Source organism: Schistocerca nitens, chromosome 7 (genome assembly GCF_023898315.1).
Source record: "Schistocerca nitens isolate TAMUIC-IGC-003100 chromosome 7, iqSchNite1.1, whole genome shotgun sequence".
NCBI classification, from domain to species: domain Eukaryota; kingdom Metazoa; phylum Arthropoda; class Insecta; order Orthoptera; family Acrididae; genus Schistocerca; species Schistocerca nitens.
The window spans coordinates 220,161,091-220,449,448 of NC_064620.1; the positions used below are offsets into that span (position 1 = coordinate 220,161,091).

Consider the following 288,358-nt stretch of genomic DNA (forward strand, 5'->3'; position numbering starts at 1 on the left):
TCTGTGATGCAGCGTCAAGGGTAACCGCAGCCATGGTCTCCGAGCTGATAGTCCATGCTGCTACGAACGTCGTCGAACTGTTCGTGCAGATGATTGTTGTCTTGCAAACATCCCCATCTGTTGGCTCAGGGATCGAGACGAGGCTGCAAGATCCGTTACAGCTATGCGGATAAGAAGCCTGTCATCTCGACTGCTAGTGATACGAGGCCGTTGGGATCCAGCACGGTGTTCCTTATTATCCTCCTGAACCCACCGATTCCATATTCTGCCAACAGTCATTGGATCTCGACCAACGCGAACAACATTGTCGCGATACGATAAACCGCAATCGCGATAGGCTACAATCCGATCTTTATCAAAGTCGGAAACGTGATGGTATGCATTTCTCCTCCTTACACGAAGCATCACAACAACGTTTCACCAGGCAACGCCGGTCAACTGCTGTTTGTGTATGAGAAATCGATTGGAAACTTTCCTCATGTCAGCACGTTGTAGGTGTCTGTTCTTGTGTGAATGCTCCGAAAAGCTAATCATTTGCATATCACAGCATCTTCTTCCTGCCGGTTAAATTTCGCTTCTGTAGCACGTCATCTTCGTGGTGTAGCAATTTTAATGTCCAGTAGTGTAAGAAAGGCTCACACCCCGCTTGCCCCCCCCCCCTCCCCCGCCCCCCCCACCCCCAATGCCATTTTCTCTAAACGATTCGTCATCTGGAACTACCACTTCTGTCATTTTCATCTGAGGCAAGCTTGATGTATACCATAAATTTGGACGTAGTCGGTGATAACGAGTGGGCGCGGTCCACTTTCAGTACATACAACACAATAGCACTGAAAACGCCTTTCTGTTAAAATGTTTGACATTTCTACTAATCAGTTGTCAGAATAAAAATTAGCACAACTTTGTATTGCTTGATGCAGTTCCTAACCTTCGTTAAAACTACTCAAAATGGCTTACACAAAATACAAGTACTTTAGATTCTGAAGAAGAAAGAGAATTGACCTTTAGAGAGGCTGTTTAGAATGCCAACCGCTAGCTTCAGTACAGTGCATATTGTACGACGTTCTACAACTTGTCTCCACCGATTGTTCTCACATCGTCGGATTGGTCGCACGTGATCTGTAACTTGGTCGGCAAGTGGACCACATTTTACACCCTTAGATTTTTTTTCTCCTGGATAAAACTAAATTATACTGTTCACGAGGACGTATTGACTGCACAAGATGTTATGAAAGGACGTATTAAAGCTATCTGCGCTGAAATTTCTGATGAAATGCCTCAACGCGCAAATAAATCTTTGCATGGCAGAATGGAAACTTGTACTGAACCTTGTTTTCTTCAAAAGCATAGTAATTATATTCATTTCCCAAATCTAATGTCATACATGTCATTCATGAACTTGCATAGTAATTTATCCACCCACTGGTGTGATTATCATGTATTGGACTGATATTTCGTCGATACCTGGACATTTTTTTCCTTTTGGGGTAGTGCAAATCTTTTTGAAATTCAGGGGTAAGAGTTGCATCTTCCCTGTTATCTTCTTGTATTTGCTCTAGGCTTGATTTCATCTTGACCATTTTTCATCACCTTCATTACGTCCATAATTTTTTTTTTGATCTGGAACTTATTTCTCAATATCCTTTAGATGTTCGTAAGTCGGTGTATTCTCGTTGCAGTTTGTTACAGCACAGTGTATCTCCAGCCATGAATGGGATGGGGCAGATTCTGTATATTTTCAGTTTGTCAGCATATCTGTGGCGTTCATTTGTATCTTACACCTCACGCGTATTGCCTCTATCTGCAAGGATTATTAGTATCGGCAGTTACCTACTGGGTTGGAGTACATCACGACAGTTTCATTTGAACAGTTCAATTTATTGGCGCTCAAGTCTCTATCCATATATCCATGTATGCACAATTTTTAATCTTTAGTACTTAATTCTTACTTTGCACTCACCCTGACAAAACTAAAAAGAAATATTTGTTACTTGTTGTTGTAACAACATACTTTTTAAAAGAGTTACTGATGTGTAAATTGGGTCCAGAACTTGAAAATTTTTTTACCACACTCTTAGCAATACCAATGCACGTTTAGTAACTTGTACTATCACAGAAAAGTACATTGTGACTTTCACAAAAAATAAAAAATACAAATTTTAATAATTGTTGTTGACTTTCATTCACAACAGTCTTTTTAACAGGCATTGATGGTTAAGTTGGGTCCTGAACCTAAAAATATTAAATAGGACATTCATCATGAAACAGTCACACCTACTACTGTGACTTAGATTTAGGGATTACATGTAACAGAAAAACTTAAAACGAATATGAAATCTGGAAGATGACATTATTAAAAAACTAACAATTTTTTAAAATTTCAAAATATACAGCACATGATTAGATTGAAGTATTTTCAAAAGGTGGGCATAAAATTACCCCTTGGTATTTTGTTCATATATAACATTTTTACTTGTGTATGACACAAATGGTCAGAAATGAAGGTTCAGAATCAAACAGTATGTGGGTGTGTTCTAGATCAGCTAAAACAGAACAAAGAGTAAAATACAGAGAGATAAAACCACAATGGAACATATACACTATGTAACTAGGCAATTAATAAATTTGCTACCCATACATTTGCTACGTTGGTCCTAGAAGAGTCAGTGATAGTTAACTGTATTAACTCAGCTAAATTGATAGGCAAATTTAAATACATGTTTCTTCTATCTCAGTTCAACGATTCATCTGATTTTATGTGTTAGTCTATATCTGCACACAGGAAGAGAAAGATTTACTTGTGTACCCTGCAGTATCTTGTAGCCAGGAGCGTCAGCACATAGGATGGGAGAGAACATTCTAACGCCACCAGATGCCGAATCACTATTGTTGGTTGTTGTCATCGATTGTTGTGTCTAAAGAGCAAGGCGTTCAAAGCCTTCATTATTCCAAATTCATAAACAGTGACTCAGCAGCGTGAATGTAGTGTTGATGCTGTCAGAAGCACGCATGATTGAAACTCAGTCATGTTATAGTGGATACAAACTTTCTACAATAATAGCTCTTTGTGTACCATGGTTTGCTTGGTATTAAACATGATATGCTGGCATTATTTCAGCCCCTGGAATTCAAAAATTGTGTACTTTCTTTATTTCATACACTCCTTAATAGGTGGTCACTCTGATAATTCATAACACTATTGACTGCCTACCTAATAGCCAGCATGCCTAGCTTTGGCACTGAACTATCGTGTTTGGAAGCAATGAGGCCTTGGTGGGTCACTGGAGGGAGTTGACACATCTGCACACACAAGTCACCTAATTTTCGTAAATTCCAGGGAGGGGGGGATAAGGGTGATGAGCTCAGATGCCACGTTCAATTGTGCCCCAGATATGTTAGATCGGGCTCTGATCTGGCGAGTTGGGGGGAGGGGCCCAGCACATGGATCAGAACTCGCCACAGTGTTCCACGAACCACTCCATCATACATTTGACCCCATGACATGGCGGATTATACTATTGAAAAATGCCACTGCCGCTGCATGGGGGCTTAGTTCTATGAAATGCAAATAATTTTAATTTTTTTTGATTTAGTAGTTTGTCCGATTACGAAGTCTCGTAACGGTTGGCCCTGACTAGTATTATTACGCTATCTGACTGCATAGAACAACAACAAGGAATGAAATGGAAATTTTCATTAACACAATTAATTAATTAATTAATTAAGTCCCCAGCAACTATAAAACCTACGAAACCAAAGCACAAGTATCACTGTTCCGTGTGTGGGAGTGTGACTCAACGTACACATCTGGCACGGTTCTTCTTCAAAAGACAAGAATTTCAAATACCATTTATACTGAATTAATTAAAGAAAATACAAATACCATAATTACTCAAGAGAACCACAATTACACTCTAATCCAAGAACACAAGCCAGATGCTTTGTTGACTGAACCTGTAATGACACATTATTTAAAACATGGAAATAATGAAAAATAAATCAAGTTTCGTTACCTTCATATATTGACCAAAATCACTCTCATAATTACAATATATCTCCACACCGACTCGCTATTACCACATCTCAACAAGAACCTTTCAGCATCACATCTCAGCAAGCACTCCCTACTAGCACATCTGAACACGAACTGACTACCACGAGTCCTCGACAAGCACTGCCCACTACGACATCCCAATAATCACTTCCCGTAGAGGCGGCGGAACAATGCTCTCTAGCGATCTCTGTCGCTGTGGCTCAGTGTAGCCACCTTTCATATGCCCTTCCTCCACGGCTAGAATTTGATGGTATTTTTGCCAGCATTGGTGGTGAAAATACCACCAAATTCGTCAAAAAAATATAGACAAAAATAAAAGATAATATTAATACGTAAATATCATATAACTAGATAAAATTTTGGCTTTGCACTGACCTTTCAATAACCTATTATATAGAATACAGTAAGCAATACAAATTCTTTCATACATGTGACTTTACATAGTAGTTTACACAAGTATTATGTGGTTAAACAATTCAATCAATAGCGTCAGCAATGACGAATATGTGCAGGTAAGAGTCTCATAGCTTTCCACAAACAGTAATACACAAAAAATCAGTTTATACAAATATTCACATAAACGCTTTCCATAGCCCAAGAATAAGCAGTTGACAGTTCCAGCAGTAGCACCCAGCAATGGTCAACAGGTGCAAAAACCAATAAGTAACATTTTTTCAATAGAAGCAGTCCATCAGTGGCACCCGCAATGTTGATCAGGTGCACACAGCAACAGGTGACTTCATTTCAGTAGAAGCAATCCATCAGTGGCACCCAGCAATGTTGAGTAGGTGCAGACACCAACAAGTAACACCATTTCAGTAGAAGCAGTCCATTAGTGGCACCAGCAATGTTGATCAGGTGCACACAGCAACAGGTGACTTCATTTCAGTAGAAGCAATCCATCAGTGGCACCCAGCAATGTTGAGCAGGTGCAGACATCAACAGGTGACATCTTTTCAGTAGAAGCAGTCCATCAGTGGCACCCAGCAATGTTGAGTAGGTGCAGACATCAACAGGTGACATCATTTCGGTAGAAGCAGTCCATCAGTGGCACCCGCAATGTTGAGTAGGTGCAGACACCAACAGGTAACACCATTTCAGTAGAAGCAGTCCATTAGTGGCACCAGCAATGTTGAGCAGGTGCAGACATCAACAGGTGACATCTTTTCAGTAGAAACAGTCCATCAGTGGTACCCAGCAATGTTGAGCAGGTGCAGACATCAACAAGTAACACCATTTCAGTAGAAGCAGTCCATCAGTGGTACCCAGCAATGTTGAGCAGGTACACACAGCAACAAGTCACATTTCTCAGCAGAAGCAGTTCCATAAAATACACTGTCACTGATCACACTGTTCATCAGAGTTTATAAGCAGAAATTAAACATGTCCTAGTGGCACCAATCATGTAGAAAAGGTACAAGTAACAGTCCATAATTTTTTACAATCACTGATCACACAGTTCATCAGCAGAAATTAAACATGTCCTTGTGGCACCAATCATGTAGAAAAAGTGCAAGTAACAGTCCATACTATTCACCATAACTACTGAGACAGTTCAGTCATGAACAATAGTTTGAATGCACATACAATTTCTTTAACAAATTATTATCAATGCTCTTACACTAAACATACAAATCATAATAAACACACAAATGATATCAGGTAATTGTCACATTAACTATTACAGTACACAATAACAGTTAACCTATAATATTTATGGGTGTCAGTGCAAGCCACTACCAACAAATAAAATAATATTTAGGAGATAGGTGGGTAGGATTAGAAAAGGAAAACACACAAAACACATCCACTCATCTATCATCCACATTAAGTACTACTGTGTAATTGAATAGTGTTAACTGTGTAAATGTAACTCTGTCCAAGATTTGATGTTCATCATGTGTACCAAGTACTAGTGGCAGCAATGTATAACAGTCAATAATAGTTAAGTCAACGTCATAGTCATCATGTCAAGACCAATGTTTGCCAAGCCAGATCAAAATGTACGGTTGCTGAACAACTGTCAGTGAGCCAAGATATGCACATGCTTCCTCTCTCAAAAAAAGTATATACTGCTTAGTGATTTAACAAGTGTGTGTATAGACAATCTTCCTTCCACTTTAGTGTTCTAGTCTGCCATCTTCATCCTCCTTGTTCCATATAAACCAACAAAACAATATGCTCCTCATTTACTTTACCTCTTATCCACCAAAACTCCAATAATCATCAACTTCACCTAATCTCAATACCTCAATAATACGTCGATACATATAAACCTCAGCACCAATATCATTTCACTTCCATAACAACTCTTTCCTCTAGTCAGTCTCCTCGAACAAGTACAGACAAAATCCTAGTGCAACTTCAATTCATCATCCCATACAATCCGAAGACACAGTGTCCACACACAACCTCTATGTAATCAATCTGACCCAAATTTTCTACTCATTATAAATTATAAGATACATTTTGGTTCCTTGTCCATCATTAAATAAAAGAAATGCATACATGACCTCTAACAGACTTAAGTTCGAATAACTCTCAGTAATTAAGTACGATTACGGAGTGTGAATGATCATAATATTTCACAGTGTGTACACCACTTCAAGAATCATAGCAGAAGCAAACATGTGGAGTATTTTTTGTGTCAAGTGTCACTTCCTATTTCAATTGCTCACGAAAATGCAGTGTAATACTGTCAATGGTCTAAACCTAGTTTTGGTATGTCATGTCGTTAGCTTCCTTCCTAGTAGCATAAATTTATACAGCTTCCATAAAACCTCAGCTCATGTGACTTCTATGACTTTCTTTTACTAATGTCGTTCGTCGAATTATAGCAGTTCATTTTCTTATCTTAAAAATATAAGGCACTGAGCGTAAGCAAAACATGCAATAGCGAGTAAATATACCAGTAGAGAACAGAATGTCAACAAGTGGATGCAGCACAATCCCTATAACAAGGCTCTTCCAAGCGAACAATCTATAATTAATACCACAGTGTAACCTAAACTCTATGTTCGTACACTGTACATCAGCATTGCTATATTCTAAATTGAAGAGTAGTTATGACAACAAAACAGAAATGTGTAAATATGCAATCCATACGCACAGCAGCAAACATGCCTTACACAATAAACAGGTCATTAGCATCACATCGACATAAGCAAATAAATGTTCATATGTAATCTTAATAAGTACCCATGAAGGCGCAAGCAGATAAATCACAAAGTATAACTTACATATCTAACCACATCAGCACAATTAATCAGGTGACAATTATAATTTAAATAAATAAGCACAGCAGGCACATAATAGAAAAATATGACATCAGTGAAAAAGCATAGCAGCCAAGCGATGCATAATATATACAAATAACAACCCTGTTCATTAATTAATCATTGTCAAAATCAGTTAATATGCGTAAGCACGTCGCTTCACTAGTAAATTCATAGAACATGAAATTAGCACAAAGTATGAATCATGTAATCGCAAGCAGCAAATTACGTCTGAAGTACGTACCTAAGTGGAATTATGTTACCTGAAAAATAAACTCAATTAACCGTTACCTTTTTTTGTTTATTACTTTCTTCTTCGAAATGACCTTCTTCCTGAAAATTTTCTCCAAAGCAAGTCGTCTTAACGTCGGACACGCACAGAATTTACCTGAAGGTCTTAAATACTTTATACAACCGTATCCTGAAAAATACTGAACGTTAATAACATAATTTTTGAAGTCCTTATAGCTTTATACAGAATTTATTCGGAGAAATTAAACTGTGTATTTATTTACGTCTGTCAGTGCATTCGCACTGAGCGCTCGATCAGCTGTAGGCGCGTGACGTAGGAAGCGATTGTTTGCGGTTAACGACTGCCTTGTGCGGCGCGCCGACTTGACTGTTGCTTTGAGTATGTGCCGCCGCCAAAACACAGCGCGGTATCCTTGTACTCTCTTCGTGTTTACATGTAGCTGTTGGTTTCTCAAAAGTATGTCATTCCACAAAAATTTTTACGTTCGATATATGATGTATTCCCTTAGAGCGCCGAGATTTAAGAGTTTCTACTTCAACAGTGTTAACATGAATAATTTTGCGAACTCTATATGGACCGGTATAAAGCAGAAAAAATTTGCGACACAAGCCTTTTCCTTTGTGAGACAAACGGTGAGATTTAATTAACACCTTCTGACCAACTGACAAGATTTTTAAACGACCAGGACGTTTAGCTGATTTCTCTCTTCTTGCAGCCGCAGACGCAATATTTCGTAGGGCCAGGTTCACAACTTCAGAATGCCGCAGTTTTCGTGAAGGCGGAAAAGGAACAATTTCAGAAATGCGATTTATAGGTGCTTTATTTTTTAATATCAATAGAGGCGGTAAAGAAGTTGAGTCATTAGGAAGTTCATTCAGAATGTTTTGAAAAATATGAAGATACTGATCCCACGTTCTGTGATTCTGATGACAATAAAGACGACACAATTTATTAATTTCTTTCATCCATCTTTCTGAAGCGTTAGACTGAGGGTGAAAAAGTGAAATGAAAATTGGTTTAATTTTACGACGCCGTAGAGTACGAAGCCAAATTTTAGAGCGAAACTGTGATCCATTATCTGATATAACCTTATCAACATGACCCACTTCTTCAAGAAAATGTTTGATGAAGGCGTTAGATACTGAACGAGCTGTTGCTTTGCGTAAAGGTGTAAAACACACATATTTTGATGTCAATTCCACTGCTACGAAAATGTACGCAAAACCATTAGTAGAACGAACCACTGGACCGAACAAATCGACTGCAGCCATGTCCTTTAATTTCGCTGGAATGATAGGAAACAACGGTGCTCTGTGAGAAACAGTTGGCGGCATAGCCTTTTGACATAATTTGCATTTGGCAAGAACAGATCGAATACGTTTTTCCATATTACTGAAGTAACAATTTTCTCGTAATTTATGAAAACATTTTCTGGGACCAAAGTGCGCATAACTGAAATGTGTAAACGAGGTGTGGCCAAATCATCCAATCTAACAAAGCGTCTAAGAAAATTACAGACACCAAGTAAACTACGAACATCACGTTTTGTGGAAGGAACAGCATAATTACGAATAGCATCTAGTTTCTCTGTATCAGGAAGAATACCTTCTGTAGGAATAATGTGACCGAGAAATTTCACCTGAGAACGACCAAATTCAGATTTTTTCAAGTTCACTGTAATGCCAACTCTTGCAAAAATACGTAATAATGAATCCAAAATTTTGTTGTGCTCACTCCAAGAACGTTTAGAAATAAGAATGTCGTCAACATATGAAGTAATATTGTCACGAATATAAACAGGTAAAATTTCATTTAAACTACGAATTAATGCTGCTGAAGATACAGTAAGTCCAAAGGGTAATTTCCAAAGTCACTTTCGCGTAAAATCGTCATATACGGTTAATCTTTACCTACTGTCTAGATAGATGGATAGTAGAAGAATTGTTTTTATAGATGCAAAGAATAGTGAAAGAGTAGGCAGCGGTGCAGAAAACTAAAAGGGAAATAGCACCACTACAGCTCGGGGCCCTGTGAGCGCTACGGCACATATTCACAGTGTAGTGAATCCCCTGAGGACTTTAATAGCTGCACATAAATTTCAGTTTGTGACTTAGTGGCAAATTTGGTGGAAGTGCGTACATAAACTGATCTAACCATGAACATGGATGTATGTCATTCTTAGAATTGCGGAAGATCTTAGATTTCCGAACAGTCAAAAAGTGTTTATAGTCAAAGTTTTCGCCTCGTGGCGACAAAGACCTACCGCGTCTGTCCCAGTTTGAATGTCGATTATTGTCAAGTTCGCGCACCTGGCGCTCTCTTGTTGCGTCCCGTAAATGAAACAAATTATCTTCTTCAAAGCCCTCTGCTATCTGTGATTCTAAATTTCTTCTGCTGTCTTTTCCTACGATTTCACCTTCGATTTGTTTGACTTGCTTTCGTAATGCCTCTACTTCCCTTTTAACGCGTTCATTAAACTTTCCCTGATTTTCAACATGCTTATTTATGTTCTGGTACTCTTCGGTTTCTGCAAATGGTAATGGAGCTGTATCATCCGAATCTCTGTCCCCATGTAAACTAAGATTTGTCAATTTATCTGAAATTTCCTCAACTCTTTCCGATAAGTCACCTAATTGCTCTTTCTGTTTATTTACGTCTTCCGTAAGTGTCGCGACTCGGGTTTCAGTATTGTCACATTTGGTAGTTAACTGTTCATATTGTTGTGTTAGGTTATTTATTCTGTCATTTGGTACGGATTCCTCGATTCTCTCAAATATCTCTTCCTTATCGTGTGCACGTTGTAAATTTAACTCTGAAAATTTTTGTACTATCACGCGATCTCTTTCTTCCTGTTCTCTATCCTGTTCCCTTTGTCTAATCTCTACTGCAACTAATCTACTATTGTGAGTATTCAAAATTGGTTGTACTTCTTCTCTGATTTCTCTCTTTAATTCATCTTTCATATTTTTAAAACAAGTCCCTATTCGTGAATCTAACCGTGTTTCCATTGTTTCCATCTGTGTTTTTAATTCAGATCTAAACTGTGTTTCCATTGTTCCCATATCATTTTTTAATTCAGATCCCAAAGTTCCCATCCGTGTTTCCATTCGTGTTTCCATTGTTCCCATCTGTGTTTTTAATTCAGCTCCCAAATTTAATATTATACCCATCAACTGCTCCATTTGATCTGGTTCGAAATTCTTTTCGCCCCTATCATTTCTCGCAAAACCAGTTTCCTTCGTCATAGCTGTATAGCCATCTGTGTTCGATACTATTCCAGAATCTTCTGTCGTTAGTCTCGAATTCTGAAAATTTTCTAATTGTGAAAAGTTTTGAATTGGTTCCGGACTATTTTCCCGACTTATTACATTGTTTTCCACTTCATTATTCAACATACTGTTCTCTTGTGTTGGCGAGTTCGCCATGTCAACAATTTCATCATTCTCACTATTCATCATTTTTGCCTTTTTCATTGATCGCGTAATCATTTACAAAACAAACAAAACTCGTCACTGTACGAAAATTACACACAATGACTCTTTATCATCAACAATACCATTCACTCGAAATGTTTCCCTCAAACACGATTAACGAACAATTGAAATAATTGCACTAAATCGTCAAACGCGTATACAAGACAACAAATCAAATTCAGAGAAAAAATACCATTATAAGAATGACAATTACCAAATCTACACATGCAAAACAGACTATAATTACTAAACTACAAGTTACTACAACAATGCTACTGTCTACTATTTTTACAATCAGAAGATTCCAAGGGACGATCCGAAGCAGTGGTCGCCACGTGCATGGGGGCTTATTTCTATGAAATGCAAATAATTTTAATTTTTTTTGATTTAGTAGTTTGTCCGATTACGAAGTCTCGTAACGGTTGGCCCTGACTAGTATTATTACGCTATCTGACTGCATAGAACAACAACAAGGAATGAAATGCAAATTTTCATTAACACAATTAATTAATTAATTAATTAAGTCCCCAGCAACTATAAAACCTACGAAACCAAAGCACAAGTATCACTGTTCTGTGTGTGGGAGTGTGACTCAACGTACACATCTGGCACGGTTCTTCTTCAAAAGACAAGAATTTCAAATACCATTTATACTGAATTAATTAAAGAAAATACAAATACCATAATTACTCAAGAGAACCACAATTACACTCTAATCCAAGAACACAAGCCAGATGCTTTGTTGACTGAACCTGTAATGACACATTATTTAAAACATGGAAATAATGAAAAATAAATCAAGTTTCGTTACCTTCATATATTGACCAAAATCACTCTCATAATTACAATATATCTCCACACCGACTCGCTATTACCACATCTCAACAAGAACCTTTCAGCATCACATCTCAGCAAGCACTCCCTACTAGCACATCTGAACACGAACTGACTACCACGAGTCCTCGACAAGCACTGCCCACTACGACATCCCAATAATCACTTCCCGTGGAGGCGGCGGAACAATGCTCTCTAGCGATCTCTGTCGCTGTGGCTCAGTGTAGCCACCTTTCACCGCAAGAAAACATGATGGTCAAGAAAGTGTGTACATGTTCTGCAACCAGTGTACGATAGTCCTTGGCCATCATGGTGCCTTTCACGAGCTCCACGGGACCCATAGATGCCCATGTGAATATTCCCATGATTATAATGGAGGTGCCACCAGTCTGTGTCCATCATGCAGTGCAGATGTAAGGGAGCTGTTTCCCTGGAAGACGACGGATTCGCGCACTCCCATTGACGCACTGAAGAAGTTATTAGGATTCATCAGACCATGCAACGCTCTGCCACTGTGCTTGCTGATGGTCAGGTGCCCATTTCACCAATTTCAGGATATTAACATTGGTATGTGCATGGGTCGTTGGCTGCGGAGGCCCATCGTTAGGACTGTTCGGTGCACTGTGTGTTCAGACACACGTGTACTCTGCTCAGCATTAAAGTGTGATGTTAGTTCTGCCACAATTCGCCGTCTGACCTGTTTTACCAGTCTGGCCAACCTACGACATCTGACATCTATAATGAGGAATGACAGCCCAGTCTCATGATGTCTGGATGTGGTTTCACGTTGGTTTTACCAAATATTGAAGATACTCACTGTAGCACTCCTGAAACACCTGACAAGTCGCGCTGTTTCCGAAATGCTCGTTCCCTCTATCACATGCATATAGATAGTGCACCTTATAACGAGTCACCCTCTCTAACATTACCTTTTTTTGTAGAAGTAACTGATACCATATATACTATCGATTCTTGCATTGGTTAAAATTATTTCAGTTGTTTCACTAAAAGAATTCATATGATTTTGTATATGATGTATTAAATTTCAGGCTAAATGTATAAAAAGAAATTAATGTTTTACAATCGATATGTACTAACAGTTAAAATTACTCTTCTTTTAAAAATATTTGAAATTACAAAATTTCTGGCACATTTAAAATTCATATTATTAATTTTACAATCTAATGCTAATTATTAAACATATTTCTGGACTCAATTATATAATAATGTTAAATCTTGGTGATGATTCTTCTGTTGTCAAGAAAATATGTAAACTCTTATGCTTTGTAAACTCTTTGGAACAGTTAGTACTGCAGAAAGTAAGTAGTGGTGGGCAAGCCTCTGATGAAAACGTACATATTTTGCTAAACTTGTCAGCAACAATGTAATTATTAGTTTTTTTGAATGTGGAAATTGTGAGTCAGTGTGATGTAGAAGAATGGGATAGAATAAAAAGATATTTATATCAACAGGCATATCTTCAACAGTTAGTTAGTGCAACAAGAACCCGCAATGTTAAAACAAAATTTTCAACAGCAAGATTATACTCCTAGACACAATAATATTTTGAGCCAGCAACAACAACATGATAATCAAGATAAGTAAAAAAGTTCTTCTTTTGTAATCTTACTTTTCTTGAAGCTTTCGAAATTTGTGCCAAGAATGAAAACTTTAATGATGATGTGTGGGATGGTAAGATTACAAACTTCTCCATTCTACACATTGTCAGCATGCTCACTGATACTATATGTACTGTGCATGTGTCTGACTAGAAGTCACTCCTTGCCAGGTGATGCTCTTATCGCCTGGGAGGGTTTATATCAATAATGTTCTGGCTGATGAGTGTATTACATTTCCAAACACAACATCAGCATCGATATCTCGAAAACAAGTAAAATTATGTATCAGTTATTGTGAGATTTCCCAGACTTCATAAGCACAATAAAGTTTGAAACTAAATATTTCCGCACCTAAGGTGTCTAAATTACTTATTACAGTACTTCCAGATCACTTACTGGCACTAGGTCAGTTAGACCGTCAGCGAGAGCGCATCGCTAGCTCCTGCTACTACTAAGGCGAGTACACCGTTTGCTTCTTACATATTTTACAAACAGCAGCGACTTATTTTCAGTTATCTGTGTAATTACTAGTTTATTTTTGTAATTTCTTGCGTGTTCGAGTGCTTACTAGGTAGAACCTTTTATTTCAATAACAGTGTTTTTGTACTTATTTGCTGCGCTTAGCTTTTAAATAGTTTTTCTGGGAAAACCTAGCGTAGTTTTCGCGTCTCGTATTTCAGTGAGTGTTTCTTGATTATCAGAGTAGCTCATCAGAAGATTATCTTGGGAATTTGTCACCGTATAGAGTAGGGTAAACATAGTCATGTGTAGGGACGGTGGTTGTTGTGAGCGGACGCAAGGAGAATTGGCCACTCTTCGGGGACAGGTGGAGGCTTTGTCTGTTAGGCTCATCGAGCTCGAGGCGCAGGCGTCGGCTCGTAGTGGCGTTGGGGCAACTGTGGTGAGACCTATGCCTACTTCGGTGGCCTTGGAATCACATGGAACCCCTGATGTCGCTGCGTCTTCCGGCAGTGAGCATCTTACCGGTCAGCCATCACTCCAGGGTGAATGGCGGACAGTGGTGGGCTCGCGCGTGCCTGGCCGAAAGGCGAAGGTGGGATCTGGCCGCGTGGCGGCTGCCTTACCCCTTTCCAACAGGTACGGGGTGCTTCCTAGTGGTGATGACATCGTTTCCGAGCCACCACAGGATGCCTCGCCTGTTGGGCCAGTGGCCGATTCTCCGGCAAGGTCCCGACAGTCACAGAGGGCGGGCCTATTAGTTATAGGGAGCTCCAACGTTAGGCGGGTTATGGAGCCCCTCAGGAAAATAGCGGGTAGGTCGGGGAAGAATGCCAGTGTGCACTCGGTGTGCTTGCCGGGGGGTCTCGTCCGTAATGTGGAGGAGGCCCTTCCGGCAGCTATTGAACGCACTGGGTGTGACCGGCTGCAGATAGTAGCACATGTCGGAACGAATGACGCCTGCCGCTTGGGTTCTGAGGCCATCCTTGGTTCCTTCCGGCGGCTGGCTGATTTGGTGAAGACAACCAGCATCGCACGCGGAGTGCAAGCTGAGCTTAATATCTGCAGCATAGTGCCCAGAGTCGATCGCGGTCCTCTGGTTTGGAGCCGTGTGGAGGGTCTAAACCAGAGGCTCAGACGACTCTGCGACTATAATGGTTGCAAATTCATCGACCTCCGTTATTGGGTGGAGAACTGTAGGGCCCCCCTAGACAGGTCAGGCGTGCACTACACACCGGAAGCAGCTACTAGGGTAGCAGAGTACGTGTGGCGTGCACACGGGGGTTTTTTAGGTTAGAGGGACCCCCCCTTGGGCGAAACGATAAAATACCTGACGGCTTACCAGAGAGAACATTATCATCGTTGATAAAGAACGTCCGTCCTCAGAGACCAAAAACAGGAAAAGTTAACGTAATATTGGTAAACTGCAGGAGTATCCAGGGCAAGGTTCCTGAATTAGTATCTCTTATTGAAGGAAATAGTGCGCATATAGTATTAGGAACGGAAAGTTGGTTAAAACCGGAAGTGAACAGTAACGAAATCCTAGACACAGAATGGAATATATACCGCAAGGATAGGATAAACGCCAATGGTGGAGGAGTATTTATAGCAGTAAAGAATTCAATAATATCCAGTGAAGTTATTAGCGAATGCGAATGTGAAATAATCTGGGTTAAGTTAAGTATCAAAGGTGGGTCAGATATGATAGTCGGATGCTTCTATAGGCCACCTGCATCAGCAACCGTAGTAGTTGAGCGCCTCAGAGAGAACCTGCAGAACGTCGTGAAGAAGTTTCGTGATCATACTATTGTAATAGGGGGAGACTTCAATCTACCAGGTATAGAATGGGATAGTCACACAATCAGAACTGGAGCCAGGGACAGAGACTCTTGTGACATTATCCTGACTGCCTTGTCCGAGAATTACTTCGAGCAGATAGTTAGAGAACCAACTCGTGAAGCTAACGTTTTAGACCTCATAGCAACAAATAGACCGGAACTTTTCGACTCCGTGAATGTAGAAGAGGGTATCAGTGATCATAAGTCAGTGGTTGCATCAATGACTACAAGTGTAATAAGAAATGCCAAGAAAGGAAGGAAAATATATTTGCTTAACAAGAGTGATAGGGCACAAATCGCAGAATATCTGAGTGACCACCATCAAACGTTCATTTCTGAGGAAGAGGATGTGGAACAAAAATGGAAAAAATTCAGAAACATCGTCCAGTACGCCTTAGATAAGTTCGTACCGACTAAGGTCCAAAGCGAGGGGAAAGATCCACCGTGGTATAACAATCATGTACGAAAGGTACTACGGAAACAAAGAAAGCTTCACCATAGGTTTAAGAGTAGTCGAATCATAGCTGATAAGGAAAAGCTGAACGAAGCGAAAAAGAGCGTAAAGAGAGCAATGAGAGAAGCATTCAACGAATTCGAACATAAAACATTGGCAAACAATCTAAACAAGAACCCTAAAAAGTTTTGGTCATATGTAAAATCGGTAAGCGGATCTAAATCCCCTATTCAGTCACTCGTTGACCACGATGGCACCGAAACAGAGGACGACCGAAGAAAGGCAGAAATACTGAATTCAGTGTTCCGAAACTGTTTCACTGCGGAAAATCGTAACACGGTCCCTGACTTCAGCCGTCGCACGGACGCCAAAATGGAAAATATTGAAATAAACGATATCGGAATTGAAAAACAACTGCTATCACTTAGTAGCGGAAAAGCATCCGGACCAGACGAGATACCCTTAAGATTCTACAGTGATTATGCTAAAGAACTTGCCCCCTTTCTATCAGCAATTTATCGTAGATCTCTGGAAGAACGTAAAGTACCTAGCGACTGGAAGAAAGCACAGGTCGTTCCCATTTTCAAGAAGGGTCATAAATCAGATGCGAATAATTATAGGCCTATTTCACTTACGTCAATCTGTTGTAGAATAATGGAACATGTTTTGTGTTCTCGTATTATGACGTTCTTAGATAATACAAATCTCCTTCATCATAACCAACATGGATTCCGCAAACAGAGATCATGTGAAACCCAGCTCGCCCTATTTGCCCAAGAAATTCACAGTGCCGTAGACACTGGCGAGCAGATTGATGCCGTATTCCTGGACTTCAGGAAGGCATTTGATACGGTTCCGCACTTACGTTTAGTGAAAAAAATACGTGCTTACGGAATATCGGACCAGGTTTGTGATTGGATTCAGGATTTCCTAGAAGAAAGAACACAACATGTCATTCTTAACGGTTCAAAATCTGCAGATGTAGAGGTAATTTCGGGAGTACCGCAAGGAAGCGTGATAGGACCTTTATTGTTTACAATATACATAAATGACTTAGTTGACAACATCGGTAGCTCCGTGAGGCTATTTGCAGATGACACGGTTGTCTACAAGAAAGTAGCAACATCAGAAGACTCGTACGTACTCCAGGAAGACCTGCAGAGGATTAATGAATGGTGCGACAGCTGGCAGCTTTCCCTAAACGTAGATAAATGTAATATAATGCGCATACATAGGGGCAGAAATCCATTCCAGTACGATTATGCCATAGGTGGTAAATCATTGGAAGCGGTAACGACCGTAAAATACTTAGGAGTTACTATCCGGAGCGATCTGAAGTGGAATGATCACATAAAACAAATAGTGGGAAAAGCAGGCGCCAGGTTGAGATTCATAGGAAGAATTCTAAGAAAATGTGACTCATCGACGAAAGAAGTAGCTTACAAAACGCTTGTTCGTCCGATTCTTGAGTATTGCTCATCAGTATGGGACCCTTACCAGGTTGGATTAATAGAAGAGATAGACATGATCCAGCGAAAAGCAGCGCGATTCGTCATGGGGACATTTAGTCAGCGCGAGAGCGTTACGGAGATGCTGAACAAGCTCCAGTGGCGGACACTTCAAGAAAGGCGTTACGCAATACGGAGAGGTTTATTATCGAAATTACGAGAGAGCACATTCCGGGAAGAGATGGGCAACATATTACTACCGCCCACATATATCTCGCGTAATGATCACAACGAAAAGATCCGAGAAATTAGAGCAAATACGGAGACTTACAAGCAGTCGTTCTTCCCACGCACAATTCGTGAATGGAACAGGGAAGGGGGGATCAGATAGTGGTACAATAAGTACCCTCCGCCACACACCGTAAGGTGGCTCGCGGAGTATAGATGTAGATGTAGATGTAGATGTAGGGAGGTGTGGCACTTGGTTGCATGGGATAGGGGAGTCTGGAATATGCTGCACAGAAACTCGCGATATTTGCAGCTGTGAATATGCAACAGAAATTTTGAGGCACGTTGGTATAGTTTGAAGGACAAGCTGATACACTTTTGCGGTAACTTGATGCACTTTTGGGTCAACTTGATACAGTTTGAGGGGTAATTTGAGATAGCTGATGGTCACTGATCAGTGATGGTCAGTGATCAATGGTGGTCAGTGATCAGTCATGGTCAATGATCAATGACAGTCACTGATGAACACTAAAACTTTTTATCAATGATCTCAGTATGAAAGCTGGCAGTATTTCAATGAGTAATACAAACAATTTAGGTGGTGTAGTATTTAGTTTTAAGCTCCATTGTGCTTGCAATGTGTCCTAAATCTTTCACATAATGATATGATTTTATTTCATATGAATTTTCAGAAATATTTTGCATATAATAGAATAAAGATGCATTTAATAAGTTATACTGACAATTTAGATGCTGATATACTTAATTTGAAGCTTCACTGTGGTTGCAATGTGTGGGAAATCTCACAAAAACTGATAAATAGTCTTATTTATTTTTCAGATAGTGGCTGTGACATGATTTTCAGAGATGCAAACATAATAGGAAATTGTGACATTCTAGAGAAGGAAAATTATTAATTTAAAGCTCTGTTGTTTCTTAAACCATGTGCAGTCCATAGATCAAACAATGGTGTTTTATGCAGTACAGATACCTGTTAGCATCAGTGAGAATAACTCATGGTACAGGGAACGAACATTTGTCGCTTTTTAACAATGGAGCTGTCTGTTGGTGTCAGTAAGCAACTGGGATGTGAAATAGGAGCTTCTTTTATTTTGCATTTACAGGTTTTCCAGAATATTACTTAAGATAAATTTATTGTATTTTATATCCAAATACCATTCATTATTTGTAGAAAAATTTGTTATATAATCATCCCAATATTGCATAGCATATGTTCTACAGTTTTGAATGAAATTTACTGATGTGACTGATGAGCCACTCTGTGAACGAATTTTTGGAAGTCAGCAATGGAAACATAATTGATATATTTTTCAGTATTTTAGACAGTTTAAATACTATAACATATTTTTTGATGATTATTTTGTATACTTTCGAGACAGTGCAGACTGAGCTTCAAGTAGATCAGAAGTATATAAGCGTTCATGACAGTAGTATATGAATGAGAGTTCTGGTGCAAAGATATATTTTTTAAATTCTAAAAAAAACAAGTTTTTAATTTTGCTGTTTCCCCCAGTTAAAAATTTGTTTATATCTGAAAACAAAATTTTCAGTTAGTTAAAAAACAAAATCTAAAATTTATTAAAATTCAATAACATGAATTGACAGGATTTATTTTGTTTTTTACCTGGATGAATAAATGTTAATCCAGCAATCTACTTACAATTTATCCTCAACTGCCAAACAGATTTTAGGAAAGCAATCTGGAAGAGTAACTTTATATTCATCACCTAAGAGTAATAAAAGCTGTTGACCACATTTTGTTATTAAAATTTCAGCTTTCAAAATATTGTAAGATTTTTTATTTTATATTCTGGTAATTTAGTGAACACTTCCGCATACCCATTACTACAGCTGTTAAGTTCACATACTAGATTTTCAACTCTATCATTCATGTTCATTTTGTTTTTCTTTTACTTATATAGAAACAATACAAAAACATTGAAATTTTTGAAGATCTAAATTTTTCATTTTTTATCTGCCCTGTCTCTCTGAAAATATTTCGAAAGAAAATGTAAAAATAAAGATAATACTTGAAAACATTTTAAATTTTTTATTGATTTATGTAATTAAAAATTTTCATTAAAAATTCTGTGTTGTGAATCATAAGTTAAATTCTTTTTACCGTATATAATTATATATGCAATTATCATTAGGTATATTTTCATTAAAATATGCAGACAATTTTATTGTAATTTTTTGAGTAGTTGACACATTCATTCCTGTAGTCATATTTAATACAAAATAAGGATAATTTTTAGTAAAATTGAATGCATTTAAGTTTACATCATTATTTAAACATTATTCTTTTAAGATTTCTAATAGCATTATAAGCTTTTAAAATGTTAATCTGGTGCGAGATTCCATAATTCTTGAGGAAAAACTTCATTTCTTCTATTTCATATATAAATATTTTGTAATTTATCCTGATTGAATAAGGAAGAATCATTTACTGATTCTGTTTTCAGTTACTTTTCAAAACAACAAAAGTAAAGTAAGGCATATAAAATTCAGAAGAATTACAATACTTAGCAAATTTTAGTTCAAAATTTCTCATTTTATTTAATCCAACGAATTCAGTTGCTTTCAGTTCAAAGAAGGAAAATGGAATTTTTTAAGTCTTTCTTGTTCTAGTTCAAACCAATATTTTGGCTCATTTGATCCTTTCTTGAACTATAAGTGAAAATTAGCTTTAACTCTACTTCCCAAATTAGCTCTATAAAATCAGTAAAAAATCCAACAAATAATTCTAATGGATGAGGTATTCTTCCTTAATTAGTTCATTCAACAGAGATGAAGTTAATCGAATAAGAGTTAATAAAGATAAAAATGGATCTTCTATTCTAGATAAATATTGTTTCCTTTTTCAGTAGTAAAAAAAATCAAACAATTTTCACTTAATTAATAACTATTTTAATAATCTCTTTACCGTCACATGCTGAAAAACCTGAACGGATATCATCAAATGTCATATAAAATTGTGAACAATTAGAATGAATCCATCCATTGCTAATATTATTATTAACTGCTGTTTCTTTTTTTAGGAGTATTTATATTATTTTTTTCTCATGAGATGGATATGAGTAAAATTGATAACTCTCAATTTTGTTCATGATTTATTAAGGAAAAAATTTATTAATTGTGTTTCAAAATTACTGTTAGAGAAGTACTATTGAAGTCAACCAAATTATCATTTTCATCATTGATAGTAATTCTTAAATTTTAAACAATCTCAAAAATTGGAACATTTACAGGGTAATTTACTTCATAAATTATTGATCTTCCAAATTCAGCTCTTGGGTTAAATGAAGAAATTATGCTAGTCTCTCACTACGTTTACAAACATTACCTCAATTAAAATTTATATTTAGTACTTCAAATGGAATACTTAGAGGAACATTACTAGCAGTTGTTTCTTAATTAGCTTTGATACTTTGATTATTAAATCCTAAAATTTGTTCTGTACTATCTTTTTTATCCATAAATAATTTTCAATAACTTTTCTATCTAAAAGGTTGTCCACTTCAATGTGTGCATTAGATGTTTTCGATTGAATAAATTTTTTTTAAAATTTTATTTCCAGTGAGATATTTAGAGTTAAAGAAGTTGAATAAAAATCAAGCAGTGAAACATTCTTGTAAGTTTATTTTATTGCAACAATTCATGACTGAATTGAAATAATGTACTCATTTCTAATAATAAAAGTTATGTAAATAAATGATTGGAAACCAAAATGAGAATTCCTGAAAAAAGGTAAAAAATATACATGGTAGAAATTTATCAAACTGTATGCGATGATCACTAATAGGACTACCTGGTATTGAAAAACAACATTAATGATTGATACTTATCACCTAGCTCTAGAATCGTAAAACTGGAAAGTTAACCATTTGTACATTTACTCTTACAGTTCAGACCAATCAAAATACCGAGAATTTATACAAAGCTGCGAAAAAATTGAAGACAGAATTAATGAAGAACTTACTATTTTTATCTAAAATTATTCCTTTAGATGAATGTGAAAATAATTTAGTTGTAATTCTTGATTATTTCATTTTTGAAAATCAATATATATGTAGAGAATACAGTGTCAGATATAAAAGAATAAATTGTTTTATGTAGTCATACTTTTTCTAAAATACGAAACAATAAGTTACATGTAACCTAATTTTTAGAAGTATTTTCAGATAAAATGATACAATTTTAAATTTTATTTATAGCAAATTTGTTGGGTAATTTCAAATCTGATGATTTTAAAGAATTGTGTAGTAAATGTTGGATTGAAGATGAATTTGTTTTTGTAACACTAGATGTAAGTAGAAAAAGTAGTTATGGTAAATACAAAATAAGATTAAGAATTTCTTAAACATTGAACACAAAAACATCAATCATAAAAACGTTGGACGTAAAATGTTGACCAAAAATGTTGGAAGTAAAGTGATGTACAGACAAACATTGGACATAAACATTAAGCATAAACATATTAAAAGCAAAACTGTTGAACATAAATGTTAAACATAAAAACATTGAACGTCACTGATGACGTAAAGTAAAAAAATGATTTTTTATTTTTGTTCTTAATAAATGTTTTCAAAATACCACCATAAAGTTGCTAAAAAAGCAAAGCGAAATAGAAATGTAAAAGTACAAATAAAAGTTTAAAAGTGAACAAAACAACCATTGGTAGATTATGAAAAATTTTAAAAAAATCAACCAGTTATTGACTCAATTGAACTAATTAACCAAGAAAATGAAGGATTAGGTGGTAATGTGTTAAAAGCAATTGAAGAAAATGTAGAAGTAGAAAAACATACGGTTCCATGTAGCCAACATTAATTAGAATTATGATATGATGTTCCAGTAATTAAACAATACGATGGTGATAACAGAGATTATATATTACGTCAATCAAAACTATGTGATTTATTGAATAAGTATGAAGAAGCAATTAAAGACAGTAAAATATCAAAAGGGAAAGATATCAAAAAATAAATATAAGTGAAGAAATCTTAAAATATATCAATCATATTGATGATAATGTTTTTGCATTAGGACCTGTTGGTACTATTAAATATATTGGTGAATATCCAGTTGACTTCAGTGGTGAGAAATTTTAAATTGGTAAAAAGGGTTATGAAGGTACTATGGGTTTTTTATTCTTTTAATTACAAAGCAAATTATTTTGGACAATTTAATTAAGAATTAGATCCTTTTGATGTACAAATTAAACTAGAACGTTATTCCACTTAAATGCTGTATATTCCGATAGTAATTCAAATAAAATTAAATCATGTAAAGGAAATATTTATAATTATTCGATAAATACAAGACTACTTTCCAAGTTTTTCTGAAACAAATTTTAATCATTCATTTAAAAATTTTTGTGAAGGTTTTGCTAAAAACAGTTGGGAAAAACCAGTTGATTACATTTGGATGAATCATGTACGTCAATTAATTGATAGATTAACAGTAATCTTGGACAAGAGTTTGCTGATAGTAAAAATTAATATAATTAAAAAGTTAGACTATAAATATATTTACTAATAAAGTTAATAATTTAACAGTTAAAAATTCAAACGTATTTCCACATTTCATTACAATTTTGAAAAATTAACCACATATGTTTTGAGAAAGTGAATATGGAAAATGCTAATTTAATGTTGCAATTAATAATTTACCATTTGAAATGTAATTCCCTTTTTATAATTGGTGCAGCTCTGGGAACAAAGTGAATGAAAGATTAAATGTAAAGGAATAAATCTATTAGATGAAGCAAGTAAAGAACATGACATATTTTATGGGTATTATAATAATGTAGAAAAATACGTAAGGCAGATAAAAAACTTCAAATAAATGCAAAAGAAATAATATATGCCTTAGATTATTCAATTGGTGAAGTATTAGCTTTAACAAGAGGTAGAGAAATAATGTATGGAAAACGAAAATTAGGACTTATATTAAATGTTGATGAAAATGGAATGGGATTTAAAAAATCTTTATTATTTTGTAATTTATATAAATGAATGACTTAATAATTGCTTGTACTAAACTTCCAAATGGTGGAATACAACCAGTCAATCAAAGTTAAATTAAATAATGTACATTGAAATGGTATTGAACAAATTTTAAATGATACATAAAAAGAAAAAAAAGAAAAAAACTTATGGGAATTTCCTTATTACATTTGGTATTCATGTTGTGAAAATATTATCGAATATTTAATGAACAAAAAAGAAACAAATCATGAAGGTGGATTTTTACCATTACTGTTGTTTCTTTAATACTTTTATTTGGTGCTACATCAGCATTGGCAGCAATCACAAATGTGGTCATAAACAAGAAAAACTGTTAAAGAATTATAAGAACAAAAAAGACTTAATTATCCAACAGAAAATAAAGGAAAAGTGTTGAAAAATGTAAGAAATACTCAAAGAAATAATTAAAAACATTAATATTTCTTTATCTAAGTTTGACACAGCGAAATAGTTTAACAATTAAAAATATTTTCATCGTTTTCCAGATTGATGAAATACCTGATAAGAAATTTAAGATGTTGACTGGCAAATGTAGATACATTGGTTCATGTTGATTGTCATTGGATTTTTTATTTTAACAATAAAAATATAAAACTTTATTTTTGATTCATTGGTAGTAATACACCGAAACAAACAGTAAATTGTTAAGGAAAAATGATTTATATTAAACCATCAAATGCATGCAAAATTTTAATGAATTTATTTGTGATTTTTCATGTTTAATTTTTATAAAACTATTATATATGAATTATGAGTTTAATTGTGTTTTAAATTTAATAAATCGGCACTTTTGGAAATACCTTATATACTAAGTTCAATAACAATTTAGAAAAAATAAAAGATATTTAATTATTAGAAGAAAAATTAAAAGTAAAATAAGTTGAAAATTTGAAGTTATCCAAGAAAACTTTCAAAGATTTTGAATCCAAAATTAAAAATATTGGATCAAGGACAGACCCAAAAATTCAGGGAGAATTAGTGTCAGCAGTAAAAAAATTAAAAGCATCGTTTCAGTTGGTAGAAACAAAGTTTAAAGATATTCAGTCATCTGTACACTCAAAAATAGATAATGTAATTAACCCACTTCAGAAAGAAGTAAATTATAATTTTAAAATAACTATAGGTTATATTAGTTATTAAGGTAGAAGAACAGTGAGTTTAAACAATCCAGTTGATGTACAAGATGCATTGAATAAAGAATATTTAGTTAATGATTTAAAGAAAGTTGTTACTAAAACTGAATATACAATTATTTTAACGCAGTATAATGATTATTTCCATAAAACGAATTTCAATCAGCTTAATATTACTAATCTACTTAATTACTTTACAAAAAAGGAAATAAAAAGGGTCTTTCAGATTATTTCTCAAAAGCAGATTTAACTCCATGTATAAATAAGTTAAGTAATCTTAATGATTCAATGTATTGTCACGTAGAAGAAGGTGTAATTAGATTAAAGACAAAACATTAACTTCACTTAATGAAGGTTTATTCAGCACTTGATCATACAAGAGTGTGGAGCGAACTGCCTCTGGGCAGAGCACATGTGGTTATATATGCAGTTACAGAACATTCCAGTAAAATGATTCTAGACATTTGTCGATACTTCTAGAATGTACTCAAAACGACGATACAAATTAAAATTTTATAGGTCAGGTGAATTATGAACTCTTGACCCTCCATACAACAGTCTAGTATCATAAACACTACACCATGGTGACAGTGCTACTCAGCTTCTTCTGTGACATTATATAAACAAATTATTGAATTTACTTTTATAACTGCAGGAAACAAAAAATGCACAATTTCATTGAATATTTATTCTTGAAAAAGTTACTGTTTTTGGTAAAAATGTAAATAGAAAATTAGCAATTAATGGTTTAGATCAGTCAATGATCTTGATAAAACATCAAATTTCACGACATAGCTCCTAACATCCAGTTAAGAAAATAGTGCACAAATCAAATTTTCTAACTATATGTGTAAAAAATACTATTAATAATGTTCCAGTTGATGTACAGTTTAATATACTTGGTGGAATAATTTTATTATTTTTTAATACTATGTAAATGGAATATCATAATCATTTTTACTTTTTGAAACATAACACATGATCCCCATAGAGTAACAACTAAACATAGAAAACAAAGAATTTAATGTCTTTGTTCAAATTGTAAAACTAAAAAAAGCATATTTGCTAAAAAATATGTAGGTGGTGGATTCAATATTCATGATGAAATTGTTAATAAACTACTTAAACGAAAGGGAAAATATTTTAAAAGAAAAAATGTAATTTCTTTTGGAATATATGTTTTAGACATGCTTTTTTAGTAGAAATGGATTCTGGAAATTAAAAGAAGCTTTAAAAATAAATAAGGCATGAAAATATTTATTAACTGTTACAGATGTTTTTTTCAAAATTTGCTTGGGATATTCCAGTTAAAGATAAATAAGGGAAATATATAGTTCATTCTCTAAAAAAACATTTGAGTCATGAAATCCAAAAATTTTTCAAATTGGCAAGGCTAAAGAATTAAATATTCAAAATTTTAAGAATTAGTACAAAATTTAATATAATTCCATTATTCAATTTTTAGTGAATTAAAAGCATCTGTTGTACAACGTTTTAATAGAAGAAACTGTGAAAAAAAGGCTTACGAGGAAATTCTATATGGCTTTCACCAATTTCGAAATATGGTAAGACAAAACGTTCAACAATAACAATAAAAGCAAAAGGTGTAAGCAATGACAATGAAAAAGGTTTAAAACTGTTTATGTAATAAATTAATTAGGTATTAATCAAAAATACAAAATTGCTGATAAGCTAAGAATAAGTAAATGATGTAAGAAAAGAATATGCAGCAAATACGTCAACAGATATACTTGAAATTGGAGGTGTTATTCATTCTATTCCAGTCTCATATAAATTGAAAGATTTAAATGGTGAAGAAATAAATGGAAATTTTTATGAACAAGAATTATTGAAAACAAATAGCCACAGGTTTCTCTTGTTGAAAAAATTTTGAGAAAGAAATGGATAAAACGTATTTCAAAGGTTTTTGTTAATTCACACAATACTTCTGTAAATAAAAGTAATGTAATTTTTGAAATAGTAAAACATTTTATATATACATGAAGTTAGTTATTGGAAATTTCAACATATTTGGTACTGAATATAATTCCCATTATGTGTACTGCTTTATTAAAAAGTTAAGAGTATATTTTGAAATTTAAATAAACTATTACAAAAATGATTTTATGCCAGAATTATTGAAATTTCAATTTCAGTTAATGTTTATTAGATGTATATAAGTATAGTTATGAGTCCCATTTAAAATTTTAATTATGAAAAAGTGCTTTGGCTTTTGTTTTATATTCTCAAAAACGTTTGCATCATAAAAAAGTTCTCATAATTAATTATCCAAAGGATTGTAGTTCTTAAAGTTCCTTTAATGCATTGATTTTGGTTTATTGAATTTGGTGTGTTATTAATTCATAAGAATTCTTAACAATTAGAATGCCTATTTCTTAAAACATTTATTTGTTTCACAACATTTTAAAATTAAGTTCAAAAAACATAACAATCATAATTAAAATTTTTATTGTGTGGTCTAAGAATAACAGAAGTGCATCTTAATTTTTCGTCAGATAATTGTGGAAAAATCTATGGAAATAAACTAGTTATTTGATCATTTCTTCTGCAGTTATATAATATATTTCATCTGAATTTTTACAGAATTACCTTTAAGTTTATTTGACTTTCATGGAGTTGTTTTACAATAATCTTTATTTTATATTCGACAAGTTTTCGAATTGAAGGTAAAGTACTTTTACTTTTTAAAGTTAAACAATATGATGGCTCCTTCATTGATGAAAATAGTTTTTAATTTCTTTTCAATTACTCCAAATTGGGGTATTTACATACCTAATTTTATTACATCTTCATCATCAATACCTTTGAAGGCTAAAATTTTGGCCACATCTTTTGGTCTAAACCAATTATTTTTATCAATAATTATTAAAATTTTCTGTTATGTATAAATTTATTATTTTTTTGATGTTAAACCGACTGCATTTATATATAATAAGGTTCATTAACTTTTATTTCTTAAAATTCTATTAAATTTTTTCTTTATGAATAGAAAGTGAAAATACAATAATTAGTACATTGTGCAAATATGAAACAGAATATAATAAGAAAATGGAACTCAAAAATGAGAATTGATCTTCAAAAATGGATGCATATTGATTGTATAAAAAACAATTACGAAGAATATAAAGAAAATAAATATGAACATTTAAAGAACTTGTTAATAATGGGAATAAAAAAATACGTGTGAAAATCGTAAAAAAGGATATAAATCTTTTAATTATATTGGTAATTGTATCAATAATCAATAAAAAAGGGAAATAGCTTCCAATTGTCAGAAACAGAAATAGAGACTTTAACAAAAAGCTGAATATATTTGTGAAAAATTTATTTTTAAAGTATATCTGAAAAGACATCAAAATTTACAGAACCATGAAAAAATATTAAAAACTTATTGAATTTTTTATTTTGTTATAGTTTTCATTTTAGTTAATACACGCAAGAAATTATTGTCGTCATCTATTTTTAGTCTGTGTTTTATTTATAGTGACCATGTGACAATGTAAATATTCATCTTTTAATATATATGCTTATCATCATCAGAACATAAAACAATTTTATTACACTCAACTGTCTACAATTCATGTTGAAATGATCTAATTAAATTCATTTTTCTATACTGTTTATTTTTACATATAAATAGTGTTCTATAATCACCAAAACTATTTTCACTTTATCACAGGTTTTTGAAGTCCTTTAGAGTTTTTCTGTTCTTTATACCAAATCTATAAGTTTACATCTTCGATTTTAATCTAACACAGTGGAACACATTTTTTCTACAATTTTCATTTTTCGCTTTTCCCAAATATTTCTTCTTTACTTGTGGAATTCCACAAATATTTTCTTTTGAATCCTCTCTTATGTCAAATTCGTTTGTCATCGATTTCTTATGTTTATATGAATCTTTAGTTCTTATACCATCAACAAAAGAATCTGTATGTATATAACATAAATCATAATTTTCACTATAATTTGGTTTCATTGCATTACAATGAAAAACATAAATTTTTATTTTCTAAGTATCTAAGATGGTCATTCATATATATACTACTTTATTGAATTTTAGTATTGTTTTTTATATGAACTGCAACTAAGTTACCTTCAAATATGGTAGTATGTCCATAATTTGGTTTTGAAATATATTTTTCTGGTCCTGCCATTATTTTAATATTTTCTCTATGTCTAATATTTTCCATCGTATTTCCAAACATAGAACTGTTCATTAATTTACAGAAATCATTTTCAAAATCGTTTTTGCTATAGGTCTCGATTCTGCATTAAAATCAATGTATCTTTTCAACCAACCGATTGTTCGAAGGATAAAATTCTGTGAATTATCATCAATTTTAAACCAAAATTTAAAAATTATTTAAGATTTCTATAAGTAAAACAAATTTTTCTTTACTATTTAATGTTATAAACAATTTATTTCCTCCTTGTAGTGGTAATGGTTATTCTTTGTGTAAATCATGTAATTTAATGCATATTCGAAATTGAATTGTAAAAGATAAGCATATTTATAATTATCTTGTATTTTAAGTTCAGGATTGCTCAGAATGTAATGCACAGCATTTTTTCTTCAACATTTCATTATTGAACATAATGAGAATTACACACACAAAAAATGGTGTTTCATCTATACACTCTATTCTTCCACATAATCTATGACCCATCCTATGGCCTTCCTCGAGTGCAAAACAAGGACGTGTATGCCCTGTTGGTACTTATTCTTGATCTGGTGGTGGAGCCAGTGCTTCACTGTGTGAATCACATCGTCATTGTCTTCGAAATGTCTTCCATGAATGGCATCCTTCTCCAAGACTGATGCAAATTGTGGAGCTCTGCCGAACCGTCTTCTGATGACCTTGGCCTCTGTGCCTAGTTATCAACTGTACTTACATCGACAGCAGATGCTCCATAGACTTCGTAGAAGCGTTTGTGTTTATTCCCCACAGTTTCTTTCTCTGCAGTGAGAAATTCAATGACGGCACAGTGCTTGTAGTATACATTACCTACAGACACAATTTTGAACTGCTACACTGTATCTTGGAAGTGACGGGAACTTGGCGCGCTCAGTCAGGAGACTTCAAAAAATACGTGCATAAGATTTTGCATTTGTAGAATTGTTTCTGGCTGAAAAAAATGCAGTGCATTACTTTCTGGGCAACCCTTGTATTTTTTTCGTAAGTAAATCGTTTGGGATTTACCCAGTTGAAATCGCTAAATGGTTAAAATTGAAACATTGCCCAACGATATAAATTATTTGCATCTAAATATGCAATATAATTAGATTGTTTTTCTGGATCACAATTTTTCATATATTTATTATTTGGGTTGCCATATCTTTTAATACACTGAGAAATTCAATCTCGAATTCAAGAAGTAAAATCATATCATCATCAATTGATAAATCTAATTCAATTTTTGTCATTTTAACATAGAATCGCAAGTTAAACCAGGAGCTGTAAAATTAAAAAAGGGATCGAGCTTATAAGACTTAATAGATGTACCTATAATATTTTCGAAAAGTCTGGTAAAATTAAAATGTCAGATTTTTATGTGATCTTGTATATTCATCTAAAGTTTTAATACCAAATTCTTTCCAAAATGTTTTTGCACACTTACTATCTTCATCAGAAATATTTTACTTAGTAAGAGCTGAATAAAAACATCCTTTTTTAGGTAGTTTTGTTTCTCCTAATTTTTCTTCAGATTCCATACACTCTTAAGGACAAACTGATTTATATTATAAAGTCTAATTGCACTCCTTTAAAATATTTTGATGTTTCTCTAAATTGGTGTTTTGTAAGATCGATAAAGTTAATTTATCGATATCTGATGCTATAAATTTAAATGTATCCCAAAATCTTAATGTTAATGCATCTTCAACCTCTTTACTAAAAGAAATACATTTTTGTACATTATTTGTGATAGCATTAATATCTTCTTGACCTATTGCTAATCCTTTAATAAACAAATGAATATTGTAATCTGTGAAATGAAGAGTGCAAACTGGAATAAAGATAGAATTTTGATAGTTAAGATTAGAATCTTTGTGTGCAGCTCCTAGATATGTTCCTGGTAAGTGACAATGATCACATCCTTTTTTCTTCTTTAGTAATGTTTTCTCACAAATAAAAGAAATTGTTGGGTTATTAAAATATATTTTATCTTTGTTGGTCATTATCATTGGAATATTTCAGTCATATACTTCACCAATTTCTTTACATTCTTCTTCCTTTAGCGTTCCATGAAATTTTTTGCTACATGTCTACCAGTATTTCTTACAAGTTTTTTTAATTATCATTACAATATTTAACATTATAAATAAATGAAATCTGTGAATGTTTGATATTTATGAATATAAGCTTCATCACGATTTTGTATAAAGGGTGATCTTTACATGTTTTTCCTGTTTTTTATTGAATGGTAAAAATTACAATAATCTTTTCATCATAACTGTAAACTTTAATTGAAGTATTTGACTTCTTTTCAAATGCTGGAAATTATTTATAGATGAGGAGAATTAATTTTCTCTTTTTCACAAATTTCATCTAATTCTCTCCCAACAATTTTACATTTGCAGACTTTTTCTACATCATGGCCTACTGGATATAAAGCTGATTCTATTAAACAAAGACCTTCAAAATCTGCATAAATTGCAAAAGCTACTTCCACTAATATAATTTGTAAATTTTATCTGTTCAACTTCTACTGCCATAACGATTTTTACTTCTTTATGTTCTTTATAACCTTTTTTTGATTATCTGATTTTTCTTTAGAGTTAAAATATCTTTAATTTCTACCACAAGAATAAATTTTCCCTATGTGATCGACCACTTGTTTGCTAACTCATTTTTTACCCAAAAATAATATAAATCATTTTTACCTTGAATTAAAAGACGATTTACATGTTTTTCCTGTTTTTTATTGAATGGTAAAAATTACAATAATTTTTTCATCATAACTGTAAACTTTAATTGAAGTATTTGACTTCTTTTCAAATGCTGGAAATTATTTATAGATGAGGAAAATTAATTTTCTCTTTTTCACAAATTTCATCTAATTCTATCCCAACAATTTTACATTTGCAGACTCTTTCTACATCATGGCCTACTGGATATAAAGCTGATTCTATTAAACAAAGAAAACATTTTTAATTGGTGTTTTTTCACTAATTGCATCTTTTTTAGCTTTAAGTTTTTGGTAAATAGGTATAGGAAGAACCAAAAATTGGATTGTGTGTATTAATATTTAATTTTAAACCATTTCTATAAAATGAAGAGCAACCAGGTTGTTTTTCTTTGCATCTCTTCCAGTTCAGTTAACAGTTTATTTGTTGACATTTCATAATAATCTTCTAGAATAGTTGTTCCTACTAAAACCTCATTACTTGTTTTAAACTTAAATTACTGTGTTTTGTCTTTATTTTTAAAATTACAATAACATTTCATATTAACTTTAATTGCTCTTCTTTCAATTAAAATATTCTTAAATTTAGTGATTAATTCTTGTCCTTATTGTGATTAAACGTTCTTGTGGTTCAACAGTATTATCGATGTTATTAATTTCATAAGTTATTATTCTCGATTTAAAAGCAGAAGCTCTTCTGTTAATATGCTTAGGGGATTTGAAAAAATAGTCATATCGAGAAAATTGACACCAGTTATATGTTTCTGGTAATTTTTTTGTTTAACTTCTTGATATTTATCTAGCAGAAGCTTTCGGAAATAATTCTCATTATTGATGCTGTTAATGTTGCCCTAAGATCTATTTACGAGATTGATTAATTGCTGTTTATTCAGTTTGGAATACTTTTTAAAATAGTTTTGTTTTACTAATTTCATGAAGTTCCTTCAAAGATTTTTTACTTAATTCTGTATGTTATTATTAATATTCTCCACAGGATGTAGAATAACAGTAATAATTTTTTAATTTTCTTGTTCTAAAAACTGTTCAAAGTTCTTTTATACTTTTATATCTTAATTCTCTCTTCATTTCTTTCATATTAAAACAATTAATAAATTCCTGTAGATCTTGTGTAATTAAACCACATTTTTCTTTACAATAATTTTCTAAATTTTAAATCAGCTTAATGTTGGAGTATATTTTGTTTTGCTATTAGTTACATAGAAAGAAATAACTTAAAAAAATGTTTATAGGCTTTTAATTAAAATTTCGATCAATGATGTAGACAGATGAAGTTTGACAGAGTTTATTGATAAAGAGAAAAATTTATTTGATTTTTAAAAAGTAAATGAAAATGTGGTTCATGGATACAAACATGATGTGCGAGAGATTATTTATAAAGAGTAAAAATTATTAATTTTTATTTGTCAAGTAAGTGAAAATTTCGTTTGTGGATATGGGTAAACAAAATCTTGGAGAACCTATTTATAAAGAAAAGAATTTCTTTGATTTGTATTTTTTAAAGAAGTGAAAATTTGGTTGGCAGATGTAGATATATTTTTAAATGGGGGAAACAGCAATACCAATATCTGGGTTTTAAATCTGAGAATTTTAAAAAAAAATATTCTTTTTGTGTCAAAACTCTCATATGTATACTACTCATTATTAATGAAAGTCGACTTAATTCTTACATCTTTCAGTAATAATGCATATAATGGCTTTAATCTGAGTGTTATGTAAGTTTTTTACTTCAAACTTGGCGCTATTTTAGACGTAACATTTGAGCATAAATAATGTAATTTTCCACTATTTTTACAATTTATGATATAATGAATACTGTTGACTATAATCTGAGGGTTATGTAATTCCCTTACCGCATATTTGGCATTAATGATGTGATGGGTTGGAGATAGGCAAGTGTACACCAGAAGCAATGTAATTTCACATCATTTAAATACTATGCTCTGATTATCTGGAAGGATGAGGACATGTAGGGTATAACGCACACAGATCATGTTATCATCAACTGTTATGCTTAATTCTGCACTAAGACTGACTGGAGATGAGATGTACTGCACTGTTTGAGCAAATGACCATAGAGGAAGTGAAGGGGTTTATAATTTTCCAATTAAATATTTGGACCCTTTCTGCCATCTAGGATTTGTAATATTGCTCTATGATTGGCTGGAGGGAGAGGGGTATGGCTTCACACTGACTAGGATGATGAAGTCACTGCTGAGGATAAATTACCTCACTAGCTCAATGACCTAAGTCACAGCCATCACAAATGCAAACAAAGTGGATCATAATCATCATAGACATACTACTTACTTTGGTAGCTGTCATCGACAAGTATACTTGAAGCTACAGTTACATCAGCAGTAGTACTGATCCGTATACTGCAATGTGGCACGTGTGTCATATTACCGCAGGCTAAGAAAATCATTTGAGTCAGATGTCAGCACGACAAGACTTGTCAGAACAAGCAAAATACTCAGTCAGTGTGTGCGGTCTTTTGGAATCTGCCTACCTTAACTGGAGACGCTTATAGACTGGATTGGTACGTCTATGGATTCACTGCAGGTGGTATGGACAGACAGTCTTGTGAAGTACTTTTAAACACGTTGTCTAGAAGCTGCCTTGAACATTTAACTAGACAATCCGCAAGAAATGGAAATATGTTAGACCTTGCACCTACAAACAGGCGTGACATTATCGACACTTCTGCCTTAGAAATGGGGGTTAGTGATGATTAGGTCATCATAGAGAGGATGGTTACTAAAGTTAATAAATCTGTCAAGAAGGCTAGAAGAGTATTTATGCTAGCAAAAGCAGATAAGCAGTTGTTAGCATCCAACTTAAACAATGAACGGGCATCATTTAGCTCCACTGTGTCGGACGTAGAGAAATACTTGGCAAAGTGTAAACTCTGGAGACGTATGTGCCAAATAACTTTATTAACGACTGGAAGGACCCTGCGCGGATTATATTCAAATTAAGAAACATAGGGTGTTGCACTCTCGCTTCAAAAAAGAGCGAGCAAATGTAGACACGCAAAAGTTGGTAGAAATTCGTGCGTCTATAAGAAGATCAGTGGTCGAAGCATACAAGAACTTCCGTCGTCATACCTTAGTGGAAGACCTTGCACAGAACGCGAGAAAATTCTGATCATACGTAAAATCAGTAAGTGGGTCGAAGGGTTCCATCCAGTCACTCGTCGACCAGTCTGAGGTGACAATAGAAGACAGCAAAAGGTAAGCTTAAGTTTTAAGTTTCACGCTTAAGAAACCGTTCATGCAGGAAGATCGTACTAATTAACCTGCGTTTGATGGTCACAGAGACTCCCATATGGGGGACGTAACAATAGGCATCATAGGAATAGAGAAGCGACTGAAAGGTTCTTCAAGCCCGGATGGAACCGCAATTGGGTTTTACAGCGAGTACTCGGCGGCATTGACCCCTTACTTAGCTTGTATTTATCGTGAAGCTCTCGCCCAGCGCAAATTCCCAACCGACTTGGAAAAATCGAAGGTGAGTCCTTTACATAAGAAAGGTAAAAGAATGGACCCGCATAATTACAGACCATTATCGTTAACATCAGTTTGCTGCAGAATCCTTGAATATATTCTCAGTATGAATGTGATAAATGTTCTTGAGACATCTATATTTCCAAAAAAAAAAAAAAAATTCACACATTGCGTCACTGCTGACTGTTAACGAAGATACGAGAATTTGCAATTGGTTCCCAAACGTATGAGAGCCTCGAACACTTCTTAAATAACACAAGCATTACCGAAGTGTTTCGGGATCTCAAATGGGAATCCCTGAAGGTAAGATGACACTCTTTTCGTGAGAAACTATTTCAAGCCAGCTGCAGAACGATTCAACTGCCACAAACGAACATTTGCATATGGATCACGAAGATAAGATGTAAGAAATTAGGGCTTGTACTGAGGGCTTTAGGCCATCACTTTTCCCTCCTGTTTGCGAGTGGAGCAAGAAAGATTACTAGCAGTAGTACAGGGGACGACACTCCACCATGTAATTGTACTTGAATTACGTATCCATTATGGCACCTCACCTCAACCTCTCGATACCAGCAATATTCTACTGTGTTTCTGTAAAATAGTTAACATATTTCTGTGACAACATTCAGATTTGATTTCATTAATGTAGAGGTACTTCGATACATCGATATGTATATATTGCAATGATTTATTCTTATGTGTATTCTTCCTTTTGTCACTATGATCTTTGACATACTTGTAACTCTGATTTTTGGGCTCGTAAGCGGTTATTAGAGAGTCAAGCTTTGGCCGTCATGTTGAAAAGACGCAAATTGTAGTCAATTTATGAAATGTGAACTTTAACAGTGAGGAAGATATTTTTCAACTATGTTTTATATTGTGAAGTGATGTTTTGGAACGAGTTACGTCATATTGCAACAAAAGTAATAAAAAAGAAGTGTAACTTAAATTCGGAGTGCTGATTACTTTTTTATATCATCATTGTCCTAATATGCAAAAGTTTAATCTTCAAGAAATGGTTTATGAAACATATCTATAAAACTTTTAAATATCGCAGAATAACACCTAGGCCTCTTTGCATCCGAGCTTGGAATCATCACTACCTAGATTTTCGACGATTGACCCATGAGTTCACAACGAGACCAGCGTGGGAAACACGAAAAGATGAGTGCCTAGTTTATCCATTATTTCAAGAAATGACTATTAACTGTGCTCTGTTGACACCTGCCACATTATAAAACTTTGTTGTTGCCCGAAAATGCAATATTTAGCAGTGTGAGCAACAGTACAATCATAATTAATTTTTGACCTTTGTAGTGGTAGGGTTGTTAGAACCATGCACTCTGTATGGTAGCTTTCAGAGTACGTATGTTGATGTAGTTGTGGATGTTCACGTTTTACGTAATTTTTGGATAAGTACTTTTGAATATAGCGCAATTTAAAAATTTCGGAGCTTTCACGCACTTCTGAGCACCACATAAAGTACTTCGAATACTACATGTTACATTCCATACATAAGTTTCTGGGCACCAAAAAATTTCCTGCCACCTTCATCCTGAATTTTTAAGCGCTGTCATTGGATTAAAAATATTTCTCAACTTGCTATTTCTAAATATAGCTCCACCGTCATCTTTAGTTTTTAAATTTCTCGCCACCCAACAACTTTAATTCATAAATCATCCACCACCGCTATTTTCAATCTTTGTGTTTCCCTCCATCCATTATATTAGATTTTTAAATTTCTCATCATATGCTATGTTTAAAATTTCCTGCTGTATGTCATTTTCAATTGATAAAGTACCATCCATACAGGATCTTGGATTTTTAAATTTCCGGCCGTATTTAATTTTTAAAAATTCCTGCCATCCGCCATCTTGGATATTTGAATTTCCCGCTAGTGCCGTCTTGATGTCGTCACGCGTTCAGTATCGCTGATGATGTCTTGCCTACATGTGGTCAGTCGTTGATGATGTGTTTTAAAGGTCAGTGACTGCATATGACGTCACCAGTGGCCATTTCTGGTGACATCATAAATCTAAACAAATTAAAACTTTTTGCCTAAGTGCACCGAAGAGTCCTTTGTTGTACTTCTCATTACCCAATTACATTAAACTGCTTCCAATTTTCCAGTCACAATGGATCAACAAGTATGGATATGTAAAAATATGAATTTGTAAAGTTCTACAGGCCTCACTTGAAGATGAACCTGAAAGACTCGACAACTAATTCATGGAAATAAAGAAATATTTCATAAGTTATTGGTGGTGTCTATTTGTACCTACAGAGTTGAAGATACCAAAGATATTAAGTTAGTTTTCCCACTCCCGTCCAATAGACACCTTTTTTGGTGGGACCTATGGGGAGAGTTGAAACCTAGCACTGTGCTTCCAGTCCTATACGAATTCGTCTATAGCATCACTTCCAGCAGAAGAACTAGTCGACCTATTGGAGTGCATTGAGCAAAGCAGTGGCACACTATGGAATGTCTCGGAGTCGTTATGGCCGACTGATTCCCAGATAACCATTAAAGGGAATAGAACGAAGATACAGCTCAGCAACGCGGTTTCAGAAGAAACTGTCCTGTATATCTACGTATTTCCTTTCTACGTTTGTCTTTCTTCTTATAAGTTGCCAAAATTACGTCATCACAGTTTCTTTATTGAATATGGGGCAAGCTGTGGCCGCAATGATTTCTGCATTATGTAACCAAAGAAAATTAGTTTAAGTGGTGTACTTGTTTCGTAGACTACGGCAAGTTGTGCTATGGTACAGTTACACGACCTGGTACGTCATGTGTTTAATATAGCCTGTAAGTCCTTCAAACTGTACAATGCATTTTTATGGTCAGTAAAGCGATAGTGTTACTTCGACGATTTGAAAATTAATTATCTCTGTGATACTTATTACGCTGAACTTCATCTTTATGAAGCTTTAAGATGTTGGTGATGGATGGCAGATGGTTCTACATGGGATGCTTAGCAGGAAAATGATAGCGTCCCACCTTTCAACGATGAATCAATATATGAACCACTCAAGGGATGCAACGTTAGTAATGTGTCGATGTGATGCTTTTTCAGTGTATTTCGACATAACATTTTCCCTAGAAGTATTTTGTAAAACACCATCTTAAAGACGAAGAGTGCAACGTAATATCGTTCGATTGTGTCTTTTATTAGTTGTTTCAACTGAGTACAGTTACTTGCTTAAATACAATATTAACGGACATGGTATGATACAGAACAGCTAAGAACGAAGACTATAAAAGAAAAAAGAATTCTCAGACTTTGAGTATGTGGCATTGTTTTTTAAGAAATTGAAAAATGTCAATTTACTCTATTAAACTAAAGTAGAAATACGGTTGCGAAAGTTTCCATAACTTATAAAAGTGAAGATTCATATTAAAGTTATAATACATTCACTGTATAACTTACAGTCACAAGGCATTTGCCTTTATATTGTCGGCGACTCACCTCAGAAAATGTTGCCCGCAGTAGGCAACGAAGCGTCAGGAAGGAGAAGCAGTTTTATATATGGACCAGGCAATTCAGCCCGGAAGTTTTAATTAGCTAATAAAGTTTTACTATGTTAAGTGGTGGATGCTGGACACCTTTAGACAGGGATGCCTAGCAGCTAATTAATTGAATAGGGCACCAGTACGTAAACAGCTCATGGGATGCTTGGTTAACGTGTTGTGATGTGAAGTTTTTACGGGTATTCGACGTAATTGACGTTGGCATGGGAACAGCGACGTTCCAGTTTCACACAGAAGCCGCTAAAAATATTCAGTGAAGCCGCATGCAACTTAAATGGCTTGGATTTTAACGTCAGGTCGACGAATGAATGGTAAACTAAGGTTTGCCTAGGCTGTGAGATTATTACTGCGTGCGCTGGTGGACTATGACAGTTCGATGATACTCAATGTATCAATAATTTGTGATAACAAGGTACAAAGCAGAAGTTTCGTATCACCCCAGTGTTTGTACGAACGAATGTCAAAAATTACAAAACGAGTTAAATCCTTTGGGACACACTTTGGAGATTACTCCAGAGTTCCAGAATTGTACACCAGAAACATTACGTGTCATTCGTGATGTTTCGAATTTGGGACTCTTCAATTACATTGTTGTTGAATGCGAGTTGGTAACTGGTAACGTAATTAAGATGACGTGAGGTCACTGTTGTTCTTCTGAGTCTTCATGTTCATTCATGAGAGCGATTATCTTCTCGTAGGCGTAGCGATGAGCTTCCTTGTTGCCTATGAAATCAAAGTGGTCAAACTCCTCCGGCGGCATCAGGAACATACCAATGTTCTTAGACGTCACACGGCTCAGCGTCAGTGCGTCCTGTGAACGAGTTGCCACGTTAAAATTGGACAAGTGCAAAGTCAAAATTTTATAAACAAAATATGTTTGTTGAGTTACCACAGTAAAAACGGACAAGTGCAACGTAAAATTTTTATCAATAAATTTGCAAGTGCTTAACTCTGCTCTGAGATGTGAAGTAGGAGACACATCGTCCGTACTTACGTTGATCCAATGCAAATGAGTCATCCCTTGTGAGGTATTACCGTGAGCGTAGGGAAACAAGACAACGGGTGAATGAATATGTAGTGGAGGACGTCAACTACAGTGACATTGCTTGTAATAGGTATCTGACTGTAAAATATTCATATCAAACAGCTGCCCCTTCTTAGATGTTTCCTTCAGCAGTAGGAACGTCAACAACAAAAGAATATACACGAAGATGCAGATGACAATTAGTGTCATGGCTTAACCGCTTATAATAACTGAAAATATCGAATTTATCGACACTAAATGTTTTCTTTGACCCATGACGTCATGAAAATTGAGGAGATAAAGCAGCCACCGAATTCCAATATGCTTAAAATACACTCCATAACAACAGTTGCAGTTATTCTCAAACACCACATCGGTTGGCTTCGTCAACTCACAACTAACTGTCACCTTACGACCTAACCTAGATCTTGGCTTACGCTATATGTCTGTCCTGTCACCAAAACTAACAATAAAACACACACACACACACACACACACACACAAGTATTGACAGTTCTCTGGACAACAATAATGATTACAGCTCCGTAGTTCACATTATATGTCTCAATGTTGAAGCTTTATCCCCCGAATGGGAAGTGAAAGGAACATTTAAAAAGTGAAAAAAATGATAACTCTGGGAATCTTCAGAGTACTGCTGTACTGCTAAATGGAATTGGAAAGTTGCTAAGTCGAGAATGCAATACGAGCGATGAGAGGGAGAGAATGATGGAAGAGGGAATGAAATCATTAATCGAATGAAATTTGTTTGAGTATGGTTTGATATTGCTTTTAATGATGTTTCGGTAGCCAAAAGAACAGCTCTGTAGCAATTAAAAGTATTTTTCCATGTCTGACTATGTTAAATTCAGCTTTCTGTGTTCTACTCTCAAAGTTCAGTAAGTTGTAGATATCAGATCCGAGGTAGACGACAGTTTCCTGACTTCGGATAGCTTCGATGGAGCGATGCAGTTCCACGGAATCATTCATCAAACAAATCATGTGCTTACTGAATGTCTGATCAGGTATGCGACTATCATAGGAAAGTACAGGTGTAGATGTACTTTCCTCAGTCGTTGTTATAAAATCGCTGAAACAGTACATCAGGAAAGAAGCACTGTATGTGATGGTGTTTGGAATACGAAGGAAAGGGGAAATCTTTGGTATTCAAACTGTGAAGCTAAGGAAGATTTTATAATCCTACAGGAAAAAAATTGAGAAATATACTTATGAGAATGCGGAACTGGGTGCAGTTAGAACGTGCACAACGCGGTAGTGACTGCGTTCCGGACTTACAATTCATGATCAGGTTGTAACCACTCGGCTTTCTGCCTGAGTATGCCGCGGTAACGCAGCCTAACCCTCGTACAGTGTAGATAATTCGCTCTGACAGCAGACGGAATGAAGAATATTAAGTCCCAGTATTCGTGATAGGTGTGACAGAAAGGAAGAAAGGATTTTTGGAGACGTGGTTTAGCCACATCCTGGGGGATGTTTCCAGGAGTGCTAGTTGTGCAAGCTATGTAGGAGAGCTTCTGTGAAGTTTCGAAGGTAGGACACAAGGTACTGACAGAATTATGGCTGTGAGGGCACGTTGTGAGTCATGCTGGGTAGCTCAGTCGGTAAAGCACTTGCCAGGAAAAGGCAAAGGTCCCGAGTTCGAGCCTCCGTCCGGCCCACAGTTTCAATCAGCCAGGATAGTTTCATATCAGCCCACACTACACTGCAGAGTGAAAAATTTCATTCTACTACACGAATGTTTTTTATCACAATAAGTGTCATACATTTATTATATAATATATTCTTGTATGGTATTTTCAAGGTTACAATCTTTTTAAATTCTCAAATTCTTATTCTTCATTCTTATATCAATTCTTACATTAATTCTTATAGTTTTGCATCACCTCGGTTCCGAGAGTTCCGGAACCTGTGCAGAAAATTAGAACAGAGATCAATATAAACATCATTTCCGCCCTTTTTATTGCTCATGAAAACCACACATTGCATGTTGTACCACCATACAACGACACCTTCAGAGGTGGAGGTCCAGATTGCTGTACACATCGGTATCCGTAATACCCAGTAGCACGTACTCTTGCATTAATGCATGCCTGTATTCGTTGTGGTATACTATTCACAAGTTCATCACGGCACTGTTGGTCCAGATTATCACACTCCTCAACTTGGATTCGGCGGAGATCCCTCACAGTGGGTGGTAGGTCACGTCGACCATAAACAGCTCTTTTCAGTCTATCCCAGGCATGTTCGATAAGGTTCATGTCTGGAGAAAATGCTGGCCACGCTAGTCGAGCGATGTCGTTATCCTGAAGGAAGTCATTCACAAGATGTGGACGATGGGGGCGCGAATTGTCGTCCATGAAGACGAATACCTCGCCAGTATGTTGCCGATTTGGTTGCACATCGGTCGGAGGATGGCATTCACGTCTCGTACAGCCGTTTCGGCACCTTCCATGACCACCAGCGGCGTACATCGGCCCCACATAATGCCACCCCAAAACATCAGGGAACCTCCACCTTGCTGCACTCGCTGGACATTGTGTCTAAGGCGTTCAGACTTACCGGTTTGCCTCCAAACACGTCTCCGACGACTGTCTGGTTGATGGCATATGCGACACTCATCGGTGAAGAGAACGTGATGCCAATCCTGAACGGTCCATTCGGCATGTTGTTGGGCTCATCTGTACTGCGCTGCATGGTGTCGTGGTTGCAAAGACGGACCTCGCCATGGACGTCGGGAGTGAAGCTGCGCATCATGCAGCCTTTTGTGCACAGTTTGAGTCGCAACAAGACGTCCTGCGTCCGCACGAAAAGCATCATTCAACATGGTGCCGTTGCTGTCACTGCTCCTCCGGGCCATAATCCGTAGGTAGCGGTCATCCACTGCAGGCGGCCTGAGCGAGGCCTGTCAATGACAGTTCTTGTCTCTCTGTATCTCCTCCACGCCCGAACAACATCGCTTTGGTTCACTCCGCGACGCGTGGACACCTCCTTTGTTGAGAGCTGGCACAAAGTAACAATGCGGACGCAATCGAACAGCGGTATTGACCGTCTAGGCATGGTTGAACTACAGACAACACGAGCTGTGTACCTCGTTCCTGGTGGAATGACAGGAACTTTTCGGATATCGGACCCCGTCCATTTTATAGGTACTGCTCATGCATGGTTGTTTACAGCGTTGTGCGGATTTAGCGACATCTCTGAACAGTGAAAGGGACTGTGTCTGCGATACAACATCCACAGCCAACGTCTATGTTCAGGAGTTCTGGGAACCGGGGTGGTGGAAAACTGTTTTTGATGGTGTATTTTGTTCTTATCTTCACTCTTCAGGAATATTTGGGGCATTCCCTTGGATTATACCGTTCGTAGAAACATTTGAAACACAGACTTTCCGAACACCATGAGCATCGCGCGGAGACAGGTTTGCCACAGCGACATTTCTTCGTATAAATCTCACTTGGGTAATAAACGTCGTTAACGCTGCTGAAGATTTCACGCTTTTCAATAATGTCGCGACAAACGGCGCATAACGGATCGCTTCAATGACAACTGGCGCTTGCAATTGATCATGGTAGAAGATGCACTATAGGAAATTCGTCGAAAACAATTTCAAATAATTGTCTCATTCATTTATTATTATTTTTTTATTTCTTAAAATTTATCTCCAGACGTGCTGTTAGTAGATGAATAAGTCAACTATTATTTCAGTATATATTGGAAATGACTGGTGTACTAATGTTCTACGGACATCGCTAGATAAATGAAAAACTAAAACAAAAATAATAATAGGGTTTCGAACACGAGGCATACAAGTGTAAAGGTGCGCCGCTTGCCACAGTACCAGCACTTCAGTTGAACTATTTGCTCGCTAAAAGACATATAGAGTGCGACATAAACTTTGACCGCCATTTTCTCAGAAACGGTCGAGAATCTAAGGATATGGTGAGACACGGGTTCGCTTATTTTAGCTCCTCAGCCACTGAGCGAAGTTTCTGGGAAATCGGGTTATGGCACTTGCCGTGTTCTCCTCCTAAGTAGCTAAAACGCTTACCTGGTCACCTAGAACCAGTTGCAAGTTGCCTATCTAGGAAATCTAGTGGAAGGAAGGAAGATTGGAGTTTAACGTCCTGTTGATAACGAGCTCATTAGAGAGGGACCACAAGCCCAGATAACGAAAGGATTGGAAAGGAAAACGCTCGTGGCTTTTTCAAAGGAACTATTCTGGCATCCGGCTGGAGCGACTCAGGGAAACCACGGAAAACGTAAATCAGGATGGTCGGACGCGGATTTGAACAGTCGTCCTCGCGAATGCGAGTCCAGTGTCTGAGCGCTGCGCCATTTCACTCGGTGGCTTCAAGGGACAGCACACATTTTATGTCCAGTATTTCATATCATCACTGAGCGAATCTAACCTTTAATAAGGTGACATAACCGTAATCGTTAAAAATTATAATATTATGTTAAAGGTCTGATACAATAAGTCAGTATTGAAACACTAAAAGTAGAAACTGTGTAGGGCAGAGCAGGGCAAAGTGGCCATGGCGGGCAAAGTGAATTTGGGGTCCTTGGTGGTGTGAGGTGCGGGCATGGTGCGGGAGACGATTCAGCTTTTTCTGCCTGGAAGGCCCAGTCGCCTCATGAAATTTATATTGTTTGCTATGCCCTCTTCAGAATTACACTACCGGCTATTAAAACTGCTACACCAAGAAGAAATGCAGATGATAAACGGGTATTCACTGGACAAATATATTATACTAGAACTGACATGTGATTACATTTTCACGCAATTTGGGTGCATAGATCCTGAGAAATCAGTACCCAGAAAAACCACCTCTGGCCGTAATAACGGAGCTGATACGCCTGGGAATTGAGTCAAACAGGGCTTGGATGGCGTGTACAGGTACAGCTGCCCATGCAGCTTCAACACGAGATCACAGTACATCAAGAGTAGAGACTGGCGTATTGTGACGAGCCAGTTGCTCGGCCACCATCGACCAGACATTTTCAATTGGTCAGAGATCTGGAGAATGTGGTGGCCAGGGCAGCAGTCGAACATTTGCTGTGTCCAGAAAGGTCCGTACAGGACCTGCAACATGCGGTCGTGCATTATCCTGCTGAAATGTAGGGTTTCGCAGGGATCGAATGAAGGGTAGAGGCACGGGTCGAACACATCTGAAATGTAACGTCCACTGTTCAAAGTGCCGTCAGTGCGAACAAGAGGTGACCGAGACGTGTAACCAATGGCACCCCATACTATCACGCCGGATGATACGCTAGTATGGCGATGACTAATACACGCTTCTAACGTGCGTTCACCGCGATGTCGCCAAACACGGATGCGCCCATCATGATGATGTAAACAGAACCTGGATTCATACGAAAAAATGACGCTTTGCCATTCGTGCACCCAGGTTCGTCGTTGGGTACACCATCGCAGGCACTCCTGTCTGTGATGCAGCGTCAAGGGTAACCGCAGCCATGGTCTCCGAGCTGATAGTCCATGCTGCTGGAAGCGTCGTCGAACTGTTCGTGCAGATGGTTGTTGTCTTGCAAACTTCCCCATCTGTTGACTCAGGGATCGAAACGTGGCTGCACGATCCGTTACAGCCATGCGGATAAGATGCCTGTCATCTCGACTGCTAGTGATACGAGGCCGTTGGGATCCAGCACTGCCTTCCGTATTACGCTCCTGAACCCACCGATTCCACATTCTGCTAACAGTAATTGGATCTCGACCGACGCGAGCAGCAGTGTCGCGATACGATAAAAGGCAAACGTGATAGGCTACAATCCGACCTTTATCAAAGTCGGAAACGTGATGGTACGCACGTCTCCTCCTTAAACGAGGCATCACAACAACGTTTCACCAGGCAACGCCGGTGAACTGCTGTTTGTATATGAGAAATCGGTTGGAAACTTTCCTGATGTCAGCACGTTGGTGGTGTCGCCACCGGCGCCAACCTCGTGTGAATACTCTGAAAAGATAATCATTTGCATATCACAGCATCTTCTTCGTGTCGTTCAAATTTCGCGTCTGTAGCGCGTCATCTTCGTGGTGTAGCAATTTTAATGGCCAGTAGTGTATAATAATGTCTATAGATTTTAGCTATTCTGATGTAAGGAAAATGGTCAGTTGTGTATATTTATCGTGGAGAGGGATGTGATTTATGTCTCTTTAATGGAGTTTTGTTGAATGTATCTCATTTGACTGCATGATCAATCTTCAGTTACTAAAAATTCGGTAATGGTATTAGAGAGTGTAAATATTTTGTGTAATGCCGTAAAACTGTGCAAAGTATCCGTCTCAACGGTGGCTTCTGGCCTCTTTGTGTAGGGGGACAACGTAACAACAGCGGCCGAAGACAGGTCTCCCCAGCTATATTTACAGCAAGTCCTTACAACAGCGACCGAGCAACGCCGAATAAAGAAAATGAAGAAAAAGAAAGTAAAAAGAAGGAGAAACGGAAAACAGCCTAAAAGGAAAAAGGTTGTAAAAAGAAAATTGCGAAGAGCTGGAAACCCAACCTTAGAAGAGCTCTTGTTGACAAGAACAACGAAGAGGGCGAGTGAATTTACTGCGAAGAACAATTTTCAAATTCAGAAAGAGGAGAGCAGTGGATTTGTTACCAATTGTGCTCCCTCTGGGCCCATGATCTCTCTACAGGAGATGAGGAACACAGTTTGACTTTTCTTTGTGAAAAGTTTAAATAATTAATTTGGATCATGTTTTACTATAAAACACATGTGGTTCTTTCTTAAAACAGTTTTTTATCCCGTGTTTTTATGTTTAAAATCAAGTGGCCATTTGGTCACATTGTGAAGTTTGAGTTGTTTAAACTACTCGTATTTAAGGAACTTACTAGCAGATTGAAACTGTGTGTCGGAGTGATACTCTAACTTGGGACCTTTTCCTTTCACGGGCTAGTGCTCTGCTGACTTTTTTATATTTTTATTTTTAAGTAAAGTAAAGGGGGCACAGTGGGTAGAGATCATGCTTTGAGGCCTGGCCACAGTGTCCTTGTCTACTGATAGGATAAGGGAGAGTCAGAGGGATGGAAACACTGTACCTTTTTTTAAATTCTTTTCTTGAATTTTTCTATTTTAATTTTTGTATCCCAGGAAAAAAATCACATCTGAAAAAGAAAAGAAAGAAATGCAGGGCCGCAGTGACATCCTCTTCACTACATTGGAAGGAACATTCTAGCCCGTGAAACCGCACCTACCTGGGAGGTCATGAAAACATGCTGCCTTGAAAATTCGCAAAGTATGTTTTGTATTTAGAGTGACGTGTGCTGATCTCATGTTGTTCTAGAATATAGAGCCAATAACCCATGCCTGACATCAGGGTCTGCGAGAGCACATACTGCAAAGCGCGCCATGCAACCCAGTGCGTTGACGGTGTTATCTGTGAGGGGAAAACGATTGCGTCCCGGAAAAATTCCAAGATGCTATTCCAGGCGGGTGTAAAATGAATGTGCGCAAATGAAAATACTGAACGTGAAAATCAAGATTTGGCCCTGTCTGACTACCCCCTGGAACAGATATTAGGATCTCTTAATTGTGATATTATTTCCTCCTTCTTGCTCTTTAACATATAAATTACAACCTAAACATAAATGAATGATTAAGGGAACTAGTAACTACTAAATGATAAATGTTATTTCTGCTTATACATTTATTGTAGATTAAAAAACCCTTTACATCACAATGTTTATATTTCTAACTAATATTACTGATCAATTGCCCAAGTCTGCCCCTTTTTATGGCTACGCGATCTAATATAAATAACGCAAAATGACTGACATCATCTACGTACCAAACACTAGAAGAGACTACTTTCAAAGATGATCTGCAGTGGTGTGCAACCTCAGTGGAAATAAAACTTACGTGATCACAGCCCTAATAAGCCGAAGCACTTAGCAATATCACCCTATGTACTGCGTCCGGTGTGTCGGAGTGATGGTTCTCGCACACGTCTGCGATGACAGAAGAACTCCAGCCACAAAATATAAAAACAACTCATTCAAACACTAGGATGGAAGAAGGCGGCCCTCTGATTAGTATAATGAAATACTGTCTTCTAAACGCGAACTCCCAGCCACAAGGACAGAATTCAGATAACGTGTCTATGTGAGTATAGGCAGAAGAAGTGCTCTCAATCACTGAATGCTGCATTCTCAAATTACTCCCTACCCGGAGGCGAAGTCCAGAATCGTATAAGTTCGCAACAGTACATTGCCTAACCGTTATAACTATAAAATCTCCTGAGAGTAAAGACAGCAAGTTCGTCTGTACCAACAAAAGCTGATACTGAGCGACCTTCAAACACGGCGCTCTAAACGGAAGACCCCTTTCCCTCCATTGCTGGCTTCCCAGGAAACCTCGGCTCACCTCCCTCATAACTGCAGAAGGAGAATAATATTCTCAAAACCACGGAATATTCTCCCTCTCTGCAGATTCTTCCGAACGCCGACCAACCATATTTTAGTCTTTTATCGTCCAGCGTGGAAAGTTTGTGAGGAAATACCTGTCCTCATTAATTAGGAATACATACAACGGTACGCTTCTCAGAGTAAATATCCTCGGAAATAACACAGCCTGCGTGATTTCCGAGGAAACGCATCCTCGTTCCTCTCTTCTGCGTCCAAGATTTTCAGAGTTACCGAAGTATTATCCTGTTTTCCTTCCAGCCACGCTACAATACAACACCGGCTGGCCGCCGCTGTATTGTGCTTCAGCACTCAGGTGCCCCGACCGTACGTCTTGGCTACTTCCTGTGTCAAGCAGGACCAACACACCTGTGCGGGCTTTTCCACCCAGGGCTTGAGTTACGCCTGCCGTTTCATTTCCACTGGCGTTACAACCTCTACTAGAATAGGCAGTCATTCATTACGCCGTTTTGATAATAAAGACCCTCCGTCACCTTTCATGCAATAAGCTTGAGCAACTATTTACAAGGTGTACGTGACAATGTCAGTCTTCTTTAAATATTCATATATATTATGTACAACGTATCAAATGATACCTAATTCCGGTTGTGAATCAAGGAAAAGTATGTAGATGAGTGCTTGTAAGGTGCGAAGTTATAGACGCCTTACAAAATACAGCGTCCGTCGTGATAGTGGAGTCGTCGGAGCGTTGGAGGAGTGCCATGATGCGTTGCGTCAGCTGCCAAACATCCTTCGCCTCACCCCACTGCAGACAGTGTTCGTCAGTGTCCTGCGTGCCACATATAAAGCAGATCGGTGAATCTACCATGGGAATGTCGTATAATCGTGGGTGTGCGACTGTCTTGCGGCTGATAAATGTATATCAAGACGATCTCTCTGCCATGGCGTGGAGAGGGGTTTGGACAGCTAGCCAGATCTGTCACCAATCCCTCATTGGGTTATTTAAGTTCGACAATATTGCTGCCATGATGATGCCTCAAGTATACATACATCTCACTGCTGGTGGGGATTCTCGTGGAAGGTATTTGTAATTGAACATAACTAAAATCAACAAAGAATGTCGCGACATGGGAAAAAGAAGGCGATATTGTGCCTTCCGCCACCGGTGGTCCAAAGGATGGGGGAAGAAGAACGTCCAAGGTCACCGACGTGATGGTGTGTTGCTGTTGGTTCCACGCCCGTACCGTCGCTCGCAGATATAGAGCGAGAGCCTTGCTCAGCACACTTGTGGGATTAAGTACTCCATAATGGTGTGAGAGTTAGTCTCGTATTTGACCTTAAACAGCATCCCTTGGCTGACACAGTGTCCAAACCTATCAGCAATATCATGCGGCATTGGCACTAGCTGTGCCAAGTGTGACAGTCATGAGGCAAGATGAACTTCAGTGTATTCCACCCACTGGAGCAGGTCGCAGGTTTGGAGCGAATTGTTATACATATATATGCACACGGACGTGGTGGGGCAGAGCTCCCAGCTACCATTCGATGTGCATAATCTTAGTTTTATTCATGTTGACCCTGCTACCCGCCGCCACGCCGTATGCAGTAAGAAGGGCAACCACTGGGCGAGTATCATCAAGTCGTTGGCATATGCACGACATGTGAAGGAACTCGCATGAAATTGGACGCCTGTAAGAGTCCGTCGAAGAGTCCGCATCAACGGTTTGGGTGCTATTGCAAAGAGCTCTATCGATAAAGGACATCACTGCCTAACTCAGCTGTAAACAGGAACCGTACCTACCTCTCTGCCAGCGACTCTCACCGTCGAAGGAGCGCGGCGAAGGAGGCGCAAGGGGGTAATGAAATACTAGGGGAAACGCCATGCGTCAAATGGTCGAATTAAGGAAATCATAGTTGATCCTGTCAAAGGCACGATGAAATCGGCTGATACGAATGCCGTTCGCATGCAGCATACTTCCATGAGGGCAGTGACGTCACGGTATCCACCTACGATAGAGTGGATGTTGCTTCAAACCCCTAGACAAGCCTGATCTGCTGGTAATGTCTTGAATATTACGGTCTTGAGCATTGCCGCCAACATTCGCGCAAAGATTTTGGAGTCAGTATTGGGCATCATGATCGGTCGAAATTGATGACCGCTGACATTCGCTGCCGTTCTCGGTATTGGTATTAGCATTCCCGCGATGAATTGCGAAGGGACCTCTGTGTCAGGGCGCAATAACTCATTATACATCAACGCCCATTGTGAGATCATTAGATCCGCAAATTCGATATAAAATTCGAGTGTTAACCTATTTAGCCCAGGGGATTTATGTACCGCATCCTTCTTGAGTGTCAACCTTATGCCATCTTCCGTTAGATGTTGCAAGAACGCCGCTGCATCCGAACCACAGACTCCCATGTGCACATGTCGCAATATGTCGTCTCCCATCTGACCGTCGGTCGGCGTCCCGGCGAAAAGGAGGCCGTAATGCTTCAGAAACCCAGCAGCAATGTCCTGTTGTCAAGGGCCGATCATCCCCATCATGGAGCACTGTGATCAACTACTGGCGATTACATGCAAGCCCCTGGGCACGTGATGCATGGAAATATGTTCTCCATCGACGTCGTCCAAGCACTAAGCACGGATCGAAAGTCCCTCCAATCGTGAGCGATAAAATGCACGCCTGAATGCCATGGACTTCGCTTGACGCTCGGGCGATGGCACCCTAAGGACAGCTCACGAAGCACCGTTTAGTAATATTTAGGTGTATCTCGGAGCCATCTCGCACTCTCCTTGCCGTAAGTTATGACAACCCCCCGTATCGCCAGCGAGTGTCTGTCTGCCAGGCTTTTTCGATCCACAGGCGACATTCCTGACCCACCAATACCGATTAATTAAGTTTCCACGAACAATGGTTCCACCAAGCCTGTTGCCGTGGGAGGGTTAACGTGCACGGATATGCAAGGTGATTCGTAAAAGCTGTGGGTCAATGCTCAGCAGCCAACATGTGATCTACTTATCTATCAGAAACATAAAACCGATCCAGTCTGTTAGACGAGTGGCTAGTAAAAAATGTGTAGCCCTCAAGCTGTCCTTGGATCTTTCCCCATGTGTCCATTAGTATCATGTCTCGGCAGATTCAGCGCTGTGAATAACAGGAGCTGAACTTCGGCGTTTGATTCTTTGACCCCTCCTACCAAGACGTGATCATATTTGCAACGGAATAGGGGCACAACCCGAGTAAAACAGCGCACACGCCCGTCAAGTGTCAGACCCAGAGTGTATATAGACGTGGACAATACGAATGCCTTTTACCGTCATTGACAAACCCTGGGCTGTAGAGAGATAATCGAGGTCACACACTGGAATTCCTTCCCGGACCAAGATCGCCGTGCCACGTCCTACGTCTGGAGTCGGCGCTAGGTAAGTGTTGTAACCACACACGTCTGGAAGGGCAGCAGAGCAGGTTTCCTGCAGCAGGGTATCTACACTACTGGCCATTAAAATTGCTACACCAAGAAGAAATGCAGATGATAAGCGGGTATTCATTTGACAAATATATTATACTAGAACTGACATGTGATTACATTTTCACGCAATTTGGGTGCATAGATCCTGAGAAATCAGTACCCAGAACAACCACCTCTGGCCGTAATAACGGCCTTGACACGCCTGGGCATTGAGTCAAACTGAGGTCGGATGGCGTGTACAGGTACAGCTGCCCATGCAGCTTCAACACGATACCATAGTTCATTAAGAGTGGCGACTGGCGTATTGTAACGAGCCAGTTGCTCGGCCACCATTGACCAGACGTTTTCTTTAGTGAGAGATCTGGAGAATGTGCTGGCCAGGGCACCAGTCGAACATTTTCTATATCCTGAAAGGCCCGTACAGGACCTGCAACATGCGGTCGTGCATTATGCTGCTGAAATGTAGGGTTTCGCAGGGATCGAATGAAGGGTAGAGCCACGGGTCGTAACACATCTGAAATGAAACGTCCACTATTCAAGGTGCCGTCAATGTGAACAAGAGGTGACCGAGACGTGTAACCAATAGCACCCCATACCATCACGCCGGGTGATACGCCAGTATGGCGATGACAAATACACGCTTCCAATGTGCGTTCACCGCGATGTCGCCAAACACGGAGGCGACCATCATGAAGCTGTAAACAGAACCAGGATTCATCCGAAAAAATGACGTTTTGCCATTCGTGCACCCAGGTTCGTCGTTGAGTACACCATCGCACGCGTTCCTGTCTGTGATGCAGCGTCAAGGGTAACCGAGCCATGGTCTCCGAGCGGATAGTCCATGCTGCTGCAAGTATCGTCGAACTGTTCGTGCAGATGGTTGTTGTCTTGCAAACGTCCCCATCTGTTGACTCAGGGATCGAGACGTGGTTGCAAGATCCCTTACAGCCATGCGGATAAGATGCCTGTCATCTCGACTGCTAGTGATACGAGGCCGTTGGGATCCAGCACGGCGTTCCGTAATACCCTCCTGAAACCACCGATTCCATATTCTGCTAACAGTAATTGGATCTCGACCGACGCGAGCAGCAATGTCACGATACGATAAACCGCAAACGCGATAGGCTACAATCCGACCTTTATCAAAGTCGGAAACGTGATGGTACGCATTCCTCCTCCTTACACGAGGCATCACAACAACGTTTCACCAGGCAACGCCGGTCAACTGCTGATTGTGTATGAGAAATCGGTTGGAAACTTTCCTCATGTCAGCACGTTGTAGGTGGCATCATCGGCGCCAACCTTGTGTGAATGCTCTGAAAAGCTAATCATTTGCATATCACAGCATCTTCTTCGTGTCGGTCAAATTTCGCGTCTGTAGCACGTCATCTTCGTGGTGTAGCAATTTTAATGGCCAGTAGTGTACATCTGTCGTGTAGGTCACGTCCCGGAAAAGTTGGACCTTTGCAAGCGACGTACGTTGTTAATAGTCACTGTTCCTACCTTACATGCTTGGCTGGTTGTCGTCCTCATGGTCGCGTCATGTCATTGTAAACTAGAAAGGCGACAGTCCACTATATGTGGTCAGAGGGTTGCCCGCCACCGGACTTCCCTCTATTGTTTTCGTCGTGTGGTGTGCTCCCAAACTATGGGGCGCTTTTTGCGACGTTTCGGCGATCGTTGTTTTGGCGCCCTGCCATCTGCCGATGTAGGTTACATTTTACGTTGTTCATCGGGCTGCCGCCACATCCTCGTCTCCACGTCCACACCGCGACCTACTTGTGTGGCTCGGAAGGTTCCTCCGACATCTGCCGTGAGGAGGATGTAGCCGTATCCCCTGTCACCTCCCCGCTCCGCTGACTCGGTCTGCTCTTGCATCAACGTGTCCGTGTCACGCTCCGGACTCAGTAACACCTCCCGGCGGGCCACCGACGTACGTCATCGGCAGTTGCGTGTAAACGTCTCGCTATTACGCTTCTACACGTGGCAGTTGCATGATGCGGAGTTGTATGTACTCTGGGCGGATATGTCCTTCTCCACTGCAGCCAGAACATGTCCGCCTCTGGCCATCGTAAATCACAATAGTTAGACGTCCTCCAGTATACGGGGTGTTACAAAAAGGTACAGCCAAACTTTCAGGAAACATTCCTCACACACAAATAAAGAAAAGATGTTATATGGACATGTGTCCGGAAACGCTTAATTTCCATGTTAGAGCTCATTTTAGCTTCGTCAGTATGTACTGTACTTCCTCGATTCACCGCCAGTTGGCCCAATTGGAGGAAGGTAATGTTGACTTCGGTGCTTGTGTTGACATGCGACTCATTGCTCTACAGTACTAGCATCAAGCACATCAGTACGTAGCATCAACAGGTTAGTGTTCATCACGAACGTGGTTTTGCAGTCAGTGCAATGTTTACAAATGCGGAGTTGGCAGATGCCCATTTGATGCATGGATTAGCACGGGACAATAGCCGTGGCGCGGTACGTTGGTATCGAGACAGATTTCCAGAACGAAGGTGTCCCGACAGGAAGACGTTCGAAGCAATTGATCGGTGTCTTAGGGAGCACGGAACATTCCAGCCTATGACTCGTGACTGGGGAAGACCTAGAACGACGAGGACACCTGCAATGGACGAGGCAATTCTTCGTGCAGTTGACGATAACCGTAATGTCAGCGTCAGAGAAGTTGCTGCTGTACAAGGTAATGTTGACCATGTCACTGTATGGAGAGTGCTACGGGAGAACCAGTTGTTTCCGTACCATGTACAGCGTGTGCAGGCACTATCAGCAGCTGATTGGCCTCCACGGGTACACTTCTGCGAATGGTTCATCCAACGATGTGTCAATCCTCATTTCAGTGCAAATGTCCTCTTTACGGATGAGGCTTCATTCCAACGTGATCAAATTGTAAATTTTCACAATCAACATGTGTGGGCTGACGAGAATCCGCACGCAATTGTGCAATCACGTCATCAACACAGATTTTCTGTGAACGTTTGGGCAGGCATTGTTGGTGATGTCTTGATTGGGCCCCATGTTCTTCCACCTACGCTCAATGGAGCACGTTATCATGATTTCATACGGGATACTCTACCTGTGCTGCTAGAACATGTGCCTTTACAAGTTCGACACAAGATGTGGTTCATGCACGATGGAGCTTCTGCACATTTCAGTCGAAGTGTTCGTACGCTTCTCAACAACAGATTCGGTGACCGATGGATTGGTAGAGGCGGACCAATTCCATGGCCTCCACGCTCTCCTGACCTCAACGCTCTTTCATTTATGGGGGCATTTGAAACCTCTTGTCTACGCAACCCCGGTACCAAATGTAGAGACTCTTCGTGCTCGTATTGTGGACGGCTGTGATACAGGGCTGCATCAGCGCAGTAGGGATTCCATGCGACGGAGGATGGATGCATGTATCCTCGCTAACGGAGGACATTTTGAACATTTCCTGTAACAAAGTGTTTCAAGTCACGCTGGTACGTTCTGTTGCTGTGTGTTTCCATTCCATGATTAATGTGATTTGAAGAGAAGTAATAAAATGAGCTCTAACATGGAAAGTAAGCGTTTCCGGACACATGTCCACATAACATATTTTCTTTCTTTGTGTGTGAGGAATGTTTCCTGAAAGTTTGGCCGTACCTTTTTGTAACACCCTGTATAAACATGAAGGGTTATGTTTGTTAAGGACAATTCGCACCTGTCGGACGCCGTTTAGCACGGAAATGGAGCTAAAATTTGCCCAGTGTTCAGACGAATGCCTAGGTTCCGTGCCATATGATCGATTCTGGTACCTCAAACGACAGTTCAAAGATCCGAATGACCCTCACTCCCAACCGTGAAGGAACTACTGTTACATTGCCGGTATGGCCATCAGAGTGTCGAAATTTAAATCCCCTATGAGCAGCGGTGATGGTTCTTTCACATGCAGCTTAATTGGTTGTCTTGACATAAATTGTGCTGCTTACAATGGATAGGTGTATCGCACCTAGATCCGAAGCAGATAAACGAATTTCGTCCCCCGAAAAGCGCTCTATTTCTAAAGCCTTGGGTATGTCATATTCCTCGTCAAACGTAAATCGGATCGTAGTCTTTCTGAAATTATGTGCAATGGCGATCTTTTCAGACAACACGCGCGAGCATCAGTGGTGTGAATACTTCGTCTTCCACGCGCGCCCGTGACCGGCACAAAATATCCAGCCTGATGCAGACTATGTCTGAGCTATCCAAGCACGACGCACGATCCATCCTCACAGCTTTACTTCATCTGATACCTCGCCTCCTACCTCCAAACTTTACAGAAGCTCTCCTACGAAACTTACAAGACTGGCACTGCTGGAAGAAAGGATATTGCGGAGACACAGCCGGGGGTATGTTTCCAGAATGAATGCTTGGTTAGCTCAGTCGGTAGAGCACTTGCCCATGAAAGGTAAAGGTCCCGAGTTCGAGTGTCGCTCCGGCAAAGTTTTAATATGCCAGTAAGTTTCATAATAGCGTAAACGCCGCTGAAGAGCTAAAATTTCATTCTGAAAACATCCCACAGGTTGTGGCTAAGCCATGTATACGCTATATCCAGGAGTGCTAGTCTTGAAATTTCGCAGGAGAGCTTCTGTGAAGTTTAGAAGGTGGGAGACGAGGTAACAGCGGAAGTGAAGCTGTGAGCAGGGGTCGTGCGTCGTGCTTGGACAGCTCAGTCGTCAGAGGACTTGTTCGGAAAAGGTAAACGTCCTGAGTTTGAGTCTCGGTCCGGCACACAGTTCTAATCTGCGAGTAAGTTTCACATCAGCACACACTCCACTGCAGAGTGAAAATTTTATTCTACTCGTACTGTATTTGATTCCAAGGTGATGAAAATACATGTTATTATACTTTAGTAGTTGCAGATTATAATAATTTCTGGCCAATGTGCTCGGCTCTTCCCTATATGTCGTGAGGCAGCTTAGCTCACGACGCGCAAATAAGCCAGAAGACTATATTCACCCAGTATTGGAGAACAAGAGCACCTAGCAACTTCAAATAAACTCTACACGTAATTTCAAACCTTTCCAAAAAATTTTCTCGTTGACCCTGCACTGTCTCCCTCCTATGAAATAACGGAAGAAAAAAATTTTATCGGTTGTTACTTTTTCTTTGTTTATGCAGCAAACCTTCAGCATGAAGGCTGACGTTTTAATTTATTACTTTTTAAATACCAAATCTATTCGCAACACTTGTTGCAGACAGTACCCACATATACCACTGAATGCGCCGGCAAAGTTATATCACTGTACCACACATAGTTCAGGAGACGCGTCGTAATACACATTGAGATATGGGGAACAACTAGTGCAAATTACCCAGACTATATTCATTCACCGTTTGCTAATGAGAGCGCTTAGTGGAATCTGTGTATTAAACATAAAGTGAAACTGTTTTACACGAGGGAGTTCGACTCCTGAAATTATTAAGGATGGGGGTTGCTGGTATGCTAGAGCTCCGAGCCCTGCTGCATGCGGTGTGTCTAGTCGTCCTGTAAGGTCACACCTGAGTAGGTGGCGTAGCGCCCATTATGGAGAGAACCTGAATCAGCGAACCTGGTAAGAGACGAATCTATCGTTTTTGCCGACAAACACGGCTATGGGGGTGGAGACGTTCTGCAGGCGGTACTCCGGCGGTGCCTTGCGTCCGTAGCGCCGCAGATTTTCTTCGCGCCCCCAGTCGTACGCTTGGAACTTCCCTGAAACGAAACGAACAGACAGCAGTCGCAATGAGGAGCGTTGTATTTCACCTGCACACTAAGCGTAAGGAACAACCACATCAATGTAAAGTCATTTTAGGTTCCCAAAAAGTATGACTTAATTATTTTGGTAAGCAGTACACTACTGGACATTAAAATTGGAACACTAACGAAGGCGGCATGCACACAAACGCCAAACTGACATTATATACGTATACGACATTCTTAGGTATAAAAATCATTAGCATTTCAGCGCCATCCCACATTATTTATTTATTTAGCGCATGGAAATACAACCTGAACTAAAACCTTACATACATGAATCGCAAAATTTTGCAAAATAAGTAGAACTAAACTACTAAATATACGAATGAGTATATAAATTTTCAGTCCATTCAAAAGCTGCATCTGTCACTTCAAATAAATCTTCTAGATTTCCAGGGCAAGCTCGTCTGCTACACCTTGCAACAATGTGTTTGATGGTCTGATGCTCATTGCCACAACCACTTTGAGATGACGAAGCGTTTCCCCATCGGTGGAGGCTTTCGTCACAGATACGATGGCCGGTACACATCCTATTAATTGTTTTCCAAGCACGTCACGATAATTCCATACAGCTGGTCACGTGATAGGTTGTATGAGGGTCTGATATTCCTCATGGGGAATATTGTTCCAGGTTTGCGACCACTTCCTACTCATGTTGAAATCCACTACTTGTAGCTATTCTGTCGATATTATAGGTGACTGCCTGGGCTTTAATGGGCTCATTTTAAGCGCAGTGCATTGGGAGCTGAGAAATTTTGATTAATTTTCCATATTCCTTGAGAAGTTGAAATTCAAGGTGAAAACCTTCAGCTGTCTTATTTTGCACAATGCTACTTGTTCTGGTCATAGACCATTTCCAAGCTTAGCCCAAACGAGGAAATAAAAAAATAGAGACTGTACAATTTGACAAGATAGTGTAAAATATAGGTTGACTCTTACACAGAAGACTACGGCCACCAACCACTTTTTATAATGTTATTTATTTACTTAAACAGCGCCGTTACCGGTTTCGAACCGATAGGTTCATCTTCAGACGGGTAGTTCACATTTTACATTACATTTTGTATTTTGTTTCCGCACCTGAAGAAATTTAGGTGATGTAAACAAATTATTATTATTAAATGGAAGATGTTTCGGTTACTTACAATGAGGAATCCGAGCCATTACATTCCAGTGCAGATTGCTTATCATTTTGCAACACTGAAAACTGTATAATGCACTTCTTGTGTATATATATGCAGATAATGAAACGCACCAATCACACAGTTACAAGTTTCATCACATGGACGTATGCATACAAAGATGGCGACATTACAACCATAACAATGCCAAAGACTTCCACTCTCAGACATATTTCCTTACGTACACATATGTGACAGTAGATATTTACAAGTTGCTAATGTTACGTTACTTACTATTTACACTGAAAGAGAACTGATGAAAATTAAGATAAACAAAAAAAAGCAGTCAGTTATAAAGTGTTACTGCACTGATATTACGTAAATATTATGGTATACATTGAAACAAAAGTATATGATATGGGCCAGACATACATAAATAAATGTTACAACTATGGACATATTATGGCTTTAATTGAAAGCACAGTAAATGGGTTGGGATGGATGTGCATATATAAATATTACAAATATTAGAAAAGTGAACTTTTTTATTTTTACTTTAAATTGGAAAGCAGGTGACTGAAACTTTGAAGAAAGGCTGCGTTGGCTAACTTGGTTTGTTATTGAGGAGATTTAGTGGTGATTTGGTTTTATGTACATATATTTCAACGAAATATCATCGATATGGGCTTTCTGAGCTGAAGGCCCACTCGTGTACCCTTGATGACTGCACAACAAAACACTTTACACCTCACCTGGGCTCGTCAACACCGACATTGGACTGTCGATGACTGGAAACCTGTCTGACGAGTCTCGTTTCCAATTGTATCGAGCGGATGGATGTGTACTGGTATGGAGACAATCTCATGTATCCATGGATCCTGCATGTCAGCAGGGGACTGTTTAAGCTTGTTTAAGCTTGTTTAAGCTCTGTACTGGTGTGGAGTGCTGAATTAATTTTTTCGATAAATTCCTTTTTTTCGAAGGAAAGCGTTTGCTGCTTCTGTTTTATTCCACTGGTTTTTTTTTAGGTTAGAGTCAGGTTACAGACAGAGAGTATTGAAAGAGATTAAAACAGAACAGTGACATAATGTCTGTAGCACTATCCAAAGAAATAAAATTTGTATGTTTCATCAGAACATTAGAGGACTGAAAAATAAGATAGATGAGCTTTTCGTATGCCTAAAAAATGGAGTAAATTCTGAAGGTATAGATGTTTTGTGTCTCTCTGAACACCATGTAAGCGCAGGGATGGAGAAGTTAAATTTAAGGGATTACAGATAGCATTCATGTAGAGTAAACATGGAAAAAGGAGGAGTTGCTACTTATATAAAAACTGGACACAAAGTTAAAAATATTGAAACAAACCGTTTTTGTGTAGATCAGATCCTTGAAGCAAGTGCTTGTGGGTTGCTACTGCAATATACGTCTATAGTAATTGTAAAATCTACAGATCCCCTCAAGGTAACTTTCAGCTATTCATGAAAAATCTTGAGGCATTATTGAGCTACTTGTCAGACAAAGAGAAGCATTTAGTTGTTTGTGGTGATTTTAATGTAGATTTCTTAAAAGATACGGATAGGAAAAATGAGCTATAATCTTTGTTTGGTTGTTACAATCTAGTATCTGTTGTAAATTTTCCAACTCGACGACAGCATTGACAGTGCTCAGGCAGAAACAATTAATGTATACCCAGTTGTTAAGGGGTTATCTGATCATGATGCACAGTTAATGAAAATAACACATATAGCACCTTAAGGTTTCAGGCACGTTCATACAAGGCAGGGAGGCTTATTAATGCGAACAGGATACAGACCTTGAAATGCAGCCTAGAAGAGGTAGAATGGGATGAAGTATACACAGAAAATGATGCTGATGCCAAATTCGATTCATTCCACCGTAAATTTGTCTCAATATTTGAGAGTTGCTTTCCTGAAACGTTATCTAAAAAAGCCATTGCTGCTTCTGTTTTCATTCCATTACTAAGGGAATTAAGATATCGTGTAAGAGGAAGAGGGAAATATATGGAAAGGTCAGAATAAGTCAGGATCCGACATTTCTTGCTCACTACAAAATGTACTGTAATGTCTTAAGGAAAGTCATTAAGAAGCCGAGAAGCTTATGTGTTCTGATAGAAATTAATAAGATTAAATCTATATGGAATATTGTCAAACAGTAGACGGGGTAGCCTGACAGTGCACTGCATACGATAGTAATAAAGCTAAATGATGATGTGAGTGACAATTCACAAGTTGCAAGTATTTTTAACAATCACTTTCTGAATGTAGCAGCAAAAATAGGGTTAAAGGTTTCAGGTGAAGAAGCAAAAAAATATGTTAAAAATGTCATTTCCCAGGACTTTAGGCCTTTAGAAATAGCACCAACATACCCCACTGAAATTAAGGGAATTGTAAATATACTGAAAAACAAGAGCTCATGTGGTGTAGATGGAGTCTCTAACAGAATTTTGAAGTGTTGTTCTAATTTAATAAGTGGAGTCCTTAGTGATATATGTAATGCTTCGCTGGCACAAGGAATTTTTCCAGATAGATTGAAATACGCAATTGTCAAACCTCTTCATAAGAAAGGGACAAGAGTGACTTAAATAATTATAGACCAATCTCATTGCTGACTTCATTTTCTAAAACATTCGAAAAAGTTATGTATTGAAGAGTAGTCTCACATTTAAGTGAAAATAATTTACTCATACTCAGCATGTCACAGTTCGGATTCAGGAAGGGTTACTCGACTGAGAATACTATTTACACATTTACCCATCAAATAGTACAAGCCCTAAATAATAAATTATCGCCGTGATCTCTCCAAGGCATTTGATTTTGTGGATAATGTCACACTCTTAGAAAAACTCAGGTTCTATAGGATTGAAGGCTATACACACAGCTGGTTTGAATCATACTTAATGAACAGAAAGCAAAAAGTTGTGATGAATAGCACAGATAATGTTGGGAGGGTGGTAAATTCTAGTGAATGGGGATTTATCACAAAGGGAGTCCCACAGGGTTCAATTTTAGGTCTTCTGCTGTTCCTTATTCCTGTGAATGACCTCCCACTTAACGTTCAGCAAGCGGAACTAATACTTTTTGCAGATGACATGAGTGTTGTAATAAATCCCATTCCAGAAAAAGCAGCTGAAGATACTGTTAAGGATGTCTTTCAAAGAATTATTAAGTGGTTCTCAGAAAATGGACTCTCTCTTAATTTTGAAAAAAAAAAACCTCACTATATCCAGTTCTGTACACCAAATAGAGTCATACCGACAATTGATGTAGCATATGAACAGGGCTCAGTTAACATGGTAGATTTCTCCAAATTTTTGGGTGTTTACATTGATGACAGCTTGAACTGGAAGAAGCATGTTACTGAGCTTCTCAAACAACTAAGTTCAGCTTCTTTAGCTCTTTGTATAATCGCTAGTCTTGGTAATAAACAGTTCAGCCTCCTAACGTACTTTGCATATTTCCACTCAATAATGTCTTACGGAATAGTTTTCTGGGGTAACTCACCTAGGCATAAAGTATTGATTGCACAAGAGAGCAGTGAGAATAATTAGTGGTGTTCACCCAAGGACGTCATGTAGGCACCTTTTCAAGGAGCTAGGTATTTTAACTGCAACATCAGAGTACATATATTCGCTAATGTAATTCGTTACAAATAATCCATCTCAAAAAAAAAAAAAAAGATTGTACTTCTAAATGTAGTTGCATGTGTAGAACTACAAATTTTAGTAATATTAATATTAGCACTATTCATGTGAGTATATATATCTTGTAATCTGATCTGTTCCACATCATATCGATAAAATAATCGGGAAAATGATCTACGGAACATGACATAACTAAAAAAAAAAAACTACTAACTAAACTGTTGGTTCTGCAGCAGAGTCTAGCGAATCTGAAAAATTTGGGTGTCGTTTGCCAAAGTTAGGCACTTAACTGCCAAGTTCATGTTTCTATTGCTAAGCTTGACTCCATCTTCAGCGGGTTTGTCACTCGTTCCTTTTCGCTATTCGCGGAACACTTTCTCGAGCACACAAAAGCATTTAAAAGTAGAGGCAAGAGTTCATCTCCTTGCCCGACCCCCTTCCTGATTTCATAAACATCTGGAATCTTAACCATAAATTTCACTTTGTAGGTGGTGTCAGTAAGAGAATGTGCGATAATGGTCATTGTTTTTCTTTTTGTATAAATCAAATTGTTTGAGGAGCTATTATAATATTCTTATGCACTACATCGTTCTGATTGTTGGACCCAAGAGTGTGATGACGGATTCAAGTCCAATATACAGTCACAGAAACGCGGAAAACATCCAACGCTTGGCATCTAAAATTGCCAAATTCTTTGTTGAAATAGTCTCCTGTACCGCATTCGTCTAAAAATAAGTACTTGTGCCACTAGACTTCCTCGTGTCTTATTTTTCGTGTAGAACGTAGAGTATTCGTACAACTACGATTTCTGAAACATCAGCTATAATGCGCACAATAATTCACAATCTTGTAACGCCATATCATCAAACTGGGCGATGATTTTTTGGCGATAATTTCAACTGTACGTTCCGACCACGCTTCTGCGAATACGTCCACAGTCATTTGACAACTACTACATCATCTTCGATACCAGTGCAGCGTCCACACGAATTTAATCCAGTTTAATTGTGATATCTATACCAACCGAACTCTTAAAATTAAAATGTTCCGTACAAGTACGGACCTCGTTTTTCTCCATCTTATACGTCGCACTTGAGGTTAACCACGTAAGACGACCAACAACTAACATCTCCACTTGCTGTCAACACAGTATTACCGTAGTTTGAAAAAAATACCCGTCTTTCTCAGAAATCTGATATACTTGTTAAACTACACTGGTGCGAAGTAAACTCGAAATGAATCGATGTTAAGACTGAAGGTAGTGATCAGGAGGCTGTGAAGGTAGTGACCAGGAGGCTGCGTACCAAGCGTCCATGGAATGCGGTGTTCTCTTTGATCTGAAACTAGACTGACAGCAAGCAATATTTCGTGCAATACTAACACCATGTTACGGGGTAAAGTCAGCGCCGGCACTCCACTCGGGAATGACTGAGAAGAGAATTCTGTGAGAAGACGTCAGCCAATCACACGCTGACCGACCTACCTCCAGGACGACAACGCGACAGCAGCGGCCCCTTGGTGAAGACGACATAAGCGCCTCTCCCGACTTGTGAAAGCCCGCTTCGATAGTAGCTTCATCATTAGCCAGTTCGTTAGCCGACGCATCGTAGCCTCTTCACTAGCAATTTCTATGTAGCTCAGTTAGAGATCAGCAGTCACTGCAATTCAGTTGACAGACTTTTGTTAGTTGTGGTCGCTAAGACCTACTTGTGTTTGTCTGTTTTGAAGAAGTCAGATTGTTTAATATGTCGCCCTTTGCTTGCGACACGTCTGGGTAATTGCACTTGTGGATGGTCTTGTATAAAGGACTACAAGAATTTTCAGATCAATGTTACGTGTTTGTAGTTGTCTTGCTGTAATAAAACTCATTAATACGAGTTCTTTGACTGTTTGCTAAGTAAAGCGAGTATGCAGGATTCCTAGACACAACACACCATACAGTTTATAAACAGAAAGGCCGACTGAATAACGGGATTTATGTTTCACTACAAATCGCCGAAATTGGAGGTACTGGCGTTTGTGATCGCAAGACCAAAAATTAACTAAAATCACGCAACAGTGGCATCTGGAACGGATTTGATACTTGTGAGACTCTATACCGGTTACGTAAAAGACCTTGCTCCTCCATAGCCGCCTATAATGACGATAAGAGTCTGCTGAATAATGGAACAAAATTTTATGCTCACGGATTATAACGATTTGGAAAAGAAAAACCTCCTCTATAAATATGGACATGAATTTCGCAGACAGAAATATTGCGAAACTCAACGCGCTTTGTTAATCCATTAGGACCAGAGTGCCATCGACAACGGCGCTCGGATCTATACTGAAGAACCAAAGAAACAGGTACACCTGCGTAATATCGTGTAGGGCCCCCGTGAGCAAGCAGAAGTGCCGCAACACGACGTGGCATTGACTCGACTAATGTCTGAAGCAGTGCTGGAGGGAACTGGCACCATGAATCCTGCACAGCTGTCCATAAATCAGTAAGAATACGAGTGGATGGTGGTCTCTTCTGAACAGCACTTTGAAAGGGATTCCAGATGTGCTCAATAATGCTCATATCTGGGAAGTAAAACTCGGAAGAGTGTTCCTGAAGCCACTCTCTAGCAATTCTGGACGTGCAGGGTGTCGAATTGTCCTGCTGGAATTGCCCAAGTTCGTCGGAATGAATGCAGGTGATCAGACAGGATGCTTATGTAAGTGTCGTCTGTTAGAAGTCTCAGCGGTCCCAATCACCCCAACTACACATGCCCCACACCATTACAGAGCCTCCAGCAGCTTGAACAGTTCCCTGCTGACATGCAGCGCCCATGAGTTCTAGAGGTTGTCTCTATACCCCTACACGTCCTTCCGCTCGACACGATTTGGAATGAGACTCTTCCGACCAGGCAACGTGTTCATCAACAGTTCATTGTCGGTGTTGACGGGCCCAGGCGAGACGTAAAACTTCGTGTCGTGCAGTCATCAACGGTACACGAGTGGGCCTTCGGCTCAAAAAGCCAATATCGAGGATGTTTTGTTGAATGGTTCGAATGCTGACACTTGTTGATGTCCCAGCACTGATATCTATAGCAGTTTCCGGAAAGGTTGCATCTCTGTCAAGCTGAACGATTCTCTTCAGTCTTCGTTGCTCCAGTACTTCCAGCATCTTTTTGCGGCAGCAGCGATGTCGGAGATCTGATGTTTTATCGGACTCCTAATATTCACGATACACTCGTGAAGTGGTCGTTGTGCCAGTTCTCTGGCGTGCTGCGTATCCGGCACTATCGATAGCCACTTGTATTTCTGTTTCCGTCTGGTTCGGCCTGCGCAGGCCTTCCGCCCCGGCACGGAGGTGTGGTTTCGTTGTTGGCGGGCCTCGTTGATTTGGGCATTGGGCAGTGTGCCGTGTTGATGATGTGGTGGACAACTGATGGATTCCCGCACGAGATCGCTCGAGGTTCTCAGCCTCTGAAAAGGGTGCCACGATATCGCTTGGGTTTCCGCACTCAGGAGTTGTAAGGACTGCAGGGCAGTTTTGTGTGTGTTTGCTCTGCGTGGCGGGGTTCGTTTCACCTTACTTCAGCTTGTTCGTATTTTCTGCGTGCTTCCGTTTCAGCCGGAGTCTGGGTGTCGAGTTTTCTGCTGGTGTGTACCCGGTCGTCATCCCTGTTTTCCCGCCCGGGGGGCGGCTGTATCTGTTGGTGGGAATTATTTAGCAGCGTGTGTTTTGCGTGGACCCGGTGTGCTCACGCGCCCTGATTCTGAGTTGAAATTACTGTGGTCAGACTGGCTCGGTTGCTGGAGTGTGTGTTGTTGGTTTTCTGGCTTGCTGGGGACTGCGCGCGCGCCTGTTCCGTTTGTGATATGGCAGCAGTCTGATATTTTTATGTGTGCTTGTTAAGTTGCTAGCAATTGCTTTTAGTGTTGTGCTTACTTATTTCATTTAAATTGCTGGGTATTGTCATTTTTCTGTCCTTTTACCTTTATTTGTTGTGTCAATTAAGCCTAAGACGATGTCCAAGGTGCTAGCAATTGATTTTGGCCTCTTGTGTACTTAATCCTATTTAATTCTTGAGCATTGGCATTTGCTTGTTCTTTTACTCTTATTTATTTGTTGTGCCAGTTAGCCCTAAGATGATGTCAGACCTTGGTATCTGTCAACCTTATTTTGGCTACTAACGCTCAGGTGAAATATTGCCGGGCTTATCCCGGATTTGTCATTAATTGAGAGCTTTTTATACTGTATTTTTAGTAGTAGTTTTGGCAAGTGAACTTGCGTATGGTATTTGTGGTGTTTACCCCTCCCCCCTTCTTCCTCCTTCGTGTAAACTGATTTGGCAAGATTGCAAGGTGGCCTGTGTTATTACCTACGTAAGTTTGCCCGCTGCTGTAGTCGTAACATGGTTTGACCGGCAAGAGGCCCATGTTGGCGAAAGTTTGTATGTGTTTGCGCTGTTAATGTTGGGCCTTGCCGTACATATATTTACTCATGTACGTGTTGTTGTGTTAAGGATTTTAGGGCATTTTTAGCTGAGATACCTGTTGAAAATTTTATCACTCTTTTAAAGAAGGTATAGGAAGGAGTAACTTCAACTGAAAATTTAATTGTAAATTATACATCTGTGCTTCACATTTAAAAATTTAACTGTATTAGGTGAAAATATGTACTTTAATGCACAACGATTATTTGTCAAAGTATCAACTTGTAAAATTTGTTTGGCAGTGATTCAAACGAGAAAAATAAGTTTCTCTGTTCACATTTCACATTTTTATTACCTCATATTGTAAGCAGTTTGATTGCTTGTGTCAGTGTAATTTGTAAACCATAGTGTAATTCATTACAATTAATTAATTGTTTTGGGGAAATAAACCTTGTATTGTATGTCTCCTTTTCATTAACCGAATCCCATCCAAATCGTCCGCTCAGTCGTAAGGGAAAATCCCCACTTCATCGCTACCTCGGAGATGCTGTGTCCCATCGCTCGTGCGCCGACTGTGACATCGCGTTCAAATTCACTTAAATCTTGATAACATGCCATTGCAGCACCGATATTGGCTTTCGGAGCCGAAGGCCCACTCGTGTCCCCTTGATGACTGCGCGACACGAACTTTACCCCTCGCATAGGCCCGTCAAGGTCGACAATGCACTGTTAATGATTGGAAACTTGTTGCCTAGTCGGATGATTCTCGTTTCAAATTGTATCGAGCGGATGGACGTGTACGGGTATGGAGACAACCTCATGAATCCATAACCTTGCAAGTCAGCAGGGGACTGTTCAATCCGTTAGAGGCTCTGTAATGTTGTGGGGCATGTGCAGTTGGAGTGATATGGGATCCCTGATACGTCTAGATACGACTCTGACAGATAACATGTACGTAAGCATTCTGTCTGATCCATTCACGTCCTTTGTGCATTCCGACGAACTTGGGTAATTCCAGCAGGACAATGCGACACCCCACTTGGCGAGAACTGCAACAGAGTGGCTCCAGGAACACTCTTCTGAGTCTGAGTAAACACTTCCGCTGGCCACCAAAGTCCCCAGCGTTTCTGGGATACCTTGCAACGTGCTGGTCAGACGAGATCTAGACCCCCTCGTTCTCTTACGGATTTAAGGACAGCTCAGCAGGAATCATGGTGTCAATTTTCTCCAGCATTACTTCAGAGTCGTCCATGCCACTTCGTGTTTCGGTACTTGTGCGTGCTCGCAGGGGCCCAACACGATATTACGCTGGTGTACCAATTTCTTTGGCTGTGTAAAAAGTCGCATGAAATCAGCGAATTGAATCACCCATAAATTTCAGAGTACTACTAGCAATGGAGCAGCACAATGACAGTGCGTAGGGAGCTTAAAAAGAATGGCGTATAATGGCTGAGCAGCTGCTCATAAACCAAACATTGTCAGATCTAGGAGACGCTAGAGATGGTGTAAAGAGCGATGCAACGAGTGATTTGCAGCGATGAATGACGCTCTACGGAGTGGCAACCCAATGGGCGGGATTGGGTTTCGCGAATTTCTGGAGAAGGTTATGTGCCACCAAGTGCAATGCCAACAGTAAAGTACAGGGGAGGTGGTGTTATGGTGTGGAGGTGTTTTTCGTGGTTAGGCTGTTAGTCCTCTTATCGCGCTTAGGAAAACGCTAAATGTGGAAGAATATAAACACATTTTACGGCATTACGTACTATGTGTAGTGAAGGAACGCTTCTTAGACGATGACTGCATCAGCACGACAATGCACTATGTCATAATACAGCATCTGTGAGGCAATGATTTCAATGATTCGTGGGCAATAACAAAATGGACTGGTCCGGCCAGAGTCTTTATCTGAACCCAACGGAACACCTTTGGGATGAGTTGGAAGGTCGACTTCGCTCCAGACCCCTGGCTGCTTTCAATTGTTGAGTAAGAATGCGCTGCCAATGCCTCTCTGACATTCAGACACTTCATTGAAATTGTCCTCAGCGGGGATAAGCTGTCAAAAGGCGAAGGATCGACCCATCCCATATCAATATCCACTAATAGGTGATAATTTTGATGAGACAACATTGAACTCAAGTTGTTCTTTACCCTTTCGGTCATGGCGTCCTCGTATAAGGACATACTAAATAAATGCTTAGTGTATTAAAATTCGTTAAATTTTACCAATTGTGATTGTTGTCCTCGTATTGTCACAAGCAGAGAGTTTATTTGAGAACAGTGTCGGCATCGCCTCTCAATCAGTGGTACCAGAAAACAAAACTGAAAGTTCAAAATGGCTCTGAGCACCATGGGACTTAACATCTGAGGTCATCAGTCCCCTAGAACCTGGAACTACATAAACCCAAGTAACCTAAGGACATCACACACATCCATGCCTGAGGCAGGATTCAAAACTGCGACCTTAGCGGTCGAACCGCTCGGCCACTGCGGCCGGCAAACTGAAAGTGCAGTCACATGTACACTTCCCAGTAATCTTTGTACCTCCCATCAACCGGTTAATATCTTCTGAGTTTAGGTAAAAAAATTTATTTGTGCGTAGAAGGTGCTTTGTTGAAAGTGAAAGCTAAAGGTGTCTTTTGGAACGAAAGGTAAGTGACCTATGTTGTGGATTGGCAGGAGCCAACCCACGGAGTTTGGAGGAAGCCGAAAGGCACGCGTTTAAGCTCACGAAGGCTGGTGTGAGGTCTGGAACAGGACAAGGAATGTAGACTAGAAAAAAAGGATGTAACTGGTGGAATACTTAACTTTAATCCATTAATGTTGAACATAGCTCTTGTCTGTACATTATTTACAATAGCAATAGCAACTAAACATGGCGCCTTGCTAGGTCGTAGCAAATGACGTAGCTGAAGGCTATGCTAACTATCGTCTCGGCAAATGAGCGTATTTTGTCAGTGAACCATCGCTAGCAAAGTCGGTTGTACAACTGGGACGAATGCTAGGAAGTCTCTCTAGACCTGCCGTGTGGCGGCGCTCGGTCTGCAATCACTGATAGTGGCGACACGCGGGTCCAACGTATACTAACGGACCGCGGCCGATTTAAAGGTTACCACCTAGCAAGTGTGGTGTCTGGCGGTGACACCACAACCTATTTATAACTTCATACAAGTCTCCATATGAGGACATTGTGGTTGAAAAGTTGTAATAGCATAGAAGTTTAGGACATTATTTCGCTGTCTTTTTAGTCATCTTACGGTCATTTCACAATGCCCCGAGTCCGAGACAGACGAAGGCCACTTACAGAAGAAGTAGTCATAGACCTCATTAATTCATCTGAAACTGGTGTTCTATCCGGTGATCCTAGAGATAATTTTGAGCAAGAGGACAACGATGGGGGTAGTGTTAGACTTTTATATCATACGGTATTGTAAGCTGAGTAGCCTAGACGCAAAGCCCGCCAACTGCGTGATAAGTTACTGAAATAATCACGAAACAATCGTCCCATCCAAACGATAATGCATTGGCAGCGAGAATGTTATTGTTGCGTACGAATTTGTTACAGCGCAGTCAACCTAAAGCTGAATAAGAAAAATATCAATTCTACTCGTAACAGACTGGAAGGTAGTTTTGAATGTCCAGATAGGTAAGCCAGATGTCTGTTCATGTGCTTTGCATCCTGACACGGCAGGGCGACAGCCACGTCTATTGGGCATTTAGCGGGCTTTGCACCCGAAGACAACATACAGTTAGCTGCTTCTGGAATCAAAACCGATTTTAGACATCCATTTTCGGCGGTTTATAGCCGGTTTTTCAACCTGTAACCTATTTCATCAGTAGACGCTGAAAAAGTCAATATGAACGTCTGCCCACCTCAAAATCGACATAAAATGAATTTAGCGGGGTTTTCATCTGGGCTACTCAGATGTACGTTTTCTTACGAGTTTTTCTTTTTGTAATAGCATTTTTATTATAGGTTCTGTAGATCGCCTTATCATCGAAGCGCAAAACAATTATGACAATGACCAAGATCATCCTGAAATAGATATTATGCCTGAAACTGATGTGATGGATGTTGTTGATCTACAGTGACATCATAATTTTGGACAATTCGCACCTAAAAAAAGATATACGGTGGAGGAAAAGAGGACTCACTTATATATATCCTTTTGTCGAATGGTAGAAATGTTACTCTGAGCCGGTGGATAACTTTGAGAGCCTCTACCAATTTTTTTAAAAAAATATTTCACTGATGTTCTTGTGTACAGATGTGTGGAATGCACAAATATTCATGCAGTTTACAGAAGTGTAGGTAATTTTGCTCTTATGACAGAAAAAGAAATACTTTCACTTATAAGAATTCACATTCTGAAGGGAATTTTGAAACGCCCCAGGATTAGATATAAGTGGAAGCCGCAGCTACGTATTTTCCAAATAGCAGCCACTATGTCAGTTAAACGGTTCCTAAAACTGGGACAGAACTTTCACTGTGTTGACATAACAAGTGATCCTGATAAAAATTATCGATTTTGGAAAGTCAGGCCAATACACAATTCCATAAAGGAATCTTTGCTGAGTTTACCAACAGAACAACATCTTAGTGTCGATGAGCACATGGCGGCTTTCAAGGGATCATTGAATGTAAAACACTATGTGAAGGGCAAACCGAAACCATGGGGAATAAAAATATGTGCACTCTGTAGAACAAGCGGTCAAATGTTTGATTTTATAATATATCAAGGCTCGACGACGTAACAATATTAAAATTTTTTTGTCTTGGGGCTTCAGTAGTGGTGAATCAATGAAACAATTGTGCTTTTCATTTTTGATAAATATTTTTCAAATTATAGTCTCCTGCAGTACTTGAGAAATAAGAATATGTACGCCATATGTACGGTGCACCAAAATCTTTTCGAGAACCCACCATTTTCTAATGACAAAGGTATGAAGAAACGTGGTAGAGGCTCTGCTGAGGAACTGATAAGTGAAGATGAAGAAGTTATAGTTACAAAGTGGTATGCCAGTAAGCCATTGGCAATGGCATAGAATTTTGTGGGAATTGGAAACAGAGATATGTGTAAAAGATGGGATAAAACTGAAAGGAAATATGTTGAACTCGACTGGCCGGAAGTTATACAAGTTTACAATCAACATATGGGAGGGGTCGACAAGATGGATTTTCTGATCACAATTTATCGGACATTCATCAGATCGGGAAAGTGGACGCCTCACAAGTTTGCTCATGCAGTTGATATTGCATGTGCAAATGCTTGGATTGAGTACAAGAAAAACGCATCAGAATTGGGTTTTTCCTAAAAATTAGAGCCTTGACTTGCTTTACTTTAGCATAAGTGTGGCCAAAATTACTGACAAAAAATTGATAAGCAAGCTGTCACGAAAAGGGAGCGTCCCACTAGTGAGGTCCAATGCCATCTCCAAGTACTTCAAAACGAGCCAGTACAGAAGTTTGTCCAGAAGCTGATGTTTTTTTGAACAACGTTGGACATCTTCCAGTGGTCAGTGACAAAAAATCATTTGAAAGGTGCAAGAAACCGGGTTGCAAAGGCAAAGCCAAATTTTATTGTGTAAAATGTAACATTCACTTATTTCTGGACAGAAAAATGATTTTTTTTATTACCCTTCTTCACAAGTGTAAAACCATAGTTTATGTATATAATCATTAACTAAGCTTTGTGTAATTTATGTATTTTGGTGAAATAAAATCAAATACAATACTTTGACTTTTCGACTTATACTGCACCCACTTGAACACAATGTCCTCATATGACGACGCGTTCTGTCACCTTTTGGGGGGCTCCTCGGAATATTTTATACATCTGAAAAATCATAATTTGATTCTATGAGCTGGATAGCAGTGCCATGATTTTGTTTTCAGGAAAAAAATTATCCGTGCCCGAAAAGGTTAACGTAACGAAAACTAATGGATGTAAGGATACTGTCGTCAGTAACCCTAGGGAGTGTTGTAGGGCCGTTACTGTTTACATTATGTATTACTTATTTTATGGATACCGTTGCGATATCAGTGATCCTTTTGGCAGACGATGCTGTTGTCTGTAGGGAGGATGGGCAGCCAGAAAACGATAGCATAACGCAAGAAGACCTGAAGAGGCATGACGGTTGATGCGCGAACTCTCATTTGACCCGGAACGAAAACAAATATAACATTCTGCGCGTAAAGAGGCGAAAAGTATATTACTGTTCGATTACGCTATTGGTCTGGAAATCATTGGAAACAGTAACATCCGTAAAATACTTGAGAGCGCTGTGTCGTCCGAACAAGACGCAGCCAGCGCAAAAGCACCGCAGGCGCAAAAGATGCGAGCTGGTGCCAATACCATTGAGACTCGCCCCTTGCGTGAGTTTCACCAGCGCGACGGGCGGCGCTGAGGATGAAGATATCGACTTCGCTTCGGCCAATTGCAAGCCGAGTGCAGTCCTCCAATGACCGGACGACAATGGACAGAAGCCTACTCGGAAGACAGAAGAGCAACTTTTGCCCACTTCATTACAGATCATCGTCCAGGACTGACTTTTTCTTGTTATATTACATACGGTGTTGTAGACTTAATTATTCAACTAGTCACAAAGAGAACTAAACCTTTTAACTCATTTGTGTGACTTTGTTACTAATTTGTTAGAGTGTTGTAGAACTTTGTTCTCCTATCCTGTTACCTGACCATGGGACGTAGGTGTGTAAAAGTAGGAGGGAGAAACTGTCTTAGCGGTGTACTGCACCAGATGCCGTTTCACGAACTCTGCAACTCGGCCTACCGTAACAGTGGCAATTCGACCTCAGCAGCAGCGACGAGGCCTTTACAAAATGGCGACGAGGGTTTACAAAAGAGAGTAACCATCTCGGGCTATATGAAGCGGACTGATCAAAAGAAATTTTTGGAAAAGCGGAAGTCCAGCTGCAATATATCCGGAGGATTTTAAGGAAACGTAATTAAACCAAGAAAAAACAGCTTACAAAACACTTGTTCGACGAACATTTGAATTTTGTCCTTGAGTTTGGGACCCTTTCCAAGGAGAACTAACGGAAGTGACAGAGAGCGTACTATGTTTCGTCACGTGATTATTCTGTAACAGCAAGAGCGCTACGAAGATGCTCAACTAAGCCCTGTGTTAGAACGTACTAATGTTACTTTGTGCGTATAAAGCTGTAATTCGGAGAGAGTACGATCTAAGAACAACCGGCAGCATATTACTTCCTAGCGAAATCACTACGGCATGAAAACTAGTTAAATTAGAGGTAATACCCACAATGATAGATTTCACGCATCATTCGCGAATGCAAGTAAAGGGGAAAGGGGAATGGAGAAAATCAGAAATACCCTGTGTCACGCCGAAAAGAGCTTGCGGAGTGTATGTGTAGACGTAGATGTAGATTGTAGTGTGTCGAGACTCACAACTTACCAGTCTTTATATTCTGAGCGTAATGGGCAAGCGCTGTTGTTGAGCTTCCACAGAGGCTGTGAGCCACGAAGAACTCCAGCCGTGACTGCAACAGGAAAAGAAAACATGAAGGAGGGAATACACTACAGAAGCAAATGTACACGACTGGAACTCGCCATACAGGAAATAGCATGAGCATTGCAACTTGTGATGTAACAAAATAAAAGTGATGTTGTTATTCAATGGAAAAGTTGGAAATTGAGATTTCGTTTACTGCTTTATCAATCACAATTGGCGTAAGAATCATGGATTGACCATTGTGATAAAATATTGCAGTATGAAATGTGAATAGTCTTTACTTGCAGTTTCGCGTTGCTTGAAGCAGCCACAGCTAGCGTGCTATTGATTAAGAAATTGCATTATCGTCTTTGTAATTACTTCATGATCGTAGATACGATCATACCCGGTCGTGAAGTTATTCTTATGACAAAACAATTTCCTAAGGGACCAGAAAGTTCTTAAGGGCGCAAAAACAACTGTAACATCACACAAAAGGGAAATTAAATATGAAAGCTGATGAAAGAAGACGATAAAACAGTTTTCTTTTTGTCAATGTAACACGCACATTGGACTGCTGATCTTGGTGTCTGTAATCTTAGCAAAATGCATAATTAAAATGAAAATAATACTGAGGAGATGATAGGAATGAGCACTGCTAAATGATTCAGTATTCCCAGAACAAGTATTTATTATAACTAAAACATATATCGTACCTTAAGCTTAGTACTACAATGACAGTAGATTTTTATGTCCGTTTCATGTCCATTGAGCGCTCTTTTATATAGCCATTGTCCTCTTGAGTCGCTCGTGCGTCGTCACGATAAGTTATAATAGTTCTTCTTTTCACACTCCACTCAAACTTAGACGGAACACGTTTTTATTTATTTAGTAAAAAAATTAGATCAGACCGCCACAAATCTGCGTCCGTCTTACTTAAGAAACACAGTATAAGTGTTTTAGCGCTCAAGGCTTCATTTGTTCTCCAGCGAACAAAATAGTGAAGGATCGCATATCTATCCGTATTTTTCCGTTTATGTTGCCGCCCAAAGACGACGAATTACTTTATTTAGGAAACTCCACCGTCGCTATGCTGGTTTGGCACAATTGATCATTTTTATAACACGACACAATATAATTCACGAAGTACCAATATCAAATGTCCATTAGGCCCACTACAAGCAGAAAGCTTTATGTTAGGAAATAGTTTCACATTTCATTCATACGCTCCAGCTTCTCAAGCATGAGATCGAAAAGTAGAAGTACGAAATTTTTATATAAATTTGGATTCGTCATATTCTTCAATAATTTGTGTGACGCTCCCGTTTCTTATCCTTCCTTGTTCTAACAAACAATCTTGGCATCGCTAATTCTGTAACTATTCCTGCCAGTGTCAAAACTTATTCTCCAGATAACTTCACTAACCCTGCCACAATCACCGGTTTAGTTACCCCGCGATTATTTTCCGTTTAGGCTGGAGTTGGGTTGTTTTGGGGGAGGAAACCAGACTCCGGTTAGGCGTTATTAAGTGTTCGTACAACGCGATTTCCGCACTGCTCCCAGAATAGAATTTAAAGCGGGTGCTTGTCTGAGACTGTACAACTGGCCCTCACTAGTGTAGCGATTTGGCCGAAAACTTTGTGTCAAAATTTGCTTTTCTTGGATACACCGAGAAGATAATACGTAATATTTCTTACTGGTTATTCCTGTTAGTCGTTTATATCCACTCTGGTAGCCTGAATCTATGGTTTTCTCTAATAATTATAACAACGCCGATTATTCGCAAACCCAGTCAACCACATAAACAGCGATTGGCATTCAGCCGTTCGCCTTTATTCCGCTCAGATCGTATAGCCCCGTTCCCTGTTGTCTGCAGGAAAGTTTATTTATAGATGCCATGGGGATTCCCCCGGCAGAGACATCATGGACACTATGCATGCATTCAAAAATCAACTTATGATTCATTCAGAAATCAACTTAGAATGTGTTCAAAAATGTTCAAAAACCAGCAGGGATGCGTTTCAAAATCATATGAATAATCGATAGACCAACGTGCGCTTGATGCTAGGCGCTTTGTGAAACAAGGTTTTTTCCCTCAAGAATATGAAATGGCCCCGGGCAGTTACCCCGATTTACAGTCCGCGCACTAGGTCCGGGCCTGTTAGCATGCGTGAATCTGGCAGCTTGGGCGCGCCAGTAAAATTTTTCCGGCTAGCATCTGGCTGCTTATACAGGTATCAGCCACACTTCCGTAGCCAAAAGCGCGAGAAGATACTACTCATACGCGACTCAACTGCGCATGCGCATGAGCTCGCTCGCAACTGCTCAAACGAATCTAATCTAAACAGTTGGGATGTCATGCTCATCGGCGGCAATTTGTTGTTATGAAGCACTGCATAATCTTCCTAAAGCCTCTGACACGTTTTGCTGTGGGCAGAACTGGTATAAGCAAAGTGTTTGTTATTGTATATGGCGCATTTCGATTGCAACTTAAGTTTTATTTTCGTTTTTTTTTCTCTCGTTCATGTTTTATTGCTGCAGTATTATTCTCCAGGAGCTAGATACAGTAATATCCTTTGTTAGAGTTTTGGTTCCGCCGGATCTCCGGGTTGTCGCGGGTCGTATACACTCTGCATAATCACTGCTGGTTTGTCTAGCCTTCTCCACATGCCACACTCGTCTTACAGACCATCTACGAACCGCACAACACCACTGACTCGAGCACATCTTGACAAGTATCCGCCGAAACTAACCCCTAAACCATTTCTCCCAAGTTTCCGTAGGGAGTAAGACACACTCATTGTCCAAGCCCTCAGGAGATCCTCATCACTTGAAAAGTGATTCATTTTCACTTGCGGGAACAGTGCCAAGTCACAAGTAGCGAAGTCCGAACTGTAAGGAGGGTGCTCATGAAGTCTCAGTCCTGTACCTCGCAAATATTCGGTGCACGCTCTGGCAAGGTGAACAGGAGCGTCATCGTGATGGAGGAGTCAAATGTCCATTCTTGAATTCGGTCGCAATTTCTCAAAGAGTGGATGACTTTGGGCAGGCACTGCTCAGTGTACCACTTAGCTGCGACTGTCTCCTGCGTGTCCAAAAATACACGCTCCACGATTTCGCTCGATTTGAAAAAGGCAGCTGTCATTTTCTTCTTTACTGGTCGGTATTTTCTGACTGCTACAGGTGTCACCATCTGCAAAGACCCAAAATTTGTTTTGAGTCTTAGCCGGCACTTCATAACAGTACTGCCAAGTCTCGCCATCTGTCATGATGTTATGCACATACTGAGATTGTCCGTTAGAAAACTTCTTTAACACCTCCCGGCACCAAGTCACACGTCGTGTCATCTGTTCTTCCGTCAGTCTATGCGGCACCCAGAGACAACAAAGTCTGTTTACTTTACAAATGATCACGCAAAATCGAACGAATTGCTGGAGCATTTATCCGTAAGGTATTATCTACCGGCTTATGAGTCGCTCGCCTGTCTTCGTATAGCATTTTCCTCACAGCATCAATGTTTCCCTCCGTAACTGATGATCGTGGCCTTCCCGTCCTTTCAGCGTCCTCTAGAGTGAAATTTCCTGTTAGGAATTCTCTGTACCACCTGTATAGGGTTACACGATGTGGACACACATCACCTAGTGCAAGATTCATTACTTCAAAGCACTGCTCTATGTTTAAACCACGCGTGAAGCTGTACCGCAGAACTGTCCGAATCTCACTTCGTGACCACGATGCCATAGCAACATGGGCGGTGACAGGGGGGGGGGGGGGCTATGAGGCTATAGCCCCCCCCCCCAATGGTGTATCATATTACACTGGATAAAATGACTTCAGAAATCAGCGAATATATTACTCCAACAAATTCAATCATATTTTTATAATTAGGTAGCAATATGTACCTTTGGAGAAAAGAGAGCCACTTGTATGAATATCAAGAGCTCAGATGGAAACCCAGTTCTAAGCAAAGAAGGGAAAGCAGAAAGGTGGAAGGAGTATATAGAGGGTCTATACAAGGGCGATGTACTTGAGGACAATATTATTGCAATGGAAGAGAATGTAGATGAAAATGAAATGGGAGATATGATACTGCGTGAAGAGTTCGACAGAGCACTGAAAGACCTGAATCGAAACAAGGCCCCGGGAGTAGACAACATTCCATTAGAACTATTGACGGCCTTTGGAGAGCCAGTCCTGACAAACTCTACCATCTGGTGAGCAAGATGTATGAGACAGGCGAAATACCCTCAGACTTCACGAAGGATATAATAATTCCAATCCCAAAGAAAGCAGGTGTTGACACATGTGAAGATTACCGAACTATCAGTTTAATAAGTCACAGCTGCAACATACTAACGCGAATTCTTTACAGACGAATGGAAAAACTGGTAGAAGCCGAACTCGGGGAAGATCAGTTAGGATTCCGTAGAAATGCTGGAACGCGTGAGGCAATACTGACCTTACGACGTATCTTAGAAGAAAGATTAAGGAAAGGCAAACCTACGTTTCTCGCATTTCTATAGAGAAAGCTTTTGACAATATTGACTGGAATACTCTCTTTCAAATTCTGAAGGTGACAGGGGTAAAATACAGGGAGCGAAAGGCTATTTACAATTTGTACACAAACCAGATGGCAGTTATAAGAGTCGAGGGGCATGAAAGGGAAGCAATGGTTGGGAAGGGAGTGAGACAGGGTTGTAGCCTCTCCCCAATGTTATTCAATCTGTATATTGAGCAAGCAGTAAAGGAAACAAAAGAAATATTAGGAGTAGGTATTAAAATCCATGGAGAAGAAATAAAAACTTTGAGGTTCGCCGATGACATTGTAATTCTGTCAGAGACAGCAAGGGACTTGGAAGAGCAGTTGAACGGAATGGACAGTGTCTTGAAAGGAGGATATAAGATGAACATCAACAAAAGCAAAACGAGGATAATGGAATGTAGTCGAATTAAGTCGGGTGATGCTGAGGGAATTAGATTAGGAAATGAGATACTTAAAGTAGTAAAGGAGTTTTGCTATTTGGGGAGCAAAATAACTGATAATGGTCGAAATAGAGAGGATATAAAATGTAGACTGGCAATGGCAAGGAAAGCGTTTCTGAAGAAGAGAAATTTTTTAACATCGAGTATAGAGTTAAGTGTCAGGAAGTCACTTCTGAAAGTATTTGTATGGAGTGTAGCTATGTATGGAAGTCAAACATGGACGATAAATAGTTTGGACAAGAAGATAATAGAAGCTTTCGAAATGTGGTGCTACAGAAGAATGCTGAAGATTAGATGGGTAGATCACATAACTAATGAGGAGGTACTGATAGGATAGGGGAGAAGAGAAGTTTGTGGCACAACTTGACTAGAAGAAGGGATCGGTTGGTAGAACATGTTCTGAGACATCGAGGGATCACCAATTTAGTATTGGAGGGCAGCGTGGAGGGTAAAAATCGTAGAGGGAGACCAAGAGATGAATACACTAAGCAGATTCAGAAGGATGTAGGTTGCAGTAAGTACTGGGAGATGAAGCAGCTTGACTGAAGACCACAACGACAACAACAACAACATAGGTTGCAATGTATTTCAAACACATTTTAACAAAAGAATAAGAGCGGCAAACCAATAAACAGCATTTAACTTAAAATGGGCGTCTTATCATTTGTTAATACACATTTTTTACCCTGAACTTCAAAACAGTTACCAAAAACTACTTTAAGCAACACCAAATTTTACCAATTTGGTGGTGGAGGACCACAACTCCTTTTTTTAAGCGATATTCCATTCCCCCAAACCCCCTCCATCCCACTAGCCCCCCCCCCCCCCCCCCTTGACCGACTTCTGACTTCTAGAATCGCCCATCGCCCCTGCATAGCAAGCACTTCACACTAACCCTGTTAGTGAACGACTGCGCCCACAGACATGGAGCAGTGACTACAATGCAAGTATGAAGTATTATCAGAACAAAGCATCAATCAGACTGATGCGACTTATTGTAGCGTCATATTGCTAAACTTCCCTAATACCCTTTGTACGGCGTATCTGTACGCGTGACTGGCTTGGTAACTTCGATGCAGACTGCGACGGGGCGGTAAATAATGAAGTGCGGTTGAAGCATTTTCACACGAAATGTGCATATACAAATGTTGGTTAAAAATGTTATTGCAAATTCTGGCTCTCACGTAAGTCTCAGGGGATGATTTCCACACTTGGTGCATTAGTACACTTCCACACCCGCACATTTGTTATAGTTTTTGAATTAATTATTCACTCACACGTAAGTACAGTTTATGCTAGGGAACAAAATTAGGCGATTATTACAGCAAAACAGTTTTTCACGACACAGTTCAATCACTATTTATTGGCGTTGTCCTTTTCTTTCACACAATGAAATTAGCACTGGTGAGACGGTTTACAGTTTTACTTTAATAATAATTTGACTCCGAGCCCCCAATAGCAGTAATGTAGGCTTCTATAATCTAAAGTTATTCAGTCAATTCGAACAGATCCACAAGTCCCACTGTCCTCTTTGTTCTAACAGTTTTGGCGCGAAATCACAGATCGCCACATGTTCACTTACGACGATGTATACCTCGTAACTCGTGTTCACACAAATAATCGTAGCACTTCCAGTTCACCAAATATATGCTTGCACACTTCCACTATTAAAGAATACTCATTGTCGAAATAAATCGGCGCGAAAAGAATTCTCAAACGACCACATGGGCCACCCTCAAGTGGGTTTGCTTACCACCCACCCTCCAAAACGACTGACCAACGACTGACCCCTGGCCAAGATGGCCGCTCGCTTATATAGGATCGGACATCAACCCCCTCGTTATGCAAGTACCAGTCTCACCAGTTAAGGATACAAATTGTGATAGATACATCCTTCGACAGAAATAACTACACCATCGGAACCGCGCTAAAAAGTACATCGTATCCTCTAGTGTTCACTAATTTCTAGGGTTATTCTATCGCTCGTAAATCAAGTTTTACTTTTTGCAAAATTTCGCCATTTAGCGCAGATTTGTTTGTTGACATCTGTACTGCAAAGTTTTAACTTAGAACTGCATGTAGCACCGTTTTAAGACGTAATCTATAGCGATCTACACATTGCGCTGCTCAAAATCTTCATATCTATAATAATTAATTAATTATGGGCGATAAATGTTAATAATAATTTGCAAACAATGAAATCTATTGCAAGTTAAGTGTAGAGTATAACTTAACTAGTGTAAAATACGTGTGATGCCACCCAAACTATTATACAGTGCCGTTCGTTACGTCCTGAATTTTCTATTGAATTTTATTAACAATTTTCCCTCAAACGTTGTTTATAGCTCTTTACGGGCTTAATTATTTATGAATCTTGAGACATGACTACGGCTCTCGATCCGCTATGACGAAATGTTTTTAATGAGTGCTCGCTCATCCCTGTAAGTCGGTATTTACTATTTTTTATTAATCTTTCAGTATTCGTGATATTAACCGATTTTGAAGTTACTATAACTCTTGCGTCTCGTGACTTGAAATAAAGATCGATCTTTCAGAAGGTGCATATTGCTGACCACAATCCACTGCTACATCGCTCTTCACCGTAAGTTACATAGTTTTCGCGTAATGCTCGAAAAACCAAACAATGCCCCAAGCTGCACGCACGTGGTCGCCCGGCCGCCGAGACCGACCGTTACAAATCTCGCGCGGGCGCACCACGCGCTTCCGCGAATCACGCGCCGTGTAGAGCGCTCGCTCTCCACAAAGCAATCCTTGCACACTAGAAACATCCATCTAGTAACGGGGGTTTGTAGCGTCACAAGACGCACAACAGGTTCCGACCCTCTTGTGGGAAACAGGGCTTCAGCGAGCAAGCAGGTGAATGGACAGTGGATGCTACTAGCGTGTGACTAGTTGGGAATTCGGGTCAGACGTGAAGCGTGTCCCGATAGCCGAGGCAATTAAAGCAACCGCTAGTATTATGCTGGGGATCTGGGTTCGATTCCCGGTGTGGCAAAAATTTCAGTTTTTGCCATCGAATTATTTCCATGCCCGCCTGCACCTGTCGTCGATCTTTCCTTTGAAATTTAAGAACTATTTATCTTTCACTATCGTTTCTCCTTAGCCACGTCGGACTCGCTACATAGCGCCCAACGGGGAAAATCTTACTCCTCCATTGTTACAGAGGCCTTAGATCGTGGCCGGACACGGCGTGCCAAACCGCATGCGCGCCAGACGTGTGGGCCAAGTGTGGGTCAAAGGCTGACGTGTCTCGTGGTGTGGAGGACGTACACAGATCTATGCACAAAAAGAAGCAGTCCAGAGGTGTACCGTCACAAGCCTTTAAAAGTGTATGGGAATGACAAAAGAAAAAGATGACAATTCTCAATGTCTACTAGGCGATCGCGTAATCCGTGGGCACTACAAATTTGCTCTGAAATGATATTACAGTACCACGTAGAAAAAATTTAAAAGTTTACTTGACAATGAAAGAGCAAAAGATTACAATCATCGACAGACGGGATCCATGATTCTGTTCATCAAGAAGAAATTGGTGCTACGAGTGGTAAAATTTCCACTGTCAGTTACAACACTTTTTGATGAAATTGGAAAAACTTTATACATTACTAGAAAAGTACGTTGGTTAGGTGGAGGGGCATACTTCGAACGATTTTTCGATTTAAAATCCGCTATTGTTCAATTTATGAAGGAAAAAGGAGTGCGGAACGAAAATTAGAACATCCGGTTTGGTTTGCGGAGCTTCTATTTTTAGTGAACTTGAATGCACATTGCCCGCTATAAAACATTGCAAGGTAAGAAACTATATCTGATTTGTTGGGGATGCATTTAAAAAAGAAAATCGCATTGTAGAAGGGACAAGTTATGACACAGTCCAGTTCCCTAAGCTCAATGACGTTAAAGAAAACGTGGGGTTTCAAAAATTCATCGTTGCCTTGAAAGTTTTCTAAACGTTTCGAGGACACTGCTAATCTTACATCTGCTTTCGCGACTGTTTGCCGATGTACCTGAAAGAGCACCCGCGCGTGTGCCGATGTAACTGATTCATCTGCTGTGTAATTCCCATTTCTTTAGTAAATCAATCCATTTTAATGCAGTCCGTGAACAAAAACTCTTTCTACAAAGCAGCTGGAACTGGGGATAACAAAGATGAACAATAAGAAGTGAAAAATGACAGTGATTTCATTCTTGGAAAAACCTTCGTGAAACCACCTCTGGGCGTAATAACGGCCTTGATACGCCTAGGCATTGAGTCAAACAGAGCTTGGATGGCGTGTACAGGTACAGCTGCCCATGCAGCTTCAACACGATACCACAGTTCATCAAGAGTAGTGACTGGCGTATTGTGACGAGCCAGTTGCTCGGCCACCATTGACCAGACGTTTTCAGTTGGTGAGAGATCTGGAGAATGTGCTGGCCAGGGCAGCAGTCGAACATTCTCTGTATCCAGAAAGGCCCGTACAGGACCTGCAACATGCGGTCGTACATTATCCTGCTGAAATGTAGGGTTTCGCAGGGATCGAATGAAGAGTAGAGCCACGGATCGTAACACATCTGAAATGTAACGTCCACTGTTCAAAGTGCCGTCAATGCGAACAAGAGGTGACCGAGACGTGTAACCAATGGCACCCCATACCATCACGCCGAGTGATACGCCTGTACGGCGATGACGAATACACGCTTCCAATGTGCGTTCACCGCGATGTCGCCAAACACGGATGCGACCATTATAATGCTGTAAACAGAATATGTTATTTCATCCGAAAAAATGACGTTGAGTTCACCATCACAGGCGCTCCTGTGTGTGATGCAGCGTCAAGGGTAACCGCAGCCATGGTCTCCGAGCTGATAGTCCATTCTGCTGCAAACCTCGTCGAACTGTTCGTGCAGATGGTTGTTGTCTTGCAAACATCCTCATCTGTTGACTCAGGGATCGAGACGTGGCTGCAAGATCCCTTACAGCCATGCGGATAAGATGCCTGTCATCTCGACTGCTAGTGATACGAGGCCGTTGGGATCCAGCACGGCGTTCCGTATTACCCTCCTGAACCCACCGATTCCATATTTTGCTAACAGTCATTGGATCTCGACCAACGCGAGGAGCAATGTCGCGATACGATAAACCACAATCGCGATAGGCTACAATCCGACCTTTATCAAAGTCGGAAACGTGATGGTACGCACTTCTCCTCCTTACACGAGGCATCACAACAACGTTTCACCAGGCAACGCCAGTCAACTGCTGTTTGTGTATGAGAAATCGGTTGTAAACTTTCCTCATGTCAGCACGTTGTAGGTGTCGCCACCGGCGCCAACCTTGTGTGAATGCTCTGAAAAGCTAATCATTTGCATATCACAGCATCTTCTTCGTGTCGGTTAAATTTCACGTCTGTAGCACGTCATCTTCGTGGTGTAGCAATTTTAATGGCCAGTATTGTAAATAACGATTACATCGGAATCTGAGAGCGAAATTCGGTGAAATTGTCTGCGTCTGTCCCATACGGCGACATTTTGTACCCAGTGAAAATTACATTATGCCTACAGCGCACCAAAAATAATTAAACAATACTGATAATTTGTTTCGTTTATGATCTGGCAGGTATGGAATATGAAGCCAAGTCATATACTGTACCACTGCAGTGCCACCTAAATACGTTGAATTCGCAGTATCCCCCTCTTCTCCCTCCTCCCACTCAAGCAGTATGGTGTGGTAGTGGGGGGAAAAGTGCAGCCAGACTGTAAAACTCTCTCTCTCTCTCTCTCTCTCACACACACACACACACACACACACGAAAGAGAAATAAAGCGAAGGAAAGACGGAAAGAGAGCCACACAAACTTACGAAGTCGCTCCTGGATGGGTTTAGTCCGGTCAGGATCTCGACGAGGGACTCGCACGTGCTCCTCGTGGGTGAGTCTGGGCGGCACATCTGCCAGGCTAGCCGCACAAACCCAGGCGGCCGGCCCAGCATCTCGTCAGCGTTCTTCCCGAAATCGCTCTGCGAACACCACCGACTGTTGTCAACAAGCGAGCAGTTGATATGCAGTTTCTTCTGTCACTGCAGTGTCGCCTCACCTGACCGTGTTTTAACAAGCGAACTCAATGGCTATCAACAATGCAATACCGGGTAGGACAGCGGGTAACATAACTCTACTTATTGTTAGTATAGAGCATAGTAGGAAGAATATACGATTAAATATGTAGGTGGTTTGAGGGTCTACAGAAAGCGAAATTTGATACTGACAGCTGAAACCTGCGGCAGCAACAACAGCTCTAATCCGACTGGGCATCGAGTCAGACTAACAAGGGATGGCCACGATGTTTGGAACGCGGATTTACTGCAAACTTCGTACACTCGTAGTACTCCATTAGGACAACAAAATGTGTAAGCAGTAGCTCGTACTTCTCAAGCGTTATTGACAAAATCGCAAGATAATTTTGATCGTCAAATATATACACCTGTGCGTGGTCGTTTTTACCAGAAAGCACCGGCAGCTCAGCGTGTTCGGTCAGAGGGTTAGCAGCTCTGTCTAATAAAAAAAAAAAACGGAGTTAATAGATAAACGACGAACTGAAACGGGCGTCTTGCGACGTCCGCCCCGAGTAGGTGCAACGAACAAACTGAGATTAAAATAATAAAAAAAAGAGGTTAGCGTTCAGTATCACTTTATGCATTTGGCCGTTTATTAGTCCGTAGTTATGAATATTATATTATTTGCGATAGTAAAAATTTGTAGACTGCCAAATAACATTGTAAATTTAATAAAAACTCATCCGATTACACGTATTTTTCCCATTAAAACAACTGTAATATAAATAGCAAAGAAAATGACACTGTTAGAAATAAAAAAAAACCGACGAGCGGGATTCGATCCAGCGACCCAGCGATTACGGGGCTTGAACGCTAACCACTTTTTTCCAATTTATTGGTCACAACATTCCACAGAAGTACATAATTTTCAATTGACATTTAAAAGTAATAAAACAGACTAAAATTAATTACAGGCTCCTTGACATTTTAGAAAAAATCCAAGTCTAAACCAGATAGTGATGTTCGTCACTTGATCGTATTTGTTTTTGTTTTTCAAAGATCAAATTGTCTCTTGTTTCTTCATGTTCTGAATCGCATCCTTGAAAATGGAGTTCACATGACTGTTCTTCTGACCACTCGGCTGCAGGCGCTTTCTGATAAAAACGACCATGCACAGTTACATATACTTGTCGATATTTGACGATCGAAATTATCTTGCGATTTTCTCAATAACGCTTGAGAGGTACGCGCTACTGTTTACACATTTTGTTGTCCTAATGGAGTACTATGAGTGTACGAAGTTTGCAGTAAATCAGCGTTCCAAACGTCGTGGCCTCCCCTTGTAAGCTTGGGGGATAGACGAGGGTAACATCGGTTTCTTAATGTGTGAGTGCACAGCCTGACATAAATTCTGAATGAGAAAAATGTTTGTACACTGATGTCAAAAACTAAAGCAACAAACGGAAAATTTTCAAGGCAGCACTTATTTTGCAACAAAACAGTATAAACAGGCGATGGTAAAGTAGGAAAATGTAAAGAATACATAACGTAAACAACTGTAACTTGCATAGCGGTAGACAAAAATGTTCTTACGGATACACATTCTCTACGTCTGCGTGATTACTATGCTATTGACAATAAAGTGGCTTTCGGAGGGTTCAATGAACCACCTTCAAGCTGTCTCTCTACCGTTCCACTCCCGAGCGGCGCGCGGGAAAAACGAGCATTTAAATTTTTCTGATCGAGCTCTGATTTCTCTTATTTTATCGTGATGATCATTTCTCCCTATGTAGATGGGTGCCAACAGAATGTTTTCGCAATCGGAGGAGAAAACTGGTGATTGAAATTTCATGAGAAGATCCCGTCGCAACGAAAAACGTCCTTGTTTTAATCATGTCTGTGGCACTATCTCCCCTATTTCGCGATAATACAAAACGAGCTGCCCTTCTTTGAACTTTTTCGATGTCATCCGTCAGTACCACCTGGTGCGGCTCCCACACCGCACAGTAATACTAAACATGGACCTATTGTGTCAACATACTCTAACAGGAATCTGACTGGTATACAATCTGGACCGAAGGGTTTGCCGTTATTAAGTGATTTAAGCTGCTTTGCTACACCGACGATATCTACTTCTATGTTTCTCATCTTCGCAGTTGTTCTTGATTGGAATTCAGGATTATTTACTTCGTCTTCTTTCGTGAAGTAGTTTCGAGAAACCGTGTTTAATAACTCTGCTTTAGTGGCACTGTCATCAGTGACATCACCGTTGTTATCGCTCAGTGAAGGTAGTGTTTGCGTCTTGTCCACTGGTGCGCTTTATGTATGACCAGAATCTCTTTGGGTTTTCTGCCAGATTCCGAGACGGAGTTTCGTTGTGGAAATTATTAAAAGCATCTCGCATTGAAGTACGTGCTGTATTTCGAACTTCTGCAAAACTGTGCCAGTCTTGGGGATTTTGCGTTCTTTTAAATTTGGCGTGCTTTTTTCGTTGCTTCTGCAACAGCGATCTGACTCGTTTTGTCTGCCATGGGGGATCAGGACCATCACTTATCAATTTATGTGGTATATGTCTCTCAACTAAAGTCGATACTATCTCTTTGAAACTTTCCACATCTTTTCTATGCTTACGTGATCAGATCGTTAAGAGCATTTTATCGTCTTTTTTTTTTAAATAGATGTGCTTTTAGTTTCTTTTTGATGGTTGTAGGTATTACAGCATTCAGCCCAGCAGCAACTACCTTGTGGTTGCTAATTCCTGTGTTCGTCAAGATACTCCCTATTTGTTCAGGATTATTTGTTGCTAAGAGATCAAGCACGCTTTCGCAACCATTTACGCTTCGAGTGGGCTCATGAACCAAATGTTCAAAATAATTTTCTGAGAAAGCATTCAGTACAATTTCAGATGACGTTTTATGCCTGCCGCTGGCTTTAAATGTACGATTTTTACAGCACATCGATGGTAGATTCCTGGCTATATTGCTCAGTACGGGGTGTTACCGCCCATGGCAGCAATACAGGTCTGAAAACGACGTTGCATCTTGTGAATGATGTCATCAATCTCATGCTCAGGCAAAAACGCCCCTTCCTCTCGCAGAGTTGCTCGCAAATCTAGGAGAGTGGTTGGTGGTTGGTGACGTGTTGCAACCCATCTCCCTAGAGCATCCCAAACATGCTCTATGGGATTCAGATCGGAAGAGCGAGCAGGCACGCCATCCATGCAATCAATATCTTCAGTCTCGAAGAAAACATCAACCACCTGTGCTCTATGAGGTCGAGTATTATCGTCCATCAACAAAAACAGGAGAGTAACTTCCAGGAATTTCGCATAGGACAAAAAGTGTTGTTACGGACTCAGTAACTATCCAACAGAGGAAAACGTCGTTGCAGTAAATTTGAACTTTTATTCTGGACCTTTTAGGATACGTAATCTTCTCCATCCCAATGTGGTTCATATTGACTTTACGAACGAGAAAATCGCGAGGCAATCATCACATCAGCAACGTCAAACACTTTATAGAATGATTTTTCCTTTGGTTCCTTTAATGTAGCTAAATATAATTTTGAGGATCACGTATCACAACTACTTATTTTCCGCCTTTCAGCTTTGCATAAATTTTTTTGCTACTTTTCAGAAAATATGATACTTGACATTTGTCTTGCAGAAGTTGTTGTTTGCATTACCAGCACATCACAATTTATGCTTATTTTAGTTCTACATGCGAGTCCACATACCTATAAAACACACCAGACTTTTACTTGACACATTTCCTATGCTTATACAAATTCTATTGGTACCTTGTTTTCACGATTTCTTGATTATTATGCATTTTATTAGGAGGCAACGTGCCCGGTAGGGAGTATCTTGCAGGTCGGTACTCTTACCGTAAGAGTTGCACATTTTTCTATTTTCATTCGAGTATACACGAAAACAACAACTGAAAGAGACAACAATTATTTTGACATGTGTCCAGCGGATCACATCCTTCGGGCGGTCTGACCACTGCAAACGGTAATTCAAACATTTTTTCATAATAAGAAGATGTATCCTTTTGCATACAGCCTCTATACAGGGTGAAAAGTATATAAACCGACAAACTCTGGGAGGTTGTAGGGGACATCAAAACAAATATTTTTCCCTAATGTCATTTTTTCCTATGAGGAGTATTTAAACCGGTAGAGGAAGATTTCTCTAGCGACAAATTAATGAAACCAACAAAAAAGTCCAGAGGGGACATATCTGGGGATCGAGCAGGCCATGGTACAGGACCACCTCTCTCAATCCACGTTTCTGGGAACCGTCGGTCCAGGAATCGACGCACACGATGACTGAAATGTGCCGGCGCCCCGTCATGTCGGCACCACATGCGTTGTCCTGTAGGGAGCGGGACGTTTTCCAGCAATTCCGGCAATGCTCTGGCGAGAATATTATAATAGTGCCTACCATTTAATGGCCCAGGTAGCAGATACGGCCAAATTAAACAGTCCCCAACAACACCAACCCACACATTAATGAAGAACCGCACTTGATGAGCGCTAGTAACTGTGGCATGTGGGTTATCCTCACTCCAAACATGCGAATTGTGCATGTTGAAGACTCCATCACGCCCGAACGTTGCTGCATCGGTAAACAACCCAGAGGATGGAAATGTAGGATGCATTTCACAGTGTCCCAGGTACCACTGCGGAAACTGTGCTCTGGGTGGATAATCAACTGGTTCAAGGTTGTGGACACGCTGTAAGTGAAATGAACGTAACACTTGCTCTCGAAGGACTGTTCTTTGCAAAGGTGCTGATTGAAGGATCCCGCTCCACATACTGCAAGACAGCGTCCTCAAATTGCAGCGTTCTTACCGTGCGAAGGCGTCCCTGTCCAGGTAATCTGCTAAATGACCCGGTCTCACGCAGACGTTGGTACACAGCAGCAAAAGTTGCATGATGCGGGATACGGCGATTAGGATATTGTTATTGATACACCCGCTGCGCAGCTCGTCCGTTGTGGTGCGCTACGTAGTACGCACCAAGCATGTCAGTGTACTCACTCCAGGTGTATCGCTCCATTGATAAACACAGACAATGCACTACTACACTGGTAGACAGCAGTTGTCTACAATTGAAGAGCGTAATACGCCCTCTAACAACTGAAGATCGTAATACGGCCTCTAACAAGTGAAGAGCGTAATACGGCCTCCATCGGTTTAAATAATCCTCCTAGGAAAAAATGACATTATGGAAAATTATTTATTTTGATGTCACCTACAACCTCCCAGAGTTTGTCGGTTTAAATACTTTTCACCCTGTATATCTTATATTCATTTACTTCCGATGCTATTTGTCTTTGCTGATACCATGTAATATTCCATTATTATTTATAGTAGGTATTAAAATCCATGGAGAAGAAATGAAAACTTTGAGGTTCGCCGATGACATTGTAATTCTGTCAGAGACAGCAAAGGACTTGGAAGAGCAGCTGAACGGAATGGACAGTGTCTTGAAAGGAGAATATAAGATGAACATCAACAAAAGCAAAACGAGGATAATGCAATGTAGTCGAATTAAGTCGGGTGATGCTGAGGGAATTAGATTAGGAAATGAGACACTTAAAGTAGTAAAGGAGGTTTGTTATTTGGTGAGCAAAATAACTGACGATGGTCGAAGTAGAGAGGATATAAAATGTAGACTGGCAATGGCAAGGAAAGAGTTTCTGAAGAAGAAAAATTTGTTAACATCCAGTATAGATTTAAATGTCAGGAAGTCGTTTCTGGAAGTATTTGTATGGAGTGTAGCCATGTATTGAAGTGAAACGTGGACGATAAATACTTTGGACAAGAAGAATGCTGAAAATTAGATGGGTAGATCACATAACTAATGAGGAGGTATTGAATAGAATTGGGGAGAAGAGGAGCTTGTGGCACAACTTGGCTAGAAGGGATCGGTTGGTAGGACATGTTCTGAGACATCGAGGGATCACCAATTTAGTACTGGAGGGCAGCGTGGAGGGTAAAAATCGTAGAGGGAGACCAAAAGATGAATACACTAAGCAGATTCAGAAGGATGTAGGTAGCAGTAGGTACTGGGAGATGAAGAAGCTTGCACGAGATAGAGTAGCATGGAGAGCTGCATCAAACCAGTCTCAGGACTGAAGACCACAACAACAACTGTGGAGAGAACAGAATACCAAGCTTACATCCGTTTCGACTCTAGAACTAAGGAAAACTTATTTCATTGTTTATTTGCACAGAGAATTTTGTCAGTTTTTTTTTGTACAGGGCCATAGAACTCGGTGCCTACGAGTCTGGGAAAATTTCAGAGGGATTGATTTCATTATAGGCATTGTATACTGGTTTTCCAGATTAAGTTCTTTAATTTTTTTGGATGACAGTAAAACTGATTAACCGCACCATCTGCTCAACAACAAATCGCACAGTAAATATGCGTAAGACAAACATTACGCATTGCATATTTATTAACAAAGAAAAACATACTAAAAGTTATTTAAAAGAACGTTACACCGGTGTAGTACCACTTTGCTGGTCAACGTCAGAGCCAACATCTTACTCCATGAAAAACTTTCCCGTCATCCACATACTGCTTACTGTGGAGTGCATTCTCCACTGGGCCAGACAGATCTCAGTCAGGAGGTTCAAGATCTGGGATGTAGAATAGATGAGGAAAAACAGTGCAACGGAGTTACGTGAGCTCCTCTTGCATCAGCACCAGCAAGAGAGACGACCAGTTGTGCAGCGACGTGTTTGATTGTGAACCATCGATCACGTCGAAAGAGTGTTCGCACGTGCCAACATTGTAGGAGTCGCAGCTGTGTGGTCCATCCTGGCACGCAAATTGGACATATTTGCGCGACACTGTTATAGCGATAACAGACGCCTCGTCCAACAATTCACTGCGCTGTTATTCAATCTCTGTTCTCTGCAGACATCTGCGATACTCTGGTTTTCCGCCAAAAGACACTCAATGAGAGTTCTCTTCTTGGAGTGCTAATTTGAAGGCTACATTTAGCGCCGTCTATCGGAATTTCATGGAACCGTAGGGACTGAAGAGGGAATGTTCCACAATGTCCCACAGAAACCCACATTTTTTCAACCGACAATGGCTGAGAAAAAAAAATGTGTTGCATTAGATATTGAATGGCCCTCGTATGTGTGTAAGACATTTCTTTTGGAACTATTACACTCTTGCTACATAGCTGTTACGCCGTGGAGGAGCGAAATTCATTTTTTAAGACAAATTGCACTGTATTTAAACCAGTCACACTCTTGCTGCGTAACAATTATGCTGCTGAGGTGCTGGATTCATTTTTTCACAGAAATTACTCTGATAGATTTTTAGACAACATAGTTCTGTGGAGATAACATCGATTAATTTACTTATAATGAATTATTCAAAATGACAGTAACAATCGCATTATTTATTTTGCCGCCAACCGGTTTCAACCCGCGATGGGGTCATGTTCAGGGCAATTTACACTGTAGAGTTATAATATTAGTAAGTAATCATGTACGTAATCTACAAGCAATTCGTCAAAGTTACATAAATAAACAGAATTTTATACCCATTTGGCCGCTCGCTGGAGTCGCCACCCTGCCTGTGCGGGGTTGGTAACTATGCATGGTTGGCTCTCTGCATGAGCTTCAATAACCGCCAACAACACGTGGGCAGACGGTAACGCCCTCCATGGTGACCAATGGTAGTTACATGCTTGAGCAAGAAATCGTGAATTTTAAAGCTTGTTCCAATTGTAATATAATAAATAATAATTATAACTAATTACAGCAGACGACTTATACGAAGCGGCTACCATGACGACAGCGTCCCAACCACACAGGCTAGGGGGCGCTTGATATATACTATCGCCCATGGCAACGGCGTCCCTACCACAAAAGATACAGGGCTCTACTCTATCCACAAATGATTTGAAAAGTGAATGGGACAACAGTTACCTGAATTTTAAATAATTGTAAACTTCTCGAGTTAATTAGTTATAATTATTATTTATTATATTACAACTGGAACAAACTTTAAAATTTACGAGTTCTTGCTTAAGCATGTAACTACAGCTGGTCACTGTGGAGGGCGTTACCGTCTGCCCACGTGTTGTTGGCCGTTATTTAGAGAGCCAACCATGCATAGTTACCAACCGTGCACAGGCAGGGTGACGACTGCAGCGAGCGACGAAATGGGTATAAAATTCTGTTTATTTATGTAACTTTGACTATTTGCTTGTAGGTTACGTACATGATTACTTACTAATATTATAACTTTACAGTGTAAATTGCCCTTAAGATGACCCCATCACGGTTTGAAACCGGTTGGCGGCAAAATAAATAATGCGATTGTGACTGTCATTCTGAATAATTGATTACTCTGATAGCCTCCTGTTTCTATGTTTAATAATAACAGCCGCTTCCAGACGTGTGGAACAGCGGATCAGAGTCATAATTATTGCTGAAGCAGGAACTTTTTATTTAAATAAACACGCTGAGGAGTCATACTCATGCTCGCAAGGCATTGCTGGATGCCTGAGGCAAACTATGCCGCAGGGGTTGGCCAACCTCACTGTGAAGCTGGTCACTACAAATATCCCCACGCATCTACGGAATGAGGACAGAAGTCCCAACCTGCCACAGAAAGTGCATCTCCTTGGGTCTACGTTGTGGCCATCACCCCATGCCTAATACTCACGCCAGAGGTGAGGTATTTGCTCACATTTTTGAACAGGACATCCCAGTGGCTGAGGACCGCAAGCTTATACGAGGGCTATCCACAAAGTACATTACGTTTTGGAATTAAAAATAAATAAAGTATTGGAATTTTTTTATTATATACAGATGAAAGCCACACTTAAATACTACTTTTCTACATAGTTGCCATTTAAATTAAGGCACTTATCGTAGCGATGGACGAGCTTGGAAATTCCTTCGTCGTAAAATTCGGCCGCCTGCGCCTTCAACCACGTGGTTACCTCTTCTTGAAGCTGTGGGTCGTCATCAAAACGCTGCATAGCCAACCACTTATTCATTGCTGGGAATAAGTGGAAGTCGCTCGGTGCCAGGTCGGGACTGTACGGCGGATGAGGAAACAACTCCCACTTAAAAGATTCGAGAAATTCACGAGTGGCATTTGCCGTGTGGGCCCGGGCGTTGTCGTGAATCAGCAAGATCTTTGAGGCCAACTTTCCCCTGCGCTTGTTTTGTATTGCTCCTCTGAGGTTGTGCAGAGTTTGGCAATACCTTTGAGAGTTTATTGTAGTGCCTCTTTCCAGGAAATCCACAAAAATCACACCTTTTCTGTCCCAGAAGAGGTAACCACGTGGTTGAAGGCGCAGGCGGCCGAATTTTACGACGAAGGAATTTCCAAGCTCGTCCATCGCTACGATAAGTGCCTTAATTTAAATGGCAACTATGAAGAAAAGTAGTATTTAAGTGTGGCTTTCATCCGTATATAATAAAAAAAATTTCCAATACTTTATTTATTTTTAATTGCAAAACGTAATGTACTTTGTGGATAGCCCTCGTAGTTCACAGCCCACAGACAATGAATATGAGACATACTTCTCACCTGATAAATGCTATGGCAAATGAAAGAACCTCGAAATCCTCTTTCCCGATTTGTATCAACAAGAGTATAATGCAAATCCGCAACTTATTACTAAGAAGTTGTCAAAATTACATGTAAGTTACATAGTATGTCGTCCGCCCCCGGTAGCTGAGTCGTCAGCGCGACAGAATGTCAGTCCTAAGCGCCCGGGTTCGATTCCCAGCTGGGTCGGAGATTTTCTTCGCTGAGGGACTGGGTGTTGTGTTGTCCTAATCATCATTTCATCCCCATCGACGTACAAGTCGCCGAAGTGGCGTCAAATCGAAAGACTTGCACCTGCGAACGGTCTACACGGCTGGAGGCCCTAGTCACACGACATTTCGTAGTAATGTCAAAATCTGACATAGTTTTGAGATACAATACAAACATTTTATAGATATGGAAATAACATTGTGATAGTTACATTGGCAACATATAACAGCAAACTGTATAATGTGGGCATCTGCAACTAAAGGTACGCATTTTTGTGAAATAACCCGTAAACAGTTGATGTATAACCTTGAATAGTACTACCAGTTTCACAACATTAGAGTAGCAATTTAGTGTGATAACCTTATTTGCACATGTAACAAATCTCCGTATTATATATCCAAATTATATAAAGATACTGACTCCACTTGCGTAACTTAGAAGTTACGATATTATTGCCACCTAAAACGTGACTATGGACTCACAAATGAAGAGACACAGCACCACCCCATGTGTAAATTGTCGATAATATTTACCAAAATATCTAAAGGTATTGATTGGTTCAAATGGCTCTGAGCACTATGGGACTCAACTGCGGAGGTCATTAGTCCCCTAGAACTTAGAACTAGTTAAACCTAACTAACCTAAGGACATCACAAACATCCATGCCCGAGGCAGGATTCGAACCTGCGACCGTAGCGGTCTTGCGGTTCCAGACTGCAGCGCCTTTAACCGCACGGCCACTTCGGCCGGCAAAAGGTATTGATACTCCTGGTTTAACGTACAGGTTAATGTACAGGTGGTGCCGAAAACACCACTGTAGACAATATATTTCCATACCTACAGACTGTCCATATTAAGTATCAAAAATACATAAAGATTTTGACACTAGTGGTATAACTTTCTGGTCAAAGTACACCCGACTCCTAAAACACGACTATATGTTTTCGATCTTATAAAAGAAAGCACAAAACAGCTGCTGTATGTCCATTAATAATACTACCAGTTTCACATCATTCGAGCTGCATCTTCAGGTACATCTAACTCAAGAAAAATGACACATGAGGGACTTAGAATTAAAATTTTTTAACTTTGGCAAGAATCTAGGGAGAGGAAAATATAACCTGATGTAGAATACACAAATAGCAAAAGAAAAGTTAAATGTGGTAGTCAAAATAATTATTTTCAGATCATTTAAATGTAAAACTGGACGTCTCATCATTCCCAGTTAGGTTATAATAAATTCGTCACGACAGTCAAAATTTAAAACAGGAAGAGTGAAGAAGACGACCGTAAAAGAAGGTGAGCTGTAAAAAGAACAATGAAATTGTAAAACCAGGAAAAGGGGGACTTCAAGATGAACAGCGATATTAAATATTAGTTGCGATTAAAAGACAGACCGTAGTGAAAAACACTGAGTAAAGGGCCATAGAATAAAATAAGAACGGATACAAAGCGGTAAAGAGATGCAGAACAATAAAATCAGGTCTTGGATATGATGCATGTTTACAGACTGCATCAAGTTGCCTTATCTATAGACGCTTTTGATAAAGAGGATCCAGTATATTGATTACAGTAATGGATGTGATTGTGATTATGTCAACAACAACAACGAAAATACTATTGTTTTAGGGCCTCCCTCCCCCCCTCCAACAATATTTGTGCTATCAGACTGACAGGTACCGACAAAGATCAAGACAAAGATAAAGCGGTTTTCATAGATTTATGTTCCTCGGTAAAATTTCAGCTGGATTCGTTTCTACTTTAAAAATAAAACATACAACCCCTGCGTTCTCTATTCCGCTGTTTACTTTTCATCCACGCACACACTCAGTATTCTGTTGGAATCAGCACGTGATGGGTATTACCAAGATGCATCAGAATCGTTCGAACAAGACCTGGTTTCAATGTTTGCATCTCTTTACCATTCGTTATTGATTCTAATTTTATTCTGTGGCCCCTTTCTCGTTGCTTTTGACTACGTCCTGCCTTTTGATCATGATTACTACTTAATGTCACTGTACATCTTAAAGTCCTCCTTTTCTTGGTTTTGCAACTACACTGTTCTTTTTATAGCTCACCTGCTTCTTATGGCCGTCTTCTTGATTCAGTCTGTTTTAAATTTTGACTGTCGTCACTATTTCGAGGACTTTATTATAACCTAACAGGGAATGAGGTAAAGTCAAACTTTCCATGTAAATGATCTGAAAATAAGTAAGTTGACTATTATATTCAACTTTGCTATTGGCAGCTACATATCTTCCTAGATTCTTGCCAACCCTACAAAAAACAATTAATTCCACTGTGGATAAGTGGGAGAGAATGTCTCCACCAAACTGGCGAAGGAAGTGATGTTATAATGATGTAGCTGACCACTTGTGTCAGACATGGTCAGGTGCAGTGTCGACCTTTGAGGAGCTTGTGAGAAGCCGTATTGGATTTCGTATTTGGTGAATTTAGTCTTACATCTTGCGTGTGTAAGTAGGCTGTTTATGTTTTCTTATTGGTAACGCCACGTAGCGCTCTGTATGAAAATCACTGGCTGTGCTGTGTAAAGTCTGTGTGGCTGCTTTGCATTGTTGTAATACTCGCCATTGTAGCGTTGGGCAGATGGCTGTTAACAGCGCGTAGCGTTGCGCAGTTGGAGATGAGCCGCCAGCAGTGGTGGATGTGGGGAGAGAAATGGCGGAGTTTTGAAATTTGTAAGACTGGATATTATGAACTGCTATATATTTTATGACTTTCGAACACTATTAAGGTAAATACATTGTTTGTTCTCTATCAAAATCTTTCATTTGCTAACTATGCCTATCAGTAGTTAGTGCCCTCAGTAGTTTGAATCTTTTATTATCTGGCAGTAGTGGTGCTCGCTGTATTGCAGTAGTTCGAGTAACGAAGTTTTTGGTGAGGTAAGTGATTTGTGAAAGGTATAGGTTAATGTTAGTCAGGGCCATTCTTTTGTAGGGATTTTTGAAAGTCAGATTGCGTAGCGCTAAAAATACTGTGTGTCAGTTTCAGCACAGTCATGTATAATTGTTCTAAGGGGACGTTTCATATGTCGACCCTTAGCCAAGGATACCTCACTGGAATCTTCTGATTTTTTTCTTGTAGTTTGTGCAATTAGTGCAGCCTTTGTTTATTGCTAGCGCGCAATTGTAGAGAGAATTTGCTTTGTAATTGTAGTTTTTCATTCTTGTACAGTAAAACAGTTGTGGCATGCATGTAGATATGCACCAAGTATTTCGCAGCTGCGCTTGCAATTAACGAGATATTATTTTCAATGCTATGTTAATGTGTTTTCTTATTTTGCTCTTCAAATTGTGCTTTTCTGTGTTTTCGTGTGAAATATTGTGACAATAATGGCGTGTGAAAAACGTAATACTAGGCTCCAAAGTAAACTGAGAAATGACAGTGAAGTCGAAAGCAGTGTGTTAGCGCCACCGTGTAATGAATTAACTAATGTTCAAAGTAGTAATTTGGTAATTGAGCATAGGGAAATGGAGCGGGTTGCAAATAATGGTGTAGGCAGTGAAACAATTAGTGAACAGGGAAGCATTATCGATCGATCGGTCGGCAACAGCTTGCCTCAGGAATCCGAAATGACAGGACACAATCCTGCAAATACTGTAGATTCACGTTTTGCGTCCTCGCCGTTTTCTCAAATAAGTCAAGACACATTTCCTGCTTTTCAAAATGCTAATATTGCCGGTTCAAATGCATTGCCGAATAGCACTGAGCAACATGTTTCAGACACCAGTGCATTGTTATTACAATTAATGCAACAAATGGGACAAAAGCTTCAAAAGTTAGACACAATGGAACAAAGTCTTCAAAAGTTAGACACAATGGAACAACAGCAGAGACAAATACAGCAACAGTTAGACACAATGGAACAAAATCTTCAAAAGTTAGACACAATGGAACAACACCAGAGACAAACACAGCAACAGTTAGACACAATGGAAAAAAATCAGAGACAAACACAGAAAAAGCTTCAAAAGTTAGACAGCACACTTGAACAAACACGTGAAGATTTAACTACTGAGTTACATAAAATCGAATCGAAATGTCAAAAAGTCTGTAATGACGTAAAAACACAAATTTGTGAGCATTTCCAACCTATTTTTTCGCGGCATGAAAATGCATTACAGAATCACGAAGCAGCCATAAAAGAACTGCGAACTATTGTTCATGAAAATCACGACACCTTGCAAGCTAAAATTGACTCAGTTGCATCTACCGATTCGGTTACGCAACTTGCAAAAACTCAGGAAAACTTAAAGGACACAGTAGATACGATTTCAACACAAATGGACACTCTGAAACTTGGTTCAGAAAAACACACAGAGGAAATAATTTCACTATCGGATTAAGTAGCCGAACTTTCAGATCAGTTCACTAACTTATCTACAAAGGTAGATGATGATATGAATGACACAAGACCTGTAGCCTTCACTGACACTGAAGAGTATGAACAAATTAGAAAATTCAAACAAAATCAAAATAAAATCAATACACAGTACAAAAGAGAAATCTGGGAAGTACAAGATCAGTTGGCACAAGTAATACAAGAATTACATATTTCAGAGGACACTCGCGCTCCAGTACGGGAAGAGGGACAGAGAAATACGGAACAACGACAAAATAATAACACAAGACACTTCGGAAATTATGGAAGAAATTGGCAAGGCGCACTGAATTTTGAGATGGAACCGCCGAAACGAAGTAACAATGAGCGATGTGCGACTCGCCGACACGATGATTTTGACTATAAGCTGTTCATTACTACACGTAAATTCAAAATATTTAAGAATTCTGGCAACGACGTTCATCCACAAGCGTGGCTCCATCAATTCTCTCATTGTTTTCCTCCCAACTGGTCATTAGAGCACAGATTAGAATTTATGTGTGGCTATTTAGAGAATGAACCAGCTGTAAGAATGCAATCGGTCATTCATGACTGCCACAGTGAAGGAGAATTTTATCATGCCTTCCTCTCAGCATATTGGTCTCAAGCTACACAAGACCGAGTAAAACATAGCATCATAATGATGAAACATTGCGAACAATCTGAATTTTCCAGTCTTGTGAAATATTTTGAAGACATGTTGCACAAAAGCCAGTACCTCTCAAACCCATACAGCCCCTCAGACCTCATCCGCATTTGCTTAATCAAACTACCTGAACATTTACGACATATTATTTTGGCAGGACGTTGCAAAAATGACATTGAAGCTTTTCAGGGACTGTTACAAGAACTGGAAATTGACACTGACAATCGCGGAACGCGAAAACAGGAAGACAACAATTACAGGTCACATCCGTCACAATTCTGTAATGACAGAAATAATAACTGGACACGACAAGGCTATTCTTACAACGCAAATTGTGAACAAAACAGACACCACCCATATGACAACCACTGGCAGAGTAATAGTTACAGAGAAAGATCGCATTTCCGCAGTAATGAATATGACGTAGACAATCATAGAAACAGACAATATGGCAACCAGAACTATTATTATGTCGGGAGACAGAATAACTTCAGACGCAACGGTCCACCATGCTGTGATAATTCAGGGAGAAATTCTCCACCACTTAACCGACAAGAAAGAAACTACAGGAACTACCGACACGACGACAGACGATATAATCATAACGACAGACATGAATTTCATCAGAACTGGCGGGATTCAAACTGGGTTGGGCCCTCTCGACAAGGTGAATTTGTAGAAGTTAGGTCTCCTAATCCCAATAACGACACGCGCCAACAAAGAGACAGACAATGACTCACACCGCAGGCAACGATGTGCGCCGGCTGGCTCAGAGAAAAATAACATTGACGCTAAAACCTTCAGAAAAAATTCCAGTATTCTATAACGGCGTATACCGCATGATAATTGCGTTCAAGTTGAAACACTGTGTACTAGAAAGGGTAAAGATTTGCACCTCATTTCACATGTAAAACCGTTTATTGAAAGATAATCTGTTTTTCAACTTTGTCTTTGCCATATAACTTTTCACTTTACATTACTAGTATGCTTTGTCAGACTTAGAAACTGTTACCATGAAACAATGTTTGAAGTTAAATATCCAGTCAAGAACCAAGAGAACTTATTTAAACAGAAATTACGAATGCATTGTTATAGTGAACAGACGACACAGTGTTATTATTTGTACATTCTTGCTTGTTAGTTGCACGATTATGTAACGACTTATCAGGCTTACATACTTAGAACATATACTGCCAATGAGATTTAAATGCAACATTTTGGTTTACTTGAAAATACATTCTTTATTTAAAGTACTTTCTGAGAGATACCAGATGACACAGTGGTTAGTTTATTTGATAGTTACACGATTATATCACTACGCTAGTAATGAGTGACAATTTACAATGTTGCTTTTGCGGTGTTTCTGTTTTATATCTGCACAGTTTTTCTGAATTATTCTCGAAAGTAAAACATGTTTTAGTAGTAACTTTTGCGGTATAGCTACAATGAGACAGCCTTTTCCGTAGCACAACAATATGTTACAGCACAGTACTTTCTTCATCACGGCAATAAGCGTAATAACTAAGATATCTATACGCCAAGCATTTCACTTTTGTTTATCATGAGGTAAGTACATTGACTTCTGCAAAACTTAGCTTTCGGAGGACGATAACTATGACACTTCCACAGAGATTATCTTACAACAAGACGCACAGTTTAGCGCTACAGTACACGTATTTGAGTGATTAATTTTGTACTTAAAACATTTATTTTTAAAGATATTTGAAGTACAATGATACAAAGGTTTTCCGTGATACATTTCATTCCATAGCTGTAATCTGTAACACCTGAGGGTATAATTACATTAGTCCTTAGGGGGGTACATGCTTACTTTGTGTACCATGTGTTTGGCAAGCACAAGGAGCCCTAGCTAATATGGTATTTGCTTATAGAACTTTACACATCGGTACCATATTCCTCTAACACACAAATTACACAGCTATCTGATCATTTAACTGAGAGATAAACATTTTTTTTACAACATCAGTGACACATGTTTACGCAATTACACAGTTGGGTAACTTCACACTTATGAACTTGTATTTTGTCTGTACTTTGTGAACTGTTCATATTTTTTCGGAACCATTGTGATACTATGAGAGCTTTGAATGATGTCTTTGGTAAGGGAGCATGATTTTTTTAAAGTACGTTTGAGGTAGATGACACTATTGAAATGAGCAGAGTATTTTTTTTTAGGTTTTGACATTATTGCAGAAAGCTACGACGTTTTTGAGAGTTGACTGAGGTGTTTGATGTTATTTTTACTACGACGATGTGTATTATGCTGTTGAGGTATGTTTATGATAAATAAGCTGATGCTATATGAGGAATTTGATTATGCTATGTATTTATTATGATGAAATATTGAAGAAGTGTCGACGAATATGTATATGTGTAATAAGGTAAGGAATAATGAGTAGTGGTTAGGGACTCTGACTTGTGAAAAAGGATGTTGGAAACCAAGAATCGTACTTTGTTATGAAATGTGTGTAAATGCGTGAATGTATCACAATGGTGGAGAAAATTTTTGGACACTATTATATTTATAGGATTTTGTTTCTACACATTTGTAATGCAAATTATCGACCTGTGAAATTTTTATATGAGACTGTCACTGTAGTGCAAACTGGTGTCGTAAATATTTCGGTAAGAAAGTTAAGTGACCACCTTCACGTAATGCGTCGTGGGCACCCAGCTGCGCGACAGTCGCCTGGAAAAAAGCCATTAGTGTGTGCCTTCCAGAGGCACAGATGGAGAAGAAAAAAGAGGCCATTATCCTCACTATTGACATTCCTTTGTAGAAAGCATCGCAAATACAAGACGCTCAAACTTGAAAACATATGGTTACACTGTGGAGCTCTTAATTTATATTTACTAAAATGCTTAATGAAATGTTGAGAAACATTTTTACATCTATTATCTTTCTAGTTGAGAGATTGCTCAATTTGTTTAATATCTAGTTTCTAGCTGCACTGCAGCATTGGTTAAAATAAAATTTTATAGATGTACAAATATAAATATTTTCTGTCTATAGATCCAGTAAATAATAATTTTGTGATATACTTCCAAAAAAATGAGGAAGCACAAAAAGACATTTCCCTTCACAGGAACTGCATACATAATTTTCTTTTCAACTACTCAGTAATTTTTTATAGAATAAGTTTTTGTGGTGCACCACTTTAATTACATAGACATTAAGATGTGAATATACATTTCCCTTATCTGCATTGTTGTCTTTCGTGTAATATTTTTTCTGCTTGAGCTTTGTCATGTTTAGGTATAAGTTATTTCATTTGCTGCTGCTGGTTGCCAGGCATAGTGTTACTGAATATGACTTTGTATTACTCTGTTAAGCCAGTTTTACTACTGATTTATTTTTATTGTTTGCTGCACATTGCCTTATATTAGTTGTAATATTGTAATTGCTCTGTTAATTTATTTTACTGCTGCTTGCTTTGCCAATTTGAATTTTTGTCATTGCTGTTTGTGTTAATTTGTTATGTGCTGCTGCATTGCCTCGTCCCGTGGTATATATATCTGAGCTCAGTAGATTTAAGTTAGCTTAAGAGGGGGTAGACTATATAAGAAACTAACTATGATGAATTGGAGGAAATGCATTGAGAAGCTATAAGAAAATGGTTTGGCCAAAAAAAAGTAGTGTGCAGTGGAGAAAAACTAGTTTTGAAAGAGGATGTGAACAGAATACACAAAGCAGGCTTAGATAGGACTTTTTGGGAATAATGATGAATGGAGGGAGATCTCCATGCAAAATACTGCAGTAAAACAAACCCTGTCCTTTCCTTTTGTGTCATCCCTCTATCTGTTTGTGTACCCTTGTGTATTTGTGTTTTTCCTGTCTTTATGTGTTTAGCTGATGAGAGCTATGTTGAAGAATTTTTCTAATACTATGATATTTACTTTGTAAAGATGTTTAGACATTATTTATTCTGTTTTGTTGCTCATATGTGAAGGTGATGTTTCAAAAGTTATTCTGATCTTTATCTCATGTACTTATGTCATTATTTTTGTAACACTGATGTATATGTTTACTTCTATTCTTTTGTAAAGCCTGTGTTACTACAAATGTTATCTGTATTGTTATGTTCTTTAATGATGTATTTTGTACCTTTGTTATTGTATTTTTATGTTATCAAATTGTAATTGTAACCAGTTCTTCAAATTAAGTATCATTTCACTGCACACGTTTCTGTTGGTCATAATATATGCACAGTATGTGAGAAGTTGGGACTGTTAGTGCTTGCACATGTGTTGATAATTCAGCAAGGGACTAGATAACAGCATTGCTGGTTCTAAGGACATTTCAAAAAACTTTTTTGTGAGTGCACAAGTGGTGGTTTATGGACTTGCTATATTGTCCGCAAGACTCTTCGATGGTGATTGTGCACCTGCACAGTCGCAACAGATGGTTGCTGGCCGTCTCTACAGGGACTACAGTGGGTCTGCATCTCTGGTGGCCCACCAATACCATTATTTCTACAAAGACTGCAGTGGGTCTGCACCTCTGGTGGCCCACCAATACCACAATCTCTACCAGGACTACGGTGGGTCTGCTCTGTGGTGACCTACCTACCAGTATTCTTCAAAACTTCGACTGACTCTGCTGTGAGTTTGCTCTGTTGTGGCCCATTACCTGTCTGCATGTCGAGAGTCAGCACTGTCTTTCCGTTGGAAGGACACCGCTACTTCTTCAAGGCTGCATGGAAATCCACTACTTCCATGTGTATTTTCTTTTACGGCTGAGACTTTGAGAAAAACACTGCAATTTTACTGTGATGAACGATCAGGACTGTCTTAATGGACTGTAAAAAAAATTTTAGCTTTTGACCAACATTGTATCAATAAGTGTGTGCATTTGATATCTTTGTTATTGTAATTATGAAAAATTTTTTCAAATCTGTATTGGCTACTGCCAAAAACAATTTGTAAAATTTTTTTGGGGAGCATGGGGTCTATGTAAGTAGGCTGTTTATGTTTTCTTATTGGTAACGCCACGTAGCGCTCTGTATGAAAATCACTAGCTGTGCTGAGTGCAGTCTATGGCTGCTTTGCATTGTTGTAATACTCGCCATTGTAGCATTGGGCACTTGGCTGTTAACAGCGCGTAGCGTTGCGCAGTTGGAGGTGAGCCGTCAGCAGTGGTGGATGTGGGGAGAGAAATGGCGGAGTTTTGAAATTTGTAAGACTGGATATCATGAACTGCTATATATTTTATGACTTTCGAACACTATTAAGGTAATTACATTGTTTGTTCTCTATCAAAATCTTTCATTTGCTAACTATGCCTATCAGTATTTAGTGCTTTCAGTAGTCTGAATCTTTTAATTAGCTGGCAGTAGTGGCGCTCGCTGTATTGCAGTAGTTCGAGTAACAAAGATTTTTGTGAGGTAAGTGATTTGTGAAAGGTATAGGTTATTGTTAGTCAGGGCCATTCTTTTGTAGGGATTTTTGAAAGTCAGATTGCGTTGCGCTAAAAATACTGTGTGTCAGTTTAAGCACGGTCATGTATAATTGTTGTAAGGGGATGTTTCATGTGTTATTAAAGTATGCTGTTTCAAGGCAATGACACATTGAAGAGTTATCAAAAACACATCATTCTCGGTATGATTGATTATAATTAAATGTCAGTTAATTGCATAACGGCAAATAATATCTTCAGGAGAACCTAAGATGATCATCTGTCAGGAAAGTTCTTTGTAGCAAAGTGAAGTGAGATATGGTGTCACAAATTTTGAATACCGCCGTTTACATAATGCTCTTTACAGTTCTCTTTTCCACCTTCATGTATCTAAAATATTTGGGACTTTCTTATTAATTTAATAGAAGTATGTTTACAGTATTCGATGTTAGGTACAGATATGAGTGCTGTCTCTCTAGATTCTATACTTTCTAACAAATTGCCTTGTTTCTGTTTCTACTGGAGCAGTTACAAATGTTTTGGGATCTGTGTGCACTGTTTCTGTGGTATGTGTACTAGAACTGAATTTCATTGTTATGTGTGGAGAGCACATAAAATGTTGTAAATGTAACTTAAGTCATAAATGGATTAAGTTTTGTATCATAGATGGATCAGCAGGCACAGTATAGCTGATCCGAATACATTGACAGAAGGCATTATGATTTGACTACACTGACAGAAAAAAATCACGGCACATCATCTACTAGACGTAAAAACACGCCTACCAACTTTCATTTACGTCGCGCAATTATTCCCAGTGTTTTTCCATCAGTATATATGTTTTTATTTCCGTAAATTAGTACAGCAAATGGAAATTGACTGTATGTCTCCAAATTTCATCATACATGGGGAAAGTATTGCTGCCTAATCAGCAAACAGCCAGAAGCTTGCCTATGACACTTTCACAGTATATCAACTTGTACTCGTCAGTTGACATACATTGTGCATGTTTGACATGACCTGCATTCGTAGTGAATATATGAAACTTCTTGTTCCAGCACGTCATTTATAACAATTATTATCATGTAATCTTCACTATTTATGTACATGATGTTCAGAAGACAATTCTTGCAATTTGTTGATCCATATTCTCAGGCATTTTCTCAAAATCGAAAAAACTCACCCTTGAGAGAGAGCACTCTCATACATATATAGCATCGAATACTACAAATCATACCTTCATTAAATCAATAACAAAGTTCGAAAATGTGTTAGAATCGCAAAGGTGAATATATAAGATTTTTTGAAGTAGCACAATGTGAACAAAGACCTTCATACTTTGTAACTGCAAGCTTCTACCCATGACACCATGATGAACTTACATAACAGGTGACCATCTTTTTCATCTTCAGCTGTCCTTAAGGCGTTGACCGCCATTATATCATTAACCGACTTTTAATTATAACAAATTGTACCAAGAATGCTGACATTTTGATAAATCTTCAATATGCCATTTCCTCAGAGTAAAACACTTTAATAAAACGGAAGTTATAATACCAAAACCACCAAATACAAAATGCAATATGCGGACTTCCAAGTTCTTTAAAGTAATAGCTGACAAAAACCTCAAACAGTTGATATAAGTGGTGGCTTTGATATTTTGACATCACTTTCTTAGATTACTTGGGTACAAACAGTCTCTCCCTGGACAAATGGATTAGTTCTGCCATCTTTGATTGCTCATGACCGTTTAATCTTGAAAGGGAGGACAAACTCTGGTAATGCTGTAGGTGCTGAAGGAGGGGATAATAAATCATGTCAGTTCCCTTGTCTGCAGAAGGAAAATAGAGGGGGAGTGAGATGGCAGAATGGCTGGGGAGGAGAGTAACCTTGAGCTTGACCTTGGGGGAGATCTGACAACAATGCAGCCTGCACTGATACTTCTCTAGTCCCCCTACAACATCAATCCAGTAAGTTTTGAGACTGGTTTAACAAAAATTAGAGAAAAGTTCAGATGGTGGTTTTAATGTTTCAGGTGTTCTACGTAGTGTTCCCCCCACTTGAGTACAATGCACAGAGTAATCATAAAACCATGTAAAACCGTAGAAAAGTTCTTCTTTGAGGTGTTGTTTAGCTTGCACATCACATAAGCTTAAATATTGGTTACCTTGTCAAAGAGCTGACCCTTCAAGTGACTTTCTGGACTTTCTCACTTTGTGGTAAGTTTGTATTGGTAACACTAAATCTTGTCACCTTTGGTGATTTTTTTCTAGACTAGAAGTTTCCATATTTTGGATTTTGATCAGATTGCCACAGTTGTAGTTCGACTGTCAAAGTGTATGGGACAAACTTGAGCCAGCCCAGTTGGCCGTGTGGTCTAATGCACAGCTTTCCGGGTGGGAAGGAGCACCGTCCCCGGCACGAATCCGCCCGGTGGATTTGTGTTGAGGTCCGGTGAGCCGGCCAGTCTGTGGATGGTTTTTAGGCGGTTTTCCATCTGCCTTGGCAAATACGGGCTGGTTCCCCTTATTCCACCTCAGCTACACTATGTTGGCAATTGCTCTGCAAACAAGTTATCCATGTATGTGTACACCACCATTACACAAACATAGGGGTTACACTCATCTGGTGTGAGCTGTTCCCTGGGGAGTCCACCAGGGGCTGAACCACACAATAACCCTGGATTCAGTGTGGGGCAGCGGAGGGTGAAGAGGGGTGAAGTGGACTGCGATAGTCGTCGTGGAGTTGCGGACCACTGCGGCTGCAGTGGGGACGGAGCCTCTCCGTCGTTTATAGGTCCCCGGTTAACATAATACACTCCTGGAAATTGAAAAAAGAACACATTGACACCGGTGTGTCAGACCTACCATACTTGCTCCGGACACTGCGAGAGGGCTGTACAAGCAATGATCACACGCACGGCATAGCGAACACACCAGGAACCGCGGTGTTGGCCGTCGAATGGCGCTAACTGCGCAGCATTTGTGCACCGCCGCCGTCAGTGTCAGCCAGTTTGCCGTGGCATATGGAGCTCCATCGCAGTCTTTAACACTGGTAGCATGCCGCGACAGCGTGGACGTGAACCGTATGTGCAGTTGACGGACTTTGAGCGAGGGCGTATAGTGGGCATGCGGGAGGCCGGGTGGACGTACTGCCGAATTGCTCAACACGTGGGGCGTGAGGTCTCCACAGTACATCGATGTTGTCTCCAGTGGTCGGCGGAAGGTGCACGTGCCCGTCGACCTGGGACCGGACCGCAGCAACGCACGGATGCACGCCAAGACCGTAGGATCCTACGCAGTGCCGTAGGGGACCGCACCGCCACTTCCCAGCAAATTAGGGACACTGTTGCTCCTGGGGTATCGGCGAGGACCATTCGCAACCGTCTCCATGAAGCTGGGCTACGGTCCCGCACACCGTTAGGCCGTCTTCCGCTCACGCCCCAACATCGTGCAGCCCGCCTCCAGTGGTGTCGCGACAGGCGTGAATGGAGGGACGAATGGAGACGTGTCGTCTTCAGCGATGAGAGTCGCTTCTGCCTTGGTGCCAATAATGATCGTATGCGTGTTTGGCGCCGTGCAGGTGAGCGCCACAATCAGGACTGCATACGACCGAGGCACACAGGGCCAACACCCGGCATCATGGTGTGGGGAGCGATCTCCTACACTGGCCGTACACCACTGGTGATCGTCGAGGGGACACTGAATAGTGCACGGTACATCCAAACCGTCATCGAACCCATCGTTCTACCATTCCTAGACCGGCAAGGGAACTTGCTGTTCCAACAGGACAATGCACGTCCGCATGTATCCCGTGCCACCCAACGTGCTCTAGAAGGTGTAAGTCAACTACCCTGGCCAGCAAGATCTCCGGATCTGTCCCCCATTGAGCATGTTTGGGACTGGATGAAGCGTCGTCTCACGCGGTCTGCACGTCCAGCACGAACGCTGGTCCAACTGAGGCGCCAGGTGGAAATGGCATGGCAAGCCGTTCCACAGGACTACATCCAGCATCTCTACGATCGTCTCCATGGGAGAATAGCAGCCTGCATTGCTGCGAAAGGTGGATATACACTGTACTAGTGCCGACATTGTGCATGCTCTGTTGCCTGTGTCTATGTGCCTGTGGTTCTGTCAGTGTGATCATGTGATGTATCTGACCCCAGGAATGTGTCAATAAAGTTTCCCCTTCCTGGGACAATGAATTCACGGTGTTCTTACTTCAATTTCCAGGAGTGTATAACATGGGACAAACTTTAAACACACTTTTCTCTTCTTCAGAACATTCTGGAGAATGTCTCGAATAATTAGAGATGTTGCTCCAATTTTAATTGTGACACAACAGTGTTGACATATTCTGGCTGCACGTAGACTATTTAAAACTGCCTGCTTACAACTGACTGGTGGAATGCACTACTGCAGTACAGAGTTGTTAATTCAACATGCTACTGTAGTTATTGCGTTGACAGCGCCTATACGACAAGAATAAAGCCAATATTGGAACTGTTCCGACCGTTGGTATATTGTGATTTCTCTCTACAGCTGTTTTTTTTAAATATTTTTATCTATCTGATAGCAGTATCGTTTAATAAACATAAAAGTAAATCTTTGTATAGCCCCACTTGCCAGGTCAATTTTTAACTGTTAATTTTTCCAGATTAGGAGAAAATAAGCCATGTCGCAAATTGGCTGAATTGCAAGGGAGGGTTGACTGTTGGATACCTAACTACTCCGTCTTTCTGGAGCGGAGTCAACTGCATGCATTCTTCGCACCCATCTCTGGAATGGCTAAGGAAAACTTTTGCAAAACAGTTGGGGTGGACTTACGATGGCCTTATCGGGGAACAAGGCGATGGCCTTCAGGAGCTGGCTGTGTCGCTGCGTGAAGAGCACGGCGGGCGCCATGAGGAAGGCAGCCCTGACGACGGAGCGCATGCGCGGCACCAGCTCCAGCCACGTGTAGAATGCGTTGCCGCCCGCGCTAACCCCCACGAAGAAGACGCGGGGATTCCCCGTCAGGCGTCGCGTCAGCGACAGCAATGCCGGCATGTCGTACCGCCCCACGTCGTCCAGCCTGAAAAGTGCGCGTGCAAAAAGGCGGAATAATTACCCGCAAATGACATGTAAAAACTGAGGTTTAAAATTAATATAAGTTACTCTAAATTAGACTAAATTCATGTAAAGTATGTCGTACCATACGTCAGAAAGCGTTGCACGATATTTAGTTATGCAGCGAGGTCAGAAATAGTATAAAAAGCTTATAAGGATGTTGCAGGATAGGCTGTGCCGACAAGTAATTATTAAGGAAAAAGTTCGATATGGTTTGCTGTTTCCGATATAAGCAGCACTGAAGTTACCCAGTCAGGTACGAGGGAGGTTTGAAAATTTCTCGGAATCACCACGAGAGGACAGCGCTAGCGCAAACAGTTGTTTACGTGATATCGGACTGTTGCCTATTGCGTGCCACGTCAGTGCTCTTGGAAGAGAGCTGTGGTGGTGATGTAGCTCTGTTGATCCAGCGTAGTGATTTGCGAAGATGGATAAAATCGAGATTCGAGCGGTGATTAAGTACTTTGTAAAGAAAGGTATGAAAGCAAAGGACATTCATGCCGATTACCAAGGCACACTGGGGGAATCTACTCCTTCATATTCAACTGTTGCCAAGTGGAAGATTGAATTTAAATTTGGTCGGGAAAACTTAGATGATGACCCGCGCAGTGATAGGCCAAGATTTGTCACTACTCCAGAAATCTAGAAAAGGTGCACAAAATGGTCATGGAGGATCGCAGATTGAAAGTGTGTGAAATTGTTCACGCTTGCCAGATGTCATCTGAAAGGATATATCACATTTTAACTGAAGAATTAGAAATGAAAAAATTATCTGCTAGATGGGTTCCGCGACTCTTGACGCTGGATCAAAAACGCATGAAAATCGACGTATTGGAACAATGTTTGGCCCGTTTTAGGAGAAACGAACAAGATTTTTTGCACCGGTTTGTGACCACAGATGAAACTTGGGTGCACTGCTGTACCCCAGAGACAAAACAACAGTCAAAGCCGAGGAAACATGCTGATTCTCCGCCAACAAAGAAAGCAAAGACAATTCCTTTGGCGGGAAAGGTCTTGGCATCAGTGTTCTGGGATACAAAGAGGATTCTGTTTGTAGATTGTCTCCCCACTGGGCAAACAATTACTGGAGAATACTATGCTACCTCCGTGGACAAATTGCAACAAAAGATACGATAAAAAAGGCCAGGTTTAGCAAGGAAGAAAGTCATCTTCCATCAAGACAATGCGCGCCCGCACACATGTGCCGTCACCGTGGCAAAATTACATGAACTAAGGTATGAACTGTTGGCACACCCGCCTTATTCACCTGATATGGCTCCGTCAGACTTCCATCTCCTCCCAAAACAAAATTTTTCTTGGTGGACGAATTATTTTGCGAGCCTGGAGGAAACTCATTTTCGACATGGGGTCAAGGCACTGGAACATCGTTGGACCAAGTGCATTAATCTACAAGGAGACTACATTGAAAAATAAAAAACGTTTCAGTGATGTAAGTTTTTTTTCTATTCCGTTCCGAGAACTTTGCAAATCACCCTCGTAGTAACATATATACACATACGATCAAGGACCCTGAAGACCATGCTCCGACCTCACAATGTTCCCCCATAGATTACGATCTTGTGCACTTTGGATTTAGTTCTCATCGAAACACAACTACTGAAGCTCTTTCTGCAGTTCATCGTCCCATCGCTTCCTTGGTCTTCCAATTGGACGAGTTCCGTCAGGTTTTCCTTTAAACCCAGCATGTTTCTGGCCGTCTAGCACTGTTCCCTGCGAGGCTTATTCTCCAAACTTTCATTTTCTGCATGATGTGTGGTGTTTAATTGGTCATTCAGTTTCGGTTCTTTCTACTTCTCCATGTGTTCTCTTCGCTGGTTGGTGCAAATACATTTCTCATGATTTTCCGTTCAAAGATCAACAGGTCCTCGTCATCTTCTTTTTGTGGAGCTTAACGTATCTGTCCCATATGATAATACCAGTATTGTCACTGCATTATAGGCCTTAATATTGACTGACAGATTTTTTGTTGATATTATCTGCTTCTGACTGGAATAAGTTTTAGACACATTGACAATACATTCATTAATTTCTTGAACCAAGAGCCGAGTACTTAAAATTTTTCACTCTGATTATACTCCCTATTTCATCCTGCAATGCGGCGCTTTTAGGAGCTTTCTGAATACTTCTATCATTTCAGTCTTCTCCATATTAATCGCCACACCAAACTTACTAGCTGCTTTGTGCCATCTCTTCCTCTTAATGCGCTATGGCTGCAATGTCGTCAGCATATTTCATAGCTGTGTTCTTCCATTTAGGACCACCCCATTACCTTCTCTTTTCATTTCCGCGCTTGATTTTTCGAGGAGCAAATTAAAAGCTGTGGCAAAATGGCATCACATTGTCTCACATTTGTTCTGATATTGAATTCCGTGGATAGCCCCCCTCTGGTATTTCACCTTGGCTTTTGTCTCTGCTGTACACACCTTCACCAAGTTAACTAGCGTCGTTGGTATGTCAAGCTCGCTCAGGATGTATATAATCAGTGTATACTAATATACACCTTTGAGAAATCTACAAATGTTACTAGGAACCGAAGACTAACTTCCCAGCACTTCTCTCAGATTTGCATCTTGGTAAAAATTTGATACATACTTGATCTTCCTGTCCGAAAAGCTGCCACGTACTCTCCAACGTCATCTTCAGCAAAAGGCTTCAGATTTTCAAGAATTGTTAGTGATAGCACTTTGTATGGTACACTTAGTAGAGTCATACTTCTATAATTACTACAGTTCCCTTTATTGTTCTTTTTGTGCAGTGGGATAATGGTAGCTGACTTCCACTCCTTTGGGATCTCCTCCTTCTCCATTCTTCAGTTATGAGACTGTGTATCTCTTTCTGAAATGTTTCACCTCCTGCCTTCAACAGGTAGTTGCGCGCTTAAATTCAAGCAACCTGCCAGAGACAATACCGCCAAACGTGCTCTTCGTTGGATTTCCTCAAACCGAAAAGACTTAGCTTTTGCTCACCATCTTAAATTTATCACTTCCGAAAAAGGTATATTTTAACTAGTAATGAACATTTGAATAAGTGGTAACTCCGGGACCAGTAGTCGTCTGCACATTACATTTTAGCACGTGCAGTTACTTGAATCTGCATACGCAACGATCTGATGGGCTAACATCAATGATAATTAAATTGGAAATGGGAAATGGCGTAATTACTTGAATTTTTTCTGAACAATTATTTATTCGTGAAACCTACCATGCAATAACATTACAAGATTTTCAGACTGTTTCTGACCAGCCTGTACTCCTATAAATAGCATCGCAGAGGGAAGAAGTCCTAAACTGCATAGGCGATTTTAGCTGGCTGCCACATGCAACACCTATGAATGTTCTTTATAGCATATTTTTGTATCCACAGCAGCATAAAATGAAATGTCACAACTATAAGAGCGCACAATGCATTATAACAACAGATTCTGTTTTTTAAAAAAAGTTTGGCTTAATATAAAGGCTGTTAAAAAATATGCTGTATTTTAACAGATGGTAGTATGGATTAAAAAAAAGAAAGAAAAAGAATGTCCAGTAAAGATGGTTTCTAAAACGCATACTTTAAGAGCCATAACCACTGTTCAGTAGACGGAGATGTGTTTCGCAGTAGCGAAGATGTTCAGGTGCTCACAGCACTTAAGGTATGCATTTTAGAGCCATGTTTATTGGACTTTTTGTCTTATCCATACCGCCACCTCTCAAAATATGGAACATTTTTAACACCCTGTGTTTCAGTTTGACAGTGTGCCTGGTAGTGTAATGCGTTTATCTTCTGAATTTATCAAGTATCAGTAACTTAAGGGCGATGAGTGAGGTTCTACAACTTTTTCATTAATTCAGGTGACTGTTTCTATTAGAGTATGTGTGCAGTAAACAAAATCCTCGATATTTAATTTCTTTTAAAGCATTTGTACATACACTTGTGTGGAAAGCTTAAGGACGAATGTAACCTTTGCATAATGTTTCACTACCAAGCAACGCAGCTCGACGAGACTTGGACCCAGGGCCGGTTTAGGGCCCAAGCGGCACAAAACACTTGCTGCGCGAAGTTGAGAGAGTAGCAGTGTTGCACAGCTGCAAAATTTCAATACGTATCACAGTTATTAATAGCGGCTGCTTGGGGGGCCAAGGAGAGAGGGGGGAAACCGACTGGTTAAAACGGATACAGGTATTTTAGTACTGAATAACCGGTATTTTTTGGTATTTCTTTGGTCTCAGTTATAACAGGTATTTTTGTTTTTTACTAGTAATCGGGAAAAAGAACGGAAATTTCAGTTAGCCATAACCGCAGTACTAAATTTTTTGTTTTTAAATAAACCTTTTCCAAAGAACTGTTAATTTTTATTCGTGAAATTTAAATTGCATCGAAATATTGCTTTATTACAAAAAATTACGCAAAAAAGTCGTCAGTGCTATTTTAATAACAGTGCCGATAGAAACGAGCAACAAACACATGGCATAAGAATTGGTACAACATTGCTGAAACACTAATGTACTAGTTACCACGTGGTCAGGCCTGTTGGATGGTATTCTTGTACAATCTACATGCAGTGTGCAATAGTTGCCCCATCTGGTCTATACGGCAGTTTCTCAGTGTCGTTCGAGCATCAGTTGTATTACAGAACGGCACCATCCCTAGTCTGGAAATATTTTACAGTGTGCGGTATCAATGAAGTACAATGCTCTATTTGCTTTAAAATAACAAAAATTGAAGGAGCCGCAAGAAACTTGTAACATAAATTAAAAGAAAACTTATAACTTATCAGTTCATTCATAGTTCAGAATAAAAATACAAAGCAGCAAGTCTGCTGCTCGTGTCTACACAACGTGCCCTTATCTGCTTGAAGCCCTTGAAAACGGACAAATATTTACACGAAAACAGAGGTCTTCAACCTCAGGTTTCACCATTCAGCATTGACTATTCGCAGTGTCCAAATAGTAGTATGATCCTCGAGTACAAATTGATTTTTAAGTAGAGTTTAAAAGAATTAAAATGAGTAGAAGAATACTGGTGATTTTTTGTAGTAGTCAAACAGGTATCACTGTTCGAGAAAAGCAGCGAACGCTGGACGAACCAACTTCTCCTTTATTGCCCTATTCAATTTAATATTTTGATTCTACGTATCTCGAAACTGAGGGAGTCAAAATTTTCAATCTTTGTTCGATTTCTACGTTTATTACAGGAAATAATAAGAATAAAAAACTGAAAATTGGTTATTTCAGAAGCCGGATATTTTGAGCGGTTTCAACAGTCGGATTAAACTGGGGCTAAAAAAAAACAATATAACCAAAAACCGTTGTTTCAGCGATAACCACCATCCCTGATGCCACGCAGAAAGGGGCGCGAAGTGTACAGTTTGTGTACATTGCGTATCACAATTAGCAGGAGAAACTGACACCGATGAAGGGGACGAGGGAAACGAAAGGACGGAGGGGTGACAAATGATAAGTCACTTGAGTGGAAATATATTTCGTATCGGCCCTGCTTGGACCGTACTTAGAAAAAACTGCTACAATACAGCTGAGTACAGTGCAGTACAGTACAGTAGAGGAGGTAACTGAAAGAAATACACAGTGAGGCGAACAGAAATGACACTTTTATTCAAAGACAATGATAACAATGAAATTATTATTATTATTATTAGCTGATTAGCTACTATTCTGGCATGATGTCTACACTTGTTTCGCTTCTTCATACTATTTTTGTATGGTCACCGTAAACGACAAGACCACAACAATTTCATTTATGCAGCTTATTGTTGACACATGCAACACACCGATAAAGAAATAAATTTCTTATATGCAACTGATTGCTTATTACTTCGTTGTACAGTGCGAGTCACTAATTATTGCCACCAAGAACAACTCCGAAAATAAGACTGGAGCTGAAAAGTTTGAGGGGCAAAATTTGCATAAAACAACGGCGGCCATAATATGAAGTTGGTTTTTTGTTGTTAGGTGGGGTGCTTCAGAGATACGAAGGTCAAATTTGGTTTTATTTTAATGGGATGATATAGTATGGTACTTATTTTCTGATAGCGTCTATCGAGACGAATCCAATGACGTGTAACAATAAGGTCTTTGAAGTTCAACGAAGGTCACGAAGTTGGCATGAACGTCCATTTACACAAGGTGTCCGAAGCGATAACCATTGGTATAAATGCAGTGCTGAAATCTTCTTATCATGGGTTGAGTCGTTTCCTTATCACTTCGGCACTTATCGAAGCATATGCTCTGACAACTCTATCTCGCATATCTTCAAGTGTAGTTGCAACGTCTTTATAAACAATGTCTTTTACGAATCCACACAAGAAAAAATCCAGTGGCGTCAAGTCTGGCGAATGAGCCGGCCACGACACATCCCTCTGCGTCCAATCCAACGGTTTTGGAATTATCTCTGCAACTGATTTATATCCATCAGCGAAAAACGTGCCGGACACCCATCGTGTTGATACCACATTCTGTTCCTTGTTCCTAAAGTTATTTGTTCCAAAAACAGACCTAACTTTTCTTGCAGGAATGTGGTGTACATCCTACCATTAAGATTTCCTTCGATGAAATAGTGGCCTATAATTCTGTTCTCCAGAATCCCACACCATACATTCACCGACCACGGTTTTTGGTGCGCCACTTGCCGCAGCCAACATGGATGTTCAGTTGCCGAATAATACATGTTATGCAGATTAACATTTCCATGGTTCGTGAATGTAGCCTCGTCAGTAAGTAAAATCAAATTAATAAATGTGTCATCGCTCTGAATCTGAAGTTGAGCCCATCGGCAGAATTCAATGCGACGCGTGCAATCCGCACTAGTTTATTCTTGGTGGAGACTGATACGGTAAGGATGATACCTATGGCGATGCAGAACATGAACAACACTACTCTGGCTTATGCCAGATTCCCTTGCGATTTGACGCGAACTAACACAAGGATCGCGAACCACAGTGCCAAGAGTACCAATTTCCGTTTCCTCGTTAGTAACTTTCCTTTACCGGATATGTTTCCGATGCGTTAAAGATCCAGTTGTTCTCTATTTATCACATACATAAGAGGGTTGGATTTGACAACCGATACAAAAGAGTTACATGTTTCCAGCTGTTACTGTCCTTCAAAGTAGTCACCAGCGTTGTGTAGAACCCGTTGTCATCGATGTGGAAGGAGTAGTATACCGTTAGCAGAGCCTGTTCTATTGATGGTGCGAATGGAGCGGTCTACTGCCTGTCGAATCTCTGGAACAGTTCTGAAGCGGATGCCACGAAGTGGTTCCTTCATCTTTGGATTCAAATCAGAGTCACAAAAACTTAAGTCCGGGGAGTATGGTGGATGGTACAGTACTTCCGAGTCCCATCGACAGAACAGAGCAGCCACAGCTTGAGCTATGCACCCGAGCATTGTCGTGAAAATGATGGGCGGGTTGCGCAGGAAGTGTCGCGCTTCTTTCTCAGATCTGGTCACAGGTGATCCTCCAAAAACGAACAGTAATACTGTGCATTGACGGTCTGCCTTGGAGGAACGTAATGCGTTAGGATAACACCATCACAGGCGTACACGAGAATCATCATAACTTTCACCATACTGGGGCTCTGATGCACTTTCGACTTTCGCTGCGACCCATAATGACGCCATTCGTTGGACTGGCGTTTCAGTTTTAGCTTCGTGGCATTCGATTCAGAACTGTTCCAGAGATTCGACAGGCAGTAGACCACCCCATCCGCACCATCAACAGAACAGGCTCTGCTGACGGTATACCACGCCTTCCACATCGCTGGAAACGGGTTCTACACAACGCTGGTGACTACTTTGAGTGACAACAACAGGTGCAAACACGTAACTCTTTTGTATCGATTGTGAATAAATAATTACCATATTTAAGTTCGAACCCTCGTATTTAAATGTACGACGTGTAGGGTGAGTACGTTGAGGAAATCTTTCAGCGTATAAATCTCTAGCTCTCACTGAATTTCGTTGGCATTCTCCGCAAATGAGAATCATATCGACTTGTGCTTCGAAGGAATACATCATTCACATTTGCTTGATTCGACGATAGCCGGCCGCGGTGGTCTAGCGGTTCTAGGCGCTCAGTCCGGAACCGCGTGACTGCTACGGTCGCAGGTTCGAATCCTGCCTCGGGCATGGATGTGTGTGGTGTCCTTAGGTTAGTTAGGTTTAAGTAGTTCTAAGTTCTAGGGGACTGATGACCACAGATGTTAAGTCCCATAGTGCTCAGAGCCATTTAATTCGACGATACTAGCTTTCTGTTCGTATTAGCGTTGTATTGCGAAACCGTCGAGTGGTGTTTACGTGTCAATGGCACATTAGATGGATACGCCGTATTCGGCGAATATTTACTATTTGTACCATCTACGAGAGAGAATTGACAGAGCTTGTGCTTCGGTAAGCGCCCAAGTGATACGGAGTGCCATTCAATCCACGATAAGAAGATTGCAGCACTGCATTGATACCAGTGGTCATCACGTCGAACATCTCTGTAAATGGATGTCATCTTTTTGACGTTCATTGACCTTCAGAGACCTTACTGTTACACATCATTGGATTCCCCTCGATAGCCGCTATCAGAAAGTAAGTACCAAACTATAGCATTCCATTAAAAAAAACAAACAAAGTTGACCTTCATATCTCTGACGCGACCCCACCTAGCAACAAAAAACCAACGTCATATTATGGCCCACGTTGTCCCACACAACTTTTGCCCCACAAACTTTTCAGTTACTATCATACTTTCGGAGTTATTCTAGGTGGCAATAGTTAGTGAATCACCCTTAATAACACTGAAATCACCACCATTCATTACGATCGCCTGAACACTGCAAAATGCAATAATGACAATTATCGTATGGCATTGTTGGCCGGGAGGCCCCATTCGGGGGAGTTCGGCCGCCGTATTGCAAGTCCTCTTTAGTTGAGGCTACTTCGGCGACTTGCGAGTCAATGATGATGAAGGACACACAACACCCAGGCCTCTGCCGAACCCGGGCCCCCTGCGTAGTAGGCGGTAACGCTACCGCTACGCTACGGGGGCGGACTGCAAAATGCAATAAATGGGTCGTAATAGGGTGCGTGATTGCAAGAGACGGCATACAGGTGTTATGCGCGGGAAATATACGATGTTGCATGGGAGTACTGTCTCCCAAATCTTTGAACGCAGCACACTCCCTAGTTAATGCCATTATGATCTTGCACTCCTTCCTTACGTGAGTCTTTTAAGGTGTGCATTCGGCCCTGACTTCATCTTTATGGATGACAATGCGCGACGGCATTGAACTGCACAGGTGGATAAACTCTTGGAACGAGAGGATATTCGGCAATTTTGGGTTGGCCTGCCCGTTCCTGCGACTTAAATCCCATCGAGGTCTGGTGGGATGCGTTGAGGAGAGGTGTTGAGCACGCGCACGTGCACGTGCACCAACCACCATCCAGCGATTGTCGACCGCGCTGGTGGCGAATGGAAGGCCCTACCACAAGAACTGCTTCCTTACCCTGTGGCCACCATGGGGGGCACGTTGCAAAAATGGTGCAAATGGCTCTAAGCACTATGGGACTTAACATCTGAGGTCATCAGTCCTCTAGACTTACAACTACTGAAACCCAACCAACCTAAGGACATCACACACATCCATGCTCGAGGCAGGATTCGAACCTGCTACCGTAGCAGCAGCTCGGTTCCGGACTGAAGAGCCTAGAACCGCTCGGCCACAGCGGCCGGCGGGACGTTGCAGAGCATGCATTATCGTCCATGGTGATCATTACTCCATTAGAACCATGTATCCAGGGGACCATCATAAACCGAGATGGCTTCAGTGTAATTACTGTCTTTGAATAAAAGTGTCATCTCTGTTCGTCTCACTGCTTATTTCTTTCAGTTACTTTCTGTATTATACTGTATCAATTCTTCCGTTGCATGGTCCAAGTTTCATCGAGCTACGTCACTTTGCAGTGACGCGTCATATGAAAGCTACTTTCATCTCTCTCTATTTTGTTGTTTTTTAATAAAATGATGTTATGAGTTCAGAGATTTTGCAGCGATTCCTACAGTGATATGTCAGGTCTTTCCAAGTCAATAACAAGTACCCTTGATTTCATTCAAGAACTGTACTGGATCAGCAAAATTGAGGCAATATTATCAAGATAAACAACTATAATTACTGGGCCACTCGAAAGGGGAAAATACCAAAGAAGAGGACCAGAAATGATTGACTGAAGTGGTCCAATGAGGCCGTAAAAGCAGAAGAAGAAGAAGAAGAAACAACTATAATGGGAGACGTAACCACCATTATTACAGTGTACATTATTCGCTGCATAGCGTTTGGCGTACGTGACCTGAAGCTCTCCCATGTAGCTGGTAGGGTAGGCCGCTTACGTGTATCGCCAGTACTGTGGGTCCCTGCGGGTCCATTTGCGGTGCCTTCTGGAGTAGGCGCAGCCGCGCTGGTTGCCTAGGACTACGTCATATCCGGCGTCCGCCAACATATATGCTGTTGGCAGAAAACTGAAATCAGCGAGACGTGTCAATCGTTGCCGCGTCAAATGTTACTTACAGTTTTAGACCTATCTCTATGCCATCAGTATTTCCTAAGTTACTGAAAAGGCTGTGTATGTAAGGGTAATTGATCATTTTATATCACATGATTTGCTATCAAATGTACAGTTTGGCTTTAGAAGTCGTTTAACAACTCAAAATGCTATATTGTCTTTTCTCTGTGAGGTAGTGGATGAGTTAAACAAAAGCTTTCGAACGCTTGGCATATTTTTTGATTTAACTAAGGTGTCTGATTGTGTTGATCACAAAATATTGCTCCTGAAGTTGGAGCAGTAAGGAATACGGGGAGTAGCTCACAATTGGTCCAGCTCTTACTTTAGCAATAGAGAGCAAAAGACCATTATTCACAGTGCTGAGAATATCTGTGATGTGGGGCCTGAGTGGGTTGCAGTCCAATGGGCTGTGCCCCAGGCATCAGTGTTGGGGCCACTCCTGTTCCTTATATGTATAAATGATATGCCTTCTAGTATTACGAGTAACTCTAAAACATTTCTGTTTGCTGATGACACTAGCTTGGTAGTAAAGGATGTTGCGTGCAACATTGGCTCTGTTTCAAATAGTGCATTTCATGACCTAAGACCATGGCTTTTAGACAATAAACTAACGTTAAATCAGAGTATGACTCAATTTTTATAGTTTCACACGATTCAACAAAACCTGACGTTTTAATTTCACAGAATGGGCGTATGAGTAGTGAAGCTTAACAGTTCAAATTTCTAGGTGTTCAGATAGGTAGTAAACTGTCGTGGAAAGCACACGTTTAGGATCTTGCTCAAAGACTTAATGCTGCCATTTTTACTATTCTAACGGTATCTGAAGTAAGTGATCGTTCGACATGAAAATTAATCTACTTTGCTTATTTTCATTCGCTTATGCCGTATGGCATTATATTTTGGGGTAACCATTCCCATTCTAAAAGGATATTTTTGCTGAGAAACGGGCGGTCCGGGCAATAAGTGGTGTAAGTTCGCGAACCTCTTGTCGACCCCTGTTCACGAGTTTGGGTATTTTGTCACTGGCCTCTCAATGTATATATATGCCTTACTGTCATTTCATGTTAACAATATTAACTTATTCCCAAGAATTAGCAGCTTTCACTCAGTTAATACCAGGCAGAAATCCAATCTGCATTTCGATCGCACTTCGTTGACTCTTCTGCATGAAAGTGTGTAGCGTATTGCTGCATCCATTTACAATAAGCTACCATAAGAACTAAAAAATCTTAGCAGTAATGCATGTGTTTTCAAATCTAAACTGAAGAGTTTCCTCTTGGGTCACTCTTCTATTTTGTCGAGTAGTTCCTTGAAAAATAAGCTGATTCTTGTTGTATTGTTGATTGCGTTTTCTTAAACTTATGGCTTTACTTTTTTCAGGTTCATGAACATGTTATTTTTATCTGTTATTGCTTTTATGTACTGACACGTTCCATGACCTTGGAGATTAGCTCCTCACTTTGGTCCTACAGAACTTGATATGTAAAAAAAAGAAAAGATACAAGCTCTGGAAGTGAAACGCACGTACGAGGATATTCAGGTTGCAGTACTTTGGCCGTCTGTTTCCATGCTTGTCAGAACGATCGTCGCTGGAAAGATTATGAGATACTGTAGTGCAAAACATGCATAGCAGCCAGCAAAGAATTAAACTGTCCTTTATTTTGTTAGTATATTCTCCGTCTTTATATCTGTCTTACCTATTTTGATTTGTCTTTTCACACACACAAACATGCACTTACACACACACTAACCAGCACCATGGACGTGGGAAGAGACAGGAATGTACACCTAGATAGAGGGGTTGGACAAAAATTTGGAAACACCGCGCCATATGCATGTTTAAATACAAACGCAGATGCTAGTGAAGCATGCAGCTGGTGCTGTTGTTGTATTTGGTCACGAACGCCACCTGTGCCGTTACCCCAGTACGTTACAAGTGTCAGTCGTGGTCAGAACAGTGTTCTGTGTGGTCGTGAGTGCATTGTGTTGGAGTTAAGCGAGTTCGAACATGAGAATATTGTTGGTGATTGTATGGTAGGTGCTTTTGTAGTGTTTGGTGTTTCACGAGGCACCGCATCGAAGATTTATATCACATACAGTAAAAAGCGGAAAAAGTGTCCCAAAAAGAATGACCCGATTTTAACTTATAATAATATTGAGATAAATGTCACTAGGTAACTGAAACAGCGCTAGATGTAATTGGCATGGTCTAGAGTTTCAGAAAAAATCCGGTAGATGTCGATACGAGCACTGACCTGGAGAGTGCAGCCAGTCTTGCGCAATATGGCGTCCGCACAACAGAAGGCGTATTGTGTTATTGAAATTAGTCGTATTCAATTAGTGATCGCGGTTCAGTGGGCGTTTCATATTCGATTTTGTGCTAAACCACAATCACCAAAGAACATTCGAAAGTGGTTTAAACAGTTTGAAGAAACAGGGTGCCACTGTAAAGGCAAAAGTCCTGGCCGGCCACGCGTTCCTGAACAAACAGTGGAACAAATCCGACGAGCATTTGAGTGGAGCCCCCGGAAGTTTACCCGTCGTGCTAGTCGAGAACTTGCGTTACCGCGCACGACAGTGTGGCGTGTGTTACAGCGTCATTTAGCCCTCAAACCACACTGATTACAACTGGTGCAAGCTCTTCCAGACACTGACAAAGTGAAGCGAGTGAACTTTACCAATGGTATTCTAGAGGAAGTGGAAGATAACACTTTTATGCCACGGTCGATATTCAGCGATGAGGAAACTTTCCATATTAGCAGTTAAGTTCACTGTCATAATGTGCGTACATGGGGGGCTCGAAAATCCTCATGAAACAACTGTACACGAACGTGATTCACCAAAAGTGAATGTTTTTTGTGCTGTTTCGCAAAGCAAGGTTTATGGACCCTACTTTTTTCGAGGAAGAAGCCATAACAGGACAGTAATATATTGAAATGCTACAGAACTGGTTATTCCCACAACTTGACTCTGACAATTTCATCCATCAGCAAGATGGAGCACCACCGCACTTGCACAATAATGAGCGCAGTTTCCTCAATGCCAACGTGCCTCAACATTGGATAGGGCGTACAGGACCGCGAGACCAGGCTTTACACTCTCGGCCTCCTAGGTCCCCTGACTTAACACAATGTGGTTTCTTCCTGGGGGATATGTTAAACAATGCGTTTACGTTCCTCCCTTGCCTCGTGACACTGATGAACTAAAAACCAAAATATCAGATGCTGTAGCTTTAGTGACAGAAGACACCTTACGCTCAGTTTGCGATGAATTCGGCTATCGGCTAGATGTCGTCCGTGCTGCCGATGGAGGACATATTGAACATTTATAATGGATTTTTTATAAACTTCTGTCTTTTATTAGTAATTTAGTATGCTATTTGTTGGTCTTCAGCCCTTCTTCCTAATAAATAATTCTATTTAAAATCAGGTCATTCTTTTTGGGACACCCTGTATTATCCGCTAAGTCACAGCGTAGACAAAAGTGTGTACTGAGAGATTGTGGTGGACAGTCATTGAAGAGGATTTTAATGGCAGATGAGAGGACGACAGCTGCAGAATTGAATGTCACACTCGCGAACCCTGTCACCAGCAAAACAACTCGAAGGGAGCTCCAGAAGCAGGGAATTGCAGGGCTCGAGCTGTGTCACGGGAATTCTCTCCCCCGTGGGCATTCCTGCAAGATTCAGAATATGTTCCTAATGAAGCTCCAAATAGCCTACAACGCCGGGACTTTGCCCTTCGCTTTTTAGGCATGCAAGGACATGGATGGTATGTGGCCAAGGAATATTGTGTGTACTGATGAGGCACATTTTATTCTGCATGGTGCCATGAATGTACAGAAATGTCTCGTATGCGGTTCTACTCCACCACATGTTGTGCAGGAACGCCCGCTGCACTCAGGTTATGTGACTGTGTGGTGTGGATTTACAAGCTCCTTCATTCTCAGTAGGTTGTCCTTCGAGGAGATTACACATCGTGGCTCTGTCAGGTGTACACTGACACCCGCACGTTATATGGATGTACTTGTACAACACATGATTCCGGCGTTGCAAAACCGCAACTGTGTCCACACCATTATTTTCATGCAAGATGTTTTTGTTTCGCTTTAGGGCGCGAAAACAACTGTGGTCACTCGACCCCAAGTCAAAACTATAGAACACGAAGACAGAGGAGTTAAAAAACGACTATAGTCAGTCCCAATTGACATAAGAGAAGACAGCTAAAAACAGGGACGTGGCGAAAGGGCTAAAAAGACACCATACAGAAACGCAGGTCCTAAACTAAAAATTAAATGGCCTTCACCATATTGTTTCGACGGATAAAAGTAAAACGCGGTCGACAGCCCGAACGTCAGTTGCTAAAACGGCCTATAGCTGAGACGGCAAATCCAAGCGCGAACGTAAACGGTTAAGAAATGGGCATTCTGTCAGGAAGTGGTGGACAGTTAAAACTTGGGTGCAGTGTGTACAAAGTGGTGGGGTAGCGCCACTTATCAAATGACGATGGCTAAAAAGGCAGTGCCCAATACGCAGCCGAGTTCAAATGACCTCCTCCCGGCGGGAGGGCAGAGAGGAGGTCGTCCAAACCGCTGGGACAGGCTTAACAAGTCGGGACTTATTCCCGTGAAGGGAGGACCATGGGCGATGCCAAAGGGACACCACCTAATGACTGACGTTAACAAAGAGATCATCGGAGGGAATATAGGAACTAGCGGGCTGAGGTACAAGGACTGCAGCCTTGGAAGCAGCCTCGTTTCCTGGCAGACCGACATGACCACGAACCCATACAAACTTCACTGTGGCTCCACATGTCGCTTGTCTGGTGAAAGATTTGCTTCCAGAAATATTTGGTAACAACCGCTTCGTCTCTAGGCAATTTTAAGATGTGTGATCTTCCAGATTCGCCAACCTTAATCCATGTGACTCCTGGTTGTGGGGCTAAGTGAAAGATCGTGTCTATTATGGATGTGTTCGGGCTCTTCCTGATCTGAAGGACAGCATACGATGACATATTGCTCGCTGCGGGTACTGCCCATCATGCCGTGTTGCAGATGCCCCTTGCTGGTGAATCGGAAGACCATACAGGACGCACATTGTCTGATGCACCGTTATCATGTGTCTGACCGTTCCTACCATTTTCCTGGACCCACACCACATTCTGACTGCTTACAGCGCCACATTTTCAGCTGGTGGTAAAAAGTGGCATTATTATTGTTTTGTGCATGCTCCACACATACGATATTCCAGTGTCCTGTGATGAATACAGTGCACACTGCAGCACTCGAAACACCGTCAGTCTGATAGTAACCACCTAGAATATGACTAAGCGACAACCTGGGCCCAGTTTCATGTTGACTATCTGACGGACATTAGCATCCAATTATTTGTTACTGCAATGTATCACTTGTATTTTGAAACATCCCCTTGAAAAATTGTGAATGACAGTGCTGAAAAAAACTCTTACGTTGATTGATACAGAGACAGCTGAATGAAAATGAATGTACTCAGACAATTTTCTCTTTACGTATTCTGATTGTCACTAAACTGACACACAATATTTTTAGCGCAACGCAATTTGACTTTCAATAATCCCTACAAAAGAATGGCCCTGACTAACAATAACCTATACCTTTCATGAATCACTTATCTCACAAAAATCTTCGTTACTCGAATTACTGCAATACAGTGAGCGCCAATAGTGCCAGCTAAATAAAAGATTCAAACTACTGAAGGCACTAACTACTGATAGGCATAGTTAGCAAATGAAAGATTTTGATAGAGAACAAACAGTGTATTTACCTTAATAATGTTCAAAAGTCATCACATATATCTATCAATTCATGACAACCATCTTTAAAAATTTCCTTTCTCTGGCGGACACACGTCCAGATCGTTCGATTATAGTAACCTCTCAAAACTCTGGCAACTCTCTCTCCACATTCACCACTGCTGGCTGCTCACCTCCAACTGCTCAACGCTACGTGCTGTTCACATCCAAATGCCCAACATTACAGTAGCGAATATTCCAACAATGCCAACCAGCCACAGTCTGCACACAGCACAGTCAGTGATTTTCATACAGAGTGCCACGTGGCGTTACCAACATAAAAACCTAAACAGCCTACTTACAATTTTTATTTCTCACCAACTGGCAATCCTGGCATTGTCCAGATATTTATTTACGGCTGAGTCCAAGACTTCTTATGCATGGAATTTATTTTTGACTGATGAAGCTTCTTTGTATACAAAGTGTTAAGTAGTACGATTGAGGACATGGATGAAGAGCTTGTTTTTTCACTAACATAGGAGATAGCCACGTACAGCTGGCTATGAAAAAAGCAACTGACACCAAGGTCCACGACTTCTACATACAGTTTCTGGCGCTGTGCTTTGTTTATGAGCATGAAATAATGTAAGCTCACCGGGAACTGTACACGTTTAAAGCGAAATGGTGAACTGTTAAGAATAAGCTGGATTTGGGGATGAAAACTGAAATGCGCTATTTCCTTTCAAAATTTCCGCTTCTATGATATTACGTTGGAGATAGGTAACTTTCAGCCTCTGCGAGTGAAGGGTTCTGAGGAGTGAGATAATGCATCACACTCTCGATCAGAGCTAAGTAATTTTAACATTAGTCTACGTTTGTAAAGGTAAAATTGTAGTGCTTAAATCTGCTGTTAACTTCCGCAAATAAGTTCATAGTTTAAAACAACTTACCTAGGAAAGAAGTCACAAGAAGTAAAACCTATCGAAAGAAGCAAAATAATGTCGTTAGGTTTTTAATGCATAAAGCAAAACCTGTAAATTCATATATTCTATCCAAGAAAATTCGCTGTTGTACTCATGATAAAGAATATCAGTTTGGATTCCTTAGAAATGTTGGAACACGCGAGGCAATACTGACCCGAAGACTTTTCTTAGAAGATAATTAAGTAATGGCAAACCTACATTTCTACAAATTGTAGACTTGGAGAAACCTTTTGACAATGTTGACTGGAGTATTCTCTTTCAAATCCTGAAGGTGGCAGGCGTAAAATGTAGGGAGCAAAAGGCTATTTACAATTTGTACAGAAACCAGATGGCAGTTATAAGAGTAGAGGGGCATGAAAGGGAAGCAGCGGTTGAGGAGGGAGCGAGACAGGGCTCTTGCCTATCCCAGATGTTATTCAATCTGTATATTGAGCAAGCAGTAAAGGAAACAAAACAAAAAGGTGGAATATGAATTAAAATCCTTACAGAAGAAATAAAAACTTTGAGGTTTGCCCACGACATTGTAATTCTGTCGGAGACAAGCAAGGACCTAGAAGAGCAGCTGAACGGAATGGACAGTGTCTTGAAAGGATATAAGATGAACATCAACAAAAGCAAAACGAGGATAATGAAATGTAGTCGAATTAAGTCTGGTGATGCTGAGGGAATTAGATTAGGAACTGAGACACTTAAAGTAGTAAACGAGTTTTGCTATTTGGGGAGCAAAATAACTGATGATGGTCGAAGTAGAGAGGATATAAAATGTAGACTGGCAATGGCAAGGAAAGCGTTTCTGAAGAAGAGAAATTTGTTTACATCGAGTATAGATTTAAGCGTCAGGAAGTCTTTTCTGAAAGTAGTTACATGGGGTGTAACCATGTATGGAAGTGAAACATGGTCGATAAACAGTTTGGACAAGAAGAGAATAGAAGCTTTCAAAATGTGGTGCTACAGAAGAATACTGAAGATCAGATGGGTAGATCACGTAACTAACGAGGAGGTACTGAATAGAACTGGGGAGAAGAGGAACTTGTGACAAAATCTGACTGAAAGAAGGGACCAGTTGGTAGGACACATTCTGAGGCATCAAGGGATCACCAGCTTTCTACTGGAGGGAATAGTCGAGGGTAAAAATAGTAGAGGGAGACTAAGAGATGAATATACTAAGCTGATTCAGAAGGATGTGGGCTGCAGTAGTTACTCGGAGATGAAGAAGCTTGCACAGGACAGAGTAGCACGGAGAGCTGCATCAAACCAGTCTCTGGACTGAAGACTACAACAACAACAGTCATAAAAATAAGATTGTGCTGTTTAAATCTGTCACTGACCTAAAATTCCTAAAATACATCTCTACTGAGTAAAAGACTAAAGGTACCAGGTATTGGCTCTAAGTGTTGTGAAAAACTAACAGCGCCTTGTGTTGGTTCTTTGGTGTACTATGCCATGTGATTAAACATTCAAATTACTAAGACGAATGGACGAGTTTAGATAAAATTTTAAATTACAATATCTTTTCTCTCTATGTTCCAATTTTGATGAAATAAAGTCTATATATTGCCCCAACCTGCGCTCTAGTTAACTGTGAAAACCCATAAAAATTCATCGAGAGATTTTTGGAGATTAGCTTGCTCAAACAGACAAACAGGTGGACACAACGGTTTTACAGTTTTATGATCAGTATAAAACATATAGATGCCTAGCGTTGTAGGCTAAAAACCGTTTGTACACTCCTGGAAATGGAAAAAAGAACACATTGACACCGGTGTGTCAGACCCACCATACTTGCTCCGGACACTGCGAGAGGGCTGTACAAGCAATGATCACACGCACGGCACAGCGGACACACCAGGAACCGCGGTGTTGGCCGTCGAATGGCGCTAGCTGCGCAGCATTTGTGCACCGCCGCCGTCAGTGTCAGCCAGTTTGCCGTGGCATACGGAGCTCCATCGCAGTCTTTAACGCTGGTAGCATGCCGCGACAGCGTGGACGTGAACCGTATGTGCAGTTGACGGACTTTGAGCGAGGGCGTATAGTGGGCATGCGGGAGGCCGGGTGGACGTACTGCCGAATTGCTCAACACGTGGGGCGTGAGGTCTCCACAGTACATCGATGTTGTCGCCAGTGGTCGGCGGAAGGTGCACGTGCCCGTCGACCTGGGACCGGACCGCAGCGACGCACGGATGCACGCCAAGACCGTAGGATCCTACGCAGTGCCGTAGGGGACCGCACCGCCACTTCCCAGCAAATTAGGGACACTGTTACTCCTGGGGTATCGGCGAGGACCATTCGCAACCGTCTCCATGAAGCTGGGCTACGGTCCAGCACACCGTTAGGCCGTCTTCCGCTCACGCCCCAACATCGTGCAGCCCGCCTCCAGTGGTGTCGCGACAGGCGTGAATGGAGGGACGAATGGAGACGTGTCGTCTTCAGCGATGAGAGTCGCTTCTGCCTTGGTGCCAATGATGGTCGTATGCGTGTTTGGCGCCGTGCAGGTGAGCGCCACAATCAGGACTGCATACGACCGAGGCACACAGGGCCAACACCCGGCATCATGGTGTGGGGAGCGATCTCCTACACTGGCCGTACACCACTGGTGATCGTCGAGGGGACACTGAATAGTGCACGGTACATCCAAACCGTCATCGAACCCATCGTTCTACCATTCCTAGACCGGCAAGGGAACTTGCTGTTCCAACAGGACAATGCACGTCCGCATGTATCCCGTGCCACCCAACGTGCTCTAGAAGGTGTAAGTCAACTACCCTGGCCAGCAAGATCTCCGGATCTGTCCCGCATTGAGCATGTTTGGGACTGGATGAAGCGGCGTCTCACGCGGTCTGCACGTCCAGCACGAACGCTGGTCCAACTGAGGCGCCAGGTGGAAATGGCATGGCAAGCCGTTCCACAGGACTACATCCAGCATCTCTACGATCGTCTCCATGGGAGAATAGCAGCCTGCATTGCTGCGAAAGGTGGACATACACTGTACTAGTGCCGACATTGTGCATGCTCTGTTGCCTGTGCCTATGTGCCTGTGGTTCTGCCAGTGTGATCGTGTGATGTATCTGACCCCAGGAATGTGTCAATAAAGTTTCCCCTTCCTGGGACAATGAATTCACGGTGTTCTTATTCCAATTTCCAGGAGTGTATTTGTATTGGATGGGTTGTACTGATAAATGCGGTTAAAGAAACTGAAAGCATATAGAATTAAATTACCGAGCATGGCGTCTGGTAAATTTGTAGAGATTTGATAAACTAGCACACTATAGGAAGAGATGGAGGTTGGCATTGTACACTATGTGATGAAAAGTATTCGGACACCCCCGCCTCGAAAGATACGTTTTTCATATTAGGCGCATTGTGTAGCCACCTACTGCCACGTACTCCATATCAGCTACGTCAGTAGACATCATGAGAAAGCAGAATGGGTCGGTCTGCGGAACTCACGGACTTCGAACGTAGTCAGGTGATTGGGTGTCACTTGTGTCATACGTCTGCACGCGAGATTTCCACACTCCTAAACATTCGTCGATCCACTGTCTGCGATGTGATAGTGAAGTGGAAACGTGGAGGGACACGTACAGCACAAAAGCGTACAGGTCGACCTCGCATGTTAGCTGACAGAGACCGCCGACAGTTGAAAAGGGTCGTCATGTGTAACAGTCAGACGTCTGTCCAGACCTTCACACACGAATTCCAAAATGCATCAGGATCCACTGCAAGTACAATGACAGTTAGGCGGGAGGTGAGAAAACTTGGATTTCATGGTCGAGCGGCTGCTCATAAGCCACACATCATGCCGGTAAATGCCAAACGACGCCTCGCTTGGTGTAACGAACGTAAACACTGGACGACTGAACAGTGGAAAAACGTTGTCTGGAGTGACGAATCACGGTACACAGTGTGGCGATCCGATGGCAGGATGTGGGTATGGCGAATGCCCGGTGAACATCAAATGCCAGCGTGTATAGTGCCAACAGTAAAATTCGGAGGCGGTGGTGTTATGGTGTGGTCGTGTTTTTCATGGAGGGGCTATCACCCCTTGTTGTTTTGCGTGGCACTATCACAGCATAGGCCTACGTTGATGTTTTAAGCACCTTCTTGCTTCCCACTGTTGAAGAGCAATTCGGGTATGGCGATTGCATCTTCCAACACGATCGAGCACCTGTTCATAATGCACTGTCTGTGGTGGAGCGGTTGCACGACAGTAACATCCCTGTAATGGACTGGCCTGCACAGAGTCCTGACCTGAATCCTATAGAATACCTTTACAATGTTTTGGAACACCCACTTCGTGCCAGACCTCACCGACCGACTCCGTGAAGAACGGGCCGCCATTCCCCAAGAAACCTTCCAGCACCTGCTTGAACGTATGCCTGAGAGAGTGGAAGCTGTCATCAAGGCTAAGGGTGGGCCAACACCATACTGAATTACAGCATTACCGACGGAGGGCGCCACGAACTTGTAAGTAATTTACAGCCAGGTGTCTGGATACTTTTGAACACATAGTGTACCAGCAGAGGGAGCGATGAGTTGGCAAAAGAAGTTATGTAAATGAGATCGTTGTTGAATCACCCAAGGACTTGTTCCTGCCGATCAGCACGAAGTTGTCGGAGCAGCCTATGAGCCCTGACATGACGAGCACAGCGCCCCTGGCGGCCGCCGCTGGCAGGATGCGGTGCGCCGTCAGCTGGTAGCCGTCGTCCGTCTCCGTGGAGTGCGTCTCGCACCGGAAGCCCTCCTGCCTGCACAGCTCCTCCTGCAAGCAACACAGCAGAAACGTCACCGTTAGTGAAAGAGAAGTCTCCAAGTGTTTCATTTGCAACTGCCTGTCTCCGATATTACAGGCGCGTCGAGTTAGCCAAAAATAATGAACCGATAGAGCTTACGCACTGCCTGATCGAAAGTACACTACTGGCCATTAAAATTGCTACACCAAGAAGAAATGCAGATGATAAACTGGTTTTCATTGGACAATATATTATACTAGAACTGACATGTGATTACGTTTTCACGCAATTTGGGTGCATAGATCCTGAGAAATCAGTACCCAGAACAACCACCTCTGGCCGTAATAACGGCCTTGATACGCCCGGGCATTGAGTCAAACAGAGCTTGGATGGCGTGTACAGGTACTGTTGCCCATGCAGCTTCAACACGATACCACAGTTCATCAAGAGTAGTGAGTGGCGTATTGTGACGACCAAGTTGCTCGGCCACCATCGACCAGACGTTTTCAGTTGGTGAGAGATCTGGAGAATGTGCTGGCCAGGGCACCAGTCGAACATTTTCTGTATCCAGAAAGGCCCGTACAGGACCTGCAACATGCGGTCGTGCATTTTGCTGCTGAAGTGTAGGGTTTCGCAGGGATCGAATGAAGGGTAGAGCCACGGGTCGTAACACATCTGAAATGTAACGTCCACAGTTCAAAGTGCCGTCGATGCGAACAAGAGGTGACCGAGACGTGTAGCCAATGGCACCCCATACCATCACGCCAGGTGACACGCCAGTATGGCGATGATGTATACACGCTTCCAATGTGCGTTCACCGCGATGTCGCCAAACACGGCTGCGACCATCATGATGCTGTAAACAGAACCTGGATTCATGTGAAAAAATGACGTTTTGCCATTCGTGCACCCAGGTTCGTCGTTGAGTACACCATCGCAGGCGCTCCTGTGTGTGATGCAGCGTCAAGGGTAATCGCAGCCATGGTCTCCGAGCTGATAGTCCATGCTGCTGCGAAAGTCGTCGAACTGTTCGTGCAGATGGTTGTTGTCTTGCAGACGTCCGCATCTGTTGATTCAGGGTTCGAGACGTGGCTGCACGATCCGTTATAGCCATGCATATAAGATGCCTGTCATCTCGACTGCTAGTGATACGAGGCCGTTGGGATCCATCACTGCGTTCTGTATTAGTTTTCTGAACCCACCGATTCCATACTCTGCTAACAGTCATTGGATCTCGACCAACGCGAGCAGCAATGTCGCGATAAGATAAACCGCAATCGCGAGATCCTACAATCCGACCTTTATCAAAGTCGGAAACGTGATGGTACGCATTTCTCCTTCCTGCACGAGGCATCACAACAATGTTTCACCAGGAAACGCCGGTCAACTGCTGTTTGTGTATGAGAAATCGGTTGGAAACTTTCCTCATGTCAGGAAATTGTAGGTGTCGCCACCGGCGCCAACTATGTGTGAATGCTCTGAAAAGCTAATCATTTGCATGTCACAGTATCTTCTTCCTGTCGGTTAAATTTCGCGTCTGTAGCACGTCATCTTCGTAGTGCAGCAATTTTAATGGCCAGTAGTGTATCTGGGTACCTATTACTAGAAATTACTTTGGGGTGTGTCCAACATTCGCATTAATGATGGCTGAGACTCTGCTAGGGACACTTTCAATGAAGTGGATGAATCTCTGTGGAGGAATGACAGCCCTTTCTTCCTCGGCAGCTAAAAGCGGAGAAGGTTGTGATGTTGGACACTGGGGTCTGAAGCAGAGTGATCGTTCTAACTCGTCCCATAGATGTTCCATAGGGGGCACATTGGGAATGTGGACAGGCAAATCCATTTCAGGAATGTTATTGTCCAAAAAACATTGTCTCACAGATGCTGCTTTATGATAAGACACAGTCTCATACTGAACAGTCATCGCCTATGAGCTGCTTCTCAGCTGTTTGAAGTACACAGAGCTGTACATCGTCTTCTTGTCCTTCAGCATTTATTGTTTTCATAAATGTAATTAGGGCACCACACCCTAACCACGGAAAACATTCGCATACGGTAACATTATCTTCTCATTACTAATATGTAGGCATTACACATGATGACTTGCTCTCCAGGCGTTCACCAAACTCAGATCCTTCCAAACGATTGCCACTGGGTATAGCATGATTCATCCATCTAAATTATTTCTATTTATTGTCCTTGTGGCGTCGCTCTTTGCATCACCTCAGGCACCGGCTAGCATTGACTACAGAAACTTGTGGCTTATGTGGAGCTGATCGACCATTGTACCCCTTCCTTATCTAACTCCATACACACAGTTATTGTGCTAGATGGACTACTGGTAGCACTTTGGAATTCATGAGTGATTCCTTCCCGTGACTGCACGCAATTGCTTACAGTCACCATCCGCATGCTGGATGGTACCTGTCTCTTAGTTCATGAGGTCTGCCTGATTTGGTTAAGCTGTAGTCGTGCTATACAATCACATTGCCAACAGTCCACTTGGGCAGCTATCTGGTGCCAATTTTGTTTACATGAAGGCCCCAGCCACATTACAGGAATGTTTACATAAGGGGAATGCCCAAGTGTTGGTTTTTTCACATAAGGATAACATGGACACACAGAGACTTCTTGTGGCACCTCATGGTCAATTCCATAGTGTACAAGGATGCCTGGATACTTCTGATTGGATAATGTATTCCACTGAGGAAAAATGAAAAGTAATATTAGGTACGAGGCGAGGGTCCCCGTTGTTTTATATGAGTAGGTGCTTCAGACACCTAACTTTTTAAACCTTGGGAAATTTGTCGTATATGCGCTTTAGGCTGTGAGTAGCGGAACAATGTACAATATCTCTACTTCTCCATTGTTATATTTATGTAAATAAACTAGACACTTGGGCATGCCCCTTATGTAAACATTCCTGTAATGCGGCTAGGGCCCTCATGTAAACAAAATAGCCACCAGATGCTTTTAGCCTTATGTAAACAAGCCACACACTTGTGGTTTAAAGTTATGTCTAGGTAAGTGTAATTTGTGACCTTAATGTAAACAAACAGGTCATGTATGCTTTTAGTTATATTTATGTGAGTCTTCTCTCCCTCTCTTGTCTAGTCCAGTTGACTGATGACCATAGATGTTAAGTCCCATAGTGCTCAGAGCCATTTGAACCATTTGAACCTAGTCCAGTTGGGTGGGCTTAATTACTACAATTTACGACCCAAAAATTGACATTGCAGTGGAAGTGTGAAAAGACATAGGGCGTTATTATATTGGCTGAATTATTGTAATTTAATGACGTCACATCTGCCCATGGCATATTCTGGAAGCACTCGAATGTATGACCACCTTCCATTTCTATTTACAGTTTTGGAGCAATTTGTTAAATTTTTAGAGTAGTTTGTTAAAATTTTTGTAGAATGCTTGCAAGGTTTTTCCAGTATTGGAAACACTCACTTTCAGCCACTTTTCAACATTGTCATCCAGACACGGTAGATCATGGTAAGTAAGGGACTGTAAACATTTAACAAATACCACAGTTCATTATATAAACAAATAAACTTTAAACCACAGGATATCAGTGTAACGCCGGTCGGTGTGGCCGTGCGGTTCTAGGCGCTTCAGTCTGGAACCGCGCGACCGCTACGGTCGCAGATTCGAATCCTGCATCGGGAATGGATGTGTGTGATGTCCTTAGGTTAGTTAGGTTCAAGTAGTTCTAAGTTATAGGGGACTGATGACCACAGATGTTAAGTCCCATAGTGCTCAGAGCCATTTGAACCATTTTTTATCAGTGTAATAACTGACACAGCGTGTTATTTAAACAAATATTCTAATATTCCATGTTTTAATGTTTAACAGTGGCACATGAATTATTTAAACAAGTACACTCATCTTCCATCGTTTAATGTTTAAAAATTATCACAATGTTTTATCTAAACAAATATGCTCTTGTTACAAATCATGTCTATTTATGTACGAATGTTTCACTATAAGGAAGCTATCATTGCATAATAAGTCTGTCTGAAACAATAGCTGACACACTATGACGTCACTATCAGGCTGCCTGAGAGTAGTTTGAAACAGCTGTAACGTCCACATTCCTAATCGACCTATTAGATTGCGATATAAACGACCATGTTCACGTATGCATAATGAAATTTTACTATGAGTAAGGTTATCGCTACAGAAGGAAAATAATACCGGTTAGTAGGAGGAAAGCTTACAACAGACCCCTCTGAAGGATAAACCAATCCAAATCTAATCTAAATACTGAAATGGGCGCCATTTAGTGCAATCGCTTGCGAACCACACATAGGGCGGAAAGGCTACCGTGTAGTATTTTACACAAAAAGTACTGATGAGGAAGAAGAAAGGATAATTAAATGGTCGCCAGCCCACTAGGGCATGAATATCCAAAATCCTAAGAGAGGTAATGGCAAAGAAAATTAAGCAAGTAATCACTGGCATGGCAACAGAAGGTTGTCACGCTGCTCCTCAACACAACAGTTGACAAGAAAATGAATGAATCAGAAAGCACAGAGTTTGCAGTTACTTATTGTGAAGTACTAAATTTTGAAAGCAAAGCTAAATGAAGTTGCTGCTTAAATAAATGACTGACTGTAACAGAAGCTTTGTTACACAAAAAATGACTTCCAGTACCCTCAGTGTAATGTGATGCAAAATTTGGAAAAAGGCAAGCAATTTACTTTTAATTATTGAAAGATGGAATTGAATTTACTTTAACCAATGGTTTACTTTTAACACAAGAACAATAGAATATATACCAAGCCAACAGAAGTCACTCGCTAAGCTAAATACAGAATAAATGAAACTGCACACTCTTAATTCGGGCTACATCTGTAGTTATTAGTTTTTCCAGGAAAATTTTAAGTTACTTTAAGTGAGTGAAGTTAATGCTGAAAATTGCATATTAGTTAAGCTTCTGTTATGGAATACAAGAATGAACAGTTACTGAGGTAGCAAAATTTAGAAACTGGTCATTAGCAAACAAACAAAACTGGCAATAAATAGTGAATCGGTTTTCATATTATTATGACACACAATGACTGGATGTAAAGAAAAGGAACCCTGTTTGGTAATAATGTCTGAGGATAATGACAACACATTTGTCCTATAAGTTTTAACTATTTCAGGTTATTGTTCAAGAAAGTCATTAAAGTTTGTTAAAGAAATGTCGTTGGGTAATACTTGTACAATATTAGTTATATTCTGTTAGTAACAGTCTTACAATGTTGTAGTTTTACGGATGATGAAGACAGTAACCGACGACAATCCTGAGCTGCTGCTTGTGTTTGAGAACTAAGAGTCGTCTCCAGAGCCCAGGATAATTATGGGACAGGCAATAGTTGGAACTGCAGCTTCCTTCACTTGTCCACTCCGAGCGTTCTCTCGATACTCGCTAATTAAGAAAGCAGATGTGCCTACATTAATCTGGTCATAACTGCACACTGCGTCCGTGGGTGCACCAAACAAACGCTTCCGCACTGTTTCAAGACTCAAGCTGCTGTGTTCTCTCTGTTTGCAGCGTGACAGAGACACTCCATATACAAATATAAATAACGGCACAGCTGCTGCCATTTCGTCATTGCTATTGATACAGGGAGCGAAAGGCTATTTACAATTTGTACAGAAACCAGATGGCAGTTATAAGAGTCGAGGGGCATGAAAGGGAAGCAGTGGTTGGGAAAGGAGTGAGACAGGGTTGTAGCCTCTCCCCGATGTTATTCAATCTGTATATTGAGCAAGCAGTAAAGGAAACAAAAGAAAAATTCGGAGTAGGTATTAAAATTCATGGAGAAGAAGTAAAAACTTTGAGGTTCGCCGATGACATTGTAATTCTGTCAGAGACAGCAAAGGACTTGGAAGAGCAGTTGAACGGAATGGACAGTGTCTTGAAAGGAGGATATAAGATGAACATCAACAAAAGCAAAACGAGGATAATGGAAAATAGTCAAATTAAATCGGGTGATGCTGAGGGGATTCGATTAGGAAATGAGACACTTAAAGTAGTAAAGGAGTTTTGCTATTTAGGGAGTAAAATAACTGATGAGGGTCGAAGTAGAGAGCATATAAAATGTAGACTGGCAATGGCAAGGAAAGCGTTTCTGAAGAAGAGAAATTTGTTAACATCGAGTATAGATTTAAGTGTCAGGAAGTCGTTTCTGAAAGTATTTGTATGGAGTGTAGCCATGTATGGAAGTGAAACATGGACGATAACCGGTTTGGACAAGAAGAGAATAGAAGCTTTCGAAATGTGGTGCTACAGAAGAATGCTGAAGATAAGGTGGGTGGATCACGTAACTAATGAGGAGGTATTGAATAGGATTGGGGAGAAGAGAAGTTTGTGGCACAACTTGACTAGAAGGAGGGATCGGTTGGTAGGACATGTTATGAGGCATCAAGGGATCACAAATTTAGCATTAGAGGGCGGCGTGGAGGGTAAAAATCGTAGAGGGAGACCAAGAGATCAATACACTAAGCAGATTCAGAAGGATGTAGATTGCAGTAGGTACTGGGAGATGAAGAAGCTTGCACAGGATAGAGTAGCATGGAGAGCTGCATCAAACCAGTCTCAGGACTGAAGACCACAACAACAACAACAACAACATTGATACCGAAAGCCCGGCCGGAGTGGCCGAGCGGTTCTAGGCGCTACAGTCTGGAACCGCGCTACCGCTACGTTCGCAGGTTCGATTCCTGCCCCGGGCATGATTGTGTGTGATGTTCTTAGGTTAGTTAGGTTTAAGTAGTTCTAAGTTCTAGGGGACTGATGACTTTAGATGTTAACTCCCATAGTTCTCAGAGCCATTTGTGATACTGAAAGGGTACAGTACTGCCAGACATAGAAAAGAGGTACAACATACTTCGTTGTTCTTGTCAGAACAGCGTTTTTTGTATAATAACACCATTTTATTTAGTATGCCGAAGCCGGATACCAATGTAGGAAAGAAGGGCAATTTGTATGTTTAATTATCCAGATGTGCACTTCCTTAAAATAGATCCCTGAATCCAGTTTGGTAATGTTTGTGAATTGAATGAATGGCTGGTCGTCTGCTGACCACAGATAGTGAAGGTAGATTTTGTAATCATCTTTGTAACGGTTCTCTGGTCACCTTTGGCCGAACCAAAGATAGCAAGTATACCAGAGCACTAGATGGCCAGGAATGTGACTGACCAATACGGTGGCAAGGTCCCCCCCCCCCCCCCCTCTTCTGCAGAGGCGCTGGATGACCTGATGAACAGCCATGTATCAGCACTCTGTCTCTGGTTCCTGATGTGTGAAGATGAGCTCTATGTGTGCTAAAAAAACAAATTTAAATGAAAATGGTATACATGTGGAATATCTAAGAGTGGATAAACTAATAATTTCTTCTTCAGAAACTTGTGGTGGGAGGCTCATGTAAGTTGTTCGGAAAAAGATAGGCAGGTAAAAAATTCATAGGGACATAGGATTCTTCGTAAGTGACGAAGAAACGACGTGTTGTAATTATAAGACGAAATACCAGCGTGTGGTAGTATTAAGATGAAATACTTGCGTGTGTAAATCTAAGTTGAAAATAATTAAGATTTCCGTGTAAAGAACTTGAAATAGAGAGAAGCAGTTCCACGTGGTGAGTACAGTGTGAGTCTCAACCTGACTATGAGACAATAAAAAGAATTAGAAGTGCTTGTCCTAACATTCAGTTGAGGATACGTGTGTAAGATAAATAAGATACCAAAACTTCCATTATGAGATACATTTGTGTGACGCCAGCTTGATATTCAGATACTCTGAGAGTGAATTAAGGTGAGTTAGCCATCTACCCAGCAACACCATGTGGGTCGCATTGCACAAGGAGATGTACATAAATCCTCCAGAGTTTGTGGTAGGAAAATTATTACGTGGGTCAGTGACGTGTGAATCTGGGATGACTATTGTTTGACGTTGGAAAGCAGAACGAGTAGATAACCAAATATTTTGTTTTTGAGATGTGTTTTATACTGCCAGTGTGATTTATTTTGTGTATTTAATCTGTGTGATTTGCATGAGACAGTAGCGAATTAGTTTCAAATACAGTGGGTCAAGCATGATTTTTCCTAGTACAGCACGAAAGTCAGAAAATTCGATATGTTGCTAATGAATGAGGTTAAGAGCGTGTCGGAGAGAATGAAGTAGCGAAAGATTCCTGACCAATCCAGAAAGTGCACAGAAGCAATAAACAGAAACATTATGAGACCATAGAATAGTAAAATGCTTATGTAATGGCATGCCCATTGGGTGGAGAATCCCTTGTTTAACTATTGTGTTTAAGTGTAATGCAAGAAAATTTGCAACATTAGTGAGAAAGAATTAATTGTAATAAAAGAGGAGATATATGAAACAAATAGTGGTCTTGATTATTGAGTTGTGGGTAGCCATTTTGTTGAGGTATTTTACCATAACCTCCATTTTCTTGCAGGGAGGTCCAAGCTTTGATTAAAATATATACCACAGAAAGGAAATGTGGTCTTGCCAGGTTGGAGTGAGTCCATCATAAATGTGCACAAGCTATTAGTCAGATGCATTATCCATTCCGTTGCGATAAGAAGTAAAGAGGAGAATAAATTATAGTTTAACTGATAGGCACTAGGGCTCATATTTCAAGCATAGTTGCCGTCGGTATGATAAATCATGAAACTATTTCTGATGTACGAATAATAATTGCACTCGCTTGGCAGACCACTCATCTAGTAGGAACCTTCCAACACATTTGAACACAGTTTCCTTCACGATTATCCAGTAATTTACAATATTTATATTATAATTACAATCAATTATACACATTCACAAATAAATACGCCCTTATGGTCATTACATATTAAATATAGTTTCTGTAATGAAGCTTACAGATTCAGAAATAGCAATATTTTACAAGTTATCAACTGGTATTAAACGGTGAAATGTTTTGGATGGTGCAGAATGTATTTTATCTGTGTTTTCAATGTTACACAGTGACATTATTGTGGATGTGTAAAAGCAGTAGGGAATTAAAAACTTCGAAACAGGAGCATTTTTGCAGACATGTATGTACACACACATAAACTAAAAACTTTGTCTGAACAGGCCTCGGAAGGCCCAATAATACTGACCGATAGCCGCATCGTCCTCAGCCAACAGGCGTCATTGGATGTGGACTTCGAGGGGTTTTTGGTCAGCAGACTGCTCTCCCAAGGGTTAAGTGCACCCCTCTTGCCAACAGCACTCAACAGACCCAGATAGCTACCCATATGAGTGTTTACCATGCGGGACACCACTTACTTCTTCGGTGACCTGACAGGCACCAGTGTTACCACCTCAGCAAGGCCACTGGGGTACACACACGAGACATCACTAAATTACAGCCGCGCGGTTTAGGGCGCCATGCCACGGATTGCGCGGTCCTTCCCGCGGGAGGTTTGATTCCTCCCTCGGGCATGGGTGTGTGTGTGCTGTTCTTAGCATGAGTTAGTTTAAGTAGCGTATAAGTTTAGGAACCGATGACCTCAGCAGTTTGGTCCCTTAGGAATTCACACACATTTGAACATTTTTGTAAAACTAGATTACACTGTTAATAATTTCTTGCACTTGTGCTGATGCCGCCACCACTGGGGTAGGACAGGAACAATAACAACTGTCTATACTTAACGGAAGCAAAAATGCAGGAGGTTTTCGTCCATCATCTACTTAGTCTGCACCGAGCTAACAGTGGCCAGCTTCTGCACTGTTCCCAACCACCGAACGCCACTGACCAGCTATCGCGGCAATGCAGCTGCTGGCACGAGTATGTGCATGCAGAATGTTCCCTTACCTAGCACTCAAGGAATATGCAGCCTTTGCTTTATTCAACACCTACCAGGGCCATCATCTGCAGTGGCCACCATGTGTGGAGGGAGCTGCTGAAAGTCTTAAGAGGCTCTAACAATTTTCTGTGATTTAGTTCTTATTCGTTGGAAATATTTCCAGAAACGAAGCGCTGTCAAGATTCCATCACCCTGACATATTTTCCCATAGCAAGACGTATGCTGTACCGATTTTTATGTCAGTTGACTATATACCAAAGCTCATCATTCTGTGATGGCAGACTGATTGCAGGCAGTTGCACGTCACACTGCATACACTGTTGCATTCTCTTGTGCACAGAAAGGGGTGTCTAAATTTTGTTTAAACACAGCTGGGTCCATAGCACCTGACAAACAAGTTTAGATATTACAACTAGCGCTACTGCCTCTATGTTTAATGCACAGATGTGTACAGACCTTTTTTCGCCTGTAATACTACTTTTATATTGCACTGATATGCTACTCAGCATTCCTACCAGTATCGTATGGTCCTCCACATCCAGAAAAAAATGGTATTTTTAACGTGTTTCGCAGAGACGAACTTGGACATCGAACCCACTTACGTTAGTTAAACAGCCGCATTTGACTCTAGGAACTGACCTTCCAATGACGACAGATGTCTTTCCCCTCCATCATAGCGATAAGAGAGATAGTACATCTCTCCTAAGATCATTAGCTGAATTTTTTTCTGTGGTATATATTTGCAATTTAGTTTCTGTAATTTGCAACTAGAGTCAGCACAAAAAGTACTGGCCATCGCATCTTTAATGCTATGCCCACCGTCGGCAGAAAGCGCTGTTGTGTTCCCCATTACAAGCAAAATGATTTTAAAGCGGAATTTTACATTATCTTTCGAAAATGTGGTCCCATATTAGTCTAGTTCAATATTCATTTAATCGGAATGCATTAACAGAGACATTAAAAAATGAAGAAAAGCATGTTCTTCCGCACAGCAAAACATAACGCACCGTTAATGCAACTACATCTTCTAAGTATCAAATGAAGTGGGATTTGTAATACAGACGCCATCCAATCCATTAAGAGTCATTTGAGTAGTGCATTCGAACTAAAGTTAGAATACTGCTGCATGATACTGCCTCTTCATGATTCTCGCCATTAACAAATGTTCCAGTTTCCCAATTAGACCCACCTTATACAACGCCCTCATACAATGGCATTCTTTGTTAGTAGTTCCTAACCGTACTTGGTTCTAAACGTCCGTTGAACAGCGGTAGCACACTTGTTTTTGTCGAGCTCTAACACACAGAAAGCTATCTCCGCACCTGAACTCGCCATGTTTGCGATTAGCGCTGACTATCGGCAAATTACCAAACTTCGCTGTGGCGGTATACACGAAAAAAACTTTCAGGGTTTCTCTTCAAGATGACATACGCATGATATCTGTACAATGTTTGGTTCTTGTGCAAAAATAATTGGAAGTGTCCCCGGACTTTATGTAGACCCTGTATGTCTCTCTCGATGGTTACTCCTAGGTATCATATAGCTATTACTGTTTCCACCTATAGCGCAATGAACAGTACTGAAGTTCTTCTCCTATGTACGCACATATAAAAACACACACATACTCTGCAAACCACTGTACAGTGCATCGTGGCAGTGATTACGTTGTGGCAGTATTATCAATATTTTCTCACATACTGCGGAAGAAAAAAATAACTTTATGTGTACCTCTGTACACACTCTAACCTATCTTTTCTTATGATCGCTTCATGAGATATAACGAATAGTGTAATTGTACAGCGCAGGATTTCTTCTCTTATGTGTGCACATCATGTTACATTTATTTACATGCAATATCTGTACCAATCTCCGACCCTCCGCAATTTGCTACAGTTTACTGGCACTGCTTTCTGATAGACAACCACATCGTCTGTGACCAGACTTTGTGTATCATGACAAGCAACTTACATATACTTTGACACGTACCGTTACATCCCTAGGCAGGAAATCCAGTGGTGTATATGCATTGAAGTGACACTTATATATTAGCTTGACTAATATAGTGCATCCTTTCGATGTAAAACGATTCATAATGCAAAATCACAATGTATTCGAAGATTGTGATCCCACGCAGGAATCACTGACTGACTGGCTAAGTTTTCTGATGGTTTCTTAGAGGTGTGTGTGTGTGTGGTTAGTGTTTAACGTCCCATCGACAACGAGGTCATTAGAGACGGAGCGCAAGCTCGGTTTAGGGAAGGATTGGGAAGGAAATCGGCCGTGCCCTTTCAAAGGAACCATCCTGGCATTTGCCTGAAACGATTTAGGGAAATCACGGAAAACCTAAATCAGGATGGCTGGAGACGGGATTGAACCGTCGTCCTCCCGAATGCGAGTCCAGTGTGCTAACCACTGCGCCACCTCACTCGGTGGTTTCTTAGAGGAGCACACTCTTGCCTAATACACACTTGCACTCCATTACATGATGTCATCTCCCTCCTAAACTGTTGCAGAACCTTATTTGAGAGCACGGTGTTCAAATGGCTCTAAGCACTATGGGACTTAACATGTGAGGTCATCAGTCCCCTAGACTTAGAACTACTTAAACCTAACTAACCTAAGGACATCACACACATCCATGCCCGAGGCAGGATTCGAACCTGCGACCGTAGCAGCAGTGCGGTTCCGGACTGAAGCGCCTAGAACCGCTCGGCCACAGCGGCCGGCAGAGCACGGTGTACATAGTTTTTCTGACACATGAACTTTATAATTTCATGTATAATTAGAATGCATAATCTCCCCTCTACTAAAGTGCACATATGTGGCGTCATCTCCCTCTTACATCTAGAACTTATATCAAAGCTGCCCAGCTTCTATTACAGATTCCGATTACTTCCTGAATATAACGCTTTTTTCTAAGTGTTCCTACAAATCACTGTAATATGAGGTATAGGTGTAGACAGAGAATTGTGGTCGGTATGTTATGAGTATTAAAGGAATCGATATCTTCCTGTGCTGTATACCACGACATGGTATTGAGTCGCTACTAGCTAAGTGGAGTGTACAATTTGCCTCTGGCATGCAATACTCGTTAATGGATGATACAGAACTGTATAGCACAGGGCAGTTTTCCGAAAGGAGTATTAAGATTATGGTGTAATCATAGTCTTCATATTGAGTTTACCTACTTACGTATTACTTCTCAGTACGGAATGTTGATGCATGATGTCTCACTTTATCAAAAAATAACTATAGTCTTTGGATGTTTGTAATTTTTGTGACTGTGTCCCTTTAATGAAGTGTAAACTATGCAGAATATCCAAAATGTGTACTTAATTTCTTTGTCTCCCATGTCCAAGTATAATGTAATCCAGTGTGTATTTGTATGTGTCACAGCAGTACTGCATTTTGTTACTAGCACACTTACAAGACGTGGGACATCTACTAAAAAGACTGTATACATTACACTTACCATTCTAAGCATACTGCCATCCACTACCCCATTTGTGACACTATGTGAGCCATGTTTATTTATCTTTTGCTATAGAACAATTAAATTACAAAAATAATGCTGCATATATGTTTTATACTCAGAACCTTTATTAGCATTTCGTTTAAGTTTGTTTGATGTATTGATTCTTTTTCTTAAGACCTATGGAATATCATTGTTTGCAGGAACAAATGCTAATTTGGCGATATCTATATTTGTAAATATTGTGGAGAACAATGCTCTAGATTGAGAAAAAATATGTTTCTCCAGCTTTAATGTAGCACTTTCATACATCATCCGTATTGGAAACTGTGTTAACAGCCTCCACATAGTTCGCAGGCAAAGATTTAAAACGATAGGCAGATAGAACAAATTTATAATGTTTTCTCAGCTTTGATCGTCTGGAAGACTTACTTGCACATCAGTCAGCTTTTGGGTACTCTTATTTCCCTAGCAGACAAACTGTATAAAACTGTTAAATTCCACCACACAGCAGCTGTTCTGTAAGTTATTCATTAGCTGACCTCACATAAAGGCGATTGGTACAGACGTTAGTGGGGCACATTGTGAATACTCTTTGTTGACGTTTAATGCATGTAGAGAGTCCTCCACAGGGTCAAACACACACAGTACTTACCACAAGTGTGTCATAAATTACAACGATATTCTCTAGCAGAGAAGGATGTAAATATTTCTACTGTGTGGTCATAGTTAAACTGACGGTGTTCTCAGTGCTACAGTGCGGGCTGTATTCATCGCAGGACACTAAGACGCTATAGACATGTTCATTAATTGGTGTGCTCCTGGAGCTGCTGCAAAAATAATATTTACGCTTTCTGCCTCCAGGTGAAAATATAACGCTGTAAGCAGTCAGAATGTGTTGTGGATGCAGAGAAAGAGGAAACCATCACACATGATAACGGTGGTTTTGACACATTTTTATGATATGATCACTAGTTATAACATGTGTTCAGTATGGTCTTCTGAATCAGCAACATGCTGCATCCGTAACGCAGCATGGTTGACAGTTGCTCGGAGCATATACGGTGTAAACAGAACGATATGTTCAGATCAGGAAGAGTCCTGATACATCCCTAACAGACACATTCTTTCGGATATCCCCACAATCAGAAGTCACATTGATTAAGGACGGGGGAGGGGGAACGGGAATCTGGACGTCACAAGTCTTGAAATTGCCTAAGGATGATGCGGTCACTACCAAAGGTTTCTCGCAGTAAATCTTTCACCTCGCGTGTTATAAGTGGTGCCGCCACAGATTGTGCGTCCTTGCTAAGTGTTGCACAAGGAGGTCTTTAAAACGTGCAGATGTGAATCTACACTTAACGGAGCCGAGAGGTGTCATCTCCCAGAAGAGAAAAGGATCGAGAATGAAGGAGATTATGAAATCTCGCCACGTAATCCCATAAGCTCAGTGTAGTGGATGTCCCCGCACAACATGTGGCGGAGTAGAACCCCCAAACCCCATATGCGACAGCCCTATGCGTTGCGACACCATACAGAGTGAAATGTTCCTCGTCCATCCAAAGAATATTCGTCGGCGACATGTCATCCGTAAAATGAGCCTCAATATCTTTTGAACTGTTGACCGCGGAAGAGACAAATCCCGTCAAACAGATTGAGCACTGGCTGTGGTAGGTAAGGCATGTGCTGCATGGTTGGCTTATAGCTACAGAATCTTCAACAACTGCCACGGAAATGGGCCACCTCCATCTCCCTGCTGCAGCACCTAATTCACTTGTTTCTTCAAAATTCTTTGGCTCATTTATTTATATCAGGCCTCTTCGCCGCTGTTCCTGTTGGCGATATTCCCACAATGCAGCGCTGCTATTCTGCCGTTCTGATAAAACAACTGTATCAGCAGTGGACGGTCTTCCTTTTCAATAGCCATAGAGTTTCTTACGGTAAACTTCAACCTTCTTAATCATTTACACCAACGGTCGCTTCACAAAAGAAATCATCATGCGTTGCCAAGTGACAAACTGCATACTGACATCACAACAGCAAACATTTTATATTATGACTGCTTACAGAGCCATATTTTCACCCGGTGGAAGAACGTTCAAAAATGTTCAAATGTGTGTGAAATCTTATCGGACTTAACTGCTAAGGTCATCAGTCCCTAAGCTTACACACCACGTAACCTAAATTATCCTAAAGAGAAACACACATACCCATGCCTGAGGGAGGATTCGAACCTCCGCCGGGACCAGCCGCACAGTCCATGACTGCAGCGCGCAAGACCGCTCAGCTAATCCCGCGCGGCGACAGAACGTGGTAGTATTATTTTATAGCATACTCCACGAGCATACCGACTGACGAACGTAGCTACGACATCTCAGCATCTTGCGATGAATACAGTACATACTGCAGCAGTTAGAACACCGTCAGTGTAACTATAAGCACTAGACGTGCACCAGGGAAAATACTAAAACTGATAAATTGGGGACCAATTCCTTAGTTTACTCCTGGACGCATGATTTGACATGTAAATTTTTTATATATACTTATTCTGCAATTGGAATTCATCCACATTAAATAGCCTTATCGTTGTTCACAAATAACAATATTGTTTATCTGCTAGTCTTTTTCTTGCACATAACAGCCATAGTTTGATGTTAGGTAGTCACACATGTCTATTTTGTTAAAAATCCAAGCAAAATCCTGCTTTATAATCCGATCCATAGGGAGCTACAAGAAGCTATTGCAATAGTTCAGGCAATTGGTTCATTAGAACATCTGTTTTGGTATCGGCCTATTCTACCTTATACGGTATTTTTTTAATATTTCTTCTAAATGGTTTGCAGTGCTTCTTTAGCGGTTTTTTCCAATACGCCTCTTGCTGCCACAGTATTGTTCCCATGTAGGAAAAATTGTAATTGTCTTGACATCATGTCTCTAGAATGTATTGGCATTTCTCTATTAAAGTACAGTTATGCGTTGTCATCCCCCTCTTATGTCTAATGCTCACAGCTTCTGCCATAAATCCTGATTGCTTCCACCGTTTAACGCTTTTTTCTATGCCTACTTCGTACCCATGTAAAGAATAGCTCTCGTTCTGTTCCAAGGTAAACTTGTATGAGGAAAATCACAGGAAGAAGGTAAACTTGTATGAGGGAAATCACAAAACCTGTGTAGCACTAATAAAATAATATGACATATGGGTGTAGGCGACTAATTATAATTTGCCGAATTATATTTTGTATGTTACGGATGGTTTGTGCGTTTGCAGAATCAGATGTTTTTCGTTACAGTGTACACTGATACAGCATCAAGTAGCTACTAGCTTAGATGAGTGAACAAGTTGCCTCTGGATTGCTGTTCCCACATCGCAAAACATTTGTTAACAGATGTTACATAATGCTATAGTGCAAGTCCAGATGTTTTAACAATAGTGCTCTGCAGGGAATAAAATGATTTATTTAAACTTGCAGATGGTTGTTTACGTCAAAAAATGGTGGCGTTGTGCAGACTCATGTCTGACAAATCTACGTTTTGAAACTAAAATCATGGTTCGCTAATGCTGATCAGTTGTTTTGCAGGATTTAGCGATGTTGCTGCATTGCAGTTTGTTACAACAACGTTGTCACACTACTTTCACACATCTACTACTTAACACTATATGCTCACAATTGACTGGTCGAACTGATATCTACATCTACATCTACATCTACATACATACTCCGCAATCCACCATACGGTGCGTGGCGAAGGGTACCTCGTACCACAACTAGCATCTTCTCTCCCTGTTCCACTCCCAAACAGAACGAGGGAAAAAGGACTGCCTATATGCCTCTGTACGAGCCTTAATCTCTCTTATGTTATCTTTGTGGACTTTCCGCGAAATGTAAGTCGGCGGCAGTAAAATTGCACTGCAGTCAGCCTCAAATGCTGGTTCTCTAAATTTCCTCAGTAGCGATTCACGAAAAGAACGCCTCCTTTCCTCTAGAGACTCCCACCCGAGTTCCTGAAGCTTTTCCGTAACACTCGCGTGACGATCAAACCTACCAGTAACAAATATAGCAGCCCGCCTCTGAATTGCTTCTATGTCCTCCCTCAATCCGACCTGATAGGGATCCCAAACGCTCGATCAGTACTCAAGAATAGGTCGTATTACTGTTTTATAAGCGGTCTCCTTTACAGATGAACCACATCTTACCAAAATTCTACCAATGAACCGAAGACGACTATCAGCCTTCCCCACAACTGACATTACATGCTTGTCCCACTTCATATCGCTCTGCAATATTACGCCAAAATATTTAATCGACGTGACTGTGCCAAGTGCTACGCTGCTAATGGAGTATTCAAACATTACAGGATTCTTTTTCCTATTCATCTGCATTAATTTACATTTATCTATATTTAGAGTTAGCTGCCATTCTTTACACCAATCACCAATCCTGTCCAAGTCATCTTGTATCCTCCTACAGTCACTCAACGACGACACCTTCCCGTACACCACAGCATCATCAGCAAACAGCCACACATTGCTAGCCACCCTATCCAAAAGTTCATTTATGTAGATAGAAAACAACAGCGGACCTACCACACTTCCCTGGGGCACTCCAGATGATACCCCTCACCTCCGATGAAGACTCACCATGGAGGACAACGTCTGATGTTTACAGTTGTGAGTTCAAGCTCCCACCGTATTCACTGTGCTGATGTCACTTATACTCTAGGAATATAACCAATCTCGAATCTTTATGGGTGGATGGTACAAACGGCAGCACCACAGGGTGACTGAGACAGATCTATGGTGATCAACATGGACGGATACTGATTACTATGAACTGCTTAGGGGTTCTCTTCCATAAAACATAAGTTACCATGGACGGCAATACAGGCAACTAACGAGGACGCCGCAACCGCCAAGCACAAGATGAATGGGAAAAGGAAGCTTAATCCACCAGAAAGAGGCGCCCAGCGCCCGGTCGTACTTACGGTCGTCATCAGCAAGGCCGGGTCCACGGGCGGCTCGTTGGGCAGCGTCCAGTTGATCCCCGGGGCCAGCAGGGCAGCCGCTGCCGCCAGCATGCTCACCGCTTCCATGGCGACCCCTGTAAGTCGAATACCAGTTCTTTGTCACTAGTCGACTTTCCGTGCTATTTAACTGCACTCACGTAGTACTGGAAAGGGGGGGGGCAGTAATTTTGCACACGTTCGCTCCCCAGCTGTTGCGAAAGACCAGCGTTTTGTAACTCTCGATGTTTTTGTGTTATGCAGTAACTCAGCCACCATGGCCAGTTACAACATGCAAAAACTACGAACACTCGAGGAATCTACATAAAATGACTACAGTACTCATAACAAGGGGCAGTAGTGTAACAGGTGTGATTCGGCGTCTCCCGTTTGTCGTCTTTTTCTTCGTCATCGTCGTGGTGCGCGTTGCTCGTTGTCGCGTTGTCATGATTCTTGTACTTTCTTGTTTAATTGTATCTCAGGGGCGTAACTGATATGCAGATATCCCAATAAAGGAGACGTCACAGGCTTGGCCTAGTTAAGAATCTTCGTACGTGGTTCTCAGTGAAGCTTTCGTAAAATTCTAGCCCGGTGTGTGAATCGTGTATCTTGAGAGAAACAACATTGTTATTTTTCTGTAACCTTCTGGCTTTATCATAGCTGGCATGAAACGTGTATGCTAGTATTCTCTGCTTTTGGCTAAAATGTTCATTCTTAAGTATTATTTAAATATAGCTATCATTCGCGTCAATCTTTTTCTTTCTTTCAAAGGTTTTGGACAGAACAATCCAATGCGGAGATCGTAGCCTGATTTGAATGCAATCGATATTACTCAGACAACTGACTGTAGCGCTGCAGCGAATCATACGATAGAGTGTTAATTATTTACAAAAAAATCTAGCCTATCTTAGTGGAAAAACACTTCTCTTGCTATTCTTTACGAAATCCATCCACATTACTTGAGTATTTGATTAGGTTTAGTCTCTCTCATATACACAAATTAAGGGCACTAACTACACACTTTTAAAATGAAATACAGAATCTTCCTTTTTCAGTGTATTTTCGACAACACAGAGTCATACATCAGTGCTCACAGAGCCAACATGAACGCCTCGAAAGACGACAGAGATAGAATGAAGCAAAAGATTCCAGGTTATTTATAATATTAGAAAAACAAAAAAAAGAATGTATTTTAGTTTCTGTAGCTTATATTCTCTTAGTTATCTTAATTACTCATTATTAAATAATATTTAATAAACCTATTTAAAATCATTAATTCATCATACTGTTCATTGAGCTGAGCGGCTTGAGGCCGAGTAAGAGAGGCTTCGTTTCCCTCTGGATTGGGGGCAGCGAATGTTTGCTTTGCTGGCCTCAGTCCCGAAGGAACCACTACGTCAGTGAAGTACTTCATAAGCTCTCGGAAAAGTCTTTACTTAATTATTTTATTCTTAAACTATATGAGCTTAACACATCGCTCAACAAGTATTGTCGAGTATACTAATTAGAATTATTGAGCCTATGCAGTTTTGCTCACCAAGGTTAAGTATTTCATTTCTAAGTTCTATTTGAACATAAACAGGTTGCTCAACTAAAAACGTTCAGTTACTTATGTATTTCATTTTTAAAGTTATCAGAGCTTAAACATCAATTCTCATTTATTTATGTCATGAATTTACAGTGTTTAATCGTTGTCCTCTGGATACCAGACACCTTGGTGCATGGAATTTGATTGCCAGATAGCTTGAGCTGTTATGTCTGTAGCTGGTGGTTATATGAACCGACCTTACTACGCGTTGTTCAAAAAGTCTCTCCGCAGTGCCGTATGATTGTTAGCCGCGCGTGCCATATCATTGTTCGGGTGCCTGGGTTCCTTCCCTTCAAGTGGACTCTCCCAACATTCTTCTGTTTCGTTTATCTCGGCCAGCGTCAGTAGCATCGTTGGTGTGTGTCGTTAGGTGTTGACGTGAACGTTTAAGTTTAGTTCCTTTGTTTGTTTGTTTCGTTTTCGTCACTGTTAAAATGCTAAACATTGAAGAACAAGTGTTCAAAGCTGGCAGTAAATACAGTTTCATTTCGTCCAACATTTAATTCAGTTATCCCGAAGACAACACTTCCACAACGCGATACTGTGCGAGATTTGATTAACAAATTTCGAAGTACGAGATCAATGACAGATGCACCGAGAAGTGATCGTCCTAGCGTTTTGTCTGAGGATAAACTACTCGATATTTCCGATAAAATGTCCATGAGTCCGATCAAGTCAGTAAGAAAACCCGCCCAGGAAATCGATGTTAGTGTCGGAACGGCCCACACAGCTGTTAGGAAAAATTAGAACTTTTTCCATATAAGGTGACAGTAGTGCAAGAACTGAAAAATACTGATCACGGAAAGAGACTGCATTATTGTCAATGGTTCAAAAATTACGTTCAACAAAATGGAAGGGATATTTTTAATGAAACGTTTTTCACTGATGAGGCGTGGTTTCATTTATCCGGGTACATGAACTCGCAAAATTCTAGTATGTGGAGTACTGCAAATCCATTGTCTATTCATGAGGAACCACTTCATTCCGTGAAAACAGGAGTTTGGATTGCAATTTCTAGACATCGGATTGTGGGTCCCATATTTTTCAACGAAACGATACACGCACAACGATACTGCAGTGATATGCTGTATCCATTCATAGGTGAACTTGTGTTAAGTGAACTGCGCATACAGCTCGCGTTTCAATGTCACTGCTTGCTGATGTTTTTGGTGATCGCATAATTTCACAGGGCCTTTGCCTCCACGATCGCCTGACCTAAAACCATCTGACTTTTTCTTCTGGGATGCAGTGAAAGCAACTGTCTATAAAAACCGTCCAAAATCCATCGATGAATTGAAAACTGCAATATCCACTTTCACTGCTTCTGTTACAGAAGAAATGTTACAGCTTGTGTTTGGAAACATGATTAGACGAATTGAATTGTGTAACAGGGGGGACACTTTCAACATTTAATGTCTAAATTTGTAAGTAAAAATGAATATTCAATAAATTAATAACTTGTATTTCATTAAGTTTCATTTTGGTATATTCACTGCGGTATACGGCACGCGCGGCTAACAATCATACGGCACTACGGAGAGACTTTTTGAACACCCCGTAGAAGAAAAACTGCAATCTGACAAGTTGTGCCAGATGGCTGAGCCACTAGGTCTATAGCTGGCGGTTATGTGAAACGAGACACTAGTGGGGCCCTTTCTCGATGACTTCTGTCCAATTGGACTGCAAGCTGCCAGCTTCTGTATGTCACAATCTGTGGTGCACAACTTACAGCACTCTAGCATTTGTACATGTAACAGTAGTATAACATAATTAAAACTGTTACAATTACTATCCAACATGAAATAAGTTTATAGTTTAGTGTCTGCTATTACCGATGTGCAGTTCACTTCAGTTTTACACTTCTTTAATACCGTCATGATATGAGCGAATATCGACGTAACATTGTAACTGTCTTGAAACCCAATTGTGTAACACAGTTTCTTGTAATGATTAACCTTGTATATTTCTGTGATTACTGTCAAAACTTCATTTCACACGTCGTCTCACCGAGTTCCATTACTTGATTGTCTTGTGGACTTTTAAGATTCGTCGACTTGTGCATTGTTGTGACGGCTGTAAAACAGTCTTTCACTATTAATACCATTTAATGTCTCAAACAAGTCTTTGCAGATATCACACTTTGAACTTTCTCAGTTACATTTGTGATCTTTATTTAGAACCTTACAAAATCTCTATTACTTCGGTTAAGTATACATGAGCAATCTCAGATTATTAGTCGTATATCGAGAACTTATAATGGATGCTGCTACTCACGGTTGCTGTTCATCATCAGCTACCGGGAACAAAACCACTAGCCTCCATACGAATTAACGGAGAAATTTGAAAGCAAATATTTTGACAAGTCCAAATTCCCCCATCTGCCATTTAAGTTCGGACTTTAACTTTAATTAGTCATTATGCACTTTACATATTCCACATCGCCAACGTTCTTTGGAGCTTTTCTCATGTACACAAAGAATCCATTTGCCCTTAATACCTACATCAAACACGTTAAAGAAAAATCGCAAATAATTCTTGTCAGATCTGAGTGATCATTCATGCAAATATCATAATTCATTTTAAATAAGAGCAGAAGGCTCATCAGGTTAAAACTATAACAGTCTTTAACGTAAGAGCTGAAAGCTCAGTAATAAACTTATCATTGTTTTAAACCAGAGCTGAGGGCTCAGTGATAAAGTACCATTGTTTTAAAGTAGAGCTGAAGGCTCACTAATAAAACATAAGATCATTGCTTTATAACGAGCTGAAGGTTCATTAAAATACAAGCAGTAATTATTTCTGGTACGAACTGAAGGTTCAGTATATAAGATAATGTATTTATTCTAACTAGGAGCAGAAAGTTCAACGACACATTAATTATTCAAGAGCTGAAGGCTCCTCATTTAACAAAATAGTTCGTGGAATTTCAATAACACATAAATATTCTTTCTGAAGGATCAAAACACTTAACATTTACAGACAAGATAAATCAAACAATTCACATTAATTTTATTTTAATACTACTTAATAGTCAAACAAATATGAAAATAGTACTTCTTCTTCATAATACTTTTTTAAATCTTTGTGGGAAAATAAACCATTTACTTTTCTCATTTCTGCGTAACTGCCTAAATAAATTCCCTTCATGAGGAATGTCCAGAATGACATGGACAAGAATACACTGCCTGCTACTTTTAGTTTCGTTTTTTCGCTAATGAAGCCTTAGGATGAGTCTGAAGGAGGATCTTGCCTCCGATCCGGTATTCTAAGATTGTATCTAGTGTTTTTTATCACATTGTCTTTTCCGTTTTCTAGCATTATTCTGTAATTCTTACAAAACTCCTTGTCCCAAGTCTTCTTTACTAGTGGCTAACTCAATAATCTTTGGGAACGTGTCTATGCGCGCGTTCTTTCCTGCCTTACCTGGTGTCACCTCAGCCGGCGTATGCTCAGTGGAAAAATGAGGCAGATGATTGAGAATACTGTCAAACACAGATACAAAATCAATCAACTTGTTTTGCTGCATATTATCTAATAAACGTAAACTCCCTAAAATTGCTCACTACGGGGCTTGATTCCAGATAAAATCTATATACTAATAGTACGTCTGTTCAAAAATTTCAGGAACATTCGTAATTTCGCACCAGTGGTGTTGGAGCGAAATGTGGTTGGCATCCCTGCACACGCCTGTGTTTGATGTGTGACCACGGGAAGTTTCACTGTTATACGTCTGTTAGTTATTGTTCAGTGTTGTATTGAGTAGAACGTTGTGTCGCACAGTTTGTGAGTTTTGAGATAATAGAGCTAGAGGAGCATTGCGTCTGCATTACATTTTGTGTGAAACTCAAGAAAACCATTACACAGACATACCAATGCCTACGAGGAGGAGTGCTTAAGCCGTACTCGGTGTTACGAATGGTTCACGGGGTTTAATAATGGCTGGACGGAAGTTAAAGACGCCTTCGATGTCTACCGACAGCACGCTTGTCAGAATGTCAAAGAAACTGTGGGTGCCAATCTAAGGCTGACTGTCCACGATATTGAAGGAGAATGTAACATTTCAGTTGTATCCTGATACAGATTTTGGACTGCATCATATTGCTGCCAAATTCATGAGTCAAAACCAGAGAGAGCTTCGCCTCGCAGTCTGTGAAAAGCTTTTGGTTCGCGTAAGTGAGAACGAGACGTTCGTTAAGAGAATCATAACTGGTGATGAGGCATGGGTCTAAGGTTATGATGTTGAAATCAAGGTTCAATCTTCGAGATGGTTCGGAAAAGGATCCCCAAGACCAAAAAAAGCTCGTCAAGTCAGGTCAAATGTCAGAGCGATGTTGATAGTTTCTCTTTATTTTATCTACACATTTCTCTGCTCCGAAATGTCCCCTTACTAATGAGTAAACCAGGTGAAAAAAGACATTGGGATGGAATGAACACCTTCTGCATTTTTCCCATCTCTACCCTTGTAGAATAACACATTAGAGTACAATTTATACTTTGGTGATATTTCTTTGTCACTATTATGTAAGAAAGTTTGCTTAATATTATTCCAGGGAGGATCTTTGTCTTGCAGTTTTGCCATAATCTTACACATATTAAGGTATTCTTCCCTAAAAGGGGAATCCTTTACTAGAAGCACATTAAAACTAGATTACTTAGCAATTATGTCATAAAAGATCGTCAAATCTTCCGGAAGTCTTGAGAGAGCATCTGCCAAAATGTTATCTTTGCCTGTAACATGAATTAATTCTAAATCGTAATGTTGTAACACTAAAGCCCATCATGCCAGTCGAGAGTGAAGCAATTGACACGACAGCAAAAAAATACAGATTTATGGTCACAGTAAACCTTTATATGTTCGTGGAGGTATGTACCGTCTATGCAACTAAATGAAGGCAGTTTGTTTATTGCCATACATGTTTCGCTTTTTTTATTTGGGAAGCATTATCAGTGGCCTGAAATGCATGTTTCCTTTTATGCATACAACAAACATATTATGTGGTACATATAATATGCTGCTATATTACATTTTGTCGTGCTTTCCTCTTTTTTCTTTAGGTTAGAAGCAACTTTTGTAGCACAAGTTTCGTAATGTGATACAGATGTGACAAATGTGGGTGAAAGAACCCCAAAAATCGGCCACCTGGAATATGGAAACTAACAAATACATCTCCAGGACCACACACATGAGTTAACAGCGCTGGAAATAGAAAGTAACAACGAAAGATAAGCTCACATTACGGAACTTGTACTACAAAAGTTGCTTCTAATCTAAAAAATAGAAAAACACGACAAAATGTAATATAGCAGCATATTATATCTACCACATAATACGTTTATTGTATGTATAAAAGGAAACATGTACTTCAGGCCAGTGATGATGCTTCCCAAATAAAAGAAGCGAAACGCCTATGGCAATAAACAAACTGCCTTCATTCAGTTGCATAGACGGTACATACCTCCAAGAATGTAGAGCAACTAGGGGAAAAACGGAAAACAGAAAAAATGATGAATTTACATGTTTTTCGTAAATAAAGCAATTAAATTTTTTCAGCGCTGATTTTGCAGCTAGGATGTCTAATTCAGTCACACCATAACTTCTCTCATAACAGAAAAAATCCGACTAAAAATACTGATAACCCTAATTTCCTATTGTTCGTTTACCTTTACCATTTAGAACAGTCAAGCACCTAAACCGGTTAATGAGGCAACCACAGCTAAACAAAATTCCACGTTCATGTTCGGGTATTGTAGTATATTTGATTCTACTAATGTGGTCTTAATTAATTCATATACTTCTACACACAGAGGTGACCAATTTCACTGCGTGTTCTTTCTTAATAGTCTTAAGAGATGATCATTATTTACTAAGTGATTAGTCACGAATTTTGTAAAAAATTACACGAGACCCTCAGAACGATTTTAACTGTTTTCTAATCGTATGTAATTTCTTTAGGTCAGGTTTTATTCTGAAAGTTGTCATAGCTTGCCCCAAGAATTTCACCAAATCCTTACGACAAACTGTATCCTATGGTGCTCATTCCACGACCTTGGAAATATAGTCCAAAATTTTTTTTATTAATGCTATCTGATGTTGAATGTCCCTTTCGGAAGCGAATGTCCGATTTTTAATTATACTCTCTTTGAGTTTGAACAAGGATTGTTACGATACACTATTTCGAATTTCATTACCACGCTCTGAATATGGATTAAACACGGACTGATCGTTCCCATATCTCGCTGATTTAAACACATGAGAATCGGTTTCACTAGTCTTTAATTGACTCCGAAACGCCTTCGGTTCTTCACTGCTGGCTGTCAGACTTTCAGTTCCGATTACTTATGTAATGACAAATTCCGACGCAGAGACATACGATACCTGAAAGGCTGCGCCAAAGATTAAATTGAGAGGCATGTAGATTATAATCTTTGTAATGTTCACATTGGATTCTCTTTTGTTTCATACTCCAAGAAGGAGCTAAGAGACACTTTCGATTGTTGCCCTGTGGAGCATGGACGTAATTTTTGGTGTGTGCGGAAAGGCAGCCATCTTGTTAGTAATTATGGTTTGCGCGACGATCAGAGCAAGTCTTACTGTCTTGTAAATAAAAAAAAATAGTGAAAAGTATCGAAGTGTTACGAAAATTATTTAAAGCGACGTAGCATTGTATTCCTTGGTTTCCACCGTCTTCGTGAAGTGAACCGATGCCGACTCATGATGGTACACACGGTCAACAAAGAGAAGAACATCGATGGCGACTAATGAATTAATATTGTGGCAGAAGGACTAATTATACGTCTAAGGTGAGAACTCTGATTAAATCAACAATGATGTAGAATTCAAAATGTAATTAATCGGAATGGTAAATTATATTACAGGCATATTTCAGGCAGCACTGTATTTGTCCGCATTCAAGCCGGTCAATACAATCCGTAAAAAAGCCTTTCAAAAATTCTAAAGTTACAGTTCCATATCCATAATTTTTCCTCATTTCAAAAAAAAAAAAAAAAAAAAAAAAAATTAAAATGTTTTTTATTTATTTCGCCACACTTAGAACTTAGGGTCAATTACATTTTCCCATTTGGGAATTTCCAAAATAACCTTGTCCTTATTTTTTCTGGAATCTGCACTGATTTCTTCTTTTGTTTCCTGAGCTCTTCCATCTTTTACTAGCATTTTGAACTTTCTCGATTGTTTTATTCATCAATCATCGATATGTTTCTTATTATCTACCTCTAGATTTTCTATTTTCTTGGTTATAGATCCTACTGCTGTCTCTACTATCCTTTGAGTCTCTTCAAAATCTGCAACTTTCATCTTTAACTGGTTTACAAGCCCCAGTAGGCCCTGATATTTCTTATTTACTTCAGTCAACTTATTATGTATCTATTATAAGTCGGTGAAGATTTTTCAATCTCTCTCTGCTGTTGAAACTTCCTGGCAGATTAAAACTGTGTGCCCGACCGAGACTCGAACTCGGGACCATTGCCTTTCGCGGGCAAGTGCTCTACCATCTGAGCTACCGAAGCACGACTCACGCCCGGTCCTCACAGCTTTACTTCTGCCAGTATCTCGTCTCCTACCTTCCAAACTTAACAGAAGCTCTCTCTGCTGTTTCTTTTCCCTTTCTTTATGTCTTTCTTCGAGTCTCGTAAAAAATGCGGTAAAAGGATCAGACATTCTGTCACAGTTCATCACATTTTCTGATTTTACTACAACTACCTCTGTCTCTTCGGGTAGTTGAGGCAAAACACTTTCAGAACCTAACCCGCTATGCCCTAACATGTATGCAGAATTATCTGAATTCGATGTCTCGCTAATAATTAATTTGGTTGTTACTTCAGATTCCTCACAATCAGTTAAACTTTATCGTGATCCTAAATCGATTAGTCTGTCTGATTCCATCATTCCCTTTCGTGTTTTTACCATCTCCAGGAAATACTTATTACGATAACTACATCTGTTACAATTGTAATCGAAAAACACGTCAGCTGGTCACCCTAACGCAGCCCGTATCACTGGAATTCCGCAACATATCTAATAACTGAACGTCGGCACCCAATGTAACTACTATTACAAATTACTACCTTGCCTTATTGAAATGTCGTGTGACGAGGGCCTCCCGTCGGGTAGACCGTTCGCCTGGTGCAAGTCTTTCGATTTGACGCCACTTCGGCGACTTGCGTGTCGATGGGGATGACATGATGATGATTAGGACAACACAACACCCAGTCCCTGAGCGGAGAAAATCTCCGACCCAGCCGGGAATCGAACCCGGGCCCTTTGGATTGACAGTCTGTCGCGCTGACTACTCAGCTACCGGGGGCGGACACCTTGCCTTATTTAATGTAAGTTAATCTACATTGCATAACAACTTATTATATTAAAGTACTGCAAAAAAGATAAGATGTCTGAGTACCAACGACTTTTATCTTGTTGTATACGTGGCTGCTCAGATCAAAGACACGCCAGTCATAAAAGAATTTCTTCACTAATCAAATTTTCGTGGGGCTCAGTCAGTCCACAACTGAAAATAAATTGAGGGCATGGAACAGAAAACAATTCGGATTAATCACATGCATATACTATAAGGTCAAGCCAAGTTGTTAATATTTAACTAATGTTCGTCAAAATTCACAGTCCACAGTATTATTAAGTTGTGATTATTCCTTCGTCAACGTCGTGGTGAGCGTAGCTCGTTGTAGCAATGTTCCGCTTCTCGTACTTTCTTGTTTAATTGTATCTCAGGCACGTGATTGATACGCAGATATCTTGCTCAAGCAGACGTCACAGGCCTAGCCTAGCTAAGAATATTCGTAAGTGAGTCTCAGTTAAGCTTTCGTAAGGCTCTAGTCCGGTAAGTGATGGATAATCGTATATGTTGAGAGAAACCACTCCGTTATTTTTGCGTAATGTTCTGGCTTTATCACAGTTGGCAGGAATTTTTCATGCTAATATTCTATATCTTTGTCTATAATGTTCATTGTTGTCTATTATTTGAACATAGCTATCATTTGCGCCAGTTTTTTTCCTTTTTACATAAGGTTTTCAAGAGAACAATTCAATCCAGAGATTGAAGCCTGATTTGAACGCAATCGATTGACGTAGCGCTGCAGCGTATCTTACACTAACGCTCTAATTCCTTATGAAAAAATCGCAGGTTATTAAAGTCACAGTCTACATTAGGGGAGAAAGATTTCCCTTGCTTTCTTTATGAAATACGTCCACATCAGTTGAGTGTTTGATTTGGTTTATTATCTCTCATATACACAAATTAAGAACACTAACTACACGTTTTATAAATGAAATACTGAAACTTCTTTTTTCAATATACTTCCGACAACACAGAGTCATACATCAGTGCTGACACGAGCCAACATGAACGCCTCGAAGCAAAAGGGACGACAGACAGAGAATGAAACAAAACGTTCCATTCTATTCGTAATATTAGAAAAAAATACGTATTTTAGATTCTGTGCCTTATACTCTCATAGTTATCTTCATTAATCGTCATTAAATAATAGTTAATAAACTTATTTAAAGTCACTAATTCATCGTAATGTTCAAAGAATTTTCTCAACTGAACGGTTTAAGGTCGAGTAAGAGTGATTTCACTGAAGCATCTTTATCAGCTTCGGTGTGTTAATGTTTCTACATTTCAAGTGCTAATGTGGTTAGCGTTGCTGAGGCTAGATCACGATGCCCCGTCTTCGATTCCTGGCCTGATTGCGGATTTTTTAGATGTGTGTGTGCTGTCCCCATCACCATTTCATAATAATCGATGCACAAGTAGCCGAAGTGGCATCAAATAGAAATACTTGTCCCAGGCTGCCGAAAATCCCAGAAGGAGCCTCCCAGCTGAAAATTCCATGTAGATGTTTTCCCACAGTTGGAAAAAAAATCCTTATCTCGAAAATTTCATGTAACGTTAGTTTTTATGACTGGCAACAATTTTCTTTTGGAAAGCACTGCATCACATTTCAGATTAAAAATTTAGAAGTATGAAATTATTTTCGGAATTTTAACTAATATCTGTAACTATCACTCACTGGCAATGCTGTAATACGAAGAGATGACCCTGAACCGCCGATCTTCGTCATCACCACTGTAGATGGGTTTGTGGGTGACTTTTCGTCCAGGAGAACTGTTGTGCCGTCCTGAGAATGGGTGCCAAAGCAAGGTTGGCAACATGCACCGAAACCACAGAAGAGTACGCTAATGAGCCAAAACATTATGACCATGTGCTTAAAAGCTTGGTTGTTTGTCTTTGGAACGAAACACATCACTGGCGTTCAAATGGTTCAAATGGCTCTGAGTACTATGTGACTTAACATCTGGGGTCATCAGTCCCCTAGATTTAGAACTACTTAAACCTAACTAACCTAAGGACATCACACACATACATGCCCGAGGCAGGATTCGAACCTGCGACCGTAGCGGTCGCGCGGTTCCGGACTGAAGCGCCTAGAACCGCTCGGTCACCACGGCCGGCCAACGTATCAGGGATCCGACAGCTGGTTGGTAGGTTTGTGGAGGTACGTCGCATTAGACGTCTACGTACATGTCATGTAATTTGCATAAATACCCGGTGATTTGCGTGCGCCGTGATCGCGCCAGATAACGACCCAACTGGGCTCCATAGGATTTTCATCAGGGGAATTTGGTTGCCGAGACATCAACTTGAGTTCACTATGATGCTCCTCAAACGACTGTAGCACGATTCAGGCTCCGAGACTCCGAGACTCGGGCAGTTATGCTACTGAAATAGGACATTGCCGTCGGGGAAGGCATCAAGGATGAAGGGATGCATGTGGTTCGCAGCTATCAACGTGTCTCCGATTAGTACCTGAGGTCCCACGCAGGCGCAGCCCATACTACATCCACTAACCGGCGACTGTGGCACGCTGCGCCGTTTCGAGCCACCGTTCACCTCGATGACCGTGTTTTTGGAGACGACCGTCGACCTAGTGTAGCAAAATTGTGATTCACCCGAAGAGCCATACGTTTCCGTTGATGGACAGTCAAATCCCGACGGTCTCTTGTCCACTGCAATCGTAATTGACGATGACGTTGGGTCAACATATGAACACGTGTGGGTGGACCTAGCTCCATGTTCAACAATGTGCGATGAACGGTGTGCTCCAAAGCACTTGTGCTTGCACCAGCATTGTGCTCTTTCGGCAGAGATGGCACATATCTCCATCTATCCGAGTTTACAGGGCAGACAATCCTTCAGATCCAATGTTCTGTGGAAGAGTCGTGGAAGTCCAACCATTTAGCGCCTGGTGGTAGTTTCACTGTTCTTCTGCCTCTTTCTGTAATGCTCACGACAGTAGCACGTGAACATTCGACCATCTTCACCGTTTTCGAGATACTCGTTCTCAGGCTCCGTGTAATAACAATCTGCCCTTTGTCAGAGTCGCAAGATCTCAATGGATTTCCCCATATCTTTGCTAGGGTGATCCCCCGTTCGTTTCTGCTCCTCTTACATACTTTTGTTACCTCGTCACATGCCCGCTACACCACCAGGCTGCATGCAACGTCATGGTGGGCAGTGGTCAAAACTTTTTGGCTCATCATTGTATATTCGCTGCACGCTGCATCAAAAACTGAGATACGCCGGATTAGTCAGCCCACCGCAACGGCTCTTTTATTGACGGCTAAGTAGAGGGACGCTCAGCCCAGTTCGCAGTCAACGATTAAGACGATAGCACGATCTTAGATAGGGCTCCACTGTGTTAAATGTCTTCTGCAGAACATTAATGTGAATATTATGTCGGTTATTAAGTGAAGAGTGTTGTAAAACTGTCTGTACGCTGTAATATTTTAATATTCAGAGACAGCTGGAAATACTCAGAACAATTCTGTAGATTTGAACTGTACGAAGTTAAGCAAATTTTCATATGTATATTGTAAAAAGGAGAACTAATAAACTTGTGTGGTATAGTTCTAATCAGTCCCCTCCCGAAGTATCCCAAAGAACCCACCGTTGTGCCGTCGACTGTAATTTCGTAAAGCGCAACAAGAACAAGCTGTTTTCTTTCCGTCAAGAAATTTTGAAGACAGCGTTGCACCTTAATTGACATTGAAAGCGAAGGTTTTAAAAGAATTTCATGAAAATACCCAAAGCTACAACGTGAAATACTTTGTTTGCAACCAGTTTCAGTCACGTAAGATCTTGTAGTAACATAAGGTCATCATATGCTCCAAACGCGCGGGATTAGCTGAGCGTTCTGGGGCGCTGCAGTCATGTACTGTGCGGCTGGTCCCGGCGGAGGTTCGAGTACTCCCTCGGGTATGGGTGTGTGTGTTTGTCCTTAGGATAATTTAGGTTAAGTAGTGTGTAAGCTTAGGGACTGATGACTTTAGCAGTTAAGTTCCATAAGATTTCACCCACATTTAAACATGCTCCAAACAATTGAAGCATTTGAGCAGTTGTGGATTACCTCTGTGATGAAACTTCCTGGCAAATTAAAACTGTGTGCCAGACCGAGATTCGAACTCGTGACCTTTGCCTTTCGCGGGCAAGTGCTCTACCATCTGAGCTACCCAAGCACCACTCACGGCCCCTCCTCACAGCTACCAGTACCTCGTCTCCTACCTTCCAAACTTTACAGATGCCCTCGCAGGAGTGTGCGCTGATATGATACTTCCTGGCAGATTAAAACTGTGTGCCGGACCGAGACTCGAACTGGGGATCTTTGCCTTTCGCGGGCAAGTGCTCTACCATCTGAGCTACCTAAGAACGACTCACGTCCCCTCCTCACAGCATGGTAGAGCACTTGTCCGCGAAAGCAAAGGTTCCGAGTTCGAGTCTCGGTCCGGCACACAGTTTTAATCTGCCAGGAAGTTTCATATCAGCGCTCACTCCGCTGCAGAGTGAAAATCTCATTCTGGATACATCCAGGATGTTTACTATTTTGCAGATACCCATGTTTTGCCAAACGAAAGTTATATATTTGGTGTCTGTTTTTTTCGGATCTGTCCAAAAGAACAGACACAATGTGAGTGCCGCAGCCATTATGAATCAGTGAAGACAGAAAGAAATTAATGACATTAGCTGCCAGTGGGCATTGATTTAAAGCAATGGGGAAAGATGAAAATTTGTGCCTGGCCGGCACTCGAACGCAGGTCTCTCGCTTACTAGGTAGACGAGCTGAGCAGTGCACCACCAGTACACTGAAGTCGTCGCAACCGCACGGACTATACTAGCACACCGCCCGTCGGCCCAAAAGTCTCATCTTACCTACACACTACTAATGTAGTGCCCCTCGCCCATCATCCTCATTGCTCGCGATATTCCGCCGATTCCCATAACTGTTCGAGCGTGGTGTGTATCCACACTGAAGCGATCCATTTGGTCACCCTTACCTTAGTTATAAATGTGGTTGTCTTTAGCTTAATTGTATATGTGGTGTCTGTTCTTTCAGTTATGTCACTACATTAGTAGTGTGTGGGTAAGCTGAGAAGCTGTGCGGTTGTGATGGCCGCTGTGACTGTATGGTAGTGTACTTTCAGACATGTCACTACATTAGTGATGTGTGGATAAGTTGAGAATCTGGGTCAAATGGGAGGTGTAATAGGTTAGACTGTGCAGTTGCGATGAGCGCTGTGACTTGATGGTGTAGTGTTCTTCAGATATGTTACTTAAAAATGGCGTGCGACTAGGGCTCCCATCGGGAAGACTGTCGATTTGACGCCACTTCGGCGACTTGCTCGTCGATGGGGATGAAATGATGATGATTAGGACAACACAACACCCAGTCCCTGAGCGGAGAAAATCTCCGTCCCAGCTGGGAACAGAACCCGGGCCCTTAGGATTGACATTCTGTCGCGCTGACCACTCAGCTACCAGGGGCGGACAGATATGTTACTACATTAGTGATGTGTGGATAAATTGAGTATTTGGGTCCAAACGGAGGCGTGTTCGGATAGTCCATGCAGTTGCGATGACCACTGTGCCTGAATGGTGTAGTGTACTTTAAGATATGTCACTACATTAATGGTGTATGGATAAGTTGAGAATTTGAGTCCAACAGCAGGCGTACTAGGGTAGTCAGTGGAGTTGCGATGGCTGCTGTGGCTGGATGTCGTAGTGGTCAGCGCATATACCTATTAAGTAGGATACCCGCGTTCGAATCCCGGTCTGGCTCAAATTTTCTACTTTCCCATTCATCTAAATCAATGATCTCTTGCAAAAAATCTCATCAATTTCTTTTTGTCTTGAAAAGAATGTTAAAAAAGATTTCAGAAACCTGAATCCATAGATTACGCTTCAGATGACGACATGGAACTCTGGAAATGAATTACAAACAAAACGGCAAATTCTTTGAGGTCTTCTTTCAAAATGTACTACACTGCGAAACACTAAATGACCAATTCATTGTCGAGAGGTCTATTACGAATGAGGACTCTGGACCTCTCGTATTGCAAGTCAAACAAATAAGTTGGTGTTAGAGAAACAACAGGGTTCCAGGAGAAGACGGAACAACTGCCAAAATGCTGAAAATAGGCCCAAAATCTTGAAGAAATTTAGCAGTATTCTTGTCGAACTGAGAAGATCTTAAAAAATGAAAGTGCATATCAAGCCATCCACTTCGTAAGGAAGGTGGCAAATAAGTTATAAACAATTATAGACGAAATCTCTTACTCTACACGAGTCACAATATCCTTTCTAAATCCCTGGCTGAGTAGTTTAGAGAAACAAATCACTTTATTGGAGAACACTAGGCAATGTTTTGGGAAAGCGAATCTTGTATAAAACGATTCTTGAGCCTTAAAATTGTCCATCAAATTGCCGAAACCAAATAAACAGGAATTAGTCTTATTGACTTTATAAAAGCATTTAATGCCCTAGACAAACAGACGGTATTTAACGTATTAGAGGAAATCCAGTATCATAAAAATAGAAAACTAACTGATAAAACGTAGTTAAATTTTGATCGAATTTTGAGCACTATTTGAGATCAAAACAGGAAGCAGACAATGGGATGACTTGTACCCACCGCTGCTAGAATTTCTTCTGGAGAGATTAATTAGAAAGTGGCAAAATGAACCTAAATCTATAAGTATTCGCAGATATCTCCAAAATAAAATCCCCTTCATTGCCTAGCATTTGCTGGTGACAATGCATTTCGTGAGAATAAGAGACAAGAAACCGTTTAGCAAGTATAGAAATTCCTTGAAGTAGTGGTAAAGGCAGAAGTCGCATTCCAAGTTAATAGGACACATTATGTGGAAGGAATCAGATCAGGATTGGTCGTTCTTTAATCCTCAGATTCGACAACGTTTGGGTGAGAGAATGAAAAATTGCAAAACTACTAAGACCATAAAGACTCACATGGTATGGGCGTAATGCAAATTTAGGAAGTTGAAGAAAACAACGTAGGTACAATCAGGAAATGACGATTAGAATTTTATGATCGCTCACATTTTTGATTTGTCGAAACGAATGGTTGGCAGAAATTCACGAAGACCTAAAAGAAATAATCATACACAAAGAAATCTTTCCTGATAAAACGAACTTCAGAAGCTTAATTAACATTTACAAATTCCCTGAGAAGTTTCTTCGACATGCTGCAGGATGGACAAAGGAATGAGAGGCTACCGAGTGAAGAGATAAGGGGAGAGAGGGAAGAAGATATGTGTAAATAGCTTCACGTAGGTGCTTTGGGTGCCAATATGGCGTTCAACAATCCAGTGTGGTGCACAGTCCAAAAATATTTAAATACAACTTTGTTTCTTTCTTTTTAACAATTGAATCAATGGGCATTACATGAGAGAAAGAAGAAGATATGTGTAAATAGCTTCAAATAGATGCTTTGGGTGCCAATATGGCGTTTATTTATCAAGTATGGGGCACAGTCTAAACATATTTAAATACAACTTTTTTCCTTCCTTTTTAACAGTTGAATCAGTGAGCTTTACATGGTGTGATTTTACTACATCTATGCTAGTTCATAACTCTACCTGCCTATACGATGGTGCAGTTTATTGATGTGACTGCGGGAGCACTAGTTTCGGAGTGATCCAATGAATATTTTAGTCCTTCTGAATTCACGTTGAGCAAGGATTGCAACGGCAGAATTATTTGTGATAGTAAGGTGTAACACTGATCATGCTTCTTGCGTACCATTAACGAACAGAATAATTAGATTAGAAAATGATACTGCTAACCTGCGGAACCTCCTCAGTCATCGTATAATAGCCATTGAATTACAAACACAGCTTTTTTTAAAACCACTGTCGCCTCGACCCTCAAAATTTATTTATTTCTAAAGGCCAGAGCTGCAATTTCGGCCTTAGGTCATATTCAAGCCGAACCCTATGAACATCTCGCGCTTCAGTGCAGGTAACAATTAATAATTTTTAAAAATATCAGATATAGCTTTCGCTGCTTTCCCCTTGAATTTGGTCGAAGGCTGAACTACATTCATTTCATAAACAAATAACGTCAACAGTTGAAGGCGACAATTATATCTTTCAAAAACTTTTATTTAGTTGTGAAATCCACCCAAGAATAAATATTGCAAATCCAGTAAACTCAAGAACGACAAGGTAAATATTATACAAATGTTTCAACATTTACAACTAATACTGATATCTACAGAATGCGCTGTGTTATGATATAAGAGATGTTCTCAAAAAATAACGGGAATTTTGTCATTTCGCGTGTTTTATTAGATTCGGACAGCTGGCACTAGCAAGCATGACTGAAAAGCATTTGTTTAGTGTTACCACATCGAATAGTTGATCTGTTGCCAACTGTCAAGAAGGTTACATGTGTTTTGGTGTATCGGTGATTGTTTATATTGTATTAAAATGGATCATTGGATTCATATTAAATTTTGGTGTAAGAACGGACTCAAGTTCAGAAAAGTTTTTGAAATTTTAAATATTGCGTTTGGTGAACCTGCTATGAGGAGAAAAGGGTTTATGAGTAGTACAAGCGTTTCGAAGAAGGTCGTGAAGATGATGAAAACGACGAGCGCCCTGAACAAACGTTCAAATGGCTCTAAGCACTATGGTACTTAACATCTGAGGTCATCAGTCCCCTAGACGTAGAACTACTTAAACCTAACTAACCTTAGGACATCACACACATCCATGCCCGAGGCAGGATTCGAACCTGCGACCGTAACAGCTGTGTGGTTCCGGACTGAAGCGCCTAGAACCACTCGCCCACAGCAGCCGGTCGCCCTGAACACCTCAGCACATTATCAAACGATTAAATCGTGAATGAGATGGTTATAAACGATCGTGGAATCACAACCACAGAGGTCGCTGATGATTCTGACATATAAATTGGTCAACTGGGTCACGTCATAATATTTTTTCGGATGTTTTAGTTCTGAAACGTGTGACACTATAATTTGTTGCAAAATGAATTTCGAAAAAGAAAAAAACCAGTTAAAAATAGAACACTGCGAATGCAAACTGCTCAGGAGGTATTAGACGAAGTCATAAAACGTGGATTTACGGAGATAACGTCAAACCTAAGGCTTAATCGTCTCGGTGGAAACATTCTAGATCCCTAAGAAAAAAATAAAAAAAAGAAGGTGCATAAGTGCTACCCACTGGGAAAGTTATTACGCTGCGTTGCTTGATTTTAGCGGCGTATTGCATCACGAGTTCTTGCCACAGCGTCGAGCGATCAATAAGGAGTACTACTTACAAGCTCAGTGTCATTTTCGTGAGGCAATCCGAAGAAATAGTGGCTCAGATTTGTGGCGAAACAGTGCATAGTTTTTGCACCACGATAATTCGTAAATAGATAATCACACAAAGTTCCATTCCTATGCACATAGCTCTAACCCTGTGTGTAAACTCATAGTTATTGTAATGCTGTCCTAATGAATGTTTTAAAATGCCAATCCATACGTGTGACAAACGTCAATAGAACTCACTTTTATAGTTTAAGATAGGAATCGATAGTTATCTATAGATTAAGAAGTAAACGTTTTTACCTTTTCTTAGCTGCCATCTTTGGAATTAGCTACGTACAAATGTCAAGATGGCGTAAGAAGGTCCCTGACACCTCTCAGCACTGTTGCCAACTCTAAACTAAAAAGCGGTAACAAATGCAGGCGAAAAGAGAGCTCAAACAACACTGAGGCATTACGATTGGGACGTTTATAAAACCGCGTTACGGTGTTGGTTGAGGTAGGACCACAAAGCTGCCGCGCCCAGCCCACTGCAATTGTCGAGGATCAACTTTAACACCGAGACAACTACAGAAAATAGGCTTCTCACCCGAAACCTTCGTCGTACAGTAATAGTAATTTTTGTGAAAAAAGTCAAATGGAGTGTTTCGTTTAATTAATACGGTATACAATGATTCACCAAATAACCACAATTGAATCAGTTATAACGGGGACTATTTTGAAGGAGAAACCATTGAAGTAAACGTAAAAATAATTTTATTAAAAAATTTAAATGTAGATTATTTTTTGAATACATCACTTAAAAAATGGTTCAAATGTCTCTGAGCACTATGTGACTTAACATCTGAGGTCATCAGTCCCCTAGAACTTAGAACTGCTTAAACCTATCTAACCTAAGGACATCACACACATCCATGCCCGAGGCAGGATTCGAACCTGCGACTGTAGCGGTCGCGCGGTTCCAGACTGAAGCGCCTAGAACCACTCGGCCACATCGGCCGGCATACTTCACTTAACCTCTGTCAGAGACTTAGTATTTAATTACACTACTGGCCGTTAAAATTGCTACACCACTAAGATGACGCGCTACAGACGCGAAATTTAACAGACAGGAAGAAGATGCTGTGAGATTCAAATGATTAGCTTTTCAGAGCATTCATACAAGGTTGGCGGCCGGTGGCGACACCTACACCGTGCTGACATGAGGAAAGTTTCTCATACACAAACAGCAGTTGACCGGCGTTGCCTGGTCAAACGTTGTTGTGATGCGTCGTGTAAGGAGGAGAAATGCGTACCATCACGTTTCCGACTTTGATGAAGGTCGGATTGTAGCCTATCGCGATTTCGGTTTATCGTGTAGCGACATTGTTGCTCGCGTTGGTCGAGATCCAATGCCTGTTAGCAGAATATGGAATCGGTGGTTTCAGGAGGGTAATACGGAACGCCGTGCTGAATCCCAACGGCCTAGTATCACTAGCAGTCAAATGACAGGCATCTTATCCGCATGGCTGTAACAGATTGTGCAGCCACGTCTCGATCCCCGAGTCAACAGATGGGGACGTTTGCAAGACAACAACCATCCACACGAACAGTTCGACGACTTTTGCAGCAGCATGGACTATCAGCTCGGAGACCATGGCTGCGGTTACCCTTGACGCTGCATCACAGACAGGAGCGCCTGCGATGGTGTACTCAACGACGAACGTGGGTGCACGAATGGCAAAACGTCATTTTTTTGGATGAATCTAGGTTCTGTTTACAGCATCGTGATGGTCGCTTCCGTGTTTGGCGACATCGCACATTGGAAGCGTGTATTCGTCATCTCCGTACTGGCGTATCACCCAGCGTGATGGTATGGGGTGCCATTGGTTACACGTCTCGGTCACCTCTTGTTCGCACTGACGACACTTTGAACAGTGGACGTTACATTTCAGATGTGTTACTACCCGTGGCGCTACCCTTCATTCGATCCCTGCGAAACCCTACATTTGCACGACCGCATGTTGCAGGTCCTGTACGGGCCTTTCTGGATGCAGAAAATGTTCGACTGCTGCCCTGGCCAGCACATTCTCCAGATCTCTCACTAAAGAAAACGTCTGATCGATTGTGGCCGAGCAACTGGCTCGTTACAAGACGCCAGTCACTACTCTTGATGAACTGTGGTATCGTGTTGAAGCTGCATGGGCAGCTGTACCTGTATACGCCATCCACGCTCTGTTTGACTCAATGTCCTGGCGTATCAAGGCCGTTATTACGGCCAGAGGTGGTTGTTCTGGGTACTGATTTCTCAGGATCTATGCACCCAAATTCCGTGAACATGTAATCACATGTCAGTTCTAGTATAATACATTTGTACAGTGAATACCCGTTTATCATCTGCATTTCTTCTTGATATAGCAATTTTAATGGAAAGTAGTGTATAAATGCAGAGATTAAAACACATAGTCCCCTTGAGTGTAAAAAAAGAGCACACAACGAGGAAGTTATCTGAAAGGGACGGAAATTGGTAGATGTGATGTGCATGTACAGACAGACAAATGGTTACCATTTCAGAAAAACGGAATTCTTTATTTAAGATAGAGGGCTTCATGAACTGAGCAATTCAATAACGACACTGGACTCGCATTCGGGAGGACGACGGTTCAATCCCGCGTCCGGCCATCCTGATTTAGGTTTTCCGTGATTTCCCTAAATCACTCCAGGCAAATGCCGGGATGGTTCCTCTGCAAGGGCACGGCCGACTTCCTTCCCCATCCTTCCCTAATCCGATGAGACCGATGACCACGCTGTCTGGTCTCCTTCCCCAAAACCAACCAACCAACCAACCAATTCAATAACGCGTTGGTCAACCTCAGGCTCTTATGCAGGTATTTATTTAGCGTGGCATTGATTGATAGACTTGTTGGATGTCCTGCCGAGGGATAGCATGAGAAATTGTCTAACTGGCGCGTTAGCATCAAATCCAGAGCTGCTTGGAGGGCCCTGCCAATAATGCCCCAATAGTTCTCTCAAAGATCCGCCGACCGTCTTGGCCAAGATAGGGTTTTGTAAACACGAAGGCTAGCATTAGAAACTCTCACCGTGTGTGGTCGGCATTATCTTGCTGAAATATAAGCCCAGGATGGCTTGCCATGAGGGGCAACAAAACTGGTCGTGGAATATCGTCGACGTACCGCTGAGCCGCGGATGACAACCAAAGCGGTCCTGCTATGGAATGAAATGGCACCCAAGACCATCGATTCTGGTTGTCAGGTCAGTACGGCGGGCGACAGTCACGTTGGTACCACACCTCTGCGTAGGGGCGTCTGCAGACATATCCACTGATCATCAGACCTCAGTTCGAAGTGGGACTAATCACCTTACGGCGGGCGACATTCACGTTGGTACCACACCTTTGCGTAGGGGCGTCTGCAGACATATCCACTGATCATCAGGGCTCAGTTCGAAGTGGGACTAATCACTGTACAGCGGGCGACAGTCACGTTGGGACCACACTTCTGCGTAGGGGCGTCTGCAGACACATCCACTGATCATCACGCCTCAGTTCGAAGCGGGACTAATCACTGTACGGCGGGCGACAGTCACGTTGGTACCACACCTCTGCATAGGGGCATCTGCAGACATATCCACTGATCGTCAGGCCTCAGTTCGAAATGGGACTAATCACTGTACGGCGGGCGACAGTCACGTTGGTACCACACCTCTGCATAGGGACGTCTGCAGACATATCCACTGATCATCAGGCCTCAGTTCGAAGCGGGACTAATAACTGAAGACAAATTCTCCTCCAGTCAATGAGATTTAAGGCCGAAGACGTGTCTGGAGACGCCCCAGGTAGCGGTGGGATACCAACGTGACTGTCGCCCGCCATATGAGCCGACAACCAGAACTGATGGTCTGGGGTGACATTTATTTCCATAGCTGGACAGCTTTGGTTGTCATCCGCGGCATCTTTTCGGCACAGCGGTACGTTGACGATGTTCTACGCTCTGTTTCGTTGCACTTCATGTGAGCCATCCTCGGCTTGAACTTCAGCAAGATAATGTCCGCCCACACACGTTGGGAGTTTCTGCCGCCTGTCTCCGTGCTTGTCAAACACTACCCTGGCCAGTAACGTCGTCGGATCTCCCCAACCATCTCGGATTTTGACGGTGTAACGCTCCAGTTGGACTGAATTTGTCACGACATCCCTCAGCAGGACATGCAACAAGTCTATCAATCAATGCCAAACTGTATAACTGCTTCCATAAGGGCCAGAGGTGGAGCAACACATTATTAAGTTGCTCAGTTATGTATGAACCTCTTCCTCTCGAAAAACTCATCCAGTTTTTCTGAAACTGCAATCACTTGTTTGTCTGTACATGTACATCACATTTAACGATTTCTGTCCCGTTTGTATTCTTCCTTCGTGGTGCGTCGTCAAATACTTCTGGGTAACAATAGGCAAAGAAAGTAATATAAGAAAAACAACATTCAGATCAAAAGACAGAAAAAAAACATCGGAATGATTCAGAAACTGTATCTGTTACTAACAAGCACGAAAGCGAACGTACGAACAAAACTACAAGCCTATAAAGCAACAAACTCTACAGTGGTTGCTCTAGATGAGGGACAGCCTGCACAACCTGAGACGAAGCAACTTGAGTATCCAATCTCATCTGCGATGTTTTTCGGCCTCTCAGAATTTTCAAAATCTGTTCCTTAACTATGAACATAGCAATATGGTAGTGCACTTAGTACCCAGTGAGTGCATACAGGTAATCATTTCAGATTCATAAATAAGATTAGTTCAATTGAATTTCATTTGATAAGTACTTAGTACTTTCTAATATAACTGCAGTGATCTAATTAGTTAACTCAGAAACTCTGTTAATAATGAAATATTTTAATTGAAGAGGTTAATACAGTACGACCTCAGATATTTAGTGAGTGTTAGGAAACATATTTCAGTATATTAACACCTATCATTTGAAAGTAAGTTATCTAAAATTGTGTGATAGAAATTATCTTCAGAAATAATTGACATTAAAGCTTTAAATAATTGCCAACTTAAATTACAAATAATGTAAAAATTACTATTAGATTCTGAACTTGGGAATTACAATTTTCTTGATATGTTTTTTATGTTCCATTTGATGTGCGGCATTTGCTAATTAAATCACTAACTAGGAAGTTCGATATTTTGAGGGTCATAAAATATTTTATTTAAGTTGGCTGCCATCAGTAATGAGTAGCGTAAAAAATATTATCCATACAGAGGAAATTGGATAATTTTTTTAAAATTTCGCTGCATTGATATGAAATTCAGCTCTTGCCGTTGCCGTTTTCGGACTGACACGTCCGTTCTTAAACGGCACGCCTAAGAATTACAAAGTACATGTCTTACAATAATGTGTACAAACAGTCAGTATGTCCATAATATAGGTACTCATATGCTTTAGACATACGTTGCTATTAACCGCAATTATTCACACAACATGGTGCCAAAAGCCACGGCAAAGTACACAGTGAGCAACAAGTACCGAGATTGATCTTAGCCTATACATCCGTTGCTACTGACTGACACAACGAAACTAACGAATATTACCTACAGTAGTCAACAGGACACCTTTGTAGGTTCGCTCATACATATGCATGTAGCCGCCTATTAGTTTTGTATGGTGCTACTGTGGTGTCACCGCTAGACACCACACTTGCTAGGTGGTAACTTAAATCGGCCGCGGTCCTGTAGTACATGTCGGACCCGCGTGTCGCCACTGTGTAATCGCAATCCTAGCGCCACCACATGGCAGGTCACAAGACACGGACTAGACCTCGCCCCAGTTGTACGGACGACATAGCTTGCGACCAGACGTACGAAGCTTTCCTCTCATTTGCCGAGAGACAGATTGAATAGCCTTCAGCTTAGTCTATAGCTACTACCTAGCAAGGCGCAAATTGTATCAGTGCTAATAGCGTACTAATATTCAAGAGAGATGTATTCCAACAAGAGAATAAAGATAAGTATTAAACGCATCTACGTACTTTTCCTCTTATTCATTAATAAGTCTCATGTTCCAGAACTTCAAGCCCGTCTGCGTTAGTTTAGCGTGCACCTAGCTACCTCATTGTGTCTATGCTGTATGAAATAGACACAACAGCTACCACAACTATTACCTTTTTATTGATTAGATTTTTAAAAGTAAAGAAATATTAAATTTACCTTACAGAAAATGTTGACAATTTTGTTTTACAAAATAACGTGTCATTCAAATGAAAATATAAATTTTACATTACAGGAAATGTTAACAATTTTTTACAAAATAACGTAGCATCTGAATGGAACATACAAAGCCAGGAGACGACATAGCGCGTCCTCCTGCATACAACCCTTTATTTTTGTAACAGGGTATTGTACGAAATATTACTACCTTGCAGACAGGGAATTAACGCCAAACCTAAAACGTGCTGTTCATTATTGCATGTTAGCCACATACTGTCTAAAATCAAATAAAGATAAAATAAAGCGAAAGACATGAAACAGTTACAGCTTTACACAGCCTTAAAAATTACATTATTAGTGTAGCCTTCAGTACCAAACCCACAGTAACGCATTAAATAAACGTTACAGCATCGTCCCACGGAATTATCATTCATGGTGCGAAGGAAGCATTCACAGCTGAACCTTATGTGTGCATTGATGATATAAGCATAATAATCGCAGGTAAAATGATGGTAATATATCATTACACAAGGCTACATTACAAAAGCATGTTACACCTATTACGCGCCATCACAAGGCTTGCAGATTTTAGTCACACACATTTGAACAAGTGTATCAAACGATTACATACACGCGCATCGTAAGCACGCTAGCAATACAATAACATATGCTTTTCACTCAGAAAAGAAATAACCATAAGTAACGCTGACACATACAGCACACCACATATTTGCGTGACCAATGAGTACTGTATCATACATTGCCTGGGTTGTGGAATCGAACCCTTTGCCACCTTATCACCTTAAAATTTTCTGTTAGAACAAAATCTCTTGTTTCTTACAAGGTGTCAGGAATAAAACATGAACATATTATTAAAAATGTAATGCATGCACAATGTCGTCATATGTGACACCTTCTTAAATTTCAATACATAAACAGTTATTATATGTTAATTTCTGTGGATAGTACTTGTGGCATGGCGCCACACGTTATAGCACCTTGAAATGCAATAGCCTAGTTATTCCTAGTGTAAAACAATCTATTGTATGGCGGGCGTGCGCTCTAACACCCATTACGGGTTTTGGACGCAAACTCCTAACTCCCTTATCCATCTGGTGCTAGCTACTGCGTACCAGGAGTATTAGAAATCGCTTGTTGCTTACACACTAATTGAACTCATTTTCATTTATAAGTGGTTACCTATGGGGATATTACATACCATTAATAAACAAACCTACCTAATAAAGCGTATCTAATCCAGACATAAAGCATATATGCAACGTAGACAGTAGTAGAAATGTGTAAGGTCACGCTGACAGTTAAAGTTCAAGTGAAGTGCCAGGGTATGGACCATGTTTACAAGTTAGTCACGGTCGTGAACACCGTACCAAATGAATATTGCGCCTTCGCAAACAACCATAGTTATCTGTTCCAACCACATGGAAAAATTCAGACACCATAGTAGCGACTGCCTCGCTGCTTGCTATGGTAGACGAGTACCTTTTATATGGGCATACATCATGTTTGTACACATTATTGTAAGTCATGTACTTTAGGTGTGTGGTTTGAGAATGGGCGTGTCAGCCCGAAGCCGGTAACCACTACATCCGAATTTTATATCACTGCAACTTAGTCGGACGAAATAACAATTATCCAGTTTCCTCAGTACTGAACAGTTGCGGAACTACCATCCCGTGGCAGCATGCCTGGAATAAGCAATTACTGTTCACAGGCGAAACTATGTATAGTCGAAGAACATCTGAGGTAAGGCAATCTGCGATTGAGAGTAAAGTGAGCAACACCTATGTCGCATGTCGTGAGAAATCTGCCGTAGACCGATAACTAACGTTCTGAAATATGCGTACAGTTCGTTTTCTTCACTCGTGGGTTTCATTCATGACTTATGTGATAGTAATCACTAATTAATCCCGACTGAGAACTTATTAGAGGAACACAGTGCTTATTGACTCCTATGAACAATGACTGGTTAGCAGAGCAGTGTTGACGAACTTGATTGTTTTTGTGCACTATCTTGTTTTGAGTTCCTTAAATGTGTATTACGGCACGGATATGGTGAACTGATACGATAAATTTTTCCCACATCTGAATTTTTTTGAACCACTGGACTGTATTGCGTGATTAATGCAATAGGACAATTCAGTAATCTATGAACTAGTGTAATAGGTAGCAATCTGCTTACCTTTAATTCGAACTATATGTGAGACCCGAAACTGGCCATGTCAATGAATACTTTACATCAAGAGTGTAATTAAAGTGTTTTAGATCTACCTCTAGTGTCGATCACAATACTGCCGTAGACTATTAGTAGAGCTAACGTCTTTCAACCTGTTTTGAAGCCAGCGCACCTACCGAGAAGAACAAATGGTTCAAATGGCTCTAAGCACTATGGGACTTAACATCTGAGGTCATCAGTTCCCTAGACTTAGAAATACTTAAACCTAACCTAAGGACATCACACACATCCACGCCCGAGGCATGATTCGAACCTGCGACCGCAGCAGCAGCGCGCTTCCGGACTGAAGCGCCTACAACCGCTCGGTCACAGAGGCCGGCCGAGAAGAACAGAAGAGGCTTATGCAGAAGGAATCAGATTTGTTCCAAATGGTGCCCTGTGCTTTCCGGGCACTTTGCCGTGTAAGCACCGTGTTAACGTACGCTAATAACTTGAAGAGTACGAGACTTACAGTGATAATCTACTAAAGGAGCGTTTACACATGTGCACCTTGTGGCTTAGTTACCGTGCGGCGTGGCTGAGCGGTTCTAGGCGCTTCAGTCTGGAACCACGCGACCCTGCCTCGGGCATGGGTGTGTGTGATGTACTTAGGTTAGTTAGGTTTAAGTAGTTCTAAGTTTTAGGGCTCTGATGACCTCAGCATTTAAGTCCCGTAGTGCTCAGAGACATTTGAATCATTTGAACCATTCGCCGTGCGGCTGTGCTTGCCACACAGCCAAGAAGAGGAACGTGTATAGGTGTACGCCTTTTCGACATGTGCGTATGAGTGATTCCATTCGCACCTGCGTTCACACTGGGCACCTCTACTTGCGTGTGAGGCAATCTACAGTAGCAAGGCGACTAGCCGCAAGGTGCACAGCTGTAAACGCGCCTTAGGAGTGACTGTTATACCATATGAAAGGTCCACGGGAAAAAAAGTGGTAAGTCAGTTCTTCTTAATTTTTCAGGAAAGAAGATTTTAACACCAAACCTTCTGTATCAAACGCAATTTTTAGCCGATCCTCTTGAAATTCATCTTTAGTGTAGCCTTACTTATAGTCCTTAGATAACGCTACAAGGTTATTGTTTAAACGTACTCTAACAACCTAAAGAAAATATTATATCGAATAACTTCAATGTTTTGTAGGGGAAAAGAGGGTAATTCATTATAAAAGGGGGAATGTCAGTAAATCTCGATAATTCGTTGACTTTGTTAAACCTAGTACAATAAGAACTAACTACCAGTATTACTTAGGATGTCATTAAAAATGTAACAAGTGAATGTGCAAAAATTTATTAGTTACTTGCGAAAAACCATAAGTCATAAGATAGAAAATTATAGACTAGAATTAATTTCTTATAAACAGAACAAAACTTTGTAGGCCCAGACAATTTCTTTGTAAACTATGTCCATTCATTGTTTATAAATTTCCGCTCTGGGTCTGCTTCTTAGCACTTGCACTTATTGGTTTTGGAAAAACAGTGTCATCTTGATGATGCAGTTTCTTGTTACGCTTTTGTCCTTTTTCCAGTTTTGGCAGCTGGGAAAAAAACTACCTAGCCTTTTCTCCGCAAAACATCTTTAACTGTTGTAATTCTGCATATTTGTCGTAAGTAATAGGTTGTGCACCTACAACAAAACCACCTTCTTGTAGGTTTTTTAAAAAGTAAGTGTAGGTGTAGTTCTTTACAGAATTTAAAATAAAAACTGTTTTAAGTAAATAATACAATAAAAATGACGATGAAAATAAAGATGAAACAAAAAACACTCACCCTTATATGCTTAGTCAGGTAGAAAGAACTCTCCTTGAGGCTGAGGTTGTTCTGTTGGAACCGTAAGTGGCTTGTTGATAACATGACGATCCCAATGGCCATGGAATGTACTTCTGTATTCCAAGAATCGGGGATGCTCTTTTGCAGCCACTAATAATTCTCTTATTGGTCTAGAAGGAAATGGGCATTTCTTGAAATATAACTGATCGAGGTGTGTAGACCAATCTCTCACAAACTCCATGTCTACTTGAAAAGATGACAGTTTTGTTCTTGCAGTCTCTGTTTCCTCTATCCCGTCTTTGGGAATTTCAACCCTTTTTTTCGTTGATACTGGCCATGTTACGATCTCATTCGAGATACGAGTGGCCATGGATTGGAAAAGATATTTTCACGTGCTCAAGTCTCTTGACGTGATGAACGATGTAATACAGCAGGCGGAAAATAGTCCAATTCTTGTTCTACCCCCCCGCAAGAGTCTGAAAATACATCTAATTTTCTAACAGAGGGATCAAGAATTGTCGCCACAAAATAAAACAAAAAGGAAGAACCTCGTTAGATCCTTTGTAGACTACTGTTCCATCATACACGAAGAAATATTATTAATCGGTTGACAATATATGAATATTAAACACGAACAACGTTAACTGTCTCTTGTAGCACACGTCGTTAGTTCTGATGTTAGGGACAGGTAAGTTCTTCTGGGAATCCATAGTAATACTTTCACATTCTTTTGATGCCTTGGTGTTTGCTTTAGAACTTCTTTTACGAATATAAAACGTGTCAGATTTTAGTAAGTGAAGTTTTTCACCGTTGACAGTTGATTTATTTTTTTATGAACTCTGCCTTTCTGTGTTATTTTCCGGGTACGGTTTCAAAGCAAGTTCAACGGCTCGGATTTCAGCAGCATGCCTATCACAGTAACTACAAGTGTCCATTCTAGGGTACCCGAAACCGACGTTAAATTCTGTATTGAAAACAAGTCTATATTCTCCATACGACACAGACTGAGAAGGGTATGATTTCTTTAATAACTCATACATCTTACTGATGTTTAGATCTGGAGGGAGATACACTTTCTCAGAGGTTTTCAAGCTGTAATGGCTTCGTTTACCTTTAAATGAACTAATGTGTTGGCGAACTGCGTCAAGTGCCTCCGATGTCACACAATGTTTCCGATTAGAATGTTGGCCTCGACCATCCTTAGGACTCACATCTTTTTTCAGGTAATGTTGTATTATTTTTAACTTTTTTAGATATTCAGTGAAAATATGCAAAACTTTAGATCAAACATTTACTTCAGTGACAGAATTCTCCCTCTTCACTCTTACACGATATGAATGACTGTTGTCACGAAATTTAGCTTCATTTTCTGGTTGCCTAAGTCTCCTTTGCGATATATGTTTACATTAATTAGGCCTGCCAAGTAAGAATTCTGCTCATTCATAGTCATTTTGTTATAATCAGATATAATATACCCACGTTCTGCGTCAGTGGTACTCTGAAAACATTTCAATCTGGAACATTTACAATCTGGTGCTAATTCATGGTGGATGATAAAAGTTTTTTCCTCACGTCGGAAAGTCGACCAGTTCTCTTCCTTTTCTTCGTTGAATGTAACAGTTGGTTGAAGGTCATATTCTCCTCATCTTCATTTTCCATGTTCACTTCCACAGTTCAGTTAAAACGTAAAACAAACTAAACAATTCACACAACACACAAAGCACTAACTTAACCTCTCCAACAGCACATACTGAACACCTGATACTCAACACCTGATAATCACAGCTTCGATCAATGCTGCCAACTGACTAATCCCCTTTTCTCCTAGTTTAACATTGACTTACATTCTTTTTCGTGTGGAAGCTATCTATATTTTTAAACCACTGTAACTTTGAGACTATCCTCCTTCTTTCCATGAAACAAAAACTGATAAAAGCAGCTTTCTGGAACTGTAATAACCTAAAATTTCATTTTTTTGCTTAAATCCTTTTTCCTGTGGACCCTTCATATGGCAAAGTAATAGAACTTTGACAGTATTTTGAATAACGAACAATGAATTGTTAACAATGCACTGTGTACATAAACGTAGATTATGGAACTCTTATGTCGGGATACAACACAAACTGAAAACAGTAGTCACCAGTAATGTGTCAAGATGCAATCATAGTACGAGTTACTGGTCGAAGTCATACACCGCGTCACAACAACCAGTCGTCGCGAGAGGTCGATTCAGCAAAGCAGCGCCGGATTGAAAAAAATCGTCTCGACGGCGCCTAACAGATCAACACGAGACACCAGTAAACGACTGGAGGGTTACGGACAGTACCAGCTGGCAGTCGGGTCAACTTCGTCACGGGTGGAGTACTACACGCGACTTGCAGCAGCAACTGCAATTTGCAGCAGAGGCAGAGACGGCAGCGGAAATAGTCTTAAGGTATAGTTTTTTTTTTTTTTTCAAATGGTAGTTTATCATTTTCAGGAAAAATGGAAAGGAGGAAGAAGACAAAATGTTTGGTGACGTGGGACAGTTGGTGGACATTGAACAAGAATCTTATGACGAGAGTTTGTTTGAGGACAAAGAGGATGAATTTAATTTTGTATGTGATAAGAAGACCGTAGTTTGGAGTGAACCAGTAGATGACAGAGGGTCGCAATTTGGACTGTATTTAATTTAGTACAGTGAAATGAATGATAGTCTTGTATTAGATGATATGTCTAGGCCTTCAGCTACTGAAAGTGTTGATGATAAAATAGATATACCAAAAGCAGAATGAACAAGTAATGGTGCTGAAAAAAAAGAGCAGTCAGGAAAATATGTAGAACAGGGGCTGGAGGAAGTAATGAGTAATGAGTGATTGTTGGCAGCTTCAGGTGAACTATGTAAACAAAAGGTTGATGACATGAAGAAGGACATTGATAGTGAAAAATCAGACGTGGGTATCCAAACTAACAAAACCAGCAATGACCTAAACGATTAAATCAAAAGGTATGTGTACTGCAGATGACATTGGTATTGTACAGAAAGCAATTGGTGAAATTAATACTAATCTTATTCATTTAAACAAAAAAATTAATGCTGTAAAACTTGAGCTAGAAGGTAGAATTGATACGGTATCTCAAGATACAACAGAAGGATTAAATTAGTAAAGAAGGATTGTACTGCTACCGGAAATAGAATCACATTATGTGAAAAGTGAGGGGAAATTGTTGGCCAGAACTGTGATAGCAACTGAGTGGAGTAACATTTATAAACGAATGCACTCGTACTTTCCAAAACGACAAGCACACTGGTCCCTTGCGCCTTGAATCCAAGAAATTTATTTATGACAAAACGGAAGAACTTGAAAGTCAAATTACCTAATTAAAACAGATTTGCAGGGTAAGATACAAGTAGTATGTTTAGAAGTAGAGGACAAGTGGGTGCTGTAATTGATAAGAAAATAGAGAAGATCACTGAGGAAGTAAATTCCAAATTTATGGAGATGAGAAAGAATGTCAATGAGGCATAGAGTGTTCCACATGGTGGGTGTGTTGTGTCTAGTGTAAATTAGTTAGTCAGATGTAAGAAATTTCGTGCTTTTGAACAATACTCAAAGTGTACCCTTTTGGTTTCATTAAAGATTTTAATAGATTGCCTGATGTATGAAGTAATAAAGAAAAAATTTCTTTTGTGAGGGGATTTCTAAAAGGAGACTCATATGGTTTAGCGGCAGAGTTGACTGAGTCTTGCAGTTTATGGGAAGAATTCAAGCAATTATTTTTGAAAGAATGTTGGCCTAAGGATAAACAACAAATTATACTAAGACAGTTTTTTGTCAGGTGGGGGATATGATTGTAGGAGAGGCACGATTAAAGGGTGCTGTCGGCATTAAATAACAAATCAAAATATTTGGACAATACATTGGCCAGTGAAGTGATAGATTTGGTTTAGAAAATACGTTACCACAAAAGATTAGAGAATTACTGGTACCTGCTTCTAGAAACAGTATTAATGAATTTTCGAATTATGTGGGAAAGGTAGAAAGAGTAAAACCTTCTGTTGAGGATAGGAGACATTTTGATGAGATAAATCAGAACAAGAGGGAATATCACATAAATAGGATGAGAAGGTCCGACTCAGGCAGAGAGAATGGAGGACAAAGAAATAACTGGATAACTAATAAGAGTGTTAGCAGAAGGAATTCGAGATATAGGAGTGTGTGAAATCATCAGGAGGATGATTCTGGCCATATGAAATAAGGTTTGATCCAGTTATGGCTCGAACCTGGGCAGGACACAGGAGAGAGCCTCTTGTAAATAACAGTAATTTATTTCTGAGAAGTGTACATATAGATGATAGTAATAAGTTAGGTAGAGGGTATGGGTCATATTGAATTAAAAGAGAAATTGTTCCAATTAATGCAGATACTGAGGTAACGAAAGAAGTTGGCAATATGATGGAGCCCGTACATGAGGAGAGGAGTGTAATAACTGTTCAGCTTATGGAGAGCCATAGAGAGACCGAACAGGTTGTCATGCCAGGCGGTAATCATTTAGATGAGATAGAGAATTTGAAGTGTCTTGTATTGTGGGCTGATTGTGGAGAGAGAGAGCAGTTGATTAACTAAGGTTTTGAAGGATGTGATAGTGAGAGCAGTTCTGGTTCAAGTGACAGTACCGATAATGATGAACTTAGTCGTGAGTCAAGCAGTAATGAAGATGAAGTGGATGAGGAGTTGTCAGACTTTGTGTTTGATGAGGAAAGTAAAATGATATGCAAAGGAAGGATTGAGGACATAAGTGGACAAGGTTAGAAGAAAGAAAATGTAGAAGCTAATGGTGAAGTAAATAGCGAAGAAGATCAATCTGTCTGTCACTTGACTGTAACTAATAATAGATTTTGAGATCAAGACTATAGGTTATCTAGAGATAAGAGTAACGAATATCTGTTAAATGACGAGGCACAGGAGGTAAGTACTAATGAGGTATGGCATCCTGTAGTTGTGGCTAATGTGCATTGTGTATATGTTAAGTATCTGCTGGACAGTGGTAGTGAATTGAACGGCCTGTCACAGGTATTCCTTGAGCTTTTTAAAGCCGAAGAAGGAGTAGCAGTAATGCCTGTATCTGATACATGAACTGTACGTGCAACTGGTAAACATTAAAGAATATTAAACAAAATAGACTGTTGACTGTAGAACTTGCTGGGCAGCAAGTAGAGTTTAATTCTTTCATGATACTGTTTCACAATCGAAGTATTGTTGGGGACTGATTTTTTTGTGCAAATGGAATGTAAATATTGATTTTGCTAATAGTAAATTTTGTTTCATGTGTAGTGATAGTATATATGAACTGACATTTTTGGAAAACATGGGTGAAACATTACATGTGGAGTTGGACTTTCCATTACGATATCTAGCTGCTGGAAGACACTCTGTATCATCTGAAAAAGAGAAAATAAAAGTAGAGACGAAAGAAAGTAGAAGAAGCTGTAGAAATAACGACTACTCAGAAACAGGATTTGGTGGAAATATTGTTATAGAACAGTAAGGCATCGTCAGACGCGCCTGGACTGGTAAAAGACTTTGAATGTAAACTGAAATTTAAAAAACATTTTTCAAGAAACCGTATGTTATTTCGTTTGCTAATAGAGAAGCAATAAAATGGAGACTAGAAACATGTTATAACGGGGAGGATATTGAAAGGTCAGATAACAGCTACAGTAATCACTTGGTGTTTGCAAGAAGAAAAAATGGGGGTGTAAGGGTTGTCCATGGTGCCATGAAATTGAATGATATTATTTTAAAAGAGAGTGACGGACCAACAGACATAGATGAAATTTTACGAAAGTTCCATGGATGTAGATTTTTGACTTTTTTTTATGTAACTTGTGGGTACTGGAATATCAGCCTAGAAAAGGAGTCTAGGCCTTGTACAGCGGTTTTACATGAAGAGAAGTGTTACCAGTGTCCGCAGCTCGTGGTCGTGCGGTAGCGTTCTCGCTTCCCACGCCCGGGTTCCTGGGTTCGATTCCCGGCGGGGTCAGGAATTTTCTCTGCCTCGTGATGACTGGGTGTTGTGTGATGTCCTTAGGTTAGTTAGGTTTAAGTAGTTCTAAGTTCTAGGGGACTGATGACCATAGATGTTAAGTCCCATAGTGCTCTGAGCCAATTGAACCATTTTTGGTGCCAGTATTGTGTAGTGCCTTTCACGTTAACATATCTGCGTGATCGTTAGGTGATGAATTAATTATCTAAATAACTATTAAATAACTATTTATACTGATGATACCTTGGTAGCTACTTCAAACTAGTTTGAGGACTGAAAAAATTTGGATGAAGTTTTGAAAGATATATACAAAGAGGGAATGAAATTAAAATTAAGTAAATCTGAATTTACTAAAAGCAAACTGCTTTTTCGATTCACAAAATTAATGAAGACAGTATACACCCTGATCCAGAAGAACGTACTGCTATTGATGACTTTCCAGCACCAAAGAGATAAGATAGATACTGCCTACAGGAAAGTTAAAGAGACCTTTGGAGAAAAGAGAACCACTTGCATGTACATCGAGAGCTCAGATGGAAACCCAGTTCTAAGCAAAGAAGGGAAAGCAGAAAGGTGGAAGGAGTATATAGAGGGTCTATACGAGGGCGATGTACTTGAGGACAATATTATGGAAATGGAAGAGGATGTAGATGAAGATGAAATGTGGGATATGATACTGAGTGAAGAGTTTAACAGATCACTGAATGACCTAAGTCGAAACAAGGCTCCAGGAGTAGACAACATTCCATTAGGACTACTGACAGCCTTGGGAGAAACAGCCCTGACAAAACTCTACCATCTGGTGAGCAAGATGTATGAGACAGGCGAAATAGCCTCAGACTTCAAGAAGAATATAATAACTCCAGTCCCAAAGAAAGCAGGTGTTGACAGATAAGAAAATTATCGAAGTATCAGTTTAATAAGCCACGGCTGCAAGGTACTAACACGAATTCTTTACAGACGAATGGAAAAACTGGTAGAAGCCGACCTCAGGGAAGATCAGTTTGGATTCCGTAGAAATGTTGGAACATGTGAGGCAATACTGACCCTACGACTTATCTTAGAAAATAGATTAAGGAAAGGCAAACCTACATATCTAGGATTTGTAGACTTAGAGAAAGCTTTTGAGAATATTGACTGGAATACTCTCTTTCAAATTCTGAAGGTGGCGGGGGAGTGAAAGGGTATTTACAATTTGAACAGATACCAGATTCAGTTATAAGAGTCGAGGGGCATGAAAGGGAAGCAGTGGTTGGGAAGGGAGTGAGGCAGGGTTGTAGCCTATCACCAATGTTATTCAATCTGTATACTGAGCAAGCGGTTGTTGTTGTGGTCTTCAGTCCTGAGACTGGTTTGATGCAGCTCTCCACGCTACTCTATCCTATGCAAGCTGCTTCATCTTCCAGTACCTACTGCAGCCTACATCCTTCTGAATCTGCTTAGTGTATTCATCTCTTGGTCTCCACGCTGCCCTCCAATACTAAACTGGTGATCCCTTGATGCCTCAGAACATGTCCTACCAACCGATCCCTTCTTCTAGTCAAGTTGTGCCACAAACTCCTCTTCTCCCCAATCCTATTCAGTAACTCGTCATTAGTTATGTGATCTACCCATCTAATCTTCAGCATTCTTCTGTAGCACCACATTTCGAAAGCTTCTATTCTCTTCTTGTTCAAACTAGTCATCGTCCATGTTTCACTTCCATACGTGGCTACACTCCATATATATACTTTCGACTTCCTGACACTTAAATCTATACTCGATGTTAACAAATTTCTCTTCTTCAGAAACGCTTTCCTTGCCATTGCCAGTCTACATTTTATATCCTCTCTACTTGGACCATCATCAGTTATTTTCCTCCCCAAATAGAAAAACTCCTTTACTACTTTAAGTGTCTCATTTTCTAACCTAATTCCCTCAGCATCACCCGACTTAATTCGACTACATTCCATTATCCTCGTTTTGCTTTTGTTGATGTTCATCTTATATCCTCCTTTCAAGACACTGTCAATTCTGTTCATCTGCTCTTCCAAGTCCTTTGCTGTCCCTGACAGAATTACAATGTCATCGGCGAACCTCAAAGTTTTTATTTCTTCTCCATGGATTTTAATACCTACTCCGAATTTTTCTTTTGTTTCCTTTACTGCTCGCTCAATATACAGATTGAACAACATCGGGGAGAGGCTACATCCCTGTCTCACTCCCTTCCCAACAGCTGCTTCCCTTTCATGCCCCTCGACTCTTATAACAGCCATCTGGTTTCTGTACAAATTGTAAAAAGCCTTTCGCTCCCTGTATTTTACCCCTGTCACCTTCAGAATTTGAAAGAGAGTATTCCAGTCAACATTGTCAAAAGCTTTCTCTAAGTCTACAAATGCTAGAAATGTAGGTTTTCCTTTTCTTAATCTAGCTTCTAAAATAAGTTGTAGGGTCAGTATTGCCTCACGTGTTCCCATATTTCTACGGAATCCAAACTGATCTTCCCCGAGTTCGGCTTCTACCAGTTTTTCCATTCGTCTGTAAAGAATTCGCGTTAGTATTTTGCAGCCATGACTTATTAAACTGATTGTTCGGTAATTTTCACATCTGTCAACGCCTGCTTCTTTGGGACTGGAATTATTATATTCTTCTTGAAGTCTGAGGGTATTTCGCCTGTCTCATACATCTTGCTCACCAGATGGTAGAGTTTTGTCAGGACTGGCTCTCCCAAGGCTGTCAGTAGTTCTAATGGAATGTTGTCTACTCCTGGGGCCTTATTTCGACTTAGGTCTTTCAGTGCTCTATCAAACTCTTTACGCAGTAAAGGACACAAAAGAAAAATTGGGAGTAAGAATTTAAATCCATGGAGCACAAATAAAAACATTGAGGTTCGCCGATGACATTGTAATTCTGTCAGAGACAGCAAAGGACCTGGAAGAGCAGCTGAACGGAATGGACAGTGTCTTGAAAGGAGAATATAAGATGAACATCAACGAAAGCAAAACGAGAATAATGGAATGTAGTCGAATTAAACCGGGTGATGCTGAGGGTATTAGATTAGGAAATGAGTCGTTTGAAGTAGTAAACGAGTTTTGCTATTTGGGGAGGAAAATAACTGATGATGGTCGAAGTAGAGAGGATATAAAATGTAGACTGGCGATGGCAAGGAAATCGTTCCTGAAGAAGAGAAATTTGTAAACATCGAGTATAGATTTAAGTGTCAGGAAGTCGTTTCTGAAAGTATTTGTATGGAGTGTAGCCATGTGTGGAAGTGAAACGTGGTCAATAAATAGTTTATACAAGAAGAGAATAGAAGCTTTCGAAATGTGGTGCTAGAAAAGAGTGCTGAAGATTTGATGGGTAGATCACAAAACTAACGAGGAGGTATTGAATAGAATTGGGGAGAAGAGAAATTTATGGCATAACTTGACTAGAAGAAGGGATCGGTTGGTAGGACGTATTCTGAGGCATCAAGGAATCACCAATTTAGCAGGGTAAAAATCGTAGAGGGAGACCAAGAGATGAATACACTAAACAGATTCAGAAGGATGTAGGTTACAGTAGGTATTGGGAGATGAAGAAGCTTTCACAGGATAGAGTAGCATGGAGAGCTGCGTCAAACCAGTCTGTGGACTAAAGACCACAACAACAACAGAGACTAAAAATCCATTAGTTTTCTACAGCAATGTAGATTGAAACATTGTTGGTTGACCAAGTGGGCCTTATACCTGCAGCAGCTTGATCTTGAGGTTCGTTATATAAAAGGAAATCAGAATTATAGATGATGCTCTTCCTAGGATGCCAGCAAGTAGGAAAGATACTGACAAACCTGAGGACGACTGGGGTCACACAAGGTTGTGTTACATGCAAGAAGGAAAAAAGGAAAGAGCGGTTTAAAAGATTTGTAAACAAATGAGAAGGAAAGAGAACGAAGATCCAATTTTGAGATAAGTCAAGCAGTATTACAACTCTGATAACGAACAAAAAGTAAAACTGTAATATACTATAAACGAAGGTATACTATTTAGAAGGAAGACTGAACAAGCAGGAGTGGAAGCTGTGTTTTCCAGAACAATACGAAAATAAGTTGATACACTGTCTTCATCAGAGCTATGGGCGTTATGGGATGAGGAAGATTGTAGCTAAGATTCAGAAGACAGTAACTTTTAACAACTTGTGTAGGAAAGTTAAATAGAGGTTGGAAGGATGTGATAAATGTCATATTTGTGTTTCATTTAAAGGATAGCTGCATTCTGTTTCACTCAAAAAAACCGAGGGAAATAATCGCCATGGACCTCCTGGAACCACTCCCGGTGTCCACAGTGGGTTGCTGAGATTTTTCTGTAGTGCTAGATAGGCCTACTTACTCTAAACATGTAAAAGTGTACCCGATCAGTGGGGCTAGCACCAAAACCATAGTTGAGGATCAGAGACTGATTACTTTCACAATATTAGAGTACCAATATCACTGGTCAGATAACGAGCCACAGTTTGTTTTGGAAAGATTCATGCCATGTATGGGGATATTTGAAACTAAGCATATCCAAATTTCAACATTTTTCCACAAGGCAATATGAGTGACAGGGTGATGAAGGAAATCAGTGGACTATGTAGGACTTTTGCAGCAAAAAACATTCGGTATAGGCCGGCCATATTCAGCAGTTTGTAAATATTATCAATAACTTATGGAATAAGTCTACTGGGTATGCTCCATGCGAGCTTATGTTTGGTGAAAGACCCACAAACTTTATCATAGAGGAAGTGGAATTTTCGGCAATTACCGAATCTGTCCAGAATGAAAAGGCTAGGTTGGTGAAAGAGAGGAGGAAGAAAAAAGCATTAAGGAGAAAGGGAAGACGTGACAAGAACGTTACACCGACTGAATTCAAGACTTAGAGCTTGCTCCTCATTAAGACGAAAGAGAAATCAAGCAGGTTAAATGATGAAATCAAGAAGTTAAATGGACCATTTATAGTAGCAAGAGTTGCCCATGAAATGCATACGAGATAGCTTGCAGGAAACCAGACAGAATTTTTTGCTTGAAAAATATAATTCATTTGAACCGTATATACAGGCAGCAAAACGCATGTGTATGGATTCAGGAAAGAAAGAAGATTTCTCGGAATTAGGGAACTTGAATTTAGCTATTAGACTATAAAACATTTCGAAATGTGAATTCCGGGACACTCAACTCTATTGCCATCCTGTTTGTGCTCTTCTACTTTTTGTGTTTTTGTCTGTCTGGGTTCAACCGCAAACATTTTGGTGTTACATAACTTCAGTAACAGGGGTTCTGTTCCCCAAAAATCAGGAGTTCTGATCCCCAAAAATCAGTGGTCCTGCTCTCCAAAAGTCGTGGTTCTGCTCCCCAAAAGTCGGGGTTCTGCTACCCAAAAGTTAACTGCCTTGTAGTAAAGATCTGGAATAATCAGTAAGCAGATATTACGTAAGGAATTTGTCCAACAACAGTAAAAAAGGAGGGAATAACATCTAGAGGATATTTATAGCATTTATAGCGTATTTATCCTCAGAGTAAATGTCTATGAAAGTTAATATGTGTCAAAGTTTATCATAGTGTAGATGTCTTAAAATTCTTGAATAGAAAAGGAAAATATTTGAAAGAGCCATTGTCTATGATAGTGTTTAAAAAGTAATGAGAGAGAGAGTTTGCTATGTCTTTTAGGCCACAACGATAAGTAATATTATTGGTGTACAGCTAGTCAATAAAGTGAGTATTTTGGCAAGAAGCAAGGCAGTTGTTTTCTTCCTTAGTTAATGTGGTTAATAATCGAGTAAAGAGCTACACAATGAGGTAACAAAGGAATGAAGTAATAATAAAATGATGAATACGAGATAATGAATCGACGATTAATGCAACAGTAATGAGGAATAATGATGAATGTAAGAAGTAGGAAAGAAATGTTTAGGGAGCCTGCTTTTGCAGTAGAATCATTTTGGTGGCTTCATTCCTCCAGTTAACAAGGAATTATATTATTTGAACTTACAGACATGTGTAAATTATAAAGGTGGACGATAAACAGAAGCAGAGGATTGTAGGTTAGAACGTCTTGGTGTGCTAGGCAACACGTCAATAAACTATGTAGCATGTGTGACACTAACGCTGAAGTAATTTACTGAATTTTCTGGTGAAGTGATAATAGTATTTTGTTATCAGTGCAAATTTCTTGCTCAGAGTAGTTTTGCGTTGTACTGATAAGGAATATGAGCAGAACTAAAAAGAAGTTTTGCTAACAAAGCGACAGATCTTCGCTAAGGAATGGACAGCGATTATAAAAATGACTAAAGATATGACTATACTAAATGGATTTGACACTAATTCTGAGAAATGCTAATTGGGCTTTCGCAAATGTGACTAAGGAAGTTTGACTTTGAAGTTCAGTAAACTGAGATGAGGAATTAACTTAAAATACAGAGTAATAGGAAATAATTTCCATTCCCTTTGAGTGATTCCGTGTAAATAAGTGACAATTTGGAATAGTAATAAGTAAATATTTGAAAATGTGAGCAAGAATAATTTTTGATTTATGATATTTTTGTATTTTTTACAAGAAATGTGAAAATTTTGGAACTAATTGCCATGTACATAATTTGTGTTACAGTAATTTGTCATTGTGTACTAATAGGACATCTGTTATCGTGTGCAGTGTAAAGAAATAGCTCAATGATTTTTTTCTTACATGTGTAAGTGTAATTAATGTTAGTGTCCTATTTTCGATGTCTGTTGACGATGAGGTACTAGCTGCAGAGAGTAGGATGGGGATGGACTCTGGTAGAGACAGTTGGACCTGTAAACTGTTGTGGACTCTGGTACAGCCAGCTGAGACTGTTAGTGTTTAAGTGCAAATGGTAGATGCAGAAGGTTTAAGTGAGAGACATACATACATAAATACACCAGTGATAAAAAGAACTGTGAGTTCCTCATTATGGCTGTAATTTTTTTCTACACTTTTTAGAAAGACAATGGAGAGAACTTTGACTTCATTTCTGAAAATAATTCATTAATTTGTAAATAAGTCAGTGAATTCACCACAACATTTTGTATTGTAAGTTATGTTTAAAATTTTGTGCATTATGTATTTATTTATATTATTAGTACTATGTGGCTGGCCAGAGACGTTAGGAATTTTGTGTATGGCTGTAATTTATTAAGGAAATTATTGGTAATATCTTTTGAATATGTCGCTTGATTATCTTCAGCTATTGATTTATGGACCACTGGATTTCATAGTGAGCTATCTTCTATAAGTTTTATTTACACCAGGCGCTTTTGGCTTTATTTTAAAGCACTTCAATCAATGAAAGGTATGGTTACATACACAATGGTACTCATGTTCTCTTTCTTGTTTTTGTTCCACAGTCGCAGTTTTACCTATGGTATTGAAATATATTCCTCTTCTGCAACTGTAATAAGCGACTTATTAAGACCAGACGCGTTTCTCTCTTTTGAAGCATCTTCAGCGGACAGTATTTTGTCTCCTCCATTGCCAAGTCACCTTTCGTAGTTTTGTGCTGCGGTAACACGATATTCAACGTTTGTGTCGGATGATCAGTGTTTTAGCAAATAAATGCTGTTTGTGTGTGCCACACACAAAAATTATATTTGACATAGCTCAGAGCACTTCACTGATAGACGGTATATTCAAGTCCTAATGTTTTTGTAAGTCCACAGTTTTGTTTAATGTATTTTGTCTACTTCCTTTTGATTGATTGAAGTGCTTTAAAATAAAGCCAAACGTGCCCGCGAAAGATGGAATATTTCTCAATATTACATACGACACCTATGTGGTACTTAAATTAAATGAGATATTGTTATACAGTAAATTTTATATGAAATTTAGGTATCCTGTCTACATTTCATTCTCAACATTGTGGCAGCTAAAATCGACCATACGGAAAGTATACTCTATGGACTTTTACATCTGCAAACTCTTCAAAATTTCGTGCAATGGTTTACTATATTTAATGCTGCATAATAACTGCATTGAACATCGAAACAAAATTAAGTCATTTATGGGGGGAAGGTATCAGTCAAGAAGATGTGTAAAAATCAAATTTTTGGGCCAAATAGTTTTTGTGGAATCGAATGATAAGAGTGTCAAAGCAGTCGGAACATCATGTGTCTGCACAGGCGAGCAGTGCAGTGACAAAATCGCGCACAGTGCGGAATGCAGGGAGCACGTCTTTGTAGCAGCGAAAGGGTTAATGCAGCCGTGATGGCTCTACTTCATGAACTGCGCGCTCCCCCCTAAACGCAAGCTTGCGAACTATGCTATACTATGGCGCTGCTTCTCTTGACGCGTGCGCCGTGTGCAACTGGCAACGCAGCAATCTCCCGCGTCTGGGAGGGCATGCGCGAGCCGCCAAGATAAAAGAATTGAACTATAGTTACTTTGATACGCCATTTGTCCATTCCTCACTCTTCATTTGGCTACGATAGTTTGAAAAAAAAATTTCTCTGAAATCACTCTATTAGTGTTTCTTAATTTCCTGGATTATTTCCGAACATTGTTTTTATTTTGCAAAGTAAACCCGTTATATATTTTATTTATGTTTACACTCGAACACCGACCACAAAACAGGAATACTAAAACCAACCAGCTGTCTCGCGATTACGTCATATCTGTGGCACCAGAGAGACGACACTGCATGGAAATACCGAGATCGACAACTGAGCGACCAGAGTAACACTACATTTACGAAAGCGACACCCAAGGTGGTCCGAAAGTCCGCTCACTGAGCCCGAAGCGCTTCGAAAGCGAAAAAAAAAAAAAAAAAAAAAATTGGTTCAAATGGCTCTGAGCACTATGGGGCTCAACTGCTGAGGTCATTAGTCCCCTAGAACTTAGAACTAGTTAAACCTAACTAACCTAAGGACATTACAAACATCCATGCCCGAGGCAGGATTCGAACCTGCGACCGTAGCGGTCTTGCGGTTCCAGACTGCAGCGCCTTTAACCGCACGGCCACTTCGGCCGGCCGAAAAAAAAAAGTTAACAGTTACTCACTCGGGAAGTTTATCCACTTCGGCGTGCCGGTTACACTCATCTACGCTTACGACGAGAGCTGGGGCAGCCAGATCGGTCGCCTTCCGTCGGTGGTTTGCAGTGCCGAAGAAGCAACTGTGAAACGCCGCCTGCGCGAGCACTCCGCCTTCTGGCGAGGGACCTTGTAGCATGCGAGCTTATAAAAAGAGTGTTGAACTTCTCTACGCCTTTCTTTTGCTCGGAATATCCACAACTTGTTAACTGGCGTTCCCCGCCTCCACGGCTTCTTCTACTACATTCTGTCGCATTCAGCCGTGGCGGCTCGTCTTGGCTCGTAGCCGGCCTGCTCTGTCCAACCATTTTGCTGAAACATTAATAGCTGCCGCGGCGGAATCGAAGACTCTTATTTTATTTACAATTAAATCAATGACCGACGACCTAAGCCCAGGCATCATTGCAGCTTGGCGTGTCGAAACATTACGGGGTGTAGTCATCGTGTTCTAATTACCACGTCGAGAAAATCATGCTGCGACCGTGAAACTTCTTGATGCGGTAGTGCTCTACACATTCACCCCTCAGTGTGCGACATTTTTTTCGAGCGACGGATGACGTTGCGGAGACCTTGGTTGCAGTAGTCCGCATTTTGGCTGTACAGGAAACGTTTCATCTATAAAATTACCTCAGCATTCTGCAGAAGACTGTCACACCGAGGAAAGGGTAGTCGCTGTGTCTATGTCAATAGAACATGGAATACGTGGCACGGGAGGGGGAGGAGGAAAAAACCGATAGCCCAAAGAAGCAGCATATTTGACCGTCTCTTGTGCAGAATGAGCTAGGCTATTGCCGTGTAGGACAAACATTCCCGCGGAAAACTTCTGCGACGCATCTTCTTGACTGCCTCCCGTAATCTCGTCAGGAGATTTTGGTACTGTGCTCCTGTGTTAATTTCCCTTACGAGTACAACACTGAACTATGAATTTATGCTATAAAATTTTTTTAATACTTTTAGGTGAGACTAGAGTGTTTTGATGAGCTAATCTCAGAAATGATAAGGGTTTTCCTCCGTCATGTAATGTTTTTTCACAAAGTAATCATGAGGATCCATAAAATTCACACAAAATGCAGACACTAAAAAAAAATTATAAAAAAGTGGTGAAGAGAAGCACTCCTAACTTTATAACGAAGTATAATGTTCTTAAGTAGCGTCTACATTTGTTTTAGTCATCACTCCTCTGACTGGTTTGATTTTGATGCGCCCTCCACGAATTCCCTCCTGTGCCAAACTCTTCATCAGAGTAGCACTTGCAACCTATGTCCTCAGTTACTTGCTGGATGTATTCCGATCTCTGTCTTCCTCTACTGTTTATAACTCTACAGCTCCCTCTAGTAGCATGGAAGATATTTCCTGATGTCTTAACAGTTCACCTAATTTTCAACATTCTTCTGTAGGCTAGATCTCAAATATTTCTATTCTCTTCCTGTTTCCCAACAGTTCATGTTTCACTATCATACAATGCTGTGCTCAAATGGAAAATTCTCAATAATTTATTGATCAAATTAAGGTCTATGTTTGATACTAGTAGAATTATTTTGGTGAGGAATGACCTTTCTGCTGGTACTAGTCTGCTTTTTACGTCCTCGTTTCTCTGTCCGTCATGAGTAATTTTGTTGCCTAGGTAGCAGAACTTCTTAACTTCATCTACTTCGTGATTACCAATCCTGATGTTAAGTTTTACGCTGTTCTCATTTCTGCTCCCTCTCATTACTTTCGCCTTTCTTCTATTTGCTCTCAATGCATATTCTGTACTCATTGTACTGTTCATTCTATTTAGCAGATCCTGTGATTCTTCTTCACTTCCACGGATGATAGCAATTTCATCAACGAATCTTATCATTGATATCCTTTCACCTTCAGTTCTGATACCACTCTTGAACCTTTCTTTTATTTTCATCATTGCTTCTACGCTGTACAGAGTACAGATCGAACAGTGGGGGCGGAAGACTACATCCCTGTCTTACATTCTTCTTATTCCGAGCACTTCGTTTTTGGTTTTCCACTCTTATTATTCCCCATTCTACGTGTTGTATATTAGCTTGCTATCCGTATAGATTACCCCTATTTCCCTCAGAATTTCGAACATCTTGCAGCATTTTACACTGTCGAACGCTTTTTCCAGGTCAACAAATCCTGTGAACGTGTCTCGATTTTTCTTTAGTCTTTCAGCCATTGTCAACTGCAACTTCAGAGCTGTCTCTCTGATGCCTTTACTTTTTCCAAAGCCTAACTGATCGTCACCTATCATATCCTCAATTTTCTTTTCCATTCTTCTGTATATATTATTGTCAGTAAACTTGGGTGCATGAACTCTTAAGCTGATTGTGCGATAATTCTCATACATGTGGGCTCTTGCAAATTCCGAAGCCACAGATACAGTTTGTGGATACTTCTTTTCGTGGAGGTGTAATAACGGCACATGGCGCTACAGGCTGTACGTTGCTTTGAAGCAAGCGTCCCCACGTTAGATGCCCTAAACCATTAGCAGACTATTCTTTATGACTGCTTCTTGCTCTTAATTTCTGTCATGTGCACACAACAGTTGTTTTCAAATTAAAAAAACGTTAAAGTTCTTTCGTCAATAACACAGCATCTCATAGCCGTTTTCAAACGTCTGGTCTTAAATCCATATTACATCCAGTAATACGACACATTTCGCCTCATTATATAACTTTTATTTTGTTACATATTTCGCCTAACGAAGGAGACTATGCGAGACTAGATGGCTGCCTTAGAAATCCAGCATTTTCCTTAATACGGTCAGAGGAAACTGGTGTTCGATTTATGCTCCTTCCCGAAAATGCTGAGAACGTATTTTGCTACGTTCGGTCGGTTTCCTACCTTTCTTTTTCACAACATTCATCCAGTGAGATTTTCGAGTTGGACTGATAAAAAATCTGACGTGAAATGACAGAAAGAAGACCACCGTAGTGAAGTAAACACCGCATCCAAAATTCATATATGTAAAGGAAAATGTCGCTTGAACAAGTCCACTTAAGGATGAAATGTGATTCCTTTACACTTTAGACAATAATTACAATTATTAGTACAGCCACAAATGACGCAAGCTGGCAATTTTGTTCCGGTTTTCCCACAGTCCATGTTTCACTACCATACAATGCTGTACTCCAGACGTACATCCTCAGAAATTTCTTCCTCAAATTAAGACCTGTATTTGATATTAGTAGACTTCTCTTGGCCAGAAATGCCTTTTTTGCCATAGCGAGTCTGCTTTTGATGTCCTCCTTGCTCCGTCCGTCATTGGTTATTTTACTGCCAAGGTAGCAGAATTCCTTAACTTCATTGACTTCGTGACCATCAATCCTGATGTTAAGTTTCTTGCTGTTCTCATTTCTATTACTTCTCATTAACATGGTCTTTCTCCGATTTACTCTCAAACCATACTGTGTACTCATTAGGCTGTTCATTCCGTTCAGCAGATCATTTAATTCTTCTTCACTTTCACTCAGGATAGCAATGTCATCAGCGAATCGTATCATTGATATGCTTTCACCTTGTATTTCAATTCAGCCCGCATCTCGTGGTCGTGCGGTAGCGTTCTCGCTTCCCACGCCCGGGTTCCCGGGTTCGATTCCCGGCGGGGTCAGGGATTTTCTCTGCCTCGTGATGGCTGAGTGTTGTGTGATGTCCTTAGGTTACTTAGGTTTAAGTAGTTCTAAGTTCTAGGGGACTGATGACCATAGCTGTTAAGTCCCATAGTGCTCAGAGCCATTTTTGTATTTCAATTCCACTCCTGAACCTTTCATTTATTTCCATTATTGCTTCCTCGATGTACAGATTGAAGAGTAGGGGCGAAAGGCTACAGCCTTGTCTTACACCCTTCTTAATACGAGCACTTCGTTCTTGATCGTCCACTCTTATTATTCCCTCTTGGTTGTTGTACATATTGTATATGACCCGTCTCTCCCTATAGCTTACCCCTACTTTTTTCAGAATCTCGAACAGCTTGCACCATTTTATATTGTCGAACGCTTTTTCCGGGTCGACAAATCCTATGAAAGTGTCTTGATTTTTCTTTAGCCTTGCTTCCATTATTACCCGTAACGTCAGAATTGCCTCTCTCGTCCCTTTACTTTTCCTAAAGCCAAACTGATCTTCACCTAGCGCATTCTCAATTTTCTTTTCCATTCTTCTGTATATTATTCTTGTAAGCAGCTTCGATGCATGAGCTGTTAAGCTGATTGTGCGATAATTCTCGCACTTGTCAGCTCTTGCCGTCTTCGGAATTGTGTGGATGATGCTTTTCCGAAAGTCAGATGGTATATCGCCAGACTCATATATTCTACACACCAACGTGAATAGTCGTTTTGTTGCCACTTCCCCCAATGATTTTAGAAATTCTGATGGAATGTTATCTATCCCTTCTGCCTTATTTGACCGTAAGTCCTCCAAAGCACTTTTAAATTCCGATTCTAATACTGGATCCCCTATCTCTTCTAAATCGACTCCTGTTTCTTCTTCTATCACATCAGACAAATCTTCACCCTCATAGAGGCTTTCAATGTATTCTTTCCACCCATCTGCTCTCTCCTCTGCATTTAACAGTGGAATTCCCGTTGCACTCTTAATGTTACCACCGTTGCTTTTAATGTCATCAAAGGTTGTTTTGACTTCCCTGTATGCTGTGTCTGTCCTTCCGACAATCATATCTTTTTCAATGTCTTCACATTTTTCCTGCAGCCATTTCGTCTTAGCTTCCCTGCATTTCCTATTTATTTCATTCCTCAGCGACTTGTATTTCTGTATTCCTGATTTTCCCGGAACATGTTTGTACTTCCTCCTTTCATCAATCAACTGAAGTATTTCTTCTGTTACCCACGGTTTCTTCGCAGCTACCTTCTTTGTACCTATGTTTTCCTTCCAAACTTCTGTGATGGCCCTTTTTAGAGATGTCCATTCCTCTTCAACTGTACTGCCTACTGCGCTGTTCATTATTGCTGTATCTATAGCGTTAGAGAACTTCAAACGTATCTCGTCATTCCTTAGTACTTCCGTATCCCACTTCTTTGCGTATTGATTCTTCCTGACTAATGTCTTGAACTTCAGCCTACTCTTCATCACTACCATATTGTGATCTGAGTCTATATCTGCTCCTGGGTACGCCTTACAATCCAGTATCTGATTTCGGAATCTCTGTCTGACCATGATGTAATCTAATTGAAATCTTCCCGTATCTCCCGGCCTTTTCCAAGTATACCTCCTCCTCTTGTGATTCTTGAACACGGTATTCGCTATTACTAGCTGAAACTTGTTACAGAACTCAATTAGTCTTTCTCCTCTTTCATTCCTTGTCCCAAGCCCATATTCTCCTGTAACCTTTTCTTCTACTCCTTCCCCTACAACTGCATTCCAGTCGCCCATGACTATTAGATTTTCGTCCCCCTTTACATACTGCATTACCCTTTCAATATCCTCATACACTTTGTCTATCTGTTCATCTTCAGCTTGCGACGTCGGCATGTATACCTGAACTATCGTTGTCGATGTTGGTCTGCTGTCGATTCTGATTAGAACAACCCGGTCACTGAACTGTTCACAGTAACACACCCTCTGCCCTACCTTCCTATTCATAACGAATCCTACACCTGTTATACCATTTTCTGCTGCTGTTGATATTACCCGACACTCATCTGACCAGAAATCCTTGTCTTCCTTCCACTTCACTTCACTGACCCCTATCATATCTAGATTGAGCCTTTGCATTTCCCTTTTCAGATTTTCTAGTTTCTCTACCACGTTCAAGCTTCTGACATTCCACGCCCCGACTCGTAGAACGTTATCCTTTCGTTGATTATTCAATCTTTTTCTCATGGTAACCTCCCCCTTGGCAATCCCCTCCCGAAGATCCGAATGGGGTACTATTCCGGAATCTTTTGCCAATGGAGAGATCATCATGACACTTCTTTAATTACAGGCCACATGTCCTGTGGATACACGTTACGTGTCTTTAATGCAGTGGTTTCCATTGCCTTCTGCATCCTCATGTCGTTGATCATTGCTGATTCTTCCGCCTTTGGGGGCAATTTCCCACCCCTAGGACAAGACAGTGCCCTGAACCTCTATCCGCTCCTCCGCCCTCTTTGACAAGGCCGTTGGCAGAATGAGGCTGACTTCTTATGCCGGAAGTCTTCGGCCGCCAATGCTGATTATTTATAAAAGTGTAGGCAGTGGCGGGGATCGAACCCGGGACCGAAGACGTTCTGATTATGAATCAAAGACGCTACCCCCCCTTTTTCTTTTACCACGGGACCACGGCGCTTTCTTTTTCTTTTTTCTTTTTTGAACTTTATGTAAAAAAATAAATAAATAAAAAATAAAAGGAGAAAGGAAAGAGTATAATACTTTATTGTATTTTATTTGTTGTTCATTTTGTTCTTATTTTGTTCTTGTGTATTTATTTGGTTTCGAACGCAGGTCTCCTGCCCACTTTTTTTAAAATCTTTTTTTATTTATATAGATATCAATGTGCGAACAGTCATAGTTAATCAAGCCTGGAAAACTAAAACAGAATGAAGACGCCATCGAAGATATGAAACATAAATAACATGAAAAGAAAGCTACCACGTCGTAGTGAGGCTTCCCAGCGACTGCGCCCACTGATAAAGATTGTTCAATATATGCTCGTTTGCAGTTCGTTCTGACCTCATCTGCCACTGCCTGGAACATTCCAGCTGCACGGCGGGCTGTGAAAGGCACTCCATAGGTAGTTTGCGAAGCACTGTCGATATCTGGTATGCCCGGAAATAGCATGATGTCTTTCTTGCAAATAGAGCCAGAAGTCAAGGAAATTCTAGTGTCCGTCACGACAGAGGTAATGGACTGCATGTCCACGTATCCAGGTGACAGAGTTGGTTCGAATCTTGGGGTAAAATGTCGCATCCGGAAACAATAACGTGCGTGCAGATATATGCTCCGCCCTAACTCGCAAGAGATAAGCCAGCATCTGCCGCACTAGGTGCCAAACCGGTTCCGCCTCTCCACAGCTGAGGCGGTGCTCGTCAGAATCTACTGTATTACAACCCACACAATTGGGAGATTCTGCCATGTGGATATTGTAGAGACGTTCTTGCGTCACCAGCTTCCCATTAACGACTACGTACCATTGGGAAACAACATCGGAATCAAGCATGGCATCGTGTACAGTCTTCCACACCACGCGCCACCGTACGTCAGGATATTTTAGTTCGACCACATTTAGGGGGCGGCATTGCAGCATGTCATGATATAGGCGTCGAGTTGTGGCCATTTGTGGTGTCGTGAGCGCGACACTGCAATAACTTTGTTCTAAATAGGAACGTCCTATATAAAAGAGGGGCGCTGTGATGTCCTGTAGTGGCACCGGCGCTCTTAGTGAAGCAGGTCGTAGCGCCGTCAGAAGCAGACTCGTGAGGCTCGTAGGACAACGGCGCAGCAGACATAAATGTGAGCTAACATAGAGGGCAATGGCTCTATCATGGACGTTAACTAGGCCGAGACCACCTTTTTCCTTGGGGAGGGTAAGAGATACGTATCTGATCTTCAGTAACATACCAGCGGTGACGAAGTATCCCAGCGCTGCCATAATGCTACGAGCCAAGTGCTTCGGAATGGGTAGCGTTTGGGCGACGTGCGGTATGCGGGACGCAAGGTATACATTGGCATAATACGCCCGCAGAACGATGTTGAGGGATCGCAAGCGCTGATTTGCAATTCCGGCCCTAATTTGGTTAAGAAGGCGTCTATAATTGAGCGTCGTCGCGTGTCGCATGTCGTTCATGAAATCTAAGCCCAAGCAGCGTACAGTGTCACTGAAGCGTAAGGGGGCAATGTGTTCCTGCGGTAGCCCAATCCCGATGCTCAAGGCGACGGACTTGTCAACGTTGATTTGGCTACCAGAAGCTGTACCGTAGGTTGCAATCCAGTCCAAAGCCGCGGCCATGTCGTCAGCTCCACGTATGACGATCATCAAATCATCCACATATGCGGTGCAACGATAGATGGAGCCGCCGAACTGTATCCCAGTGAGCCTGTCTCGGAGACCACACAACAAAGATTCTAAGGCCAATGCAAATAACAATGTTGATAATGGACATCCCTGTCGTATTGATCGGCGGATCGGCATGGGTGCCGCCAGTCTTCCATTAACAAGAACTCGAGAAGTTGCACCATGTAGTAGGCGTGTCAACACTGTGATAAAGGGGTCGGGGTATTCCATGCGCCGTAGAACGGCCGTGAGGAAAGTGTGGCCCACACGGTCAAAAGCCTGGCTAAAGTCGATAGACGCGAGGGCTGCCGGCAAACGTCTCACCCGTGCAAGGGAGATGAGATCTCTGTAACGACATAACGCAGTTCTGATGTTGTTGGGTCCCCCCAAGGACGTCTGATCTCCGGACAAGAGGTACAATAGTGTGCCGCGAATACGTTCTGATAGCAGCCTCGAAAGATCTTGAAGTCGCTGTTCAATAACGTTAAGGGACGATAATCGCGGACATGATTCCGTCCCTTCGGCTTATGGATGGGGACAATCAGACCTTCCTAGAATGGTGCAGGCAATGTTATACCCGGGGACATCAATTCCTGGCAAATTTCAATCAAACTCGGTAGCAACAGTTGTTTAAAGGCTCGATAGAACTCTAATGGTAATCCATCGTTTCCCGGTGATTTATGGGGAGCACCTTTACCAATGGCGTCGAGCACTTCCTCTTCTGTCACTTCTCCCAGTAAAGTCGGTACCATGTCTGGTGGAACTGTACCGTGGACATGTGCTGAAACGGTGTCTACCGTCGCCATATCAGGGAGCACTGCTGAATAAAGTTGAGCGTAATGCCCATAGAAGGCTTCTGCTATATCTGCTTGTTCTACCACGTGTCGACCGTCGTCCGTTATCATGTCGGTTACCAGTGCCCTACGGCGCCTCCTGCGTTCTAGGAGCACGTGGTGCATAGATGGCCTTCCTGATTGTATCATGTCTGGAGCACGCGACCGTATAACAGCGCCTTGTAAATGATGGCGTGCTAAGGAGACGAGCTGCGCTTTCGCGCGATTGACTATGATCTGCCTGTCTGGTGAGGGCTCCATAGCAAGACATTCCCGTAGGACGGTGTAATAAAAGTTTTCCGTGCTCCTCCTCCATGCCGCTGCTTCCCGGCCGTAAGCCATGAAGGTGCGCCTAAGAGCAGGCTTCGCACATTTAATCCACCAACTGAGGGTCGATCGGTAACGACCACGACGCTGTAAGGACGCGTTCCACGACTCTTCGACAGCACCTTTACATGCCGGCTCGTCTAGATGGGCGACGTTCAGTTTCCAGGGGGGCCTACTGCGCCACACACGTGCAGGTTGGAGGGCAATGGTGCAAATATAGGCTGTGTGGTCGGTGTATGCAGTGGGCCAGAGCTCTGCTCCTCTCGTCGCCGTCGAAAGGGTGCTTGTGACGTAAATCCTGTCTAACCGACTTGGTGAATGGCTTGTATAATGGGTGTAACCAGGAGCTGGGCCATGGATGTGGCGCCACGTGTCAATCAGGTGGAGGTCACGCACTAGCATTTCCAATTCCGCACACGGGACGTGATGTGGCTGCTGATCAGACGGAGATAATGTACAGTTAAAATCTCCTCCGATCACCATATCGTCTATGCGGCCCATAAATAGACGCGTAATATCTTCCGAAAAAAAGCAGGCCCGATCTCTCCGTCTCCCTGATCCTGAAGGGGCATATACGTTGATGAGTCGTACACCGCTGACAGTTACTGCCATGGCTCTTGCACTCGGTAAGTACAGTACGTCCGTAGCCGCCAAACCGTCCCGTAGCAGAACAGCCACACCACAATCGGTAGAAGAGGCGTGGGAGATGTGGGCGGTATATCCGTAGAAGTCAGGGAAACTAGCGACACATACTTCCTGTAAGAGGGCCACGTCGATGTCCGCCGCGTCAAGCATGCGTTGTAGCATTATCAGTTTGTGTGGTGCCCTTATCGCGTTGATATTGATTGTGGCAAGGCGAAAGGTGTGCTGCCTAGTCTCTTCACCTAGGGTAGACGCCATGGCAATCAAAGCTAACCGCAAGAGATGCCGGACCCACCAAACCCGATACAAATTATGAGTCTTTCACGCTAGGAGTGGCATCCCCAATGCCGCCCCCTCCCCTGTCACCCGTGCCCTCTTCAGGAAGTTCCTCAACATCGTCCGACCACAGTGGGTGCAACACGATGCTGTGTATCTGATCGGCACCTAAATCTCTCTCACGTATGTCGTCTTTGGTAGAGGTAGACGGAGCGCCATCCATCGACACGACCTGCCGCGTTTGTGGTGCAAGAAGTAACTGGGCACTCGTAGTATGGGCAAGTGAACCGTCTACACCACTTAGATCCTCAGCAGGCGCAGCATCCATGCCGTCTGATGAGATGTCACCTTCTTGACCGGCTGTGTGTAGGAGGCAATCGTCAGAAGGGGTCCACCGACGTCGCCTGCGTCGTCGAGGCGAACGTTGCTTTCGAACGTGGACATCCGTATCCGAATGTGGGAGGCAATCCAGCGTCGTATCACCTTCCGCTAGGAAAGCCGCGGTCGGGACAATGTTCGCGTCCACGTCCATCGCGTTCTGAATGTTATGTTGCGTCTTGAGTCCGTGGGACTGTAGCTGCTGTTGTTGCTGTGAAGGGGGCGACATATGGGTTGGCACCGAGGGTCCTTCCTCTTCTTCCCTTGGTACTTCTGACGTCGATGGATGTGTCTGATCGCCCGTTTCGTCCTCAACTATGGTGCGCATCGTCGTCTGAGCGTACGTGAGGGGCAGGATTGTCGTCCCCGTCGGGGAAACGGAGTCTCCCACTGGTATCTGCGTAATTCTAAGTTGTAAGCAGCTCGATCGAACATGGCCTTCCTGCCCACATCCGGAACAGGTACGCGGTTGACCGTCGTACACGATGATTGCACGACAGCCACCGATGTTCAAATAGGACGGCACATGTTTCTTGAGCTCAAGTTTAATTTGGCGCACACCATTGTAGACCTTATACGTCGAGAAAGTTTGCCACTTTTCTGCAACGTGGCTGATAACATTGCCATATGGTCGGAAGGCGTCCTTGACAACTTCCTCTGGGACCTCGAAGGGGAGCTCAAAAACCCTTACATTCCTTAGGCCCATGCCTGCATGATCAACCGTCACTGCACCGATATGCCCGTCAGAATGTTTGAATCTGAGGGAGTTCGAGTATTTAGAAACCACTGTCGCGCAGACCTCTGCACTGGTCATTTTAACATAAACCACGCTCGCCGTTATAGAAAAATGTATTCCGACGACAGTCGCCGGATCTAAACGTAGATCGTCGCGTATGAACTGTTCTATTTCATAGGCTCGAGGACGCGCGTGATCTGGTTGGAAAGTAATTTTGATCGTATCGTGGCGCCATGTGTGTGCCATAGTCGCATGGAACTAGGAACAAATACAACTCGCACCGCGAGAAGGTAAACACAAGCAAGCGCTCACGGTCGCGCACGGCGGGGCGCAGCGGACGTCCTCGCCCCACCGCAGCCGAAAGCAAACTGAACCTAGACCACGGGTACCACTGCTTATCCCACAACATTTCTTTACAGATTGAAAATAATATTTGTATCAGTGTGGTTGAAATCGATCCGAAGGTTTACGAGGAGAAGTGGAGGGTAAACACGCACACACACACACACACACACACACACACACACACACACACACACACAAACACAGCTAATGACTAATTATTTCCTTTAACAAACTATGTACGGTATATGACCGTCTCTGTAATGCATATTCATGAATCCAACGCACTTTCATTTAAGACTGATACAATAGCAGATAACTGGTACGAGGCACACGCACCCATTTGTTGTCAGCACTGTAAACATTAGCACCTGTTAAAATGAAATAGTACTTTCGGAAACAAACCACTCGCAACTGTTGGATGTATGTGACTCCTTCACTAAATAACATTTCTGTGCAGTTGCTGACAGCAATAAGCCATGTTTATGACACTGAAATTCTGCAATACAGGGAAAAATATTCTTAAATACCCATCTGCCCGTTTGAAAACTATAAGATTATGAGGGATGTATTCTTAGGAGACATACCAGTAGTTGTGTCATGTTGTCAACAATCAGCCAGTCTTCACAGGACTCGAATGTTGAGACCGACTGCAATAATCGTTGTGGTAGCATGAGCCAATGATGACATGTGCCATTCACAGACTTCCACAGAATGACTGTCACAATGTTTACGAGTGTTGAAAACTGCATAATATACAGCTGATCAAATTTCAATAAACTAGAAAAAAGCATACAGTGCATCTGACTAATTCATTCCAATTTAATTATCTCTGTGAAAATAAAATTCATATGACTTGCATAATCTTACAATATTCATGTAGCTAGGCAGCAGCATATGAAGGACTCATTAGTAATTTTCAGCCACTGCCAAAAACAAATTGGGATCAGTGTATCTTGTTCCTGAAATTTATTTTAAAGTACTTTCATGGAAGATGAGATAGATGTATTATTAAAATATTATATTACATTATTCAAATGGCCACAAAAACTGTATTATAATTGCATAAATCTCACACTTTCAAAAAATGTAAAAATAAATAAGAAATGTAAAAAAATAAGAAAAGGACAGATGCTCTGCACATGCAACAGTCTATATAAGAAAGCTACATGTCTCTTATTAAATCTGGTTTTTATTCATTATAATTGCAAAACAAACGTAAATACAAAAATATAATTTTTCATTAATGTGACTTGTGATGTTGAACTTTTTTGGCTGTGTCGTCTATATCTGTGTCTTTTGGGCTGCATGCAATCCTCATTGCGTCTTCTAAATGACTGGACAACCGATTACGATATTTATTTTTCAGGTACTTCATTTTTGAAAATGAAGCTTCACAAAGGTAAGTTGAAGGAAATAACGTTAAAATCAACTGTGCAGAGTCTCGTAAAGTTTTGTAATTATTAGGCACACATTTCCAAAATTCAGTGTACTGTTGTGTTTCACGATGTTCTATAAACAGACCTTTAAGCTGCGTGTCATGCTGAAGTTCGATTATTTCATTTAGCAAATTAGTTTTAGGAAATACAAATTGGCAGAATAATTTGAGATCATCACGTCCAACATGCCAATGGTTCTCTATGAGAATGAAACAGCTTCGAATATTTTTAACATCCGCAAATCTGTTTTTTATTTCTTCCAAATAGGCTTCCAATTATTCTTTCATGTTTTGGAAAATAGTTTCGGCGATAGTTAAGCCTGATCGGAGCATAGCAACAACTGGCAAATTAGACAGATCTTTTACTTTGAGTTCATTTACATATAATTGCAGTTTGGCTTCAAATGCAAATATTTTGTTAGTCATTTGCCCAATCATCTTGTTTGGTCCTTGTAATTCTAAGTTAAGTGTGTTGAATTTTTGTGTAATATCGGTCAAAAAAGCTGTAAGTATCCACCATTCATCATCATCAATTCAGGATAATTTTTGCCACTTTGTTGTAAGAATAAAATAACTTCAAATTGACAAACTGTTCCAGCACTTTTCCTTTGCTTAGCCATCTGACAGCAGTATGTAGGAGAACATCACTGTAACAAGCTTGCAATTCCTGCAGAAGTTCTTTAAATTTTCCGTGATTAAGTTCACAGGCACGAATGAAATTTATAACGCTTATAACTGTTTCCATAACATTCTTCAGTTTGGTATTTGAAATTTGACATGCCAAACTTTCTTGATGCAGTAAGCAGTGAGTGGAGAGTAAATTTGGCAAATTCCATTCCTTCTTAATCAGTGCTATCAAACCACTGTTGACGCCCATCACTGATAGACAACCATCTGTACATTACTGATATTAATTTGCTCATAGATAAGTCATTTTTTTTACAAATTCTTTAATTGCATCCAAAAAATCACATCCTTTTGTGCGAACTTTTATGATTATAATTGCTAAAAAATCTTCCTCTATTACCCCATCATTTGAGCAGTAACGCAAAAATAATGAAAACTGAGCCGTCGAACCTAAATCTGTACTGGAATCACATGCAAGACTGAAGTATTTGCATAGTTTGACCGTATTAATTACTGCCTCAAACATATAGTTTGAAATATCTCCTATACGACGTCGACAGGTTGATTATGAAAGTGTGAACTTATTTATTTCAGCTGATATTTGTTTCCTGCTGGAGAAATTTTGAAACAAAGTTTCAGAAACAGTGGTCATACATTGCTTCACTAATTCAGAATCAATGAAAGCTTTCATATTTTTTGCCAGAATATGATGCTCTTGTGATAGCCTCACTTTGCCCACCTGCTCCTAACATAACGTTTTGTTGACGACGAATGGTAGATTTTAGATGAGCAATTTTTTCCTTTCTTTCATTTGAACTCAAAGGAAAAGCTTCTGTAAATGAATTGTGCTTACTTGTGTAGTGGCGAAATAAATTGTATCTCTTCAGTCCCACAATCGTATCCCTTCTTTGTGTCCACTTATAAAGCAAAACTCTTCTTCCCATATTTCTTGGAAACTTCTTTTCTCTTCACATATTTTCCTCTTAGTCACTGTTCTTGAGGGTACATCAGACATTATTTAATCCACTAATAATTATATCCCAAGTATGAACACAAATACACTCAATAGGTGACGAACGCTCAGGGGCACCGAAACTTAGTTCACGACTGACTCACTGACACGTCAAAGATAACAATGAGACGGCTGCTGGACAAGCCCGCCGCCGACAAACGAGCGGCCGTGGGCACGCGGCGCGTTTGATGTACGGCTCACATTGTTGGCTAGCAGGCCGCTCACGCCTTTAGCGCTGCGGAACCCCGGCAAGTGGCGCGTTAAATGAAAGTGGTGGATAGTTTGCAATCACCAAATTACTTCCCCGACTTTAATCACAATTCTACGCAGTTTCCGTAAACAAAACTCAGCTACGCCAGACAAGTAAATAATTAATGCTACCCGTGCGAAGCCGAGGAGGGTCGCGGTTCGCACGAAAACGTGATCTGGGCCGCATGCGGCCCGCGGACCGCAGTTTGACGACCACTGTACTAGACGGAGCCGTAGAGGGTAGAACCTGTAGAGGAAGACAGAGAGTGGAAAACATGCGACAAATAATGGAGGACATAGGTAGCAACTGCTGCTCTGAGATGAAATGGTTAACACAGGAGGGGAATTCGTGGCGGGTCACTTCATACCAGTCAGAAGAATGATGCTTCTTTTTAGCCGATCAGCGTTTCTGTTGCTAGTCTGTCTTCAGACTATCAGCTTTCTTTGAAAGTGGCCGAAAGGTATTTGGCTGAAATATTGGGAGAAGAAATAGAAATTTTGCGTCTGCGCGCCCGAAATTTAATGGATCAAGGTTCCACTGTGCTTCACAGAAACGAAAGTAGTTTTTGCATTTATTATCGATGTTTAGTAAAACAAAAACAATACGGCGTTACACTTCATTAGATAAAAATGATTTGAAATTTAAACATTTCTACATTTAAAAGTTATTGCAAGCTTATTAAAGACGGCATCTCAAGCAAAAACGGAATGATAACAGATAGTGTCGATGGCATGGAACATAGTGGCATTAGTATAAGAGGCGATGCAGAAAAGCACGTACTCACGTCTCTGCTGTGATGCTGTGACTCAGGCCGTCTTGGAACCCTTACGGAGAGCGGTCGCCGTCTGCGACTGGACGCCTGAATGGGCTACCTCCGCCTGACTGCAGCAGCGATGGAGCAGCGATCCGTTCGTCCCTGGGTGAGTCTCTTTTCATTGGCGGACGCTCGGAGCGTTTAAACCCGCGGCCTCTGCGCTGCTCCAGTGGTAACGCCTTCCTGTGGGCAGCTCTTCCCGCCCTTCCTCTATTATACCTCTCTGAAATGAAATGTCGTGTGACGAGGGCCTCCCGTCGGGTAGACCGTTCGCCTGGTGCAAGTCTTTCGATTTGACGCCACTTCGGCGACTTGCACGTCGATGGGGATGAAATGATGATTAGGACAACAGAACACCCAGTCCCTGAGCGGAGAAAATCTCTGACCCAGCCGGGAATCGAACCCGGGCCCTTTAGATTGACAGTCTGTCGCGCTGACCACTCAGCTACCGGGAGCGGACTATACCTCTTTAATCAGACTGATGTATCAGTTATACGCGTACGCATTTTGTACAGTACTTACTGTACTGCCTAATATTTTCATCTGGTGTTCTTGTGGTCTTCAGTACGAAGACTGGCGTGAGGCACTCACTATGCTGATCTATCTTGTACAAGACTCTTCGTCTCTGCATAACTAATGCAACTTACTTTCATTTGCGAGCCTTTGTCTGCCTCTACAATTCCCCCCCCCCCCTCCCCTCCCACTTTCTTCAGTTACCAAACTGACTATACCTTAACGCGTCAGATTGTGTCTTATCCACCGATCCCATCTTTTAGTCAACTTGTGCAACAAATTTCTGTTTTCGTCCCAATTCGTTCGTTTCAGTAGCTCCTCGCTAGCGATATCAGATATCGCCTACAAGGGATTGTGGAGCAGCTACAAGTAGCCTACAACTTTTCTTCATTACCGGTTTCGATCGTCAGTCTGTGGCGTTACTCTTTTAATTTTTAGCTTTGGTACTTAATGCATGAAAAGACAGACTAATTGAAAATAATGGTCAGAGTATTACTTATTACACCTTATGATGCAGCACGAAAGAGGTACGTAACATACATTTAATAATTTTTACCTCAAAGGCTCCCTCTCCTTATCGCTTTACATCAGACGAGTGAGCAATTTGCTTAAAGTGCTTGTTAGATGGCGGGGCAGCGATCGACTTACTACAAATCTTACGAAAAATATATTATAACGCTAGTGGAGACTGGTCGGTACAAAATATCTCAGGTTACTTTAATTTAATTTAAAGAAATAAATAAGGAGAGAACGCGATTAGTATTCTGTCGTTCGCCGTCCAACGGTTCGACACCAACCTGTCTTATTTGAAGCCTGAAGTAAAACTTTTAACACAATGAATATTATTTGTCTCAGAAGAATTCAGATAGGTCACAGAATTGTGGAGCAGCTACAAGTCGATTACAACTTTTCTTCATTACCGGCTTCGATCGTCAGACTGTGGCGTTACTCTTTTAATTTCTAGCTTTGGTACTTAATGCATGAAAGACAGACAAATTGAAAACAGAGATCAGAGTATTACTTATTACACCTTATGCTGCAGTACGAAAGAGGTACGTAACATACATTTAATAATTTTTACCTCAAAGGCTCCCTCTTCTTATGGCTTTACATCAGACGAGTGAGCAAATAGCTTAACGTGCTTGTTAGACGTCGGGGCAGCGATAGACTTATTACAATTCTCACGAAAAATGTATTATATGACTAGTGGAGACTGGTCGTTACAAAATATCTCAGGTCACTTCAATTTAATTTAAAGAAATAAGTAAGGAGAGAACGCGGTTGGTATTCTGTCGTCCGCCGTCCAACGATTCGTCACCAGCCTCTCTTATTTGAAGCCTGAAATAAAACTTTAAAAACGCAATGAATATTATTTGTCTGAAAAGAAATCAGACAGGTCACAGGAAAGGATTAAAGTAATTGACACGGCAATATGTCAGACGTTAACTGCAATAATTCAATTAATTTAGCATACAGAGTTAAACTTACATGTTGCGCTGAAAACATCTGAAAAGACAGTGAGCTAAACAGCTCTAAACAGCAGAAGAGCGATTCTTCTTCTTTTTTGCCCGCCATATTATAAGATTTTTCTTTAGAATACTTACACAGAATAAGTATTAATTTGATTCCATAAAATGTTATAGATATATGTTTTCCCCATCAAGTTGGAAATTTCAAGGGTATACCACTGAAACCGTGGTTCCTTATAGAACGGTACATATTTCAGTTGACTACTAAAGTAATATTTCAAGACACAAGCATCTTCAAAATTCTGATAGCCAGCAGCCTCTCGTCTACCGTGTATACAGCCACATGCATTTAACTTGGATGTTGCCAGCTAAATTTATGAAAATTCCCGTGACTGGCGAGTGAAACTGGTAATAAAGGAAAGTTGTATGCGAATTTTGGCTGCTCTGAAATTTTATTTTACCACCTCATTGACTATCCGAGCTACCAGTCCCATCTGCAGCTTTCTTTTATAGCACCACACCTTAAAAAACCTACACTCTAGATAAATGTTTTCACAAAATTTCCTAATCCGTAAATTTAGTTTCAATGTTATCAAATTTATCTTCTTCATAAATACTTTTCTTGCCATTGCCAGTCTGTATTTCACATCCTCTCTATTTCGGCCATTTGTTTTGATACCCGAATAGCAAAACTCAACAATTACTTTTAAGTATCTCATTTCCTAATTTACTTCTCTCATTATCTCCTGATTCAATTCGACCGCATTCCATTAGTCTATGATTCGAATTAAAAGCACTGAAATGAAATGAATAAATGATGAGGGTGAAATTAATGAAAATACGATGAGATAAGCTGATATCACTGCAGGCCTTCCTGATGCGCTGAATTCGCAATGTAATGCCTGTAAGGTTACTATATTCTCACCTATCCAGTAAAATTTTCAGCTGAGCGCAATTTATACCAAGTAGCGGGTGTGTTGCAGATGGTAAAAATAATTTGGGAAGAAACAGTGCAACAGAAATTTTTACTGGTCGGGTGATTTTTGTATTCTTCGGTGGTTCATTGTCTTCAAGTGTTGCGCATTTTCGGCTGTGGCCAAGGATCGTTTAATAATTTTGTACTCATCACATGGGTTTTAACGTTCATGTTTAAATCATAGAATTATCCATTTTCTATACACTTTCGACGAAAGCGTGATCTCTCTCCTTTTGTTGACTGTAATTAGCTCTGGACGTAATTCCGTGTTCTTACTCTTACTCTGATTACGCTCATGCTTGGAACGTTACGAGATACAAGTTCTTGCCAAGGCTGACGTCATTCAGAAAAATACACACTGTGCAGATGAAAAATGAACATTGTTATACATTTAGCTTCGGCTCTATCGATCTGTGTTTTGAGTTTGCAGTTTATTAGATTACAAAAATAGTTTTATAATAGCAATAACTTTTACAAAAGCAACAACTTTTTAAAACATCACAATTTCACAATCTTGTAACAAAAACTCTATAAAAATTGTTTCATAGTTGAAGATTTTCAGGTACAGCAGCAATCAGTTTCGTGAAGGTAGAATTTTTGTTATCGCATCACTGGATTCAAGGCACCTGGAAGTCTAATCATCAGATAGTACAGTTCTTCGTAATACTTGATTGTATTTGGGGGGGGGGGGGGGGAGTTCTGCAGCAAGACAGAAAAAAGGTCGAAATGGGTAAGCGCTGAATGTGACGAGGTATCTGGAATAATTTCATAATAAAAACGTAATACACACATGAAGGCTTTACTTATAGTTATTTGATTCCTTGGGTTTAGTCCACTGCACAAATTGTTTTAGGTTATATTTATGTTCTCAAGTTATTTTAATTAAAATGAATACTACACACACTTTACCACAGTTAACAACTCCCACATTCTTTACAGGCTATATCCCTAAATATTTCGTTTTATAGACGAGTTGGATGTGACAGAACCACAGCCACAATTGTTAGTTTCATAATAGGTACTTTAACAACGCATTTAAAATGATCAAACTGAACCCGAAGTTATGTGTATCATAAATTGAATATCGCATTGTGGCAGTAAATGAAGCGAGCAATACATTACCGAACGACGCCCTAAGTGGCTAAAACCTCCACATGCCCCAGTGATGCTATTCCCGTATCTCCCACGGGAGAATCTCTCGTAGTAGTATTCCGAAATCTTATGCGGAAACATCGGGAACAATGAAGGATTGAACTGTAGACGTCTTCGGATAGCTCAGCGGTTGAGGCGGCAGTTCGCGATGAGCGGGAAATCCGGGTTCGAGTCCTGCTCTGGCACAGATCTGAGCTATCACTGTATATTCATTTTCATCTACGTCACCAGATGTGAAATTAAGTGTTTATAAGAATAATATAGACACTGTTTTTAGTTCATCCGGTAACAGGACACTTGACAACAGGAAGGCAGGCACATATAAGCTTCCACATTCCTCCTGAACGGTTTATTGCACAGAAATGGGCTGGAGAATTGTACACTTGCATCTAGAGAATTATCTAACAAGTTTCACAGAAAGCATATTCATACATCGGATTGATACAATATTAAACAAGATGGAACTGTGGCAGAAATCTAACAGTGACAAATTCTGAATGACTGAAAAGAACGCTAAGGAAGTATAATTCACTCAGAACATCTGAAGAATTGCCCTGGAAGGCTTGTCGCATCCCGGCACAGTTTCTCTGGACCAAATTCGTTCTTTTGGCTTCAGTGTTATCTGCGTGGCGAAATCAGGACGTTAAAAACAATAAGGTTTTAGTTAGCTTGTCTATCAACCTTTATAGCGGGGTTGAGACGTAGGAGCTCTCCTTGGTTGGTATTTTTCGTGGAGTTTGCGAGACATATGTTGAAGTAGCAAGTTGTTACTTTTAGTCAGCTAGTTTATTGTTGTAACCAACACATTGGTTTATTGAGGAGTCTGACCAAAACCGAATGTGAAATCTTTTCAATAAGCACTCGGAAGGACCTTTATTAGAGAAGGGTGCTTTCACTGCCACACGGTCTGCTAACCACTGGCTACTTGGCGTGAAGCATAAATCATCAACACTTTGAAATAATTCACTATCAATCAAGGGTTATTTGCCCTGTGGTACAGGAGACAAGTACCAATTAGTAATTTGTTTCTGCTTTTCACTGAAATTCCCCCTAGTTCTTTGAAGCAGAGACAGGCCCATCACTGCTGTGTCGTTGTTGTCTTCAGTCCAAAGTCTGGTCTTATACAGCTCTCCATGCTACTCTATCGTTTTCAATCTTCTTCATCTCCTAGTAACTACTGCAACCTATATCCTTCTGAATCTGCTTACTGTATTCATCTCTTGCCCTCCCTCTACGATTTTTTGCTTCCCACGCTTCCCTCCAGTAATAAATTAGTGATACCTTGATGCCTTAGAATGTGTCTTACCAATCGATCCCTTCTTCTAGTCAGCTTGTACCACAAATTTCCCTTCTCTCCATTTCTATTCAGTAGCTCCTCATCAGTTTTGTGATCTACCCATCTAATGTTCAGCACTCTTCTGTAGCACCACATTTCAAACTTCTATTCTCTTCTTTTCTAAACTGTTTATTGTCCATGTTTCACTTCCATACATGACTACACTCCATACAAATACTTTCAGAAAAGACTTTCTGATACTTCAATCTATACTCGATGTTAAAAAATAAAAAATCTTCAATGATATTTCAATGAATACTGAAAATTGCTACTTAGCTTGTAGTTGCCATGTGTCCACCGGAGTCTATCACCAACTTCTCGTCGTTGAAGTGTCTACTGCACCACCAGGTGCTGCTGAGCAGCGTCAGTGCACTCCGGTTGCTCGAATTACTCGTTGAATCTCTACTCTCCTTTAATTTGCCCGTCTTTGAGGTTTTACTCCATTCTGCATCGATTCTGAATGCACACGGCCCTGCGCAATATCTGTCGGGAATATTCCCTTGGAAGCTTTCTTCGATATTTGATCGTCTTAATATTTCTCATTCTAGCTTTCACTAGAAATTCTTCCATTACGTGTATAGGAATGTTACCGCTGATGCCAGTGACCTCAACCCTTGTTGGCTTGTCGAACCATCAAGAATAATCTTCAATGGCGTGTTTACGGAGAAGCAAACAGCTTTCGGTTGCCTTGCGACTCGTATCTCATTGTGTGTGTCGCCCATCTGTTCCATGCACCTGAAAACCTGCGTCTGTTTCTAGTTATGATCTGTAATTAAAATTACAGGCTCATCCAAGTTGGTTTAATGGAAGTGAGCCAGAAAAAAATTTCAGAGAACAGATGCTTGTGTCATCAAAGATTTGTATAGTCATTTTCAGAAGGTCACAGACATACTGAAAAGAAAAAGAAAGTCCAAAGGGAGACGCTACAAGCAAGTCGTTTTCTGTGCATAGCGAAGAGCAGTTGTCGCAAATACACTGTCTTAATAGGTTGTCGGTCCACATTTGTAACTCAATGCAGAAGCGATTCTGCTTAGCACGGCTCCAACAAGTTCTTGGTAAGGTTACGGGAGTACAATGGTTGATTAAAAAGTAATACTTCCACCTTCGTAACTCTTCAACAGTTGGCAGCATTGGTATGCGGCACTTACCGGTCTTGTCCCTTAGCCTCTTCTCTACAGCTCCAGTTGGTGTGAAGCCTTAGCACTGAACGGTTGTGTTGTTACAATGTAAAGTATGGAACCCTGCGCAGACGGACGGTCAATGCGATTTAAGCAACGTGCAGTCATTGAATTCTTGACAGCAGAAGGTGTCACCCCAAAGGAGATTCATCAGAAAATGAAAGCAGTTTATGGTGATTGTGTTGATGTGAGTTCTGTGCATCATTGGGCGAATAAGTTTAAAAAGGTTGAGGCGGCAACATCTGACCTGCGTGACAAACAAAGAATTGGACGTCCTGTGACAGCAACCACCGAGTTTCACAAGCAAAATGTTGACTGATTGATTCAGGACGATCGTCGTATCACTCAGAGAGAAACTACAAGCCAATCGGCATTTCGCAAGAACGTGTGGGTCACATTATTGCTTTGCTTGGCTGTCGGAAGATCTGTGCACGATGGGTACCCCGGATGCTGTCTCCTGAAATGAAAGAGCACAGACTCGAAATTTGCCAGGAATTCCTCTCGCGTTACGAGAATGAAGGTGACGCCTTTCTCCATTCAATTGTGACAGGAGACGAAACTTGGGTACACCATTACGACCCGGAGACGAAACGTCAATCTATAAAATATCGACACAAGGACTCCCCCCCAGAAAAATAAATTAAGACGCAGCCCTCAGCTGTAAAAATCATGACCACAGTGTTCTGGGACGCAGATGGTGCTAACCATGTTAATTTCCTTGATTGTGAAACAACAATAAATTCAGAGCGTAACATCACAATGCTGCGAACTCTGAAACGACCGTTAACAACGGTCCGAAAGGAAAAGGGAAACGTTTTCCTGCAGCATGACAATGCCGAATCACACAATTCACGTGCCACCACGGAAGAACTTCAGAGACTGAATCTCACCACAGTACGGAATTCTCCATACAGTCCAGATTTAGCACCATCTGACTTCCATCTATTCCCGATCATGAAAGACGATCTGTGGCGACATCATTATGCTTCTGATGAAGACGTTGAGAGAACTGTGAGATTGTGGTTGCGGTAACAGAGTGTCGACTTCTTCCGTGACGGCTTCAGAAAACTTGTTCATCGTTGGCAGAAATGTATCCAGTTGGCTGGTGATTATGTGGAAAAGTTAATATTGGTAATTAAAGATCATATTCTGCGTTTTATTTATTAAAATATTCCCATCCAAACCCAATTAACGAAGGTGGAGGCATTATTTTTCATTCAACCCTCGTATGTAGCACCAGATGTCTGCACAATGCCCACGTGGTTCTCGTAAAAATTACGGGACAGTGGTTTGTGGGAGTGGTGCTACCGCCCGATAGCGTCCCAGATGTGTTCCATCGAGTCAAGATCAGCCGAATTTGGTGTTCAACATATCAGTGTGAGTTCACTGTCACGCTCAAACCAGTGTAGCACGATTTTGGTTTAGTGACAAGAACAGGTTTCCTGCTGGAATATGCGACCGTCGTCGTGGAATACACCAAACATAAAGGCACTCTGGTGGTCCTTATAATGTTCACCTCGTCCACAGCTCTCATAATGCCTTAGAATACTAGCATAGGTACCACGGAAGCTCTTGTGAATATCCCACACCAGCCCCGACCAGCTTGTGTCCGTGGTGGTATGCATTTTTCGAGCTGCATTGATCTGGTGTGACAATAAATATTATTCATCCGCCCAGGCGACACGTACCCATTGATCCAAGACCCAGTCTCAATGATCTCGTGCTTACTGTGAAACATCCACTTAGAAAAATTAATGAATTACTGTGCTGATAAACCTCTTACGTTATTTGATTTTCAAACAGCTGAGAAGAACTGAACGTACTCAGACATTTCTCACTTTACTTATTCTGATCATCACTAAATTGACACACAATATTTTTAGCGCAACGCAATCTGACTTTCAATAATCCCTACAAAAGAATGGCCCTGACTAACAATAACCTATACCTTTCATAAATCACTTACCTCACAAAAATCTTGGTTATTAGAACTACTGCAATACAGCGAGCGCCAATACTGCCAGCTAAATAAAAGATTCTAACTACTGAGGGCACTAACTACTGATAGGCATAGTTAGCAAATGAAAGATTTTGATAGAGAACAAACAATGTATTTACCTTAATAGTGTTCAAAAGTCATAATATATACAGGGTGTTACAAAAAGGTACGGCCAAACTTTCAGGAAACATTCCTCACACACAAAGAAAGAAAATATGTTATGTGGACATGTGTCCGGAAACGCTTACTTTCCATGTTAGAGCTCATTTTATTACTTCTCATCAAATCACATTAATCAAGGAATGGAAACACACAGCAACAGAACGTACCAGCGTGACTTCAAACACTTTGTTACAGGAAATGTTCAAAATGTCCTCCGTTAGCGAGGATACATGCATCCACCCTCTGTTGCATGGAATCCCTGATGCGCTGATGCAGCCCTAGAGAATGGCGTATTGTATCACAGCCTTCCACAATACGAGTACGAAGAGTCTCTACATTTGGTACCGAGGTTGCGTACACATTAGCTTTCAAATGCCCCCACAAATGAAAGTCAAGAGGGTTGAGGCCAGGAGAGCGTGGAGGCCATGGAATTGGTCCGCCTCTACCAACCCATCGGTCACCGAATCTGTTGTTGAGAAGCGTACGAACACTTCGACTGAAATGTGCAGGAGCTCCATCGTGCATGAACCATATGTTGTATCGTACTTGTAAAGGCACATGTTCTAGCAGCACAGGTAGAGTATCCCGTATGAAATCATGATAACGTGCTCCATTGAGCGTAGGTGGAAGAACATGGGGCCCAATCAAGACATCACCAACAATGCCTGCCCAAACGTTCAGAGAAAATCTGTGTTGATGACGTGATTGCACAATTGCGTGCGGATTCTCGTCAGCCCACACATGTCGATTGTGAAAATTTACAATTTCATCACGTTGGAATGAACCCTCATCCGTAAAGAGAACATTTTCACTGAAATGAGGATTGACACATTGTTGGATGAACCATTCGCAGAAGTGTAACCGTGGAGGCCAATCAGCTGCTGATAGTGCCTGCACACGCTGTACATGGTACGGAAACAACTGGTTCTCCCGTAGCACTCTCCATACAGTGACGTGGTCAACGTTACCTTGTACAGCAGCAACTTCTCTGACGCTGACATTAGGGTTATCGTCAACTGCACGAAGAATTGCCTCGTCCAATGCAGGGGTCCTCGTCGTTCTAGGTCTTCCCCAGTCGCGTGTCATAGGCTGGAATGTTCCGTGCTCCCTAAGACGCCGATCAATTGCTTCGAACGTCTTCCTGTCGGGACACCTTCGTTCTGGAAATCTGTCTCGATACAAACGTACCGCGCCACGGCTATTGCCCCATGCTAATCCATACATCAAATGGGCATCTGCCAACTCCGCATTTGTAAACATTGCACTGACTATAAAACCACGTTCGTGATGAACACTAACCTGTTGATGCTAGGTACTGATGTGCTTGATGCTAGTACTGTAGAGCAATGAGTCGCATGTCAACACAAGTACCGAAGTCAACATTACCTTCCTTCAATTGGGCCAACTGGCGGTGAATCTAGGAAGTACAGTACATACTGACAAAACTAAATGAGCTCTAACATGGAAATTAAGCGTTTCCGGACACATGTCCACATAACATCTTTTCTTTATTTGTGTGTGAGGAACGTTTCCTGAAAGTTTGGCCGTACCTTTTTGTAACACCCTGTACATCAGTTCATGACATGCAGTCTTACAAATTTACTGTCTCTGATGGACACAAGTCCAGATCATCCGCTCTCAAAACTCCGCCATCTCTCTCCCCACATCCACCACTGCTGGCTGCTCACCTCCAGCTGCGCAACGCAACGCGCTGTTCACATCCAACTGTCCAACACTACAACAGCGAATATTACAACAATGCTAACCAGCCACAGACTGCACACAGCACAGCCAGTGATTTTCATACAGAGCGCTACGTGGCGTTACCAACATAAAAACCTAAACAGCCTACTTACAACTGCAGTCGCAACTGTGCTGCGGAGCCCAAGTTACACAACGTGCGCTGAACGGTGTGCTTGGAAACACTTGTGGCGGCACGAGCATTGTACTATGTCGTCAGATTCGCCGGAGATCTCTGCCTATCCTGCTTTAACAGCAGCACTTACACGTACCACCACAACGTGACAGCCAATTTCACGATGGGGGTAGACATACCGTACTGACTCGTCGGTTTGGTTCTAGAATATATGTCAACGTTGCACAGAAGTCATTTAGTGACTAATTTTCAAAAATTGCATACAGTCAAAGACGTCTATACCACAAATGATTCAACTGGCGGTGCCTATCGTTGGTGTGTAGTCCCGCCCTCCCACCAGCTCCCATCTACGCAAAAATGTAAATTTAAAGCCTTATGTTCCAATGGTTGATACTGATGTTCAAACATTACTTGAGAGTTTCAGATGTGATTTTCTGCACAAATAACAAGACAAGATATTGACATTTCTAGCAAATAAGCTACTTGTTTGGTAATGTAGTTTTATTTTTTCCCTACGAGTTTGACTATGGCGCGTCCCCAAACCATCGGAATGGGTGATTTCCGAAACTGCCCTCGAACCCCGCCGTCAGGCTGGTTCATTTCGGTGTGTGTTTCCACGCAACCGCCGCAACTTTCGAGCTAGTCGTCACGCGGAATACAAACCACAGCCATTGCAATACCGTAAAATGTCCATGACGTGATAGTGACATGTGCACCCACCATGGGTACAGATCGAAATCGAGCACCCCAATGGTGAGAGTCAGGGGCTCTCACCGATATGAAGCAACCCGACGAGTACAGAAAACCGTTACATCCACCTTATTCTTGGGTTACGTTAAACGTGGTTTTTAACCAGACATTGGAACGCCTAATTATATTGTACTGTACAATCAAATTTAAAACACTAAAACAAATTTCAGATATAAACGTCAACCGGTAGAACACAAAGGTTTACATTTACATCTTAAATGAAATGTAGAAAGGAATGCACCAGTTCATACTTGCAGAAACAGGCACACTTGATATTTGTCGATTACAGCGCCTTCTAACACGAAGCGAAAATAATTCTTTCACTAAACCGTACGTAGTTCTTGGCGTAGAATCAGAAGACGCAATAAAAATTTGGGGTTCACATTTGAAAATACAATGCTGACTTTGCCCACGCAGGTGGGAGAGGTTTTTAGATGGAGGCCAGTTGTACCACAGACGGATGACCCCTTTAGTGATATTAATTTCTCGCTTGAAATGTTCTTCGAGATGAAATTTTCTGGCAGATTAAAACTGTGTGTCGGACCGAGATTCGAACTCGGGACCTTTGCCTTTCGCGGGCAAGTGCTTTACTGGCAGAAGTACAGCTGTGAGGAGAGGGCATGAGCCGTTCTTGCGTGGCTCAGCACTTGCCCGTGAGAGGGAAAGGTCCCGAGTTCATGTCTCGGTCCGGCACACAGTTTTAATCTGCCAGGAAGTTTCATATCAGCGCACACTCCGCTGCAGGGTGAAAATTTCATTCTGTTCTTCGAGATATTTACGCTGATCAGCCAGAATTATTACCACCTACCTAATAGCCGGTATTGCACTTTTGGTACGGTTAACAGCGGCGACGCGTCGTGGCATGGGTGCAGTGAGGCCTTAATAGGTTACTGGATTGAGTTGCTATTACATCTGCACATACAGGTAGGGTAGGGTGGCGATGAGCTCTAACGCCACGTTCAATCACATCTCAGATGAGCTCAATTGGGTTCATATCTGTCCATTTGGAGGACCCGCACATCAACTGGAACTCGTCAATGTGTTCCTCGAACGAATCCATCACCTCGTGCCACGGACGCATTATCTTGCTGAAAAATGCCACTGTGTCGGGAAACATGATCGTCATGAAGGGTTTACATAGTCTGCAACCAATGTATGCAAGTTTTTGGCAGTCATGGTGCCTTTCACGAGCTCAGCTTGTAATGGTTCTCTATTTACGTGACAATTACGGCACTCCAACCCCAGTTCTCGATACCAGTAATATCGTACTACTTTTTTGCGAAGTAACAGACATATTTTTGTGACAATATTCACATTTGGTTTTATTAATGTATAGGTACTCCGATGTATCGATATATTACAGTGATATGGTTCTTGTGTATACTCATTTCTGTGAGACTGTCATAATCTTTGACTTACTTGTAACCGTTTTGACTCGAATGCGCACAGAGCAGTCTTTGTTTCACTTTGCAGAAGTTAAGTTGTTATTTCGCTTTGTAAGAGAACAGCCCAGTCTTGTGTTTGGTTAAAGTGGAAATTAAATATATGAAGACTGATACAAAACTGTTTTCTTGATGATGTGATAATTAAGAAGAAGTATATGTGAATTTACAAGAAGTTTAATAAAAATGTGCATCGTGAACAGCAAGTCAAAAATTATTTCTACCATACCATTGTTCTGATGATTGTTTGATCATTAAGCATTTCCTGCAACCGTATTTGTTAGGTATTCAAATATTGCTAAAATACAGATCTGGACCTTCTAGCAGTCAAAGTGGAATCACCCTAGAATCAACAAGATGAGCCATAACAACTTCGACGAAATCTACGTGGGAACCCATTCAAGATAAGTGCCAAAATTAATGACTTTTTTGCAGTGACTTCATTATTTCCATTCTGACGATACTATCCACAGTCAATAACTTTGTTGTTGCCCGATAAAGCGAACATATGCTGCGTGAGCAACATTATGAATCTGATTTCTAACCTACTTTGCAAGTGGTGGTGTTGTTAGACACTGAATGTTCCGCGGAGCATAATGGACCGTCGCTAGCTTGTCTCCGTTCCGCAGTACAGAAGTCAAGGAGCTGTTCCCTGGGCAACGACGGATTCGCGTCCTCCTATCGGCGTGATGAAGAAGGTGTAGGGATTCATCAGACGATACAACGCTCTGTCACTGCGCCAACGTCCACTGCCAATAATCACGTGCCCATTTCAGCCACAGTTGCCGATGTCGTGGTGTTAACATTGTCACATGCACGGGTCATTGGCTGCGGAGGCCCATCGTTAGGAGTGTTCTGTGCACTGTGTGTTCAGACACACACGTACTCTGCCCAGAGTTAACGTTTGATGTTAGTTCCGCCACAGTTCGCCGCCAGTCCTGGTTTACTAGTCTACCCAGCCTACGACGTCCGCCAACCACACAATCTGGACGTGGGTTCACCTTGGTTTCGCCACGTGCAGAAGACACTCGTCACAGTATTCCTCAAACACCTGACAAGTCGTACAATTTCCGAAATGCCCGTGCCGAGCCTCGAGGCCATCACAATCTGCCCTGGCTCAAATTCAGACAGATGGCGCGCCTTGCCCTTTCTACAGACAGACAGCAAGCTCACAGATACTCCACGCACCGTGCGTTTGTCTCACGAGCAGTCAGTCCTTGCTAGGCGAAGCTGCTATCGCCTGGACGGGTTTATATCGATAGTAGGTAGGTGGTCACAACGCCTGATCAGCATAACTGTCTCAAGTTAAACACCCTGTGTACGGAAATGTGCACCAAGTTCAAAAATGGCTCTGAGCACTATGGGACTTAACTTCTGTGGTCATCAGTCCCCTAGAACTTAGAACTACTTAAACCTAACTAACCTAAGGACATCACACACATCCATGCCCGAGGCAGGATTCGAACCTGCGACCGTAGCGGTCACGCGGTTCTAGACTGAAGCGCCTTTAACCGCACGGCCACACCGGCCGGCCTGTGCACCAAGTGACCAATGAATTTCGAGGCCGTCCATCGACCTAATACTCTGTCTCTACATCCACTTACTGTGCTGCTACACCGCTTGCCTCTATCCTCTGGTGACCTCCACGAGGTCTCCTACCGCTATCTCGCTTACCGCGTGGTCACATCTCACCGTCCCGGCCTCTAAAGTCGGCCTCGCCTCCAAGGTTTTCAGCTGCGCTCACTTGTCATAGCTCCCTACAGCCTCCTTAATTCCCAGCGCAATGCTTCATTCTCCCAGCGGCTCATTCTTCCAACTACGCCTCAAGCCCTCTTCTTCTGGTACAGTGTCAAAAATTTGTCTCAAGCGTTTTCAGTAATAGCTCAGCACCTTCTCGCAGTTGTCGTTTGAGGTAAACAGAATGTGTGAACCATGTAGCAGAACTGGCACTATTGCACACTTATTTAAAGACTGACGAAGAAGTGTCTCGCTGAGTGTAATTTCAAACCGGTGCTCTGTCAGAAGACTACTTTTATGTTCATATCGCTCTTGCTCAGCTCCACAGCTGTTACTAGCAACCAAGTCAATAAAAATTGTGTACAGAATGGTAACTGTTAATTTGCTACTTCAGAAATTGAGCAACAAGGCTTAGCAAGCGAACTGAAACACAGAATTCATTTTCAGCAATGCCACTCGTAATATTTCACGTACTTTCAGAATTGTTTTATATTATTTCCGCATTACTTCATTTCGTCTCTCGTCAGTCCATTATATATATGTAGAATATACGCCAGTGTTGCACAGATGTTATTTAGAGGTAATTTTCAAGGCAAACAAAAAGTTAAAACCACATATAACACAAACATAAAGGGGAGAGGCAACGGAAGATGCAAGCTATTGCACCCACCTGGTAAATAGCGTATTGCTTCACCTGTGAAACGCACTGCAGCAGTTATTCTCCATGGCTTGGTGGTATGTTTCCGTAAGTGTACGTACAGAATTACATTTAATAAGTTAAGCGCCAATTCTATGTCAGTAAACAGACAAAATAATCAAGTACAGGTTAAATTACTAGCGTAAACAAAATATTATCTAAATAAGATAAAATTTCGTTCCATCATAGCTTCCAAAAAATGTATGAAAATTCACTTTAGGACAGAAAATAAAAGGACGCACCACGAAGGAATTAATGGAATACGACGGAAATCGATACATATGGTATACATGTGCAGACAGACAAATGATTGAAATTTCAGAAAAACTGGATGGTTTATTCAAGAGAAAGAACTTCACAAATTGAGCAAGTCAGTAACCTGTTAGTCCACTCTGACCCTTTGCAAGCAGTTATTTGGCTCGGAATTGACTGACAGAGTTATTGGATGTGCTCCTATGGGATATCGTGCCAGATTCTGTCCAACTGGCGTTTTAGATCTTCAGAATCCCGAGATGGTTGGGAGGCCCTGCCCAGAATGCTCTAAATGTTCTCAATTGGGGAGAGGCCCGGTGAACTTGCCGGCCAACATATGGTTTGGAAAGCACAAAGACAAGCAGTAGAAACTGTTGCCGTGTGTGTATGTGTGTGTGTGTGGGGGGGGGGTGGGGGAGGGGGGTGCATTATCATGTTGAAATATAATCCTAGGCTTGCTTGCCGCGAAGGGTAAAGAAAGGGGGCATAGAGTAACGTCGTCGCGCAGCGAGCTGTAACGATGCCGCGGATATCAACCAAAGAGCTCCTGCTACGAAATGAATGACATCCCGGACCATCACCCATAAGTATGATATTAGGAATTTTATGTCCCAATAATTGATGGGATTCCATCTTCCAAATAGCGTTCGTACAAACAGAAACATAAAAACCTTGTGTTATTGTGGGAAAAGGTGTGCTTTTTGAAAAGTTAACATATGCAATATCCACTTTTCGGGTGTGGTATCCAAGGTCTTATCACATGGGTAGACACATGTTTACTCTTTACTTTTAGTATTTTTATTTTTATCATCCTAGAGTGTTCTTTTGGTTCCTCCCTGTGGAATATTGTCTAATAACAATTGAGTACAGCTATTGTGTTTCAATAGGTGTAATTCCTTTTTAATGTGTCGTTCCTTTATGTACACTTACTATAATACTCCCATTGCTTGTAGCGTACCCCCTTTATTTCACCTGATGTGATCCCGGTACCTACTTTACATATGATTAGTCGGTCCCTTTACCCGTCTTTTACTTTTTGCCAAAATCAATAGTCTTCCACGTATAACCATACATTTTGACGGGCAATAGATATACTTGAAACATCCCCTTAGAAAAATTAGGAATGACAGTGCTGGGAAACCTCTTACGTTATTTGATTTTCAAACAGCTGAGCAAAACTGAACGTACTCAGACATATCTCCCTTTACTTATTCTGATCAACAGCAAACTGACACACAATTTTTTTTGGGGGGGTGGGGGGTGGGGGGAACAAACAAACAATGTATTTACCTTAATAGTGTTCAAAAGTCACAATATATGTATCAGTACATGACATCCAGTCTTACAACATTCGTTTTTATGACGGACACACGTCCAGATCGTCCGCTCTCAAAACTCTGCCATCTCTCTCTCCACATCCACCACTGCTGGCGGCTCACCTCCAACTGCGCAACGCTACGCGCTGTTCACATCCAACTGCTCAACACTACAATAGCGAATACTCCAACAATGCCAACCAGCCACAGATTGCACACAGCACAGTCAGTGATTTTCATACAGAGTGCTACGTGGCGTTACCAACATAAAAACCTAAACAGCCTACTTACATACTGAACTGATGGTTAAATTACTGTGACACTTCTGTTTTATGACTACTTCCATTACGTTACTGAGGATTTCACAATATGCACGAATAACTAAATAATTTCTGATGGTACACATTAAGTTGTGTCATGTAGATTATAATTAAGACTGAGTTCTTTTAGTTGTGTAAATTAATATGTAACACTTACATCTTTTAGACAATACGCTCTGTATTTTAATATGTATTTATTGCTGTGTTATAACATCCACTGTATATATTTTAATTACGTAAATTAATATGCAACACTGACATATTTTAGACAATGTACTCTGTATTTTAATATGTAGTTATTGCTCTGTTATAACCTTCACTGTATACGCCTGAAGACGACGTAGTGTATCGTCGAAACTGGTAGCCTAGAAATAAACCTAAATAATGGTGATTGGTTTTGTTTTATTGGATATTGACCAGCCGTAGTCCCATTCTCCAGCCAGAAGATGGAGTTATATTCATCACTCATGGTTTTCGGGCAGTAGGGCGGGCGACGTTGTCCGAGGCGTCTCCGGATACGTCTTCGATGGTCACTGGGCTCAGTTCGAAGCAGGACTCATCACTGAAGGCAATTCTTCTCCAGTCAATGAGATTCCAGGCCGTAGACGTGTCTGGGGACGCTTCGGACAGCGGTGGCATACCAACCCGATTGTCACCCGCCATACGGCCCACCACTAAGGAGTGGTGGCCTGGGATGCCATTTCATTTCGTACCAGAACCACTTTGGTTGTCATCCACGAAACGTCGATGATATTCTACGCCTCATTTTGTTGCTCTTCCTGGCAAACCGTCGTGGTTGTACATTTCAGCAAGAAAATGCACGTCCGCGCAGGTGACAGTTTGTTTGCTTGTATACGCATATAATACCTAGCGGTTTCCGTCCTGTTTGGATATCTCCTTCATGGTGCGTCTTAGAGTGTATTAGTGGTCGAGACATGTTGTAGAATTTCTTTCACTATCGAAATTCCAAGTGTTAAATATAGTCTTTTGATTTTCTTCTTCTTTGATGAGTTACGGCAAGCCATTTCTGTCTACACATGGTATTCTACTTTTTTATTTCACGGGCACCCCTGATTTCTATAACTGCCAGGCTTGTGTAACTACATTTCGTCAAGGTATCTCGATTCTGCCAATGTGGTGTTTCTAGTGCTCTCTGTTTTTTCGAATCTTCTCATCTACGGAAAAGATATTCAGTTTTTTGGAATACTTTAGTTTCGAATATGACCCAAACCGTACACCACTAAAGTATTTCTCAGGAATCTCATATCGGATGGCTGGATCTTAGACTGATCTATGTCTGTGACAGTTCAGACTCACACCTGTGGAGTGGAGCAGGAACTGTCATTATCCTATTAAATGTTACACAATTTGTTGGCATTATGCTGTTTCATATATGTGTTAAAACGTATTAAATTTGTGATTGTCATTATCTTATTAAATGTTACACAATATGTCGACAATATGCTGTCTCATATATGTGCTAATAGGTATTAAATTTGTCATTGTAGATTTCTTCAGGTTGGAGGCTGACATCACACCCAAGATATCTGAATTGTAACACTTACTCCAAGATATGGTCGTTTGTTACAGCAGTTCCACATCTAACTGGTTGTCTCTACTTCAAAACCAAGTTTTTGCCTTTTTTGTCGATACTTCAACATTCTATTTCCTGTACTGTTCGTGTAGATTAAAGAGTGAATTTTGCAACTTATATTCATCGTTTTAGACGATCTTCAATTTAATCATAGAAATGAAATGGTTGTAAGGGCCGAATGTCACATTCGTCAGAAGTAGAAAAAAATCTGTCTCTATTTGCATCGAAAAAACTGAGAAGGTATTTTGATACAACGGTATTACATTGCTCACCTCACCACTTAAGGCTACAATTGGCTTTGTCAAGTTATCTGCGAATAATACATCGAATTTTATAATTAATATCTTAAATGTTTTGTATTTACATGTTATGGCTGTTGGTGTACTTATGTGTAGTTAGTCTTGATCTGGATAGCATTTCGGTGAGTACTGTCATGTATTAAATTGCTACCTATGATTTTTTTTTTTTTTGTATTTTAGCTAATTTGTGACAGCTTGTTGGTTCTTTTTCACTTTAGTGGATGTTGTCCAAGGTATTTAAGTTTGTGTCTAATATCAACGGATTTCTCACGACGTATTTGACAATTGCACCAACAATGCTATGTGGTTACAAAGTTGCCTTATGTAGTCTATGAAGTTAATTGATTAATAGTTTAATCTTTGCTCCTAATTTTTTGTCTTTGGATATGGACTATTTTCATTATTTATATGTTTACTGTCATCGTAATTTAAGATTCTAATAAAATATTCTTTATAGTTTTGATGTTTAAAGGCTGTATGTTTGTTTAGTATTTTCTGTAGTTGCTTAAATGTGTCCATATATATTTACATTTCTTCAAGAACATTCATCGCTAGTCGCTTTGGCATTATGTGTAAGATTTTAATTACTTGTTTCATAGATTCTGCTTTGTAGTTCCTTGATTTTAAGTGTTTTAGAAAAGTAGAAACATTACTCTCGTAAGCATTGGTGTACTCTCGCTATCTGATGTCAACTTATCGTCCTGTTTGACCTATGTAAAACTTTTCACGGTTTTTACGTTAGATGTTATATATACCTGGGTTGGCGTGAACTGGTAATTTCGTTTTCCTTGAGTTTGTTCGTGATTTTAAGTTATTACTGGCTCAGTAAGCGAATTTTACTGTTTTACTTTATAATAATGTAGTCAGTTTCTTCACAGATTTCTTGACAATGGCAACTGAAGCCGAAATAGACCAATCACAATAAAAAAAAGACTGAAGCAGCAGACTTGGAGACATGCAAAACGTTCTAAGTTCCATACCAGAAAACCGACTACTTCGAAGTGCCTAAGCGCCAGTAAAAAGTTTCTTTATCAAGTGCCATTAATATAGAGGCACTACGTTTTATTTGTCATAACACAAGTACAGAAATACAAGAGTATAAATGCAGTCAACGAAAACTATTTATCACTTCTTTTAAGTTGTTTACAAGAGGATAACAATAATAAATTCAAGGGAAAAAATCTCTCATTATTGACTTCCGTTTCTTGCACAATGCCGTTCTTGGGATTATATTTGGTAAAGTTTACTATAAAACTCCCTGTGCTGTTGAGGAATAAAAGACTGGTCTTTCTGTGTTACAATGATACACATTGACAACAATGTTTCAGGAGGATCTTTAAAGCCAAAGAAGTCAGTTGTGTGCTATGGAATTACATGGAAACGGTAAAATGTCAACAATATTGTGTAAATATTCTGGATAAAGGCCTTGCCTCTCTTTCTTCGTTTCTCTATAATTGCGAAATATCTGTCGCACTCACTACAGTGCAAGCCACATAGCTTGTCGGGTGAGGTCTGGAAACGCAGAAGTACGGATGCGTCGCGTAACCTGCCCACCAACAGCAGGCAGTCAGCTGCAGCGTGCGCCCGTATTCATTTACTACTGCGCAGAGGGAGTTTACGATTGGTTTTAGTATTGTGCGTCGAGCTCTTTCGAAGGTTATTTCGGGGCAGTCTGATTAATATCAGTGGTAAAAGCAGATGTCACCCAATATCACACAAGCACGGGAGAGAAAGTGTTCCGCGTGTATCAATTCTTTAGGCGGGAGTGAAGCCAGCTCATCTGCTGAGGAGAACGGAAGACCTATTTTTCTAAGTCGCCTGGTAAGCACCGAAATAGAAAAAGAATTGTAAATGAGCCAACTATTTCAGCAAGAATCTAGTACGGCGCAGATTATATGTATAATAAAGGTGAATGTTGTATGGTAGATAAACTATGCTCAAACATGAAAGCAAACGGCAGTTTCAGTGGCAGCAAATCTACTACGGTCAGAATATTGAGGGAAATGGCACTTAAATGGTTCAAATGGCTCTAAGCACTATGGGACAACATCTGAGGTCATCAATCCCCTAGTCTTAGAACTGCTTAAACCTAACTAACCTAAGGGCATCACACCCATCCATGCCCGAGGCAGGATTCGAACCTGCGAACGTAGCAGCAGCGCGGTTCTGGACTGAAGCGCCTAGAACCGCTTGGGCACAGAGGCCGGCAGCAGTTAAATACAGGAAGACCAACTATGGAAGAAAACTGCTCTTGGGGAGAAGTGACATTGTGGCAGCAAGAACTGTGTTCTTGATAACGATGCAAGAGATAAAATAAAGCTGAAAATCACGTATTTATTATCTCGATAAAACGTACGGGAAACAGAACCATTCAAGAGTAATGAGCTGGAAGACAAGTGAGGATGTTGGAGACCTAGAGGTTCGTGTGGGCAAAGGGAGACGCTTTATTGTGCTTCAGGCTGGTTCCGCATAGTCAGACGTCATACCGAAAATTTAATTAATATTTCAAACATCAAAGTCAAAGCATTCAGATGACTACCACTCTAAAATGTCTTCAAGCGGTGGTGTGTACAACAGCAAGTGTGCACTCCATGCAAGTGAATAAGGCTCCTGCTTAAAGTGCCAGAAATGATGAAGTTATTTCATGGCTGTTATATAATGTAATCCCTCACACTGTGTCACAAACCAGAGCAGAGTCACTCGCGCTCGAAATGGATACAAGACCAAATACCGCAGTTATGAGGTAGACGGACTTGCAAGGCAGCACGATCACTAAGTAATCAGGTTACCACCAATCACTGCCACTGCAATCCTACTGAGCTGGTGTGGGTGAGAGGTAATGCCGATGTCGATAGACTCATACATGAAGCGGTGAACAACGTAACAATCCCTGAATGGGCTAACTGCGTTAGAAGTTCAGAAACAGTGCAGGAAGAAGATTTTCAAAGGGAAATCGACAGAGACTCAGTGATGGAGCCTTTCATAATTAATCTCCACGATACTGATTCGTCTGAGTCAGGCAGCAAGGGTGAAGGCGATGTTATGGGCAAACTGTGTCAGTACTGCTTAGTAGCACATTTAAAAGTATATCTTACGAATTAAGCATATATAGTATAATTTGAGACTATATTCGCTTGGCTGGTAAAGCAATTATAAAAAGATTTTGATTCCTTATGCAATTTCGTTGTGGATTTCGTTTAAAGCTTTTCTTCTCTCTTCAGTAACTTGCCGATTTCCTTGTGAACTCTATATCAAAGTTTAACTTCTCGCCTTGAAAATATTTAAAATGTCTTTGGTATTTATGATAGTCGGACTGCTGTCTTCACTTCTGAAAAAGTAATTATTCGTTCATTCCGTATCTATGTCAGTGATTAAATTTCCTAATATCTTCTTCGAAAACTTATGTTCGAAAGTTTATCGACACCTGTTCCTGGTTTCTCCCCGAAATTAGCCCCAACAAACAGCGAATGGAAACTTGTTTTACGTTATGTATGGTAATAATTATGTACAACAGAAACCATATCGACAACTGTTACAAATTATTCGTTACAAGTGACGTATCTACACTCATGCTCATAAATTAAGGATAATTGTAGAATGTGGTGCCACACAACGTGGCACTACACAAAACTGACGCTAATAGCATAGGCACATATGGAACACACACGACACAGATCTGTAAGTCCACGGTATTGGTGATAAGTTCAGAAAACCGTCCCGAAACGCATGTCCTACGAAACGCCGCTGTTTCCTGCACATGTACCCCCACATCAATATGGGATATGATCACCATGCACACGCACACAGGCCGCACTACGGGTTGGCATACTCTGAATCAGGTGGTTGAGCAGCTACTGGGGTATAGCCTCCCATTCTTGCATTAGTACCTGTCGAAGCTCCTGAAGTGTCGTAGGGGTTTGACGACATGCAACGATACGTCGACCGAGAGCATCCCAGATGTGCTCGATGGGGTTTAGGTTGGAGAACAGGCAGGCCACTCCATTCGCCTGATATCTTCTGTTTTAAGGTACTCCTCCACGATGGCAGCTCGGTGGGGCATTGCGTTATCATCCATCAGGACTCACTGCACCCCTGAAAAGGCGGACATACTGGTGCAAAATGACGTCCCGATAAACCTGACCTGTTACAGTTCCTCTGTCAAAGACATGCAGGGGTGTACGTGCACCAGTCACAGTCCCACCCAACACCATCAAACCACGACCTCAATACAAGTCCTTTTCAAGGACATTAAGGGGTTGGTATCTGGTTCCTGGTCCACGCCAAATGGCAAGAATCACTGTTCAGACTATTCGTGGACTCATCCGTGAACAGAACCTGGGACCTGTGGTCCAGTGACCATGTACTGTGTTCTTGACACCAGGCTCTACTGTGACCAGGGGTCAGTGGAAGGCACCTTGCAGGTCTCCGGGCGAATAAACCATGTCTGTTCATTCGTCTGTAGACTGTGTGTCTGGATACAACTGTTCCAGTGGCTGCGGTATGGTCCCGAGCAAGGCTACCTGCAGTACTCCGTGGCCGTCTGCGGGCACTGATGGTGAGATATCGGTCTTCTTGTGGTGTTGTACACCGTTGACGTCCCGTACTGTAGCGGCTGGACAGGTTTGCTGTCTGCTGGAATCGTTGCCATAATCTTGAGATCACACTTTGTGCCACACGGAGGGCCCGTGCTACGACCTGCTGTGTTTGATCAGCCTCCAGTTGCCCTAGTATTCTACCCCTCATAACGTCATCAACATATGTTCTTTGAGCCATTTTCAACACACAGTCACAATTAGCACTTCTGAAAACATCTGCACACTTACTCGTTGCACTGTTCTCTGACATGCACCAACACACCTCTGTGTATGTGGACTGCTGCCAGAGCCACCGTGCGACGACCGCAGGTCAGATGCACCGCATGGTCATACCCCGAGGTGATTTAAACCCGCAAATCTGCCACCAGAGCGCTGTTTCACCATGTATCAGCATTATCCTTAATTTATGAGCATGAGTGTAGAAACAGAAAACGCCGTTGCGCCGCGGGTTTACCCGATAATCACACCTACTGCAAAATAGTTTTTGAGTATTACAAAAATTGTTTGAGAATGGTCGAAAGCCACTACTGGTCCAGCATGTGTCACTAATTTTCGCTTCGTTTCTTTTCCTCTTCTTTTCAGATTCTATTTCGCGAGGCATCACGAGATGAACGTATTTTCCGAGGTCGGACGGAAAATATGAACAAATGCGCCGTGGTTTTTCCAGGTACCCATCACGGTATTTTTTTGCACTGATAGACAGAAACGACAAATTATGTGAAGCTGTTATTCCTCTCACTGTTAATCCTGTTAACATGCGTTGTTAATTCTTTATATTACACATTTTATACAACCCCGTATTTTAAAGGCACACAGCCTGATGTGATCTTCCTCACAAAGGCATAAACCACTGCTCTTGTCAGCTTGGCTACCTCGCAAATAGATGGTTCCCCCACCACTAATTGCTGGCTGCGCAGAAATCTCCGGCCACCCGCCAAGTTACGTGACGTGCGCCGCTCTAACAACTTGTTTGTTACCGCTTCAAAGTATTCCAGGCTAAATGGTGGAGCCCTTACCGCACAGCACTTAGAACTGGGGAAGCACTACCTGGTACAAAGACTATGCACAATCTAATAATGAAAGTTTGAAACACTATCTCCATGATGTGACACTTGGGACTAGCCTGGTGACATACAACATGTACCGGGAACACGATAGCACTGAAAATGAGTTTTGTGAACAAATGGCGCTTAGAATATTTAACATTTCTAGTCTTAAAGTTATCAGTGAAGAGCAAGCATTTAACGCTGCAGCTTCAGTTCCGAGTTGTCCCTAGAGGAATGTAGTTTCTCTGCTTACTTGATCCAAATAGGTGTTTAATAATATCGCTGAGATACTTCAGAGCCGGTTTTCCACTGTTCGACTGGATTGATTCTGTAAATTCTCAGTGAGAACAGTGATGTAGAGATTTTTTATTATTGAGGATATCTACAAACGTGTTACAACTTTTGCTCAGGCCAGAGATTGGATTATACACTCCTGGAAATGGAAAAAAGAACACATTGACACCGGTGTGTCAGACCCACCATACTTGCTCCGGACACTGCGAGAGGGCTGTACAAGCAATGATCACACGCACGGCACAGCGGACACACCAGGAACCGCGGTGTTGGCCGTCGAATGGCGCTAGCTGCGCAGCATTTGTGCACCGCCGCCGTCAGTGTCAGCCAGTTTGCCGTGGCATACGGAGCTCCATCGCAGTCTTTAACACTGGTAGCATGCCTCGACAGCGTGGACGTGAACCGTATGTGCAGTTGGCGGACTTTGAGCGAGGGCGTATAGTGGGCATGCGGGAGGCCGGGTGGACGTACCGCCGAATTGCTCAACACGTGGGGCGTGAGGTCTCCACAGTACATCGATGTTGTCGCCAGTGGTCGGCGGAAGGTGCACGTGCCCGTCGACCTGGGACCGGACCGCAGCGACGCACGGATGCACGCCAAGACCGTAGGATCCTACGCAGTGCCGTAGGGGACCGCACCGCCACTTCCCAGCAAATTAGGGACACTGTTGCTCCTGGGGTATCGGCGAGGACCATTCGCAACCGTCTCCATGAAGCTGGGCTACGGTCCCGCACACCGTTAGGCCGTCTTCCGCTCACGCCCCAACATCGTGCAGCCCGCCTCCAGTGGTGTCGCGACAGGCGTGAATGGAGGGACGAATGGAGACGTGTCGTCTTCAGCGATGAGAGTCGCTTCTGCCTTGGTGCCAATGATGGTCGTATGCGTGTTTGGCGCCGTGCAGGTGAGCGCCACAATCAGGACTGCATACGACCGAGGCACACAGGGCCAACACCCGGCATCATGGTGTGGGGAGTGATCTCCTACACTGGCCGTACACCACTGGTGATCGTCGAGGGGACACTGAATAGTGCACGGTACATCCAAACCGTCATCGAACCCATCGTTCTACCATTCCTAGACCGGCAAGGGAACTTGCTGTTCCAACAGGACAATGCACGTCCGCATGTATCCCGTGCCACCCAACGTGCTCTAGAAGGTGTAAGTCAACTACCCTGGCCAGCAAGATCTCCGGATCTGTCCCCCATTGAGCATGTTTGGGACTGGATGAAGCGTCGTCTCACGCGGTCTGCACGTCCAGCACGAACGCTGGTCCAACTGAGGCGCCAGGTGGAAATGGCATGGCAAGCCGTTCCACAGGACTACATCCAGCATCTCTACGATCGTCTCCATGGGAGAATAGCAGCCTGCATTGCTGCGAAAGGTGGATATACACTGTACTAGTGCCGACATTGTGCATGCTCTGTTGCCTGTGTCTATGTGCCTGTGGTTCTGTCAGTGTGATCATGTGATGTATCTGACCCCAGGAATGTGTCAATAAAGTTTCCCCTTCCTGGGACAATGAATTCACGGTGTTCTTATTTCAATTTCCAGGAGTGTATCAGACGGCTTCTCATACAAAATTTTATTTTACAGGGTGTGTCAAAAAGGTATGGTACAACTTTAATGTCTTAAAGCGTCCAAACTAATTAAGACATTCACACTCTTTTTAGCTTATGTGACACACTATCGGGCCGGCCGCTGTGGCCGAGCGGTTCTAGGCGCTTCAGTCTGGAACCGCGCGGCCGCTACGGTCGCAGGTTCGAATCCTGCCTCGGGCATGGATGTATGTGATGCCCTTAGGTTAGTTAGGTTTAAGTAGTTCTAAGTTTTAGGGGACTGATGACCTCAGATGTTAAGTCCCATAGTGCTCAGAGCTATTTGAACCATTCGACACACCATCTCACAAAGTTTTTATGCCATTGAATTTCAACATGTGCACTTTTGGTGGCATACAAAATATCCAGTCTGTAATCGAGTTTTACCAACACTCGTCGCGGCCTAACCGCACCAACTGTGGCAATTGCAGCAAGGATTCGGTACTTTGAATCACTGATGTGATTGAAAAGTGTTTGGTAGACTGTTTCCCTCACATAGCTTCTTCGAAAGAAATGCATCGGTGCAATGTAATGTCAGGCTATATTGGAGCGAGGGAACTGGACTGCTAGCAATCCAGAGATCTGGAAACACCTAGTGTAGAACATATCGCACAGTCTGAGCCCAAGGTGGCGGTGCACCATCTTGCTGGAAAACGGTTCTGTCTTGGCTGTTAGCCACTTGCGGTAATGCAAACAGCTCCAGCATATCAAGGTAACTGCTAGAATCAACTGTTTTCGCTCAGAAAAAAAAATCGTCTCACAATGCGATCGTCAATCAGACAGCGCCAAACATTCACTTTCGGGGTTTCTCGTCACAATATGAAGATTGGTTGTGTTCCAAATGTGAACATCTTACAGACTGCAATTGTGTGTTTAGTCCAGTCTAAGTGATGGCCCAGAGTTATTCCTTCTGTGCCGTTTAGGATTAAGGTTGGAAGTCATGCTCTGATCTACTTGATAAAAACCTTTTTCTAAGCGACTAAGACTGCTAGCGTTTTAGATATGCTACGTTTCAAACCTATGTCTTGCGCTCATTCTGATACCAGTACATCGGCATTTATATCTGGATGGCTTCTAATATTTCTGGTTTTGCAGCCATCATATTCGTCTACGAGCAGCTCTTCCTAGAGCAGTTGGGAGGGCGCAGTGGCAAGACGTAATGTGGTGTGTGGTGCCGATGACAGATGGTTTTTTCGGTACGGGTATCGTGAGAAAGACCGCCTAAATTGTGGTCCTTCTCCGCGGTTGGCTGCAGCCTTCGGAAGCTGCGCGCAAAAATGGTAATCTTCTTTTATTAGTATTTGAAAAATTAAACAGTTCCTCGCTAAGAGCTTCTTACAGCCTCAAGATAATGGATTCACGACCTACGTGCTGTTTTCTCCGAAGGGGACAACAACTGTAGACGACTGCAGGTTGGTGAACATTTATTAGAACTTACGCATTCCACTCAGGCGGTGGAAGCAAATAGGCACCGAGCGTGTACTGCAGTCTCAGCACAAATGAGATCAGTGGCACGTCAAGTGTGGCGACACAGAGGAGCTATGAAGAAGAGAAATATTTTTGAGGGGAGGGGTTTTCATATGCACGTACATATCGCTTCTCCTTCACTCTCTTCTCTTTTTCGACTTGCTGTAGGCTCTGCAATTAGATATAACTGAAGGTCGTCAGCGTATAGGTGGTGTTTGCAGTGGGAGAGAATAGTTGACACATCATTAATGAGAAAAGAAATGGACGCATTGTTGGCCCTCCATTGTAACCTGTTACCTCAAATTCATTACACACTGTTGCCGGGATGTAAGGTATGAGTGGAACCACAGTAAAGCATTTGAAGGAAAATTTTGACTTATGAGTTTAGCAAGTTTTACAGACGGCAGTCAAATGAAAACGAGACCAATGGAAGAAAAGATAAAAAAAATTATTATTTCAAAAGTAATCGCCATAACTGTTAATACGAGGGCGTGCCTCCGAATTTCTTATGTGAAAACTCTTAAAGTTTTTAAAGAAAACAAACTTTATTAACATTCTTCATTCTTCTTGTCTACATATTTATTTCTCAACGTAGTCACTCTGGCGACGATCCAGTTTGTTGATACCGTCACCGTAGAATGTGTGATTTTGTTGACAGAGCCACAACCTCATCTCTGCTTGCATAGCTTCACCACTGTCGGAGTGAAATCCTCGAAGGTATTCTGTAAGTTTTGGAAACGGATGAAAATCAGATGAGGCCAAGTTGGGACTGGATGGCCGATGAACGACGACAGTGAATCCAAGGCGTCTGATTGTTGCGGATGTCGCAGATAACTGCTGTTGACACGATCATCACCATACACCGCATTAATTATTCTATTGATTTCAAATGGAGGCATGTTTTCTACGGTCAGATGCTTGATTACAACACGCTGTTTCTTACGCAACGACATAGCTACGTTACGCACCGCCATGTTACACGCTATAATTCGGGGCCGTCTAGTAGCAGAGGGATGCAACTTGCACCAGCGATGCGGGAAAGTCGAGCGAATGATGTGCATCACATGTAATACACCAATTGATATTGAGGACAGAGTAAAAAATTTGACGGCATTACTTTTCAGCACCATTTATTCCACTGCGAAATAAGATGGCCAATGCCGTCACGTAAATATGTTTGCGGTTTCTTGTGGAGCCATGATCGTACCCAGGCGAGTGTGAATAGGCCCACATGTTGCCAAGGTTGTTTCGCGTACCTTACAAGGGTTTTGTTGGGGAGCCCTTCCAAATTCTTCATACAGCCCCAATCTCTCCCTATGCGATTTCCAAATATTTTGACCCCTGAAGAAAGACATTCGTTGCCGTCGATTTGCTTTGAATAAGGAGCTTCAGTAATTACGCAAGCCAGTAACGCTTTCATCCACCTCTTGTCCTTATGCAATCAGTTATTAGGTCTACAACGTTGCTTCCTCCGTTTTGCAATAGACGACACTAGCGGAAAGTGGGTTTCAGGTGGTTGGTCATAGGTGTAGTACAATAAGCTTAGTCATTTGTAAACATAATGCCATAAAAATATTAGTCGATTTGTGATTGCATCATAGGGTTATTCTCGATTAAATACGTCAAATTACGTACAGGAGAAAGAAAACTGGCGTTCTACGGATCGGAGGGTGGAATGTCAGATCCCTTAATCGAGCAGGTAGGTTAGAAAATTGAAAAAGGGAAATGGATAGGTTAAAGTTAGATATAGTAGGAATTAGTGAAGTTCGCTGGCAGTAGGAACAAGACTTTTGGTTAGGCGAATACTGGGTTATAAATACAAAATCAAATAGGGGTAATGCAGGAGTCGGTTTAATAATGAATAAAAAAATTGGAGTGCGGGTAAGCACTCACAGAATAGTGAACGCATTATTGTGGCCAAGATAGACACGAAGCCCACGCCTACTACAAGTTTATATGCCAACTAGCTCTGCAGATGACGAAGAAATTGAAGAAATGTATGATGAAATAAAAGAAATTATTCAGATAGTGAAGGGAAACGAAAATTTAATAGTCATGGGTGACTGGAATTCGGTAGAAGGAAAGGGGAGAGAAGGATACGTAGTAGGTGAATATGGATTGGGGCTAAGAAATGAAAGAGGAAGCCGCCTGATAGAATTTTGCACAGAGCGCAACTTAATCATAGCTAACACTTGGTTCAAGAATCATAAAAGAAGGTTGTATACATGAAAGAAGCTTGGAGATACTGACAGATTTCAGATAGATTATATAATGGTAAGACAGAGATTTAGGAACCAGGTTTTAAATTGTAAGACATTTCCAGGGGCAGATGTGGACTCTGACCACAATCTATTGGTTATGAACTGTAGATTAAAACTGAAGAAACTGCAAAAAGTTGGGAATTTAAGGAGATGGGACCTGGATAAACTGAAAGAACCAGAGGTTGTAGAGAGTTTCAGGAAGAGCATAAAGGAACAATTGACAAGAATGGGGGAAAGAAATACAGTAGGAGAAGAATGGATAGCTTTGAGGGATGAAGTGGTGAAGGCAGCAGAGGATCAAGTAGGTAAAAAGACGAGGGCTAGCAGAAATCCTTGGGTAACAGAAGAAATATTGAATTTAATTGATGAAAGGAGAAAATATAAAAATGCAATAAATGAAGGAGGCAAAAAGGAATACAAACGTCTCAAAAATGAGATCGACAGGAAGTGCAAAATGGCTAAGCAGGGATGGCTAGAGGACAAATGTAAGGATGTAGAGGCTTATCTCACTAGGGGTAAGATAGATACTGCTTACAGGAAAATTAAAGAGACCTTTGGAGAAAAGAGAACAACTTGTATGAATATCAAGAGCTTAGATGGAAACCCAGTTCTAAGCAAAGAAGGCAAAGCAGAAAGGTGGAAGGAGTATATAGAGTGTCTATACAAGGGTGACGTACTTGAGGACAATATTCTGGAAATGGAAGAGAATGTAGATGAAGACGAAATGGGAGATACAATATTGCGTGAAGAGTTTGACAGAGCACTGAAAGACCTGAGTCGAAACAAGGCCCCCGGACTAGACAACATTCCATTAGAACTACTGACAGCCTTGGGCTAGCCAGTCTTGACAAAACTGTACCATATGGTGAGCAAGATGTATGAGACAGGCGAAATACCCTCAGACTTCAAGAAGAATATAATAATTCCAATCCCAAAGAAAGCAGGTGCTGACGGATGTGAAAATTACCGAAGAATCAGTTTAATAAGTCACAGATGCAAAATACTAACGCGAATTCTTTACAGACGAATGGAAAAAAGAGTAGAAGCCGACCTCTGGGAAGATCAGTTTGGATTCCGCAGAAATATTGGAACACGTGAGGCAATACTGACCCTACGACTTATCGTAGTGTAAGAGGTACGAGCAGATGTAATTTCGATGTATTGCTCATGCGCTGCCTGCGATATGCAAGGTCTCTGACCAGAGAGCAGTGTTGACTGCAGTAGGAACTGTGTAGCTGTAGCAGTAAGTAGTTGCTAGTCTGCAGTCTGCTCTGGTCTGATCTGGTGTATCGTGTTGGCTGGCCCGGTCGTGGTGCAGCGATGCCGGAGCCTGAGTATTAATGTATAAGGTAAAAAGCAGCCTCGCGCATATGTAGTAATGTTATCTCAAGTCCCATGTAAATGTTTTAAAAATCTTGTAATACTAATCTTCCTCATAAAAAGTAACTTTTAACAACCATTCATTTCAATTTAAAGAATTTACTAATTTCTCCCATCCATGATCATCCCGATTGTTGCAAAAGAAAAAAATCAGTTGCTTCCTTTCATAAATGACAAATCTATCGGCCAGCATTGTACAGGGCTGTGCCAAAAAAATTTATTGTAAGAGCAGATATATATGCGTTATCCGGCGACTTCATTGAGGTAAGAATTTTTCCTTTTTTTATGCAGAATGATCTTTCAGGGCCATGACGCTGCACTGCTGTCGTCCAAAATTTACCAGGTTAAATTCACAGTGAATTATTGAAAAGTCATAAGTGAGCGACAATTTAATTGAGAGGTTAGTTACATTATATTATTACGAGGTTACTGAATTTATTTTTTTGTTGGGACGTTACAATGTATGTGAACGACATAATTATAATTTTTACTGTTGAGAGGTTTAGGAATTTTTCTGTTTTGAGGTTACACTAAACGAGAATATTATTAATGTTAATATTTTCTATTGGGAGGTTACGGAATAAAATTTTGTGGGGAGGTTACACTTGACGACAACCGGCCAGGATCGTATTTTCTTTGTGAATTTCTGAGGAGTAGTCATATATCTGCTCTTATTTACTTAAATGTAGTTTGCATCTGGCGCAACGCATTTACTAACTTGTCATTCTTTCTTTCACAGATCATCGGCAATTTATTGCTCTTTGTTGTAACTGTATTTTCTCCATTTTTGCTTTGTCTTTGTTTCTTTTTGTGCATAATTTTGATTTGTGAAAAATACCGCGAAAAACTGTTAACAGTACATCGCGATGTGCAATGAGTGAAAAAGCTGACTCGAATAATTTGACCGATAATACTAGCGACAGTCAGTGTAATAGTGTTAATCCTCTAATTACTGATAATCAGTGCGTACCGACCACTAGTATTGAGTTAAATCCTAATGATAGGCAAACAAATTCAATTATGTCTACAGCAAATTTAACAATTGATGACGCGGCACGTTCCGATACAGTGATCGCTGCCCAGTTTGACACACCAGGTGTGCAAAATTTACGTAACGAACAGATAATTGTTTCTAACGAAGGTGAACAATGTAGTCAGATTTATTTGATTCCGATGTAGTGCCCAACAGTGCACGTGCGATTGGCAAACCTTTTCGCGAGTCAGACAATGACCAAATGGTTACACAAAACATGACACATGCAGATACTCCATCACACAGCACAGAGAATACAGCAACTAATTTTGGCTGGGATCAAGTTGTAGCATTATTACTACAACTCAAGAAAGAACAAGACGACCATTTCAAACGACTTAATGAATCGTACAAACAACTTAATGAAAAACAGGACAAACTTAATGAATCGTACAAGCAACGTAATGAAAATCTCAAACAATGGATTGAAAAACTAAACAACAGTTTCAAACAGTCGAATGAAAAACACGACAACTTTAATGAACAGAACAAACAACTTAGTGAACAGCCTACAGCCGTTGCCGTGCAACGTCATGATACTAAAGAACAATTACGTGAGGAAATCAAGGCTTGTGCTAGGAATAGTAGCGAAGAGTTACGTGATACACGTGTAGCCATAACGAAATTACTTAGAGATGAAAGTAGTGCAGTCACTGAACAATATTCTGAAAATGCAACACAGTTACGCGACGAGTTTAAATTAATGTCAGCAGAACTTTCACGCACTTCGGATACGAAAGTCGATAAGAAATTTGAACAACAGAACAGCCAAATTGACGAACGTTTTAAAGTGACAGAAATGAAAACCGTTTCACCCTCTAACACGGCACAGCATACGCCACATTCCGAATATTTCTCACACTCACACAGCCAGTGTAACTTAGGTGACTTAGAGAGAGTACATGACTTAGAAGATTCCGAACAGACACAGACAAATAGAGTCCCATGCAATCCTGAACCTGCTCAGACACTCAGAGACGATAATTTTAATTACAAACAGTCTCTATCGTTGAGAAAATTTAAGGTATGTAAGAACGACAGAACACACATACATCCTTTGGACTGGATACCACAATTTGCTTTTGTATTTTCTCCAGCTTGGCCTGTAATGCAGAAACTAGAATTGGCCTGGATACGACAATTTGCTTTTGAATTTTCACCGCCATTGCCTGTAACGCAGAAACTAAAATTTATTTGCAGCGCGTAATAGACCTCAGGGGATTCATTACGCTTCGATGAATATGTGCCATAGCGTGCACAGGGCCCCGAGCCGTAGTAGTGCTATTACATCTTTAGTTTTATGCACTGCTGCCTTCTCTTTTACAATCCTTTATATCTGTCAAAACAGCTCTTCAACTATCGATCTGTCTAGAATTAGGAATGAATAATGAAAACCTGATATGACAAGTTTTACCGAAAGTGACAGTTATTATACGCTCCAGAAACGACAACCACCAGAACTTTAATAACAGACAAAATTTTAATTATCAGTATCGTCAAAATTATCAGCAACAGGAACCACATTTTGGTAACAATAGAGGTTTTTCCCAACAACAGCAACAAAACCAGCCGGTTAGCATACCTAACCAACAATGTAATATGCAAGGTCAACCAAGCAAGCCGCCTGCACGTATAGCGTCGGCCACATCAAATAGTAACGCACAGCAACAAGGAAATAACTACGTACCGAAAACACACAATTTCAACTCATATCGCAATGCGCCGTATAGCAATGATTATTTTGACAGACGTAAAAGTAATGAGCACAATTTTCAGCGTACGTTTAATAACAGTCGGTCTTACCAGCAGCATAATCATCCGCAACAACAGATTATCATGAATGAACCAGACAGTAGATATCATCCCGAAAGTAATACGTCAGGACGAAATAACAGAACAGTACAAATAGTTGAAATGCCACAGCATCCTCCCGCGAATAACAGCACGTCAGAAAGAATTTGACTAGATACAGTACAGGTTGCATCTTCCAGCAACGCAAGCAATACTTTTGACACAGAGAAACTTGTTCACGAAAATGTTATTACTTTTGACGACATCCGAGACACTCTTTTTCATGAAAAACCTGTTATTCAAATAACCATTTCCTACCCTGTCATTGAAGTAAAGATTGGAGCATCCAAATTTTCAGCAGTAATCGATTCTGGATCACGTATGTCAGTTATAAATGAAGAAACTTTCAACGAATGTAACAAAGAGAATACCTATCCTACGTTACCATTAGGCAAAACTAAAGTAAAAGGAGCAGTATCTGGTAAAGGAGTAGATGTAAAGTTACAGACACACTTATCATTTTGTATTGCAGGTCATACGTTTCACTCAAATTTTTGGATTGTTCCCTTATTGACAACAGACGTTATTTTAGGTACGAATTTTCTGGTACAACATGATGCAATTATTGACTTTAAAAATTCGTATTTAATGTTAAAGGATGAAAATGTACAACTGGCATTAGAATTTCAGCACTCTTTATCTGTAGAAGAACAAACAATTAATCGGACAGAACTCATTTCTGCATCACGTAACATAGACTGCCATTCCACATTGTTGACAGATACGTACGTACACAACTATAATACTCCAGACGAAGCCGACTATGACGTTATACAGATGATTTCTGATAAAGTTAAACAGAGCAATGCAAATACAGACGAAGAACGCACGCAACTGCGCAAAATTCTTTTACAGCAAGCTCCAGTTTTTGACAACGTCCCTGGTACTATGTCCGGATTTATGTATGAATTTCAAGTTAAACAGCACGACACGTTTAAAGCCAAACATTATCCCATTCCGTATATTCACAGCGAACAAGTTAAGAAAGAATTGCAAGCTATGCTTGACCAAGGTATTATTGAACCGGCAGTTAGTCCGTACATAAACCCGCTCCATATTGTTAAGAAAAAGGATGGCTCACTTCGCCTCGTACTTGATTCGCGTCACATCAATGACATTATTATTAATGAAATAGAACGCCCTCAAACACTGGAAGAACTTCTACAGAAATTTCATGGCACTGCTATCTATTCCACATTAGATTTGAAATCGGGATTTTGGCAAATACAGCTCCATCCGAACTGCAGAAAGTACACAGCTTTTCTCTGTTTTGGTGACTGTTACCAGTTTTGCAAATTACCGTTCGGTTTAACAATTTCTTCAGCAGCATTTATTCGCGGTTTGAATACTATACTTCCGACAGAACTAAAAGACAGAATCACAACGTATGTAGACGACATTCTTATTGCAGAAGCTAACTGGTCTGAACAAAATCTGATTCTTGAACAACTGTTGCAAACTTTTCGTGCACAAGGACTCACAGTTAATCTTAGCAAATCACACTTTGGCAAAACTTCGATAAAATTTCTTGGACATGTAATTTCAGCAGAAGGTATTGCGCCTGACCCGGAAAAACTTCAAGCTTTACGTGACATTACTGTTCCAACGACGAAGAAACAACTACGCAGCTTTTTGGGTTTAATTAACTTTTTTCGTAAATTTATTCATTACTCTGCTTTAGACACCCCTAGATTATGTCAGTTGATAGGAAAAAACTCTATTTGGTCCTGCGATAGTCAAGCGTAGTCTGAATTTGTCAATCTGAAACAAGCTTTGTTGAATGCACCACTTTTATCGCATCCAGATCTTACTAGAAATTTTTCCATTACCACCGACAGTTCTAACACCGCTTTAGGCGTACACATTTTTCAGGAAATTGAAGAAGATGGTACTACAGTAATTAAAAACATCGCCTTTGCGAGTCGCATTCTGTCACCTGCTGAACGCTATTATTGTGTTACAGAACTTGAAACATTATGTGTTGTATGGGCATTTACGAGATTTAGGCATTTTCTTTATGAAAGACATACCACCGTTTACACAGATCATAGAGCTATACAGTTTTTACTTTCGGCAAAATTTACACACGACAGGTTAAGCAGATGGAAACTTTATTTACAGGAATTTAATTTTACAATTGTTCATATTCCCGGTACGCAAAATTTTGCAGCAGACGCACTGTCCCGTTCTCTAAGCAACAATCACCAAGACATCGCAACCAACTTTTGCAAAGCAAATTTCAGCGTCATGTACATTCAACAAGTCGCATTCGAAGACAACGTATGGAAAGAAATTAAACACCTTTGGCAAGATAGGAATAATGTAACCATTAGAAAACATTATACTGTACGCAATAACATTCTGTTTCGCCGCTCTCACCCTGACAGCAACAATTGGTTACTATGCATTCCTGACGAACTTTTTAACAAATTAATTTGGTATACTCATTTAAGTTACGCACATTATGGAGCCAGAAAATGTTTTCTTATACTGAGATAGAACTGTTATTTTGCCAACATGGAGAAACGTATACGACGAGTTTTAGCGTCATGTAAAATCTGCCAGAAAGCTAAGTCAGACACGACTTCACATATTCCTCCGTTACATCCCATTGCACCTGTTAAATTGAGACACATGGCCGCTGTAGACATTTTTGGTCCGATTCCCAGAACTAATAGAGGTTTTTGCTACATCTTTGTCGCTGTTGAACTCACTTCAAAATTTGTAACCATCACTCCGTTACGCAAAGCTACTGCTAAATCTGTTTCGAAAGCATTTGTAAAACATTTTCTATTTGATGTAGGGCATGTATTGAAAGTAATTTCCGACAATGGACCACAGTTTCGATCTGCTATATGGACACGTATGTTACGAGCTAGAAACATTTCTCCGATCTATATATCCAGGTATCACGCTTCTTCGAACCCTTGTGAACGACTAATGAAAGAAATTGGTAAACATATTGATTGGGATACACACATATTGTCATTTCAGGATGTAATTAACTCGATACCAAATGAATCTACTACGCTATCTCCGACTGTTGTATTGAAAAATGTTGAACCACCTAACAACATTGAAGAATTAGTATCCTTTCCTACATCTCGTCGACTACGCCACCATGAAATAATTGACATTGCACTCAACAACATCAAACATGCCGCAGAGCGCCGGAGAAGACAGCAAAAACAGGTTTGTACACGCCATGACTTTCACGTTGGACAGAAGATATTAGTACGCACACACTATTTATCCAACAGAGGAAAGAGTAGATGCAGTAAATTTGAGCTTCTATACACAGGTCCATATCGAATTCGCAGCATTCCTCACCCCAATGTAGTACACGTCGAAACTTTGGGTACCAGAAAAAGCAAAGGCAATCACCATGTCTCCAATGTTAAACCCTTTATTGAATGAACATACTTTATGATTGATCACACTGTAATGCCATTTCCTGATTTTTATATGACCACTTATGCAATTATATTTATATGACTACTTACTGATTATTATCATATTTTTTCCTGGCAAGTGCCCGGCAAGGTAAGGTTAGCAGGTCGCTTTTCTTGTCGTTACACATTAGACCGTGCACATTTTTCCAGGTAAACTTACATATTTTATGACCACTTATGCAATTCTATGTATGTGACTACTTACTGATGATTATCATATTTTTTCCTGGCAAGTGCCCGGCAAGGTAAGGTTAGCAGGTCGCTTTTCTTGTCGTTATATATAAGACCGTGCACATTTTCCATTTTTCGTGTATGTATGATTGTTTTCCTGTTTTGTTTGTATGCACTACGAAATCTTTAAGATATAACAAACACTAGTTGACTTTGACATTTTTCCTAATGATATCTCAATATCGTGACTATTCTACACTTTTGGCTACTGCATTATGAGACTGTGTGTACATTTTTACACCTGAACACTCTCTATGTTTTTGACATAATACGTTTTCTATCATGATATGCTGTATGCTTAATTATATCACTAGAAACAAGATTTTATTTAATGGGTATATGATTTAAATGCAAGATATTAATCCATTTTCATCATTTCCAGAAAGCAATAACGTGTAAAAGAAATAACTTAAACAAACCACAGTGGATTACTATGAAATGGGAATTTCACCTTCGGAATGAACGAAAGAAAATGCAATACCTCGTCATGAAGAGTAAATGGATCAGAATTAACAAGCATTAACATGAATACACTATACACATCGTATGATAGCAGTCTTAACTAATTATTTTTCTTTCAGAATACGAGGCGATTGATGCAGGCTGTCAGACAGAACTACACATCTTAGTTTTAGTGATGAAATATGCTAGAAATAAGAAACTCTATACTATGAATAGTTGTATGAAGTAAATGGTAATATGAATAATGAATAATGAAGTGTCTTTTTTGCAGAAGATAATGAATGATGATGAATAGTTACATGAAGAATATGCTAATATGAATAATGAAGTTTTTCTTTGCAGCTGATGATAGTGATGTAGTTATGGTAAAATGAATAATGAAGTTTTTCTTTGCAGATGAGGATAATGATGAAGTTTATATATTTACTGTTAGTTAAGAAATGCTATGTAGTTATTTAAGTATTTGTTGCAGTTCATTTTGACAGTATGTCTTATATCGCATGGTATAATGGCTGAATGTTTTGGAAAGAACAGCTAGAGTATATACATATTGAGTACACGTTTCATTACCTGTTAATGCGAAGTTCACTACTTTTCAGCATAATATGGGTTTCTTCTTTCAGCTGAATAATCCATTTTGTATTTTTTCCAGGAGAAGCTATTCATGAAATTAATGTGCTATAAGCAGTTAGTCATTAAATCTGTTCTAGTACTTGCATTTTTTTACCCATTTGTGTGTGTCATTCATGAATGTGATCACATATACTCTACTTGTCCCTAACCTTGCTACAGCTGACTCAGACGAATGACGTTATTAATCGTTATTTGCAGCAATAAGTCAAAAGCAAATATTTTCATGCCCCAGCAATTAATTATCGATCCCAACGCAATGCATTGCTAGCACAAAAAATGTATTACCAGTCCCAAATAATGCTACTAGTTTAAGAGACATTTCTAGTACTAAATATAACGCAAATTTCTCAGATGTATTGAACCCATTATATCTATGTATTACTGGAACACAGACCTTGAGTAATAGTTATAGTGTGTTACATTTTAAATATGTCCTATGTCACTTGAATGATGAGTTCTGAGTAATACTGAATGATGTTTTCTAACCACAGACCTTGAGTAATAGTTATAGTGTGTTACATTTTAAATATGTCCTATGTCACTTGAATGATGAGTTCTGAGTAATACTGAATGATGTTTTGTAATAATGCATAAATGCTATGCCAATAATTTCTGTAAATAATATTTTTGTTATACTCTACAAATGCTAAGCCAATAATTAACTCTCATTTTGAATGATGACTTCTGAATAATACTGAATAATGTTTTATAAAACTATATGAATACTTTGTAACTGGCCAATGAATGCCACTCTTTCTTATATTTTAAATTTGTCTTATGTCACTTACATGCTATTATATATGAATACCAGTAGCTTGATGCTACTCATTAACTCTTGTTTTGAATGATGACTTCTGAACAATGCATAAAAATGGTTTGTAACTGGCCAATGAGCGCCAATATTTACTGTAATTAGATGACTTATGAATAATGTTCTGTAATACTCCATATATAGTACAGAAATGTTTAGTAACTAGGCAATGAGTGCCAACAATTACTCAAATCGGTTGATAGACTAGTGTAATTCTCAATGATGACTAGCATAAGACTTAATGTCCTTCACCTTCTGACCTAATTACCAGAAATTACTGTAATATCCGTTTGTCCTGTCCATCCTCATGATCATAGAGCACAACATTTGGATTTTGCACTAATTCTACTAATTCTACAAGAATGTGGTGTTGACACGTCATGCTGTCCACCACCTTGAACGATGGAGATGTTATTATGGTCCCACTGTTTGGTGTACCTAATATACTACCAAAATGATAACATTGAATATTAATACAACATTTCAGTGTCTTGGCTACACTGAGTAATACTTCAGGGAAGAGAGCTTCAGATAGTCTCACTTGGTGTTGTGCTTCTGTAGAAGATATGGACTTTCAGTGCAGCTACGTGCAACCTACTGTGCTATAACCATGATGCAATCCTTCCCTTTCCTTTCCTAGTTCTTGTAAAACAGTAAAAAAATATATACAGTGTGTGTGCACTTTGTCATTTGTTAATATGTTTTGTACTCATTGCGTATCCTAGTTCTTGTAAAATGGTAAAAAAAATATATACAGTGTGTGTGCACTTTATGTCATTTGTTAATATGTTGTGTACTCATGGCATATCCTAGTTCTTGTAAAATGGTAAAAATATATACAGTGCGTGTGCACTTTATGTCATTTGTTAACATGTTTTGTACTCATTGCGTATCCTAGTTCTTGTAAAATGGTAAAAATATACACAGTGCGTGTGCACTTTATGTCATTTGTTAATATGTTTTGTACTCATTGCGTATACGTTTGGTCATTTCTTGATATGTTCTGTACTCAGTACATGTGCACTCTATTTCATTTCATGTTCTGCAATTATATATATGTATATACTCTGTGTCTGTAAACTTAGTTAATTAAGCAGATTTTAGAAAAATTTGTTGCTCATGGCAAGTCCAATTGACTCACCATCTCTGCCAAATTTTTGCCCCCCCCCCCAGTGGAGGGTTATGTAAGAGGTCCGAGCAGATGTAATTTCGATGTATTGCTCATGCGCTGCCTGCGATATGCAAGGTCTCTGACCAGAGAGCAGTGTTGACTGCAGTAGGAACTGTGTAGCTGTAGCAGTAAGTAGTTGCTAGTCTGCAGTCTGCTCTGGTCTGGTCTGGTGTATCGTGTTGGCTGGCCCGGTCGTGGTGCAGCGATGCCGGAGCATGAGTATTATTGTATAAGGTAAAAAGCAGCCTCATGCATATGTAGTAATGTTATCTCAAGTCCCATGTAAATGTTTTAAAAATCTCGTAATAATAATCTTTCTCATAAAAAGTAACTTTTAACAACCATTCATTTCAATTTAAAGAATTTACTAATTTCTACCATACATGATCATCCCGATTGTTGAAAAAGAAAAAAAAAACCAGTTGCTTCCTTTCATAAATGACAAATCTATCGGCCAGCAATGCACAGGGCTGTGCCAAAAAAATTTATTGTAAGAGCAGATATATATGCGTTATCCGGCGACTTCGTTGAGGTAAGAATTTTTCCTTTTTTTATGCAGAATGATCTTTCAGGGCCATGACGCAGCACTGCTGTCGTCCAAAATTTACCAGGTTAAATTCACAGTGAACTATTGAAAAGTCATAAGTGAGCGACAATTTAATTGAGAGGTTAGTTACATTATATTATTACGAGGTTACTGAATTAATTTTTTTGTTGGGACGTTACAATGAATGTGAACGACATAATTATAATTTTTACTGTTGAGAGGTTTAGGAATTTTTCTGTTTTGAGGTTACACTAAACGTGAATATTATTAATGTTAATATTTTCTGTTGGGAGGTTACGGAATAAAATTTTGTGGGGAGGTTACATTAGAAGCTAGATTAAGGAAAGGCAAACGTACATTTCTGGCATTTGTAGACTTAGAGAAAGCTTTTGACAATGTTGACTGGAATAATCTCTTTCAAATTCTGAAGGTGGCAGGGGTAAAATACAGGGAGCGAAAGGCTATTTACAATTTGTACAGAAACCAGGCGGCAGTTATAAGAGTCGAGGGACATGAAAGGGAAGCAGTGATTGGGAAGGGAGTTAGACAGGGTTGTAGCCTATCCCCGATGTTTTTCAATCTGTATATTGAGCAAGCAGTAAAGGAAACAAAAGAAAATTTCGGAGTAGGTATTAAAATCAATGGAGAAGAAATAAACACTTTGAGGTTCGCCGATGACATTGTAATTCTGTCAGAGACAGCAAAGGACTTGGAAGAGCAGTTGAACGGAATGGACAGTGTCTTGAAAGGAGGGTATAAGATGAACATCAACAAAAGCAAAACCAGGATAATGGAATGTATTCGATTTAAGTCGAGTGATGCTGAGGGAATTAGATTAGGAAATGAGACACTTAATGTAGTAAAGGAGTTTTGCTATTTGGGGAGCAAAATAATTGATGATGGTCGAAGTAGAGAGGATATAAAATGTAGACTGGCAATAGCAAGGAAAGCGTTTCTGAAGAAGAGAAATTTGTTAACATCGAGTATAGATTTAAGTGTCAGGAAGTCGTTTCTGAAAGTATTAGTATGGAGCGTAGCCATGTATGAAAGTGAAACATGGACGATAACTAGTTTGGACAAGAAGAGAATAGAAGCTTTCGAAATGTGGTGCTACAGAAGAATGCTGAAGATTAGGTGGGTAGATCACATAACTAATGAGGAGGTACTGAATAGGATAGGGGAGAAGAGAATTTTGTGGCACAACTTGACTAGAAGAAGGGATCGGTTGGTAGGACATGTTCTGAGGCATCAAGGGATCATAAATTTAGTATTGGAGGGCAGCATGGAGGGTAAAAATCGTAGAGGGAGACCAAGAGATGAATACACTAAACAGATTCAGAAGGATGTAGGTTGCAGTAGGTACTGGGCGATGAAGAAGCTTGCACAGGATAGAGTAGCATGGAGAGCTGCATCAAACCAGTCTCAGGACTGACGACCACAACAACAACGTACCCATTTCTTGCCATTTTAACATGAAGAAATCTGCGTCTGTGGCTCTTAAAATGCTGAGTAAGACCAATGGTGAGGGAACTATTAGTGGAAGAACGTGCACAGAATGTTTTCAGCGCCTTAAGAAAGGTGTTTTTGATATCGGAGACCGGCATGGCGGAGGAAAAATGGTTCAGATGGCTCTGAGCACTATGGGACTCAACTGCTGAGGTCATTAGTCCCCTAGAACTTAGAACTAGTTAAACCTAACTAACCTAAGGACATCACAAACATCCATGCCCGAGGCAGGATTCGAACCTGCGACCGTAGCGGTCTTGCGGTTCCAGACTGCAGCGCCTTTAACCGCACGGCCACTTCGGCCGGCTATGGCGGAGGAAGACAGAACGTTTTCGTAGCTACTGAAACAGACGAAGACACAGGACATCATTATCGAAAGCAATTTGTGCGTTCGAGCCCAGCACTGAGATACAAACGGCCACAATATAACAATAGACACGTAAAGGTAATTTTGCAGCAGTTCAGTGCTCGACCCCATGTAGCAAAACCCGTCAAAATATACATGGAAACGTTGAAATGAGAAGTCCTATCCCTCCCGCCGTATTCTCCATACGTTGCTCTCTCTGACTACCACCTTTTTCGATCAGTGGCATACAGTCTGGCTGTGCAGCACTTCCGATCATATGAACAAGTGCAAAATTGAATCGATTCAAGGATCCCCACAAAAGACGCCCAATTCTTCAGCCACGGGCTTCGCATGCTTTCCGAAAGATGCGGGAATGTAGTGGCCAGCGATGGGCGATACTATGAATCATAATTTTTTGTAAGTTTTTCACGATAAAGCTCCGAACTTCGAGAAAAAACGGCGGAGGCGAAGTTGTAGTGCTAGTGTTTGGACGGTTGGGTACAGTCATGGTGCTACAGGAAACCACAAACATTTTTCCATTGAGGCATTGATCGTCTTATAATACAGTGCGATAAATGTTTTAACAGTTAAGGCGATTACTTTTGAAATAATGAAGTTAGCTTACTTTTTTCATCTGTGTCATTTTCATTTCAATGACCGCTATATTCTAAGAAATGAAACATTGTAAGCAGTAGAAGAGTTTTGTAACGTGGGCACCCAAAACAATGGACCATAGCTGAAGTAGAGAGATTTAAAATGCAGACAGGCAGTAGCAAGAAACACAATTCTGAAAAATAGTTTTTTTCAACATCTGGTATCAATTTGAGTGTTAGGAAGTCTCATCTGAAGGTACTAGAGGCTATAATTAAAGTGGAGCTACTCAGGTCCGTTGTGGGCTGTAATTATCGTATAGCAACAAAGCTGGAAAAAATAAGGTTCCATTTTGGCCACCAGGTGCAAATCAGGCGCTGTAAATTCAAGGAAGATGTATAGAAATGTTGCCACATGTAATGGATTAGGAACGGGATCTGGGCAGAAAAGGTCAACCAAGTGGAAAAGGTATAATGCTGATTTTTATTATTAACAGTCACATACAAAACTTGTTCAGGATGTGCACCGAAGGCGTCGACGAAATGCTGCATCGTTAAAACGACGTGATCAACAGTTGCCGGCAGCAGTTCCGGTGGAATCTGAGCGAAGTGTTTCCTGTATACTGGCCTTCAGATCGGGTAGAGACCGAACGTGTCCCTTATAAACGCATTCTTTTAGATATCTCCAGAGCCAAAAGTCACATGGATTCAGATTAAGTGATATTGCGATTCATGGCAAGCCATCCTAGGCTTATATTTCAACAAGATAATGCCCTCCCACACACGGCGAGTGTTTCTGCTACTTATCTTTGTGCTTGCCAAACCCTACCTTGTTCAGCAAGCTCACCGCATCTCTCCCCAACTGAGGACATGTGGAGCATTATGGGAGGAGGTCCTCCAAGCGTCTCGGGATTTTGACGACCTAACGCGCCAGTTGCACAGAATTTGAGATGATATCACTCAGAAGGACATCCAACAATTCTGCCAAGCAATGCCAAGTCGAATAACGGCGTAGATAAGGGCCAGAGTTGGACGAGCGCGTTATTCACTTACTCAGTTCGTGAAGCTCTTTCTCTTGAATAATCATCCGATTTTTCTGAAATTGTAATCATTTGTCTGTGCATATATATAATATGTACCGATTCCCTTTCCATTCGGATAATTTCTTCTCGGTGTGTCGTTTTCTTTTTGTCTTAGACCGCATTTCTGTACCCGTTTTTTTTTTCTTTTTGTGCACCGAGAATCAGAATGCTGCCTGTCCATCTTTTTCCAATTTTATTAAATTTTCCAAACGGTACCTTCCAGTCCACTCCGTCTAACGCCTTCTTTCGGTCAATGGTTGCGGCTTACTTTTTCCTATTCCTTTCAGTTCTTCTTTCTAAGATCATTCGTATCGCCTCCGTAGGTAGCGGTAGCGTTAAAGCCTACCACACAGGGGGCCCGGGTTCGATTCCCCGGGGGGACTGGCTGTTGTGTGTCCTTCATCATTATTGACTCGTAAGTCACCGAAGTGGCGTCAACTAAAAAGGACTTCCAAGTCCGCAGCTCGTGGTCGTGCGGTAGCGTTCTCGCTTCCCGCGCACGGGTTCCCGGGTTCGATTCCCGGCGGGGTCAGGGATTTTCTCTGCCTCGTGAGGACTGGGTGTTGTGTGATGTCCTTAGGTTCGTTAGGTTTAAGTAGTTCTAAGTTCTAGGGGACTGATGACCATAGCTGTTAAGTCCCATAGTGCTCAGAGCCATTTGAACATTTTTTTTTGAAGGACTTCGAATACAGCGGCCGAACACCCCCGAATGGGGGCTTCCCGGCCAACAGTGTCATACGATCATTTCCATTTTCCATGGCGTTATAGCTCCATTAGTTGCTTTTCCTCTCCTGAATCGAAATAGTTGGGTAATCTTAGCTTTTAGTGTTTTCTTAACAATACTGAGAAGAATTTTTGAAGCATGGCTTAGTAATATTAAGGTTCTATAATTTGAACAATCTGCGTATTCCATTAAAAAGACTCTGTATCAGCAGGGTGAGAGTAAGCAGAGCTACGCTTAGATGCAACCCTGACCGGCATGTGTTAAGGCGCTCACAGAACTTACTATACACAGGAATTCTGCTGGCTCACTGTGTCTACTTTCGGATAGGTAGCTCCACACTTGATCATAGATACTGGACCCTGACGTAGAAAAACTATCAAATCTATTGCCTTCAGATTTACACTGAAGTGCCAAAGAAATTTGTATAGGCATCCGTATTCAAATACAGAAATATGTAAAGAGACAGAACACGGCGCAGCAGTAGGCAACACCTATGTAAGACAACAAGGGTCTGGCGCAGTTGTTACGATTGGTTACTGCTGCTGCAATGGCACGTTATCAAGATTTAAGTGACTTTGAACGTGGTGTACAATCGACGCGCGAGCGATGGGACACACCATCTCTGAGATAGCGATGAAGTCGCGATTTTCCCGTACGACCATTTACAAGTATACTGTGAATATCAGGAATCCGGTAAAACATCAAAACTCCAACATCGCTGCGTCCGGAAAATGATCTTGCAAGAACGAGACCAACGACGACTGAAGAGAATCGTTCAGCGTGACAGAAGCGCAACTCTTCTGCAAACTGCTGCAGATTTCAATGCTGGGCCATCAACAAGTGTCAGCGTGCGAACAGTTCAACGAAACATCACCGACATGGGCTTTCGGAGCCGAAGGCCGACTCGTGTACCCTCGATGATTGCACGACACAAAGTTTTACGCCTCGCCTAGGCTCTTCAGCACCGACATTGGACTGTTGATGACTAGAAACATGTTGCCTGGTCGGACGAGTCTCGCTTCATATTATATCGAACGAATGGACGTGTACAGGTGTGGAGACAACCTAATGAATCCATGGACCCTGCGTGTCAGCAGGTGAGTGTTCAAGCTGGTGGAGGCTCTGTAATGGTGTGGGGCGTGTGCAATGGGAGTGTTATGGGATCCCTGAGACGTCTAGATATGAGTCTGGTAAGTGACACGTACGTAAGTATCCTGTCTGTTCACCTGGATCTATTGATGTCCATTGTGCATTCCGACGGACTTCCAGCAGGACGATGCGACACCCCACACGTCCAGAATTGCTGCAGAGTGGCTCCAGGAACACTCACCTGAGTTTAAACACTTCCCCTGGCCATCAAACTCCCCAGACGCGAACATTAGTGATGATATTTGTGTATTTGGGATGCCTTGCAACGTGCTGTTCAGAAGAGATCTCCACCCTGTCATACTCTTATGAATTTGTGGACAGCTCTGCAGGATTCGTGGTGTCGGTTCCCTCCAGCACTGCTTCAGACGTTAGTCGAGTCCTTGCCACGTTGTGTTGCAGCACTTCTGCGTGCTCCTGGGGACCCTAGATGATATTAGGCAAGTGTACCAGTTTCTTTGTTTCTTCAGTGCAGTTATTAGCAAGTAAAGAGATTCGATCCTGTAAGAGGGATCGTGAATCGGAATAACATTCGCAGGCCCGTTAATTTCCTTAGCGCTTAACCACGTCGCCACGTCGATCGCTGAAGAAACACAAGTTCACATTTACAGCACCGTAGATTAAGAAAAGGTTTTTAACAGTATTGAATGGAACACACTTTTTGAATTTGTGGAAGTAGTAGAGATAAAAAACGGGGATTTAATCGTAATGTACAGCTTGTACGGAACTGGACTGGAGATACCTGTATAAGAGTAGATGTACGTGAAAGGTGTTGGGTTCCTGCTAGGATTTAAACACGGATTACCTACGACAGTCAGTTCTATGCTCCGATTAAAATATATACGTTCTCATGTACAATGTTCAGCCCCATGAAACTATTTAGTAACGCGGTCTTACTGGTAATTTTGTGGAACATCTTCTAGACGGTGGACACTTACTTACTTTGTGCAACGATTTACAACGGACATAGCAAAAGAAAACAGAACATAGACGAGCATAATAAGTTGTAACAAAACTTCTCACTTTACATGGAAACTTGTAAGAAACGTTCCTTATACGTAGACTCGCGTAGAGCTGTTGGTATGTAGACACAGTCTGTATAACTGCTCTGAAGTACAAGGAACTACTACTGCTCCAATCGTATCATCGCGAAAACCTACATGTTCTACTGGAAGATCATACATAGAAAAGCAAAGTATGATATTCACATAGACTGAATTTTGTTGGGATGTCAATTTTAGCCAAAAAATCGTGAAAGATTTTACTGACTCATTCAGCATTTAGTGGTAGCATGCTGTCTGCTGCGTATGAGTCGGCATAAACTCGTCTAAATAGGAGACCCATTGACAAGAAAATTGATTTGAAAGAATGTCTGGATATAAGTCCACATAACTGCCTCCAGTGATATCAAAACCATGATATCACACGTAGTATTAAAGTTCAGAAAATACGTGACTCACAATGTTTCAACATGGAAGAAAACTGAAGAAAAAAATTCAATACAAGTCGAAAAATACTAAACAAGATTTATTAACAGGGAATGTGACGAAATTTAATGTATTACTAGTCGGCTGAATACCAAACAAACAGATACTGTAACAGATATCGGAAACCTACCCTCTTCATAAAAACACAGAGACGGATCTCCACGCAGGTGGCTGGATTCCAAGCCCTGGAAGCTTCAGTGCATATTTAAACCTTCAATTTCGCAATACGAACCAAGAAAATCATCATGCATAAAATAAATGACTTCCGTGAACGAATCGCAAATTCCTACTTCTACTGCGCCAGGACAAGAACACGCAAGAGTGGCTGCTACGTCTACATACATACCACCGTTGGTGCGCGGTGGAGGGTACGTTGTATCTCTAATGGACATTTTCTTTCCTGTTCCCTCTTAAATAGAGCAATGGACAAACGAGTGTCTATTTGTCTCCGTAAGAGTCCTAATTTATATGTTATATTCGTGGTCCTTACACGAAAAGTATGTTGGCAGCAGTAGAATTATTCTGTAATCAGCTTCAAATGCCGGTTCCCTAAATTTTCTCAATAACGTTCCTCGAAAAGAACTTTGCCTTCCCTCTAAGGATTCGCATTTGAGTTCGCGAAGCATCTCCCTGATACATGTTGACCGCACCTATCGGTGACAAATCTAGCAACCGCATCAGAATTGCTTCGATGTCTTCCTTCGATCCGACCTGATGGGGATCCCAAACACTCGAGAAGTACTCAAGAAAGACTCGCACTGGTGTCTTTATGGGGTCTCCTTTATAAATGAACCACACTTTCCTAAGGCTTCCCCAGTAAACCGAAGTCGACCATTTGCCTTTCCCATATACTCGTTCCATTTCATATCGCTTTGCAACGTGACGCTTAGATATTTAATGCACTTGACTGTGTCAAGTATCACACTACTAATGCTGTATTAGAATATTACAGGATTGTTTTTCTTACTCAACTGTATTAACTTACATTTTTCTACATTTAGAGCAAGCTGCCATACATCACACCAAATAGAAATTATGTCTAAGTTATTTTGTATCCTCCTACGATCACTCAAGGACGACATCTGGCAGTACACTGCAACGTTATCATCAGCAAACACTGCACACTGCTGCTAACCCTGTCCACCTAATCATTTATGTATGTCTCCAGACCCAGCGCTCTCAGCGAGGTAGCTGTTAGTTGATTGACAGCTCAGCCAAATTGATTCAGGGTGGTCAGAAGTAGTCTGCAAAGCGGGTAAGGGTGTTGTAGGGTAGGTTTTGATGAGAAACAATTGTTCAGGAAAAAATTCGATACGTTTTCGTTACCGAGTTTATTGGCATTGAAGTTACTCAATCGGGCAGTTGTGTGCGCAAATTCAAGCGGTCTGCCTGAGACGGAGTCACCAAACGTGTTCTTCGTTTGGTTTCCTGAAGCCGAACAAGAGAGCGATTCAAAAATTGGTCATAGAACGGTAGTATGTATCGAACCCGATTCAAAGGCTGCACAGTCTCGTGCGCGATCATCTACGCTATGATAACCGACACTAATTGTATATGTCGGGTCGCCTGAATATGCGCGCGCAACGGCCTAATTGGCTAACGTCCATGCTAATTAACTCAGAAACGGCGCAACGTATTGAATTTTTTTTTTACAATTATTTCTCATCGCAACCTACCCTGCAACATATTTACAAGCTTTTCAATCTGTTTCTGACCACCCTGTATATGTTACAGTGGCTATTCAGAGATGATGAGCCTTAGACTGGGGTTGAGAACTGCAACAAATCAAAGTTTGGAGACCAAAACACATTTATTTGTATACTCGCTTTTTCGTATAGACTGAAAATTAGTGTCTGATCTCCCCAGTCTGTTCCAGTTTTATTCAATTTTTCAAAGAGTATATTCTATTCCACCCCATCAAAAGGCTTCTTTCGGACAACGAATGCGGCATACGTCGTCCTTTGGATCTTTTGTAAGTAGGCTGTTTAGGTTCTTATATTGGTAACGCCACCGCCACGTAGCGCTCTGTATGAAAATCACTGGCTGTGCTGCGTGCAGTATGTGGCTGGTTTGCATTGTTGTTGGCTATTGTAGTGTTGGGCAGTTGACCGTTAACAGCACGTAGCGTTGCGCAGTTGGAGGTGAGCCGCCAGCAGTGGTGGATGTGGGGAGAGAGATGGCGGAATTTTGAGAGCGGATGATCTGGACATGTGTCCATCAGAGACAGTAAATTTGTAAGACTGGATGTCATGAACTGCTATATATATTATGACGTTTGAACACTATTAAGGTTCCCTATCAAAATCTTTCATTTGCTAACTATGCCTATCAGTAGTTAGTGCCTTCAGTAGTTTGAATCTTTTATTTAGCTGGCAGTAGTGGCGCTCGCTGTATTGCAGTAGCTTGAGTAACGAAGATTTTTGTGAGGTAAGTGATTTGTGAAAGGTATAGTTTAATGTTAGTCAGAGCCATTCTTTTGTAGGGATTATTGAAAGTCAGAATGCGTTGCGCTAAAAATATTGTGTGTCAGTTTAAGCAGAGTCATTCATTAATTTTTCTAAGGGGACGTTTCATATGGCGGCTCTTAGCCGAGGATACCTCACTGGAATCTTCTGATTTTTTCTTGTAGTTTGTGTAATTAGTGTAGCTATTATTTATTGTTAGCACGTAATTATAGAGAGAATTTCCTTTGTAGTTGTAGTTTTTCATTGTTGTGCAGTAAAACAGTTGTGGCACGAACGTAGATTTGCACCAAGTATTTCGCAGCTGCGCTTGCAATTAAGTAGATATTATTTTCAGTGCTATGTTAATGTGTTTTCTTATTTTGCTCTTCAAATTGTGCTTTTCGGTGTTATCGTGTGAAATATTGTGACAACAATGGCGTGTGAAAAACGTAACACTAGGCTCCAAAGTAAACTGAGAAATAACAGTGACGACGAGCGTAGCTTACCAGCACCACTGTGTAATGAATTAACATACATTCAAAGTAGTAATTTGGTAATTGTGCATAGGGAAATGGAGCGGGCGGCAAATAATAGCGTAGACAGTGAAACAAATAGTGAACAGGGAAGCATTATCGATCGATCGGTCGGCAACAGCCCGCCTCAGGATTCCGAAATGACAGGACGCAATCTTGCAAATACTGTAGATTCAGGTTTTGCGTCCTCGCCGTTTTCTCAAATGAGTCAAGACACATTTTCTGCTTTTCAAAATGCGAATATTTCCGGCTCAAATGCACTGCCGAATAGCACTGAGGAACATGTTTCAGACACCAGTGCATTGTTATTACAATTAATGCAACAAATGGGACAAAAGCTTCAAAAGTTAGACACAGTGGAACAAAATCTTCCAAAGTTAGACAGAATGGAACAACATCAGAGACAAACACAGCAACAGTTAGACGCAATGGAACAAAATCTTCACACCACGCTTGAACAAACACGTGAAGATTTAACTACTGAGTTACATAAAATCGAATGGAAATGTCAAAAAGTCTGTAATGACGTAAAAACATAAATTTGTGAGCATTTCCAACCTATTTTTTCTCGGCATGAAAATACATTACAGAATCACGAAGCAGCCATAAAAGAACTGCAAACTATTGTTCATGAAAATCATGAGACCTTGCAAGCTAAAATTGACTCAGTTGCATCTACCGATTCGGTTACGCAACTTGCAAAAACTCAGGAAAACTTAAAGGACACAGTAGATACGATTTCACCACAAATGGACACTCTGAAACTTGGTTGAGAAAAACACACTGAGGAAATAAGTACACTATCGGAGAAAGTAGCCGAACTTTCGGATCAGTTCACTAACTTATCTACAAAAGTAGATGATGATCTGAATGACACAAGACCTGTAGCCATCACTGACACAGAAGAGTATGAACATTTTAAGAAATTCAAACAAAATCAGAATCAAATTAATACGCAACACAAAAGAGAAATCCGGGAAGTACAAGATCAGGTGGCACAAGTAATACAAAAATTACATATTTCAGAGGACACTCGCGCTCCAACACGGGAAGAGGGACTTAGAAATACGGAAAAGCCGCAAAATAATAACACAGGGCATTTCGGAATGCACCGAACTTTGAGATGGAACCGCCGACACGACGTAATAATGACCGATGTGCGACTCGCCGATACGATGATTTTGACTATAAGCTGTTCATTACTACACGTAAATTCAAAACATTTAAGAATTCTGGCAGCGACATTCATCCACAAGCGTGGCTCCATCAATACTCTCATTGTTTTCCTCCCAACTAGTCATTAGAGCACAGATTAGAATTTATGTGTGGCTACTTAGAGAATGAACCAGCTGAAAGAATGCGATCGGTCATTCACGATTGTCACAGTGAAGGAGAATTTTATCATGCCTTCCTCTCAGCATATTGGTCTCAAGCTACACAAGACCGAGTAAAACATAGCATCATAATGATGAAACATTTCGAACAATCTGAATTTTCCAGTATTGTGAAATATTTTGAAGACATGTTGCAAACCCATACAGCCCCTCAGAAATCATCCGCATTTGCTTAATCAAATTGAACATTTACGACATATTATTTTGGCAGGACGTTACAAAGATGACGTTGAAGCTTTTCAGGGACTCTTACAAGAATTGGAAATTGATACTGACAATCTCGGGACGCGAAAACAGGAACACAACAATTACAGGTCACATCCGTCACAATTCTGCGATGAAAGAAATAATAACTGGACACGACAAGGCTATTCTTACAACGCAAATCGTGAACAAAACAGACACCACCCATATGACAACCACTGGCAGAGTAATAGTTACAGAGAAAGATCGCATTTCCATAGTAATGAATATGACAGAGACAATCATAGAAATAGACAATATGGCAACCAAAATAATTATTATCAAGGGAGACAGAATAACTTCAGACGCAACGGTCCACCGTGCAGTGATAATTCAGGGAGAAATTCTCCACCACTTAACCGACAAGAAAGAAACTACAGGAACTACCGACATGACGACAGACGATATGATCATAACGACAGACCTGAATTTCATCAGAACTGGTGGGATTCTAACAGGGCTGGGCCCTCTCGGCAAGGTGAGTTTGTAGAAGTTAGGTCCCCTAATCCTAATATCGACGCGCGCCAACAAAGAGACAGACAATGACTCTCACCGCAGGCAGCCTCGTGCGCCAGCTGGCTCAGAGAAAAATAACATAGACGCTAACCTTGAGAAAACTTTTAGCATTCCTTACCGACGTATACAGCAAAATTGCTTTGACGATTGCACCACATTTCACATGTAAAATCGTTTATTGAATGATAATCTGCTTTTTAACTTAGTCTTTGCCATAAAATTTTTCACTTCACGTTACTATTACTCTGTGTCACACTTAGAAACTGTTATCATGCAACTATGTTTTAAAATTAACTATCCAGTCAAGAACCAAGAGAACTTTTCTAAACAGAAATTACGAATGCATTGTTATAGTGAACAGACGACACAGTGTTGTTATTTGTACATTCTTGCTTGTTAGTTGCACGATCACGTAACGACTATAAGGCTCACATACTTAGAACATATACCGGCGCTGCTAATGAGATTTTCATGCAACACTTTGGTTTACTTCAAAAGACATTCTTTATTTGAAGTACTTTCTGTGGGATTAAAGATGACTTAGCATTTGGTTTCTTTGACAGCTACATGATTATATCACGACGCTACTAATGTGTGACACAATTTACATTGCTGCTTTTCTGCTGTATCTGCTTTATATCTGCACAGTTTTTCTGAATTCTTCAGGAAAGAAAAACATTTTTTAGTAGTAACTTTTGTGGTATAGCTACAATGAGACAGCCTTTTCTGTAGCACAACAATACGTTACAGTGTAGTACTTTTTTGATCACGGTACTGTACGTAATAACTACGATATCTATATGCATAGCATTTCGCTTTTGTCTATCACGAGGTAAGTACATTGACTTCCACAGAACTTTGCTTATGGACGACGATAATTACGACACTTGGCACATTTTTTACCCTTAAGTAATGACAGAGATTATGTTACAACAAGACGCGCAATTTACCGTGGCAGTACACGTATTTGAGTGATTAATTTTGTAATGAAACATTTAATTTTAAAGATTTTTGAATTGCAAAGATACAAAGGTTTTCCGTGATACATTTCATTCCATTGCTGTAATTTGTAACACTTCAGCGTATAATTACATTAATCCTCAGGGGGGTACACGCTTACTTTGTGTACCATGTGTTTGGCAAGCACAAGAAGCCCTAACTAATATGGTATTTGCTTATACAACCTTACGCATCGGTACCATATTTCTCTAACACATAAATTACACAGATATCTGATCATTTAACTGACAGAGACAAACATTTTTTTTACTACATCAGTGACACATGTTTACACAATTACACAGTTGGATAACTTCACACTTATGAAACTGTATTTTGTCTGTACTGTGTGAACTGTTCATATTTTTTTGGAACCATTGTGATACTATGAGAGCTTTGAATGATGTATTTGGTATGGGATCATGATTTTTAAAGTACGTTTGAGGTAGATGGCACTATTGAAATGAGAAGAGAATTTTTTCAGGTTTTGAAATTATTGCAGAAAGTTACGACATTTTTGAGATTTGATTGAGGTATTATGATGTTATTATTATGATGGCGATGTGTATTATGCTGTTGAGGAATGTTTATTATGATATGTATTTATTATGATGAAATATTGACGAAGTGTCGACGAGTATGTATATGTGTAATAAGGTAAGGAATAATGAGTAGTGGTTAGGGACTCTGGTTTGTGAAAAAGGATGGTGGAAACCCCAAGAATCGTACTTTAAGAGTTATGAAATGTGTGTATATGCGTAATGTATCACAATGCCGGCAAAAATTTTTTGGATGCTGTTATATTTATAGGATTTTGTTTCTCACATTCGTAACGCAAATTCTCGAACTGTGAATTTTTTTTATGTGAGACTGTCACTGCTGTCATAAATATTTCGGTGAGAAAGTTAAGTGACCTTCACGTAATGCGTCGTGGACGCCCAGCTGTGCCACCTGCCTGGAGAAAAAGCCATTAGGTGGAGAAAAAAAAGAGAGACCATTAACCTTGCTATTGACTCCTTTGTAGAAAGCATCGCAAATATGACATGCTATTACTTGGAAACATATGATTATATGTGGAGCACGTACTTTGTGCTACTTACTGAAATGCTTATGAACTGATGGGAATTTTCTTACATCTGCACACCTCATTATGAGAAGTGTCTTTCTACTAGAGTTGAGAGAATTTCTACTAACTTATGAAATGCCACATGACTATTGAATGATATTTTAATGCTTCGCTTTAGATAGTTGCTTATTTAATTTGATATCTGGTCTCCAGCTGTGTTACAGCATTGGTTTTATAAAATAAAATTAAATGCATTTGCTAATGTGAATACATTCGGTCAAAAGATCTATTAAATAATAATTTTATGATCCACATTCTTCGAAAAAGGAGCACTTGGAAAGGAAAGAACAATAAGAAGGGACTAATAACAGTAACTGCATACATAATTTTCTTTTCAAGTATTTGGTAATTTTTTGTAGAATAAGTTTTTGTGGTGCACCACATTAATTACATAGACATTAAGATGTGAATATACATTTCCCTCATCTGCATTGTTGCCTTTAGTGTACTATTTTTTCTGCTTGTGGGTTTGTCATGTTTGTTCATGCTTGCTTTGCCAATTTCCATTTTTTTGTCATTGCTGTTTGTGTTAATTGTTTTGTGCTGCTGCATTGCCTCGTCCCTTAGTTTAGCATCTGAGCTCAGTAGATTTAAGTTAGCTTAAGATGGGGTAGGCTATATAAGGGAATGAGTTGTGATGAATTGCAAGAAATGCATTGAGAAGCTATAAGAAAATGGTTTGGCCAAAAAAGGATTTTGAAAGAGGATATGAACAAAAAAGTAGGGTTTAGGGACAACAGGTTTAGGTACGATTTTCTTGGAAATAAATGATGAGGTAAGATAATGGAAAATAAATAATGAGGTAAGAAAAATGTGAACATATAAATACAGAAAGCATGCTTGGATAGGATTTTTTTGGTGGAAACAAATGTTGAAATTAGACGAAAGATCTATGGGATGAAGTTTTCGGTTGGACTGCAGTACCAAATGTTACACCGAAAACAAACCCTGTCCTTTCCTCCTGTGTTATTCTGCTATGTGTTTGTGTACTCTTGTGTATTTGTGTTTTTCCTGTCTTTATGTGTTTAGCTAATAAGATTTATGTTGTAGAATTTTTCTAGTACTAAGCTACATTCACTATGATGAGGAATACTGTTACCCTAAATATAATTTGCATTAATAATATGTTATTTTCTTTGTAAAGATGTTTACAGACATTATTAATTCTGTTCTGTTTCAATGGTCATGTGTGTAATTAATGTTTCAAAAACTATTCTCATTATTTTATGTATTTACTTATGTCATAATTCCTGTAACACTGATGTATATGTTATTTTGATTCTTTTGTAAAGCCCGAATTACTACAAATGTTATCTGTATTGTTATGTTCTTTATTGATGTATTTTGTACCTTTGTTATTGTATTCTCATGTTATAATATTGTAATTGACACCAGTTCACCAAATTAAGTAACTTGTAAGCATTCATTTCACTGCACACATTTCTGTGGGTCATAGTATATGCACAATATGTGAAAAAAAGAGGACTGTTAGTGCTCCCACATGTGCTGATAATTCAGCAAGGGACTGGTTAACAGCATTGCTGGTTCTAAGGACATTCCAAAAAGTTTTGTGAGTACACAAGTGGTGGTTTATGGACTTGCTGTATTGTCCGCAAGACTCTTCGATGGTGATTGTGCACCTGCACAGTCACAGCAGATGGCTGCTGGACATCTCTACAAGGACTACAGTGGGTCTACATCTTTGATGACTCACCAATACCATTATTTCTACAAGGACTGCAGTGGGTCTGCACCTCTGGTGGCCCACCAATACGTAATCTCTAACAGGACTACAGTGGTCTGCTCTGTGATGACATACCTACCAATATACTTCAAAACTTCGACTGACTCTGCTGTGGTTTTGCTCTGTTGTGGCCCATTACCTGTATTTCCGTTGGAAGTACAACAGTACTTCGTCAAGACTGCATGGAAATCCACTACTTCTGTGTGCATTTTCTTTTACTGCTCAGACTTTGAGAAAAAAAACTGCAATTACACTGTGATGAATGACCAGGACTGTCTTTATGGACTGTGAGAAAATTTTAGCTTTTGACCAACTTTGTATCAATAAGTGTGTGCATTTGATATCTTTGTTATGGTAATTATGAAAATTGTTTTCAAATCTGTATTGGCCACTGCCCATTGACATTCAGACTGGCAGAAGTAAAGCTGTGAGGACCGGGCGTGAGTCGTGCTTCGGTAGCTCAGATGGTAGAGCACTTGCCCGCGAAAGGCAAAGGTCCCGAGTTCGAGTCTCGGTCGGGCACACAGTTTTAATCTGCCAGGAAGTTTCATATATTATGACGTTTGAACACTATTAAGGTAAATACATTGTTTGTTCCCTACCAAAATCTTTCATTTGCTAACTATGCCTATCAGTAGTTAGTGCCTTCAGTAGTTTGAATCTTTTATTTAGCTGGCAGTAGTGGCGCTCGCTGTGTTGCAGTAGCTTGAGTAACGAAGATTTTTGTGAGGTAAGTGATTTGTGAAAGGTATAGTTTAATGTTAGTCAGAGCCATTCTTTTGTAGGGATTATTGAAAGTCAGATTGCGTTGCGCTAAAAATATTGTGTGTCAGTTTAAGCAGAGTCATCCATCAATTTTTCTAAGGGGACGTTTCACTTTCTTAGATGGTTCGTAGAGCCATTTTAGCTCCCCTGCTCCCTTTTCCTTTTCTGAATCCACTTGGGTGGATTATTTTAGCTTTCAGTCTTTACGTAACAATATTGACAAGAATTTTTAAACATGGCTTAGAATACTTCCGGAATACTTGACAGACTGACCAAAAGTTGTTCAGAGTCGATACTAGGTACAGAATTGCATCTTTGCAGTAAGCCTGTGGTAACTGCTACACGAGATAATAGAACTGTAAAAATAGCAAATTAAGTATTGAAAGTCGCAATGTAACAGCCATGTTTCAAAGGATGGCTGTAATTACAAAAGGAGTGAGACAGTGATGTAAAGTACCCCACATTATATTCGATGCGTACATGAAGCAGGAAGGGAAATCACGAAGAACTTTGAAAACAGGGTTGAAGTTCAGGGCGGAGGTGGCACTGTATTTTTTATCAAAGATGGCTAAGGACTTGGAAATGATTCTGCAAGAAAAGTTATAAGATATCACTTAATATACGTAAAAGAAGAATTATGAATTTTAGACGAATTGTGTCAAATGATGCTGAAAGAATTAGATTGGAAATAACTCACTGAAAGCAAGAGACGTGGTTTGTTATTTCGGTAAGAAACTACCTAACGACGGCAGAAGTAAGGAGAATGCATCAAAATGTAGTCCAACAATAGGAAGAAAAACATTTTTTTTAAAAGGAAAATATGCGAACATAGAATAGAAATTAATGAATTCTGATGTCATTTTGATATTAGGTCTAAAAATTAGCTTCCGGCGTTTTGCAATAGATGGCAGTAGTGGCAGGCCGTGGCGCAGGTAACAGGTCGTAACTGTCCAGTAAACTTTGGCATTTGTAAACACAACGCCAGCAAAACATTAGTCGATTTGTGATGGCATCATAAAAGTATTTGCGACTGCATTTCTTAACTTGAGAAACCAGATGTCGTAATTTGCGGGAAGTCCTAATGTTCTGCTTTAACACGAAGCAGTCTGCTGCGGAGGCTCATAAAATGTTGGGTAAGACCTATGATGAGGCACCTGTAAAAAGAAAGAACGTGCAGAGACAGCTTCGAGAACGGTGATTTTGACGTCTGTGGAAGAGAGAAGGTTTTCGCAGCTACTGAAGCTGGCGGAACCACTCACAGGTGACGGTTATCGAACGCAACTGATACGTTTGAGCTGACCAAAGCCACGATGCAGCGATAGGCATGAAAATGCGATTTTGCAACATGACATTTCTCGACACCATGTCACAAATTTGTAAACATTGAAATAAATGGGAAGTCCTACACCACCCGCCGTATACTGCAGACACTCCCCCCCCCCCCCCCCCGACAACATCTACATCTACATCCCGGCAAGCTACCTTACGGTACGTGGCGGAGGGTACCCTGTACCACTACTTGTCACTTCCTTTGCTGTTCCACTCGCAAACAGAGCAGGGGAATAACGACTGTCTATATGCTTCGGTATTAGCCCTAATTTCTCGTATCTTCTCTTCGCGGTCCTGTATGTTGGAGGCAGTAGAATCGTTCAGCAGTCAGCATCAAATGCTGGTTCTCTAAATCTTCTAACAGATTTCCTCGAAAAGAGTGTCGCCTTCTCTCCAGGGATTCCCATTTGAGTTCCGGAAGCATCTCCGTACCACGTGTTGTTCGAACCTACCGGTAACAAATCTAGCAGCCCACCTCTGAAGTGCTTCGATGTCTTACTTCAGTCAGACCTATTTCGGATCTCAAACACTCGAGCAGTACTCAAGAACAGATCGCACCAGCGTCCCATATGCAGTCTCCTTTACAGGTGAACCACTCTTTCCTAAAATTCTCCCAATAAACCGAAGTCGAATATTCGCCTTCCCTAATACAATACTCACATGCTCATTCCATATCATATCGCTTTGCAACGTTACGCCCATATTTTTAAACGACTTGACTGTGTCAATTAGGACGCTAGTAATACTGCATCCGAACATTACAGGTTTGATCTTCCTACTCATCCGCATTATCTCACATGTTTCCACATTTAGGGCTAGCTGCCATTCATCACACCAATTGGAATATTTGTCAAAGACGACTTGTATCTTCCTACAGACACTCAACTTGGACACCTCACCAGACACCACGGCATCGTCAGCAGACAACTGCAGATTGCTGCCCACCCTGTCCGACAAATCATTTGTGTGTATAGAGAACAATAGCGGTCCTATCACACTTACTAGAGCACTCCCGACGAGAACTTTGTCTCTGATGAACACTCGCCGCCGAGGACAACATACTGGGTGTTGAGTCTTGCCCACTCGTTTCGTATAAGGTGCGTAAGGGTTGCTGCGTTCTCGGAATGCTATATAACAATTCAAGCAAATAACGTCAGTAGTTTTATTTCTATAAAGCGGATCTACAATACTTAACTTTAATGTACAAAGGTGTCGCAAGCGATGGGCGACATGCAACATAAAATCTGCGTCCTGCTTCACAAAATGTTCAAACAAGCAATGAGTATCGATCACTAGAATGTGATATTGTAGCACTCTCTGCTAGGCCGTGCTAATACTCTGCGAATACTCTGCTAAATGGTTCAAATGGCTCTGAGCACTATGGGACTTAACTGCTGTGGTCGTCAGTCCCCTAGAACTTAGAACTATTTAAACCTAACTAACCTAAGGACATCACACACATCCATGCCCGAGGCAGGATTCGAACCTGCGACCGTAGCGGTCGTGCGGTTCCAGACTGTAGCGCCTTTAACCGCTCGGCCACTCCGGCCGGCTACTCTGCTAAATATCCGGTCAAAGCTGGCAGGAGCGGCGCTTATATTCACTGCATGCAGAGGTCACTCCTGGCGTGGTGCAGTCCTTCAAAGTTCAAATGGCTCTGAGCACTATGGGACTTAACATCTGTGGTCATTAGTCCCTTAGAACTTAGAACTACTTAAACCTAACTAACCTAAGGACGTCACACACATCCATGCCCGAGGCAGGATTCGAACCTGCGACCGGAGCGGTCACGCGGTTCCAGACTGAAGCACCTAGACCACACGGCCACACCGGCCGGTGTGCGTTCCTTGCCAGCGGGCTATTCCTCACCACCTTCTCTGGTCTTGCGTTCTTTCTCTTCGTTCCGGCAGCCCGCAGCTCGTGGTCGTGCGGTAGCGTTCTCGCTTCCCACGCCCGGGTTCCCGGGTTCGATTCCCGGCGGGGTCAGGGATTTTCTCTGCCTCGTGATGGCTGGGTGTTGTGTGATGTCTTTAGGTTAGTTAGGTTTAAGTAGTTCTAAGTTCTAGGGGACTGATGACCATAGATGTTAAGTCCCATAGTGCTCAGAGCCATTTTTCTTCGTTCCGGCGCTTGTGGTTACGCCAGAACACTGGGTTCTAATACTTAACAAATGTTCGAGCCACTCACATATCTGCGAATTTATTCCATATGCTCGTACCTTCGTTAACAGCCTGCAATGAAGCACCGTGTCAAATGTATTCTGGATATCTAGAATTATGGAATCTACCTGTTGTCCTTCAACCATGAATGTATGTATGTATTTATTAAACCGGGGACCTAGAAACGACGGAGGGGCTTCGTCCTGCCGTAGCCCTCAGTGGATCACAACCCCACAACAGGCCACAGCAGTCCACCCATCCCACCGCCGCCCCACACCGAACCCAGGGTTATTGTGTGGTTTGGCCCCCAGTGGCACCTCCCTCCTCCTCCCCCCCTCCTCCCGCCTCCCCTCCCCGAACGTCTCATACCAGACGAGTGTAACCCCAAATGTTTGCGTGGTAGAATAATTATGGTGTACGCGTACGTGGAAACGGTGTTTGCGCGGCAATCGACGACACAGTGTAACTGAGGCGGAATAAGGGGAACCAGCCCACATTCGCTGACGTAGATGGAAAACCTCCTAAAAACCATCCACAGACTGGCCGGCACACCGGACCTCGACACTAGTCCGCCGGGCGGATTCCCGCTCGGGAAGCAGCACGCTAGACCACGCGACTAGCTGGGCGGGCTTCATCCATAGTTCTCAGTATATCATGTGAGAAAAGGGCAAGCTGAGTTTCGCACGAGTAATGCTATCTAAAACGATGCTGATCCGTGGACAAAATCTCGAGAAAGTTTATCATATTCGAAGTGAGAATATGTTCAAGACTTCTGCAGCAGACAGAAGTTAGGCATATTGGTCTGTAATTTTGCGGGTCCGTTCTTTTACCCTTCTTGTACAATGGACTCGCCAACTACCACCATTTTCAATCAATGGCACACAGTCTGGTTGACCAACAAGTCCGGCGATGTGATCAAGTGCAAAATTGGATCGATTCATGGATCTCCTCAAAAGACGTCCAGTTCTTCCGCCACTGGGCTAGTGTGCTGCTCGAAAAATGGGAGAAAGTAGGAGCCAGCGATTGCCGATATGTGAATCGTAAATTTTTAGTAAATCTTTGTAATAAAGCCTCGAACTTTGAGGAATAACGCAGACATAATAAAATTTGTACTACGGAAGTTGCAAATTTCAATTCTTTATTTACTAGCTGACTAGTTTCGGGCTGCGACCCATTTTCAAATCAACCTACAGGACAGGAAACCGAATGTACAGTTACATACCATACAGATATTAGCAAATTTTTCAGGGCATTCCAAAAATACAGAACGTATCGTTTCGAGATTTACGTACCAGATAGTCAAAATGGTATTTCCAAAAATACAATAAAAATTGTTTAGTTAAATATATATGTATTTACATTCTTGCAGTTTTTGCCCACTTGAGGCCCCTTTTGTGCATCTTCATCTTCATGGCCCCCTGCCCGTTTCCTAGCCCTCCATCCTCTCCCTATCTCTTCTTCCCTCCCTCCTCCCCCTCCACTCTACAACCCCACTCCTCTCCATACGGCACTCCCATGAGTGTGTTTATGCTATGTCTTCCCCCAGGATGGCAATTACATTCTTGGTACTTTGTGAAAGACAACTTTGTGGTTTAATGTCTCTTTTTACCTGGAACGTATCATAACAAAATTGTTTTATCTTCATATAATTTTGTAAAGTTTGTTATGCTACAACTTTTACGCTTGTAAAGAACTGGAAGTGATGAAGATTTTTTAATGTCCTACCATTTGTTTTCTTTTAATACTAATGTTATTTTTCACATTAACGATTTCTACGTGTCACCATGGCACACGATCTTGTCATACGCGCTGTGTTTTACTGATAGTGTTGATTTTAAGTATTTGACTGTTTTTTTAGTAAAGATTTTTAAAGCGTTAATTTTATTGTTGACTTGTATTGTTATTATAGAGAGTGAGTCACCAACTATCGCCACCAAGAATAACTCCGAAAGTGTGATAGGAACTGAAAAGTTTGTGGGACAAAAGTTGCATGGGATAAAGGCGACCATAATATGACGGTTTTTTGTTGCTAGATGGAGTCACTTCAGAAATATGAAGGTCAACTTTGTTTTTTTAAATTGGATGCTTTAGTTTGGTACTTATTTTCGGATGTGGTTATCGAGACGATCCAGTGATGTGTAAGGTCCATTTAAAGAAGGTGTTCGAAGTGATGACCATTGGTATCAATGCAGTGCTGCAATCTTCTTATCATGGATTGAATAGTATTCCTTATCACTGCGACACTTAACGAAGCACATGATCTGACAATTCTCTCTATCATATCTTCAGCTGTAGTTGCAACGTCTTTATAAATAATGCCTTTTAAAAATCCCCACAAGAAAAAATCCAGAGGCGTCAAGTACGGTGAACGAGCCGGCCACGCCACATCTCCTCAGCGTCGAATCTAACGATTTGGGAATTGTCTCTGCAACTCATTTCTAGCCATCAGCGAAAACTGTGCCGGACGCCCATCGTGTTGGCACCACATTCTATTCCTTGTTCCTAAAGATATTTCTTCCAATAACAGACATAATGTTTCTTGCAGGAAAGTGATATACTTCCTACCATTAAGATTTGCTTCGATGTAACAGGGGCCTATAATTATGAGCTCCAGAATCCCACACCATACATTCACCGACCACGTTTTTTGTCGTGCAACTTGCCACAGCCAACATGGATTTTCAGTTGCCCAATAATGCATGTTACGCAAATTAACATTTCCAGGGTTCGTGAATGTAGCCTCGTCAGTAAATAAAATCGAATTAATAAATGTGTCATACCTCTGAATCTAAAGTTGAGCCATTCGGCAGAATTCAATGCGACACATACAATCCGTACCTGTTAATTCTTGGTGGAGACTGATATGGTAAGGATGATATTTATGGCGACGCAGAACACGAACAACACTACTCTGGCTCTTGCCAGATTCCCTTGCGATTTGACGCGAACTAACACAAGGATCTCGAACCACAGTGGCAAGAGTATCAATTTCCGTTTCCTTCTTAGTAACTTTCCTTTGCCGGATATGTTTCCGATGCGTTAAAGATCCAGTTGTTCTCAATTTATCATACACATATTTAAATGTGCGACGTGTAGGGTGATTACATTGAGGATATCTTACCCCGTATAAGTCTCTAGCTCTCACTGAATTTCGTTGGCATTCTCCGTAAATGAGAATCATATCAACTTGTTCTTCGAGGGAATACATAATTCGCATTTGCTTGATTTGACGATACTAGTCTTACCGTTCTTATTAGTGTTGTATTGCGAAACGGTCGAATGGTGCTTACATGTCAATGGCACGTTAGATGGATACGCCGTATTCGGCGAATATTTACTTTCTGCGCGATATACGAGAGAGAATTGTGAGAGCATGTGCTTTAATAAGTGCTGAAGTGATAAGGAATACCACTCAATCCATGATAAGAAGATTGCAGCACTGCATTCACACCAATGGCCATCACTTCGAACACCTTCTGTATACGTTCATGCCACCTTTGTGACCTTCGTTAACTTTCAAAGACCTTATTGTTACACATCATTGTATTCGTCTCGATAGCCGCTGTCAGAAAATAAGTACCAAACTAAAGCATCCGATTTAAAAAAAAAAGCAAAATTGACCTTCATATCTCTGTCGCGACGCTACCTAGCAACAAAAAACCAACGTCATATTATGGCCTCCGTTGTCCCATGTAGCATTTGTCATACAGTTCAAATGGCTCTAAGCTCTGTGGGACTTAACATCTGAGGTCATCAGTTTCCTAGACTTAGAACTACTTAAACCTAAATTACCTAAGGACATCACACACATCCATGCCCGAGGCAGGGTTCGAACCTGCGACCGTAGCAGCCACGCGGTTCCGGATTGAAGCGCCTAGAACTTCTGGACCACAGCGGCCGACTAACATTTGTTCCACAAACTTTGCAGCTACTATGATACTTTCGGAGTTCCTCTAGGTGGCAATAGTTAGTGATTCACCCTGTATTAAATATTGTATTTTTGATGATTGGGAAGTATTTCCTATATCCTGATACTGCGCCACCTTCCCGAAGTTTCCTTACGAAGGCGGGATGAGTAGACTGTATGCGCTGCAACTGTTCATTTGCGTTGCAAGTGCTGCTCTGAGGTGAAGAGTTTGACACAGGAGGGGAATTCGTGGCGGGCCTCATCAAACCAGTCAGAAGACTGATGAATAAAAAAAAAAAAATAAATAAATAAAAAAAACCCACACACATCTAAAATTTAGTTTTCTGTCCCGTAGAATGATTTGAAAATGTGTCCCGGCCAGAAACTAGTCATCAAGTAAATAAAAAATTACATTTGCAGCTCCCGTGGATTTCTGTTGTACTGGATATAATGTTTTGAATCGTGTAGTTACACAAGAACGTGGATGATTTGATTTGTGTATCGGATAACAACTGAATCGAATGGGGAAGAAACGAGCCTTTTGGCATAAAACAAGAAGGAAAACTTTTGTAGAACATATATTACGTCACAGAAAATGGTCAGTTTGGTAGTGGAAGAAATGGTGTGTGTGTGTGTGTGGGTGGGGGGGGGGAGGGGTTGCGTGGGGGTAACATTGTGAAGGGAAGTATGTTCAGGTGTTCGCACGTTGCAACAGTCGTGAAGAGATGTAGAGAGACTAGTGCAACATTTATCAACCGCTGTGTTGCGACAAACTGGTGTGTCGCAAATATATGTCGGGGTGACTCTCTAGATTTTTTCGTGTCTTCTAAACCTGCGCAAATAAAATGTCTAGTAGATAAAAAATTGATCGCCAAATCGTACCTGGAGTAATGTCTTTATCAATGTTTTTCCGCAGTAAAAAACCGCTGTGCATTGATGTGTTGGACCAACTTTAGCCCTGTATAGTGCAGCAGCTCGACGTTGTCTGGACTCAACAAGTCGTTCGAAGTCTCCTGCAGAAATACTGAGCAATGCTGCCTCTGCAGCCTTTCATAACTGCCAAAGTATTGCTGGTGCAATGTTGTGTGCACGAACTGACCTTTCGATTATGTCCCATAATTGTTCGATGGGATTCATGTCAGGGGGACGTGAGTGACCAAATAATTCATCGTCCAGAATGTTCGACAACCAATCGGAGACAGCTGTGGCTCGGTGACGTGGAGTGTTGTCACCCACAAAAATTCCATCATTGTTTGGGAACATCAAGTCCATGAATGGCTGCAAATGGTCCCAAAGAAGCCGAACTTAACCATTTCCAGAGCACCCGGTTTATTTCATAAAAAACACAGCCAACATCATTCTGGAGCCAGCAACAGCTTCCACAGTGTCCTGTTGGCAACTTGGGTCCATGGCTTCGTGCAGTCTGCGCCACACTCGAACCTTACCGTCACCTCTTGCCAGCTGGGATCGGGACTCATCTGACCAGGCCACTGTTTTGCTGTCGTCTAGGGTCCAATCGATGTGGTCACGAGCCCAGGACAGGCGCTGCAGCGATGTCGTGTTTTTAGCGAGAGGAACACGCGTCGTTCTGTAACCCCCCTCTTACTAATCGGCCTATCCTGCTTGCGATATAAAATATGACCGTCGATCGCGTGTATGCCTAATGGGTTTTTCTAATTGGATAAGGCTATCTTTCCCGAAGAAGTAATACCGAAAAGTAGGAGGAAAGTTTACAACCGACCCTTCTGATGGAAAGTTTACTAAAAATAAAAATGAAAGTTATTTTGTGCATTCACTCACGGACAACACTGGACAGAAAAGGGATACCACTTACCTTGAATCCAAAAGTTACACTAATGAACGAGAAGGAAATAATTAACGGTCGCCAGCGCACTAGGGCAATTTAAATCCAAAATACTGTACAAGATGATGGGAAAGAAAAACATGCATTATTAAACACTGACGTGGCAACTGAAGGTTGTCACGTTTTTTTGACAGTAATTATGAGTATGTAATGATAAAGGAAACTGAGAAGTCACTATTACGTTATGTTTGGCATTAAATTTTGAAAAAGGCAATCGAGTAATGATTTGAAAATATGCGGGTGGCAACTGAAGGTTGTCACGTGTTCTTGACACTAATTCTAAGTGAGTATGTAATGATAAAGGAAACTGAGGAGTCACTCTTACGTCATGTTTGGCATTAAATTTTGAAAAAGGCAATCGAGTAATGATTTGAAAATATGCAATTAAACTGTATGTTAGTACTGAACGGCGTTACGTGAACAATGTCTTTCAGTGACCTCAGCATAACGTCATCAAAGGAATTTAGATAAAAAACAAGCACCTTATACTTTGCCGTACTTATTTTGCAAATTGGATTTCATATTGCTGTCTAGACAACTGAGCCTTTTTTACTGATTTGAACTCAATTAAATACCAGAATACGTACCAAACCCCACGTGCTCCAAGCTATATGTAAAATAAATAAAACTTCCGCACTCTTAATTTGTATATTTCTTTAGATTTGGATTTTTTCCAGTGATTGATTCTCAAACTTGAAAAATGAAATTGCTTTACTTTAGTCATATACTGAAGCCTCTGTTGTACAACAGTTAATTGAAAGTAGACTAAGGCTAAAATTCTTAAAAGAGAATGTATTCATTAATAAACTGGCTGTAACTATTCAATTTGTTTCTAATGTCACTCAGTTAGCATATTAGGAAAAAAAGGAACAAGGATCCTGCTTGGTAACAATGTCTGGGGGCAATGAGGACACAATCGCCCTGAGTTTAACTGATTATTATTTAAATAAATCTTATCAATCAAATCACATTCAGTTGTGCTGCTGGATTAGTCGTTAATACTTTCTACCAATGAACAGTTTTACTTCAGTGCTGTGCATACGAAGAAACTCGGAGCCGACGACGAAACTGTGTTGCTGGAACTGCTGCTGTTGTTGAAGACGGTAGCATATTGTGGAGCCACGACTAATTAAAGGAACGGGCAATCGTAGTTAATACAGCCTCTTCCGCCCGTCCACTGTCCGTACTCCTGCTCTAGACATATAGCCGGCGCGCGTACATGATGCCACCGAAAATGGTACTCTACTGCGAGAGCGTTAACACCACACTTCCTCACACTGCAAACGCTGGAACCCGTCGTCCGCTCTCTCCGCGCGCTCTCCGCAACAACCCCCTACCCGAAGATTTTACAAAGCACAAGCACTGCTATCATCGTTTCTAGTTGATAAAATAACAATTCCTTTGGATTTTTCCCAGAGCTTATAAGTTCACAGGTTTTTTTTTAAATTTATTTTTTCGTTAGTCTACTGACTGGTTTGATGAGGCCCGCCACGAATTCCTTTCCTGTGCTAACCTCTTCATCCCAGAGTAGCACTTGCAACCTACGTCCTCAATTATTTGCTTGACGTATTCCAATCTCTGTCTTCCTCTACAGTTTTTGCCCTCTACAGCTCCCTCTAGTACCATGGAAGTCATTCCCTCATGTCTTAGCAGATGTCCTATCATCCTGTCCCTTCTCCTTATCAGTGTTTTCCACATATTCCTTTCCTCTCCGATTCTGCGTAGACTCTCCTCATTCCTTACCTTATCAGTCCACCTAATTTTCAACATTCGTCTATAACACCACATCTCAAATGCTTCGATTCTCTTCTGTTCCGGTTTTCCCACAGTCCATGTTTCACTACCATAGAATGCTGTACTCCAGACGTACATCCTCAGAAATTTCTTCCTCAAATTAAGGCCGGTATTTGATATTAGTAGACATCTCTTGGCCAGAAATGCCTTTTTGCCATAGCGAGTCTGCTTTTGATGTCCTCCTTGCTCCGTCCGTCATTGGTTATTTTACTGCCTAGGTAGCAGAATTCCTTAACTTCATTGATTTCGTGACCATCAATCCTGACGTTAAGTTTCTCGCTGTCCTCATTTCTACTACTTCTCATTACCTTCGTCTTTCTCCGATTTACTCTCAAACCATACTGTGTACTCATTAGACTGTTCATTCCGTTCAGCAGATCATTTAATTCTTCTTCACTTTCACTCAGGATAGCAATGTCATCAGCGAATCGTATCATTGATATCCTTTCACCTTGTATTTTAATTCCACTCCTGAACCTTTCTTTTATTTCCATCATTGCTTCCTCGATGTACAGACTGAAGAGTAGGGGCGAAAGGTTCAAATGGTTCAAATGGCTCTGAGCACTATGGGACTTAACATCTGAGGTCATCAGTCCCCTAGAACTTAGAACTACTTAAACCTAACTAACCTTAGGACAGCACACAACACCCAGTCATCACGAGGCGGAGAAAATCCCTGACCTCGCCGGGAATCGAACCCGGGAACCCGCGCGTGGGAAGCGAGAACCCTACCGCACGACCACGAGCTGCGGACTAGGGGCGAAAGGCTGCAGCCTTGTCTTATACCCTTCTTAATACGAGCACTTCGTTCTTGATTGTCCACTCTTATTATTCCCTCTTGGTTGTTGTACATATTGTATATGACCCGTCTCTCCCTATAGCTTACCCCTCCTTTGTCAGAATCTCGAACAGCTTGCACCATTTTATATTGTCCAACGCTTTTTCCAGGTCGACAAATCCTATGAAAGTGGCTTGATTTTTCTTTAGCCTTGCTTCCATTATTAGCCGTAACGTCAGAATTGTCTCTCTCGTCCCTTAATTTCCCTAAAGCCAAACTGATCGTCACCTAGCGCATTCTCAATTTTCACAGTAAAACACAGATAAATACAGTGAAACGTCAACTGACTTCTACCTAAATTTACACATACAGTGAAGCAATATCGTTACTTATTAAAAGAAAGCATTTAAATTACAAATATTTACATGCAATTAAAAAAGAAGTTATATATCGGTAGCAGGTGCCATGCATCCTGCATTTTCGGTATAGGGGTCGTCTGATACCAGTGACAAATTTCACCACACTGTCCTAACGGATACGTTCGTCGCACGTCCCACATTGATATCTGCGGTTTTTTCACCCAGTGTTGCTTGTCTGTCAGCACTGACAACTCTACGTAAATGCCGCTGCTGTCGGTCGTTATGTGACGGCCGCCGACCACTGCATTGTCCGTGGTGAGAGGTAATGCCCGAAATTTGGTGTTCTTGACACGCTCTTGACACTGTGGTTCTCAAAATATCGAATTTCCTAACAGTTTCTGAAATGGAATATCCCACGTGTCTAGTTCCAACTGCCATTCCGCGTTCGCAGTTGGTTACGAATGACAGCGCTGCAAATGCCTCGCCCATTTATACCTCGATACGCGATACTGCCGTCACCTACTTATGTGCAGATCGTTATCCCATGACTTACGACACTTCAGTGTAGGTACTTCATGTGTTTGCGATTTTGCATATAGGAAGAAGATCATATGTAGGGATACTGCGGAAGTTTAAAATGTGCTTTGGTATGCCAAGAAACGTATGACTAGTGTATATCGCTGGCGCTGCGTCAAATTAGTGTTCAGATTGAAGACTGCAAGATATCAAAATGATTAGATTGAGAATAACTTGTGGAACTGAACCAGGAACCCTCCTTTACTTACAAGGGAACCTCCCCATCGCACCCCCCTCAGATTTAGTTATAAGTTGGCACAGGGATAGGCCCTGAAAAACTAAACACAGATCAATCGAGAAAACAGGAAGAAGTTGTGTGGAACTATGAAAAAAATAAGCAAAATATACAAACTGAGTAGTCCATGCGCAAGGTAGGAAACATCTAGGAGCATGTGAGACTACGAGCGCCGTGGTCCCGTGGTTAGCGTGAGCAACTGCGGATCGAGAAGTCCTTGGTTCAAGTCTTCCCTCGAGTGAAAAGTTTAATTTTTTATTTTCAGAGAATTATCAAAGTTCAGGCACTCACAGATAATCAACTTCGCTCTCCAAAATTCCAGGACGTGTTAAGATTTGCTTCGACTTATGCAGGATTTGACGGTCTACACACGGAAACATTTGAAAACGTAAAAAAAACATATGTTTTGACAGAGTACAGGGAAAACCGTGCGACTGTGAAACTGTTGCATTCATTTGTTGCAGTTTATGTGACAAACTCTTATGTTTTCATTACTTTTTTGGGAGTGATTATCACATCCACAAGAAAACATAAATCGGGCAAGGTAGAAGAATCTTTTTACCCATTCGCCAGGTGTGCAAGTTAGGTGGGTCGACAACATATCCTGTCATGTGACGCACATGCCGTCACCAGTGTCGTATAGAATATATCAGACATGTTTTCCTGTGGAGGAATCGGTTGACCTATGACTTTGCGATCAAATGTTTTCGGTTCCTATTGGAGAGGCACGTCCTTTCGTCTACTAATCGCACGGTTTTGCGGTGCGGTCGCAAAACACAGACACTAAACTTATTACAATGAACAGAGACGTCAACGAATGAACGGACAGATAGAAACTTCGCGAAAATAAAGAAAGTAAAATTTTCACTCAAGGGAAGACTCGAATCAAGGACCTCTCATTCCGAAGCTGCTCACTCTAACCACAGGACCACGGCGCTCGTAGTCTCACATGCTCCTTGATGTTGCCTACCTTCACGTGGACTACTCAGTTTGTATATTTTGCTTATTTTTTCATAGTTCCACACAACTTCTTCCTGTTTTCTCGATTGATATGTGTTCAGTTTTTCAAGGCCTATCCACTGTGTCAATTTATAACTAAATCTGAGGGGGGTGCGTTGGGGAGGTTCCCTTGTTAGCTGTAAAAGAGACGAAAGCGTCTCGTTTTTTATTTTTGCGAAATGTAACTTGTAGTCGAGCTCTCGCTACTGCTTCCAGACCAAGCTTCATTAAACGCGGCGTGCCTGCCGTTTTGCTCCAGCGACGCACGTGCCTGTCTGTGGAAGATAAAGCGACCAGCACAACACACTGTATGGTAAGAACGAAAGCTATAATCTTGACTCTCTGCAACTTGCAAGATGTAGATACAGACGACACATTTGTTGAGGAAAAGAGCACTGTTACATAAACGGGTAATTTCTTAATGTCAAAGCATTTTAAGATCTCCGTAGACATTTGTGAGAGCCACAGTCCTTCAAACAGTAGGACGCAAAAGTGAGGAAATGAAGAGGGGGTGTATGTGTGAAAGGCTAGTGTCAGCGGCGTTGAGAAACTGCTGGAGACGATGAAAGTGAACAAAACTTTAGGGTCTGACGGACTCCCTGTCAGATTCTACACCGATTTCTTCTGGCTGAATTAGTCCCTCTTTTAACCACAATGAACCACAGATATTTGTAACAAAAATGCCCAGTAGTTGGAAGAAAGCACAGATTACAACTTTCTACAAGATCGGTAGTAGAGTGATTCACAGAACTACCGTCCAATACCCTCCACATCCATTTGTTGTAGAATCTTAGAACATCTTTTGAGCTCAACTACGCTGAGGTCTTTCGAACAGAACGACCTCCTCCATGCCAGCTAACATGGAGTGCGAAAATATGGATCATATGTAATCCAACACGCGCTTTCCTCATAGCCATTGATCAAGGCTGTCAGGTAGATACAGTATTATTGATTTCCGAAAAAGTGTTTGACTCAGTATCACATAGACGCTTGTCAACCAAAGTACGATTCAAGCGAATTTTGTGACTGTATTGGGGATTACTTAGTAAGGGAGGACGCAGCATATTATCTTGGGTGGAGAGTACTCAACAGAAGTAATTTCAGTTGTATCCCAAAGAAGAATGTTGGGACCTTTGCTGTTCATGTTGGATATGAATGATCATGCAGACCATGTTAATAGTAATCTCAGATTTCTCGTAGGCTAAGCACGTGGCAGACATAGATTCATTGCTATAATGCTACAGAGGAGTGATCAGTCTGAAACTTCTTTATGAAATACTTCACTTAAACTGCTGAGTGAAACTGAATGCAAGTGAACCTACTTTCTCTTTACTTATACTTCTCATGTCAACACTGACCCACAATATTCTAGCGCAAAGCAATGTGACTGCTCAAAAAGGGGATAACCTGACTTCAAATAATTAATTCAAAAGAATGGCCCTGACTAAAAAGAAATCTTAACAATAACTTATACATTTCATTAAGCACTTACCTCACAAAAATCTCCATGACACGAACTACTGCTATACAGCGAGCTTCAATATTGCCAGCTAAATAAAAGATTCTAACTATTAAGGCACTAACTACTAATAGGCATGTGGTTAGCAAAGGAAAGATTTTGTTGCAAAACCAAATAATGTATTTTTTACGTTAATAATGTGACATTCATTTCAGACAAAAACATAAATCGTCATTGACATCTACTACAAAGGTATATAATCATGAATAATATTCAATCTCCAAGTCGAACATGTACAAAGCGTTAGCCTAGGCTAACACTTCAGACCTCTACCCTCCATCAATGCTAACTCCTCACATCTAACATCCATCACTGCTGGTCGTTCACCTCCAACTGCCCAACAGTACTTCCATCACTGCTGGTGACTAATTTCCCACTGCCCAACAGTACTGGCGATTAACTTCCAACACTGAGTCCAACCAGCCACAGAGTCTCTTACAACGAAAGCACAGTCAGAGATCCAATGCAAAGCGCTACACAGCGCTGCCAACACAGAAGCAGCCCACTTACAAGTCCACAAAACGGAATGCTTACAAAATATAGGATGTGGTACCCATACCAAAGAGAACTGACGAGAATATTGGATGTATACAAAGAAGATTTTTTTTTTTTGGGAAATTTGCGGTAAAGTCTAGTGGGACCAAACTGCTGAGGTCATCGGTCCCTAAGCTTACGCACTACCTAATCTAACTTAAACTAAGTACGACACATACACCCATGCCCGAGGTAGGACTCGAACCTCCACCGGGGGGAGCCGCGCGGGCCGTGCAAGGCGCCCCAGACCGCGCGGCTACCCCGTGCGGCCGAGAAGAAAAACACGAATGGTCACAGGTTTGTTCGACCCGTGGGGAGCGTCACGGAGACGCTGAAAGAACTGAACTGACAAACGATTGAAGATAGACTCTAAGTGTTCTGTGAAAGCCTAGTTAGAATGCTCCAAGAACCAGCTGTAAGCGATGAATCCAGCCATACAATACAAACTCCTATGTATTGCTTCCATAGGGATTGGCAAGGACAAGATTTTACTACCTGCAGTGCATAGAGAGGCCTTTATAGAATCATTCTTCCTGACCTCCACATGTGAATGGAAAGGGAGCAAAGCCCTAATAACTGCTACAATGGGAAGCACACTCTGCCGTACCTTTCACAGTGGTTCCCAGAGCATGGGTGCAGGTGTATATGTAGAGGAAGATCCCTGATAATTATATGAAATGCTTCCAACGACATATTTTATTTTCTTTTTTCTTTGGGACCTTCTGAAGAAAATGAGACAACATCCACAAACCATGTAAAATGCTAACGTCAAAATTGACTCTGGTGCTAACTGATTTCTAAAACCAGTCTAATCACAGACATGACTTATTTATCATAGAATGGCTTTCCAAGAACATCAAATATAGCTAGTTGCTTGACAGAAAACCCTCTAGCTGTGTGTTATTAAAAAGCAACAAAATTTGTTTATCTACTAAGCTACACTTATTGTTGTGATGTGAATCACATTCCTGCGTTGGTCCACTTCTGGCCCTTACGCAAGCAGCTATTTAGCTTGGCACTGACTGACAGAGTCGCTGGCTGTCCCCCTGAGCCATATCGTGCCAAATTCTTTCCAGTTGGCTCGTTATATCTTCAAAGTCCCGCGCCGGTTGGAGTGTCCTGTCCATAATGCTCTAAACGTTCTTAGTTGTGGATAAATTTGTCATTTCCTGGCCAAGGTAGGGTTTGACAAGCACGGAGACGAGCAGCAGAAATTCTCGCCTTGCGCGGGAGATCGTTATGTTGCTGAAATGTAACCCTAGGATGGTTTGCCATTCAGAGCAACAAAATGGGGCGTAGAGTATCGGCGACATACCTCTGTGCTGTTAGGGTGCCGCGGATGACAACCAAAGGGGTCCTGTAATGAAAAGGAATGGCACCCCAGACAATGACACCTGGTTTTTGGACCATGTGGTGGGTGACGGTCAGGTTGATAATCATAACTGTCCAGGCCGTCTCCAGACACGTCTTCGGTCTGAAATTTCATTGACTGGAGTAGAACTGTCTTCAGTAATGTGTGCCACCTCGAATTGAGTCCTGATGACCAGTTAAGATGTGTCTGGGACGCCTCAGACAGTGGTGGGATAACTATCTGATTGTCGCCCGCCATACTGCCCGACAATCCGGAGTGATGGTCTGGGGTGCCATTTGTTTTCATGAGTATTAGTCCTACACAAAAAGCGAACAGGATCTTTTTGTCTGATATTTAACGTAGTTAAGTTCTGTACTGGGATATGTTTTCGCTAAAGGACGTAGTTTCCAAATTATTAAAGGAAAACGTACAAAAGTAACTTTCAAACACACTTTTCTTGAATGACTCGAAACCTTGGCTTCCAGCGAAAACGTATCCCAGCAAAAAATTTAATTACATTAAATTTCCTGCAAGAAGTTCCTGTTCGTGTTCTCTGTAGGACTAATATTTTGCACACAATGAGCGAGAGAATGCGTACATGGTTTCTTAAAGTGTTGCGGGTTGCGTAAAACCCGTAGATAGGGGCAGCTGAATCACCCCGAATATTAAAAAGTGATGCTACAGAAAGGTGAAAGAGTCGTACTTAAATAATCAAACTATTATCAGGCTGGAAGATAGCCAAATACGGACTTTCAATAAGGATAAATGATTTTGTTTTAAAAGCGGTCTGGATACTAATGTGAAATGATTTAATTCAGTTTTACGAAAACACAACTCACACTCACATTTTCAAATTGTTACACAAGTGTTCAAAACCATTTTGTTACTATTTTGAGAAAATAAAGCTTTTACAGTCGTCGTTGTGATTCTATTTATTTTCTTGTAAGCAGTTTCGGCACTTGAGTATGCTATCTTCAGGCCTGTATGCATTAAACAGTTACGGCAGCATTGTCAGCTTATCAACCAAGCAACATAAAAGCAGA

At 40.8% G+C, this 288,358-nt stretch overlaps 1 protein-coding gene across 4 annotated transcripts; it reads right to left on the minus strand.

Annotated features, from left to right (window-relative positions):
• Positions 1–38,757: 38,757 nt before the first annotated feature.
• LOC126194796 (lipase 3-like) lies at positions 38,758–211,466 on the minus strand. Of its 4 annotated transcripts, none has more exons than XM_049933104.1 (9): positions 211,336–211,466; positions 151,170–151,285; positions 132,738–132,921; positions 121,239–121,353; positions 110,565–110,811; positions 85,276–85,431; positions 74,397–74,481; positions 57,590–57,732; positions 38,758–39,918 (listed from the first exon to the last, which is right to left on the minus strand). In XM_049933104.1, exons 2-9 carry the CDS (start codon positions 151,275–151,277, stop codon positions 39,748–39,750), a joined length of 1,209 nt encoding a protein of 402 aa, XP_049789061.1. In that variant the 5' UTR covers positions 151,278–151,285; positions 211,336–211,466; the 3' UTR covers positions 38,758–39,747. The 4 variants fall into 4 exon arrangements, with proteins under 4 accessions (XP_049789061.1, XP_049789062.1, XP_049789060.1 ...); XM_049933105.1 differs by having other exon boundaries at positions 211,340–211,428; XM_049933103.1 differs by lacking the exon at positions 211,336–211,466 and adding an exon at positions 195,677–195,814.
• Between the last annotated feature and the right edge of the window lie 76,892 nt (positions 211,467–288,358).

Bases quoted from the DNA above. Each gene is read 5' to 3' on its own strand.
- LOC126194796 (XM_049933103.1), bottom strand. From the start codon at position 195,716: ATGAGTGTAACCGGCACGCCGAAGTGGATAAACTTCCCGA. The intron at 110,812-121,238 runs GTAAGCGGCCTA...CGCACTTTTCAG, and splicing joins CCACAGTACTGGCGATACAC to GCTGGACGACGTGGGGCGGT. The intron at 74,482-85,275 runs GTAAGTTTGTGT...TTCCTGTTGCAG, and splicing joins ACCCATCCAGGAGCGACTTC to TCACGGCTGGAGTTCTTCGT.